Source organism: Phaenicophaeus curvirostris, chromosome 1 (genome assembly GCF_032191515.1).
Source record: "Phaenicophaeus curvirostris isolate KB17595 chromosome 1, BPBGC_Pcur_1.0, whole genome shotgun sequence".
Taxonomy (NCBI): Eukaryota; Metazoa; Chordata; class Aves; order Cuculiformes; family Cuculidae; genus Phaenicophaeus; species Phaenicophaeus curvirostris.
Window position 1 is genome coordinate 31,678,880 of NC_091392.1, and position 270,960 is coordinate 31,949,839.

The 270,960-nt window shown below is 40.1% G+C and overlaps 3 protein-coding genes across 4 annotated transcripts; 1 reads left to right on the plus strand and 2 right to left on the minus strand.

Annotated features, from left to right (window-relative positions):
- Positions 1-1,010: 1,010 nt before the first annotated feature.
- On the minus strand, positions 1,011-148,348 carry NELL2 (neural EGFL like 2). Of its 2 annotated transcripts, none has more exons than XM_069851926.1 (20): positions 148,130-148,348; positions 147,891-148,013; positions 127,285-127,435; positions 116,478-116,651; positions 116,273-116,369; positions 112,304-112,376; positions 112,043-112,125; positions 110,906-111,034; positions 109,554-109,656; positions 88,761-88,852; positions 86,400-86,502; positions 82,835-82,963; positions 69,144-69,269; positions 43,479-43,601; positions 40,924-41,019; positions 19,254-19,394; positions 7,956-8,149; positions 6,851-7,027; positions 4,487-4,711; positions 1,011-1,785 (listed from the first exon to the last, which is right to left on the minus strand). In XM_069851926.1, the coding sequence occupies exons 1-20, from the start codon at positions 148,182-148,184 to the stop codon at positions 1,735-1,737; spliced, it is 2,445 nt and encodes an 814-aa protein (XP_069708027.1). In that variant the 5' UTR covers positions 148,185-148,348; the 3' UTR covers positions 1,011-1,734. The 2 variants fall into 2 exon arrangements, with proteins under 2 accessions (XP_069708027.1, XP_069708018.1); XM_069851917.1 differs by having other exon boundaries at positions 147,891-148,019.
- Positions 148,349-194,870: 46,522 nt separating this feature from the next.
- On the plus strand, positions 194,871-200,905 carry LOC138729859 (prolactin-like). Its single transcript, XM_069878630.1, has 4 exons — positions 194,871-195,335; positions 196,053-196,160; positions 197,624-197,803; positions 199,528-200,905. Exons 1-4 carry the CDS (start codon positions 194,871-194,873, stop codon positions 199,720-199,722), a joined length of 948 nt encoding a protein of 315 aa, XP_069734731.1. The 3' UTR covers positions 199,723-200,905.
- Positions 200,906-208,225: 7,320 nt separating this feature from the next.
- On the minus strand, positions 208,226-228,334 carry DBX2 (developing brain homeobox 2). The gene is made up of 4 exons (XM_069850051.1): positions 227,762-228,334; positions 215,226-215,340; positions 210,474-210,661; positions 208,226-208,525 (listed from the first exon to the last, which is right to left on the minus strand). Exons 1-4 carry the CDS (start codon positions 228,332-228,334, stop codon positions 208,226-208,228), a joined length of 1,176 nt encoding a protein of 391 aa, XP_069706152.1.
- Positions 228,335-270,960: the final 42,626 nt, after the last annotated feature.

Consider the following 270,960-nt stretch of genomic DNA (forward strand, 5'->3'; position numbering starts at 1 on the left):
CAGTACTCAACAGACACTAAGGCCCAAGGAACTACTTACCTGATTTCTGCAGATTTATGGCATTCCTCGGAGCTCCTGCTGTACGTGAAACACTATAAAGTAGCACCTGTCTGCAGGAAAATAATTGTGTATTGTAGAAAACATATACATGGACTTCCCTTGTAATAGTACGCAGGTAGGATATTAATTGAAGTTTTTCCTGTCCAGGTTGTATAACAATCTACTGAACTGGTAGGAGTAGAAGGAGAGAAGAGAACTGAACTTGCTGAAGAGAAATAAGGCACTTTGAGCAGAATGCGACTACTAATGCAGTATTTAAAACAAGCAGTCATTCTTGGCAGCACCTCTCCTGTTTTGCCTCCACTGTTCATGATGCATTCCTGACGATTCAGCCTTCATAGCCTGTAATTTATAAGCACTTCTTTATTTATTTCTTCCCCAGAATAACATAGCTTTAGCCATGTAGCCTCTTTTATATATTGTTCCAACAGTACAGTAATGAAAATAGGGTTTGCATATTGAAGTGAACCCCATGCACTAAGATAATTTACACAAACAAGTAAATCAGCTGTGGAGCTTTTGGCAAGACAAACCAGCCCAGCCCAGCTGGAGACAGCAGGAATCTGGAGAAGATCCCCTGTAAATCTGAGCAGATTCAAGTCACACGTAAGTGGTCTGTACCCACTCTGGGTGACAGCAACTCTCTGGCACGTAGGATTTGATCTTTAGGCACATGAATGGGCCTGCTCAGCCCACTGTAGTGACTCAGATGTATGAAATTATTTATGCATTCTCAGAAGAATAACACAGATACAAAATGATAGGCATAAAGCCGTGCGGGGCAGAAACTCCTGTACATAGAGGAGCTAGACTGGCCATACCCCACACGTATTGCCCAGCTGCCTAGTCATGCTGGCAACAAAAGAACAGTAACAACATGCATGAAGATGACACTCTTGAAAAGGAAAGACAGTACAAACATAAACTTAAGGTAAGAGAAATATTTATTTAAATTCGCACAATAACGAGCTTATACTGAACAAATTCAATCAAGAAATAATAGTAAGTGCAGTAAAACAAGGAAATATTGATGACTTTTCCCATCAGAAAACATTAAGAAGCCATGCCTGTGAATCACGGTTTTTCTTTTTTGGTTTTTTTTTGGTTTTTTTTTTTTGTTTTTACAATAACTTCTATGGTTTGTTTTTTTCAGCGCACATACTGTACATATCACATCTTAGCTGCTAGGTTCTTTATTCCTGGAGGCTTCATCCTTTTACTCAAACATCTGCTAAATTCTGCAGTGAGCAATCAAACACATTTGTGCAGATCCAAATATGATTAGGAAAAAATCTCTGCATCTGGTCAAGCGTTGGACTCTCAAAGCTTCACAAGACCCTGTAAGAGCTCCTAGTTGATTTTGGATTCTGACATCGTTATGTACAGCATTACAATGTGTCACTTTACACTAACCTAAATATTCTACATAATGATGTCAGACAGACAAATAGCCAGAAGATTTAGGCCTAATCTCATACGAAGGTTTACACACCTGAGCTTGTCTTGAGTCCCATAAATTTCACTCTCATTCAGGTAACTGAGTTCATCACATTTCTGCACTTCAGATGAAAAAACCAATCTAATTTTAATTTTGTACAATTTTTGGTCTAAAGGTCTTTTTTGTGAAGGAAAATTCTTTAACCAGAAACTGCTTGTGAGAGGTGGCTGTTGGTGTCACAGTTCCTGAAGGCACTGTGGGTCCACTGAGCAACAGACATGGCCATTCTAGAGGAACGAAAAACAGAAAGAATTGAAACAATTAATATTTTGTACAAAACAAGTAAATTTAACAAGCTCAGCCATTTGCAAACACCCATCAGATCTGAATGTACAGATTTTTAAAATACAAGACATGTACAGATTTTGATTGGATTCATGACATTGTCATCATGTCCTTTCCTTGCCCAAGGAAATGGGCTATTTTGATTCCTCTAATTGTGTTGTTTGCTGTGGTCTGTATCCCAGAGCTACAATAGTCAAACTGAAAGAAACTAGGATCAGTGGAAGAAATGCTCCTGACATATCAGGTATCAGGCATCTGTTCAAGCACACAAAGCTGGCGAACGAGGCAGGGCACTTGGGAGTTTTATTTTGATTGGGCAGAAGTGACTCTGGTTTTTATTTAACCCTGAATGCTTCAAGTTAATACATCCTGGCTGTAACACCAGCAAACATTAATTTATAAAGTTTTTCCTGGTAGTCTAGACATTCTGCTAAGATTATTGCCATTGAAGGAACGGATTGCCTATGGACATCATTAAAGTATTACAGAAATTGTTTTCCGCTGCTTCTTTTCTTGAGTCTTTCAACGCAAATAAGAAAGTTATCTTATTTTTAAATTACTCCAAGTACATTCAGTTAACTATACTGCCCAGACTGACTAAGGGCCAAAGTCTGAATAATTTAAACATTTTCTTTTGCACCTTCTGTTACAGGAGGTTAGACAATCCTACTGTTCACCTTATTTTCTTGTGATGTGAAATGGTTTTGCAGCTAAATCAGCTTTAGCTCAGGCCAAGGTTTCTGAATTCTTAAAGGATTTGTGTAAACCTATTTTGCTATAGCTTGCTTAGAGAGGCTTAGAGTGGAGCTCTGACCTTCCACGTGATGCTCTGCAAGGAAAGAGTGGGGTGACACAGAATGAAAGAGACTGAGAACTATACAAACTCGACACAGCATTAACCTGATCTAGAGGGAGAGGGCTGCTTGCATGCAGAACAACAACATTAAAATGCTGCCAATATGAGCACATAGAGTATTTCAAAACCTAAATTGCTCTGTAAAGAGAATCAAGTAAGATTTGGCATGCTGAGGGACAAAGCTGTACATCTTCACTGTCAGGCAGACTCACACCTGAGCCATATTAAATCTAAGGGGTTTGGCAGAGTATCTATTTTAATCTTATATATGTTCACAATGCAGCAGTAGATTTTATTAGTCTATGTATGTGTTTACACTGAATACAAATTAGTCAATGCTTAAGGTCCAGCCTTTGCTTAAGAGAAAAGGGCAGATGGGAGCAGCACACAAGTGGTCGTCAGCAGAACTGACACTTGGCTTCTGCATTGCCACTGATAAGCAGTACAACAATGAGGAAACATTTCCCATCACCAAACCTCAAAAATGCTTTAGAGAACAATCACACATAACCATTTATTTTAAAGATGCAGAAATCAAGGCACATCCCTCAACAAGCTGCCCAAGAAAAAAGTAACTTCTAGCACTGGAGTTGGCGTATGCCGCCAGCTACAGACCCCAGAAGCACAGGTGTGTAAGCCTGTGCCAGCACCGTTTGGGCAGCGGGTGACTTTCTTACCATTACCTGCTCCTTCAGATCACATCGTTTTCTTCTAACCACCTTCACATTCTGACATCAAGACAAATGCCTATGCTCATCTGGAACATACCACTTCCCTTGTAAAAGGGCTGTGCCTCAACAGCAGCGACTGCTGTTGCATGAAGTATTGCACCAGGCAAAGTGGAGGGAGAAGGCAGAGCTTATCAGCTTCTGCTACATGATCTCCCCATCTCTCTCAGGAGATGTTGAAGTTAGATTGTTGTTTATGGGCATCTTTTCTAAATAGTTAATTGTACCATGTAGTAGAATTTGGGAAGTATCGTGCCTGGGAAAGACACAGAAAAAAGACAAAAATTGACTGTGAATTTCAAAAATCTATGGATGAGTCGTGCTCTCTCTCTCCTTGGCAATTGTGGAAACATTCTTTGTCATTCATCAGTATTGGATGGTGGAAAACACAATTTACCTTATAGGCTTGTTTCAAATGGAAAAGCTTATTTTAACCTCCTTTTCTTTTGCATTTTTAAAAACAGATGCCAGAATTCACATAAGCCCATTGCCATTTATCTGCAATGAATTCCTTTGACTACAAAAACTAGCAAATGTTCTAAACATTATGTTGATTCTACTCTCAATTTTAAAGCGAGAAAGCTCTGTAACCCTATAATTAGCCCTTTTATTCACAAAACAATTACTATTCTTAAAAATCAATTCAATGTTCTGATAACACTACAGTACCACGCAGAACAGATTTATTGTGCGAAGTATAGCCTTACATAATTATTTGTTGCTGTATATGTTTCCAAGATAACATGGAACTATACAGTAAGAACTGTGATCAAACTTGAATTGAGTTACTCTGGTGGAAAAGCCAAGCCTACCAACTTGTCCACAGCACACAACAGCATAGGCTGCCCTCCTGCTTCTGATCTGCTAGCACATTAAACCATGTTTCTAGCACATGCAAGAGTGAAGTTAAAGAAGTTGAACACTTTTACTGTAATCTCAATTGCTTTAAAACAAGTGTGGACACCAACTACCCACTGACCAGACTCGGTGTATTAATATTTACTTGCAACAGAACAAGCTAGGAAAGAGGCATCTCAACTTAAATTTTACACTCTTTACCTTACACTGGCAGAGGGTGCACTCTGTGCCATGCTTAATCCAAGAAGATCCAGTGAAGCGAACAACGTTGGTTTCATCCAGGCAGGTTTTAGTGATGTCATTGCGCATGGTGTCTGCTTGGCAGGGGTCAGTGACACAGCGCGGGCAGCACTCATTCTCGGGGAGGACTGTGAATTCACAATCCACCTCTGGGCATGGCAAAGGCCAGCAGTCAACTTCACCTTGCTGTTTATAAATATTATGAGAACAAGAGAAGATTACTACCTCTTCCTTTGTTTCATTACCCATTCCTCTGATTCACCACTATGTTTCTGTACTGGCTAATTTTATCCATCCGGTCCAATTCAGAAGTAAACGCAGAGAACATTGATATTCACTGTCTGTGGGAGACACAGCAAGTTGGGTGCTTTTTTTCTGCATGGTATTTAGGAAGTGTATTACTTTTAAGTTACCTCAAAATGCTCTGCATCAAGTTGCAGCTGAAAATTCTCCATAAATGCCATGCGATACAGTATATGGATCTGTTCTTGTGATTTCCTACTACTGCAAATCACAGAAGCCATAACAGGGCTGTACTACAAAAGTGCTTTGGAATGTCCTGTTTCGCCTAGTTCTTACTCATATTTGGTTCACCACACAAAGCCTTAAAATTCAGCTGTTGATGGTCCAGTTTATCTTTGCCATGGTTACAAAAGCACTGGCCAAACAACAGGTGTCAAGCTACCAGTAGCCCAGCGTAGCAGGGAACATCAGCACATTTTCTGCAAGAGGACTTCACCCACTTACCATCCATTTGGGATATTATGATCAGAATACCTGAACTTTCAAACTTAAAATGTTTTCTGCATGATGGGTTTAGTACAGCCAGGGAATGAAAAGGTTAAAGCAGAGACTTGTCTGGGCCAGCATATTCTTAGGGGAAGTTACTGTATGCCTGTACACAAACCTAATTATAATGTCTAATTATTCACATCAGTTACTAGAAGCTGGGGCATCTTCTCTTCAACTCTGGACAAGGGCCAAAGTTCCAGATCTACTGGCCAAAGAAAAGACTTCACAGAAGTCATTAATGCATATTTACTTTGGAGCAGGTCCATCTCTGACCTCCAGCTCATTCAGCTCATTTGAGTACAGCTTGAGTAGCCTGGATTTAAGGAAGGGCAAAGAGTACCACATTTAGCCCTAGGAAAGAAGCTCATTCATAAAACTGTATCTAAGGCTTTAACAATGAGGAGTTCAACACCTCCAGAGCAAAACCTGAAAAAAAAAAATTTCCGGGGATTTGCCATAGGTCCAAATTTACTCCTCTTGCTACAGAAAGTATTGTGAAGTCATTCTTCTACAAAATTCTCACCTAGGCTAATTTAATTTTCCTCTTTTTTAATGACATGATGGTAAGAAAGAACAAAAGCAATCTTTAAAAGCAGTCACTAATCTTGATATTTCAATATATGCTTTACAGTGATGGACGGTACAAGAGGTAGACAATATGTTGTCACCCCCAAAAATCCCTGACAACTGAAAGAAAGAAGGCTTTAGTTACAGAAGTAACATCTTGAAAAAAAGAAACACCTATTGAGATCCCAAGCTTTAGGTTGGTTTGTTTTGATTTTAAGGCATTTAATGAAGCACCTGGGAATCTAGTTCATTGGATTTTAGCAGTGGTAACATTGAAAGCACAGCGTCTAAAGAAACTGGTTTCTTGCTGTTATTCATGATAACCTGACAAGGCAAAGCTGTTAGATGAGCTAGGTTTTACATCTGGAGAAAACCTAACTGGTTTTGTCTTGGGATTTTTTCTGTCACGGAAGCTTCCTGAGCGGCATTATGCAGAATAGTTTTTGCTCAGACTCTGAAACACAGGCATAGGAAAAAGATTACAAGCTTTAATACTTTTTTTTTAAACCTGTTTTCACTGTTTTGAAAAATAAATCAAGTCTTCTTATTTTTTTTGTTACTCAAAATGTCTGAATGAATAAATAAATGTCAGTCTATCAGCATCTTTGAAATTATCAACTGTGATAAGAAATACATATTTAGAACCTCCTTATACAGCTTCCTCATTCTTTTGAATGAGTGAACACATTGGTGTTGCTGTGTAGGTGCCGTACCCAAATGACCTCCACTCTTTGCTAAAACAATCTTCATGAGTAAATAATTTATATTATGTCTATTGTGTAAAAACACATTTTTGACTGGAACTTGACCATAGTGACAAAAATCTGTGAAAAACAGATTTTGATTATACACATACTCCAGGGGAAATTAAATGGATGATAATGCATGAAAATTAACCATTCACAGATCAGAATATCTCATATTGTTTTTCCCTGCTGCCTCTGCTGCTATTATCAGGAGCCTTACCAAACAGCGACACTGCTGACAATTCTGTACCCAGGAATCACCGCTGTTGTAGGAAAGCTCCCCACTCTGATGTAAACACTGACTGCTGAGCCTTGGGTCACACTCAGGGCAGCAGAAGAGGTCAACGGTGGGATTTTCACAATCACAGACCATTCGCCGGCACATCACATATCCACTCTGTTGTCAGAAGACATAGAGCGATGGCAGAAATTTACACAACTCCAGCAGTACTTGTACAAAAATTTGATTTTTGGCATGTTTCTAAGCCACTAGCAGCTCGTAAGTTTTTCAACCATACAATATCTCTGTCAAAATATAATTCAAACAGAGCAGAAACAATACATACAACGTAACTACCATAAAGTTTCCTTGTTGTCTTATATACATCCTTCACACAAGCAATCTTCAGGCAGCTCTCCTCTAAGGTGATAAAACCCAAGGGTGTTTATCCCAAAGGTCAAATCTTATTAACTGAACCAACTTTATGTCATTCTCATATGGATGCTAGTCAAGTCTTGCTTTAAACTTCCAGATCAATCCCTCCCTTTTGTCATTATTTATATAAGGAAGCTGATAGGTAACCTGAAATTCAATTCACGCCCATGAAACTTGAGCTGCTGAAATGCTCAGGATTTTGTAAGCAATGTATTCACTTCATCCCTCATCAGCATTTAGCTTGGGATCAAGTTCCCCACAGCAAACGTTTGAGAATGTTAAGCGGAATTACTTAGATACAGAACCTACTTCTATTTACAGTGATCTGCTAGAGATGCTGGTGTCAGCCACCACTGCCAATATGTGCCTAGACAGACAGCTTTTTTTGCATGAAAATGCTGTTACTCCCACCCAGAAAATACAGGTGGCATCCCTGCTGTCAAAACAGTACCATTATCCTTCTTCCAGTATCATATAATGAACCTCCCATGGAACTTCTCGTGCAGGTTGGAGAGAAGCTCTCCCCAAAACCTTTTATAATATATTAATTCCATTTTTCTGCAGCATCACACACACTTGAGAAGGCAGCTAAAACAGGATAGAATCATGATGCTCTGCCCTTAATTCCTACCACTAACATGCAGAAGGAGCTACTTCTATTGCTACTAACCTGGCATGAGCAGACAGAGCACCTGTCATTCTCCAGCACCCAAATCTGACCGTTGTGCTTGATTTTGTCTTCATGGATACAGTCTCCTGTGCAGTTCTTGCCATGAGGACATCGACAGTCGTACCCACCATCCAAGTTAAAGCAAACAGTGTCATTGGCACAGCTATGCCTTCCAGTCCCACATTCATCAATGTCTGCAAAGACATGCCATGTGATGCTCTTAGACTACATCCAATTAACAATATGTTCTTGTGGCAGTCAATATTAATGATTCTTGGCCATTTAAGCCTTCGGCTAAAAATTAATTTACACTTCACCAGAACGGGGAGAAATAACTTAAAAGTCCACAAAATAAATTTTTCAAGTCACATCAACTTTCAAAACGTGATACTTTGAGCTTTTCTATACATCTTTCTAAGTGAATGCTATCAAATAAGGTAGTTAGAATGAAGAAACCACAGGAAACATAAGAAAAAAAGTAATTCTCAGCTCCCTAAAGAGCATCAGTTCTTTGCAATCACCCATGAGACACACAGTTAAACAAGAAACGCTGCAGAATCTTCTTTTCCAAACCTTTTGCTGGCTTTGTCCACACATTTGAGTTCACTTGCTGAGAAGTTTATGTGAAAGGCAATGTCTGACCTGTAAGCTCATTTAAGCAAGTATACCACACTTAAAGTTGTATCATTTATAAGAGTGTGCAAACTAGAATATTTTAATTATTCGAGTTGCAGTGACACCTACAGCCCTTGTGTCTAGCACAGAAAATAAAGAACAAAAATTAATGCGTCCAGAGAATAAAGGTAAATGACTTCAAAACAATCATACCTCAAAGAACGCAAGAGTACCTTCAAAGGCCTATTACATTAAGGTACGCACAATTATTTTGCAAGGGAAGACTAGCAGCACACGCTGCTTTCTACCTGAAGAGTCTTTATTTAGCTTTTTCAGCTGTCCACACAGAGAAAACTTATCTGGGAAAAAAGCTTTGAAAGGGCATGAAGTAGAGCTATATGAGATAAAACGTGGAAAACGCTAAAAGAGAAAAGGCCAAATCTCTGGTGATTGTAAATATTGATACACTCCAAATACAATTTCACAACAGTTCACACCAAGCTCTTAATCAGAGTTTATTAAAAAGTAGGTTGTGATTTAACTGTCCAACAGATAAGTACAAGACAAAAAAAGGGAATATGGTCATGCATGTATCTTTCACCATTAGCATCAAAATGCAATAAAAACCTCAGCTTTGTGTTCAATAATGAAAATGAAACCTCCTATTAATCTCAAACACATTCAGTTTAAAGCAAAATAACACAATTATAATTTCAATTCCAAGTGTGGCTGCAAGTCAAAAAAAAAAAGTAAACAAATTGCTAACATGAATATAAATTCGGATGAAAAGCAGCAGGGAAATTATTAGAATTCCATTATATAAACAAGCAGCATTATGGGTTTCCTTCAAATATTGTGTGCAATAATACTGGCACCATCTCAAAAAAAGGTATTGCAAAATTACTAGGCTTATGGGACAGATGAGTAAAATGTTGTTTGAGAAGAACTGAAAAGAAGAGGACTGCTCATCTCTAAAAGAACATCAGCAAGAACTGATAGAACCAAAAAGAATAATGAATACTCCAGAGAAGACATGTTGAGAGCTTTTGTTCTCCATATTGACTAATACACAAGACAGGAGACGGTGAATGAAACTGAAAGACAACAAATTTATGCCTGATAAAAGGAAATAACTTTTCATAAAATGCACAGACAAACTGTGGTACTCCCTACCACAGAATGTTAAGAGGGGAAAATAACTGCATAGCCAAGAGTGCATAAAGCCAGCAAGAATATTCTATTTGCAATGCTACCAGATTTTAGAAGAGAGATGGCATTTCATGCATTAGAGTCTATGGTGCCCTTATTTATATAGCAGAAAACCAGGAACAGGTGAATCACCTCAGATCTCCCCATCTTCTACCCTGTTTTCTTCTGAAGCACCTGGAGTTAGCCACTGTTGCAATAGGGCAGAAGATAACCAGGATTATGAACCTACTTCAGAGTGGCTTTTTGCATGGACCTGAACAGCTGAAACATCACAGACATATCAGACAGAGAAACCCAACCCAAAAGCAAAGATACATAATAAATAATGGAATAGAAGGTCCTGTAGAGGTTGTGCAATCTCCAGGCCTGAAGCTTTTTAGACAAACAGCTAACAGGAATGGTTTGAGCGATGCTGATCTGTGCAGAGCAGAGGGATGGAAGAGGTACTCTCTCCTTCCTCTATTTTTAATTAAACCAAATACAACCTGGCAATTTAAAATTAAGATTACTATATACTCATTCTAACTGCTTTTAAGTTATACAACAAAGAGCACAAACACAAGTCCTATTTAAATATAATGATTCAGATTAACAGCAGGATTCTCTTTATCACTGAAGCCATTTTTAATAAATGTTTCTAACACCTGTGTTCATTTTTTTAAAACACTCCTTTGTACAAAGCTTTCACATAGCTAGTGTCATAAATGGATAATATCACTTCTCCTCCAGTTGGAGCGGGTCCAGAGGAGGACCAAGGAGATGGAACACCTCATTTATGAGGACAGGCTGAGAGAGTCGGGGTTGTTCAGCCTGGAGAAAAGAAGGCTCCGGAGAGATATTATAGCAGCCTTCTACTACCTACAAGAAAGGCGGAGAGGGACTTTTTGCAAGGGCATGTAGTGATAGGACAAGGATGGCTTTAAACTGATAGAGGGCAGATTTAGACTAGACATAAGGAAGAAATTCTTCACTATGAGGATAGTGAGACACTGGGATAGGTTGCCCAGAGAAGTTGTGGATGCCCCATTCCTAGAAGTGTTCAAGGCCAGGTTGGATGGGGCTCTGAGAAACCTGATATAGTAGAAGATGTCCTTGTCTGTGGCAAGAGGGTTGGAATGAGATGATCTTTAAGGTCCCTTCCAATCAAAACAATTCCATGATTCCATGATTCTTGACAACCTGGCCACTTAACTGAAAGCAGCCATATTTAATGAGATATTTGGACTAAGTTCAGCTGTCATGCAAATAAGAACAGTTTCCTTTATAAACAAATGGTGACCCTAGTCTGTATTTGGCACATATGTACAGGCATATTTCACAATTTTCCCATGAGGAAAATGCTTCTGAGGTTTCTTTTTCAACATTGTAATGGTTAGTATACTGTTAGGGAAAATAATTGACGTTTCATCATTGACTCTGGTATTGAGCCAAGCCTATCCAACACTGCGAACTTATGAAAAATACCAACCTTTTCTATCAGTTGTTTGGTTCATGAAAACAGGACAATTTAAATATTCCTGGTCAAAGAAGGAGCTGTTTAGGTTTTGATTCTAACGTAATCAGGAACAGCAGTATGTTCATAATGCAGCAAGACAAACACAAACTTTGAAAGCGTGAAATTCTCATCTGCATTATTCATCTACATCAAACTTCAGGTATTATCTGCAAAGAACTTGCACACAAATCATTCATGCCAAGCAAAACTTTGTTCAGCTTGTTTACTCTGGATTTATAATGGATGGTGATTTATGCTACTGAAATTTTGTTTACAGACATAACCAACTCTCCAAATTCCATAACCGTATAGACAGAGTACACCGCCCCCTGCATCTTTTCTGTCTGGAAAAGGGAGAGAGAAGGACTATAGGTTGCATATTTCCAGTATATCCAGCCACAGAGGCAAGTTAATATCATTCTGATATTGGAGTTTGGTTTTTTTTAAACAAATAACAAAAAATTCACTTCAGGCTATTTACAACACACTGCTTAGGAATATTAAGTCTCAGAAGACTTGGAGATTTGCCTCAGAAAAAAACATAACTCAAAATATAACTAGTTATCTAGTGCTAAATTAAAGATCAGTTGTTATTTATCTAATCTACAGTAAAAATTACAGCAGCTTTGATTTTCCTTTTCTTACCATCATCTCTGGACAAAACAGAGGAGAACTACCAATGAAGAAATAGTGATACATATTGCAGAAAGCTAGGAGTTAGCTGCATCACAAGCAATTTCATGCCTTAACCGGAAAAATCCTGGACTAAATTCCATACAAAATGGTGACAGTATATGCGATGGTTAAACTCCATTTGCAATATTTGAGAGACCACAAAAGCAGAAAACTCCATATAAACACACATTTCAATTGTCCAACCAGGTTGTAGCACAAGGCTGTCTTTAACAGATTTACTGACTCTTTCTTGGAACAGATAGTCAAAGAATCCCAAAGGGACAAAGCACCATTTGACTTGGCCCTGAGCAGTGTGCAGATTCAGATTCAAAATGTCTCTACTGAGCAATTACTCTATTGGTGACCAACAGTGACCACAATGGATGCAAGTTCAATACTCTCAAAGGAATTTAAAAGGCTGCAAAAAATCTCTGTGGTAGTGCTTTTATTTTTAGAGAAGAAATTGTTAAAATGATATGATAAATATTAATTAAAACTTGCAGCTAAAAGGATAAAATGTGTTCAGATAGAAAGAAGATTGTTTAAAGATCTCATATTACAGATTCAGAGTAAACATATGCCGTATTAAGGAAAAAGACTTTACGGGGGGAATACATTTGACACAGATGAATAGTGGGTGATTAGTAAGTAATAAAAGGCTGGAACAAACGGTTAGGTTGTCATAATGGAAAGTGTCCCAGAGAAGTTCCCCAGGAATCTGTGCCAGAATGTGTGCTGCCCATTATACTTAGTCATCTGGAGGAATGGATCAACAGCGAGATGAAAAAGGCAGTATTAGAAACAAAAAATTGACAGTGAAAAACAGAAGTATTTCATGATATTGACTGAGTAAACAACAATATGTCACATGAGATTTGATTGTTAGATGCATAGGGAAATACCCCTTCAAAAATCAAATCAGTCCTTTAGATCTATTCTGGAAAGAGATCTTGGGGCTATGGTGGATAGCTCTAAATAATAATTTATATAATGCTGCTCAATAATATTTTGGACCAAAAAGACCAATAAATACAATATTGATAACTACAGATGAGAAAACTCACAGTAGTTTTACAAGGAACATGAACAAGGCACAACTAGAATATCACCTGTGTACATCTTGCTAGGCAGTGACAAAGGGCTCAGAGACACATTCTGATATAGCTGATGGATAGCTGCAACTTTCCCTCTTCTGATGAGCTATCCAGACTTCTGTGCAGGACATTCACATAAACCAGAAAAAGACCTCCCTGGACATGGTTTCCTAACAGAATCATTCTGATATCAGACTGTCATCTAAGTAAAGAAAAGATGAACATGTCTATCATTGAAAAATATGAGAAAAATGGGTTGAGACGGTGGACATTTCCTTTGCTCTGAAGCAACTGATGTTTCTCAGTTACTTTAGCTCTAGGGAGTAGCATTAGCTCAGCAAGGTGACAACATAAGGATACCTGAACAGTTTTTGCTTAAGGCAAAACAGGAAGGAGTGCATTTCATAGGGAGCCCAAGCTCTTCGGAGCAGAAAGTTTGGTTTCTGTTCTTCTCTGCCCTAAGTAAATCTATCAACTGATGTAATCATTCCTCAAAGAGCAAGTGAATTGTGAATAATTTATTTGTGACTTCATGCAAGCCAGCTGTCAGAGAGCTTAGCAGATGTAGAAGATGAAGAGCTGAGACTTCAGATGCCAGTAACACCAGCTTCACCAAAATGTTGTTTCCTGATAGAGTAAATGTGTTCAAATTACTGTTATAAAACGTAGTGGTAGAGTTTCTGTTTTATTAGTCCTTTTATAAAAGATGAGAAACTCTGTCAAATTTGTACTCTGCCCACACTCCAGAATATTTAAATACTAATGTGTTGCTATATCTGCCTTCTGTCTGGTGATGTTTAAGTTGCATTCCCAAACTCAATAATGAAGCCTTAAAGCCAATAGCACTGTTTGGGATGGATGGATAAAAAGTCACTTTATCGTTTTATTTGGTGATATTTTATGATCATGAATAAAGGCAAAAGAATTTTGACAGAGCTTTGTGACTGCTAGTAAGATTGCCTGTTGAAGAGCAGTAATTCTTTGTTTTCTGTATCCTTAAGTGCTGTCAATAAAAATGCCTCTGTTGAACATTACCAGAACTGTAGAAAGATCTAAAGTGTAGGACTTGGAACTGACAGCAGTTTTTCAACTACAAGAAATTTCGTAGAATCAAAAAATGGTAGGGGTTGGAAGGGACATCTCAAGATCCTCTAGTCCACCCTCCTCCCACTCGCCCTCTAAAGCAGGTTCACCTAGAGCAGGTTGCACAGAAACATTCCCAGGTGGGTTTTGGCTATCTCCAGAGAACGAGGTTCCACAGCCTCCTGTGCAGCCTGTTCCACGCCTCTGTCCCCCTCTCAATAAAGAAGTATTTCCTCATGTTAAGGTGGAACTTCCTGTGTTCTAATTTGCACTCATTGCCCCTTGTCCTGTCACTGGGCACCACTGAGAAGTCTGGGCCCATCCTCCTGACACATACTCTTTAAATACTTATAAGCATCGATAAGGTCCCCTCTCAGTCTTCTCTTTTTTGTCTAAACTGACTGAGCTCACTCGGCCTGTTCTCATAAGAGAGATGCTCCAGATCCCCAATCATCTTCTGGCCCTCTGTTAGTTACTTGTCTTTCTTGAACTGGGGAGCCAGGAACCAGACACAATACCCCAGTTGTGGTCTCGCTAGGGCAGTGTAAAGGGGGAGGATAATCTCCCTTGACCTGCTTGCTATTCTGTTCAATGCACTGCACAATACCATCGGCCTTCTTGCCCATGAAAGCACACAGCCAGCTCATGGTTAAACTCACTGTCTATGAGGATTCCCAGATCCTGCTCTGCAGAGCTGCCTTCCAGAAGGTCAAGCCCTAACCTGTACTGGTGCAGGGGGTTATTCCTCTTAAGGCACAGAACCCTACACTTGCCTTTGTTAAACTTCATTAGGTTCCTCCTTGCCAAACTCTCCAGCCTGTCCAGGTTTCACTGACTGCCAGAGGCTTCTGGCAGTTTTATATTGTCAGCAAACTTGCTAAAGGTATGCTCTGTTCCCTCATCCAGGTCATTGAGGAATATGCTGAGCAAGATGGGGCTGCGTACTGACCCTTGGGAAACACCACTGGCCACAGGCTTCCAACTAGACTCTACACTGCCGATGACAACCCTCTTTGCCTCTTTTCATGTACTAGTTAAAATACTGGATGCACCGTAAGATAATTCAGACATCTTGAAAGTCAGCAGCTCCTCTGCCTCCTAGATTAAGAGACAAGGATGCTGATGTTTCTGGACTTTGTTCATTCATTAAGGCTTGGGAAGATCCTGGGGCTTGTAATATCCCTCCATCCTTCATTATCCTAAATTGTGGAAAATATTGTTCAAGTAGAGGCTTAGCCCTCTGTGTTTTTAAGGCAGCTGGCTCTATCACACAGAAAAGGAAGTGACTCTACTACTGCAAGTAAGATAACAGAAGAACATAACATGATATTTCACAACACACACATACAAATCAAACTTTGCAACCAAAAAGATCGTTTGAATTGGGGATTTCAGATTAATGTTTTCTAAACTTTTCATTTTTCGCCTGTCTTATTTAAAGAATGTGGTACCTGCTGAGAGTGACGGTATATTGATCTCATATTCTGTATCAACAACAGCTGCTCCCTGCCAGATACTCTGGGCAAGTCCTAAGGGGCTGTATTAATTAGGTGAGCTATTCTTCATGTGGAAGCATGCAAAATGTCCAACAACAGATGAGGTATAACCTGCACTATTTTGCAAACTAACACAGCCTCTCTCTTTAACTGGCTCTTAAACATTGCAAGGGACAAACTCAAAGGAACTTCAGAGCAAATATTAACTGGGACTGGGCATTCTTATTTTAGGATTTTGCCCTCAGTGGTTCAAGTCTTTTAATGCAATGAAGCTTGAGGCTGCAATATCTACCATCTTAGCCTGCCTCTCTTTTATGAAATGGTACGTGAGAGACAATCTGCAGAGCACCAGTAAGAGCGTGTAAAGAAACTATAAAGAAAAGCTGTAGGGGGGCAAAGAGGAAAGTACCAGGTAATATGCCATGCTGAATGCTATATTTACATATATATAAAATCTAAGACTTCCCAGAGCCATGCAGTTCTCGAAGATTAAGCATCTGATCTTTCTTTACATTTCTGGAAATAAGATGATGCATAACATAATTCTATTTAAAGAAAAAAAGAAAGAAAAAACCTGCAAGCACTAGTAAGAGGTTGAAGCCTCACAGCTGCATCTCACATCATTTCTCTTTGTAACTGTTATACAGACCACAGGTCTACCTAGGAGTATAATGTGAAAAACTAATAGAAAAGGAATCTCTAGGTCTTCCATTGCTTACAGGCACAATAAAATGGGATTATGAATTTCTGCGTTCAAGTACATTAGTCAAAATACTCAATATTCTCAGTCACGCTGAAGTAGCAACAGTAGTCAGGGTCAATATGTACGTAAAACAGACAATTCAGGAACTATTATTTCCTTATCAAGCACTGACAAAGCCTAATGCTACCAAGGAGCTAGGAATATTTAGTATGATGTCCCAATGGGACCATTTCCTGCAAAAGGGGTAGGTGCAGTTTTGGGATTCTGTTAAAATAATGTTTAAAGGAAATGCTCCTGTGCTTCTGTGATCTTAACAGAGGTATTTCCACCTGAATCTTTAAAACCGGAGACTTTGCTGAAACAGGTTGATGACCAGCACTGATCATAGAAATGCTTTCTGTAATACTATAAGCACATGTCCAGGGAACACAGACAGATGCAGATTTGAGGCAGAAAATATCTGAACTCACACTTCCTTGGCTTTTAAAGTTTTTCTCCACTGAAAGAGGGAACTTTTGGTCAAAGCAACTAAAGCTTTGACCAAAAGAAAGATGAGCCAAAGACAAGTCTTGTAGGCACTCCATATAAACACTACATTGAAGCATTCCTCATAGAAAGCAAAATAGACAAGCACTCAAAGAACATTTCCTAATCCCAAGAGGTTTAAATTCTCTACTCTCTCAAAAAAGAAATCAAGGCAGGACAATTTTCTCTTCAGAGTAATTCAGCAATATTCCTTCTACAACTCTGCATGCTGTAGCACTTGCTCAGGCCAGAAAGCTTCAGAGGACACTGGTCCTCCGCCTGCAGCAAGATCACATAGCTACAGGTGGGAAGTGGAGAACTGAGAATTGAAATATATAGCCTGGAAGCTGCTTCCCCATTACAGTGAGTATCTAAAAGACCATCCACCAACAGCTCAATCTAATCACCTCTAACTAGAGGATACTGAAGAAGTGACAAAAGAAATCCATTTTCTTATGTCTTTAATCCAAGCAGGGTGATCTCTAATAGTGTGAAGATCTGACAGTAGAGAAGACAATTGCTTTTGCATTACTGTGCTCTGCTACTGGAAGTTCAACTTTCCATATTGCAATGGATTTTAGGCTGTCTCTTCTTATCTTTTTCAGGTTTTATTTTCTGAGACACAATGTCACAGGCTTTGATCCAATAAGAAGTGATGTAGTAAGACTAATAAAATATTTAACCTTCCTCGCCACCTCAAGCTGCTAAACATTCCAAAATTTGGAGCTGCAATCAATCAAATTGGAAGCGTTCCACTGTTAGTGACTAGGCTTATCAGCAATGAAGATAGTTTCCTGGCATCTGTGATTTAATTCTAATTATTTGTTATCCTTTGTGTATGTTTAATAAATTGCTGCGGGCACTTTCTAGAAATGGTCAAAGCATTCCAATAATTGCCACTTCTGCATACATGTAGCAATCCCCATGTTCCTTTTTTCCTTAGCTTTTCATTTGCTTAGAAATTGCTGCTTAATCATTGCTTATTTACACACATCTTAACAGAACCACTTTGTATCACTTATATCTCTTGAGACAGCACTGACAAACCACTATCTTTAACCCACCAGACAAATGTTACATTGACATTGAAGATAAAATTTGGAGTATAGAGACTTCTTCCATAAATGCCTGGCTAAAGTATTACCTGTGCTGCAAGTGACAGAAAGGCAATGTTATAATCAGGGGGGTCACGGCTTCTTCCTTGCATCGTCTTGTCCTAACACCTGGCCAGCTAACACTGACATTTATTTAGTTCTTGACAAAGAAAGCACGGCTAATGAAAGCAGTGGCTGACTCAAATAGCTGATTCCGCCTGGGAATACAGGCTTTCAGCTGTGGTGAAAATGTGTTGAAATAAAGTATTGATGATGGGGATAACAAAAAAGGTCATTCTCACTCCTGGAGAACTGTCTGTGTGTCTGCCTTAGTAAAATTAATTCAATAGCTTTCCTTTGGGACTGATATAGCCAACCAACGTGAGTTTAAACAGCAAGGCAGGAAAGCTTACATTGTGTGAGCATTCAGAGACAGGAGGGTTCTCCTTTCTCCTAATTTTGCCCTAAGTAGTCCACAGCAAAAGAAATTAGTTCGTTTTCTTATTTAACAGCAGCAGCATACAATATCTTAAGAGGTGAATAATATTCCATGCTAAGAGATCTACATTTTAAAACAGCTGTGTTCTTACTGACCTGCTGTTCTAACATCATTTATAAGCAAGGAGATCCTTCTCATTTCCTTATCTCTCCTGTCACTCTCTTGTCACTTGCACCTTGCCCAAGCCCCAAGTCCACCGTGCTTCCCAGTTTGTAAGGTGGTTCTTCAGATCACAGCTTCCTACAAGCAGTTAAACTATGCACAGGAGAAGCTCCACAGTACTAACCCAGGTGTGGGTAAGGGTGTCAAGGCTGAATAACCATTCCTTGCAATGAGAAATACTTTCATTGCAAACTATTTCAGCATATGATGAATGAAGTAAAGGAGCTGAGGTTGGGGTTGAGGCCCACTTCTACATATAATGAATTTGATGTATTAACAGATTACTGTGGAGTGACAGATCACAGTGTATGCTATCAGCCTGTGGGAAATCACTTATGCAAGGACTATGCATAGAAGCAAGTGTAGGGCCAGAGAAACTGTGTTTTAAGCTCCATGCCTGACTTCACTTGTTATCTTAGCTAATCCTAGAAATGACCACTAATGCGCCACCCATGTGTTAGAAATATTTATACTTTATATTCTTCTGCTTTTTATTTGTGATGCTTATTTAGACTATGATTGCTTTAGATCAGGGTTTAATTTCCACTGATACAGTGCCCAAGACAATATTTGACCAGTACAGCCAGAGATACTAAGCATTTCCATAATGCGAGTCGTAACATTACCCCATCTGTTTTAAATACTGACCTTCACAGGATTCTCCACTTGGTGAAAACATCCCATTGTCATGGTAGCCATCTCTGCATTCGCAATGGTACCAGCCAGGCAGGTTAATGCAGATAGCACGGCTGTCACACTGAACAAAGCCGTCTGAGCATTCATCAATGTCTGTTTAGCAAGAACAAAGAAGAAGGAGAAAAATTCACACAGAGGAAATTGCTAGGTTCATCTGATGGAAGAACAATGCCTCTGGTACTTCTGGGTTTCACAGAAGTATTTTCATTACTGACACTTGAATTCCCAGAACTATTTGCAGTGAAGTTCTTAATTATTTCCATAAAAGGACTTGTCTTACAGCGTTGGCCCTGCCAACAGTGGAGGTTCTGCTAATCCCAATTTACTGTTTACACATTTGCAACTGAGTTTGCCACCACACATGACACATAACCTGACATCTGTGTAAATTGCCCACAGTATGAAGAAAGGAATTGGATCCCAGTTCAAATAACAAGATATTAACCCTTTGAGTAGTTCAGGCTGCTGCCAGCAAAGATTGTTTCTAGGAGCATATCAAAACATTGACATTCACTCTCATCCTTGCTCATGTTCTTGGTGACACTGATTTTAGTTTAGTAGGGCTTCCCTGGTTTGTGGATGTATTGGGTCTGTGTGGCAGGGTTTTGGTAGTGCGGTGTATGTGGGGGATGTTTGTGTGTGCTACAGTTGTCAAAGCTGCTTGAAGCTTCCCCTATGTCCAATAGAGCCAATGCCAGCCAGCTCCAAGATAGACCCATCACTGGCCCAGGCTGAGCCCAGCAGCGACAGCTGTAGCGCCTCTGGGATGACATATTTAAGAAGGCAAAAGAGTTACTGTGCAACAGCAATGGTAGCTCGAGAGAGGAGTGAGAATATGTGAGAGAAACAACTCAGCGGACAGCGAGGTCAGTGAAGAAGGAGGGTGAAGAGGTGCTCTAGGTGCTGGAGCAGAGATTCCCCTGGAGCCAGGGGTGAAGACTACTCTTTTCTGAGAAAATTAATGTGTGCCTAGAAAAAGGTATAGTCCTTCTACTCCCTTAAGAAATCTATTAAAAAAAAAAATCCCCCAAGACTTCCTTATCAATCAAAACCACTTTGTTTCACATTTGAAGAAAAGTAAAGTATTAAGTATGTGTCAGGTATTGCTCAGTCACCCATATTTGGGTTTAAATTGCATTTTTCTTCTGGAAATACTTTCAGAATAATTGTACAACCATATGATGAGTGTATTGTTTTTTAAATGATTTACAGTTATTGGACGAAATTTCATTAGAAATTTTCATTATTACATCTCAGTCTGATTTTATATTGACAATCCCTCTGACCAGGCGAATCTGGTGTATATTACCAGTATTCCTGCTGGAATATCCCACCAAGTACATATTTTCGTCATTTTGTGTACCACAAGATAGGTCCCTATCAGTTTAAAACACAGAATTTTCAACTCCAGTATGAATTCCAGGATAATCTTCTAAGTAGTCCTGCTGCAGAACTGAGAAATGCCAGACCTTTACAGCCTTCCACTGTTCAGTGTGTCTCTAAATCAGTATAAACTCTGGCCTTTTTCTTGTGAGCAGTGGGACCTCAGAGGTGTTTGAGAGATCAGAGGAAGATCAATGAAAATTATGTTACTGTAGTGAGAAAAGATTGGTTTGCAGTCTGTCCCTTATCTACTGCTATTCACTGACATACCCACAGATTACTTGAGAAAAAGGAAAGGAAAAGAAGAAGAGACTACAGTCTAGAAGTTCCCTTACCAGTGGGGAATATACCACCTGGGAAAAACGTATCAGGCAGAACAGAATCTCTGTTACCGTGCTAAATGCTTGGGATCACTTGGTTGGTATAAGATAACTTGTGGAGGGTGGCCAAAGCTACAAGTCCCAGAGAATCAATGAACCATGTAACCTCAGAGGCAGAGCTGCTGTTCAGATTCAATATGAATCTCCATCCTTCCTGTTTAATAACATGCGTTAAGATACTGCATGGCATATATTTCTTCTTTGGGAAAGTGGAATGTATTTATTGGCGATGAGGTGGAGAAGAGAGTGTTATTTAGGTCAAAATAACAGATATGAATTAAAGAAAGTCTGTGTTCCTCTGTTCAGAAGAATTTATTTGTGGATCTGTAAGCCTTGTAATTATAAACACAGTAGTGCAGGCACAGGCTGAATGCATTCTGATGAACTCACTTACTGATTATTCAGGAAAAACAAGCCTTGAATGTCACGTCAGCATTGGTGAACTGACAACAAAAGCAACTTTTCTGTATTTATTTGCAAGCTAGCTGACAAACCTGTATCAGAAGAAATATTACTTGGGATGAAATGCTTTTACAGATGCCAATAAACAAAGAAATACATTCTTCTAGTTTTGTTATGGCTGCATGCAAAATTTAGTGATGTAAGAAACCCTACCACAAAAAGCATGGGTGGAAGCACACTGCTAGTCTTTAAGAAATGTCCTGTTCTTGACAGATTGTCTGCCTGAAACCATTGCTATGGAACCACTGCTGCATCAATGCTGAATAATCCATTACTCCTTACATACTTTTGCAGCAAACAAAATAAATTCAAAACAATTCTCATCACCACTCACTTTTTAGGCAAACAACATTTCACAGCAAGAGCCAGTGGGTTTCAAAATATAGATATTCCTTATGCACAGAAATTTGTTCTGAATTTCACAGTTAACGATTATTAATTCCAGTAGAGACTTGCTCTATAGTGGGACAAAATATAACTGTCACAACTTCGTTAAACAAGAAAACACAGTAGAAACGTGTTATGCAAAGCCAAATCACTGATTTTATGGAAAATTTTCTTGACATTTGGATAAAAGGATTTCTATTTTCAAATGGGCATAACATGGCTCAGGAAGTGCTGCAAGAGAATCTACAACTGAAATTATCTTGTTAGTATACGAAAAGCAGCCAGAAATAATTTTTCTCTATCTATGGCTAAACATTCGCTGATGAATCATCTTGCAGCTGCTCAGTCAGAGGTGTGAGCTGACTAGAGAAGAAAAACTGATTGAAGTTTTGCTTGCCCAGTGGCTATGGTGCATCAGTGGGCTATATGGAACATTATCAGCACTAATGAAGTCCTGTTTGATGCTGTACCAGAAAAGGCATGAAAAAGGAAATATCACTCTGTAGAAAGAAATTATTGACAGGCTTTATATATTTTCACTTATGAAAAAAATCCATTAAATTAAATGTTTAAGTACAAGGAAAGGAGGGATGTAATTTTTTTCAATAGCAGGTGCTGACATTTTAAAGCAAACAGACAAAAACCACATCCTATTCTGAACATGCAAGTTTCAGTCATAAACTGACTATAAGAAGCTTTGGCAAAGTGGGGGTGGGTGGGAGTAGCAAGGGAGAAAAAGAAAAAAAAAAAGCAAGCATTTCCATCCAGGAAGTCAGGAAGTAAAACAAGTCTCATGTGTGTGACAAGCCACAGCAAACAGCCTCATCTTGGCCTTACTTCAATTTATGACACAACTTCCACTGACTACCACGGAGGTGGCATTTTCTCTATTTTTCTCTTTCTCTTTCCAAAAAATTGCACAATTCCACATACCAAATCTGCCATCCCACTTATCAGAGTGGCACAGCTTTAGAACAGATAGTAACATCGAGACGTCGCTGGGAGTAGCCCTCACCCCAAGCTGAGGAGCAGCTACACAGCTGTACCATAATACTTCAGCATCACCTGCCCTGGCTCTACCTCACCCTATAGCATTTACATGGCTGCAAATCCGTGATTTTGGCTCTGGAAACACTGTGGCTGGAGAAGACACACACACTTGTGAGACTGATGACCACACAAACCACAAGGAACACGAGGAATCTCTCTACCCAATGTAACTTACGGATTCACTCATGGCAATACGGTATATACCTCATTGCCACAAAAAAGGAGAGCTGATCATTACGTATTTACGTCGCACAGTATTTGGTTTTCAAAAATTCAGGTTTTTTCTATGTGTTTTTCTTAAACAAAAATCAATCAGCCTAGTTATTTCTATATTTTATTACTCATTCCTCAACTTGAAAAGAACACTTCCCACTCCCACCCCCTCCGCAACTGGTGCTCCACTCTGATAAAGTCACACGCATTTTGAAAACAAGTGCTGTATACAGCTACCTCCCGTTTACATGGAAAAAAACCCTTGTTCTTCCAAATCACCTTCTTTATACCTCAGAAGCACTCATTTCCCGGAACTGTGGCAACAATTTCAGCTATTACACCCCTTGCTATTGGGGAGACTGAGAAAACTTTGCTCCCTGAAGAGTAAAATAAGATCATTAGCAAATTCTCCACTGGTACAGTAAGGAAAAAAAAGAAAGCTAGCTGTCTGATAAATATTATTAGAGAATTTCTGTATAATAAGAGCTTTTGAAGACTGAAAGCCGTAGAAAATTGCCAATTTGAAAGATAGCAGTGCTCTTTCATCCAGCAATAGGACCAAACTCTCTAATGTGGTCAAGCTGCACTCAACAAAGAACCATGGCATGGGGAAAGAGGAGGGAGGTTTATACCATTTTATTTTACTCACTTCAAGATTGAAATATTAATCATCAAATCCTTTTCTCAGAAATGCCTGTATGGCACCATCAAGCACATTTTACAGAGATATGGAACACAACTTAGTTCAAAAAGCCTTTCTCTCATGAACTGCTTTATCCAGGTCAATACAAACCGAAACCCCAGCAGCCCTCTCCTGTCAAGAAGACAACACCAGAGACTGGCAGCTGCGAATACTTAGAATTTAGTTATTTCCATCCTGGAAGTTATTTCTGGGACAATACAATATATGACACTCAGCTAAAAACGTCAATTAATAGAGACTCTCAATTACAATAATCTGTCCCTGTACTAACTGGGTTATTCTCACCGGATACCTTTATAAAGATTAATAAGCAACCAGCAAGTTCCATAATGTTCAGTCACCAGTGACTTAGGCTAAATTTGAGATCTCATTTCAAAGGTGACAGCCTTTCCAGTCTAATGCTAACCTCCAGAACCACCCACATCCCAGCCCCATATAGATTATAAACAAAGTGCCAACAATCAAAGAAAAATAATTTCAGAAAGAGATCACTGAAGAAGTTGTTAGTCCCCTTCATAGGGGACTACGAAGCTGTCTAAAAAGATAAATGATCTTTTCTTTTTCCATGGGTACATTTGGAACAGTCAGACTGTGATACATCTTTGCATACATCAATACATTTTCAAGGATGTTATGTCTGGCTTGGATACAAAAGACTATGTCCCAACCACTCAGACTTATGCTTAGATAACAGAATGTCCAGCAGGATTAAGATGATGTCTGAGTTATCGGATTATAGTAAATACATATGCGAGGAGGAAAAGGCCTTATTCAGTAGGTCAAAATGAAAGTTCAGTGTATTGCATAATGTATCTATTGTCAAAGCTCAGTTTTCTGGAGGAGCTTTGAAAAGAATCCATTATCTCTACAGCAAGTTCTAGAGTCCCATGTCCTGCATTTAAGAGAAAAGTGTTTGTGTTGGTTTTCATGTGACAGCCGATTTCTTATATGACAATTCTTGAAGACCTTGCTGTGCAATCAGATCTGTGATTTGAGACCTTATGCAAAACTAAGGTCCCAGTGGAGAAATATATGAGCCTGAAACTAGTTCAATATACCGGAGCTATCTTGTTAAAACAAAGTATCATCTTTGGGGATTTCCATCACACCACATTCCCATATACCATATACATATAATTATCGTACAGAGGAATAAAACAAAAAACAGGAATACAGAAGCTGAGACTGGCAAAATAATCCAGGAAGGTATCAGCTATGACAGAAAACCAAAGTAATTTAGATTGCCTTTTAAAATCTCTTTTGCAAAGTCTGATCAGCTCCTTTCTTCTAATGCTGCTACTGATTCCCAAAGGCCAATAAAACTCCTAGAGCCTGATTTTGTTTACAATCTCGCTATGTTTCATTTAGTTTCCAATAACTCTTTAAAGAAATTATATCGTACCAGGACACGCTTTTCGCTGTATGTTTTCTCACATCAAAGTTTTCATCAAGCCATAGAATCTTTTTTAGTTTAACCGCATTTGGATCCCAACATTTCACTCGGTTACAAGTTTAAATCACAAAGGGCCAGATTACAGTTGGCCTCTGGCACACAGCAAAGAGAAGAATCACCCACCATTTAATTGTACCATAACATAGTTCCACGAGCAAAAGGATTTTCTCAATATAGCATTAGAAACATCAGTTACCTCAGAAATAGCCTTCAGAGAAGAGCGAAGACCATGGCCCTTCCTCTCCCTGCTCCCCTTTATAATGAATTAGGCCCATGTTGGAACAAATGATTGACTTTAGAGTTGCTGCTTCTATCTCTACACCTCCCAGATCTAGCAGAAATTCTATCTGAGTCACCTTAAAACCATAATCTGGCTCAAAGGGAAGGAAACTAGAGCACAGGCTATAAATGTCACACTAAAAATTTCTTCAACAGGTTGACTCAGTGCTGCAGATATGTTCTTCACTAAAAATTTCCAACTGTCATGTTGTGCAAAAAAATAACTTGTTAAACCAGGTCCTTTTTTTCTTCTTCTTTTTTTTTAATCCTAGCAAAAGCATGATTACATTTTTAAAGTACTCTGTCCATAGAAAACTAATTTAGTTCCATTAATGAAAAGGAAGCAAAATGTGATTGAGGATGTAATATGGAATTATAGTTCATTAATTCTTCAAGTATGTAATTTTCCAGACTCCTGATCCCCCATTGATTTCTGCACACCCCCATAGGTCCTGCTAAATGCCAGCAAAAAGAAATTCAATCGTGTTGTTATTTCATGTATGGCAGTGGCAGTGCTCCAGAATTAGATAAAAATGTTATGAAAGGGGATTTTCCACTGACTGCTTCACCATGTAGCCCTGTTAACAATTCTTTGTTGTCAAAAATTGATCAATCACAGATCCCACCAATAACCGAAACGATGACAGTCTCTCATTACACATCCAATATCATTAAAGGAGGTGATATTTGTAACAATTGACTATGATAATTCAGAACATCTAATTCGCCATGATGAACTAGGTACATCCATGAATAGGGTTAAAAAAAGGAATATGTTTTTCAATGAGATTCTGTGAAACTGGTTGTAACAATCCCCATTAGAAAGACTGAGGGGTACCGAGACTCTGTTTCTAGTTGTTGACAAGATGTGGCTTTGCTTTCTCTTTGAACATCACTCTCAGTACAGCATATCATCTCAACTGTAACACATGCTCTTCTTACCTTGTCGGCCCTATCTTCGAAAAGAAAAGTAACTATTTACTTCAAGATAGCTAAAGCAGTTTAAGACCTTGAAATACACTGACAAAATCATTTGAAAGTTACATAGCTCCATTTGCACATGAGAAATAGGACTAACACAGTGGTGCTACCACTGAATGTGTCCATTGCTGGGTAAAAGTAGGCACTTCCTAAGCAGAAGTATATTAATTCCTCTGAAAAGAGAAGGGCTAGTTTGGTCAGCTCTTACCTCTTTTCTAACAAGTAGGAAGACTTTAGTTGCATAATGTACTGACCAAAGCTTCCTCAAGTCAGGAGTCAAGTCAGTCCTAACCATGAGTTATGACTTTTACATATAGGAAGCAAGGTTGCAACCAGTACATCCTCAGCTTAGTTTGAGTTCAGCTTTGCAAAAAAATTGTTTCAGATCAACTCTGATACAAATCAGTAAACTTTCAAGTATTTAGTTCAAAGGCCATATGAGTAAAACCAACAAAAGAACCCACAAAGCAAGTCAAAAAGGTCTTGGCTGGGAACTGATTTGACCCTGATTTTGAACTTGGTCTTCTTCTATGGAGTTCTACCCTTTGGTCAAGGTATCATGCATGCTTTACATGTGCTTAATTTTAAAACATTCTTACCTATGTTTTCTTACCAGTGACTTGCTACCATGACTGTCAGTCCATACACCAGTGACCATTAATTTACATTGCTGCTCCTGAAGTGCAAAATCACGTAGAGATTGTACAAAACTGTTGAAGCATGGAAAAGGAAAAAAACACGCTATTCCTTTGCTTGGGCTATAAACATATCATTGGCATATATCTGCAGAGACTGCAGACCCCCTCATGTTGACAGCAAGATGAAGGGCTCCATAGGGATATGTGGCAATGATTGACAGTGTTATAGATTTTAATTCTACTAATAGTTGAATGGCTCGTAAGTCATAAAAGAGAGAGCTTACATTGAGTGATGAAGGTCATCCCTATCTCCCTTATATAACAGAAAGAATCTATTACAATGCTGCCCAGCTGCACTATTCACATTCTATTTATAGCCAACTGTATTTTAAGAACCTAATTGAAATTTTGGTTTTCATGTTTAGTAAAGGAGTTATTACTTGCTACGGGGAAGAAGCTAAGTGTGGATGCATTCTGATGCTTTAAACAAATAACAAAAAACTTGTCTCCTCAAAGCTCTTTTGTACCATGTTCCTTCCCCACTTTTTCTCTTTTATTGTTTTTAACTGCCACATATAGGATTGTAGTGTTGCAACAAGCTAAAGAGAATATAAAGAGAAAAAGTTAAGTACTAGTATTTGGGTCTTCAGCAAAGAAAGAATCTTTTGTTATTTAAAACTGCCAAGGACTCTGATGGACAAAAGAAATAATATGCACCCAAGAAACTGTGTCAGGCAAGGAAAATGAAGAGAAAAAGACACAGAAGGATGATGCAGCAAAGCACTTCAAGCTACAAAACAGACAGAGTGAGGTAAGTAGAGTCGATACCTAAATCCAGAATACTCACCAAACTCAACATGGTTGTTATTTGTTTAATTTCTGTCAAGGACTTAATTTGTGAATAAATATAAGTAGAAATGTAAAGCAAAGAGCAAAACTTCCCAAGCTTCTAATGTCACCAGCCCTTGCCTTACTGCTCCTTTTTAAGCTTATTTTTCATATCTGAGAAAAATTCGATTGATAACAGGGATTAAAGTCACCTCCCTTCCAAACACTACAGCCAAGCAGAACCCTGGCTTTCCTCTTGGCTTGCTGCAGATCTTATTTGTTTACTCTCATAGACAACAACTTTTAAACCTTTTCCTGCAATTTAATGAGCTAGCAATTTTAGAATATGTCCTTTTTGAAAGTCAAATGAAAAGTATTGTCTTAGGTTTTATAAATTAGCTACTCTTCCCACTCTGAAAAAATATGTTATAAACCCCATCATGTCTTCTCTCATATATTGTATTTGAACTGAGGAGGAAGGGGTGCAGAAATGAGATTACCTAAATTTTATCTGGATTTTTGTCACTGTCTTCTTATGGAAATCTTATCACCTACTCAGCTGACTCCATATGTCTTGATTTCCGCATCTGTAAAATAGGGAGAAAGTGCTTCTACCAGCTCTCTTTTTTTGTACATAAAGAACTCTAGGAGATGAATATTAAGTAATGGTACTAATTTGGTAAGGTACCACACATGGTCACGCCGAGGCACGGTGTGGGGAGCAGGAACTACAGAAGAGGTCAACATGTTTTGGGGGGAGGTGAGAGGAATAGCACTGAGCTGTAGAGATGAAAGCTGCACCCCCCGCCTTTGATCCTCTGCTTGCTGTATTTGGTAGCACAGACATATCACAGAAGTCACAAAGACACTCACTGACAGTAATTTAAGTCTTGCGGTTTGGGGTTTTGGTTTTTTTTCCAAACAGAAAAAAGTGTTGGTTTTGTAAAAATATAATATTCTCCTGTACAATTCTACTGCACTCTAAGGATCTTTATTATCATGGAAATTTGAAAGAGTGGTAGAATATAGCAGGAGCACAAGTAATTAACATCATGTTACTATATAAGTTCAGGGGAAAAATTTGAGAAATGGGAGGGGCAGTAAGCTAATTTGTATACCAGCATGATGAATTTCAGTATCTCACTTACGAACACCTTATCTCTATCATGTATGCTACATTTGCAACCATCTGCCTCCTGTACATGTCTGTTTTCCCATAACCTGAATTAGCACTTGGAGCATTGTTTAAACAGAGCATTCCATGTTTCCTTGCAGGAAAGGTTTGCTCTCCAGGGGTTAGCTGAACACCCCTCTACTACAGTTTCTGAGACTGCCAATCATGTTTTATTTTTCTGTTTTTGAACTTCCTTGTAACAGCAAATATGAAGATTTGACTTTTACTGGCAGATAGTTAGCCAAGTTTGATGGAACTATTTATTATAACAATTCAATCAATATTCATTAATTCCTTGCTAGATTTTTATGTGTATTGTAGAATATGCAGAATTAGTTCTCTTCTCAGGAGCAGTCCTTTCTGACTTAAAAGTTACTCTTAAACTGTAAACATCACAAGCCCAAGATTCTTAAGCTTGCTTATTTATGACTAAAATCCTTCAAATCCCTTTATTTTTTCCCTGAGTGAAAAAAAAGACTCATGCAGAGGTTTTGGGGAAAGAGTTTCAGCAGAAATTCTGTGCTAGAGTTTCTTGTTCTTCTCTCTGAAAGGATTTACCAAATTATTTTGGGCTGAGGGAGGAAAAAAACTTCAGTCACCTCACCCCCTTTATATAAATCAATGGAGAAATCTCAGATAAATCCAAAGGGGAAGAGATATGGTGGCAACCTGGACAATCTGCATTTGCGACCTAGTTCCTACCATGTTATTGCTCAGACTCTATGTAGAGTTTATAGTTTACTGCTTTCCCAACTAATTAAGAACCCCGAACCCCAACATATTTGTGTTGTTCTTCCTGCAGAATGTAATAATAATTCATGACCTTTCAACTCATGGACAAATTTGCAGTCTTCATTTGAGGGTATCTGTTTTACAGGGAGTGAGGAACATGCTCTTCGCCACCTACAATCCCTGGGAGCAAAGCTGCGACAGCTCATGCGTTCCATATGCTCTCCCTCACCTCTACAGGGCTTTGGCTTTAAGGGTTATACCAGTTAAAAGAGAGGCCCAGTCAGGAGAGAGTTAAAACCTTTGCTTCTACTTATTTTCTGCCAGTGTAGGCTCGTCTGTCTGCCTACGTTCATAAGAGCAACTGAAGGCCAATTAAAAAAAGTGGGGATTGCATTATTTGCCTCTTTCGTGTTCAGCATTCTTTAGGAAGTAATATATCAAATGCTTTGCTGTGACTTTAACTTGGGCAAAGTCAACATATTTTTCATTAATTCATTTAAATAGCTTAGAAATATGCACCACATTTGAGATTCTTACAGGGATAAAGGCTCTTTTGAAATCAACCCTATCTTGACTTTTTTTTCAAACAATGGTATACCTATTACTTCTAAAGGTAGAAGCATTAGCAGTAACCTGTTTTATTTTTACATATGTTGGACTGGGCACCTATTCACCTGGAATACCAATTAGTTGTGGAGGAGGCTGATGATTTATGAATAAAGCTATGAACACATTGCATGATATAGTGCCTTCAGCTAGGCTCTAACTGAATAGAATTCCTCCTCAGCCAAAGTCTGACTTCAGAAATATGCTGAAAAGTGAGTATTACAACAGTATGCTTTGTGGTCCTTGTTTTTCTTTGGGCTGGTAAGAGGTACCCAAATGGTCTTGAGCACAAATGGCAGTCATTGTAACATAAGTACAAATGGACATTTTAGAATGACTCATTACAACTTGTTATTATTGTTGCTTAACAGAAATAAACAGGAAAACTTGGATTATATGCAAAGGTGGCTCATTAAAAGCACAGAGCCTTGAATGCCAAGAGAACTGTATCAATTTATAGCAGCTGAATACAAGGCACAGGTCTGGTGAGATGAAATCCTGAGAATGAGATAAGTTAGGAAAAGAGTTATTTCTATAAGGTTTGCCCAGTAACCAAAACAGATGAGGAGTATGGCCAATAAAAAAAAGACAAAATAGTCATTAGTTTTGAATTCCTGGAGGATGGTTCAAAAAGATAACACTCTCTACTTTTAATAAAATAACTTTGACTACAGAAGACCATAATTAAAAGAAATTAAACAATTTCATTACCAGGATTCTACAGGACTTTCAGTACCACCTTTTCAGTAATACCTGTAAAGCTTCATGCTGTGAGTTACAGAAAAAATACCCCCTCAACCTGCTCAGTCTTGGGGCACAAATATCAGAGCCATAATTTGCTCGCTTTCTTCGCTTCCTCCATTTCACCAGATAGATTATATGAACAAAGCTCCTGGTCAGAATAGAAGTCATGAAGATGATGATCTAACATCATGATTTTATCTAAAGCATGTCACAGGAGCACAGGAACAAAAATACAGTAAACAAAAGTTAATTTACTCCCCCTGCTCTAGAGCAGCCAAACAAGACTTTTCAAAGAATTTCTAGGAATTTCAGATTTGACAGTACAAATTAGGCCTGCCAGTATGGAACAGTCATCCTCTATTTCTGAGGCTTTTTCTCCCTATTAATCACCACTCAGCAATAGATACAATAAATAGTGCCCAAAGCAGTCCATCCAAAAAGTATACTGACCAACGAAAACAATGTGGAAGCCTGTAAGTAGTGTAGAGGTCCAAACTCCTAGAATTACTGTTCTCTAAAACTATTTATTTGAAATCAAGGCAAGCCAAAATAATAATAACAAAAAGACTAGATACACTTTCCAAGTCCTGAAAGGACTTGGGGACACCATGACGGTACCAGATTAAACGGTTCACTAGGGCACAATTCAGGATTTGAATCATTGCTCTTAGGCACTACTTGCCTAGAGCAGCCAGCAGGTAAAATTTAATAGCTATCCCTCTGGGTGACAGGAAAACAACATTCTCAACCATGCAAATGTTGATATAGCCAACGTGCTGTGAGTGCTTGCTCAGATCCCAAAAGTCACCTGATATTTTGAAAACATTAACGAATTTTGCAACTACAAGAAGGGTAGAAATGTTGTCAAGCAGATGACCAATATGGCTTTGAAGGGAAATAACTCATATAGTCATTTCCTGCTAACTTCTCCTGACGTCACCAGAAGAATTTTATGTGAAGATGCTTTTTTGGCATTGTATAGTTGTAGTTCAGGAGTAGGCCCACAAAACAAGAAGTACATATTTCAAAACTCATTATTAGGGCTCTGTATAAAAGTATTGAAAAACTATCACAGTGATGTACTGTTATGTTTAAAAAGGCAGAGAAGTTGATGTTATAGAATGATTCCCATAAGTTTGCCCATGATTCTACTATCTGCTTTTCCTAGATTAAGACAGCATTTAAAATGGAATAACACAGTAAGATATGGCATCACTAAACACATTAGTTACATGCATTACCTCAATAAACCAAAGCTAACTCAAAAAACACTGTTCTTGCCCCTGAACTCAGTAACTGACATGCAAAATGGACACCTTGAGAAAACCAGGACTGTAATGCAGACCACTCATCACCCAGCCGGAGCAAGCTGGGTAGTGACTTTATAGAGCAAAGACACAAGTTACAAAGCAAGATGTTTCAGCATCCTCAGCAAAATCATTACATTATTTTTAGCATCTGAGGCTTTTCTCTTTCTGCTGAAATGGAAACCATAGAAAATACTAATTAAATGCAGGTGTGTGCAGTAATTCAAAAGTGTGTTCAGTTCAGAGATTCAGCTCCTGAGAATAGAAAGTACGGTTAGATATTTACTGTTAAAAGTTTAAGTTGAATCAGTTTAAACAGGATACTGAGTACAGTGCCTCCATCTACATTTTAAGTATGGCTGGAAAGGCCAAATTTACTAACCCAACATGCCACATACCAAAATTTTCACAAGGCGGGAAGCCAGGAAATGGGGAACACTTGCAAGGACTCAAGGAAGACAAATGGCCATGACCCCCTGTGCATGTATCAAGCCTAGTGACAAGCTGGGCACATCAGCTCCAGCATCTCTCCTCAACCACCTCCTCCTGCTCCAGCTGGGGCTGTGGGTTACGCAGGGACCTGACAGCACAGCATCATCACAGCTGCAGGGCTATATAACAGCATGCAGCCCAGCATGCAAACCAGATCTCAACTACTTGAAAGCCACAATTTGGCTTATTTGAGTTTTGTCTTGGGTGACTTTTTTTTTTTTTCAGTTAGCATCAAGGGAAAAGTTTTGACTAGCCTACGAAATTTGAAAATTACTGAAGCTGTAATGCCAGACTCCTAAAGGCCTGACTTTAGGAATATGATAAATTCCACATTCACTGCACACTGGGATCTATTAAAATGTTTTACACTGCAAATCATGCTCAAATACTATCTATTTCTCAAAATTTTATCCAGTCTCTATAGATTAACTCGATTTTGTCTTATTTCTATGAAGTCAGCCCTTTAATGTAATTGAAACACTTCCTACCAGAAGTATCTTCTAACTTCTAAGTTTCAAACTTTGGAGACTCCTCAAAAACTGAAGCTTGAATTCTGAGGACATCAGGATTCAAGCAAGCCAGGTAGACTATGAAAACTAATGAACTACAGGATGCACCCTTCTTCCTACAGCTACTGCTCTTGATAGTCCATGCCTGTGCTGACTTCGTGTTTGCTCCACCACTTTCCTCATGCTCCCTTCTTTTGTTTCCACCCAGCAACCTCTTAGGATTTCAGAGAATAAAATAATTAACCCTAGTATGCTTTCTGCTCATGGAGTTTATCTGTTATACTCATTCATCCCAGCATGCAACCGGCTTCCCCTAGTTAGACTATGAACTTTTGAAGTACGCTCCTATTACTCTAGGTTTGTGCAGGAGCTTCCATACTTGTATAATTCAAATTCGAGTCTTTTACCATAATTGTTGTAAATCCCAATCTGACCAAGAGAAATTAAAATCTTCACTGTAAAAATAAAACTAAGCAAATGGCAGATTCCTGAGTTGTTGGGAAAGTTTTAATTATGACACTTTCATAGCTTACAGACTTTTCATTAGACTGGTGCCAAGATTTTTTAAGAGTTCTGCCAAAAGTAATTCCAGTTCTTTCAGAACTGCTTCAATGGTTCAAATGCCATTTGTGTAACAGCTTTAGCTTCAGAGCCTACCTGGCCGCAAGCTGATTGTGGTTGTTTTAGCTGAACACAAGGGATCAAGAGCTTAAATAGAATCAGTTCTCTTGTGATGCCAAAAGCAGTAAAATACTTCATTTTTGCAAAATCAGCAAAGTTAACAAGCTTTCTGGTTACTTGGACAAAGCCCTCTATTCCAATACCAGTAAAATTATTTTCCTAATAACTGGGGCATCAGAATTAAAAGATTTCCACAGGCTTCCTTTGGAACAGGAATAACAATAATCGTCAATAATCTGAAGCCTGCTATTATTCTGGCTAGTGCACATGAACAAATTAATTTGGATTTGCTGAAAAGAGCAACAGTCATGCATGTTAATTATCTAGCTTATATTAGAAAGTGGCACAAAACTTTGAAAAGATCTGGCCTATAAGAATTATTTATTCAAATCAGTTGCCTGAGTTGTACTTCAGTATTTTGAACTACAAATGTTAAGCACAAATGTTGCAAAAATTTGGTTCAGTGACATCAAAATGTTTTTCCTTCTCAATAAAGTACTCACAATGCTTATGCTGGTTTTGTTTACGCTTTCCATACATGGGGAAAAAAAAGGAAAAATACAGAGCAGGGCCAAATAATGTATTTTCCTTGAATTTAGCTATTTCTGATGAGACACGAGATAAGAAAGGGCAATCTTATATACCTTTTATACTATACCATAATTTTATTAATAAATTCAGTTACACATTTGATTAAGCCAACTGTTAGAAATCATGTATGGCTGAATGAATACAGAATCTGTAAATTAAACTTTTTCTCAACAGTTGTTTTCAAGGGTAACAACAGCTTTGTGTGTGAGTTTATTTTCATCAGTTTGCCCTGGATTGTTTATTAACATATGGGCATGATTCCTGTGATATCCAAGAGAAGTGCAAGTTACAGCCAATCATCCATAGAAGAGCCATATACTTCCAGCCAGCCAGTTAACAAAAACTGCATCAAAAGCTTCTGTTTGAACTCATGCATAATTAAAGAAGTCCAGAGGAATACTAAAAGCACAAAATGAGTGTGGGAACTAAAGATAGAAGCTGACAAGCAGCAGAAATGCAGTAATCTTGTACACATGCACAAGCAGATACACCTATATAGTAGAGAAACAAACTCTTAAAGCACTGTTTTCAAATTAAAAGGGAGTTACGGTAAAATCAAGCAGATCTAACACAGTCATCCTGTGCTGGATTCTAAAATAAAACCACTTTTCAAATACAATTTAAGATAGCATTTAAAAATGCCCGTTGATGAATCCATAATTTTGCAATCAAACAAGACAGTTTTAAGTCAGATATTTTGAAAAAGTTTAACAGGCACAAATATTTTTAGATTTCCTTGGTAATCTCAGCATTCTACACTGCAGAAGGCTGCTCTGCTGGGTAAACTACTACTGTGCCTTGTAGGACTTAAAAATCTTTTAACAGATAAACTCTACCCCCTTAAGCCAAGAACGCATCCCTAACATTAACAATGTCTCAATCCAAATCCTTTGTGATAAGAAACAGGAATTGTCCCACATCTCATTTTTATGTCCTTTACCAATTAATAAAAGCAGTGCTGGAAGTCGATATGTCTACATAAGAATCTTAGATGTGCTTCCTCATTCCACTGATCCATTTCCACAGGGCATTGGCTATGATTAATCTAAAAGGTTTCCAATAGATCGTTCTACAGTGTTGCAAAAGCTCTCTCAACTGCAACGCATTCCCCAGCGAATGCCGCATCTCATGAAAATACCTGACTGGCAGTAGTAGTTGATTCTCCTTACGTTACTGAGAGAAATGTGGTTCCTACTGCCACCTCAGAAGCAGCCGTTTGGAAGCAAAAGATTTTATGAAACCCATTACCACGCTTAATTGCACAAGGCTTCACTTCTCTTCGCAAAAGCTGCACTGAGTTTAGGAATCTGACATAGCCCTTCCATGACAACTGACAGGTGAAAAGTTACAGCTGTGCCTGCAAACCCAAGTAAGCTTCTTGTGCTAATCTACCAGAACTGGGAAAGCCACTTTGAGTTCTGGGTGGATGGGTTTACCCTGAAATGATGTTTCAGTTTCAGGATAATTTTATCAGAAGACTTTTGACCTCTCCCATCAGATTCAGGCTGGCTGCTTCCTGCTCAGCAGTGCCCTGTCAGTCACTGCCTCCACTCCTCTCCATTCCATTGGAAGGCTTGGAGTTAGTCACATCACATGGAACAGCACATCTCCCCAACCAGGCACCAAGAAAATAGCCCAGGTCTTTGCCACACAGTAGACAGACTCATCAAAAATTTATGGAGAATGCTCTGGAACTCAACAATTCCAGTTGTTTCTGCTCTGGTTTATCCTTGATCAAGAGTCTGTTCTGCAACGTGAGGCTGGCTCCATAGGAAGACCAAAGCATGGACAGTATCACCTCTCAGGCTTTGGGAGGAATGTAGGGACACTGACTGAGTGTGCAGGGATGGATTTTGGAAAGGACAAGGAAAGCAGTGAGGTACTGAATGCCTTCTTCACCACAGTCTTTACTGGTAAGATTTGCCTCTAGGAGTCCCAGGTAATCAAGACCAGTAGGAAAGTCTGGAGCAAGAAAAAATTACACTTAGTGGAGGAGGACTAATATCTAAATAAATTGGAAAAAACCATAGGTCATTAAACCTGACGGATGCAGGCAGGAGTGCTGAGTGAGCTGGCTGTTATCATTGTGAAGCCAATGTCAATTATCTTGGAAAGGTTATGGTGACCGAGAGAAGCTCCTGAGAACTGAAAGAAAGCAAATGTCCCTTCTATCTTTGAGAATGGCAACAATCCAGGCAACTACAGATAGTCAGCCTCACCTTCTTCCATGGGAAGCTGATGGTATCCTTCTGGATACCATTTCCAAACCTATTAGGGATGACAAGGTCTTTGGGAATAGTAACCATTGATTGATGAAGAGGAAATCATGCCTGACCAACTTGACAGCCTTCTAAAATAAACTAAGTTGGTGGAATGCGAGGAGAGCAGTGGATGTTTATCGTGACTACAGTAAGGCTTTCGATGTTCTCATAACAACCTCACACAAGCTAAAAAGTGCAGGCTAAATAAATGGACAGCGAGGTGCACTGAAATCTTGCTAAACGGCTGGGCTCAGAGGGCTGTGATCAGCCATACAAGGTCCAACTGGAAGCTTGTCACTTGGCAGCACATCTCTGTGTAAACACTGGGTACTGGGCCAGTACTGTTTTACATCTGAACTATAAGGCAAATTGCACCCCCAGCGCCTTTCCAGCTGATACAAAATTTGGAGGAGAGATTGCTAGACCAAGTAGTTGTATTGACATGCAGAGGGACCTCAACAGGCTGGAGAAATGGTCAACTGGAATGTCATCAAGTTCATAGGGAAATACCGGGTCCTACAGCCGTTAAAGAAAAACCCCAGGCATCAGCAGAGGTTGGGGACTGGCCATTTGGAAAGCAGCTTCTCAGAAAAGGATCTGGAGGTCCTAGTGGACACCAGGTTGAACATGAGCCAGTAACGACCCTCGCAACATAGAAGGCCAATAGCTTCCTAGCTGCATGAGGAAGAGCATTGACAGCAGGTCAAGGGAGGTGATCCTTCCCCTCTGTTTCATGCTGTTGAGGCGACATCTAGGATGCTGGGTCCAGTGCTGGGCTTCCCAGCACAAGAGAGACATGCAGCAAATCCAGCATAGTCCCATGAAGATGAGTGAGGGACCAGAGCATCTGTCATATGAGGAGATGCTGATAGAGATGAGATGTTAAGCCTGGAATTTAAAAAGCTGAAGGGGATCTTACCAATGTGAATAAATACCTAACAGTGTTGGGGGAAGCAAGACACTTCTCAATTACCCCAAGGAAAGGTGGTAGGGGAATAGGAAATTGTATTTGAACATAACAGAAGAATTATTATTTTTTTTCCTGTGAGGGTGATTGAACACTGGAATTGGTAGCCTAAAGAGCCTGCAGGGCCTCCAACCCCAAAAATGCTCCAAATCCAGCTAGGTGCACTCCTAGGAAACATGTTGTACTTGACCCTGCTCTGAGGAGGGGAATTAGGCAAGATGATCTCCAGAAGTCTCTTACAACCTCATCCTTTCCATGATGCTGAGAAATTACTATAAAAGAGCTATTCAATCACCTTTCGCAGAATGAAACAGTAAGAACTGTTGATTGTGTTTTCTAGGTTACTGCTGCATTGTGGATTCAATCTCCTGTTAATTAATTCATAGGTTCAGCAGCTGCTGACAATTTCTATAAAACTGTATGTTTTATTTTACGTTAAAAATGCCAGAATTCTTTAATAAGCAGTTTTAAAATATATGTAGCGTAAACAGAAATAAGTAACATGCAACTAAAAATAGATTTGGCATCATTTGCATCAGTTCCTCTCTTTTCTTGCATACGATCACAAGTAAAGATGTCTGCCTAGAAAAGATTACATCACCTTTGTAGAGAAAGTGACTGTTCAAAAAAGGGAAGCTTCCACTATAAATTATTTGTAGTATGAACGTCTTGAATCATTTCAAGCCTAACGAGAATTACCTTCAGAAAACTCAGTCGCATTTACTGGGAGTGAATATGTACTGTCTGAAGCCTGGGGCTTCTTTTATGGCTGTAGAAAGCATCATGTTTCTGACAATGCAGTCTCAACAAACCAGCTTTTGCTCTTTATTGACAGGATAGCTCTTCTATTTGCCACTCTGATGGTATTTCAGACTCTGTGTTTCAAAGCTATGCGCAAGTAGACTACAATCCTACTCTTGGACATTAATATCTAAATGAGGTGACCAGACCTGTACCTCTGTGGCCAATCTCTAGTATTACTTATTTCAGGTCTACCAGGACAGAGGGAGTTCTCCTTGCAAACCTGACCTATGAAACTGTTTTGGGCCTGTCAAACTGGCTCCAAATCGTAACAACAGTATCATTAGCTTTGAGATATCAGGTGAAAACTACCATACTAACCTTATGTTAAATATTGAGATCAGATGTTCAGAAAGACATCCAGGTCTGGTCCAAGTCTCTGACTGCCCTCCTATAAGCTTCTTGAAGGGCAGGAAGGACCCGCAGTTAGGTCAGCAGTCTCGCTGCTTTCAAAGAGCATTTGGGGCCGAATGCACTCAAGCTGACTTAAGTTAGCTTAAGGTCCCTGAACTTTCTGAATTGGGAATAAAGTCCCTGGGTTCTTGTCAAAAGAAGGGAACAGAGACAGGACTTCCAGGGGCAATTATGAAAAGCCAGTAAGGTCTCTCTTTGATATTGGTTATTAACATTGACTACCCAAGAAGACTAAAGCAAACATACTTCTAGTCTACACACTTCAGACAGGAGTATAACGCTGGGAAAAATGAATTTGTGCCTTGAAATTATACATTATATTTATTTGATAACAACAGAATGCTGCAAGGACCATACAAGACAAATACTACTACTAAAACAATATAACTTAATACTCAAGCATTATCTTAACACACAATTTGTTCCAAACAGAAACACAACACTATTAAATTGAAGAGACCTCAGTATCCTCTACAACATTATTTGCAGTCTGTGAAACAATGTGGAAAACTTGATCTTTTGACATTTTTCTAGAAATAAATGAACAATCAGGACACTGCTTTTCATACAGCATCCCTCTTGTGCTCTGTGGTATTATCCACTCAAATACACTAGAATGAAAACAATCACATTTCTCACCTTCCAACTGTACCAGATAAAACAGAATTCAGAACAGTCTGTGTTTTTCATTAAACTGGACATGTTTACAAGTCAGATGAAAGCAATACTTTCTCAAATGACCTCCTTTTCTCTGTTTGGAAGATTTATTGAAGGCAATATAGAACAGCAACAATAGTCAATCATAGATGGCAGACTGCCCTTTTATTAGGCATATGAAGCCAATTAATCTAAGTGAGCTTTCTCCCTTTACCTCCTGGAGGTACGTATGTTTAGAACACATTCAAAAAACCTGCAGCAATAAATAAAGATGTTGAATGTATCAATTTGAACTTTGAGAAGTTATTTACAGGCACTTGAGATGCTAAATATTAACATTATACATACTCTGCTGGGCAATATAATTTGACGAGCTTCAAGACTTAAAAAATAAAGTTCTAAAACAAAGCTTTGTGGTACTACTACTTGAGGATAGCGAGAAAGGAATGCCTGCAAAAGGAGACACAAATGGTAGAAACACTGAAACCTGCCCTCATACTGAGTCATAACACTGGGTTAACCAGAAGCCTTCAAACAAAGTTCAAGGGAAGATGGGCTACTGAACCAGTCACATATTTACAGCACAGAAGTAATCAATCATTGGAATTTATTTCTAGATGTCAGGTTATCTGCCATGTATAGGAGATATAAAAGGCTATTTGAGGTGGAAAGCAAGTCTATAATAATCTTATTAATTATGAAACATCAAAACCCAAGACATCTTAATTCGTGTTCTCATTTTTGCAATCTGTGTGCTTCTAATTAGAACTGCTGCAATATATTTTTTTGGGAGGCATATAAGAAAAGTGAGTAACTTTTTAGTAACAGCTTCCTCTTACCAAATACACACTTAGATAAGTCTTTATTCTTGGATTACCTCAAACGTCTTCCTTGGATTACCTTTATTGTAAATTTAATTATAATCTTACCAGTTTCACAGCTGGGCCCAGTGAAGCCTTGTGGGCAGGCACACACATTGGAAGCAATACAGGCTCCTCCATTCCTACATCCATCTTTGCAAAAGGCTGAAAAATGCAAAATCACAATTTATGGGTAACAGAACCACTCTTAGCAACCATGCAGGCTGGCAGAAAGCACAGTCCCTGCGGCATGCAGAGCAGACGCTGCTTTCTCCTAAGGACAGAGGTCATGAAGAGATGGTTTATGGCCCCCCTGCCTCAGTGGCCAGATGGGCTGACGAGCTACAGAAGGAGATTAGAGTAAATCATCTGAAGAAAACAGCTCACGTATATGTTCCTTTGCACGCACTGGGAAGCGGTGAAAGGCAGCGTATTCCCCAACAACAGACTCTTTCTGGGGCAGTGCTGGTCTTCTCTGCTGTCCAAATAAAGGCCTGGGCATAATCAGCACAACTGAACACTAACGTGTCTGGCTGCCTTATTCCTTGATTAAATTATTAGATTGAAACAATTAAAAAAGTAATTTTGTCTCAAGAGATTCTGAAGGACTTAAAAAATTTTACCATTCAGACTTTGAGGTCAATCCCTGTATTTGCTCTTTGGCACGCTGCAATCTGAGAAGCCATGCTCGCATATTTAGGTGTGGCATGCTCCAGATGGTTGTGAATATGTGTTTGTGTTAAAGAGTCCCTTCAGCGGACACAGAAATGCAACCAGCACTGATAGAAAATACTAAAGCTGTTATTTATTAGGTTGGTTTTTTTTTCTGATTGTAGCCGCAATATGGAATGAGCAACGCTCTGGTCACAAGAAACTACACAGAAACCTGCAGGTTACACCAGGCAGACAGAGGTCATCACTGACATAAAGAGTTGCTCCGGGACACTGGTCCAGCCCTACGCTTGTAACCAGCCACCACAAATGCCAGGCTTTGGTTTACAGCTGCTCTGTGTAACAGAACCATGGATGAGGTCTTAAGGCTCATCTGAGAGAGAATATGAGTGTTGTTGACTTGAGCTTTCCAGCTTTTAGGTTCTAGACACCAGCCTTGTGGCTTGAGACCCCTGGTGATGAGTGAGTTATCTAAGCTTCCTGGTGCAGGTGACACAGTGCACAGGAGCACGGCCAGCAGCACAGAGCATGAGAAGGTGCAAAAGCCACAGGGACAAGAAGTGCCATCCAAGTCTCTCTGAACATTTCTCAAATTGGGATATGCAGACTCAGAGCCTTTTCCTGTATATCTTCTCAGTATTGAAAAGGAAGGGAGGGAAGGATGCACTTTTCTTTGAAAGTGGGGGCAGGTGCACTCTGAAATGTCAGACCCACAAGTCAGAGCTCTTATTGTGGCAACAGAAGAGCAGAACACTGTGCAGTAGGGTTATGCACCTTCTCTTTGACTCAAAGAAATTTCAATTATATTTTTGTAAGCTGACACAACACCAGCAGAAGGACTGGGGAATATTCCCAAGCACAGCACAGGAGTGATTTGCACCGACAGAACCCTCTTCTGAGAGATGCTTCTTTGGGTTTCGGGTTTGAACCTCCTCAGGCTAAGATTTTTTTCCCCATTCCCCAGAGGAGGGAACACAGCATAAAAGGGCATATTTGCTGACATCCCTCCCTCTAGCCATGTGTTTGAGTGACAGCACACTAGGCTTCAATGCCTTACAAAGAGCTCATTTATGTTAGGAATATTTATAAGTATCATACTGTGACTCAGGTTAAGGAAAAACTAGTGCTAAGATCTTAATCAGGCTTAGAAATTAAAGAAATTCTGGGCTGCTCATGGACCATGAGGACTGAAGCGCAATTTCAAGGAATGCTGGGTATGCTGTTGCGCCAGTGAGACCACTTCTCACATCTGAGCCAGTTCCCCTATAGCTACACTACTCTTATTTTCAAGCATCCTCTAAATCCTACTCTCAGTGCCTGAGGACTTCCAAGGATCTGGGCCCAAGTACCATCTCCTCCAATGTGAAATGCAACAGAAATAAAAGCAGATTGTATCTCTGGGCAAGCATCTTCCTAAGACCAGTAATGCAACTTCTAATGTTTCTCAATGAATAAGAATGTTAGAAAACAACGTATCACTTTGTGTGCAGTAACAGTTTTGTGCATGCATGCCTACTGCTTTTCACATTTACAATAAAAGACACAGCATATCAAAAAATTTTCAGTTCACCCAAGCAAAATAGCAAGTGATTGACCATGAACAATGTAGATGTGACAATGTTCACAGCTAAAACTTTGTTGGTAACTGTGGGCTTCCTTGAATGGTGTAGTATGATAAGAATCCCTTAACTTGAGAGAGAAATGAAACATAATTACTGCAAATTTTAGAGCATGCTAACTTACGTATGCATCATCCTCAAACTACTGCAAACTGCCAAATGCAAAATCACTGTCTATCTGTCTATGAAGATCTTATAGGTGCAGGACCTAAATTTCTAGCCTAGCATTTTGTTTGCCTTCTTCCAGGAACGTGAACAGAGTTGTATCAACTATGACAAAGCATCTCATCCAGTTCAAAGACTGATGTATCCCTGAGGTTTTCAATGACTTACCTTTGCAGATGGTACCATTTCCCGTGTAACCCGGCTTGCAGACACAGTTGTGCCCTCCCACGGTGTTGAAGCAGAGTGCATTTTCATCACAGTTATGCTGATTTGTTATACATTCATCATGCTCTGAAAAGTGAAAAAAGAATGAGATGGTCCTGAAATTTTAAAACACAACAAAATAAAAGCTTTTTGTGGATTTCCACATTAAAAAGAGTTAAACAGAGTAGAAGTTACAGACAATAGGGCTACACGAAGATGTAACCATGGGATAGCCAAGGAATATATTTTTAGCACATACTAGTATGTGATAACTGTGCTGCAACATCATTCCAGTTTCATTAACAGGGAGCCACAATAATTATACTTTCCATGTGGGCTACAGTGTTCTTGTAAACATTTGCCAGAGAGCCAGATAACATACTGAAAATCCATATGCTAGTTCTACTGTATAATTTATTCATGCAGGTTTATCTTATGCGGGATTCATAGGGTTTCTTTCAGAAAGCTGACTAACAGTGCGAGACACAGAATCCAAACTGCAAAAGACATGGTTAGCAGAAGGCAGGACTTCAAACCATAGCCCATATTTTCCTTCCCTTCAGTGCATATGCAGCACTTTGTTTAGAGAAAACAAATAACCTGAAAACAAAGGTCTGCCTGCTGTTCGAGGGACTTTTGGCATGGCATGTCCTAGCACTGGAGTGCGATGGATGAGGCTCCTCAGCCAGGTGACTAGACTCAGACATACTGGGAAATACACCTTTTGGGAAGAAATGAAAACTAGGAACAATGTGATTTTTGTATTAACTTGAAATGCACTGTTTAATCTGAAACAAAACATATTGTATAAGCGCTCAGGTTACTAAACAGTTTTATCTTTCATGTGTGACTTTTAAGAAATAGAAAATACTATTTCAAATTATGAAACACACTCGTGTCATTTCAAAACGCCATGTGAAATGCTGTAGTAGTTCCAAAATACAGTATCTTAGTCTGTAGGCATCAAAATGAAATGTTTCTGTCTTCTGGAAATATTCCTTGCATTTTCTTTAAATCAACAGTATTCATCTATGCATAAATAATACCAGGCCACTGAAATTTTAATCTCAGGAAAACCAACTGTTTGGGAAACAAAGGTACCTAATTTCAATCAGCAGGCATGGACTAACATGCTTGTGAGGTTTTCATAGCTATCATCTTGCCCAGGTTTCAGCAAATTTTATTAGTGCAGCTAATGCCAGTTCTGGCTGTCTGACATAAGTCTTAAATCTGGAATCAGATGCTCTTTCTTCTCCCCCCATGTAGTGTATGACACACTGTTCTGAATCTTCCCCTTTATAAATAAAAAGCTGAAGTCTGTGCATACCCCACAGAGTTGTCAGGAAAATTAATTTCTTAACATTTACAAATCACTATGGAAATGTTCAACGTGCTATTTCAATACTGGCCATAAACTGTAGGAGTATAAAACTGGCAAAATCTAATTTATCAGTAGATGTAAATTGCCCCCCTAGTTACGGCAATTACCTGTTGTTTAAAATGGGGGGGGAGGGAATCACCACAATGTAACCAATCAATTTTAAACACCTTACAGGTTTAGATTTTTTTGTGGTTTTTTTGTTGTTGAGTGTTTATTTGTTTGCTTTTAGTAACACTAAACTAATACCCTCTTCTACACAAGCACTTATGTGTGTCTCATATGACCAACAACGTTCTCAGTTCTCAGCATTGAGGCATCAGCACTTATCAAGCTGAGTCCCTCACTGGATGCCACAGAGCACAAGCTGCAGGCCTCTGCTCTGAAGCATGAGATTTAATTACTTTGTTCTCAGCATGAATAACTAAAATTGTTATTGTCCACCAAATTACCCAGCCCCTCTAAAATCCAGTTACAATATTTGACTCCCACCTCCTATTGCAGTGCAATCTTTCATGCTGACTGAAATAGTATCTATGTTAATCAGTCCATAAAAGAAAAATAAAGTCATGATCATGCAAATTAGAAAAAAAAAATCTTATCTCTACTGTTATGATAGCCCAGCTTACTTAGTTTGTATTAATACTATGGTATTATTGAAATACAGTATGCTATTTAGATACTAAATACACAGGATTATTTTCATTTTTAAAGGTTCAATCCAACATACAAGAGGAAAACAACTATAGAAATGAGAGAAACACTCTGCACTCAGTAGGCCAAAATAGCTTGCACTTGACTGTGCCTCCCTAGCATTTACCCTCTGGGCTAAGAAAAACTACTGAGTCTTTTAAGATCGATTTTTATTAAAGCATGCAGTATCAATAAAATTAGCTTTCTGTCAGCTAAGTAACGGGGCTTGGTTTCAAAGATAATATGCCTGGTTTCTGGCTCTGCACAAGAAACTTCAGTGTTTCTTATCCTCCTGTAAGAAAGTTCATGGGAGATGCTTGCAAACATCACAGGAAAAGAAGGTCAAGCAGATAAACAAAATCGTTTGGTACAGTCAGGGCTTCCACTTCTGTGGTCATCTGGTCATCTTCTCAGACTTCAGGTCTATTTTAATTTAAATCAAATATTAGTGACTCGTGAAAAATTCATGGGTCTGATAAACGATTCTTGGACTGAAGTTCATGTGTCATTTTTCTGAGAAGGAAAATGTCTCAGAGTTAGAGGAACTTTTGCGACCCAATCAATGGAGCAGGGATTTTTGAACAGTAAAAATGGGAAAAATAGCAAAAAAAACCCACCATGTTTTACAATCCATCTAGATCTGTTGCGCATTATACTCTGAATTTAGCTTAAATAACTCACTTAAAACCATTTAAACATAGTATTTCTTCATATTCCTTCTTACAGTGGTACCTAAAGAGCAGTCAGCCTACGCCTCAGAACTGGCTTTTTTAAGATCTAATCACAAATGGTTTAAAAAAAATCCTGTACATAAAACATCTTACTAGATTCACTCTTCAAGCTCATGGCACACTATCCACACCAATTTAAAGAGATCATCAGAAACAGCTCCTTCCAGAATTTTCTATCAATAACAAGGTAAACTGTCTAGCTTTATTAAAGACAGAAATACTTAATTGCAATAAAAAGGGAGGTGCTTTGTAGATATTTCTTCATTAATTCATGCGTATGGCTTTGGTTTCTTTTTTTAATCAGATATTTGGAAAGTCATCTTAAATAAGGAGGACATTGCAGAGACTGAGTTCAGCAATCTTAAATATCAGGTCAGGAACTGTAGAAGCAGATAAGACTTGTGTATTACAAAAAAAGCAAACCTAGTAATTTATAAAAGAATCATTTAAAGAGAACCATTAATGTGGTTTTTCAGTTCAAAAACCAGCACAGAAACATAACTTGTATTATTTAGGAATCTCAGTATAGGCCAAATATATTCCTGATGCTGAAAGAAGCGACACCATTTATTTCAAGCATCTTCAGAAACTGTGTGACACATTTTAACAAAAGTTCTGTACCTATTTCATTACACACTGTAATGATGATGGAGGCAAGGAAATAAAAATTACTTTTGCAAAGACATTTGAATGGTCAACACATCTGAATTTGCATAAACATGTTCTATAAAGACCAAATGCATTGGTTTCAATTATGTGGTGATGCAATTAACTGACTTAGGTGCATTTGAGCGTGCGGCAAATAGATTATATGCACATTCCCTAAGAGATACACACATACATCACACGAATACATATGCACATCCGTACATACAAATATACACATACAGTAAAGGTGAGGTCCTTCACTTCACTTTGGTTCATTTTGAAATACTATTGTAGAATCTTCCACATGATTTGCTTGACAAAAATGTTACTTCAGGATGTGTATGCTGAAGTACTGCATCCTAGTATTTTACTCCATACACCTTAGCGACTGCTGGCCTAAAGTGATCAGGACCCATGAGATCCTGTGTTGTATTACAGTGCAATGACAGCTGGGGGAATCTATCTTACCAAATTTACTATTTGTGAAGAGATTCTTGCAGAGCTTAGTAAAAAAAATTTTACATGCTTTCTACAGTGTGTCACCTCCCTCCTCCTCCTTTTATTTTCCTAGCACTATGCAACATCAGTCCCTACCCTTTCTACTGTGAATTTCATGATTAAACAAAAAATCTGTAGATTGTTTCCTACTTGCAAACTGCAAGTTCTCCCAATATTTGCCTTATGCATCCAAATTCTGCAAATGCCTATAGAAAAAATAAACAAGCTGAATCCAATCCAGCAGCATAAAACGGATGACAACTGAGTTGTTATCACTTACTTATGGGTAAAAAATACTATGCTGGCAGTTTTCCTGAACCATCTGTTGCCAACACTGGAAAATAAGAGCTGAAATCATACTTAAGGCACAGAAATGTATAGAAGTTCCCAAATATATAATGAAAATACACTTCTCCTATTGTAATCTTGTAATAATACCACATACATTTGTTTCTGAACAAGAAACTTTTGGATCAGGATTAAATTACAATAATTTAAATAAATATAACATATTAAGTATTTTCTCCTTTCAATGCCTCTGAATTTTTGAACACAAATTACTTTTGGCCTCCTGTCTCCTTCCCATTGATTTGGTATAGATTTATAGAGCCTTGGTGACCAGCTGGCCATCTGACATGGCAGTGACAACAGTCACAGCAGTGACAACAGATAAGACTTAGTTAAATAATCAATAGTTGACACACTTAAATGACCACTTACAGTTTATCTTGATTACAAGCTTTATTTCCTCATACAATTCCTATACAAGACAAAAAGTAGTAGCAATTATATGGGTAGTTTGGAAGACTTATTCCATTAAGATCATTTGGGAAATGACAGATGGTTAATTTCTTTAAGACTTCATATTAAGTAGCACAAACTCTAATTAGCAGGGTTAAAGTCTCAGTATATATACATTATTTTCAAAGAGTAAATCTTGTAAATAGATTGATGATTATGCTATGTTTTCCCTATATTTATGTTAATTTTTTTGTATTGATATCCCCCTATTCAAGTGTGCCTCAATTCATAGATATTTTCCATTCCCCAATTCAAATGCAAAATGGAACCCATGGTTTAATTATGCATAGTGTTACCATCACACAGTTTCCCCTTAGTTAGCGCTGAAGTCATTAATCATTAATTAATGACCACCAGCAGCTGTCCTTAGTTCAAAGCTGAGGATATGAAAAACCAGATTTCCCCACAACAGTCTATTCACTGCTAATCCTGGTTATTGATTTTCACCTTCACCCACTCCCATTTATCAATCTTGCTCTTGATCCTCATTTTCTAATTCTTTTATCAGTGCAGTCATAAACAATAGTTTCTGTTGATCTATGTCCAGAATTTTCCTACTGTCTCTTAATTATGTTCGTAATAAAAATAGCGCTGGCATGTGCATGCTCTGTTTTTAAGGTCTGCTTAGAGACCATTCTGCTTTCTGAAATGCTGTTTCTGTCTGTAATTACTTAGTCTGTTGTTCTTCAGGGAGAACAGCTGCCATCGCCTTATCCAGATGTCTACTTCTCTCTTTTATCTATTAGCTTATTTACTTATTTTATATTTGGTCTTCACACGATAAAAAAGGAAACCCAAGGAAACTATAGTGAAACCATAGGAAGAAAATCCGCCTGGGGATATGGCCAAAATCCAGTGCTCCTTTTCATATTATGAGAAAGCTCCGGGACCACATCTTAGTTCTACTACTAGGAGGCTATAACAGGGAATCTATATTACTGGCAGTTATTGATGTAGAAATAAAAGCAGCTGAAAAAAATACTTGATCAAGAGAAGGCATTACCAGGAACAAGCACTCATTCTCCTTGCATTGGCCTGTGAGACTAGGAGGGCTCTGACAAGACTCAAGACAGGCATGGACACATATAATTTGTCTCACAAAAACCAAATCCTGACAATGAATGGGATGATGAAACCCATTCCTAAAACACCTCACATCTCCAATCATGAAGTTCTTTTCTCTTCAGCAGAATGAAAGCTTTTAACATGTATACTGTTCTTTATCCATGCAGAGAACACAAGCAAGACTCTGGGACCAAAAATCCCCCGAGAAATACTGCAAATATATGCAAATATAAATTTAAAAAATGGGACATTCTAATCCTCGCAAACACTACTTTATTTAAACCTATTCTATTTATATTTTATTTCACAGCAGACTTTCATCTAAGGAAAACTACTCCACATACCAAAGCCTATACTTTTTCCCTACTCTTTCACATTGACTGCAAGACTTTTCTTAGCACAAAATCTCTTTTCTTTATTTTTTTTGTTATTCCCATTCAGCATTTTCCTCCTAGACTGATGGAATACATAACTATTAGCTTTAAGTCCCTTTGAATTGTCCACTAGTAATTCCAAATTCTGCAGCTCTATAGTGGATTTTATGGCCTTAAGCAGGGGATACTCACTCTTGGGACTCAACCTTAAAAGCATTAAACAATCTGAACGTTGACCAGTCCACCCTCCCTGTGGTATCTTCACACAAAGAAGCCTGTGCCAAGATCTCCTGGATCTCAGGGAAGATAACGATATTTCCAATCTCAGCCACAACTGACAAGTTGATAGGTAGAACACATATTTCAAGGTAAGCCTACCATTACTCCTTCCATCTTCCTCCACAGCTTTTGAGCAAATAATTTAAACCTTCTTAAATCCACCTAAGATTCATCATCTTCAAAATGCGTGTTATAATTGTGATTTCCAGTTGCGTGGAACAAGACATATTTTTGCAAAATACACTCCTCTTGTGGAAGTTTCTCTTGTAATATTAATCAGTGTTACTTCATGTAAGATCTTGTCAATTTTTACACTTTTCAACCAGTTAGGCAGAGCAGATATGTTGAAGAATATTTAGTATGACAGCTAAAGTTAGATAAGCTTTAATTTATCTCCATTTTCCTTCATGTCTGCCATTTTCTATATTCCTTCTTGAACAGAAAAGTTTAAGAGAAGGATTTTCTAAAGCACTTAGCATAGACATAACTGTTTCCCCTAAAGGAAAATCTGTAACTCCTACTGATTTCAGTGGCAGGACTGTAACACAAATGCAAAATCATTCTGAAAATCTCACCTTAAGACATTTTAGTCTAGACATACGGTCTGTGACCCTGACACCCACTTCTTTCTTGCCTTAATTCAAACTGATCTCTTAATGTATTATGTCTTTTACCATCAACATTTTAAAATAAGGCTTCTCTCTTTTAGATGTATTTAATCATTTAGACTTCCTTCATAAATTCATTGTATTACTTATTCTTTTTATCTAGGTAGATGCATATTTTGTTCCTAGATACGTGTCTTAAATTCCAACTTGTGTTGTACATGAAACCTTCCAGACACCTATGATAAACTGGTACTTTCAAAATCTTCAATGATATTGTCAAAAGTGACAATGATAGAAAATTCTACATCTATAGTAGCACTCCCTACTTTACTGCCAGTAGAATAACCAGATAGAGCTGTAAATATCCTACTCTATTTTTCTCAATCAACTAAAAAATGTTTATTTCACTTTTTTTCCTAATGCCGACCCTTTCAATTTACTGTTTCCTTACTAAAAGGTTCCATGTTATACAAGTCTGCCACTAGCAACATATAAATGCATTGGATATTTGGCATCCATCCTACATGTATTTCTGTTACACAGAGTAAGCAGAAAAATAGCTCTCTGACTGCTCCTGTTCTTGTATTTCACCGGTAACAACTTATAGACCACCTATATAACCAAAGGGCTTCACAAAAAAACACCTCTCAGCATCACTTTTTCTTCAGCACAGAGGTAACAGAAGGATGGATTTACAATAGGACAGGAGAAAAGTCTCAGAAATCAAAAACTGTCCAAAGTTGGTTTGATACACTACACTATGTACTCAAAGACATACTCTGTATAGATCATTGGTGACCCTTTACTATTCTTTTGGGGACAGCATCACGACCACAGTTTGCCAACTCATTTCAGGGTCTCCTGGGGAAATCACAGTTACAACATACTACTACCAACATCAGTAATACTTCTCAGGTGAAAAAAATGAGAAGAGCTACAGTGGTGGATGAAATGCTGCTGTTGCTTTGATCCTGTATGCCCTTACATGCAGGAATCTGAAGCAACTCACCTAACTAAATATCAGGAAACAAATGGTTTTTCCCTCCTCTCATGCAGCAGGCAGGTTTCTTAATGCATGAGACGTTTCCTTGCATTCCCCTGGCAGTACTGCAACACAGGCACTCAAGATGACTCAGTGTATATCAGCTAGGACAACACTATTTTTGACAAGGCAATTCTAGTGCTTGAGCTTAATGGAGAAGAAGGCCTTCCTTCAGTGTTATTCACCTCATTTTGAAAAGAGTTCTCTACTTAATAATGAGGACAAAGACATACTTCAGTGACTGTAAAGCAGAGCAATGTTGATGCTTTGCCCTCAGGTCAGCCTTGATATCTTCTCCAGTCATGCTCCTGATTTTCCCAAGGGCACGTCTTCCTTGGAAGTTTACAGAGGTGCACCACACCAGCACAGAAAATGCATCCAAAGTTGCCTTCCCTGTAAACAAAAGCTCTTTGGAAGAATGGTACAGTCACATCTCACCACAGTATAGTGTCAGGGCAGAGCTAACACTCATACCCAGCCTAGGAAGCCCGGCTTCTGCAGTTCAGACACAGCCCTTAATGCCAGTAGTTAAGCTGCAGAGCTCTTTGCACGGCTTCTAACAAAACCAGAACAGCATAATAACAGAGATGCAATGAAACAAGCTTTCATCTTCATTCCCCACCCTAAAACACTATGAAACTTGACACTGGCTAACTTATTTGTTTCATGGGTAGATTTTTCTAGGCCACTTTATGCTTTTGTCGCCACAATTCAACTGTTAGTGCAAATCAAGCTTATAAATAATTATTTCTGTACTTACATATACACAAATACTTATGTGTGTTTTATATTGATAAATAAATATTTGCATAAGCATGTTAGCAGACTTTACATATCTTGAAAAATTCTGCCATCAAATCTGGCCTATTTAAGAACACCATGAATTTCTCTAATAAGCAGAACCACAGATGACATTAAGTCTTCAGTATTGTCCAGGTCTCATATACACTAAATTTGAATTTAGAGTCAAACCACAGAATTAAGGAGAAAAGCGAACCCTGTCCATATATTCCATTTTCGTAAGACTACTGTCATCCCAGGATGACTTCACCGTTGTAATCCTACTTTACATGTCTCCTCTTTGGAAAACTTAGGCTTTAAGCTGAGATGCCATTAACAGTTTTGGAGGTCCCCAAACTAAGAGGAAGCCTGGTCCATAGAAGGTGTACTAAGTGAATTAACACAGGGTATTTAAATCAGATTAGAATATCCATTCAAGCCACAAATGACAATCCTCGTTTACTTCATAAACATTACAATGATGCAGACAGAATTCTACATCCATTTCCACCTTCTGAAGAGCTAAGAACAAGGCAAAAAATTCTTCTCACCAAGTATATGCACACTCCAAACTTATTAAAACACAGAAAAATAATTAGAACTGATTCTTCTTGATGGACCTCCACTTTTCCAGAACTCAGCACTCTCATCCTGAAAAGAACTGGCTATTTATGCCCACTTTGAGCAATGTGAAGCCTTTATCTTCCTTTTTTCAAATGTACCATCATTAAAAGATTCTACTACAGGCTTCCAAACCCTGAACATCAAAGTTAACACTGTGTGACAGCTGGTATGTTCCAAACTCATCACATTTAGTGGTCTGTAACAGGGTAAATGACACAATTACCTGCTGTAATTACTGTTGCTGACAATATATTTTCCCTGGTGATTGGTCTGTGTGACTCAGAGCTGCTTATCTTTGTCAGTCCAGTCCAAATCTCCATTTCTATGTGACTTGGACATTAACTTAGGAAGTATTTACAAATTAGTTCCAATATCTGCCAAGACAGATATTTAGGATAGTATAAATTCATCTTTTATTGCATGATTAAATAGTCTGCCACTCTAATATTATTTTGCATTGGAAAATAAGTATTCACAATGAAATTCTGCTCCCTGTTTAAATCAAATGCTCATTTATTTTATTAATACAATGGAAGGGAAACACACTGAAACAGGTAAATAAAATGAAAGAACAAAATACACATAAATAAGTACATTGACATTTTCACAAAATGCTCACTCCTAAAGCCAAACATGAAGTAAAAATGAAGCAATAAAATATTAAGATACTTAATTTTCATTGCCTTCTTGTGACAATTTTAAAGAACACCCACAGAAGACAACAGTGACCTTTGATTTAGAGCAATGTGAGTTATAGGCTAATCAAGCCAGCTGACTGCAAGTATGTCCCTGAAATAAATTTCACTTTTAAAACACAAAATAGGTGCAATTGCTTGCACCATTTCTCCTAAGAATATACTTAAGATTATGGAAAAAGATTGCAGGGTATAATGACTGTCGGAAATGCATACAGTTTTTTAAAGATTATTTGGAAGCTTGTCAGGAAATAAAAACACTCCTACAAGCCTTTTAGGTAGAGCAGCCTCCTATTTTACTGCTAAGCTTGTTGACAGAGCTCTTGGTTGTCAAGAGAAACATCAAGATTTTCAAACTTTTTTGTAAGTTGACCAGGAGGGCCTGAATTTTTGCACATCTGACTACATAACTTGTCAAGGGGACTGATTTCAAGAAAGTTAATTTATTAGCATTGCTGAAATAATTTCTGATTTCAGTTTTTTACTTCAGTCATGAAGGTGCCTCAAAACCTCTAGAGTTTTCTTAAAAAAAAAAAAAAAGAAGAAAAAAAGATAAGACAGAACCATTCTGCATATTGAGAATATCCTCATGAAAAGTATCAAGTATCTTTATGGCCACAACACTTTCAGAAACACTGCCTCACAATATGTATATTCACTGGCAAAAGTGAAATTGCACCCAAGAACCTTAGGGTTCTGTTGTACAGGAGCACAGCCTAGACAGTTATGCTTCCCTCTGTATCAATGTAACTTTTCAAATTAATGATGATGATTTCGCCAGTCTTCCTTGGGACACCATCAACAAGACCCTAAGGATGGGTTCCAATGTATTTTCTCAGTAGGTGGCACTCATTCCTTCTTGTTGGCCCACTCTTTCTAGATGCTGCAGACAGGTCCTGCCAAAGACTTTCTCTTCTTTATTCATTTAGATTAACTGGCAAACACAGACAGAGCAAGTTCTGGAACCAAAACTAGTTTAAGACAAACAGAAGGGCAGAAAAAGCATGACTTTAGCTTCCACGCTATGCTTTCGTGCAGGACCAGCCACAGCCTGGTAGCAGACTCCTCAGCACATTTCAGTGTGAATCAGAACTTACATGCAGAACTAAAAATATAAGCTTTCTTTGGGATTACACGTAGGAACACAGACACTGGATGAGTCAGTGAAGTGGATAAGCCCAATATGTTTACTTTGCACATCAACCTATTTCAACACAGATTTCAGCGTAATTCTATATGCAAAGAAGGACTAGCAAGGATGCAACTCCTGCTATGGTCAAGGGGTCCATGTAAGGCCACTACTGAAGGATACGGCAGGAAGAGAGGGTTGTCACCCAAAAGGCTATTTCTGAATTATTCTGGCTGTAGAAATGAATTTCTAATTTGAAGAAGCAGTTTGGCACAGCAAAGTTTTTGTAAGTCAAAATCATCAGTCCAAAAGACTGACAAAAGAGAGTAATATGGACAAAAATCTATTGCAGAGACAAATCTAGGAAGGATTTATGAAAGATGATGACAAATACTAAATTACAATGACTGACAGCATAAAATAGGAGTTAAGAAAACAGTCTGCCATTTAGCATACAGGAGGTTAATCTCTCATAAATATTTTCTGAAAAACAAAAGACATTTCTAAGTTGTTTCAGGAGTCAATGATTACCATATATGCCATATAGCATGCAAAGGGAATCAAATTATAATGAATTAAAAGTTTACACACTTACAGATTGTCTGAACAGAAATAATTCAGCGGCTCATACTTGTACAAACAGGAAACTTCCATATTCATTTAAAGAAAAACTTACAGCTGTAATACTTAAAGAAAAGGCTTCTGAAACCCTGGACAAAATTAAAAAATGCTATGTCTCCTCTTATGAGCCTTGACAGACAGTTCTCTCTTACCCTCTGCGTTTTCTTACAACTGTGTTATCCTAAGATTAGAAATGTTTTTCAACAGTAGAATGTCAGCAGATTGACAGACACTACAAGCATAAACTGCCAGCTATATCTACTACCCTCAAAACCTGACTAATTTATATCACGGCTATAGTCACCTGGATTTTACTGTGAATGTGCAGAAAATTGCTGACTTTAATGCAGCACAACCACATAACCTTAAATAACTCCACTGTTCCTTTTTTAAACACTGCCTTGTTTCACACAGTAGCTCCAGTCTCTCACTGACCTTGGCTGGAGTCCCTCTGAGAACAGGCTGCGCTCTCCCAGCATGAGGCAATCACCAGCTGGCTCAGACACGATAGATGTGAGCTATCCAACTTCCTTCACTTCAGCTCAGGAAGACAGCAGCAGATTCCCATCTCCTGAGCCAGAAAGATCCTTACAACTTCAAAGAAACTGTCCTCAAGCCTACCTACTGTGTTTCCTGATCTTTGCAATCTTTCACAGTCTGTGATCATTCACAGAAGGATGGGCCAGGATGGTCCAGCTGCGAAAGGACATTATGTTGCGGTTAATTAATACCAACTGTCCTCTTGCTGCCATCATCTTTATTCCCACAGTCCGCAACCACCGGTCAGTATTGGGATGAACAGATGAAAGAGTTTCAACCAGACAATAATCCATGTACTCTTCAAGATTCTTGTACTTAAGCTCTTCTAAAAAAATGCTGTGGCTGTTTTGTTGCCAGTAATCTGGGTGTAATGCAGCTCCAGACTAAGGCATCTAAATTCAAGTGTCTACATTTGCATTACTGGGCCGGATTCCACTGCATAAACGAATACCTAGCCTCACAGGCATCCAAGACTTCAGTAAAGGTTATAACACAAGGCTCTACTGGAAGACTGTAACATCAATTAGAGAGTACATAGGAGAGACCACAGCATCTAAAAAGTCACTAGACTTATAACTGGGAAACCATATCTAGCCATAGACAAGTTCCCATTTCAGTCAGCGTAACCTACCTCAACACACATAAAACCTTCCTCAATACACGTAAAATATATCCCTAACATGGGATTGAGTTGCCCACAGATAACACAGCTCAAGATCGTGGAAAAAGGTAATTTATTCTACTTGCATCCAGATGTCACTCAAAAGAAAAAGACCTACAAGGTAGGTCCTGTTTTGGATCTGCTAATTCCGTGATGATGACTGCCTAGAACCTGTAAACAGAGAACTGAGTTGGGTCTAGCTGAATCCTTGACCTCTGTTGAGTAACACTGTCAGCGCAGATGACGACATCCACATTTTGGTGTCTTGATTGCAAACTAAATTCCACCTCCTGTGTCAACTTCAATAAAATTCTGACATGAAGAGTCAATGTAACTAGCTATGGAAAAGAATAATTCATTCAGTGTTGTACGGTTTGTTAGATTATCTATTTTTACAATATATTCTGTTAATTTTGCTAAACCCCTACATCTCTAATTCCCAATCATATTGTACTGACGCAGCACATAACTGCATTGCAGAAGGTATCAAGGGACACTGGATGCTTGGAAACTGCAGAGGGGTTCAGAACATTGAGAAATGGCAGGTACCTGTGGGTGTCTGTCATAATACTGTGTGATAAATATTAAGCAATGTTAATGTTTGAAAACATCGTCATTTCAGAATTTTTACATGAAAGAAATATCTCACAGGAAGAGACATGAAGAGGAAGGTGCTGATCTCTTCTCCTTGGTATCCAGTGACAGAAGGCATGGGAATGGTTCAAAGCTGCACTAGGAGAGGACATTAGGGAGCATTTCTTTACTGAGAGGGTGGTCAGTGCTCCAGGTCTGTAATTGTTTAAGAGGCTTTTGGACAATGCCCTTAAAAACATGCTTTAGCTTTTGGCCCTGAAGTGGTCAGGCAGTTAGACTAGATGATCACTGTAGGTCCCTTCCAACTAAATAGTCTAATCACATTTTTTTGAGTTACTGTTTGAAACAGAGTATACTCTCAAGTTGATACCTGCACCTTCTTTTATATTTTGAAACATTCCTCGCCACCTTAACAATGCAAAATACATTCAGTATAAAACAAAATAATCAATTCTGATGACTACTTCTGCAGAAAGACAAACTGTTGGATTTTGATCAGCTGAGAAATCAATCCTGCTACAATTGCATATCCAGACCAACAGTTGCTATGTAATAGGTCAGGACCAAGGAGGATACGGGACCTAAAAAGTACCCTCTAGCAAGGAAATAAAAAGGTCTCATTCCAAGGTAAAGCAGCCTCTCAACTAAGTTGTCAATGATAACCTAATTCAATCCAAATAAAGCATAAATGAGTTCTGTTGTATAAGATATAACAGATATATTAAAATGACGTGTTGTTATCTTAGTAATGCTGTTGCATAGCAACAAGCTCAGACTGAACGATCATTCTTTTATTAGCTTTGTGAATTATCTTACAGCTAGAAAGTGGATATTGGAGAGGATTTATCCTGAAAGAGGATTGAGAGCTTCATGTAGGCTGAAATACTATAAAGCAGAATGGAAACTGGGCCAAGTAATAGAAAACAGAATCAAATAGGTTTTGATTAAAAATGCTCTGTGCATACAACCTGACTTCTGGAGTGTTTATTACTAACAGCAACCATGACAGTATAGCTGGACACCATCGCCTCAGTGGAGTTTAGATTGCACTGTGTGATAATGCATGTGCATGCACATTACTTTGAATGTAATGAACCCACCCACCCACTCCCCCCAAAATCAGAGATGGAAAAGACAGATGGCTCCATCATTATAAATCCAGAACTGCATGTTTCCTCTGGTGCCTTTCTGACTATGACTTTTCCTTACTCAAGCCATAGTATGTCACTCCAGTGATGTTACATGCCTCTATCAGCATGCATGTTTATTGCTCCATCCCTTGTGCCATACTGTGCAATTATTCTGTCTTTATCTAAGCTCGGTCAATGAACTCAGCAGTTGCACAAGCTGCAGAACTTCAGAACTTGGACTTGAAATCCAATGGGGTTTCCCCGCGCAGGTCCCTTAGCAAGTTTGCGGACGACACTAAGCTGGGTGGAAGTGTTGATCTGCTGGAGGGTCGGGAGGCTCTGCAAAGGGATCTGAACAGGCTGGACTGCTGGGCTGAGTCCAACGGCATGAGGTTTAACAAGGCCAAATGCCGGGTCCTGCACTTGGGGCACAACAACCCTGTGCAGTGCTACAGACTAGGAGAAGTCTGTCTAGAAAGCTGGCTGGAGGAGAGGGACCTGGGGGTGTTGGTTGACAACCGACTGAATATGAGCCAGCAGTGTGCCCAGGTGGCCAAGAAGGCCAATGGCATCTTGGCTTGGATCAGAAACAGCGTGACCAGCAGGTCCAGGGAGGTTATCCTCCCTCTGTACTCGGCACTGGTGAGACCGCTCCTCGAATCCTGTGTTCAGTTCTGGGCCCCTCACCACAAGAAGGATGTTGAGGCGCTGGAACGAGTCCAGAGAAGAGCAACAAAGCTGGGGAGGGGGCTGGAGAACAGGCCTTATGAGGAGCGGCTGAGAGAGCTGGGGTTGTTTAGCCTGGAGAAGAGGAGGCTGAGGGGTGACCTCATTGCTCTCTACAACTACGTGAAGGCACGTTGTAGAGAGGAGGGTGCTGGCCTCTTCTCCCAAGTGACAGGGGACAGGACAAGAGGGAATGGCCTCAAGCTCCACCAGGGGAGGTTTAGGCTAGACGTTAGGAAAAAATTCTTTACAGAAAGGGTCATTGGGCACTGGAACAGGCTGCCCAGGGAGGTGGTTGAGTCACCTTCCCTGGAGGTGTTTAAGGCACGGGTGGATGAGGTGCTGAGGGATATGGTTTAGTGTTTGATAGGAACGGTTGGACTCGATGATCCGGTGGGTCTCTTCCAACCTGGTTATTCTGTGATTCTGTGATTCAGGAAAACTTGAAATGTTGCCTAATTCATCAAAATAAGTCAAGGAAAATAAAAGGGAAGAAATCGGCTATTTAATTGTCTCCATGTATCATACTATATATCTCAAATAATTATTATTCTCAAGTAACAAAGCTGATATACTATAAGCATATGACCAAACTAAGGTTACAGACTTTTCTTTTTCACCTTCTTTGCAACAGTGAAAGGTAAAAGGTATATAGCAGTGCTGGATAAAGTTACATCTCATGGCCATATTTAGTCACTTATTAAAATGTGGCCTCATTTATCAATGTACTAAGCACTACCAGCTCATTATCTTCACAATGACTTGTGGATGCTTCTTTGTGTGTCTGAAAAAGCAGGCCAATTTTATACTGTTAATTAACTGAGGATAAGTGCGCAGTTTTAAACACAGAAGCTGGATGACTTCATTGAACTCTGGGTTGCATCAGTCTTACAGTAGCTTTCCTCCATGGAAACTCAGCCAGGTACCTACACCACTCTTAGAAGAGGTTGGTGCGGGTGCTAAAACACAGTCCATATTCCTAACAGATTTCATTCTTCATTTTAAATAAGGAGAGGTGTTCCCTTTTAGTTCTCAAAACTCATTTGTGGGAATTGAAATGTACAGTTGGAACAAAAGCAACTAGTTATACATGATAATGTAAAATACCCATAGTCCACAACTATCTATAGTCTGTCTCCTACCAGTGCATACTGGTGCAAACCCATTTCCAGTCCCATGTCAGAATCCATCAATGAAACGTTCCTAAATATCTGGAAGGAATGTATTGCAAGTCCAGAATTTTACCTGGCCTGTGCCCTAGGAATTAAAGATTAATTTTACCCTCTGCTTCCTCACAAGCAATTCAACAAAACATTTTCCTCAAGTATGTCTGGCACTAAACATCACTTCTCCTGCACAGTATAGGAAAAAGGTGAGATTTCTTAGACTGTTGTCCCAAATAACTGATGGATGTACAAGTCAAAAATAAACCAGCAAAATCTGCATGGAAGCCCACAGGCAGATGCACTTTTATGAACCTGAGTTTCTAGATGCCAAGAAGCGTCATTCATTTGAAGTATGTCAGAGTACTATATTAATAAAAACCCATGTGGCAGGGAGTGTATTCCCCCCTCAAAAATAGCTGCATCTTGCAAGAAGCAGAGGGTAGCAACTGGGCAGCTAGAAAGAAACCCTTATAATCTGAGTAGCTATGTTATTTCAAAAAAACTGCAGGTCCCTGTTCCTGTCATTTCAAGTCCATCTAGATACCAGGCTGGTGATTCTTACAGTGGAGCATCTGTGCTCAGGAAGGTGGGAGGGGGATAAGGGTGGACTCCATTAGCATTACAAACATGCTGCCTTTGTTTCTTCATAAGCATCTTCATAAGACCTACATTGTAAATAAAGCATTAATGAAGGAAAAGGAGACAAAACCCAATCTTTGGCTATACATGATACCAAAAAAAAAAAACCCAGATATGAGTTTCTTTCCTAGCTGACAAGATAGTGAAATCTGGACACTGGCACAGGTGAAGCAGATTTTTTTATCAGATGCATTTAACTAATACTGAGATTTCAAAAGATAAGGAGAGCAGAGAAAGAAGCTTCTAAAGGTAATTTCAATTTCTACTGAAGACTACAACTATATTTTTAACACTTGAAGTTCAAACACAGTGGAGGAAGATTGGCAGTTCCAGAAGATGAGTTTCCCACTCTCTGGAGAACATCATTAGCCTATCACCTCCTGACCCAGTGTCAGCATGGAAACAGAAGTATTCTAGGGGTATTTCTTTAAAATCCTTCTTCATACACAAATACACACTCAAAACCCCCACCATGTATCAATGCTTAGCAAAATACCAAACCAACAGGTAACTTCTTGATGGAGACATCACCAGTAGTAGTAGCTGAAATCTAAGCAGACAGGTAGGTTTTTTATAAGCCACAAGTCTCTACAAGAACAGAAGCAAACTGCAGGGCTTAGGAAGGACAAGTTTGATTTCTGTGCGTAAAGCAAATGTAAAATAAATCACAGTGATGTGGCCTATTGGAAAACTGAAGCGAGAAAACGTTAATGGCTGCATGGGGAAAAAACCCACAAAAATAGATGAGAGAGTATTATATTTATAAGTATTGAATAGACTAATCCTGACAATCTGTTTTCTACGCATTACGTCAAGGTGAATTTGTTTCATTTATCCTGCAGTATCTTTAAAGAGCAAAGAATACAGTTCAGACATGAAAAAATAACTTCAAAAAGTACTGGTCACTGATCTGCAGTAGTGCAGGCCTTCCCCAACATTTTCCCCTTTATGACTGAAACCCCCAAAGTATTTATTAATGAGTATTATTGTTTTCATAATTGCTGCTTTTTCCATGTTCCATCATTATTATAGAGATAAATGTGTAGTTTCCTCCTAAAATCTTTCCCATACTTAAAGTCAATCTCCCCAGAACCTTAATCATTTTAACGTTGGTCTTGGAATTCCTTCCAATTTGCAACATATTTGTGATTTAATTTGATTTGTAAAAATATGCAGAGTTGCTAGTAACCCAAAAAATTAATATTTCAGGTGTCACTCAACTTGCTACTGCGATGCTTCTTGGCAATTTATGCAGAAACAATTATTAGACTTCAGTTCACTATAAGAGGCTATTGAAAAAAAAATGTAAATGCTGCTGAATGCATTGACAGCATTTTGGGGAAAATGTTATTAGAAAAATCCCTAAGACTCATAAAGCCTTAGACATGCTGGGGTGGAGGGAAGGAAGTCCAGCTGGATACATCCGGTGAAAGCCTGGTAAGTCCAACAAATCTTTCATTGCTTACAGTAGGTCTTCCACATAGCCAAGTCAAAACACTCAAAGACCAAAGCCATCCATCTGCCTCATTCATTCCTTTCATTTCTGAAGGAGTACTTCATCCCTTCTGTCTATTTAGTCTCTGCAACTATGCCTCACTGAAGAACAAACCCTGCAAATGTTTCCACCACAGTCATCTCGTATAATGTATATAATCCCTCATAATTTTCTTTAGAAGTCAGAAAATAAACCCTGGAACATAAATGCGATGGTACCAGGTTGTAATGCACAATAACAGACTCATAGACTTAGAAACTCCACCTATTCTGCCATCTCCTTTGGCTTGTAAGTTATTTCTTTCTAATAGCAAGCAGTAGCAAAAAAAAAAATAAAATCATGACTTGGCTTAACTGAAAATGAAAAGGGAAGACAAAACTGTCTGGAATAGACATTGCAAGGTCTGCATGCACTTAAAACATAGATGTAAGCAACCTGGCTCCACACATGGGAGAGAGGTCCCACGCAGCTCAGCGCTGCTGCTGGGATGGGCTACTCACATGGCCAGGCCATGCTTGAAAGAAGTAGGCCATAATTTGCAACATGCCTGATATGATTTTAATAATTAATCAGTTAATAATTCACATGTATTTCCTGCTGAAGTACAGTGCAATTGTAAAATCTTGCTCATGTCTGCGTACAAAGTTGTAGATCACTCCCTTCTTTCTCTCTTTTTCAAAAAAAAATAAAAAAGAAGAAAAACAAAAATAGAAATGTGTAATAAATAATTTACTAAACCCCACACATTAACAAATGTTAATTCAAAGAGTTGGGTTTCTGTACAATCCATGATTCATATGTCTGCCTTACATTCAGTCATTTATCATCTGGCCCAGACCAATCATACAAGGAGAGTCCACTGGAGATACCATCCTAGGATACTTGTGGAGACCCACAACTCCTCCCTCTCCAATACCACTAAATGTGAAATACTAAAGAGCCTCTGGGGAGGAGTTCTCTGGGAGGTAGCATCAGCTGTGTTACCTTCCCCACATGACCTCAGGGACTCCGACCCACAGGAGAGGCTGAGCACACCAGCAGCACTTCCATCAGTCACTTCCCTCTTTTAAGCTGACTGGAAAGCGAAAACAAGAAGAGAAGGTAGCCCATGAGACTGCACAGAAACAGAGTCTTAAAAATCACCTGGAGCCCAGAAAACCCATGGTTTCTCCAGGCCACGGCATACATCTTCCTCTGTCTTAATACAATCTAGGTAGGGCGTGCTAAATCTCACAAGGTCTTCTTTCTTCTATTCCATTTTTGATGTGTTAGTTAGATAGGTGAATGGTCCCAAGGCAGGAAGCTAAAGATGTCTTTTCAGACTAAACGTGATTAATTGTCTGCTGTGGCTAGTCAGAACTCACTGTTAGAGCCAAGTGTGAAAAAGAATCATAGAATCACAGAATAACCAGGTTGGAAGAGACCCAGAGATCTCTCATTTCCTAACTTCATCCTTTTCCATCAAAAAAAAAAAAAGGTGCAGGAAAGGATGCTGTTCAGGACGCTGAGCAGGACATTGCACTGTTCAAAGCACTGTTACCCATTGCAGATTACACAGCAGCCTGAAAGGCTGGAGGTGACACCAGCTGCATCTTTGCTTCTAAAAGGAAAGCTTGCTTTTTTTGCAGCCAAGAAAACAACCCATGCATTTTTGCAATCCTGGGCAGAGGGAGGATGTCAGTGTTACTATTAAAAAAATACTAAGGTGTTCAAATTTAATCCTATCTAACAATGATGGTGCATCATACTGCTACGTGGATTAAAAACATCCCAGTAGGGACTTCATGCCATTTTCTGCCTTCCTTCCACCAGTGCAGCACCAATACATTTCAGGAGCTGTGAAGCAAAGTGGAAGGGGAATGAGACAATACCAATGTAGGGAAAGCATGGTAGCCCAGGGCATAATTTTTTATGCCTTTAATTTGCAGTTTGTGAACCCATTTGGCATATGGGTACAGCTTAGGACTCATCTCCCCTTCTCATAGCTATGATTGATTTCTGAACATAAAATCAGTCACGAACAACAGATTTCTGTGTAAACATGTCTGTGACTAACTCAATCTAAGCCTGTGAATCTTGCTTCCAAGATGAATACAAATAACAAAATCCAAAATTGATGTCTTCATTACATCCTTTGTTGTGAAAATCAAAATGTAATTCAGATGTATTGTAAAACTTGCAATAAACATGCCAGGAAGAAAGAGACTGGAGCTGTTTTGGAAGCAACTCTATGCTGTCTAAATCAGTCTTTTGTGCCCAGGACTCCGACAGAGATAGATAGCGCAGATTTCTTTTCGAATGTCTCATATAGGAGAAAACCCCTTCAATGGCACTGATTTTATGTCTGTTTTCTGTTTTGATCAATGATTGCTAAATCATATATATGTGCATAGAATGGAACCATAAGGCATTTTACATTAGTCTCCCGGTAAGCTGCGTGGGCATCACTCACATCATAACCTGTCTGTCTAATCAAGGTTCAGGTACAATTTTTCAACATCTCCTTCCTGTGCAAACAGTGACGTGTTAATGCCAAGCTACAGGACATTTTCTTATTGCTTTGTAACATTCACAAGGATGTGCTACCAAAGCTTCTGGTCCATGTCACTGTAAGTCAGCTATTTTATGTACAGCTACAGCTCCACAACTGGATTTGACTACACAGCATTACAACAAACAGTGTGACCTGAAATACATTTTTTAAATTTAATATTTAGTAACACACAGGGTCACTTATTGCTTGTTATTCCTAAAGGGGTTCGCAGATATTTCAGCCAGAAAGTCAAATGCAGAACTGCCAATGGTGCAAACAGAGACTTGCCAAAAGCTTTCAATTCTGCATAAGGCAAAAGAGGATTGAATGATGAAATTTAGTTGCAAACATTGCCAAAAAAACAAAGTGCATCAGACTATCGGTACATGAGTACTGAGAGAGTTGAACAAAATTGCATAAAATACAACCACGCCAACATAAGTCCTGGAGCCTTTGGTAGTTTTTATAGTATGTTTGCAGTACCAGGGTGCCCCTAAAATACTCAGTATTTCCTTTGTGCATAACAGATGTCTGTGTGAGGCTTCTGCAGCATGGTTCTCACAAGTAGCTGGCAATAGGCATCTTTATAATAACCTTCTGCAGTAGCTGAGAACTGACGCTATCAAAACTGATATGCTTCCAGCTAACTTGATAGAAGATAGACATCTTTCCCACTTTTCTTTTTTACCAGATGTAAACTGGAGTTTTGTACAGACTATGGAATACAATAACTATTCTGTGTAGTTTCTACAATAAATCTGATTATTAGAATAAAAAAGAAATGCGGAAATGCAGAAAATTCTTTAAGGAGAGTGCGCAGCCTTACATTCACAGAAATGCCAAGTTAAACAGCGTACTTTTCACAAAACCTTTCCAAAATTTCTCTTTAATTTCCAGAGCTCTCTCTCTGTTCTGCCGTAATGGCTTTTCTTCTTACGGTACTGTTTTTCTGCCAGATTAAAAGGCTTGTTTTATGTCCTCAACTTCAAGAACTAGCACCATCATGACGAGAAAATGGAGTTTAACCAAAATAATTCCCAGTTGCAGTAAAGAGGCCATGAATTCAAGTTGCTCAGCAAGGTGTGCTGGGCACAGACAAGTTGGTATTTCTATTCTTAAGGTGCAAAGATTTCTGCTTGCTGCTTTATACAATCATAAATGCTGATTATATTGATGGACTTAAATAGAACAAATACAAGGTTGGCTGAGACAGGCTGAGACCCCTAATACACTTTACTGCCTTGATTCTCTAAACAAAATATGCTTGGAAAATACTTTTCCTTCTCATGTCCTAGATAGATTTAACTGAATGTCATTGAGGCTCTACTTAAATTAAAAATAAAAAAACCAAAAAGACAATAAAGGGAAATATAATGAGTTTTTATTGTAAATTACTTGCTTTAAAATACTGCGGCACACTGAAAGAGAAAATCATGTTATGAAAATTCAGCTATACGCAAGCATACTACACTAAATCTGTTAGTCTGTCTGCAGGACAGCAAAGTACTTTCATTAGCATTATAAACTCCTTCCCACCGTTATTCTGCACTGATTCATTAACATACACATCCTTCCTGCAACGTCCTGTAAACACACTCAGTGTTTCCATTACACTGAGCTTTTGCAGGTTGTCAGAGCAGAGTTAGTTTCTTCAGGAGAGACAATGCTAAACAGTCTAGTAGTTTAAAACTTCGACAGACTCCATGTTAAAGCCACAGCAACATACCCTCCATACTTGTGTCCACTTTACCATTCAGATTTGTATCTGGGCAAATGCATGCACTTTAAAGCCTCCAAAATCAGAAGCTTTAATAGATGGCAAAGCCAGCAAAGAGCAAAGAATACACTGATAGGTAAAAAACTTTAGCAGGCTCGTGTACAAATACATACACTAGCCACCCATTTTAATACAGTGCTATAATGTAAATGCTCTCAATGCCACTCATATAGGCTAAAACAAGCACAAACCTCCATTTACTGATCAAACTACATGACTCTTGATGTATCCTGCGTTTCCTTCAATTTTTAAAACATAACTAACCTTTCACTCACTAGTTGTTTGGTGGAAATGTTATGCGTGACTCAATAAGTCTACATATTTCAGTAACCAAGCAATGCCTCTATCAGAGGTGCTCACACTAGTTGTGGAAGCAGGGAAAAAAACTAGAAAAATAAGTTATTTTGTGACAAACACAATTAACGATGCTAGGTTGCCATTTGTGGAAATTCTATCACCCAACCAGCACTGCATCCTCGTGGCTGCCTCTCAGTATCCAAAATTCAGTATAATTTAACTCCAGAAAAACTCCAGGTTCCAAACGACAGCGAGTGGCATTGCTCAGACATCCAGAAAGTCACTGACTTACAGTTCAACTGGCCTAGTGATTCTTAAAATTCGAAATATTATGAAACTATTTCAGCTACTTTGCTTTCTTTTGCATTAACTTTTCCCACCTTGATCAAAGGAAAGGTGGGAAAGAAATCATTCATTTTATCACCAATCAGGCTGATTTCACAGGAAAATATTATTTACAAGTGTGGAGCCAAACTCAGTTTGAATGTAAGATCTGTGATGGATTTCCAGCAAGTTTTACACCAGTTTGACTGTCCAGAGCTCTTGAACTACACTGAATTCCACAATGGTAAGTTTCAACAAATATGAAGAATTCAATATGTGGAGTATTGAGAAATACCTTTATTATATTCAAAGGCACTGAATGCCCCTGTGGAGTTGGTTGTGATGGTTTACCATTTGCGGAGTTCAATCAGAACAGCAGGTTAAGGGAAGTAAAGTGGAAAAAGTATCACAGCGATTTAAAGTCACACTCAGTAGGCAGCGAAACAATTGCTTTACTCAGCTAAGAGTGTGCAAAACATGAGAGGATGTTCAGAAACATAATGGTTGCTTAAGAAAGGATCTTCTGCAAGTAGCCTGTAACTTGGTCCTTGAAGAAATGGGCTTATTGCAGTATAATAGTACTTGCCAGTATAGGTGAGAGAGATGTCAAGTAGAGGGAAGACAATACACACACACAGATCACACATATGTGGTTTCAAATCGACACTCCTGAGTACCTTCCATGTTTGGGCAAGCAAATCATGTCAGTTTAGAAAGAAGCTGTTTCTGTACCAAGACATATTGATGCCCCAAAATGTCAAGACATAATGGACAGAATTAAATAAATCTAGAAATGAATTTCATAGTGCTGTCTCCACATTCTGAATACTCTCAACCGTTTACAGCCAGCTTTACTGCTAGATAATGTGAACTCCAAGAACATCTTACTGAACAAATACATCCTCTTATAGAAAGAGCTAAATGTTAATGTGTTCCCCGGTGCACACAAAATAGTGTTACTATTTTGTTCACACAGAGTTTTCTTCACTGAGACAACAAGCCCTATCCTTGAATCATATTTGATTTATCTGTCAAGTAGGAAAAAACACGTAACTCCCAGGAATACTTACAGTCAGCCTGGCTCTGATATGGAAGGCTGTTTGTTTTAAATGTTCAGTATTCATTCCATAACCTTAAAATACCTTGCAGTAAATGAAGACTAGAAGACAGAAAGCCAGTATGAACCCCACACCTTCTCCAAGACATCCACTATCCACTGGCAGTAGGGCAAAAAGGGAAGATACAGGTAAGACTGAACGTACTGTCTAGTGGCTCAAGGCAGAGTGAGCTCCCACCTTCTGAAATCAGGATTCAGCTGGAGAACTTCCTCAGTGCAGGAGAATTCAAAATGAGAGAACAGCCATTTCTAATATGGATCACATTTAACTCTATCAAAAATTTGCAGAAGAGTCATTATACTCCAAGTGAAGTTGCAGTGGTATGCCACATGGAAACTGAGTAACACATAGCACTACATTTGCTCTCTTATTTTTTCCTTCAGCCTTCTCCTTTCACCTTTTCGATCACAACCAAAACCATGCAGACCTATGAGACAATCCAGACTGCCTTACAATTTCAGGCAAACAATACAACATGCACATAACCTGTAAAATGCATTAGCATTTCTGCACTTATCATTGCAGTTATTATGTTGTTTGTTCTGTTTAACATTTCACTAGGACATTCTATGACTCTAACAAAGATTAACTGTAGAAGAATCATATCAGTGTTCCTAAGTAACATCATTTTGTTATTTCCTTTCACAAATACGCAGCTCTTACCTGTACATGAATAATCATCAATTCGTATATATCCTGTTTTGCAGATGCACATAAAGGATCCTGGTGTATTTACACACATGGTATTCTCACGACAGTAGTGCCGCCCTTCAGCACACTCATCAATATCTGTGAACAGGGAAAAGAGGAACATGAGTCAAATTCAGCAGCATTCTTTGCAATCCCTTGATGCACCACTATTCACTTCCATCAGTAGTGGGTTACACTGAAAAGTTACTTGAACAGCAATGCATTTTAGAAAGTGTTTTCGCTTTCTCCTTTTAAAAAAACTGCTTGAAGTGTTCAAACGAGAGAAGCAGCATGAGCTTTCTGTGAACAGCTGTTAGTGGAGTTACAAAGAAGATTACATTGGCTTACATCTTTCCTTTTGAAGTACCTATGATGTTATCCCTGTGACTTAAATAAGAACAAAAAAAATTAACTGGGGTCCCAAAGAGCAGACCAGCTGCCTCAGCACTGCAATGCCATCCATCACTGTACCTGGGTAGTCACTGCAGTCATCAGTACACAAACACACTATTACAGGCATACTATGTGTCTTTGATCTAATAGGTACTGTTGTTTGGAAAGAAATTGTAAGGAACATGGTAAGATCTGAAAAGATACCAGAACTTATAAGTTTCTCTCAGAACTATGAAGTAGTCAATCAGCAATTTTATTATATAAAACCACGTATCTATAGCTATACATATCTCCATACATATGGATATAGATAGGTATATACACACTATATCTGAAAGAAACCTGAAAGAGCTGACTTGCTCTGATAGAAAAAAATGCAACTTGCTAGATTACTTGGACTGGAATACTTGCTACAGTATAAGGTCCTAGAGCAAATTTCACACATAAATCACTGTAGGCATGGACTTCAAAACCCAGCTGGTTTTGGAACTCACATAAGCTGCAAAATTAGGTGTATTTCTTGTAGCACTTTATACTTCAATGACAACACAGAGAAAGCACCACAAACAACAAAACAACTTCTACATGCTATTATTATGCCACAAGGAAGAAAAGATATATTAATTAGGAAGTACTCAGTAGCATGCTGTTCCTGTACGTCTAGTGATAAAGATGGCATTACTGAGATGCTCTCTGTACATCCGGCTATAGTGTCATGCCATTTGCCACTGAACCTTGCTATGAAGGTACGTTAAAAATCAAAGGGGTAGATTATTGGCTTGTTTTTTTCCTGCTCATCAGTTTTGGATTCCTCCCTGCTTTCAATTATGTTTACAGCTTTCAGAGTTGAAAATAAAATCTCTGGATGCAAAACAGTGTTGTGCTTCAGACCCTGATGGTAGTTCAAAACAACAGACTGGATGTATAAACTCAAATCAGGGTTGACTTAATGCTGTGAGCTAAATGTCAACAATGTTAACTCCTGTACTTGACTCCTTTTTAAGTCATATGGTTATTTCTCTGTTCTTCCTCTCTTGCCAGTGTCTTTAAATCAATAGCTACTTACCATCTGCCTGCTTTTTTCCCCTTCACATTCCCAGAAGAAAATTTGCTATCCAGTACAAACCAATGCAACATAGTATTAGTGATTCTGTGGTCATCTCCTAATTTCTTTCAGTTTTGAAAAAAACTTCTGTTTTCCCCAGTTTCTATTTTCTGCCCAGTGCAACTGCACTGCTGGATTCTGCTGGAGAAGCCAGGGCCAAATCATGAAGTTCTCCCACTGTGAATGCTCAGGGTGGTAAGCCCAGATGGCTTTGCACAAATTCAGTTCCTAAGAGTTTCATTGCCAATATGTTTCAGCTGGTTCCCTTCCTTCCTTTCCCTGTAAGTTCTGCAGGCATGCCAGTATTGTAACTCCATTAGGGTACTGGTTTGGAAAAGCTAATTTTGTAATTTCATGTGCGTATATTCATACACAAATAAATGTGTATTTACAGTGAGCACAGTGAGCATCCTAAGATTCAAAACACATTCTGTGAAAGTCATCTGAGTAAGCAAAAAAAAAAGTGACACTATCACAAAACCACCGCAGAGGCAGCTGGTTTTGTACAGAAAGTGGGAAACAGCATACAGATGTTCTGCAGAAACATAGACATGCAGTTCACAAAACGAGCCAGCAGTTACAACATATGCCTCAGCTACTACCACAAATGACGGAACTTTTGTCTTTCATAGTTCCAGTTCACAATTTCATATTAAATTAATGGTGTTGATTTGTATTTAAGTAACAACATCAGTCTTCAAGTAATTAGAGGCCTTATGTTCTTGGCGCCAACAGACTGCCTAGTAGCCGGCTTTGGCACTCTCAGAAAATTCTACTTAAAGAGCCAAAGTCTCAGAAACATTAAATAGAACTTTCTGAAACTACAGTAATGATTACTTTGGCAGGTAAATAGCCACAGGAGACCCAAAACACTAATGGTTTTCATTTTGAAGTGAAAAACTTAAAGCCAGAACTACTTTGATTCAAACCTCTTAATTTAGAGGTTCTCTAAATAAAAGCATTCATTTTACCAACATACCACATATTGAGGTTTTGCAAAATGTTTTAGTAATGATTGCCTTCATTTCAAAACCTTGTTTGTTCAATTGTTATCAAAAAAAAAAAAAAAGTAAAAAACACACAACTGATCAGGTTAACTTTAGGTTGAAGTGTTCCATTTGAACAAATCCGAGGTTGTAATTTTTATTTTTTTTCAAAATTATTTGCAAAGTTATTGTCCACATTTTTTAATCTGGAAAACAAAACTCCCACTCAGCTCTCTAGAATAGCTATACAGAATGCAAAGGAAATAAAGTGACTGTTACTGCTACTATCACATTATATTACACTGGCACCTAAAGACACTACTGAAGTGTGAAAAATCCATTGCACTACACCATGGACGCACAGCTGGTAAGAAGCTACTTTTACAAAAAGTTTGCAACTTTAGCACTAAATTATATTGCCACTGGACTCAAAAGTCAATTAATACAAAGACAGTAAAGTAACAGTCAAATGACAACTCGTCACACAAAGCCACACTAAAAACTTGGGATTCCATTCCCCTTTTAACACAGAACATGTAAGTTTTCTACACATTAGGTTGAGGTATTATAGATCAAGGAAGACTGAACTGGGGCAGGGAAGGAGCCCAACATCTGTTCTCTTTCAAAACTACCAAAATAAAAGCCTTTTCATCTTGCTTACTGGTTGAATGCTGGTATAACCTTTTATTCACCTTTAGACACAAATACACTAAGTAAAACAGAAAACCTGATGCATTTCAATGTCTAAGAAAGCTTCCAACATTTATCTTAATTTCCCCCTGCCAAAAAGCCTAGTTAGCATATTAATGCACATTAATGTCTTACTGTTTAGCCAGTAAGATGCTGAAGTCAGTTCAATAGGATGAATGCACAACTCCAGTGGCTCTACACATTTAACAATAAAGACTTGTGTGCTTGAAGTCTGTGATGTGATACTGAGCCACCAGCTGTGATGTACTGACAACAATGTAGTCATGGAGATCATCAACCTGCTCTACTCCCAGAGGAACAGATAAAAGAAGCATCTCTGGGAAAACTGGTTAGTGCAAAGTGTTTGGAATCTGCACTTCAATGATTTGTTTATACTTGCAAAAAAACATCAAAACAAACAAAAAAGTGCCTCCCTTTATCCCCCCAAGCACTCAAACAAAATTTATTAAAAATATTTAACCAAGGAAGTTTCCCTGTATCCCTTCCTCCTGTACCCTGAGTTTCCTTCCCCAGCATTAAATTCCCAATTATGTTTTACAATTCTATTAATAAGAAGAGAACTTGACCTGAAATCAATAAATCTCTGCTGACCCAAGCCTCACACTAACAAACAAAGCTGCTTCTTCAGCCTCGCTGTCCATCATTGCCTTTATCTACCACAAAAGCCTGCCAGAACAAATGAGTCTGGTACTAGGTCTACAAATCTGGGCTGTAAAGAGAGGAGGCTGCTTCCAGAATTGAGGATCCTCTATGGATAGCGCTCTGCCCGTCAGTGATCTCATTCTACAAGAGGGACAGTAGATCTCTGGTGCTCTACAAGAGCAGAGCAGATTAGATCAACAATTTAAAAACAAACGCCCACATGCTTTGTGATAATTAAAGTTTCTGTCCTCACAGCCCATAAATATGAAGCCCCACTTTTACCTGCTAAACAAAGTAATGCTTCTCCACCTCGCCATACAACTTCATCAGCAAACCTCCATCCTGACCTGAAGGTTCAACTGCTAAAATCATGGAACTATCAGTCCTGAAAATCGCGGGCCTCTCTGCTGAGTATCTCAAGGATGGATGCCAGTAATGATGGTCACCATTAAAGGGCCTTCAGGCCCGTATTACTGGCCTGATTCATATAGAAATGGACAAGCTGGGAAAGGCTGAGACTTTAGGTCTCTGACATGGAAAAAAGGCAAGATAAGATCAACAGATGTTACTCACCAATTAAGGGACCAGGAAAGAGAGGGAGGAACAGCGATTGATCACAGCAACCAATACCAGTGAAAAAGGTAAATGTGGATTCAAAACCAACACAATCTATCCTGCCTTTTGGAGTGCGTCACAAAGGAAACAAAGTTCTGTCATTTCTCTTTTTCTTTGTATTCCCTTCACCAACAACACTCCTTTTCTCACTTTCTACCTCTGACATAAAGCTTCTCTGCTGTTTTCATCCCTCACTTTCTAACTGAGTAGGTTTGGTCCTGTCTCCAGATCTCACTTACCTTATCTCTCCTGTCTTTAACCCATGCCCTCACCATCTCCTCCTCCTTAAAAAAAAGGACAGACCCTAATGCCTTTAATTTTGAAGCAAGCTCTCACCTGCTTACCCACCTGTTAAAGTATTGTTTTCTTACCTTTCACCACCAAACACACTAACTCATCCTCAAACTCTTCCTTCCCTATTGCTCAAATGTTTAGTACATTAAAACTTTCCAGTTCACTGCTCCAAAAAAATGCTTTTAGTAGGGTCTCTTCCGCTTCCCTACCTGTACTTCTGAAGTCCTATTCTCTCCAGACTCTCTTCATTTTCAGCTACAGCCTAGTTTCGGTATCTCACATGCTTTGGTTTCCACAATAGTATGCTCCTATATGTCTCTTCTTGATTATACCCCTCCTTCTCCAACTACTGTTTCTAGGCTCTCCATCACCAGGCTAGCCTATGGTTTAACTACAACTGCTACTCCAGTCAGCCACAAATTGATCACTACAGTTCGTTTTGTTTGCTCTACCAAATCCAGTGCAGCAGTTTTTCCAACTCATATTTCACAAAGGCTGTTGACATCAACTTGAAACAAAGCTGTGTATTTTCTCAGTCCTCCACCTTATTTACCCCAGCAGACTGCACCACCACAGTTGTAATCACCCTTACCCTCTGCAGACAATCTTTGACTTTTTCTTCTCTTTATATATAAGTGCATTTCGTATTTACAGCAGGCTCACTCCAACAACAGAATCACCAAGTGGCCACATGTATATGGTCTACCTCTGAAGCTGGTTTTTATTATTGTTTTTTCTTAATATTTTTATTTTTGCTTACCTTTCTGTGGTCATGCAACTCTTCCTCCAAAAGAGAAAAGCACTAAAAACTAAGGAATAACAACTTAACTAACCTCATGAACCAACTACACCATGCATTGAGTTAAAAACTTACAAAAGTAACCTCGAGTATACTCAAAGACCAAGGACAGAAAATAAAAATAACTTTCCACCACCCCAAGCATACTGCTCAGAGTAAAGAACACAAAACACTGACAACTCACTGTAGCAATGCTCAGGGAGGATAAGAGGAAATGGGCAGCTACTTGTGTCTATTGATTTTTATTGAATTATTAATAGACCTTAAGAGAAACTGGGTGAGTTGGATTATAAGTGTTAGCACTGTTGTAATTGAACTAATAAGAGTTTCTTCTAACTTCGCTAGTTTGCTAAAGCATCAATTAGACTAAAAATAAATTCTAATTATTGGGTCTTCACGCAAGGTGCATTCTTTCTTTACAGCATACATTATTAAACGACATAGATAACACACATTGTACACATCTTGGTGCTTCTCCCTTCACGTTATTCCAAATCTCCGCTCTTTGTTTAAGTTCATGATTTCTCTGTCCATCTCCTGCAGCCTGAGAAGGGCTATTAGGACATAAAATACTCTTAAAATAAAGACAAAGTCACTCAAGGACTACGTTCCTTGACAGAAGCTCTATATAACTTTGAAAGGACACAAGATAACATTACAGAAATATCATTTTTAACAGTACAAAGAGTTGTTGTTATTTCAACTTGCCCCAGTTTTTTGAAAAGACGACAGGCTGTTGAGATAAAACTGTCCTTGTTAAAGCTGCAGTAGGAGGTATTGTTCAACAGCTACCAGTGCAAGTGAGACTTTTAGAAGAAAATGAAATCTTCATCTCAGTCTCATGAAAACATCACTGGATTACACATACATTATGTAGTTTAAAAAATATATATCATACAGAAATTTTTTGGAAAGAAACACTGTCTACCATCATGTACTGTTTTACTTAGCAAACTGCATCTTCTTACTATTTAATATCTTATAATTAATTCATATCATAGCATATACATGATAAAATAAGTAATTACATATAGTTATCTGTCAGACATGAAAGCATCCCAGGGGGTGGGAGTGGCTTTCCTTAGGCACCAAATAACTAGTCTGATGTAGCTGCATACTGAGAATAAAAAAGATTTTGTATATGATTAATTAGCTAATTCCAAATATCAGAACAATTTACTTAGACTCCAGTTCATCATCCACCCACTTCAGCACTGCACTCAGTTAGAAACAGGGCTTTAAATCTGAATTGCAAAATAATTTTTCTCTTTTTTTCCTTAAAAGTAAGATAGCTTCTCATCATTTTGAACTGTGAATGTCAAGAATTTAGAATACTTGCCACTGTTAGTGTTTTTCATTTCCCCTGTTTTAAAACTGAATGAGGAGTGTTAATACTTTTATACAGAAACTACAAATATATGTCAGGTTCCTCTGAGGAAGAGGCAGCACAGACTGTACTGCACAAGTCTGTTTCAAAACTCCTCATTGGAAAACAGATGCACACATAACAGGACAGCACCTGTAAACTGTGGTAAGGCCCCTGTGGGTGGGTCAGACTGTATTTGGGGGTTATGCAGGATTTAAAACATGTTGCATATTCCCACAAGCTATCCAGTAGGTTACTGTCTGTTCTACAAAAGTAAGCAGTAATATCACAACTGTCTCTCAAACGATGCCACACTGGTTAAAAGTTCTACAACAGATATAATCACTGTGGCTGCTATTGCTCTGCACTCTTCATAAAATAATGTTTATTTTAAATTCAATTATGTTTAATGCCAAATATTTCTGTGCCTTTGCTATAGCTCTTGGGGAATCTAGCCTCTACGTATTGCAAGATACGTCATGCTTTTAGCCTGAGGTTTTAAAAGTTATGTAAGGAAACCAACCAGCTGTGTTTGGGTACTTCTCAACACAGTGACAACATCTAATCCTTTCAATAGTCATCTCTCAGCTACCAGTGAAAATATGAGATAAGGGAAAGTAAGAAGGCTTTATTTTTTTTTTCTCTTTCATTCTGAGGATGTAGATTTAAGCAATTTGTATGAAAACTTTCACCTTAATTTCGCATTTAAAACCAAAATGTAACATATGCTTCTATTGTGTGTGGAAAAAGACTGCTTTCAGTACAAGAAAGCATCTCCTTACCAGATACTGGTAACTCAGAAGACTTTAAAAGTGTTTCCAAGAGGCTCCCTTCATATGATTAGTTTCAGCTTTTTTTTATCATAATAACATCACTGTCAGTCCTGGCAATGGGTGGATGATAGAATCAGTCTTAACGTACTTCCTGCAGAAGTAATTAAAATCGAATAATGCTGAATCACATCCTACAATTCGTAAAGGTACAAACCATTCCACTGCTACAGGCAGTGGGACTATCTGTACCCCAGTACGCACCTCACATTGTGAGCTGGTTTCAGGGATACTAATTGTACATTTTAGGTTAGGAATATACTTTATCTTCCTCAAGAAGAGCCATAGCAGACAAGGATTTGGCCCACTCTCACACGGTAGAACTGGTCTGATAATTCTTCATATTTAGATTTCTCAGAAACGTGATATAAATAAGATGACAATTACTGCCTTTACTGAGAAAAATATTAATGATTGATAACATATTAATACCATTAAATAATATTTTAATATTAATAACATTTGAATACTTTTAAGTAGAGATTTCAAAATAACATTCTGCCTTCCTGGCATGAAAGTTTTGCTTTCTGCTTGATTGGTTTTCCAACCCAACCCAAAGTGACAAGGTAATGACTGAAACACTACTGCTGATGGAGATGGAAATCTTTATTTCTCAGCTATATGTGACACTATTGCCACATCTCACTTACAAAAAAAGAATTTATGTATGAAGAGAGAAGCTTGGGTAACCTTTCCAGTTTCACAAAACTGACAGCGCTGCAGCACTCCTAAGTAAATCTCTCACCCAGAGAGTACATTGCCTGCTGTGCAGACAGCAAAGCTAGCATATAATCCAATATTGATTATGAAAGAGCCAGAGTATAGAACATATTAAAATATGCTGGGGTTTATCTCCATTACAGAGGTCTCTATCTTACATTCTTCTCAATATTACATGTGCCAAAAGAAAAATGTGCTGTTGATTACTCCACTTGGCCAATATGATGCAACACATATCCTACTGCAATTCGATTATTACTTTTCATTTTTGTTAGATTTCTTCTCTTCACTGTAATCTGTAGAAATCAGGCTCATTTTGAAAATGTACTTTATGTTTGCAATCCAGTAGCAAAAACCAACATTAACAGTAAGATTAACAATAGATTGTATTGATTAGGCAAGTGAAGAAGTGTGATGCTTTTGTTGCTGGGGAAGAGGGGTTGAATAAGGCATTAGTATGTTTACCTAAACACAGGGCTAGATCTTTCCAAGTAGAATGAGAACATACAACTCTGAACTAAGGGAAACATGATGAGATCCAACTAAATGGCACTTCCAACCTGCTTCAGACATCAACTCTGGAAAAAGACAATTCATCCTCTAAGACCGCCAATTTCCCTTCTCTGACAACGATTCTAATCAAGCCAGCTTGTTCAAAAGCAGATTTCCAAATTGAAGCCCTTCTCCCCCTCAGGGGGAGACAAGTCACAAGACAAGACCTTCTCCCCCTCAAATGTAGATAAGTCACTTAGTCTTTGGTCTCATTTCAGGTGTTGCACTTGAACAAAAATGGCAACAGCAGAGAAACTAGGTAAATTACTGAGGAAAAAGGATACATTAGAATAAAAATGGAAAACAGTTCAACAAAATTTGTTTAATAATATTAAATTATCCTGAATTGTTAAGATTAGCTAGGTTGTATACTGTGCGACTAGTACAAGTAAATTCCCAAGTATCAGCAAATAAACATTATGATCCACACACCCAAAACGTACATTTGTGATGTGTAGAGGGTTGACATTGGCCAGAAATTCAGTACCCACCAACTGCTTGCTCACTCCCCACTCAAATAGAATGGGGAACAGAATCGGAATAGCGGAAGTCAGAAAACACTCATAGGTTGAGATAAAGACCATTAAATAAGTGAAGAGGGGAAAGAGGAAAAGAAGTGATTCAAAGGCAATCACTCCCCACATTCCCCCACCAGACTGATGCCCAGACATTCTTCAAGCAACAGCCACCTTAGAAAGAGTAACTCCTTTATTACTGCTGAAAATTACATCAGATCGTCTGGTTATCCTCTTGGTCAGCTGGCATCAGCTGTCTCAGCTGTGTCCCCTTCCAGCCTCTTACCCACCTACAGCCAATTTTCTGTGGGGTAAGTGAGAAACAGAGATGACACTGACACTGTGCAAGCACTGTTCTGCAACAGCTAAAACATCCATGTGTTATCAAAACTGTTCTAGTCACAAATCTAAAACACAGTACCATATGGGCTGCTAAGAAGAAAATTGACGCCATCCCAGTCAAAACCAGTACATGATGTAAAATGGCCTTTACATCAGGCAAAATCCTCTTGATGGAGAAGACAACATGGTTTTCTTAGATATAGTTCTAGTCCAGTGCTTACAAAAGATTACTGGATCCTTTTTCTTCTTTCTTGAGCATACTGTCTTCTCTGTTTCATCAGTAATCCTTGGCAACGCTTATGAAGTAAAATCATTTTGCACAGAGACAGCTGAGTGCTATTACTGAATCAGAAATTTGAATTTCAAGCAATCCTTCTAAGTGCAGTCCCCAAAGGGTCAAGTAACATCTCCCAATAAACATCAACCGAGGACCACGAAAAGCATATGACAGTGCAAGAAAATAGCTTAGGTTCAAGGATCTGGGAAGAACACCTAAAGCTGCCACCATGAGACTATTTGCAAACTCTTTTGATTTGAAATGAGTATATTTCTCTCCTCTAGATGCATCAGAGTATCCTGATAGCCAAGAGCCAGAAACTTTATCCTTAAAAACTTTTTCAGCATAACTCCACCACTACAAACATAGTGGCACTGAACACTATTTGCAATACAACCCAGAGGCTGATCATTACTTTGAGAATACTGCAGGTGTTGCTTTGGGAAAAGCTAATTACACTTCATCGGAACACCAGTTGTTGTAAAATCTTTATGTAGGCTATACACCAAGGATGCCACATTTAAAAGCACTAACACCTGGGAAGCACAGCATAATCCATACCAAGCCTGCCCAGAAGGTATCAAACTGCATAATAACCCGAGGTAAAAAATAAATTTCCGAGTACTGTGAATAAGGCTTACAGCATGTAAATGAAGAAATCCCAACTCTTTATGCATTGCTTTTTACAGTCCTCCAAGGGAAAGCTAAATGTGACATAAATATTAACAAATATTATTATTATAAAACAGAAAGGTATCTACCATAACAGTATCTAGAGACATCACACAGCTTTGGAAAAGCACCAGTTTTTCTAGGACTGAAGCCAAACTCTTCCATCATCCAGATTAAATTTATGCAGCTTTTCCAGACCCATACTGAAATCAGCTTTGAGTATTTTTATTTTTGCTCTTCTACCTTAAGGAGAAGTTCTGTCAATTGGAGCATCATTACTTCTGCTTATTCTTTGAATTTTGACAGTGCTGAGGTGCAAATCAGGATTGAGCTTAGTGAATATTGGCTCTAACGCAGAATCAATGACATGCAATTTTGCAGTGTACCTGAAGTTTGTAAAGTGCTAGCACAGAAACAGCTATCATATCCATGGGCTCCAGCCATTACAAAAAGCCTTCTCTGAAAGGCTTTGTGTTAACTTGACATTTCCACGCTTGGCATTGCTCATAATTAAGGTCACAATAATGGCACAGTGAAGAAAGCATATGTGCTGAGAAAGGGATGTTGGGACCATTTCAGCCTTTCAAGTTGAGGGACAGAACTCTGAAAAGACTTAGTGTTACAGTATGCTATTGTGCTCTTAGCTATTACACTGTTTATTATTAAGGTAAGACTTTCTTTCCAGAAATAAAAAACTTGGTGCTCAAAGCGACATTAGGGCTGGGAAAAGGGGTACAATATTAACACCACAACCCTGAAGAAACACGGATATTTCAGTCCTCTGCCCCATTTTCCATAAAAACAATCCTAAAGTTTCAATCTGCGACCTAATTTCCCCTCCTTCCAGTATATGACCTCCACGCTCAAACAAGGATGGCCAGCCAAGACCAGTTCTCAACTTGTGCACCTAGAGTGCACAGTTTGCTCAAGCATGGTGCCTACTGCAGCTATGGCACGTTACTAGCAGCAAAGCTGGGCTGTTTTGACTGCTGAATTAGCTTCATGCTTGGCTAGGAGAACCTCATCTGGCAGGGACCAAATCTCATGAGAGCTGCTTACAAGGGTAGAGCTTCCTAATGGGACTTACTCCTGCTGTCTTCAATGTGAGCAAGTGTTCCTGGATCAGGTCCTAAATCATACACATTAAGATAATTTAATGCATCCAAACACAGTAATACGATTGTTATTTTAATATAAATAATTTGTCCCAACCTTTGATTCACTTATACAGGTTCTTTTGAAAGCACTTAAGCAGATTGACAATTATCACCGAGAAAGAATGTCATTTGCCCACAAAGAAGTAATTGCGCTAAGAAACCTCATCAGAAAATCAACATACTGCACTGAGGTACTGCACAAACTGGTAAATCCACTTATAATACGAATACATCAGTCTCCCGTATGATAATCTACTGTGCCCTCATTTAAACATTTCACCACCAATGCTAACTTCCACCCACAGCAACAGAATCTAATTTGGGTGATGTGGAGATCACTAAGAAAGCACAATTTGTTTTTCTGCTTTCATTCAGCAGAGTAACAATAGAGCTGCTGAAAAAAAACTTCTTAAAGCACTTGATTTAACAGTAATTCCATTGCTCCTGTGACCCCCTTGAAAAAGCAATGGCTGATGAGTTCCCAGAAATGCAGATCCACAGTCTAAGCTTTAGTGTAGCCTCCAGGGACTATGCGATAAAAAGTGCCTGATGCTGCCACACAGAATCAACTGTACAGCAGGTCCTGATGTCAGATGCCTGTTGGGATGTGATGAGGGGTGCAGGATTTGTTTCTGCACAATTTTTAGTTCAACTCCTTACAACAGGCCTCCACCAGCAGACTTACCATAAACATTCATCAGAGAGGTATGTGAAGAAGAATCAATTGTATGCTCCTTGCCTGAAACCAGTCATGAAATCACAAATCTAAATCTACAGATAAGTATTCCCACTGACATTAATGTAGCTAGTAATTCATGTAAGTTGCAGGCTTTAACTTCTGCAGAATTAAGCCAAAGAAAGTCCTAAAAGGCCTTGATTCATCCCATTTGATTGTCCATCCCCAGAGAACAACACAGATACTAGGTGGGACTGCAGAGTACCTTAGACTCTACTTACAGATGTCTAAATTTCAATTTACAAGGCTAAATCTGAACCAAATTGTTTAATAGTCAAAGTCTATCCTGCTGCCAGCAAGTAAGCTGCATGGCAAGAATGGCCTGAGAGTACACTAGTATGTGTTTGCAGAATCGGGGTCTTCATGAGGAAGGACAACAGTTAGCACAAAAACTAGATCATGCAGAGGACTTTGTCTGGAGTGCAGATGTTTCTTTTATCATAGGATTCCCCTAGATTGTGAAGTCACAAATTATAGAGTCACCTCTTCTGATTAAGGAGTTTGTTGCTTCCTGATCCCAAAAAGAACAGCTCAAATAATAAATGATTACTCAGTATGATTCACAACACCAGTATCTAGATTATATTATTTACTCAGTTCCTGGGGAGAGATGATGGGAACAGGCAGCAGTGAAAAGAGAAACTAAACGTCATACTAATATTCTATTCAAGTGGTTGACTTTTAGGTTGCCTTAATACCTGAATACCTTGGGAAAAAAAAGGAAAACTTCCCTATGGAAGCATATTTCTAATTCAAGACCTCAGCCATTGTAACTCCCACGCTGATCAGATTATTTGTTTTTAAGAACTTCCTTGGAAAGATAATTATTTTAGTTGATCAATATGCCACATATCTAATCCATTGCATTTAATAGGTCTATCCCTTCAACAACTCATGAATCATCCCCACAGTAATTTATACAGCAGAGGTAAGTATCTTTACAAGGTATTACCTTCACAGTAGGCATTGTCCTCCCGAAGGGCTCGGAAGCCATCTCGGCAGCTACAGACAGCTCTGTCATCTAGGTTTCGGCAGACAGAATGCTCCATACAGTTATGTCCTTCAGTGCAAAAGTCATGGCCTGTACAGAAACAAATATGATTGTGGGTTAAAAAGAATCCAGGGATTATAAAACATCCCTGTCAAAGACAGTCCTATCTTTTTTCAGTTAGGTCAAAGAAAACCTTTCTATCATCTATGAGATATAGGAAAATAAATTGTACCAAGCATGAAACAGATGAAAGGAGTAGCAAAGGCCACAAGAACAGACTGTCTCTAGGTCTTCAATTCAATTTTGGGTTATGGCATTGATCTAAGGCAGTGGTATAGAAGGCTTGCTTAAATCCCTATGCTGTTTCCTTGTCATTGTCAAATGCTTTTACAGGACACTACTTAATTATATTTTTTTCTTTATTTTCTTTTTTTTGTTGTTTGGACATTTATAAAAGAACTCAATGGCTTAGATAGTCAGTAGCTCATTTACTAGCAATACTACTCTTTTTTCCCTAGCACTTCTTGTTCCCAGGTGTATTTGTAAAATCCTTCCACATCAAACAGAAAGTCTTTGATTAACATTGACTTGTTTTGCTCTTCTCTTCCCCTTTTCTCTTCCTTTCAAGTTCCACTGTCTGGGTACTCTTCCCTGATTTCATCATCCTCTCCATTTCAGAGAAGCTTATTTTTAATATCTTACTTTGTAGCCATCCCTATTTCCTATTTTCTCCCTTCCATTTTTCCCTGAGTGTCACTGTTTTCCACTGCATCTTAATTACAGATTTTTGAGATTTGGAAGTTCTTTTCCAGGCTGGACCGTTTAGATTGAGCCTTTCAGCTCTAAGGATTTTTTTTTTAAAATTAGTAATGTTTGCTCTCATGAAATTCAATGATGCCATGTTGCTGAACACCATTAAATCATCCTTTATTATGCTGAACTTAAGTTGGTTGTGTGAGAAACGCTCACTATTCAAATAGGTAAACTGAGGTACACATCTTGTGAAGCACCATTATTCATCTATTTGTTCATGATTGCAATCACGAGAGTGCCTCCTTCTGGCAAGAAGGAAAGTGCTCAACTTTGCCGAAAAATGAGGTTTACATACCATTTCTTTCAAGGCAAGACCACTCTCTCCCCAAATTTACAACCTGTCAAAACTTTTACAAGGCGGTTATCAGGCTACTTTTTACATATTAAATTTCTTACCCAATCTGTTGTTTATAAGTGCCTACATTCCTAAGCACATCTTGTACTGTACCATAAGGGTACCAGTAGAAAATATTTCTCTTCTCCAAACTACTTGTTCATCCATTTGTTAGTGAAAAACAGCTTATGAAATCATATTTTGCAAGAGTGTTATAAGTTCAACTCAGCAAGGACCTCCATCTTAATGCTAAAACTTCCATTTTGTAAAGATGCAATTAGCTTAACTCTCACAGTTGTAATAACTGAATCGAAGCTTCTACAGTTTCCACATCTGTCTATCAATTTGTGAAGCTTGTCTCTTTCATTGTTTTTTCAACAACTCCATTTGTTTAAAATTTCATTCCTTAACTGAAACATCAGAACTGGTCAAGCAGCAGTACTTCACTGTTTTCCATTAACAATTATCCTCCCTCAAAACCTCCCAAAGGAGAACTGGGGGATGTGGGTCAGGCTCGGGGACTACGGCTGGTGTATCAGCAACAGTTCCAGAATGCAAGCTGGAATCAGGCTGCAACACAGGCTTCTTACAAAATAATGAACAAATACCTACTGTAGTAAATAATACTTCTATCACTACACTTAGCTTCTGCTTCATATTTTGCTATGAAAGCGCTTTTAGCCTTAACTTCACAGAAGCTACATTAAATGAGCATTTCGAAAAGGACAATGAAAGTGAGTCTGTTTTAGAGGTCAGGTCAGAAAGGTGTTTTGCACTTGGGCAGTTCAGGAACAGTGCGAAGCAACACAAACCAAACAATCAAGACAAAAGAAACAGAAAAGCCCATAAAGCATAATGCTTTTTAGAATGAAACCCTGCAAACAAATGCCACAGACCTACTATGATATGAGAAGGTGTTTTTCTCTTTCTTTTGTGCTGTGGACTGTCTCCCTGTAACCTAGAGATATGCTTAAATAATGTTACTTAAACATTATAATTCACTCTAGCTACCACCCTGCTATTGTCTAACATAGGACACAGAAGTAAAAAGTTCTACCCTTCTACTAGAATTAGTGTCTTCAACACTTATTGATGACAGCAGAAGTGTGTGTGTCAAGAGCGACCTCTGGACATGGTGACGCCTACTCTTTGCCTTTTTGTCTTCCTCACTGAAGCCCAAGTTAATGACAAAGCAATATCTCCTGGTCTGGATTGGTTTGTATCATTGGCATTAAATAACTGAGAATATATATGTTATCCAGAAAGGGTAAAGGATTTTTTACTGATTTTTTTGGTTTTTGTAAGGTTCCTAACACTTATATATCATCTGCTTCTTATTTAAAGAATAAGATCCATAGCTCATGAAAGGCCAAGCTAACATGGTTTAAGGCAGGACTTAAAATCTTCAAAAAACACTCATATGACACAAAACATTTTCTAGCTATACCAGGCATAAGAAACAATTTTTTCCCCTAAACCATGAAGATTTTATAGAAAATTATCATTAAAAAACCTTTTTGACTGTGATAGACGTCAAGATTTATAAACTCTTCTGAAGTTTTTATTCTACTTTTTTTTCTCTCTGCTTGATGTTATTAATCATATCCTTTGTGTTTGTACTAAGCGGCACAGAAACAGGTATAGCTGAACTCTTCTTTTCACTGGAATACACCTAAAATCAGCCCAAGAGTCTTAACATCTTCTTTCATGCTAGGTATCAATTCACCATTATTTAGCTATAGAAGAAACAGATGTAGCCACCTGAAGATGCAATTCCAGGTATCTTTGAAGATATCTGCATTGGTCCAGCTCAAAAAAGTGGGCTCAAGACAGAGTACTTTGTGCACCTCTTCCCTTTGGTAAGGATCAGTGTGGATGTGACACACAAAGGCACATAGCATACAAAAATATTCTCCAAAGCTTTCGCTTCTAGATGCAGAGTACAAATCCATTCAGGTTAGCAAGTTAGCTCCAGTCTTTGAACAATTACTAGCATGAACACTTCTCTGAAAGAGATACCTCAGAGCATCTCAGAAAGATGCTGGGGAACACAGACATTTCTGCAATTTCATTTTATTTAGACAGAAGAGTGGGTGAAGACTAGAAAAAGCACTCATTATGCCTATGATTTCTTTGACTTACCACCCATTTTTGGCTAGAATGAAAAACACAAGTGCCAGTAAACGTTTCACAGAATTAACACCATTAGAAATTTTACAATTTTCAGATGTCATGATGCAGATGTTATCTATTCAGCTTCCCAAGATGTATAATAATTATCATGTGTAGGAGTATTCTATTCAAAATCATAAGAAAAGAAGTCTATATAAACTATAAGAATGGATAATTAGACTGAGCTATATCCAGCTATTACCTTACCTTTACAGATTTTGCAGCAACTGTGAGATAAGGGGATCTGTTGAGATTCTGGGCAGTTCAAAGCTGTACAACTCTCTTTTGGAATACGCTGCATTTTGTGGTCCTGTTAAATTGAGGTAAGTAATTAATATTTTGAGAGAAGAAATAGAGGTAAATGACAAACTTAGTGGAGTTTTAGCAGGATTATGTACAAACAAGAAACAGCCTATGCCAAACTCCAGGTAACTTCCAACAGCTCATCATAGCTGTCAAGCAACTTGCCTTAGAAGTCTATCTTAAAATCATGCCTCAAAGAGTAACAATTATCTCTCAAAAACTGAGACAGTAGATTCCAGAATCAAGGGTCTTTATAATGATTACTCTAAAGCAGCTTGTTAGTTACACAGCAACACAGTAAGTAAAATTAGACTTGGAACATCTCTGATCTCAGCACTGCGGTAGTAACGCTGAAGGAAATTAGTACTGATTCACTATTAGGAAAGTGAGTGTTTCTAGCTAAATTTGCATCGGATGTTTGTTCAATGTCAACATGGTAGCTTCAGGCACCACACTCAAACCTTACAGTATGACCAGATGAAACACCTGCCTTAGCAATCCAGCTACACAGATGTACCAGCTTTAGGCTCCCTTGGGCCCCAATTAATGTGTCTTGCAGTGCTCTAGTCATTATGTGGCAAAGATAGAAATAAGGCAAACAATAACATGTTCCTCAGAGGCATCTACCTTAAAATCAACAACCTGGTTAAAATTCGATCTCACTGAACTCAGGATCCCATATTTCTGCATGAAAGAAAAATGCCTCAAAATTAAGCATGTGCAATTGCACACATTGTTATTATGAGTCTAGCAATTAACTCAAAATAATCTTTAAGCATGAAATATAAAGAAACGTGAACACAATGGCCAATTTGGAATACCAAAATTACTGCTAAAACTTCACCTAAAGCAGTCTTTACGCAGAAGCCAATTAAAGCTTGGTTACACAGTAAAGCAAGTCAGCCAGAGATGTGTTGTACACCAGAACAATCAAAACTCATCAATCACACAAAATAAAGAAAAAACTCCTTTTGGATAGGAATAACATCCATTACAGTAGTCTGGATTGCATATAATTCTTCTACAAATTTTATTTTAGAGGAGAACTTTTTATTCACTTGTTTTATAATATTCAAACAGAACAATGCGTGCCTATAGCAGGGACAACTGCAGCAGCCAACAAAATACAAAACAATTGTTCAGACCTACATGTAAACAAAAAGAAGAAATTCCCTACACTGCCTTGATAACATCATAAGCCTTCAGGTATGAAATCAGTACTGGTACCATTCTTAAGTCTCTCTTGACCTGGAGCCATTAATTATGTCCTTGTATGTGAACTCTAGGAGTAATAAAATAGTGCCCATGTATGACTTCCTAACTGACCATGCTTTCAAAATACCCACTCCAGGAATTAAGCTCACAAAGATTAAAACAAAAAAAAAAATAGCAGTAAGACAACTGTCCCCAGTTCTACTTCGTAAAACACACTTTCACACTTTTTCACAACTATATGAAGATGTTTTGAGATTTCCAGAAACTGGCCTGCTAGATAGCTGCAGCGTGGGCAGAGAAGCTTCTCTCCTCTCTTTCTTTACCGCAGAAACATGCACTCAGGTTTTCATCCCCACCCCAGAGCATGAAGCTCTCTAACCAGAGTGAATTCCTCCTCTGTCTACCTCAGAGAGGCAACACTGGATCCACTACAGCACTTTCTGTAATTCTCAACCCACAGCTGTCCCTGGAGTATATTTTCCCCTTGAAGTGCATTTGTGCCCTGAAGAGCAACTCTGTTCATGTAGCAGGACAAGACTGATTCAGCATCAGGCATGTTCTGGTTACAAATAAAACTACCCTACCCATTTCCATTGCTAGAAATACGAGACACCTGATGTGCCAGCTTTTTTTCTTCTTTTTCATCTATCTTCTCCTCTAAGAATTATCCTGAATTCCAAATTATGTCTTCATCACATTTGTGCATCTCTCGTACCTAAGCATATAATTTTGGACAATAATATTGCACATGGAAACATAAGGTAGTCTGCTGGGTTTTTTATTACTGATGATGTAAATGATACTTCAGGAGGAAAGAATGAAGCTTGATTGTCAAGCAGCACAATCAAAGCTTGCAGCTATGAAAAGTAAATTTATTTGCAAAATTTGATGTGGAAGTCAGCAAGACAAAATAAACAAAGAAATCCTTAAATGCCTTTTCTGTTGCCACTTCCTAAGGTAGACCTGTCCGTATTTCAACAATTTCTTTCAGTGGGACTTTGATATTTCTAACATGCAAGAAATACTTTTTTCCATCAGCAGCATTCTTACCTTGCACTCAAACAGTACACAGTCCCCTGAGCTTGAATACACAGTTTCTCTTTGTCCTTCAAAGTAGGTTCTGCCTTCAAATACACACACCGCTTCAGGAGAAAATAAAAAAAAAAAAAGCAGAGATTTTGGAAAAAAGTGTTATTACTCTACTTATAGAACTGATATATTTTCTAAAAGATAACTGCATTTCAAAATGAAAAGACTGAATCAGCTACAAGAATATTCTAAACCCACCTGTAGGAGTCTGGATATCATAAGATAAGTAATCAGACGGGGAAAAAAAAAACCGAACCAGAAAAGCACACATAAGTAGAAGGCAAATGAAGGTTAATGATGCAAAAGTGATACGGAGCACTGATGGCTACTGAAGAGGTCAGAAGAAACATGTTTCAGGTCACATCAAGGAAGATATGACTGCCTGCAACACAGCTCTGGGGCGAAAGGAAAACAGCTGTGAGAGCAGTGCAAGTGACTCTAATACATAATGAATTTCTTGAAGAGGAGTTTTGTATGACAGAGGGTGATCACAGAAGCTACATATTTATTTGTTATCGCAGTCCTTTGATGTTTAATCACCCCACACAGGTATTCATGTATCTTAATTATCTAGCTATTTACCTTTACTGCCGAAGTATATTACAATACATGAATTTTAGTGTATAAGAACTGACCTTCAGTGACTTTTTTTCTTCCCAACAGAAATAGGATCAAGTCTCTGATCCTATTTCTCTAATCAAATGACAGAATGAACCCCCAGGGTCAGTGTTTGTTATACCACAACCTGACCCAGTGGCACTGCTACGCCCTGATAGCACCAGGTTTTATGGCAGCGTCCTGACAGAGATCATAATAGATTGCTCAGTAAAGTTTTTATCTGGTATTTAAGAGTTACATAAAATATCTTCACAGAAAACTGCCTTCCTTTTTTTCTTTTTTTTTTTTTTAAGTGAGTCTATTACTGCAATTGTGTTATGTAAACTATAAAAGGCTACTGTAATGTTACTGCTAGGTGTGGAAAACTGGACGTCTGTCTCTGTTGCTTAGGACACAGTCAAGGCTCATCAAGTAAGCATAATCATGAAATAACAAGATGATTCAGTCACCACTTTCAAGTTCTAGATTACATATTAGAGGACTAATTAGCTAATCATTAATTCAGAGATGTAAATCAATTATACTACAATTGAGTCAGAGATTTTTCCATTTGAATAGACTACAGTTTGTAGACAATTTTAAAACGTCTAAAAAGTACAAGAGTTTTTATTGCATGACCCATATTAATCATTATTACTGCTGTTACTTTCAACTGTCCTTTACTTTTATAATTTACAGCTCCTTGATTTTAAAATCTTATTACTTTGTCAGCTTGTAAAAAGTCAACTCTCAGAACTAAACTTGGAGAAGAAGCAATGATCATAGAGATGAGAGGTTTTTTTGAAACTCCAAAATATAAGTTACAGTATCTTATAAAGCATCTTGTGTGATGTACACCTTCACAGCACTTTCAAGAAGTAATATCACAGCATGTTGCAACATCCCAAATCCCATGAATCGCAGAATTTGCAATCAGACTTAATAAAAGAAGTACAGAAAAGAGCCACAGGAGAGAGTGCAGGGGAGCATCCTGGGGCTAGCAGAAGAAGAATGTTTGTGCAACATCCACAAAGAAAGGTCACAAAGAGTCAAAAAAAGCTCAATACATGCCTCTTTTCATTCCCAGAAAACAAGCTCTTCTAGAAGGAAGTATGTGAAAAACATCCATATAAATTTTTACTGGGGACTGGCAGATCTTGAATCCAGACAGGAAAAGGCAATCATCCAGTCATATATATCACCATCTGTATATTACAGGCCATGAAACTAAACTGAAATACTCACGTACTAAGTCCTTTCCTTTGCCCCACACATTTCAAGCTTCAAAGAACTACATGTAATGGGAAAAGATTAAATACAGTAATGCCTGAGGACCACACAATAGCAAAAGACTGATCCTCATGTTTCCAAGAGGCAGACTGTGCCTGTTCACCGTAAAAGGCAAAAGACATCAAGATCAGTGTCATTCCGTCTCGGAAGAAAGCACTCTCCTGAAGCCAAAATACTCTGAACATGTGAATAAGATCAACCAGGCATCTTCAAAAAAAGCATCCATACATCCATATAATGGATATTATCATGGATCACAGTCCACTCTTCTCCTTCTCAACAATTACAAGCCTCTGATTCTTCAGAGAAACTTAGAAAATAATGTACACAGGAAAAAAACAGAAGGCCACACCCAGCCTAGTGTGAAATCAGGATGTCACTTCTTGATTCCACCAAAAGCCCTCTGAAGTCTAGCCATATGAAATTATCATAATGCAGTATCACAGACACTTAGTTTCCACATGACAATCAACTCTTCTACATAAAGTCTTGCAAATAAGAAAAACTTAAAAATTCTGGGGCTGTGAGAGATCACTCTGCCCTGACAGCCCTTGCCCCTTCACATGCTCAAAGACTGTTTCACAAAGACTAGAGAAGTGGCAGCAGGGTGCCTGTTTCAAGATACTTGCTTGTGTGGGTCCCAGAAATTTCAAGCAGTGATGACTACCCCACCTCCACACCTTCATAAGTCACCACAACACCTACTCATACAGATAAGAAAACTACATCTCATTCATTGAATTCCCCTAAATAAACATTTCCAACTATTAGATTTTGCCGTGGCTTTGTCAGCAAGGTTACAAACCCCCAGGTATCAGGGACATGCCTAAACAGAGGGACTAAACTAGGTTTAATTAAAGATAAAAACATGGAAACAATAAATACCCAATTGAAAAACTAAATTGAAACTAAACTGAAAAACTGTTAATGTGAATACTCTGAGTACAAGCCAAAGTATGTCTTCCTATGGACTACTGCTCTCACTGACTATGTTCAAAAGGGACATTTATTCTTGAAAACATCAAAACCAACTTCAGCTGGTTTATTGCTATCCTACTACTGATCTCTAAAACCTGGAGGATTCCACCATAGCTGAACAGTTCCCAAAAAAAAGCAACAAGAACTAAGATACACTCTGTAACTCTAATTCAGAGCACTGTCACTTAGCTTTTCTCATCCTAGCTATGCTGAACTAGACAAATGAGCTTACAAAACTACATGGGCACTTCATCTACACCTGTATCACAGGCTCCATGTTTATTTAACGAGATAGACCATCACTAAACCCACTGTTATCTAAGTTTGCCAGTGCACACAGTCTTTTCTTCTCCAAACCTCCCACAAATGTTTGTCTCTTCCTGTTCTCATGTCAGCCAGCTCTTCTCCTGCTGCCTGTAGAGGAGACATCCTGCCACACAGAAAAAGGGCAAATTTTCATCACGCTACCTGAAGGATTCTAAAAACTTTTAAGTTTTCTGGTTAGGTGAGCACTGAGCACGCTTGGAAAGATTTCTAGTAAGACAAAGCTAACTTTCTTCTGCCCCACTTTCATAGAATCATAGAATAACCAGGTTGGAAGAGACCCACCAGATCATCGAGTCCAACCATTCCTATCAAACATCATGCTCCTTAGCACCTCGTCCACCCGTCCCTTAAACACCTTCAGGGAAGGTGACTCAACCACCTCCCTGGGCAGCCTGTTCCAGTGCCCAATGACCATTTCTGTGAAAAATTTTTTCCTAATCTCCAGTCTAAACCTCCCCTGGTGGAGCTTGAGGCCATTCCCTCTTGTCCTGTCCCCTGTCACTTGGGAGAAGAGGCCAGCACCCTCCTCTCCATAACCTCCTTTCAGGTAGTTGTACAGAGCAATAAGGTCTCCCCTTACCCTCCTCTTCTCCAGGCTAAACAGACAGCAAGATCCACATCCCAGGCAGCGTGGAACAGAATATTTCTCCTGCCAGCAACTGTCACAGCCAGTACACATCCCATGATGGTGGTGTTTCATGTCTTTATTTCCCTTCAGAAATAAAGATGTTTCAGCAGCATGAACATCTGGACTAGAACTGTGTAATTGGAAAGTCCAGTGAAGATTAAATTTCTGCTTTCCAGGATTCTGTGATTAGTTTGTGATTGGTATCTCTGGGGAAATGTATCATGTTTCATTTCCCTAAGACCTTTCATTTGATAGACTAAGCCACAGTGAAGAAATTTCCGGATGATTAGTTGTTCCAGATCTTGATAGTTATTGCCTGTGTAGAATTTCATCTACAGCTGAATTACATCAACCATTTCCTCATGCCATCAAGTTTCCATATACCCCTCGGTACCTAAACCAACGTATATTATTCAAAGAACATTTTTCTAAGAAGATGAAGCAGGAATTTACAAAACCTACTAAAAAGTTTGACCACTCTTGCATATATTTGTATACAGAAGGTGATCAAACATTACTTTGATAGGTATCAGTACAGCATCTAAAAAATTATTAGCAAGGTCTGCTTCTATCCCCACCACTAATTTATGCAGGTGTAGCAATGATACAACTACTGCCTGCAGTACATTGTGATAACAAGGCATCTTCTCCATATTCATCCAGCAAAAGGAATCTTTCAGGTGTCCACTAGCTTTTGTATTCACTCAATGAATTATCAAGTTAATCAAACATCACTTCTTCCACAACTATTTTTTGTTTTATTCCCACTGGCCTCCAAATGACACTTTCCTTCTGCATTTCTTAAAATGTTCATGTAAAATCCACGACCCAGCTAACCACTACCTTCCATTCACTGAGTCCACAGGACGTCATTTAGTATATTTTCTCACTTGTTATTTATCGCCTTCACTATCCAGTGTATGCCTTCCCCTGAGGAATGCACATACACTTCACGATGGTATCTAAGCTGATTTTGATTGAGAATTATTACCAAGCGAAAGCAGAAACTTGAGGACATTGGTGAACTCCTCAAACCACTTTATTTTCTTGTATTCGTAACTGTCCAATGAACGGCAGATGTTACTTGAAGTTATTTGATTACTTTTTCCACTGTTCAGAGAGCAAGGCTTAGGCATTGTGTAAGTCCCATTAATCCCATTTGCAAGCTTGCATAGTGCAAAACCTCTGTGTAGCTTTATCCTTAGAAACACACCCAGGCATAGTGGTCACCTTTCACGAATTTCTCTCTCTCAGTTGCCACACCATTACCAAAGTCAAGTATTGCGTTCATCCCTTTCTCATTTATCTTTGCAGGGAATTTGGCAATGTTTCTTCTTTGCTCATTTTGTTGAGAGCACAACTACTTCTGTTACTACAGTCAGTAAGATTGGAGCCTTGCTTCGTTCATGCTGCCTCCCTTAACAGTTCAAAATTACTCCAGATTTCAAGCTTGAAAAGATATTGCTAATTTTTCCAGTCAATCACTGTTGGGGAGCTACATGTAAATGCTTCAGATTCCCTAAATGAAAAAAAAAAAAAAAAAAAAAAAAGAAGACATTTCCTATTGATAAGGAATAAATTACTATTCGTATCTTATTTCTTATCTGAATAAACTATATGTCTCTATTACACCGAAGACACAAAGTCATTGCCTTTTTAAGATCATTAAAGAGCATCCGCAGTGTGAGCCACCTCCAACAAAACTAACAGGCTGTTTAGTCACATTGGAAAGGAATCAACCTAAAATTATAAATTATTCTGCCTGCTTCTCATGTTTCCTATATTTCCATCAACTACTAGGGGGAAATGACATAATTATTCATCCCATGTGTTCTTGCTGGGAACTATTCTGTAGAATTAGCCTGAGTCCTAGAACGAGGGTTCCTTGAAGTATCATTAAAGACCAAAAAAGGCAATCTGAACACTCAAAAAGCATGTAAAAATGTGACTAAAAATTCTGTTAACAGCCACTCAACTGAGGAAAACAGGCCTGACAGATGAAGACTTTTAAAGTAGACTGCAGGACAGAGAATCCGTGCAAAAGCTTGTACCCAATCAAAGTCAATGGACATCACATAGCACGGAGTAAGCATGTGGCTGTTTCAGTTAAGCACAGATCAAATCTGGATAATGTGTTTCAAGTCTTCTCTTAAAAATGGCATTACTGCTACCCAAACAGCAACGTTAGCTTGGTTAAATGTGGCAGCCAAAATATTCCTACTGACAAACATACACAACTTTGGCTTTAGATAAATGGACCATATTCTGCTTGTCAAACAGACTGGAATACTTTGGACACTAGACACAGGATTTTGAAAACATGAGCGTGTCTAATGTGATCAAAATGCCCATCTATTTTATGTCAAATTAACCACATTGGCCACCTGATACTCAAACAACTTTCAAAATGTTAAACAATAAAACCAAATGTCAAGACAAAAGCCTTAGAGGATGTCAAGAGAAAAAAAGCAATTAAGGTTAATAATAATTATATGACCACTGTATTATAATTATATTAAAGGTTTATAAATAGCACAACAGCCTGCAAGGCTAAAAGTACTCCAATGCAACCTTTACATGCAGGCCTAATCCTCATAAAAGTGGGATTAGACATTATCTGATGGACGTCTTGTGTAAGCTATTCGCAATAGTACTGACATAGGTGTATCTTTGTGAAGATGCAAATAGATTCTTTATCAAATGCTGACAGCTACTAATAACAGGGAAATTTCTGCTTCAGTTCCACCTTCTCTCAGCTAGAGTACTAAGCTAATTTTAAAAGGTGCTTTTCTAAAAACTTTAAGAGAAAAATGGTGCAGCGCAGAAAAATGAATAGACACCTCCTTGCACCACCTTATATTTCACGACATGTTTAAACGTGCAGATACATCCATACAAAAGGCTCAGGTCACAGGGATCCATACACAAGATTAAATCCAAGTGATTGATTAGGACTCAGTGTTGAGTATTTAAAAAAAAAATTAAGATCTGCTAAAGACCTGCACTTTTGAGTCACTACTTTAAATCTATGAGAGGTAAGCAGTTATCACCCATTAGCATTAGCTTACTATATAAAAAGCAGGCTGTGTTCTCCATTGCCACATTGTAAGTTAAGACTACCCATGGATGTGACAAGGGAGGACACCTACTCCTGCAACAGCCCTTATACAGGCTGTTACTCTGCTCCACAGACTTCAAACAGGGAAGAAATAAAGCATTTGGGGATACTACCCACATTTTTGCTGAGATTTGCCATGAAAAAATAGCATGGACTAATTATGATAACTTTCAAAGACACATTTTTGCACATGATTAACGAGATGGCTGCTTTCCATAGACTTGTGGACACAGGTCACGTGAGCATATTCAATAAAAGGCAAATCTGCTCATCCTCCCATCCCTCTTCTGAAACCCATCAACTTCCTCCCTCACTTCAACCAGAACGACAGGATTAGTTGGCCTAATCACAAACACTCCAGAGACCTCTACTTAACGTCCTTAGTATCAGTTGAGCAAAAGGTTTCCAACACAGACAGCAGGGTAAAAAAAAATGTCGAACCCTTGATTAGAGCCAGTTATGCAAATCAGACTTTCAAATTCGTTCTACACTCAGTCTTAACATTCATTATCAAATACCATTTAATCAAAAACTAATCTAAAACAAAATCCGATGCTACCCATAGTCAAATTTTCAAAATACAACTTTAAATATTATAGAAATTATGCACACCTAACATCACACCCTTGTTTTTCCAGTCTGCTGGATGTTACTATTATCCATTGTGCATTTCCAAACAACAGAGTGTTTTATGTCTAAAGTCAGATCAGGTTTTGAAATAATTAAAAATGTAGAAGTAGCTGGAGCAGATGTTCAGAGATTCTGCTTTGTCATAGCTAATTTCTCCATAGCGCATCTGTTGATGCTCCAACCCAGTCACAGAAAAACAGTAATCTGGAGTCCATAGCAACTGTCATTGGGACTATTCCTTTTTGTTTAGAGAACTACATGAGTGAGGGAAAGCCTTAGAGTCACTGATAATCCCCCCCACCCCAAAAAAAATTATTTATATCAATGCTCCTCGTGACTTCACGGGGACCTTTCTTGACATTAGACTCAGATTTCATGTGCTTGTGTAACCAGGTGTGTTTGTCTATATGGGTCTGTAGTGTATGCCAGTTTCTAGGAGAGCAAATACACTTCCATCTCACCGATACATCAGCCAACTCACTTTTTCCTTTGTACAGAAACCAAGAATCAGAAAGTAAAGTTAAAAACCAGATTTAATTTTTTAATTATTGCCTATTAGTTCAAAATTGCATAAGGCAAAGTACAACTCTGCAATTCCAATAGCACAGAAAAGGTACATCTTTAAATGTAATCTATTTCATTACCAAGAGTCTCCGAAATTATTGGAATGTGTTAAATAGTGTTAAGACAAAATGCCTAATGAATTTTATGAACTCTGTTCTCAAGTGTTTTTCATTTTTTTCAAGCTCTTGAAAACCTGAAAGAAAAATACCAGTTTGAATGACAAATTCTTAAATTAATTTTTAATATATTATTAGCAGAGGTCTTGTTTGTCTTGTTTTTGTTAGCTGCAGAAATCTAGTACGGACATTTAGTAGAATTATAAAAGAATAGTGGACTTACCTGACAGGTTTGATCATCATAAGACATTTGGGGTGCTGCCCTGGCAAGAACAAGTACTATCATTCCAGGGGAAGAATCTGGTTTTGTTAGAGTGAACTATTGGGACTGGGAAAATGAATTCACTTGTGGTCACAACACCTCAACACACAGTGAATACTTCCATTAGAAATGTGAGCAAATAATCATAGTGCTAGAAATCTGCTCTGAAGACATAACCTAACATTATTACAATACTGAATTAGAAGGAAAAATCCAATTAGTTTCTCCTCTGCTCCCCAACTCTGTTGTTCTAACAGCCAAATACATTGAGAGAAAGGGAAAAAGAAATGCCCTCAAATCTTGAATAAATATTAGTAATTCAGTAGTTTTCCTGCAGGACACAATACTACACTATGAAAACAAGGCACAGCCCACAGTGCCAACAGCTCCAGGTCAGAGAGCTCACGAGCATTTAGCCAGAAGCAGAGAGACACACCTGAGAGAGAAGCCTGACAAGACAATGACTCATTTTAGTTTTCCCTTACTCTCTCCCCATCTGTGACTCTATATCCAGTGTCTTATCTCTTCTCTTACACTTATACTGTCAAATCCTGCAGTACAGAGCACACTAGTTTCTGTGTACAGTAACTAGACTGATGTCTTCTCATAACAGCAGGGTTTTAAAAGTACATTAAGAAAAATAATTAGTAGCGATAACAACTACAGATACTTAAAATTGCTCCCTTCACCTATTTCCAAGTTGCCCATGTTCTGCTAAGAGCCACACTCTAAACAGAAGCATCCAGTTTGTTTTGCAATATGACCTTCAAGCTTTTTCTTTTAGGGAGGGGGAGCAAGCGGGGTGCAAAAATGCAAAGGGCTGTCATTCTCCAAGGGAGAGTTTCTTGTGTTCCAGAGGATATTTTATTTCAACAACTACCTTAGGATTTTATTGTTTGTTGGTTTTGGGGTTTTTTTAACAGACCTTGATATCTGTCCACATACCTTTAGAAGCAGCTAAGCTTCAAAACACAGAATTTTATTGGAAAGAACGAAGGACAGGGCTCTTGCTTTCCATGATCAATTGTCAGCAAGAATGAAGCATGATGGGGACTTGCTTTAAACTGTACTGGTAAATAGCTTCCCAGATGATGAAAGACTCTTGCAAGGTACACACAGACCAGTTTTCAGAGTACAGCAGAAGCCAAGGAGAGAATTTTTAATGTGTTTGCTAGCCCTATAACAGCGTCGTTACTTCCATTAATTTTTCACAGGACTCAAGGTTACAGAAATAATTTCAACAAGTAGTAAGAAAAAATAGTAGTCAGCTCTTCCATACAGGAAGGCTTAGGATGGCCAACTACCTTCCCAAACAAATGGGCAGAGCCTTCTTAGTGGAAACAGGTACCAAATAAAATCCTCTCAAAACAGGCAAAAAGTCAGTAAATACACGTTCTGTGTTGCTAAAGACCCAGAACAGTGATACAAGTACATGAGATTCACTGTAGATGCAGTGCTGCGCCCAGTACAGTGAAGAAAGCAAAGAGCAGAAACTCTTCAAATAAGAATGCCATGATTGTTTTGAAAGGAACAGATGAGGAAAGTATAAAAAGACAATTGTTACACCATATCTGCTGAGATTTCAGTTTCAAAGTTGTGTCTCACATGGGACAAAGTGGCCATTATTTGAAGCCAAATATTTTATGAGCTGACAGATGTAGAAACAGTGATCAATAACAAGCCTGGAGGTCTATACATCACAGTTTAGATAGCTGCAAGTGACAGCTGAGAGAAGTAAACCAAACAGTAGGAGTTTTTATTCAACACACGTTTCCACTAAAAAAAAAAATAAATAAATTTTTGCAGTCCAAAAGACTGAAAACCACTGTTACAAACCCTTATCTTTGCAAAACGACCAATAAAGGATAACAGTTGTCACGGTTTAGCCCTAGCCCAGCTTGACTGGCAGCTAAAATGTGAGCAGTTGGTCCCAGTTCTCTTCTCCCCACAAAAGGGAAATTGAGAGACACTTGGGTTGGAAACTAAAACTGAAGCAGAGTTAATTGAAATAGTATTAGAATAATAACAAAGAAGAAAATACTATTAACAAGAAAATAATAAAGTATATGCAAATATATTAAATGCTCTCCCTCCAATGACTATCAGCCACCACTGATGCTGCAGAGCAGGCACAGGGTGGGGGCGAGGTCCTACACTTGACTCAGCAAATGGATTCAGGAACGCACAGATCCGGGATAAAAAAATACAGACAAGGTCCTCACTGGACATCTGCTATCAAAGATGAGAGTAACCCTCACGCTACTTCAGTTTTATACAAAGTATGAGGTATATGGGATGGAATACCCTGTTGGTCAGTTTGGGGTCACCTGTCCTGTCCGCTCCTCCCTGCAGGTGCGATGCTTTTCTTTTCCTTTCACTTGCAGCATTCCACCAGCTCGAGGATGGCCTTCATTTCCATTAGAATAAGTATAAGCAATAACCTTTCTGCATGTTATCACTTCTAGAGAGAAAGACTGTCTGAATCATGCAGTTAACTTTCAGAAAACGAAGTTACTCAGACAACACTTAGCTGAAAAGTTAAAAAACTGATTCTACTTTAGCTTAAACCAGAACAACAGCATACATCATTTTATATTAATCTCACTGAATCAACTTCACTCGCTTTACCATCATTTCCTTAGACTGCCAGGGAAATAAGATCACATTGTTGATGTGTTTACGGTGGGGTTTTTTTAGTATTTACTTATTGAGTTTCAGCTTTTCAACCTTCCCATTTTTTCTACATGATAGAGATACTGTCAGAAAACTGTACATATAACTTCTTTATGCTCCCATGGCTCCTACCAGTGACTCCCCCTAGGCTGGCTTTCCACCCAGATCGGGCTTTGACCCTTGTCAATATGACAATCTTTTATGTCGATTGCAAACTGATCTTTGAAAACTACACAGGTCTCAACAATCCATGCATCTCATTCGGTTGGTTGGTCGGTTGATTTTTCTCCATACAGCTCCATGAAGTCCTCTCTGCCTTTAGCTCGTTACTTTTCCATGACCTTGTCCAAAAAAATGCAACTTCGGGTTTTTCAGCAAAAGCAAAGGCTCTGCTCTTTTCAGAACGCATGGCCATTAAGGATCACTGTTACTTGTACTACAGAAATTTGCAAGATCTACAACGGTAAAGCTCCAGGCAGAAAATAGATCAGTTAGAAGCTGCTGATTTGGCAATGTGCTCATGGTCATGAGACAACGAGAAAAAATAGAAAAACCTACACACCATAAAAACCCAAACCAAAACAAACAAAAAAACGTACCCCAGCCCCTTAAAAAAAGCCAAACACATACACAACCCCCATCCACCCTCGACTCCAATGATGCAGGTGCAGGACATCAGCACATCACCAGTGATAAACACAATGAAATCAACACATAACCATGTGAGCACGCACATACCCTAGGTGATTATAAACAAAAGCAGAATATTATTATTGTTGTTGTTGTTATTATTTCATAGCCACCTAACCAAGCAAATTCTGATTAAATCAGCATTATTAAACTCAGGATAGTGACTTAGTGACTTAAATTGCCAATCTGTCCACTCATAGCTGTCTAAAAGCCAAAATATTCATGTCTAACGTATGCTCATATTTTAATTGCACTAGAAATACACCAAAACAATAATACACTGCAGATATTTTATATTTTTGTGAACTCCTCAATGAGAATGAAAAAGAAATGGAAAGAATAGGTTCTTTTCCCAGAAAGTCTTAACAAAATAGGTTACAAGAGAAGCAGGGGAGAGCAGAGCACAGCCTGCAGCAAAATTTCCTATGCAAAAAATATTTCTAATTCTCTACCAATAAAGTTAGCAATATTATGTTTCCAATTTCCTCTTTAGTGAAGATTTGCTATACAATCAGTATAATGTATTTTAATGAATAAGGATTTTCTTAAGCAAATTCTATTTCGTAATTCATTCCTCAGGCACACAGCAAGACTGAAACTAGATGAATTTACCATTAACTAGAATTCTCCTCATCTACTGGTACATTGCCTCCAGATCTAGACTCTTCCAGTGGAGTTCCATAATGCATGGAGTCCAGAATAGCTAAAGAGCCACTCGCCTAGGAGGGAGCTGTGCTTTGATGCATGAAAAGTCTGACTGAGGCACAATACACCAGCTCCCTCAGTCCTCCTCTGCTAATGTGAAATAGTGAATTTCAAAGGATGTGGGGAAACAGGAAAGGAAAAAGTAGAAGCAAAATATTCTGAGATGTCCAGTTACTGTAAGCTGTATTTTAATTTACACAGAACCACTCAGAACATAACTGCAAGTGAAAAGACCCAGTTTTTCCCTTCTGTTGGGGGTGTACTGCCCAGCTTACAAAGAACAAAGGTCATCGGAGACTACAAGCTCTCCACAAAAAAAAACCCCGACAATTTTGCCATTTGATATATAGCAGAAAAAAACAAACGTTTCTATACTATAAGAGTAGTTTGAAAATTTCTATGACTTTACCATGGAAAGTATAGCAGAGGCTGAGCAGCTAGGGTCAAGGGTGAGACCTGCCTACCAAAGCCTAGAGATGTCATAGTATCGTAGAATAGTTTGGGTTCGAAGGGACCTCAAAAATCACCTAGTTCTAACCCCCTCTGACATGGGCAGGGACACCTCCCACTGGAGCTGCCCAAGGCCCCATCCAACCTGGCCTTGAACACCTCCAGGTAGCCACAACTTTCCTTGGCAACCTGTTCCAGTGTCTCACCACTCTCACGGTGAAGAAATTCTTCCTAATGCCTACTCTAAATCTGCCCCTCTGCAGATTACACCCACTGCCCCTAGTCCTATCACTACAAGTCTTTGTGAATGGACCCTCTCCAGCTTTCTTGCAGGCCCCCTTCAGATACTAAAAGGTCACTATAAGATCTCCTCCGAGCCTTCTCTTCTCTAGGCTGAAGAACCCCAAGTCTCTCAGCCTGTCCTCATAGGGAAGGTGCTCCAGCCCCCTGATCATCCTTGTAGTCCTCCTCTGGACCCATTCCAACAGATCCATAGCTGTTGTTCTCAGAGAGTACTGGCCAATGGCTTGAAGCCCATGTGGAGATCTGTACCAAGTGGTGTCTCCCGGGTCCATACTGGGACCTATACTGTGTAATAGCTTCATCAATGATACAGACAGCGACATTGAGAGCACCCTCAGTAAGTTCGCAGATGACACACCGTAAGGATGGGATGTTATCCAGAGAGACCTGGACAGGCTGGAGAAGTGGGCTTATGAGAACCTCAGGAGGTTCAACAAGGCCAAGTGCAAGGGCCTGCACCTGGGCCAGGGCAATCCCCAATTTCAGTACACGATGGGGGATGAAGTGATTAAGAGCAGCCCTGGAGAGAAGGACTCAGGGGTACTTGCTGATGAGAAGCCCAACATGAGCCAACTGTATGTCGGGCTGCATTAAAAGTGTGGCCAACAGGTCAAGCGAGGTGATTCTGCCTCTCTCTTGTGAGACCTCAGCTGGACTATTGTGTCTATTTCTGGAATTCTCAACCAGTTTCTTATCCACCATCCTACCACTGCCTTCAGCTGGCTTTGAGTTCAGCCCAGGCAGGCCCCAAAACATTATTAGAGTATCTCCATGCTTAGCTTCTGAGATTTTGTTTCCCAGAGAGCAGAAAGCTCTGAGGAGATCTTCCCAGTATGTGAAAACACCTGAGGGAAGGGAATGAAAAAGGAGACATTCTTCTCACCGAAGCCACGTGACAGGATGCAACAGGCATGAATTAAAACACATGAATTTCTATTTGAACACAGGAAAGCCTTTTTTTTTTTTTTGTCCTGAGGGTGACCAAGCACTGGCATAAGTTGCCCACTGATGTTGTGGAGTCTCTATCTGTGTAGATACTCTAAAGCCTTTTGGACACAGTCTGGGCAACTGTCTCTAGGTAGCCCTGCTTGAGCCAGGGGGATAGGACCACATGACCTCGAGGGGTACCTTCTGACCTCAACTATTCTGTGAGACTCAAAATGGATGATCTGTGCTGGATTCAGAAATAATACATGTATCAGTAATGTTTTTCCACTACAGCTTTGAAAATATAAAATAGCTTCACCAATTTTATTGACATTCATGAACCAAAGGATAATTTTTTTCCTTTTGAAAATATTTCTTCAGAAAAAATTGTGTCCTATTTCTAGATGAACATAAATATTACCTTTCTTTTGAAGACACAGAATTGCTGTAGTAATAAATGATACAAATGGGCACTAAAGTACAGTGTAATTCATTGTGGTAGTACAAACATGTACATAATGCTTTTTATCTGTCATTATAATGTGATACTATCATTGTATTCAATTCAGAAGCCTGAGAAATGAGGATGATGTGAATAATTTCAGCACAGAAAATCCAGAAAGAGTGAATGGATGCTGTTCTGCTAAATGGTAACTAGAATTCAGAAGTTCTGCACACTGACTACAGAAAGTTATAACTAACATGACTCTAGAACAGTACTAGAAGAAATCTGGAATATAGTCTGCACTGGATTATTTCCTGAATTAGACTAATTTAGCTAATTTTTCATATAAAGAATAGAAAATTAACAGAATTTATGCTTTATTTGAAGTCATATCTTTTTTTAAAGCCACATAAATATTAATCAAAACAACTAATATTTTGCATTAGCCAGAATGTTGCTTCTCCTTTGTATTCTAATGCATGCAAGTCTTGTTAAAGCTATGACAAATGACTAATCATTGCTTCACTGCTGAAAACTGCCTCTTCTCCAGTACCAATTCTCTGTTGCCCCAAGCCTTCTGGCTGTCCCACAGTTTTGAGACCATGCCAGGTCCTCTGCAGCCTTCTGGAGCTGCTCTGCAGTTTCCAGACTGCCCCTTCCTCTAACTTACTGCAAGGATAAGATGGCCTGTTCAGTCAGCACTCACTAATCCCATCACTAAATCATTCCAGCTGTAGTCTCTTCTCTATGTAGGAGAAGCTCCTTTGGCACTCAGGCAAATGAGATGAGGGTTGGTGTTCCATGCTGTCAACAATGCACACCACCTAAGGCAAGATGGTGCCGTTCCTTGGGCCCAGAAGAAAGGTGGCAATTTTGTAAAAAGATGAAACCTTGTGCAGCTCAGCCTTAAGTCTGTAATGCTTCAATCCACCTAGACAAATGATGAATTTCAGAGGAAGCTTAATCAATACCTCTTAAGTTTCTAGATAAAAGATTTGCACTCTTGCTGATGGTCAATTTCTGTGTCAACATGAAGCAGGTACGCATTCACAGCTTCTTTTCTCTGCATCAGGACACTACAAGTGCTCGAGCTTGCCAGAGCGTGTAACTTTGAAGGAAAGACATTACAAAGACCAAAACAGGGAATCCACATAATTCTAATTAAAAAAATAAAAGTTTCTGTAAGCTAACAAGACAGATCATTGCATCAGAAACCCATCCATGTTATAAGGTCTGCCAAGTTAATATCTCTATTTTAATTATTTCTTTCAAAAACCCTTCAAGTTACATAACCCCTGTATATGCTCTCTCTCCAGCCTTGTTAGCAAGAGAAGTGTGAGCTTATTCAATACAACTCTGTGCTTCCCACAGTTACTTAAAATACTTGTGTTGGAGTGTGGATTTGGCTACAACACCACAAAAATCAAACTGTTTTGTTTCATCAAAAAAAAGACAAGTGAACAGAAAATCACAGCATGCAGATATGAGCATAATGGCTCAGACTTTGACCTCCACTGAAATCTGTTGGGATAGATTTAAACAGTTTAGGATTAGGTCTATAAGTATCTGCAATGTCAGTGGGAGGAGGACAGTGATGACACAAGAACAATTTCTTCCTGGAGATCAGTCTTTGATGATGGATCTATTACTGTGCCAGATACTGGTACAAATATCACTTCTGGCCTTAAAAAATTAAAATCAGCTAGTTTGTTAAAAATTCACTGGCTCTATTTTAGAAAGTACGTATATCATGTAGCTATTGGAAGTGATGCCTCAATGTTAATACACTGAGTAATAAAAAAGTTACCATAAAAAGATCTGCTGACCAAGTAGAAATTGTCTCAGCTACTAAGACATTGGCAGTCCTTCCACAATTCACTTAAAACAAATGAACTCATCTTTGTACTACTTAAGCCAAGTTCATGGTCTAAAGCAATACTTTATAGGGTCAGTAGGGATGCTTAATCTCTTCCCAGTTTGTATCGGTGCCTATCACCACAGAATGCATTTGTCTCTGCAAAAGAGAGAGAATTTAATCATCTCTTGCACATACCTTCTCAGACAGGTTTAAAGTTGCGTCAGGAATAGAAAAGAAAGTGGTCTCTGCTTCCCAGCTCCAAACAATTCTCCACAGGAAGCTCCTATTGATCTAAAATGTATGCTTTGGTAGCTAGACTGAATTTTGTGATGAATAGCTTGTCTGTAGCTGAAATACATATCAAACACACTGGCCAATTTATGTGCCTTGGAAGATTGTTATTTCTTTTAACCCATTATAGCTAATAGAAAATATAGTGATAGTTTGCATGCATTGCCATTCCTTACGCTACCAGCACTGACCTTCACACATGACAAAACAGAACAAGTTGTCTGAATGTCCTCAAAGAAACTATGGAGCTAGGGCAGAAGGTCAGGGGTTGTTATTTTTGTTCTCTTTTGGCTCACATGAAGAGCCAAAGTCAAAGCAATATTGATTAAAAAAAATTCTACAACACTCCTTACTAAATGCTCTTCCCTGAACTAAACATTTAAGGAAAACATGGAAGAGTCAGTTTTGCTGAAACTCCTGAAGTGTTGAGAATGTCATAAAATGAGATACAAAGCTGCACTGCCCAATATTTAAATGCTGGGCTGAAGTTCAATGCCCAGGGCTTGGCAGTGTAGCAGGCTCCCATGAGCCTCTTCGCGTAACTGCCTAATGTCAGAATCAGGCTTAAAAATCCAGCACTGTCACTCCCAATCTGACACACTATACTCATTGCAGTAACTGATTGAAAGATTAACCTCAGCTTTTGCTGTCCAGATCTTGGTATCTAATAGCCTGGGCTACCTATAGAGTCCGTGAAAAGAAATGTGCACCTCCAAAGGACAATTCATCCCATTTCTCCTCAGCACCAATTGCCCTCTGGAGGTGTCAGTCTCTTCCACTGGCTGTCAAGATCACCTAACTGGTGGTGTCTATATCATTAAATTAAACAGGACAGGTAAGTGAAACAGTAAATGACAACAGGTTTGAAAAGGCTCAATTACAGTCTGGAATACTTCATACAGTTTGAGTGCTATCATGTTTCATAGCACCATTTTGGCTTGTACCAGCCAACATGCTCTGACACAGTGCCAGGCATGGCTGGGGGGACCATGACCAAAGGCCATTCCCAGTCAGCCATCTAGATGCAAATACTTTGTTAGAGGGGGGAAGGGGGAGACAGCTTCACCATAAAGACATGAGCCACAAGTGCCAGACTGTGCCTGCTCTATTTTATTTACTAATGCAAATACAGATTATATTCTCAAATTCTGCATGTGTAGATGGAAAATTGGACATGAGGCAGCAATGTGTGCTCACAGTCCAGAAAGCCCACCATGTCCTGGGCTGCATCAAAACAGATGTGGCCAGCAGGTCAAAGGAGACAATTCTGCCCCTCTACAGCACTTTGGTGAGCCCCTACCACGAGTAGGGTGTCCAGTTCTGGAGCCCTCAGAACAACATGTGAACCTGTTAGAGCAGGATCAGGTCCATAGGAGGGCCACAAAAAATGAGAGGTGGTCGCTCTATCCCTCTGATATGAGGACAGGCTTGCAGTTGTTCAGCTTGGAGAAGACTCAACTCCAAAGACACCTTACTGCAGCCTTTCAATACCCAGAGGGCTTATAAGAAAGATAAGCTTTTTATTAGGGCCTGCTGCAACAGGACAAGGGGTTATGGTTTTAAACTAAAGGAGGGTAGATTCAGACTAGATATGGGGAATTATTTTTTTTTAAAAAAATGGGGATGGTGAAACAATGGCACAGGTTGCCCACAGAGGTTGTAGATGCCCCATCCCTGGAAGCATTCAAGGTCAGGTTGAATAGGGCTCTGAGAAACCTGATCTGGTTGAAGACATCTCTACATATCACAGCGGGGGTGAACTAGATGACTTTTAAAAGTGCCTTCCAATCCAAGCCATTCTACAGTTCTGCAACTGTGTTATATCTTGAAACAAATACTGAACTCAGCTCAAGAAGAGTGCATTAAGCATAATTTTCCCTCAGTGTTCACAATTAGTTGTTCAATACCAGGGACAGTGGCTCCTTGAGCAACACACTAATTAGCTCATTTCCCAATTATAAGCCATCTGTGTTCACATCCACCAATATCATTCTAAGAATTTAAGAGAAGTTATTCTCAGAAACTGCCCAAATAGATGATTTCAGCTCTGACCCCTCAAGCAAGATGTGGTCACTGAGCACAGTGACTGCAATCAGCTCAGACTTCAGCAGCTGAAGATGCCAAGATGACAGGATACAGCTGGCACAACATATATTAACTCAGTGACAACTCAGCATTTCCACAAAATTAGCCTGATGTGAAGGCCCTGCAGTGTCCATTGTCTCTAACTTCCACTCTTTACACTTTTTCACTGGAATTCAACTACCTTGTCAATGGGACTCCAATTTACACTCTCCATCCTTTTGTTCCAGGGAGTTCACTAAGGTTGGTTTAATTTAAGCATTTCAAATAACATGGATGAAGTTAGGAATAATTTTTTAAAATTTTTGTCTGATCTTTTTAGTAGTTTCTCAAGAGAGTTATAGGTGTGTGTGTTGGCTACAAACTGAATTATGTAATGACATAAAATTAACACTGGAAGCTCAAAAATTCTTGATAAAATTAAGACTACTCTGATAGTGCCTTTTTGATAAACTTCAGCTTGCTGTATGAGAACTTTATGTTAATTGGAAGGAGAAGTATTAATGCTGCATGACAAGGTCAGTGTCCACTTGCTCATCCACATTATGACCTTTGTCAAGGGTCCCAAGAAAAACAATTCCATAAGAAGACTTACAATGTGAGCACTTCCCCATTAACAACTGGACAGAGAATTCCCAACTCAGTTCACAGGCGGTACATTACGAAAACATTTTAGGGGGTCAGGCTTTCAAACTCTGCCAGTATGGTCAAAGATTCAAACAGGGGCTCAAACTCCACGCATCTCACATCCTTGAATTACCTATTCCTTGTATCATCTAATATGCATAGAAATTCTGTTGCTGGTTAAAAAAGTATTTGAATTCACATTTCCTCTCTATTATAATTAATCTACTTGAGTAGTTTCATAAAATGGGATGGTTTGTGTAACTTCTAACACAATTAAATATTAATAAACTCCTGTGGGAGCAAGATCAATGGAGTACAAAATGTCTTCCTGAATTTTATCTTACATGTCATTTTAACTGGTTACATATTTCTCCGCATGAAGTTTTATGTAGCAGAAGAGTGATAAAACCACACAGGAAAATCTCAACCTTTTCAGAATAGAGTGTGAGCATCTCATACTCAATTTCAAGAACGGATTCCACCGTAGACTAGACTAAATAACTAATACATTTGCAATATACATCCATGATCAACATGAAATATTATACATAGTTCATCTAGATAGTGACAAACCTAAGATTCCCCTTCTCAGGCTCTATTTGCAACAAAAAAAATCAAACTGCTATAAAACTGAAAGGTAATCACCTGTCTTAAATGACAATATTAAATTATCTCTATCCAGTCTGACCTTTTGTGAAAGAACATTTCTAGGTGTCTGGTTTTTTGCTGGTCTCTTGGGTCTGGTATAAGTTTTTTCTTCCCTTAATTACAGAAGAGTCATAAATCTGAACCTCCATTTTAGCACTACAACGCAGAGTTCAAAGTACATTCTTCTTGCAACAGATGCCAGAAACACTGGTCAAAAACTCAAGGCAGTTCTTGAATTTCTAACCATTCAGTCTGCAACAGACTAAGGAAGTCTGCAGAAAGGCTTTTTTAAATAACTTGTTTCTTTTCAAACCTTGATAAATATTTATGCTTAAAAAAACCAAATAAACAAAATGCCCACACCTGAAAAATTAAAATATTCTTGTTATCAACTTCCCAAAATATTTCAGAGAAGTTCAAGTTCCCAATTCCTCAACCCAAATATTTCATTTCCTGACCACTTCTTTCCCTTATTTACAGAAAGGTTCATTTTCTTTACAGATTTCAAAATATTCATTAGAAGGAAGGACCACAGCAAAACTTACATTGACATTCTTTGCAGCACTTTCCATTCACATATGCCAGGGCAGAATCAAATGGGCACTCAGAGTGGGGACAAATCAAAGCTTCACACTGCACAGAACCATTCTAGAAAAATGAAAGGTGCTTAACAGATAGTTGTATTTGGCAAAGCACAGATGTTCTCAGACACAGGATCTTAAAAATCTATTTTTAATGCAATGAACTCTAACACCACACAGACATTTTAACATGGTTCATTTAATAACAAGAACAGAAACTACACCTTTAGAATATCACGCATACAATCTTTTAGACATGTATGATGTGTTCTTTGAAGTAATAATTTTTTTTGAGGCAAATCTTCTCAGAGGTAAAACATTCTGCCAGTCAGCAGCACACTGACAGATTAATGTGAAATAACCTCACAGAACAATACCCTGCTTTATGATTTTTGCAGAAGACAATTCAATTCAATTCTAAAAAGTAATAGTATCATAGCTGCAAGAAAAATGTGACAAAAATAAGTAACATTTAACATTAAATTAGAATACTTTTAAATAGCTGTCAGCTAGTTTTGATACCATGGACCAAGTTGTCTTCTCATCAAAGAACTAAAAATAAAATTAATACCCCTCCAGAACTAAGAAGATCAAAATCATATTAAGCTTAGGGAGTACTATTTAGCAAATTATAGATAGCAGCAGATCACTAAAGGTGCAGTACAGACACCAGCCTTTTCACCAATTTCTAGTCATTTTTGGATTAGGTATTTAACGAGTTCAAATGAAATTAACAGGTTCTACATGAATGGACAATAACAAAGATGCCACAGTTTGGTACCTGAAAGGATACTTACAGTCACTTGTGGAATTGTGATACCTTTGGGAATCTTCCATCCACCTAACAAGTCTTTTTCATTTGTGATATAACAGTGCATGCATGACCCTGACATTTTACTCTTTCACTCAATTCACTTGTCAAGATGTAACCAAAGGCAGCCAAAGGGAACCAGACACAAGGGATCTATTAAATCATTTGCTAAGAAAAGGGCTGTGTTTGTAGTGACAAAAAGCAAGGAATTAATTATCTAGAGGGAACCATTTACAACTCAGTGCATGGGAATAACAATAGCTAAGTATACTCCATAACATCTGCCTATGGTGACATGAAATACAGGACAGCTACACATGCTGGCACTACTGAAACAACAGGAACACATATTGATTAATCCTATTCCTTAAGTCTAGACCATATTTTTCTAGCACTTTGTTGTTACTTCCTAGCACGCACCTGGAAGTTCTCATTATTTGCCTCAAAAAAACTAATCAGAGAAAATACTAGAGTTCTTGAGTCTGCACTCAAATTGTAGTCATACCATGCAAGTGCAGTTCTTACAGCCATCTGTCCAGGACTCAAACTCTCTGTAAGTCATGCCTTTCATTGTGCAGGTCCTTTCACAGTAGCACTGATCCAACTTGTTCATCCTCTGCTCAGCCTGGGACAACTATATTACAGTTCAAAAAAAGTGTTTTGAATTCGTAAGTGGTTTCCACATTATTACAAACATGATTGAAACTACCCCCCTTATTGTCAAGCATGCAGATGAGAATATATGTAGGAAAATGCAGTCAAAGATAAAACAATCATTGTCAGATACAATATGATTAAGCAATCAGTTACTTGGAGATGGAAATTAAGAAGCAAGACAATGCATTTAATTTTTCACTAACAACATCAGGGACATGATGAAAAAGCAAGTATGTCCAAATGAGTATGGTCCCATTTTCTCAACTGTATGTGAGCTGACCAAGAGTTTTGCTCTACAACTACCTACAGATATTAGGAGATATTACATTATGCACAAAGACGTGAATCTGATTAGAGAGGCAGAACCAAAGGTAAAGCTCAAAACACATTAGCAATTGTTTCTCTGCTTCAACCAAAGCATTTTTATCGTTTGTGTATAAAATTAGCCAGGTAACAGCATTCCTGTAGACATTTAAAACCAGAAGATTAGCCCATGTTCTTTGGCAAATATGAATGCTTTTGGTGTGATGGTCTCAGGAAAATGAAAATGCTTCTTTGCATTCTTAATTCCTTGTCTTGCACATCTTTCTGAACACGCCTTTGGCAGCTCAGGTCTAGACAAGTCCCAGACCAATACATCTTGCTGCAATAAGCACAGTAACCTATTTCATTCTAAGTGTATTGACTTGTTAGCCTAATAGATAGCTCTTGAGCATCTGTGCCCTTTCCATGCTCAGTGATTTGGGTTCTGTTTACTATTAAAAGATATGGTTTTACAAAAACATTAAAACACAAGAAAACTCTAAGCTGATAATTATGTATAGACACTAGGCACAGATATATAAATACAAGCATAAACATATCATGCAGGGATGTTCCTCACATATCACGTGCACATCCCCATGTATGCATAAATAATCTAAGATAGCAATTAAAGCCTTAGAGCCCTCATTGCTCCCATGCCCTAATTCCTATCAAGCATTACCTTAGCTGATGTTTTGGCTAAAATGTCTTGCAGTTCCATAATTTTCTGCACAAGTCCATGGAAGTCATTACACGTTGGACAAGCTAGAAAAAATGAAATATGCATATTAATTAAGAAAAACCCATGCATTCACAAACAGTTCAATCACATCAAAGTTGATAACCAATACACTGAAACTCAAGGTTTTAAGAAACCTCATAGGACAGAAAGCAGTTACAAAGCACACCTTTCATTTTATGGCATAAGAATTAATAGACTTACTGCGATTAAGATCTGGGCATTGAGAAATAAATCCTTGAGGCATGACAAGTAATTGCACATCTTGCATTATGCCCTATGTGCAGGTGGAGAGAAAGAGAAAAGGATGCATTATTTTCACCTGTCAAAATTATGTTTTCCATTCACTATGTAAAACGTTAATGCCCACACAGAAAAAAAAACAATAAAAGCAATACTTATGAATACACAGCTTCTTGTCTGGATCCAATGCAGTGATAGAATAAAGAGTAAGTAAAATAGATAGACATACAAGTACAGGCATACTAAATCCTTTTTAAAGACATAAGAACCAAATCATCTTTAAAGATACAAGACAAACATCAAGATGTAATTATGTGTCAGGACTTCGGTTGTTTTGAATTTGTTGATATTTTTAGCCATTGCAAAAAATGACCTTTAAAACTCATTTGAAAAACAGCGGCAGTTTCAATTACTTTGAAACACTCTAAAATGCAGATTTTTCACTAAGCTGTAACTGTCAAAATAGAAGTGAAGATTAAAGAAACCTGAGTAAGGAAAACACATTCGTGTTGATTTCAATGGAGATCTTTACACAAGGCATGCAGAATGCTGGGGAACTACACACTTGTTACACTGCTGCGGAGCTCCGTGTTGTCAAGAATTTGGGAGAATGGGAAGTTTAGCATGAAATTCTACTATGCCATCTGGAAAGGGCCAGTTTCATCCAGAAGATTAGATCCCATGCCCACAGGCAGAGTTTACATGCATCCTTAGTCATTAAGATACAATTAGCAGCCATTTAGCTGCTCTCCAAAAGCAAGGGCCAAAACAGTAATTTCAAAATGGGCTATCCTATTATATTCACTCCAGATGTCCTTTCATCCATGACTCCCTCTCTGCATCTCCAAAACTCCTCCTTAGCTGCAAAAGCAAAATAAATACAACATGCTTCAGCGTGCTTATAAAGAAAATGTTTCACGACACTATGAACAATGCAAACTAAATGCAGAAGTCCACATTTCATCTACATATACAGAGCATCCCATACAGATGCTGCAAAGTCAAAGAACCACAATTTTGACCTCAAGTGAATGACATGGGATGACTTAGAAACCTAGGTGACCAACAGAAGAGCAGGTGTCATTGGAGGGCAACTAAGAGACACCTACCTTTCACCTTTAACAACAATGCTAAGATCTAGGACAATTAGACTCTTCCCCATGTTCAATGGGCTTCAGTAACTAGCCAGTAGTGGAAAAAATACATGTGCTTGAAACTTGGCTCTACTTCAGGACCTCCCACAGCATGTGTTAGGGATGTCAGGAGAAAAGACCTCTTTGAAGAGTGCACGAAAAGGCTCATCATATTAACTTCTCCTTTCCTCAGCGTCATGAAGTTCAAACTCATGTCAACCATTACAGCATTTTCATGAAAAGGAGGAATGGGCAAGGTCCAACCCATTCAATTTTAAAACACTCTTCGCTTAACAGGCAAGTATTTAAATCACTTATCTGTTAACCAACAGTAAAGCTCCTCCAACTATTTCAGGAGCTTTATTCATCGTGTATCAACTGTAATATGAGCAGACTGCCAATTGCCAGGAATTCAAGATCCTTCTCATTCTCCTAAAGCAACAACAGGGAGTTGTGACACCTAGGCCACCTGGGTCCCCAGATTAAGACTTCTTGAGTACAAAAGCCTTTACACAGGCTCCTAAAGAACCTAGTGGTTTAAATTAGCACATCACTGGGTGCTAGGTACTGAGAGAAATCACACAGTACCAGAAATCTGGTAGCAAGAATTCTTTTTCAGACTTCAGACCTTAAACAGGTACAAATAATTCCTACCGTGAATATGCCTACTAGCACATTGGTTTAGTGTAGCAATATTAGGTCCAAAATCAAATAGAGCAAAATAAAATCTTTTTTTTAGAGTGACTAATAATTTTGAGTACCTTGACCCCTCTGGATAATTCACCTGGTCCACTCAAAGCAGCCTGATTTTCAGAAACATTTAAGTACCTGCACCTCTCAAAAAATCAATCACTAGTTGTCCCACAGTGAGTGTCTAAAAATACAGGTTCTCCAAAACCCTAAGAAGCATTGGAAGTCCTCATCATCTAAAGTGATGAACCACTGACCGTCACATTTTCAGCTGCAGTTTGATCATTGGTACTATATCACGCTGAAGAAATCACTTAGCACAATATGCTGTACCTGTGCTCTTTAACAGAAATACACAGCATTTAAAACTGGTTTATATTTGTAACCAAGGCAAAATATTCCAGGTATTTAGTTTAATTTTCTCCTTCTTGAAAAGAAACAAAAAAAATAAAGTCCACTACTGGAGTATTTATTTTTCTACATCTAGTCAGCTTCTTCACAGTGACTATGATTTGGCAAAGAAGAATATAAAGGTAAAACCTGAGAAGGCACAAAAAAAAGAATATTAAATAAATATTAATTATAAGCATGTAAAATAAATGAAGTGTATCTGATATTAGTTCAAGTAATGCATTAATATTTTCTGATTGTATTATTGGAGTCAGTTTATGTAAGGCAGAAATTCAATTTTGCAGCTTGTTCAGCAGACATCGTTTCAGTCTTTCAGAGGAAAAAGGATGTACATATTGAATTGAAAAATGAAAGTTAGGTCATGTTTCAGTTTTCAAATCTGAGTGCCCCACTGGACTTCTGTACTTCATACACAACAAGGATATAAATTACCATTTAAGTATCACAAACAGTATTTCAACACCCAAAACTCAATTTCAGCACAAAGGCACAGAGCTGGCAGAGCCGGCTGTGAAAGACATATTCAAAGCGTTTTACACAGGAAAAAAGATTTAGCAGGCCACATTTTAAAAAGCAATTGGGTCTGTGATCAACATTAATTCTATTTTTGCAGCTCAAGGAAAAGATGCCTACAAGGAGGAAAATGAGGCTACAGTGTGGAAGGCATCCACAGGGATGCCACCATTTGTTAAAGCAGCTCCAGAGAAGGCTAAGGCCAAAGAGATACAGCAGCTGTGACCAATGAGGGCTACCTAGTGGACTCCAAGGAATCAAAACTTACACTCCAGGTCAACATAGCATTCATGTTTTAAATCTTGCTGTATACCAGATTCTTGTTATATATATTTGTTAAAGCAGAAGCAGTAAGTGTAGAGCACGTACAAATATTTTTCCTCTGGAGCAAAATACATTCTTTTCATTGATGCTAGTTATGTCATTCACTTCTGAGCCAAGAAGATACTGTGATGAAATGTAAGTTCTATAGAGGCAATGAAATTGGAATTCCCTAGACCATAGTGCTCTGATACATAAAAAAATGCATCTAGCTATGAAGCAGACAATCTGACCGTTTATTTCCCAGGATTCTGTTGCAGTTGGCCATTTACCTTTCCCTGTCTTCGGCTTCTGTTGGCTGTATCATTTGGTGAAACTAATCCCTAAACATCTGGCTCTATTTGGTGAAGTCCAGTTTGGTAGAGACAGCTCCCTGCATCAGATATGCCGATGGCATATCAACATACCACGGCCTGAAGAACTGTTACGATTACAGACATGCAGACTGGTTGAGGTTGGGAGCTACCTCCCGAGATCTTCAACTCCTCTGCTCAAACAGGACCAGCCAAAGCAGGTTGTGTCCAGGACTGCGTCCACAATGGCTTTCAAGTATTTCCATAGCAATCTTACTCTGAGCAGCCCCACAGTACAACTGTTTACTTATATTCAGATAGTTTCAGGTATTTTGGTTTTGCCCATTGCTTCTTGGCCCGTCAGTAGGCATCACTATGAAGAGTCTGCATCCCTCATCTTCACCACTCGCCCCCCCATTCAGGTATTATACACATTGATGAGATCCCCTGAGCCTTGTCTTCTCTAGGCTGAATAATCCCAGCTCTCTCAGCCTCTCCTTACATGAAAGATGCTCCAGTCCCTCAATTATTTGCACTCAAGTTTGCTCTTCCTTTCAGGGAATGCATACCTTAAAATAACCATGTGCATTATTCCTCTGTCCCAGCCAAAAGGTTGTACCTAAAGGTAAGTCCATGAACGGCTTCTCCACAACTCTTTCATAAATTCTGAAAAGTAAGGGAAAAACATAGTCCCAAGATGTTATCATTTAATTTACTCAGAGCAGGAACGTTCCAAATGTGACAACTTCTAAAAAAACAACGTTCTTTACTTACTTATTGCAGTCCACATGTAAAATCAAGTGAGAGGCACTGATTGCTAAGGAAAGCCTGTGCCATTTATCATCTGCCAAAATGTATGGGAATACTTCCGTGTGAGAGCGATGACTGCCTGAACGATAATGCAACCTGATTTCATTTCGATGACCGCTGCTTTCCAGCTCCAGGTACCTGTGCCATAAATGCATCATCATGTCATGAACCATTCTTATCAGCACAGCAACATTTCACATAACACAGCTCCTCATTATCATGCAGGAACTATTTAATAGGGGGAAAGACAAGCAAGGAGATACAAGTATGAAAGTAGACACTTTTCAGATTTGCAGTACATCCTTCTTAATAGTACATAATAGCAGGTTCCAATTTTTGTGTAAGCACACAAAATCCCAAGCCAAATGTTTTTCCTCTAGCAACATTATTTTCCTTAACATGATCTGACTGGAAATACAATTAACCTATTATGAATAATTGCTTCATAATGTGAAAGCACAGTAAGGATACTGCGGATTCATGCCTTCAGAAAAGACAATGCCAAGTTTTGCAATAAGGATGTCATTAGCCATTACCAACCATGGGAGTAAGCAAGAACTGAGACTGGTTGCTGCTGTTTCCTTTGTACTGTTAACATCTCCTTTCATTTTTTATAATGAAACTTCTCCAAAGCAATACAAAAATCAAGACAAACTAACTTCAAAATTATTTATATATGTGTATCTATTTGCTGTGTTAAATGAGTATTTGGGAGCATGTATGTATTCACACACATGTACATGTATACACATGTTAAAAAACATCATTGCATCTCTGTCAAGAAGATTGCCCTGTACAGATTTGCAGATTGCAAACACAAGCCTAGTCAGTGAAATTCCAGCAGACCAGTTTAAGAAGCACCCCATAACCAATCTTGGTACTTAAACAGGCCTATTTCCTGTGCATCAGACATCTTCTAGGAAGAAGCTTGACAGTACTTGAAAAAAAAAAAACCCCTGTTTTAAGTTCTTCATTTTAAAGTCACACCCTAAAATGCTTTTGAAACAAGAAATAAAAATAGAAATGGAGATTCTCTAATTGTATGCAAGCAATATCTAAAGAGCAAGGAAAATAACAGTATGTGGTGAGATGCACAGCCAATGGGAGAAAAGACAATTCACTTTCTATTTTTTGCTGCTACATCTGCAATCAAGCATGACAGTGGTTTGTAATCTGAGTGCACACATGTTTTAGGGTGATGCGTTTACTTTAACAGGCTATCTGTATTAAAGAAGAGACAAGACAACGACTGAGGTTAAGAGCGAAGACAAGACCAAATCAAAGCCATTTCATACAATCACTATCCCTTGAGGTTGGGTTCACTGCACATGGCTTTCTTCAGGGTGTTTCACAGTGGAACACACTTAGCAACAGCACAAAAACCAACTAGCCTTTTGCAAAACTGGCAAAGGGTAATTTCTTCTTTCTCTCCAGCATTAACAAAGCAGTTAGAGGAAGCAATAAATTTAATAATCTGAGATAATTTACCTCCTCATGGCCAAAAAATAATTTTTGCATTGGCAAGAAGTCTAAACTAATTGAAGGTCTGTCTGGAAAAAAATGGGCAATAATGGCAAGACAGTCAACTTAATAACCTCCTTTATAACTCAAGCTTCAAGGATAAAAATAAGGTCACTCTCAACCTAAAAGAGAAGGGGAACATTATGGACCTGGACTCCTCCAGAGACTTCTAAGTGTCTCCACCCAGCTGCAGATATAATCCGGAAAAAGGCAGGCATGGTTATGTTGAAACGTTATCTCCTGGTAGAACAAGTGGCTAGCTCCTGTCTCTTCAAAGTCAGGGGCAGAACTGAAGCCAGCACACATGTAGGCAGGCAGGGAAAAATCTACCCCAGCAGGCAGCTGGTACAGAAGGTATAAAATGAACGCTCACGTTGCCACTTTTGCATGTGAGATAATGAAATCTGAGTGAAATCTTGATTTCCCAATAAAAAGACAATGCTATAAAAATTTCAGGAATTGGGAACTGGTGAGAGAGGATTCTACATTCAATGACACTATAATAAGAACAGGAATCTTCCTGCACAAAGCTGTGCAAAAATTGTGGACACTTCGGTTTTTATATTAGCTGTTATTAACAATGTTTCAAGATCCGCAGGCAATCTCTTTTGTTCTTCAGTTTGCTAGGAGAACACACACCCATATCTACCTTCTAAAGGCTTGAGCTTTGACAGAGAAAATGTGCATGAAAATGAAAAAGAAAATAGCCATTAGGAGAATAATTTATGGTTTAGTAATAATCTGTAGAGGCAGCAGCAAAACTCAATTAGAAAACCAAGGGGAATGACAATTGGAACAATACTGCCTTCAGCTTGAACTAACACCATGACACTTAGACACAGGGAAGTGAAAGTGAATAATTTTACCTTCATTTTCTACAAAATATTGTGCTTGCTAGTCCACTTTTCTAGGTTTGTTCCAACTGTCTGGACTTAAACAGCTCTGGCTCCATCTCATGAGCTTCAGAAGATGGGACAAGCCTCAGCACATACATGTGGAAATGCAAAGTGTGCCCACAGTGACACTTTCCACACCATCTGTGAGGCTGTAACACTTGAGTACATCCTTTCCAAAGTTTGGAAGAGTCTTCTAGAAAAGCTAAGCATTAGCAAATACATCTGTATTTTAAGAATACAGATTTTAAGACTATCATTTATAGTGACAAAAATGGTCTACACCCATCTATGTGCTCAGGACTACTAACCTTTTGAGAGAAAGGGTTATCTTGGTTCCTAAACCACTTACTCCAAAAGGAAACAGTAACCACATCATATAGCAATCTTTAACTAATAATCTCATTACTGAAAGGTTTCAGGGGAACCTCAACAGCTGAATCACTGGTTTCTTGTCCACACCAGACCAGCCTAGCCATCGCAGGGAGAGCATCAGCTCAAGAATTCCCCTGACGCGTCACTACTGCTTCTCTCAACAGCTCCAAGGCACACTTCTACGCTGCAAAAGGTAAACTGCTCTTGAAGTGAAAAATAAACCACAAGCAGAAAACAGTGCAACAGCAGAACCTGCTTCCCCCTTTACAAACATCCACAATCTCTGTGGCTCTTTAATCAATACAAGCCTACTTGATTTTAACCCCCACAAAACCACATATGCTTTGGGTCAAACTGATTTAACTGAGTAAACCTAAGGAGATATCATCTCCCTACTATGTCTGACATACAGAGAAGAAAATGCCAACCTGGTAAAAGGTTGTTACATCTCCAAAGATCACTCTGTGCATGCACAACCATTGCAAAGGCAACAGCCAAGGCCACTGTAGGACCAGCCACTCTGCATGGAAAACAGCCAGACAGCAATCCCTTATGTACTGACTAAGGCTGAGCCTATCTTCATAAGAAGAAGAAATTTGTCTTAAACATCCCAAAGGAACTTAAGACAAAACAGTGACACTTTCTCTGCTGTCCGATGCTAATCCATTGGAACTCCTGGATAGGAGTTGAGAGTCAGATCTGCTCAGTTAGAGCTACTACTACCCATCCTGGCAAAGGGCATGTGGTCTACACAAGTCTGTGCAGGACTTGCTCTTTGGGCTACAACAAACCAGTACAGAGGGAGACTGGAAGTAGAGATCAGGAAGAACAGCAAAGTTAGAGATTTAGGAGGTGAAACAAAGTAGTCCTAGCATAGACGGCACCTCCCTTTGAGAAAAGGGAAGTATGACCCCTCCAGCTAATGGCCAGTTTTGGTAGTTCCAAGTCTTTGATGGCTCACTTGGCATCCCTGCACAAACACACTGTAGCTGCTCACTTGTAGTCCATGCAACAAAATTCCAACTTCAATTTACAGCTTGTAGACAAATATTTTAGAAGCCAAAGGCAAGATACCACATCTGCTGCTTTGAACCTATTACAAGTTTTTTAAAACTTTTACTATTCCCATTTATAAGTATAATCTTAAAAGTTCTTCAGGGTTCTTTGATGTACACTAAGAGGAAAGAGAAAACCAATAAAGTTAAAGAGGCTAAATACTTAAGAAAAAGTTATCTCCATTATTGATAAAAGTCTTTATTTGAAGATACTTGATACAGAAGTTCTGGCTTTTTTGTTAGGCAAAACTACACAAGACAAGAAAAAGAAGAGATCCTACCCAGTAGACCGTATTCAGGGCAAGCTATGGCTACAAAAGCAGTCAGCAATTCCATGGCACAGTTTATGAAGATGTAAAAACAATTCACACCACAGCTACCACATTCAACAATGTGTTATTTGTCATCTTCTATGGTATGATGACTGGGCAGTCAGGAGTGTAAGCCTTGTTTTTCTCTTTGGAAGTAACACTTACTCTTCCGAAACATTAGCTGGGAGTTTTTACTGCTTGGAGCATCCCCTAGAACAATACGGCATCAAAGTATTCCCAGATGAATTCTAAATGACAAGTGGCACCTGCGCTACAGCTCTAAAAACCTATTCCACATCTCACTACTGCTTGGCTTTATTGGTTTTGCTCTCTAGAGCTCTGCCTAGATAAGAGATAAGTAGCAGTTTAGCCAGAGAGTGAAATAAGAGAGAGAGTCTTCACTTCTTTCAAGAAGTTGGTAACATTTAGTGCAAGAATACAGTGAGCAGGAAGCCCATCAATTCAGTTTGCCCCTTTCTTTTACTGAATACAGTTCTAGAGCCAGACAGGAACATTCTGACACAGAATATTTTTGTTCCAAAATGCTGATCCATTCATTAAAATCAAATCTGTTGATAGAAAACCACTCCCAGAGCAAGGCTTGTGGGGTCCAGGATGAAATGCTTCTAAAAATGAGAGAGAGCAAATCTAAGCCTCTGAAAGGCCTTCTAAAATACTCTCTAATGCTGCAGTTATTACCTATTTGAAAGGAGAGTGAAGAAAGGTTGAAATCGTAAAAAGGGTATTTCCCATGTGGAAACAGAGCACACAAACAAAGCAAAAAAGTCTCAGGTCAACTTCACAAGGCTCTCATACAGAATTCAATCAAAAAGATTAAGTTAGGTACAAGAGCAACTTAAATTCAGAAAGCTGACTCAAGTCCTATGCCTTACAAAGCCAGCAAGGCCAATTCCCTGGCACTGAAGACATACTATGAGAGGTGCTCCACTACAACGCACATCCATATGGTGCTCTCTTCCACCTCTCCCCTGAAACGGAGAGAGTTTTTCCACACTGCCTGTTGGGAACAGCCCCTGGCCAATGCTTCTCCACAGACTGTGTCCTGGCATCATCTACAAGGGTGCTAATTGCAGGGGACAAAAAGCAGGCCTAGGAAGATGCTAGCAATTATGCAAGACAGACAACAGGCCAGTGCTCCAGCCTGGGCGCTGCTTCCTTTACTAGCATTGCCCAGACCAAGCACTGCCAACAAAGCTTTTTATTGCATCAACCAGGTAAAAAAAGAATGACACTTCTCAGGACACTTGTCTCAGATGGAAAAGTACCAAGTTCAAAAGTACCCAACAGTGCGAGGAAAATGCCTCTGAAATATCCCAGCCAGCAAGCTACTGATCATTCTGGCATTTACATCTCTTCTGCTGCTTATTTTCTCCTACCACCAAAAAGGTCAATTATTTCAGCATGACAACTGCTCATCAGGCTGGATAGCTATGGAGGACAGCCAGAGAGGAGGAAGGTACATTCCTGATGTCCACAGGAGACTGAGCCCCACGCTGGGTCATGCAGCAAGGAAAACCTCTTATCAGGATATTCATGGAACAGCCAGACAACAGATGACTGGAAGGGCAGAGAGACATCATGTCTGTACCCATCTCAAAATAAAGCATGTGGGAGAAAAATAGATGTCAATAAGATGATTTTTTTTATCAGCATCTTGCACCACCACCGCCCCCCCACATCTGGCTTCCATGGGGCTGCTGTGATCTGAAAGACTTCACTGGATTTGAAGCCAAGAACTTCCCTGTCACCCCAGAGATGTCTATACTCAACTCCCAGACTTTGAACTCAGCTATACCCCTAAATGAGGGTAATGAAATTTTGCCTTCTCCACCTGCAGTGCCCACATAACTTCTGCTGAGCTTAGCACTGCAATCCAAGAGCCCCTGGTCATCACAGGAGCAAGATATCCCAGACCCTCTAACGTTACTGCTGATGACAGGGCAAGGCTCCCAGTCAGCTTTTTCCACAGTGTTTGCATGAGCTCAATAGAAGCCGGAAGCAGGAGCTGAGGTTCCATCAAGCTCTCCCCAAAGCACTCTGAGAAGATCTATTCTCTCAAAAGGTGCTGTCTTGGCATTGCAAAACATCAGACCTGGTGTTACAGCATATTGTCGTACCATACCTGTTCAACCTGTGAATACAAAACCAAACTCCCAAACCAGGAAACTTTTTGAAACAATTCTTGCCTTTGAGCAATCTCTCTCAGTAACCCCATTTATCAATATATTTATTCCCTTTCTGTTCCCACTATAACACAGCTCCACTAACATCAATCTTGCCTATCTGAAGCATCCTTTTCTACTAAAAATCAAGGAGGAAAGAAACTTCCCCAGATAAAACAGTGTAAAGACAAATGGCATAAACCATCCTTCTCACTCCCTTTCTTGACAAAGTTTCTCCATAGAGAGCAAGAGGACTGCGAATACAATAAACAACCTTCTTATATATTACTAAAAGCAAAAGCCAGTTTCAACCTAACTCTTCCCATTTCCTACCCTGACAGAATATAAGTTTCTTTACTTAATAGAAACCCTTTCAAACAACAGTAGAAGAACAACGATATCTGTCAAAATTCATTTCAACTATTTCAGTGGTGGTTTTCAGTGTCATAGGCAAGGACAAATTTTTTGTCTCATACTCAACTAGGTCTGTCATTAGATGCAACTCAAACTCAGGGCTTATGAGTATTTTGTGACAAGTTCTCAACCAAATCACCCCAGATTAGTTGGCACTGTGATGATTTACAGTGGAAGACAGGCTAACTGACTTAAGAGTTACAGGAAGGGGGTTTTCAGGTGATTGCATTACAATAATTAACATCCCATAGGCACTCATTTTTGTCATGAAGTGTAAACTAAACTGAAGCAAAAGAATCTAGGAAATGGTAACACATCTATCAAGTCAATAATACCCCTTATAACCAACACTTAAAGAAGCAGGTCATTCCCAATGTTATAAAGACATTAAAATGAGTATAACAATAAGAAACAAAAATATACAAATATTTCCATCCAACCACATACTGGGGGATAAAAGTTAATCCCCCAAGCCAACAGAAACAAGGAGCAGGCAGTGGCTGTATAGAGAATCCTTTATCTCTGTCTTCTCACAAACTAGAAAAACAGTTTATGGATGCAAAATAAATATTTTACACTTCTGATGAAACATGCAAACTGCATCAAAAGAAGAGGCAGCTGACACCAGAGGATATTTAAATTGCTAGAGGAAGTCAATTCAAACCAACTGATTGTTATGAAAAAAATTTACAACTGTTTGTAATTGTCAGCATAGTAAGAAACCGCAACTAAGATTTACTACCAAAAAATAAAACACAAAACATTACATCCTTCCACTCTTCCAGCAAAGAGCAGCATGGAGTGGTTTAAAAGGCAGAAATAAGCTACTACTTCTTTTGGCACAGCGAACAGCCACATACAGCTTTAATGCAAGTGAATCCCATGTTCTTATCTAACATTTACTCTGCAACTTATTGACCAAGGGGAGAGCACCTCTCAAAACCAATATAAGTCTACAGTACTGGTTTAAGTAGTGAATTTTGAAAGTTCTTCTCTGTGCAATGTGCTTGCAGCAGATCTTGTGGTATTCAAGAGACTTCATACTGCAGTCCAGAAATACACTCATACATCAAGAGCAGGGAACATACAGTTCCATCACTATTTTAGTACAGTGGTCAAATGATAGAATAAAATTCACACATCAGGAGTTCATCTATTGGAACTTATCTTGTATGTCTAAATCTGTAAGAGAAACTGCCACAGAATATCCTCCTAGACACCAAAAGAGGCCTGAGAACTGCCATACAGCACAGCCCATTCAACAGCAGACAATCATAAGGCATCAAGAGCTGTGAAAACAAATCCTAAGTAAGGCAGAAATTGAATAAATTAGAGATACACAATTAAGTGTAGGGTATGCCTATCCATAATATTCTATGGATTTCAGTGCGCTGTTTCAGGATAGAAACAGCATTAACTGAAGGAAAGAATGCTTGGACTACCATCCACTGATTTCATCCTTTGAGGGCCCTAATACACAGTACCTCAAGAGTTATGAATTTAACATGAGTTTCAAAGCCATCTAACCATGAAGGGAGGAAAAGCTTTATTACATCACTCCACTGTTGCCAATTAAATGAAAAGATACAATGGAATAGTGAGACCTTACATACATTACAATCCCATCACAGATTAAAATCATCCCTCTGTAGATTCTTCCATCAAGAAGCAGCTGAGACAAATTCAGAGTGAAATGAGGAGGATAATACTGCTTAAACTGAAGGCTGAGAGTAATCATACAGCAATCTGTGTTTAACAGTGCTCTCACTCAGCCTTAGGGCATGACTTCATTAATATAATTCAAAATATTGACCTTGTTACTGCAAAGTATGGTTTATCTTAGGCAGGATACTCTATGTGGTCAAGGCAATGCTCTCAAGTTAAGAAAAAATGTGCAGTTTATGTCTTTCATATGCATGTTATACATTAACTTGTCCAGAAATATGCATTCAGCTGCCCGAAATTCCTCAGAACAACTACTGATGCAACAGTAACTCCCTGACACCACAAGGGTTTTCTTGAAAGTATCACTTTCAAGCTGTATCCAAAATGACCACTTCCTGAACTCTAGTCAGTGAGGGGGAAAAAAAGCTCTGTGGAAGAGTAAGAGCAAATTAGAATAGGATATTTGCAGGTACCATTTCAGATTTTTTCACATTAAGATAAGTTTTAAAAGATCTGAATACATTAAATACTGAAGAAAAGCATAATCATTATAAAAAGGGAAGACAGCTTTGATACTCAACTAGGAAAAAAATAAAGGCATTTAATAGAGCAGAAAGATGACTATCTGCATAAAACCATTTTTTAGAAGCTAATATGTGGTAGCAGCAATAGCCCAGACTCAAATGCCCACACCTCAGATTTAGATGAAGAACTTCATCTGATAGTGCAGGGACAGAATTCACCATGTGATATTTGAGGGGGAACTTTGGGAGATCAGTCCTGTCAGCTTCTTGAGACTCAGACTCAAGTAGTTGCATGACTGTATCTCTGTGGAAGTACTCATCTTTGTTTATTGAAAGGGAACCAGTAAAAAAAAAGAAAAAGAACTGAAACAACACCTATAAAATGAAACACAGAATTAGAAAACTCTGACAATCATAAATTTTAGCAAGTAAATGCAATTTAGGAAATAGCCTAATTTCAGCACCTAAAGATATTTGCAGCAAAGTCCCTAGACCTTGGCAATGAGGGGATAAGTGTTTACTCAGATTTATTTTCAAAAATGCATAAAGTATTTCCCAAGCCACCAAGTAACTGAATATACCTTTTGCCAGTTCTTAAACATTTTTGTTTTCTTGTATCTTAGAAATACTTCTACCATAGAACCATGGATTGTTATGCAACCTCTGAAAAAACAAGATATACAACATTCTTCTCTCTAAATAGGACAGACATGGATTTGACAGATGGAGCAGTCAGCAGATAAGGAATTAGCTCAATGGTTGCACTTGGAGTTGTGGTCAACTGGTTAATGGCCTCAAGCTCTGCCAGGGGAGGCTAAGGCTGGACATTAGGAAAAAGTTTTTCACAGAAAGGGTCATTGGGCACTGGCAGAGGCTGCCCAGGGAGGTGGTTGAGTCACCTTCCCTGGAGGTGTTAAAGGCACGGGTGGACGAGGTGCTAAGGGGCATGGTTTAGTGTTTGATAGGAATGGTTGGACTCTATGATCGGGTGGGTCTCTTCCAACCTAGTTATTCTATGATTCTATGAACTGCTCAATGTCCAAGTGGAGACTGGTGACAAGGCATTCCACAGGTCTCAATATTGGAACAACTTCACCTTTTCTTTTTTCTATCTGTAGTGAGACTATCAAGAAAGTATTATGGGATTGTACACAGGAAAATAGAAGACTAGAAACCTAGTACAGACCATCTGCTACTACTGCTAATGACTGCTTAAGAAGTTCATATTTTAAAACTTCTTTTTATTCTGTAATAGAACTGGTTATCGTTAATAGCCATTACTCAGATATAATATCTTATTTCTCTAGCAGTCATTATCCTACTAAAGGTATAATCCTTGATGCTCTGTGGCACCACTTTAGTTTAAGACTGACAACATTTTGAGTAAAATGCTCTACCATTCATGGGAGGTGTGAACCCATAACTGGAGGATTATTTTTTTTTTGTGTTGCTTTTCTTGAACTTCTTGCAGTAGTGGAAAACAACTGGTGAAGAGGTGGATGTACAGGTCCTGGCTTTGTGAGTCAGTGTAGCTAGGTTGACATGTCAGTTTTACACCAGTTGAGCATCTGGTACTTAGTTATTGAATGATATGAAAGAACTGGCTTTCCACGCCCTTTGTGGGTAGAGACATTTAAAGAGTAACAGCTGTTCCACTTTCCCTTGGCTGATCTGTACTTGTGTTATTTTATGAAACTGCACAATATGACTACCCAAACACTAAGTATTTGCAAATGATCTGCTACACAATTTTGCTGTAATTTATGTTTAGATATTGACTGCATAAATACAGCTACATTCCTTAACTAGTATACAGGTAGAAGTACTTACCTGTGATCTAAATGATGAATAGAGAATATAACCCCTGAATTCAAATGGGCTTGTTTTAAGGTCACCAGGATTGTGAATTCATATTTATTTCTTAACTTCTGAAAAAAGATTTCAGCTGTTTCTGGAGATGCCTTTACACTTCTTGATGTATCTAAAAAAAAACCATAACAGAAAATCACTCAGTATAAAATCTCATTTTACTTTACAACCTTAACTCAAGGAGTTTAAAAAATAAGCTACTTCTGAGGAACACAACTGAATCAGCAGGCAAAAGCAGGGACCAGTCTTTTAAACACCAGCTTTTACATTCAAGAGAGACCATTTCAATGAAAGAAAATGCATTTACCAGGACACCAAATCTATTCCAGGGGAAACTGAGGTTGTTTTGTTTTTAAGACAGGGTCATAACTCTTACTTCCTCCAGACAGTACCTTTAGTATGTCATCCAAAACATGGACTCAGTAGCAGCAAAACACAGAGCAACAACACTGGATGAGCCTAAACTGAATCATGACCCGAGCAACTTTTTCATGATTTCTACAAAAATGGCACTTAACAGCTACACAATTGATTTAAAAACAAAAAAACCACCAAAACACAAGTTGCATCTCTTAATGGACAATTTAATCAGCTTTAAATAACAGTCATAAATTAACTTAATTCACCATCTTTCACAATATAATATATTATCTCTAATTAATCACTATCTAATCTACTTGTAGACTAGGCTGCTGCCGATTCTTGCACAGGATGTCATGAACATTTGTAAGAAATTGCAAAGATTCTGCTTTTAAACCTGCCCCCCAAGACTGAAGCAATGTTTCTGCTGAATTTGCATGAAGCATGCATAGAAAATAAAAGGCCCAACCTTAAGCCCTCTCAAGAGAATTTACAAAATAAGATGTCAAACACTAGGAAAACAATTCCCAAGGTTTTCCAAAATATAGTATCATAGAAAAAAATAGCATATATATTTTAAAGCACAAAATCAATTCATTAGCTTGTATAATTAAATGTGTAAGAACTAAATCAATTGGCAAGCTTCTTGTTATTGCAATTTAACCATTCTGTCTTAGGGACACTAATTCAGGGACAACAGCAGCAGAAAGCTAACTGCAATAGAAACAACAATTTTCTTTTGGCAGCACTGGAGCTGAACTCTCAAGTAATCTTATGTTTCAGTTCAGAAAAACAAGCCTTAAGCTGTATGATAAAGATGCTACTCTATTAACAGCAAACAGTTTATTATAGCTTACAGACCAATAATAGTTTTTTTTAATACATTTAAGAAACAACAACCTGTAAAACCCTGAAGTCCTAACCAAGCTCCTGTAGTGTCACACCAGACTGAATTAGATTTTTTTTTTACCAAGGAGGATCTGAAAGAAAAATACGTTAACGCTTTTTGTGAATCTTCTTTTCTACTGTGGATTGCATAACACTTACTGTAGCACTCATCTATGGTATTTTAATGGAATTGTTAATAAATCATAAGGCAACTCAAATGCCATTACATCAAAGTGTTCATTTTCAGCCAAGAGATGCTAACAGAGTGGAACGACATAGGTTTGCATGCTGGAAGATAGTTTAACCGCATTAACAATTTCTAGCAATATAAACAATCTACACCCAAGAGACAGAGTAGAGGAAGGACACACAAGGAACATATTCTCTAATCACAATCACAGGATCCTCACACACTGCAGTTCTCAGCAGCAGCTTTCCTACCAAGATGCAGGAGAACACAGGAAAATACAAATGCAGAACCTACTTAAAAGCAGAAATAGTCTGATTCAAAGATGCAAAACACATCCTCCAACCATATTTGCTACTGTAGGAAGCTGGGTTTCTCAGCATAGAAAGCCCAACCAATACTTTCTGCTGCAGTTTCATTATCATTAGAGCATTTTGGGCCCACAAACACACTACATGTTCACACTGAAACATGCTTACATTTTACATGTTTACACCAAAACTTCATTTTATCAAGGACAGAATATCTGACAAACTATCAAACTATATCTGCACAAGTACTCAAAAGAGTGTCTGCCCTGAGGGGCAGAGCTCCCCTGCCTCAAGGGCTTGCCACCTCAGAAGCATCAGTCAGGATGAGCAGCATAACCTATTCCAAAGTGGGAGAACAAAATCCAGAGCAAGCTAAGACCACTGGAACATGGGAAATCATGCTTACATCTTAATAATTGTTACTACGTTGTAACAACACTCTTGACCTCCCACCAACCTTTCATATTTCTCTTAAGCTTGTTTGGTAGAGATATTTCACTTTGACTTCAGCAGAGAATAAGATCATAGAAACAAAGGCTATAGTATACACCACAAACACCCTATGCTTTTTCAGCCACATTAATTCAGGCTGCTTTCCCCTCACCTGAAATATTGCAGGAGTTGAGGAGGAAAGGGAAGGATGGAGGAAAAAGGGCTACAAAGTCATCATTTCTCAGCTCCTTGCCATTTATACTGGGCTGATAAAGCATGCATTCGCATGAATGCAATAGTGAAGAACCTGCACAAGTCCTTCATCTAATAACTTCTGTCTGGTCACTTCAGAGTCACTCTGATTTAGAGTGAGCACACAAGAATTTGAAGTACTAAATAGATACAATTAATTTCCATGGATGTATATTGAGTTGGACACACAATATGGTTTAATGTGGCAGCAGAAAGACAGGAGTAGGGTTGGATGAAAAAAACAGCGAGCAAGATAAAAAAAAAAAGAGACAGTCATGTCAGAATTGTGGGAAAGAACACAACTGCAGAAAATTTCCTGGTTGTCCTTGTTCTATTTCCACTATTTCCAACAGATTTCTCTCAGGTTTCCCCTCAAGACAATGAAGTGTTAGTAAGAAGAAAGATTAGAAATGCAAAACTACCACCTTGTTCCAAGAATCCAGATTTTCTCCATGCAGCTCTGAATGCTGGAAGGTGCCACACTGCCCCAGTTATCCTCTGGTTCATTTCTCTATATCATTCCCAGTTTTAAATACTATCACATTCTACCAGTGGAAATCATAAATGCTCAATGCTTGAAGTGTAAAATAGCCCACAGAGACCATGCTTACTTAACCGAAATAAAATCCACAACTTCTCAATTGGAAAGAAATATTAATTTCTATCAAATTCCTATGATATTCTCATTAGCAAAAGATGAAAAAGTATATGCACAACACCTCTAACATTATTTGTATTTTTACAAATTATAACTTCCAGTCAGTTCCAGTCACACAAATAATTATATCCCCCTCCTACATACACTTTTATTCTAACTGGAGCTATTGGGATGCAAACACTGTGGTACAGATAGCCTGTGCTTTAGGAAGTAAATCAACCCTTGCTCATTGCACAGAGCTCTCCAGAGCCCTTCTAGTCCTCATTGCTGCACTGAAAGGCAGGGGAAACAGAGCTGCCTCTATGCCCACAAGGGAGGAACCTTTTTTGAGGTCTACCCATGTCATCCCTGTGAATCATCACCCAGTCACTAGATTGGACAAGAGTTTTCCACCCTTTTATCTATAAAACCTTACCTGTGTACCCTTATAATCATTCATCACAGCCTTGGACTACCTTCTTGCTTACAAAAGTATCAACACCTGATTAGGTCATGCTGGAAGTCTATATATGTGGTTTAATATCACATTAGCTACTAGAGTATTAAATGGTCAAAGCACACAGACATTGAGTTTTGTTAACACAATAGGTCAGTTCATGCTTGTTCCAAAAAGCTACACAGCCTTTTGAATTATTACTACTCTGATGAAGCACAGCACCCTTTGCTCAGGGCAGGTACTAGGTGGATTTCTTAAAGAGACAACTGAAAAGTCCTTGATCCATTAGATCCATTATTTTCACACTAACACAACAGTGCAAATCACTCATTCCAGTTGCCTTTGAAGACTAGTGGTAGGTGCTCAATATATCACCAGCTGCACTCACTGAATACCAATTCAGGCTTGTTCTTGACATATGGCTACTAGTAATCATTTTAAGACAGAAGGAAAATACATTGCTGGAACTGGATTTCTTCCATATCTCGGAAAAGTCAAACTGGTGTATCTCATAATAATTTGTGGTTTCTCAAGTTGCATAAAAAATCCACACTAACATTTCTAACTCACAAAGGCACAAATCTTATATTAGAATGCAAAAATAAGGAAAGAACTATTAGTATGAATAAGAAATTTGTCTCTAGCTATGATACCTACATATTGAGTTTACTTTCCTAGAATACTGCATGCATTTGGTTTGACCAGACCAAGACTACTCACAAACCCATAGTATCAACAGTCCATCTTTAATTTATAGAAGAATGAAGTTGAAGGCGACAATGAATGAAACAAAAATCCAAACTCCAAATATGTCGCACTCCTTGTTCAAGTCCCAAGTTATAGCACAGAAATGCCTTGAGAAGGAATAATAATGCTCAGATGGTAACACAGGCAGTTGGCTTGAGACGCAAGTTAGCAAAAGTACTGAATATACAACAGACTGGGGGAAGAAGGTTGGAGGAACAGATGAAATCATACTCTGGTTGGCAATGGTAACTATTTATAAGGAAAACTAACAAGTGATGACCAAACTTCAGCTGCAACTTCTAGTTATGATGTGATCAGCTGGCCATAGGCAACCAAACCAAGTCTTTAATGACTTAACACTTCCAAGCAATCTGAAAACCCAGTGAAGAAAACAACTGACCATAAGACCTGCAGGAACTCAACCCTTCAGATACCAAACTCAGCAGCTGCCTCTACCCTGCACTTACAACAGCCCTCACAACTAGGACACATCCCCCTTTCAGAGACAACCTGCAGCCAGAGCTCAGCAGTAAACTGTCATGTAAGTGTTTCCTTAAAGTACCAAGTGTCAACTTTGTCATTTTAGTCATGCTCATGACAATTACTGTGCTCTAACCAAGGCAGTACTCAACAGTAGTCACTCCACAGGTCCAAAGGCACTATCACCAGTCTAAATTAGTGCTGCAAAAAGAGGTAGTTCTACCTTTTGCTCTGCCACTAGATTTTCATTCATTCTCCTCATCCCTATGGTGACAACAGAATTCATGCAAACATGAGGACTCATAATAGACAACTGATCCAGCTATAAATAGCCCAGCTCTCTCCAACCCAAAAACGTGTTGGAAGCAACCGTGAACAAGTTACTGGAGGTATGCAGGAAGACTTCCAAACACAGCACCAGTAGCATACTAAATTGCACACTGAAAACACTACATGCAAATATGGTTCAGGACAAGCCATTCATTACATGTGTTTTCCAGTCCACAATAAAAAAGAACAGTTAATAAATGGAATAACTTGTCTTAGCAAAGGATGAGCTCTTGAGTTTCTGAAATGCATCTAAAGCTAAACATATGAACTGAATTATAAAACAAACTCCTACAGAAGAGTCTTTGAAGGAGGCATTCTAATTAATTGAGTTCCAGTTTGTTTCATGTGCACATAATCAGCTTTTAATAGCAGCATCTATAAATCAATTCTGTATCTGACTGTAGGTTTGCTGAACTATCCAAATTAAATTCTAGTGGCTTGTTTGAAAAAAAGGCTGCAGGCTAAAGAGAGTCTGAAAAATATAATAAGGCTAGCCCAGTTTTGCTTCATTTTCCTGCACAAGTGGGGATCGGTTTCACAAGCATATCTTCACATCATGTCATCTCTCCACATTAAAACTTTTGGGTATTTTTCTTAACTAGGGATTTCACACAGCCTACAAAAGGCAATGATACTCGAGATTGTTTACTTTATATTGTTCTTTTATTTAAGTAACCAACAAGGGCTAAGCTGCTCCCAACACATGGGGCAGCAAGCAAAGCCAAACCAAGAGCAGAATGTTTTCAACCTTGCAAAGGTACAAAGGGCTTTTAAGTGGATCATGGTGCATTTAAATTCAGGAGTTGCATTCCTGTAATGAAAACAGAAGATAGGAAGAAATAAAACAACCTTCCTCGGGCCAAACCCCTGCTAGACATGTTATGCTTTAGATACTTCAGTGCAAAGACTGATTAGTTCCCCCCCTCTTTTTTTTTTTTAAATACACCCAACCCTTTATTTGAACTGATGCATAAGATGATTGAGCTACCTTTTCTAAACATCTGTTCATTCTCTTCTCAGATTCCCAATCATATCAGGAACAGCTACAGTTTTCCAAAGGCATATGAATCTCACTTGGTTTCTCCAAGGCTATAGGAAGGAGTTCAGCAGCAGTCTGGAAGCAGGTGTTGCAGTTCCATCTCAGGTTTAAAAGACTACAAGATACAGGGTAAACTCTGACCCTGTAGGGCTACCACTGGGGCCGTTCCCAAGGGGTGTGTATGACCTGCAGGGCCCAGCAGCACCACCCAATTCCCATGTCTGTGAACACTGGGACTACCATCTAATCGTACACCAGGGGGTCCAGACAGGTACCTCTAGACCTTGATGCACACCTAAGTGCTCCTTACAAACTGGGTACAACCTGATCTTACCAGAAGAGGAACTCATGAATATCTGGAGAAAGGACTTCATCTCCCAAGCTGAATGATCATGACTTTCTGATACCACACAAATTACCCTTGAAGTTTAGACACTGGCACAGTGACTATCAATTCTGCAAATGCTTCCCTTATTTCCATTAAAGAAAAAGCTTAGTAAACGTATGTGGAAAGAACTGCAATGGATGGGAAAGAGAAAAAGGAGGAGGGCGAACCAGACTTCAGCTGAAACTAAATAGTTTAAACAGACTGACTTGAAGCCAAATCATTAAATCAAAAAGCAAGGGGAAAAGTGTCATAGTTTGTTCTTGAAGTACTTGGGGACACTCCAATTGCCTCTGTTTTGTAGCCTTCTCTATTCTGAATGCCAGCTACAGCTTTGGTGTGTCATCCAGCCAGGACTTTCCTCCAGCAAAAACCATATGCAAAATCCCACAGGTCACAACAGAATGACACAGGAGACCAGAAGGACCCGTACCTGAACATGTACATTTGTACCCCAATTATACTGGCTGTTCATACTTATATCCTCAAAAAACATTAATCATACAGTTTCTGGCCGAAACACTGGGTCACCTACAAGCTACATACATCTGCATTTAAAGTCATTTCAGCATAATCAAGAACACAAATCCACTAAAGGACAAAGGGGAGCAGGGATAGATACTAAGAGCCTAGACATATGGCTGAATACAGTTGCAATGTTTCTGATCTAAAATTACCAAACCGTTATTAAGGACCTAACTTGCTTGTAATTGGGAGTAGTTTGTATATTTGCATAAGTAATCATTATTTCATTCAAAATGCTTTATTTGTAATATTTCCTTCTCCATGGTCAAAGTCCCCAGAGAATCTTTGCTTGGTTTGTTAAGCTTGTTTGCTTTAACTTTAAGCTAAAGGAACATGAAAAATTGTCAACTATGCAAAAGAAATTAAAATAGAATTTATTTTATAGGGGGAAAGCCTTCTACCCAATATGATGAGATAATTGAGCAGTAACAAGCCCTCAACCGTTTCTGCCAGCTCCTGCCACTGACTTAGATGATTCTTTAGGAAAGAGCTGGCAAATCCAAGGCTGTCTGGGGCAAACTACATTTATAATATATTATGCATTCACTGTAAATTGACAATAATACACTGAAATCTGTCTAGAAGCATTCTGCAAGAGACATAACACAATGCTACTTTGAGAGTGATTATCCTGGTGGCTGGGTTAAGCCTCTGAACTTACATACTGGCTGCTTCTAGAAATCAAGGACAGTGCTATCAAGTTGAACCTTTCTGTAAGGCTAAGCTTACCTTCCCACAGCCCAGGCACTGATTGCCCCTGCTGAAACAGCCTCCTTTGCATCCCTGCAAGTCTACAAAACAATTGTTCAGGTGCTAGCCACTAAAGTACAATCAAGTTCCTTCAAAAGATGTCCACACCCCAGAGACAATCCTGAGATTTGGGCTATGATATCACCTGGTGGTGCACACATACTTAACCAGACCATGCTGCATGGAATGGAGAAGGTGGATCTTTCCTTCCAGATCTGCCACCTACTACATAAGCAGAATCCCAACTGCTTCCATGAAGCTGTCAAATGAACAGTATAGCAGTTCAGCATAACGCCCTACCTAGATTACAGATCAGGGCAATGTCCTTTCAATAGTGGTGTGTCTCAATGTGTCAGCAGCACAGTTCAAACAGCCTTAGACTAAATCTTTGCGTGGTTAGGAGACAGAGGGAAATAGGTGCAGAGAGAACCAGGGGCAGACTTACACCACTATAAACGCCCATTTGAGCATCAAGACTAGATATCACACAACACAATCTCCAGTTTTATTGGCCAGAGCACAATGCTAATACATATCTTATCCTCACTTTGGCTGTGGTCCCTTCAGCAAAGGGCTTTACACCAGGATCACAAGTAGGAGTCACAAACTGTAAAGTAAAGCAGACCGGCTGCACTGCAAGCGTCAGGCATGCTCTTCTAAATATATGTAGGGTCCATAATTGAGGGTTTCATTTTGGACTCAGTAGGCAAAAAGTAAATAAGAAGTAAACAAACACATTCACTAGAACTTTTACTGTATCTACAAGAGCATATTTCTGTCAATTTTCCAAACCTTTCATAAATAAGGCAATATAGAACCCAGTTGTAGGAAAATCTGAACTTTAAATGCATAGGTCTCCAAATTCAAACTCCATATTCTTAGCACAATAGGCTGAAGCAGCTGATTTGCTTAACAAGCAATACAGATCCTGCCTTGCTAAACTGCTACTAAAACAATTCCTACCAAGCTGTCAAGGAGTGTGTATTCCTAAACATTTCTGAGAGGAATATAAGGAATGTGGGCATCAATGCTGGGAGAAGTGCCACACAAGTACTGTCAGGAATTTTTAAGTGCATACATGATACAGAAAACCACCATTCCTTGCCCACAAGAAGCACTACCCCTTTCACTGCAACTGTGTCATCATGCAAGATACTACCACCAAGAGAGAGGGTGCTACTCATCGGGGGCCTATTGCATGACAACAAAATGACAGATAAAATACTACTTCTGTTCTTGTTATAGAAATTACACTCCTAGGAAATTAAAATGTGTGCTGCATGGTATGTTCTGCCCCTGGTATTTCTTATGGTAATGCTTTCTGGTGATTGATGGGTTCCAGGTTATCAAATATAAAACATAATAGCATTTTTGACTACTAGTTTTCCTTAGTCTATATTCCAACATTATCTGCAATTCCTCTTTAAATTCTGAAGACTTCATATTCACTCCCTCATAAGTAGTATCAAGTGCTGCTTCTTACAGTGATGTTGTTTAGGTTTTTCATGGCCACTACTGTTATTAAACATATTGTGTTTGAACAAGGACACAAAGGAAACAGAGTGGGATTTCTGTCTGCCTTCATTTCAAGATAGGTTCCGGCTACATTTAAAAGCTAGCAGCTACTGTAGCTTTATAAATACACACATGCATATATACATGCAAGCACACCCCTTCGGGCACAAAGCAGTTTTCAAGAATCTGCTTTGAGAACACCTTGAGACCCATGGAGAAACTCAAACCTGTCTTACTTTCCTTGCTGCTGCCATCTGCAGCATATGCACCCAGTTATGCTTGGCTGCATGCTATCATATGAGCATTTTGTGTCAAACTGACCTAACAAACAAAAATATCACACCAAGAAATACTGTTAACATTGGTACACAGACTGAAAAGCACAAGAATGCATTGCCTTCCAGCCCTAGTGGTACTGTAATAAGGGCATGACACACACGAGAAATACAGAAAGACTGAATTTATTTCCAGTCCCTAGTCATACAGCACAGTTGGGATTTTAAAAGTTATGCAGGTCACTGTGAAGGGGAGGACAAGAGATGAAAGCAGCATTGTCAACCTTTTCCCAATGAGAAAGCAGGCTACCAAGATAAACAAAATCTAATAAATTAAAAGCAATAAAGTACAAACTTAATAGGAACAAACCACAAAAATAGATACTGCTCAATGTAGATCAAGCTGGATCACATGAAGTGCCCCTCCCATAGAAGGGATGACAATTCAGGCTTCTCAACTATATCTTATTCCAGCAGTGAATTGGGTTATATGATGACAGACTGCAGAAGACTTGAATCCCACTGGATTAGGATCACGCTGGCTGTAGATATTCCTATATCTTCTGAGCAATAGACCACATCTCTTCCTCACTTGGTTCTCACTGTGCAAGTATCAGTAAGACCTACTCATGATCTACAATAGAAAATTTTCTCTTAAAAGCTCCTGAGGAACTGCCACCTGCAGCCTGTTTCACAGAATCTGTTTCTCCCTCTTCACAATAGTTTGCATCTCATCCTAGCTTTCCTACACCTCTGGCTTTCTAAAGCGCTGTTTTTCTACCCATGCTAAGGTTAATTTAAGGTATATTTATTTTCACAGGCTGTGCAAATGGCAGTAGACAAAAGAATTCAGGTACCAGACTAAACAAGGTAAGAACGCCAGCGGAACAGCATTCTTGGGTTCTTGGTTCCAAGGAACCCAGGGGAGAGGAAGGACACCCAAGCCACCAGCCATACTGGCATTCCCAGAAAAAACTCTGCTTCCTTGACATGTGTTTTAATGTCAGGAAGAGAAAAGGTTAGAAGGATTCTGAACCAGGAACAAAGAGAAGGGATACCAAGGAATACTATATGCACAGCTCAGCTATGAGCAGGGCAGATGGACAGAAAATATATGGGGGACTTAAGCTAGAGTTTTCAGAGATCAAGGAAGCTGAGGAGGACCAAATTTCAGATTCTCCTGCAAGAAAATTTCTTTTAAATTGGGTATTAATGGATTCCATGCTTCTATGAATACGTCTGGCAGCCCTGGTGAATCAGCTACAGGTTTTAAACACACGTCCAATTTATAAGCTCGGACGAATTAAAACTAGAAATGCTTCCAAACCCTTATTTCCTTCCCCTTGCAAGCCTCTTGATATATATTTAAACGCACCAAAGAACAGTTTTATGGAGAATGTAAAGGCACTAGTTTTATTTTAATGAGTATCAGGTGTTCAATGCCTCTCTGTGCCTTTGAAAAATCTTTCCTTGTACCAGAACAATTCCACTAACATTCCTGATTTCCAGAGTATAAAATAGTTTGAAATAAAAACCTAGGAAATACTAGCTATGTTGTAGTTATTGTGTGACATTCAGTCAATATGCTATCTTCTACAATATCAAAAGCCTGGAAATTTCCACCACTTCCTTTCAGTAGCTATTCCACGATCTGAACTAGTTCACTGCCAATGACTCCTTTTATCTTAAATCCTCTCCATTTATAATATCATTACATTACTCTTACCTCTGGCTCTTTGAATACTAAATAATTCCTGCATTTTAAACCTCCAAGAATCTTCTAATACTAGACATTTATCATACAACACTTTTGTCGTTGCTTGGGCAAGCTGCACACACTCAAGTTCTTTCAAAGGCTTTCTTACTAAGCCGGTCCTTTTTACTGTATAATCAGGTTTAGTGTTGTTCTATTCACTCCCTGCAATTCACTGGTATATATTCTGAAATGGAGAAACCCCGATTAAACAATAACCCAGCCACAATTTCAGTTTAAAAAAAAAAAAAAATCAAGCTCCCAGATATCTTTCTACTGTATACTCTGCTTATGCCTCAAACACTAACAGGGTATGGAGGAATTCTTAAAAAGAACATCACAGACGAGGATGCACAAGACTTTCCCCAGATCTACCTCAGTCCTCAAATGGGTGCAGAGCAAAGCTGGGACTGTTTCAAGTTCAAGGGACATCAGCCAATGTTACAGGAATTCTTCAGAGAGCCTTCGGAACAGCCATGACCTAACATGCACATACATATTTAGGAAGTTAAAGCCCAGACCATTGACCTGAAAACCACAACAGTTCCTTTGGAACCCTTCCAGAGCATTACAGAAGCGTATTTAGACACTAGCAGTCTTTCAGTCATGGAGTCAAGGCTGGTACCTGTAGTCTTTTCTTGACAGGATAAACAGTATGGATGTTACATGGTGTAATCATACTTCAAGCATTTATGCTGGGAAGATCATGTAAGCTCTGGTCTGTATAACAGAACAACACTATAACTGGAGGTCTTACACTCTTAAGATTTTTAGAGGGGGAAATTGCCAAATTCTACTAGAAGTTCAGTTATGGATTGCCAAAATATTGATTGTAATGACTCCTTTCGAAACATCAGTGTCTATCATAACAATGTTGTTTCTAATGCAAGTGTTAATCTGCTAAAGCTCTCCTGAACAGTCTTCAGAAGTCAGTTTGCTCATCCTTTTACACCATGCCCATTGCTTTAGCACCTTGCAGCAGCAGAACTGAGTATGTACCATCTCCCAAGACATCTCAACAGAAGGCAATTTTCTAAGTTCTTACTTCTCTTTGAAGTCATCAGGATCACACACACGCCAAAAAAAGTATGCACCAAAAAAGAAAAAAGCAATGAGAGTGTTTAACATGAATGAGAAGGTTTTGCTGTAAAATTCCTCCATGTTGAAAATGGCTACAGCATTTTTTTTCCACCCAAACATGATTAAAGAAAAAAATGTACTCCCTAAATGGGACCATAATTTAAATGAAAAACTTGTACCAGATGTGTTATGTTCAGTAACAGCTACCTGAAATATCTGAGTGAACATTCATAGTGGGTATTTATCATGGAAAACATGATCAGGTAAAAAAAAAGTACCCTTTCTTACCATATTTCTCCTAAGAAATCTTTTGGACAACACTGAGATGGAAAAAACAGTATTTCTTAAATTGAGACAAAATTAGAGGAATTTAGCCAAAACAGAGTGACAAAAAAAAGTAAAAAAAATTTGTCACCCCTTATTCACCTCTATGTTAGTATGGAAAGTAGGAGAATACAGCTGCTCTATGTATCTGTGCATTTGCACACGATCAAACAGGACAAAATATAGGGAACTGAAAAGTCACCATATGGAAGTAGAGTTTTCCGTGACAGCTATATATATTCTTCAGCTCTCATCCACTGGTTTTAAATAACTTATGAGCTCAGTTCTGTGTCTCCCCTTAAGGCACAGTGGAGGCAGCTAAGTTCACAATTCTTGGAGTTATTTTTCCAAGCCAGCACCCATATGCCCTGGAAGGTAGACTGTGAGAACGGAAGCAAAGGATGGAGCATAAGAAACCTATTTCGTAGACCTTATAAGCAAACAGCAGTGGGAAAACAGACAGTAAGACTGATCTAGACAAGGGGTTGTATAGGAAATTCTGCTGTCCTCTGAAATGTCACTGGAGAATGACTTGTGCTGCAGTGAAGGGAAGAAACCATAAAAAAAAAAAATCATCCATCAGCCACACTTTCTGACTACTGAACTATGTCACAGCAAAAGTAATTACATAAGAGCAGCAAGAGCTGATTTTCCCACGTCACTACCCCTTGCTAACACAACCCCCCCCCCCCGGGCAATATGGAAATAGGAGCTTGACAGCTACCCAGAACAGTCACCATCCTCCCCATCTCAGAGCAGAAGTGCTGCAGGTGCTGGCTTCTCTCCAGCATGCAGGACAGATGCTGTCCTGCTGTCAACGTCACATCTTTAACTTCAGCCAAGACCACTGTCCCCTGCTACACTGCCAGAAGAAGCTGTCTGGTGAGCAGCCATTTGCGCTTGGCTGCTACTGATGGGGACATTGACTTTGAGAAAAGCTTCCTTGGCCTCCACTCCTCCAACCATCCCCCTAAATCCTCACAAAAGTAACTAGGGGTCTGCCCCACATCACCACACTGACACCATCTTCACACCTTTTCCTTCCATACATGCCTCAGAGCTGTATATCATACTTATCTTCAGCTTTCCAACACATACACCAGTCAGAGCCCCAAGATAATAGTAGCTTCAACAAGGGCTTTGTACTTGCAATATTTTAGAAGGGGCACAATTGTAAAAGTAGGAACAAGCAAATGTAATTCTGTTACTTACTGATCTTTTGAGCAATGACTGTATAAATCGAACATTGTTATTTGAATTAACCTGAACAACCAAATGCTCACTAAAAAAAGTTTTAGAGAATCACCATTGTCCCAGTAGAAAACAGACCTTCAGGGACATACATTTATTGCAGATATTAGATGCAACCTGGCTCCAAAAAGAACCAGGTCACGCCCACAACAAAATATGACATTCCTCTAAGCAGAGTCATAGCCTCACCGATTAATGAATTTAGGGACCAATTCTCTCCAAAGGGTGAAGCAGCAGAGGCTGGAGGCATTAGCTGTCCCATCAAGTCCAGGCAGAGCTACAGAAGCCATGCTGCTTGGCAGAGTCCCCAAGGGGATTTGGACAGGTGAGGTACAGCGCCCAAACCAGCAAGCAGTTATTATTTCTCCCCCCACAGTTGCTTCTTCCAGAAACAAGAATTTTATTCTCTTAAGAATTTAAGAGACGGAAAGGTGACAAGAGCCCATATCAAGATACATGGAAAGAGATGCAAATATAAAAAAACTCAAATGCTATGAGGGAATAGTTAATATCTGCTTATTGCCCTTCCCCTCCCCTCAAAAAGCTCACACTGCAGAAAAACAACAAAACAGAAAATTTTGTTCAAAATGCTTTTTCTTGCGAGGGACAGTGACATAGCATTTAGAGCCATACTTAAAACAAATCAAATGCTCTACACTTACATCTTTGTGATGCTTTATATGCCTAATACACAACCTAAGTAACATTATTTTAGTTTTTCCACATTAACACAGTTACAACTTCCAAGTGCTACAGATCAGCTTTTCTATCATTCCTTAGTGCTATTTTGTATCAACTATGCACTAACAACTACATACAGGGATTGGGAGCTTTCCTTCTCTGGAAACTTGATTTTCCTTGCTATCTCCAGTATACTAGGTCTTCATTCGCCTTCCATTTCCCAGCTCTGTCCTCTGTTGCACGATTACAAGCACCAGCCACAAGCCCACAACACTGAAGGTTTTCTTCCTGAAATTTCCCCCCTCCATCTATTTTACAGATAAGCCAGTATGGTGGCAGTTGGAAAGCAACACAGCCTCCAATAACAGATGTTTTCATGACTATTCAGCAGCATATAGCTACACAGTGGTTAAATGCATCCTAGTTCTCCATGCACGGCAACTCAGCATGGTTCAGGAGAGAAATTGGACACAGGATTCTTGCACACTACCTCCTTCTTTTGAGGCAGGCTCTTCAAGCAGCACACACTTCTCAAACACCTTCTCTTGCTAGCACTGCTAACAGGAGGAGGATGTTGAACATTCAGCTCTTCTGGAGCGAGGGGATGCCTCACAGCAGCAGTTCCTGCTCTGCAGACCCTAGCAGAAGCAGCCCACCTCTCTCTGTCCAAAACCCAGCCCAGCTCCCCCAGAGCATAAATCACAAACCTAGCAGTACAATAGCACAATGATTACTGCCCCCAGAGGTGCAGAGGTAACTTTGGAACATGCCAGAGGTGGAAGGGAGCAGGGGCAGCAGGAAAAAAGCGCAGGCTGATGTTCCAGGTATAACAAAAATTGGATCTCACTAGCTAATGCACCATCATATAGTAATCACTTACACTGCACATCTCTAACATTGAAAAGCACTCCAGTACTTACAAAATTAAATTATTCAAGTCTTTCTGACAACTAAGGGGTGAGAGGTTTTCTTTGTTTCTCTGAAATATTCTATGAGTTATCTACAGATTGTCTGTGCTAGAGATCTCACATTTTGAGGATCTGGTGATTCCAAGAGAAACCAGCTTGCTTCCAAGACAAAAAAAAATAAAAAGCTGCAGATAGGTATTGACTCTGCAGTCAGCCATGCCAGTTGGCAACATTAGCATCCCCTTCCCAGCTGTCTCTTACCACTCCTCTGGGAGATGAGTGCAGCTGGAGAAAGGGGATTTTACAGGACTAATTCATGTCACTGCAGTCAGCCAGGTTCACTCCTGAAGCTGGACAACTTTGTTATCAGCAGACACTTGAATACTCAAACTATCTCTCACTTTGGAAAAGTTCTAAGGACAGTAACAAGCAGCTGGAAACAGTAATATTTACAGCAGGCTCAGCTGGAACCTGGAGAAAGCATCTGTCTGTAGTTTGTGACAGGTGGCAAGAAAAAAGTAGTGTGACTGAAACACAGACAATGTAAATCCTATTTCTATGAGAGTTTATTCACACCTAGTTTTAAAGTTTTACTAAATAAAGGAGCTAAAACCAACATCCACAGATGACATCATGGGCCAAAACCAGTGATCCTATCAAAGGGATACAAGTTATTTATATATAGTAATATTGTCTTGCTAGCATTTTAAATTAATGGACTAAAGATCCAGTCATGCAGCAAATGGTAACACAATTTACATCAAGAGGCCTATTTTAGGGTTTTTTTTTCTGCCAGCAGCTTGTGTCAGCAAGCCTCAATTCAAAGAACAGCAGTGCCATGTCTTTTCACGCATCCCACTAACAGATTAAATTGTTTCTTTGGTGCTTTATAGCACATCTTGTTCCCCATCAGAATATACCATATCTTGCCTCCAGAACTGTCCCTCATCAGAAACATCTAAGTATTATTTATAACCGCATTAGGAGTTACACAGCCTAACTAGCAAAGAAAAAGCTTATCCCCTGAACAAGTTCCAAGTTCTGCATACAGATACACATTTTCACGAATGCCATGTTCTTTTTATCTTTTCCTTAAACAAAAGTTGCTGTGCTTGTAAACATCTGACTGCATCCTTCTGTCTACTCTTTAACCTCCACTTTGGGCAGCATATACACCTTCTGCTGGGCATAAACTTCCCTTGAATATTGCATCTCATTGCTTGATTTTTTTTACAGTCTACCATGCACGATTTTCCACAGTAGGAAAGTGTTTCCATTACTACACATGCACTCCTTGGACAGAGATAATCTGATGACACAACATCAAGTTCACAACAGCAAGATCCAGAAAAGCTATCCAAATATATCTATAAAATATATATATATAATAGACTGAAGAGAGGAGGGAAGGTGACAAATTTACTACCTAGGAGCACCAGAGGAGACCAAGTTACTCTTGCAGCCCTTATTTACATTCTCACACCTCAGAACACCATTGCCTCTTGGAAGTTCAAATACCTGGCTTCATTGAGACTTTGTGTAAGTTTAATGTTACATTTCCTTAGCACAGACTTAAGTCAGATGTGCCTGAGCCATCCAAAACCCTCAGCACTCTCTAGCCTTTGTTGTGGTTTTGCCTGGCTTTGAATTTCAGGGTAGTTACATACACAACAAGTGCTCTTGCAGCAATTTGATTTTCATACTTGCATAGGAGAATGACTACACTGACTTTCATCCCAAATGATCTCCTCAAATTGTATTAATGCAGTATATTTCAAAGAAAGAATGACAAGAACAGTTGATATTTTGCCAAAAGCCTTTTTCAATTACATAAATTACACTTCAATCCACCCACCTGGTTTGGGCTTTACCTTTCATGTCATCCCAGTTTTGCAGAGGGAAAACAAAGGTACTGAAATATTCACTGACTTAGGTAAACAGTGACCAACAAAAAAGTTCATGGTGTAGGTATTCTGACTTCTGTTCTGTTGCTGTGACCAGAAGGGGAATAATTTTCCTTTCAACGTATTTTGACATAATATCTGCTGTTGGCTAGGAAATGCTGGCAGATGTACACATAAAAACACTAACATTTTGGAATATTTCCTCCTGTTTTCTATTCATAATTGTATCTTCCCACAAGCTACAATGGAACACTTAAACAATTACTTTGCAAATCACTTTTCCAGAAAGATAAGTCCCTGCAGCTAAGCAGGTTACAGTGGCATTCAGGTACTACCATCCACTACAACCACAGAGCATCAGGCACCTAAAAAACTTTAAAATACCTGACCACAACATCTAACCCTGCTGAAGCTGTTGTTCTGTTCTGAGACACAGAGGAGACACTGAGGAGAGTTCTGTTTACCAAATCTGATAAGTTCTATAAGATTTGTACAGTGACAGAGTAGCCTGGTAGACTAAGGTAAGTCCAAGTGACCACAAATTTCAAATGGCTGGAGTTGCTTCTAAACTATGAGCAATCTAAATGGTCCGGAATACACTAACAGACTAAAACTTCCTTCAGAGGGTAAGGGCTTACTGTGTTCTATGGCCGAGAAATACAAGCACCTTTAAAAAAATCAATTAAAGAACATCAGAACTGCCAAGAAGATGCTAAAACCCTTGTCTTGAAAATTGATGCTGCATCTAATTAAGCAGTCAAAACTGACTTTTTGCCTAGAAACAGAAGGAAAGAGACTATTCTGCTTTAGCAATACATACAATTTTCCCATCATATACCTTTAATCATCTGTTATTTGTTGGATGTTAAACCTGCCACTTTCATTATTTCTTTTTAAAATAAAGAACAGCATCTAGGCTTTCTGCATGGTTTAAACATATGTAATGTTTTACACCAGTTGAGAATGTAGTCTACCAAAAAAGGCAACATACCAAAATGTCATAAATAGGTACAAGAAAATAAGAAACCAAAAGGCAAAGGATCACAAGTTAAAGTTTCCAGAGCAAGTTGACACATTTAAAGTCACATATGTCCTTTTCAAAATCATTTGTCTTGGATATTTAGCTGGAATAACGAAAACACACATAGGCAAAAAACCAGACTTAAACACACTGCAAATACATACATTAAGAGGCATACATTACAGCAATGTTCTTAGAGTGTGAGGTCTAAAAGCAGAGCAGCAATTAAATGGACCCAATGAGCTGATCATGGAAGGAAAATTCTGTTTCTGAGTGTAAGCTGGAAAACGAAAATCTGCCTGCTCAGGAAGGACTCCATATACTATAAGAAAATCAGCAGTCACCTTACACAGTAGCAGGAAACATTCCCGGTCCTGCAGGGCACTGAAAACTTCCCAAGGGATAGGGAGTGACTTCAACCATTTAGGCTCAAGTGTTTCTGCCCTTGTAATTCCCTCAAGTCCTTTCAACAAAATAAGAAAATCAACATGGAAATCTAAACTCCTACCTCCTTTTGTAACCCACTGGGGAAATACGTGCACCCAATTACTACAAAAGCAGGAACAACTTGAAGAGATTCTTTAGTAACCCAGTAATTTTTTCATCCTGACACTGGAAAAAGGTACAATAAAGACTTATTCTTCCAAGCCTCTGATCTTGTTACAATTGAAGTCAAAGGTAGTTTTGACTTCGCACCCCACCCCAACCACAACGGGCCCTCAACTTGGAGCCATAGCTTAAAAAACTACAGCTATTTTAGGTAGCAAATGCCACAGCCACACAAATCTGTTGCCATCCTAGGGAGTCACCCCCTTCACTGAGGACCCCCATTCTGCAGCCACAAGCCCACCAGGGATGTTTAAAAACCAGCATGTGACAGTGTTTCTGAACACACTTGGCTGTGTGACTCCACACTAATGTCCATAGTGACACACGCTGGCTGTACTGGGGAAGAACACCACTAGAGACAGCACCTTCAAAAACGAGAAAAAAAAAAGCAATAAGAGCCTTTGGCAACTATTAGCTTCTGATAGATTATCTCATTAATGCAAACATGAAAAAGAAATTCCCTTTCCAGATCCTATCTCCCTTGAATTATAACTCTTCTGCACGGGAAACACAGCCTCTTGCCTGTTGCACTAAAAATGCTTTCGGAACCAAGCTGAAACTCCTGGCATGACACAAGAAGACAGCAATCAAGCCCCTCTATTTTAAAACTACAGGATGATGTGCAGATTTGCTCTTGCTCCACCAGATGTTAAGCCATATTCCTTGCTCATTTAGTCATGTTTCTAAGGAGCATTTAATCATCTTTCAGAGAAGAGACTTTCTTCTAAAGGTCATTTTCAAGCCTTTTTTTTTTTAATTAAGATAGGGGTTTTTTTCCCTGAAAACATTTTTTACTCCGACTTTATTTAAGGTATCTGTACTTTATTAAAGTAGAATTCAAAAACGCACTAAAAATGAGCAAGCGTAGGCAATGCAAGCTATGCCAATAAATTCAGCTGGCCACTGAGTGCTATTTTACAGTCCTTTAAGAATTTCAATATAAGGCAGAATAATTATTTTAATAAACTTCCAAAACGTATCCTTGAAAGGGAGACCAAGGCTACCGCCCAATTCCTATTCCCAACACGAGCAAAAAACCAAGTCACGGGCACCAAGACGGACTGAAAGTCCTTCTGTTTCTCACAGGGGAGAGAGCGCAGCAGCTCACAAGAGCCACCCTCGCCTGGTAAAAACGAGGCTTATTCTTCTTTTCCGCTACCTGTCTCGCCGCTCCGCAGAGCTTCATTTCAGCATTTTGCTACGTTCACACGAAACTTTGAGCGAGCGTTTCCCGAGCTGGAGCTCGAGGCACGTTTGGCGTTCCCCAAGTAAAGCCGAGGGGTGGGTGGTGCTGTGATTCACCCCGGCGCTCACAAAACAAGCCATCTGCCGTCCCCGTTCTGGCTGTACTTTAATTAAGCGTCTACCAGGCAAAGAAAAAGGGGGGGAAGAGCGGGGTTAGGGGGGGAGAGGAGCGAGAGGAAGGCGCTGGGGAAGGAGGGGGGCCGGGGGCGCGGCGGCCGTACCTGCGAAGAGGAAGGCTCCGCTCCCGTTGTGCAGCCCCGGCACCTGCCGCACGCCCTCGGCCGAGCCCCCCAGCCGCAGCCCGGACAGCACGTCGATCCGCAGCTCGGGGTCCACGCCGAAGCCTGCAACTGACCCGGAGAGCGCCGTCAGCCCGGCCACAGGAGCCCCCCGAGGCAAGGGGATGGGGGGGGTGGGGAGCGGCCCCGGCGCCCCCCGCCCCAGCCCGGCGCCCGCCTACCTGGCCCCAGGCAGAGGAGAAGGCAGAGCGAGCCGAAGCGGACGCCGAAATCCATGTCGGAGCGACGCGCTCAGTCCATACCCCCCTCCGCCGGCTGCCGCGAGCGAAAAGCCCCCGGGGCAGAGGCTGGGCGCCTCCCCGCCTCTCACCGGGAGCGGCGCGCCCCCCGCCGCCCCGCCGCGCGCATCCCCGCGCCGCCCGGACCGCACAAAGGCGCGGGGCGGCTCGGCTCGGCCCCCACCCCCGCAGCCCGCGGGCACACGGCGTGGCGGGAGGCGGAGGGGAAAGAGACCCGCGGATCGCCGCTCGCCGGACACCCCGCACCGAGCGCCGAGCTCGCCGCCGGGCGCCGCCGCTTTATGGCGCGGCCGCCGGAGCCGCCCGCCCCGCCCGCCCCGCCCCGGGGAGGCGCCGTCCCCGGGCCGACACGGGAACGGCGGGACCGCGGCCTGAGACCCCCGAGGGCCCCGCCCGCCATGACCCGCCCTGAGGCCGAGAGCCTGCGGTGTGAGCCTGCGATCCTGAGCCGTCATGCTAGAGTCTGTCATTCTGTGACTCTACGAGTCTATGAGTCTCAGTCCATGATTCTATGAGTCTATGATTCCATGATTCTGCGATTCCATGATTCTACGAGTCTATGATTCTATGACTGTCAGTCTATGATCCTGTGAGTCTATGATTCTATGACTCTATGATTCTATCAGTCTAAAATCTATGATTCTACGATTCCATGATTCTATGACTCCATGATTCTATGAGTCTATGATCCTATGATCCTCAGTCTATGATTCTACTATTCCATAATTCTATGATTCTGTGATTCTATGATTCCATGATTCTGAGTCTATGATCCTATGATCCTCAGTCTATGATTCTATGATTCCATGATTCTACGTGTCTATGATTCTATGACTGTCAGTCTATGATCCTATGAGTCTATGGTTCTATGATTCTGAGTCTATGATTCTATGAGTCTAAAAGTCTATGATTCCACGATTCCATGATTCTATGATTCCATGATTCTATGAGTCTATGATCCTATGATCTTCAGTCTATGATTCTACAATTCCATGATTCTATGATTCTGTGATTCTATGAGTCTATGATGCTATGATCCTCAGTCTATGATTCTACAATTCCATGATTCTATGATTCCATGATTCTATGATTCCATGATTCTATGAGTCTATGATCCTATGATTGTCAATCTATGATTCCATGATTCTACGAGTCTATGATTCTATGACTGTCAGTCTATGATCCTATGAGTCTATGATTCTATGACTCTATGATTCTGAGTCTATGATTCTATGAGTCTAAAAGTCTATGATTCCACAATTCCATGATTCTATGAGTCTATGATCCTATGATCTTCAGTCTATGATTCTACAATTCCATGATTCTATGATTCCATGATTCCATGATTCTATGAGTCTATGATCCTATGATCCTCAGTCTATGATTCTACAATTCCATGATTCTATGAGTCTATGATCCTCAGTCTATGATTCTACAATTCCATGATTCTATGAGTCTATGATCCTCAGTCTATGATTCTATGATTCCATGAGTCTATGATTCCATGATTATATGAGTCTATGATCCTATGATCCTCAGTCTATGATCTACAATTCTCAGTCTATGATTCTACGCCTCTATGATTCTATAAGTCTGATTCTATGAGTCTCTTAAGTCTATGATTCTGCGATTCTACAAGTCTATGATTCTATGACTCTGTGATTCTTAGTCTATGGTTCTATGAGTCTATGATTCTCTGTGTCTATAAGTCTATGATTCTGATTCTCAATGTATGATTCTATGAGTCTGTGATTCTGTGAGTCTAGGATTCTGTGATTCTACAATTCCATGATTCTACAATTCTGTGATTCTACAATTATATGATTCTACGATTCTATGATTCTACAAGTCTATCATTCTGTGATTCTACGTGTCTATGATTCTATGAGTCTATAAGTCTAGGATTCTACAACTCTATGATTCTATTATTTTACAATTCCATGATTCTATGATTCTCCAATCCTGTGATTCTATGAGTCTATGATTATACGATTCCATGACTCTATGATTATGAGTCTACGATGCTATGATTCTACAAGTCTGTGAGTCCATGAATAAAAATAATTCGGGGTGGGCTGGGGGCTAAGAAAACAGGATGTTTCCAGTAGCTGGCTAGGATGGGAGCATGGGGGGTGCAGCCACCGGGCTCTGCCAGGCGCAGGTTCCAGTTTGCCGTGCAGTGAAGGATGATTTTACAGTAAGACAGCGATCCTGTCTGTTCCTGAACAAACCCTCCTCCCCCACCCCCAGCAAGTGACATTTCAGTGCCTTACTTTGTGTGCCTATAAAGGGGGCTAAGAATAGCCTTATTCTTCCCTTTCATAGACTCCCAATGTGCAGGGCAGAAATGTCTTGTTGCCAGTTTGTCAAATTCTGTGGAACAAAGGACTGAGGTTTGTTGGTTTTTTTTCTAGTTTCACATGCATGTCAGTAAGACCCTGATGTCAGGTGGTGATTGCAGTTTTGTTTATTGACTTCCCCTGAAGTAAACTTTGCAAACAGTAAAATCTTTACAAATAATCTCTAAAATCTTTCTCAATAATAATTCCAAAGGCTAAAAGAAAGGGGTGGAAAGGACCCCTCTGTTTTTTCAAAGACAACCATGGGAGTCAATTGTAAATATCCTTTCCAGGCCAGATAAACCAACTGAGATGCTACAAAACATACAAAGCAAACACCTTCTTTCCCATAAGAAAAAGAGGAAGGGAGTGTGTGAGGATGAAAGCAGGAAAATGCAATCAATCCCTCAACCCAAATCTAAACCAGGGGTGTCAGAACACAGTTCCAGTGTGCCCCACCACCCGTGTCACCGTTGGAAGAACTACAGGCTTCTCCTCCAGGTGGTGGAGCGAGTGCAACCTCATGAGAGGTGCTTCTGCAGCCCCTTCCCACTGCAACTCATCTGAAAACCAGTAAAGGGGTCCTGCTGCTGGTACAAACTGGGTGAGGCAGTGTCCCTAGTGTTACATCTTGCTTAGGCAGAGGAGATAGTGAAGTCCAATCCTCATCCTGATCAGCTGAGTACCTCTTGTTCACCAACACTTTGTCTCCAGGCTGTTGGTGATGTTGAACTTCCAAACTCGTGAAATCCGCTGGCTGCCAGAACAGTCTTACAGATGATGCATTTCCTTGGGGGAGTTAATGGACAACAGCCACACATCAATGATTGTTTTCATGCTATTTCAATCACATTGGTTACAGATAACAGAGCTAGAAGCAATTAATTTGAGAAGAAATAGGTTCAAAATCACTAGCTGGTTCAGGCACACAAGTGAACAGACCAGAAGAGGCAAACATCTGCCTTGAATCCTTCACGTCTGGCAGAAGCCACTGAATTTCCATTATCTGTGGCTGCCAGAGTGGAGTAAGCAAATAAATTGGGTGGAGTCTGCCCCTTTGATAGTCCATTTCACTCTCAACATATCTCCAGGGAGTGGCCACTCATCTTCGTGTCACATAGATGAAAAATCACTTGAAACACCATCCAACTTGCTTTATCTATTCCATTTTATCCATGTGGAGCCCACAGCAGACATTATATGCATTACAGAGCTGTGTTTCTGCTGTATATGTGAGATGTCAATAGTGACTTATTTCAGCTAACCAAGAAGTAAGTGAATGGCAAAATGAGAATTTCTACCTATACAAGGAATACAATATTGATGATCAAGTCATTCAAATAGTTGGCTAAACGTAATATGTATTTCTGCCCATAGAATGACTTGCCGATCACTTCAGAAACATACAGGTTTGTAGTCTTTCTGGGTATGTCCTTGTTCAAATCTGGATAGTACCTGAAAGAAAATGTTTTTTATGATTTCAGTTGGCCAGAATGCTCTTCCGTTTGATGGAAGCCACACCTTTTATCCAAGAGATGTACAAACACATCACATTGAAACTCACCATAACCTACTCCACACACGGCAAGGGGTGAGAGACCTAAGAAAGTGGTACGGTGTAAAAGAACCGTATTTTGGTGAAAGCACAATATTCTACTGCTTTCTATCTTGGACTAGGTCTCTGTCAAAACCATTCCAGATATTAACCTTTAAGGCTCTCAGCAAGTTTCAAGGATCTCGGGAGTCTAGATGTCTCAAAGGGTTGGGTTTTTTCTTGTGAACTAAGATAGTTCCAATCTCTACAAACATCAGAGGTAGGATTGCTCAAGGAAATATCTGTAGGAGAAAAGACTCATCTTTTGTGCTGCTGATGGGACTTCTCCCATGACTTTCTTCAGAATACAAACCTGCCATCAGCATTACCACACCTACAGTGAAACAACCTTTGCTTTATGAAACCTCTAGGATGAAGTGACATCCTGTAAATCCACAGCAATGGATATGTCAACAGTATCACATTTAGTTTTTCCAAGTGAAAAGGCTTTCTGAGGAGCTAACCTTGGGCTCAGACACCAAATCTACTGGAAGGGGGAGCGTCCCTGGTGGTGATATCCCTACCTGACAGGCGGGTGAGCCACGCATACTTTAGTGACATCAGCAGGAGTGCACTGTGTAACACAACTTTGATCTTCTGCAATACGTCTTACTTATGAACAGTCTTCTGGTCATCAGTGTTTCCATTTCAATGATGTTTTTGGATTAAATAGATATCATTACATTGACACCACTCCCCCCTCACCAAAACCCCTACTAGATCCTAAGAACTAAATAGGTCTTCTGAATAATGACTAATGTTCATAACAATTTGCACACCAAATGAAGAGTCAAGGGCTGCTTTATAAGTCCCAAATTCATGAATGATTTCATTGCAAAGGGAATCTCATATTAATTACACTCGTATTAATTATATGCTAATAAACTGAACTGAGTAGAGCTCTTAGAGCATGCAGATGACAATCCTGCACTGGGAAAGCACTACCTCTCTTACTGCAGCTTATCTGGGTCTATTTATTTTTAAAGAAAAACATGAATATTTTATTCACAGTAGTTTTACCCATGTATTCCTATGCCAGAACCTGGAGAGTCCATGTGAATTTAAGAAATACATAAGGAATTGGCACTGACCTACTTATAAAACACTGATGCAACTTCTTTTCTGGGAGTATAGAAAACAGTCTTCCTTATATTGCAAAATACACATAGTTGTTTACTCAACATTATAGTGCTTTAATTCAGCATTTATACAGAAAAATAGTTGTAAAACATGATGTTCCATAATTAATAGTTTTTGAAGTGGAACAAGGAGAATAGTCTGTTGTCATAGAGAAGCAGCTTTTTAATATGAGTAAATTTGATACTGCTGGGGATGAAGGTTTTTGTTAGTTACAGTGAGGGAAAGTGCAAGCAAATTACGATGCAGCATTTTCTGTTAATGCCCTTCAATGTGGACTTCTGCCTGCACTATTATATTATTACCATCCAGATTTTCCTTCTATGCAAACTGTCATGTGCAAAGACCGTACAGTTGTTGTGTGATGTGTAAAATGCCATGTGGGGCTAAGGTGAGACCACCAAACTCATTTTCACTTGTTTTCTAAATGATGGCTTCAACAGTGAGGAGCAAATCTCAGGTGCTGTTCCTGAATAAACTTCAGGTGCTTATTAGATAGTTTTTTCTTGACAGCCTCCTGACCAGATCTGGGATCTACTCCTGTGGCACCTTCTCCCTCCAACATGTATACACATCTATTTGTTTCTGTAAAGCAGGCAATTTACTTTTGCTGCTATGTTAGCATCCTCGCAGCTCCCACTTCGCATTGTATTTTCTTCCCAACTCCACAAGTGATTTCTGTGATTTCCTTTAGCAGCTTTCCCTCGCACGGTTGCTCTCTCTCTCTCTTTCCCCCTTTTTCTCACACAAATGTGCATGCACACCTGCTCCTTTGCTCATTGTCTCTTTGCAATTTATCAGTCTTGTAGCCTCCCATAAGTGAGAGCTGGTATCTGTATAAGCATCCTGCATGCTGCAGGTTTCCCATCTCAGAAATTCACTTTGTGTTTCTGACCAGGAAAGCCTCACAGAACTTGGGATTTAAACACAGCACTTGGCTAAGACCCAGCAGAGACTGTCAAAATGACTAAGCTACACACCCAACCATGACAGTACCAGCCCAGTTAAAATGCCTTGGCATCAAAGACGTTCCTCTCAAGCACACAGCAGCTGAAGAGACATCACCCATTTTAGTTACAGTTATGAATGTTTCATACGGATTTGATATTGCCCCACTTGTAATTGCAAAAATTACTCACCATCAGAAAACAGAGCTGTGAAACAAAAGCTGTAGCTATTTAAGGAACACGGTTTGCCTCTCTTAAAGTTTTACATCTTCCTGGGTTTTTTATACCATTTTCACTTGAAGATACTTCACATCTTGTGCCTGAGGTTGTAGCTTTGGCAAATGGACTGGTGCAGTCAGCGGCAGAGAAGCAGCACCAGGAGTGGTAGAAATTACAAGATGATTGTTATGGTGACGTTCTTCTGAGTGCAGAAAGAGAAATGGAGGTGATTACATTCGCAAGAGGTAGAGATGAAGGTATTTTTCAGAAGTTTTCCCAAAGATTCTTGTTTGATTCAAGGGCAAGGAAGAAAGGCCGGAAGTGCAGGCTATGCCCTCATTTTCCTAAATTTGAACTTAGAGTCTTCAGAGTTGCAAGGTGCCCACATTAACCTTCCTTACTAGCGTCTTGTTTTTTACATTAGCTTTATTTTCTTCCTCCAAGAGGGTGCACATCCCTTTGATGTAAGATAGAAGTGATAGACTGCCCTGCTGGCAGCCTTCACACGTTATGATGCCTAAAGACGTCTTTTCACAGAAAATGTCAGCTAGGAGTGCTAGCATTGTATTTGGCTTGTGGAACCATAGGAAGAAAGAAGAGGATAGCTCATGATCAGGATTTAATTATCTCAGTTCTGTCTGTCCAGACCACAATAACAATTAGTCAAGATTAGTGTTAAATTACCTTGACCTAAGTGTGATCTGTTTCGATTTTGCCATCTGAAGTATTATCCCCTATTAAAAAATGGATCAGCATATCCATCACAAATAGTTATGACAACAAAGCTGGCACAGAAAGACTTTAATCTTGTAATAAAGAAAATCTACATGGACCACACTGGAGCCAGGCTGGAGTGGGAGCCCCTGAAAGAGGGTGGGTGCAATTTTTTTCTTCTTCCACAGCCTAATGCAATACTGTAATTCCATCTGCAAGTACCAAAGTTGAGAGAGGGTTTCTGGTAGTCAAAGACTTTCTTCTGTAGAAAACAAAGAGAAAACAAAATCTAGTGGCTGACAATCAAGTCAGAACAAATCTATACTAGACAGCAGAATTTGTTAATGACTGCAAGAGGCTCAATTAATTCTCTAGGCTTTATTTTCTTTAAAACAGATGCCATTTAGGAGAACATGCTGTTCTTACAGGTTTGAGACAGACAGCGGGAGATGACATTTACAGCTTGCTTTGGTGGTCAGAGTCAGTGGAGAGATTCTAGGCAGCTTTGGATAAGGCACCGGATCCAGATCCTGTTCCCAGACCCTGCTCACTGCAAAAAAATTCAGACATTTGTGGTACTGTGCTCTGCTTTCCTTCTCATGTGCACAAGCTGCTATATCAACAAATTCTCCAAGTCCAGCACAGATAATTTCAAAGAAATTCAGTCTGTCTGGTGTGTAATGAGTGGAAATGCAATAGAACAGAATATTAATAGCTTTCATATATCCATTCAGCTTTTAGTTAAGCCAAGCCAGATTTTTCCTCTTGCGTTGTGAAGAGAGGAAAAAACAAAGTAGTTTAAAATGTGCTTGTGACCTCAAAGGTACAAATTTAATGGTTCCTCGTATAGTCTAATTGTTTCTGCAGTATCAGAAGACAAAGTATCACAAGATCTCTTACACTGCCTGACAAATAATAGGCTTTTCAAACTTGATCTGTACAGTTTTCACACTCAAAGGCATATTTATCAGTCAAACTGGAATAGTTTCAATGATTCTATCAGTCTATCAGATAATTAAGAAGGCCTTTGAGTAGTATAGCATTGTGTAGTAACACATTAACACATTATCAAACTTCAGTTCTTAAAGTACCTTGCATTTCTCAGGCCTTGAGAGAAAAACATAGAAGAAAGTGAACAACCTGGGTTGTGAGGGGCCTGTCCACACTTTGGTGACAACACCTACACCATGTTTGCTTCTTCTGCTGAGAGATCTGTAAAGACTTATTAGCTCAGGTGCTGTGGTGCTGGGACATGGTAGGTGGCTTCTGGAACCAAGGAAGCAAGTTTGAACAGGTCTGTGCTCTGGCATGGCAACATCTGGGGATTTCTGAACCTTGCTTCGTTGCAGAGACTAAACGTGCTCAGTGCCAATCTCACCAAATCATCCTGCAGCTGAAGGAAGAAGAAACGTACGTTGCACCTTGGCTCGTACTTCACTGGGTTAGTCGTACAGGTGTAATAAAAGAAACTCCAGTTCCAAAGAGCCAGAACAAACAGTCTACTAATAAATTAGATTGGCAATTCCAAAGTGTAAATGTACATTACGTATTTTAAAATGTGTGTCATTTTAGCATTGGTTTTAAGTCACAAAATCAAAATTCTTCATTAATTAATTAGCAAAATCATTACTGAACATGATGCTAAACAAATTCCGTTGTTCGCGTTATTGAACAAACAAAAGGAAGAGAAAGATATGTGCCCATATTTTCTTAAAAATTGGTACCTATAGACAAATCCTAACACATATTTTAGATCACAGTCCTTGGCCTCTTAATAGCAAAAATGCACGTAAGGCTAGGAGGATCAGGCTCAAGTGCCTGCTTGATCTGATTACAACATATGCTTCATCCTGGTTTATCACTATTGTTAGTGAGCACCTAACTCCTGAATTATTTCTAGCGGAAAATTATCGCACTGTAAGATGCTTGATTAGTCCTAATCCAAGTGTTCTATTTTTCAAAAGTCAGAGCACTAGATATTTCTGATGAACATCACTTGCAGTTTTACTCATTACTTGTTCAAGTTGTGTAAAGCTAGAAATCCAGTATTTTAACATACCTGCTATGGGAGTTAGACTGTTAATGGGGACAGATGGCAGTCAATAGCTTCGGTACATAACCACTGATGGAAAAACAATTTTATAATCTGGGAATTCCATGCATGCTTGGTTTTGAATCCCAACAACTGTGTACACTTGAGAAATAAATTAAATACCTAAAATAACATCAGTGGTTTCCTCTTGGATGGGGAGGAGGAGTCAGGAGCCAGGCATGCTAAATCACAGGTGTGTAAGTAAAAGAAAGGTACAGAGACATAGGAGAGGAGGGTTCCTGATGGCTGAGAAACCAGTACCCAGCTGGGAAAAAAATGTGAATAAGTAACTTTTATTAAAAGGGAATATCAAAAGACATCCAATAATGATCGGGGTTTTTTAGAGGAGGATAAGAGTGTCATCTAAACCATTGAGGGGAACTCAGTATAGGGAAAACTGATTGTTAGCACACAAATTCTGCGTTCTAGAAAAACAAATCCAGTGCTGTAACCACACCACACACCTGTGGATCAAAATGATTAAGCATGAAGAAATACTATGCGCAATGGAATTCATTGGCTTAATGAAACAGGGTTTGGTTCAGAGACTATGGTCCCATGTACAATAATTATGATGAGAATAATTGTGATATCTGTATTTACATGAGTATTTCCCTTGAAGCTGATAGAATTACAAGTAGGGTGAATGGAATCATATTTAGGCTAAATAATTTAAGCAAAAATCAGCATTTTCAGAATAAAATACCAGTATTTAAAGCATGGGGTTTTTTTCCAGGGAAATAATTATTTCAAAGAAATGTGATTCATAACTTTAGAGTGGAAGCTATTTATAACCTACACTTTAGCAGATCTCCACAGTTCGGAACAAATAAATAAGGGAAGGAAGGCACAGGATAATTATATAGCAAAATTCAAGGATTAATTTTGATCCCCAAAACATCTTTCAGGAATGGATACTTAAAGCACTTAAAGCAATGCAAATAAAATGGAACATCTGGCAGGCAAGATGCAACTCATAGAGTAAGATGAAGCTCAGAGAATATAAAAAAAACAGTCAAATACATGACAACAACTAAGTTATGCAAGTAAATCACATATTGAAAGCTGACTATTAGACATACGCTTACTAGACTGCTAAGGGTAAAGCAAGTAACTACAGAGCGAGAAAAGATTGCAGTGAAGGTAAGTGATTTATTTGGGTGTCAGAAAAGGGGGCTGGAGGTGAATCTTTACTCTGAAGTTATATGTAATGATCTGAAAGCCCTGTTGGATAAAAGACATTAAAAATATCAGTGGTATAACCACTCCAGAAATACATGTTCCAATAATTCATGGAATTCACTGGAGAGTCTGAGGAAATCCTAAGAATGAAGCACAATTGCAGCCTACCATAATTCATCATTAAAGGTATGTAATTCATCATTAAAACAGCCTGATGGATGTTGGAAAATGACCAACACTGTTGCAATCTTTAAAATAGCTTTTAAGACTGACCCTCAGAACTGAAATCTAAAGAATCTTAATCAATTAACAGAGAAAATAGTTGAGAAAATCATTTAAAACAGTTATAAAACATCTACAGGTGATATGTAGGAGAGAGAGAAGAAATCAGGATGAATAAATTGCAAGTCAGCACTGATCAGCAGAGATAAATTGATATACTTATCAGTGGGGATAAATCATACTTTCCTAGCCTGTTCAAATGTTATAAAGAGTTAGGAAAATATCGACTAAAAGAGAATCATGGGATATGTATTTACAGAGACATTTGATAATATCATTCACATGAGGCTTTTAAGGAAACTCAGTAACCCTGGGGTGGGAGATAAGGTCTTAGCTGTGAGCTAAAGAGAGAAAAGGATGGGGATGAATGGCAGATGATTGGGATAAAAAGGTGGTAAAAGTGTGATGCTACAAGGACTGTACTAAAGGACCACTGCTAGGATTAATTCCACCCTTTCTCCAGCTCCATCTATTTATTAATGACCAGGAAGAGAGAGAATACAATGAGATGGCAAAACTGCTGACAACACAAAGCTTTTAAATTAGATAAAACTAAGGTGTCTGTAAATAACTCCTGGGACTTGTTGCAAAGCTAGCAACAGGAAAGGAAATTATTTTCAGCATAAGCAACTGCAGAGATATGGCCATAAAACAAACTGCTTAAACTGCTTATACTCATTAATGGGGTCTGAACAAATTAAAGGAGAGCCTTGCTGCTTTGCATTTGGGAGAGAACTGCTAAGTTTTTGCTTATTTACAACTAGAGGGATTATTTTAAAATACTGGATAGTACAAAGTATCTTCTGTTCATCTATTTAAATTGCTTGGGTTCTGTTTTACCTGATCTCTGGGTAGTGCTCTATACATGTGGTAACATATCACTGCTGAGAAGGGCAGTGTCTGCCTCTCTCTTCATAGCTGAGAAATCTTGGCAAGCAGATGGCTCTGAATGGTGGGGCCAGCTAAGCAGTCTGTCATAGCCTCATTCCTTCATCCAGTCTCAAAGCCAGAGGACTCCTGCTGCGGGAGCTTATATATCTCTTCATAAAAAAGACCGACGACATGCTAAAGATAGCCTCTGCTTACCCAGGGCGAGCAAAACTGTGCACAGAGGAAAATGAACAGCCTGTCCTTATTGCAAGATATTTTTCACATATTAGAGTGCTGATGGGAGAGGGTTTGCTGAAAGCTCCCATTGGCCAGTCTACCAATGGATTTCCTTTCCTCCTTCTGGACTCCAAATGGGTCCAGAAAATATGAAAGGCAGAAGGAAGAGGAGGTGGACTGAAAACCGTACATGGGGCTCAAGCCTCTTTTTTTTAACTTGCAGTGATGGAAACATGGAGTAGGTCAGCAAAGAGATGCCTCAGTAATAGGACTGGCTGACAGAGCAGCAGGTGGGTGGACCAGCACCTGGATACCGAGCTGTCATTGCCGGTACCCAGTCCCAAAATGCGGATGCTGCTGGCATCTCACTCTCATGCTCAGCCCTGAGTGGGTGAAGAGGATGCAGCTGACAGGCATGGGCTAATTTCCCAGGATTACAAGAAGACTCTGCATACTTGCCTTCTTATCCTACTGTAGCCAGCCTCTGCTGAATGAAAGGAAGGTAAACACTTCCATTTTCCCATAATCAAGTTATTAATCAGTGCAAAGGGGAATTCTCTTCTTCACCTGTTCAGGTGACTGAAATATCCCTTAGGGGTTGGAATTAGCTCAATAGGGACAACATAAACACAGGACAGCAAATTTTCTAAGTATATAATAGCCTGGGGAGAGGGAGAATGAAGGACACACAACACAGAAATGGTAATCACAGCTACCCTGTCTGACCTTTCCTACTTGTACATATGTGCCTTTCGCTGCATTTGTTATAGTTTAAAGTATCTTTTGAACACAGGTGAACAGAAATGCATGTGAACTTCTGAGCCAAATACATTTTACCTCTCTTCTAATTCCTTCCCATCTCTGTCGCAAATTCTCACCAGATACATTTTGGAGCATCATTAGCTATTTTCATAGCCATACAGCATAGAGGGGATCATGACCATTCTATGGTCTATCAGTTCATTCATCCCTCCTTCCTCTGGTTCATGAACGCCTTTCCTACAGGAAGAGCTCTGGTGATTAGTCTTCAAGGGCATGATTGTGCACTTTGGATTATTAAATTTCATGCTGTTTCTATTCTGCTGTTCCACAAGGTCACCTAATTTTTCCTGCATAATAATCAAGTCTTCCTCTGGTCTGTATTAGCTGTACATACCAGCTTTGTGTCATCTGCAGGCTTTGTAAGCACGCGTCTAGTTCTTGCACCAAGGTCACAAAGGAAAAAATTGAACCACTCTGGGCCCAAGGCTGCCCTCACAAGGAACTTGACTACTGGTTCTACTCCTGTAATCCAGCAGGCTCTTCGGTTCTACAATGTCAGAATTAATCCCCTGTCACCTTTTACTCAAATATCAGTTCCTGTGAGGCACACCCTGTCTCAATACTTTTCTTAAATCTAGATAGATTCAATCTACTTTTATTTGCTTCTTCATCTTTATTTATTCCCTAAAATATTTTCTGGGATTCATATAGGTCAAAATCCAACTCTGCTGTGATTATCTATATCTCTCGCCACCACTCCTCTTTTTGTCTTTGGCTCACGCTGCGAAGCAGTGTGTTTCTCCCTGGAGGTGGCAGGAGGAGAGGTGCCAGCAGAGGACAAGCACTCTGCCAGCATCTCCTGGGGAGCAGTTGAGGTGTCAGGTAACAAGTGATGTTTGGGACATCACCCAATCCTACTTTTGTTTTGGGGATTATTTTCACTAAATCTTTAATAGGTTTAACAGACATGCAGGTTCAATTGTGTTGGGACGTTTCTTTCAAAGACCTGAAGAGACTATTAATGAAGGGAAGGAGTGTTCTGAAAATCTCCCTGTGCTGGCAAGGGCTTCATATAGATCCTGCCTGTCCTTGCAGCTTTTCCAAAACAAACGAATGCTGTGGCATGCACAGGAAGGTTCTTGGGAGAGCAGGGGCTGAAGGGCAGGCCATGCCAGAAGCAGGGTAAAACTGCTCCCTGAAGATTGACTTACAGAGCAGAGAAGGCAGGATTGCTGAGCAATAACAACAGATATGCTCATCCACCAAAAAATGAGCAGCAGCAGCTCACAGGGACCAGCTCCGGCATCCACTGGCTTCTCAGCTAGAGAAGGGAGTCAACTGTATTGCCCTTCAGGTCTGCATGCAGGGCTCTGAGAGCACAGGACTTGTGGAGTTTTTATTATATATGCAGCTGCCTTAGTTTCTATGGAGCATGGAAGCATCAGCTCTCTGGGCTCTGCACTGCCCCATTTAATGTACCAGCCTGGCAGCCGGCAAACAGTTCTCACCGCACCCAACACGGCAGTGGAGGAGAAGATATGGTCAGGACTATTGCCAGTAAATTGTTTGAAATGTTTGCCCTGCTCGTGACAGATTGCTCAGGTTTCCCTTCTCAATATGTTTAAATGATACAATAAAATTTCTGTTTGCTTAAGGCCATCTGCCTAACTCACAGTTTGGTAGTGGGGAAGTGTCACTAGCTGCTTGCCCAGACTGGAACCAAGTTGCCCACATTTCTGAGCGGGTGATGAAGCCGGCTTTGCTTCAGGTTTTTACTGAAGATGGCTCTAAACTGGATGAGGCCTTTCGAGCTGCCAATCAGTGCTAGGTGGTAGGGCAGCGTGCAAGCTATGCTTGCTTTTCCACAGCCATAAGCCTTGGCAGCGGGACGCGTTCACTCACTGCCAGCACCGCACCGATGCAGCTCGGCAGTGCCTGCTCCACAGCTGGCTCCCACCTGTCCAGGTCACAGCAGCGGTGGAGCTGCTTCACACTTGACCACAACATACAGTGTGAACGTGGCCTACATTTTGGTTTTGCCAATGGCATCTTGGCTTGTATCAGAAACGGCGCGACCAGCAGGTCCAGAGAGGTTATTCTCCCTCTGACTCAGCACTGGGAGACTGCTCCTCGAATCCTGTGTTCAGTTCTGGGCCCCTCACCACAAGAAGGATGTTGAGGCTCTAGAGCGAGTCCAGAGAAGAGCAACAAAGCTGGTGAAGGGGCTGGAGAGCAGGTCTTATGAGGAGCAGCTGAGAAAGCTGGGGTTGTTTAGCCTGGAGAAGAGGAGGCTGAGGGGAGACCTCATTGCTCTCTACAACTACCTGAAAGGAGGTTGTGAAGAGGAGGGAGCTGGCCTCTTCTCCCAAGTGACAGGGGACAGGACAAGAGGGAATGGCCTCAAGCTCCACCAGAGGAGGTTTAGGCTGAACATTAGGAAAAAGTTTTTCACAGAAGGGGTCATTGAACACTGGCACAGGCTGCCCAGGGAGGTGGTTGAGTCACCTTCCCTGGAGGTGTTTAAGGGATGGGTGGATGAGGTGCTAAGTGGCATGGTTTAGTGTTTGATAGGAATGGTTGGACTTGACGATCTGGTGGGTCTTTTCCAACCTAGTGATTCTATGATTCTATGATTTTATGCTTCTATGATTCTACTTCTACCACCTTGCCATCCTCATTCACATCCCAGTGCTATTCCCTTCCCTGATCCTGGGAACAGGATTCATTTACTGTTTGACCATACCTTGATTAACCTTTCATTTCAATCTGTCACTCAGCAGCTCCTCCACTCCTGGCCTTCTCATTCTGTTTTTGTTTCAGAGGATATAGTATCTGCTGCTGTTTATTTCCATTTTCTTCAGGAGGTGCAGCTCAGCGAGGATTATGAACATTTTTAGTTTCTCTCTGCATTTTCTGACCTTTGAGACCTAGCTCTCCTAAGTACCAGGTCCTTTTCCATTAGAGGCAGGTTTCTTCTCACTTTTAAACACAGTCTGTGGCTGCTTATTTTTGCCAGGCAGGTCAATTTTCCTTTCCTAACATTTTCCCTTTGTGCCTGCAATACACAAGAAAACTCTTAAATAATACAACTTCTGACTTGAATTAACTCCAAGCCTCCTTCACATTAAAATTCTTGAGCTCCTTACTCCACTGAGCCTTATTTCATACACACAAAAAAAATTGCCATTCTGAATCCAAAACCTTAGTTACAGACCTATTTTAACTGCTTTATAATCACCTGATCAAAGATGACTTTTGACAGCCAGTTCCTTTGTAAAGCTGTAAGGATCTGAGTTTAAAGCAGGATCATCTCTGGTTGATATAGTGACCCTATAGCAGAATATTCAGGCTTTCTCATCTAAGAATAGCAGGACTTTACAATTACTGGTAGCATAACTTTCCAATCTATATGTACAAGTTAAAACTCCTACCAACAGATAATTCTTCCATCCTCTTACAGAGATCTCCACCCGTATCCACAGCTGAGCCTGGGGAGATCCACAACAGATGGCTCTGACAGAAACATATTTTCTACTCTGTGCCTTCTGTTCATCAGAAAGCTTCTGTTCCTGTGCCTCTTATTCCCACCATAAAGCCCTGCACGACTTACACACCTCTTCTTGCCCTTCACGACTACGCAGTTTCCCCATAGAAAGCCTAAAAATCAGAGAAGTTTCAATGTCTATCTTGGCAGAACTCGTATTTTTCGTTGACTCTAGGGATGTTTGCTGTTTTTCTGAAGGCCACAGCAAGCAACTGCATGAGACTCAGCTTTCATTAGAGAAAGGAAAAAAAAAAAAAAGGGAAAAAAAGAGAAGTGTTCGTCACTCATGTTCATAGATAAAAGCTTGAAACTATGACTCAGATTCACATAAACACTCTGAAGCTAGAAAGGAAATGAGGAGGTAGCTGAAATGAATTTTTTAAAAATCCCGATGTAAGCAGTGTCAAGAATTTTGGAGTCTAAGATGTGGTTTTTGAGGTTGAGCTCAGCGGCAATACCATGCTAAATGGAGGGAGAAAGAACTGGAGCCATCTTGCTGCCTGATAAAAGGGAACCTGCACATGAAACCAGACCATATAGACTCACAATTCTTGTATTAAAATTGCAAATGTCCTTCTATCATTGCCACCAGGAATCTTGAGGTCAAGGAGATTTCATAACCTGAATGTCTTTTCAAGCAGCCAGGAAAGTGGTACAGAACATAGTTTGACATGTAATAGACTTAAAAATATTTGATTACAAATGCAATGATTTAGAAAAGTGTGTAATCATCTACTATATACTCCTTACCTGGGTAATGCTTACGATACTGTAGAGATACTTCGAATAAACAACATAGGCCACATCATCCTAATAGTGAAAATGCTGAAATTATTCCAATCTACGAAGCAAATATATAGCAGAAGGAAAACCTTTCTACCCTTGTTCTCAGAACTCTCTGTGATATGCTGTGTTAGGAGCCAGTAAAGGTAACATAAAATTTACAGTGTTCATTTTTTTGTGTATTAAATAAAATCCATTAGAAAAAGACACATTAGCATGCAGTAAGTGTTAGAAGAGAAGCATATGAACTTCTGACAATTAAATGAATTGCACATAGATCTTTAAAACTTTGGCAACTAAGAAAGCGTTTATCCAAACACATAGCAGTAACAGCCTTCCTTTCATTTCTGACCTAATTTTGAAAACGTACTTTCTCTCCTTTGTTCCTCCTTTTTATTTTTTTTCCCTTCCTTGGGTGTTAATAACGCACTTGTGTCATTTTTCAGCTGGATGCAGAGTCCATGTGGATGCCATCTCATCTTACTGTTCACAAGGTTATCATAAATAAAACAATATAGAGCATTAATAAGGAACAGAATAACATGTAATGCAGTTCTCAAGAATTCACACCAATGTTATTCATCTTCTGTGACCATTTAGTAGAGATGTCTGAAAGGACAGATGGGAATTGAAAGCAATGCACTTGGAAGAAAATGGAGATTACAACTATCCCTCCAATAATTTGAAACTGATTCTTGAGCTTCTTCAAAAGCAAGTGCAGAGCTCAAGGTCAGAAAATACATTACTTAGAATCAACCATTAGAATGCAGAACAGCCCCATAGCAGATTTTGCTGTCTGCACATATCCTACATTTGTCTTCATCAGGAGAGGAGTATCCAGGTTACTGCAAGTGTCGTGGAGTACTGAGCTCAAGTAGTTTATTGATTGTGATGTAGAAGTAGCTAGGCAATGGTAGCAAAACTGCAAATACCCTGTCCACAACACACTGGGTCACGTGTACCACTGCTGATAGATTCTGTAGGTCTGCCCTGCTGTCTGGTAAGCCACATCTGCAAGTGCTGGTCAACAATACAGTGGGGAAATGTTTCCATGACAATAAGCATCACTCCCTCCCCGCTCTACTCCTACTTATTCCTGCCTCCTCCTGGCTTGCATTCATCATAGATTGTTCTGCAACAACTCAGTAGCACACTGAAGATTTTGGATACTAGCCTATGAGACATGATAACCGTGCTCTCCAAGTGACATGCTGCAGGGGAGGTGGACAACCATGGAGGATCTGTAGTCTTCTTGGACGAGGTAGCCAAGATGAAACTACTGTAATAGTTGAACTCAGAAAAGTGGAGAATGAACTTCTAGCTCTCCAACTCATAACTATCCCATACTTCAATATCATTCGGAGTATCATTTTTTAACAGACTTACAACATGGCTTTACTTTCTTCAGAATCATTACTGCGTTCTGGTTGTAGGAGAGAAACTTGTATTCTTTTGGATTGCTCAGCACATTTCTGTCTTGTACTGATCTGTCATCTGTGTTTGTGACCAGCAGTAGTCTCTTTCTTACAGCTCTGCAGAAGCAGATGGCAGATCTAAAGTTTCAGCTGCCCCAAAATTGTATCATCTCCTGTGGGAGGGGGATAGACTGAGAGAGAATTTGCATTCCCACTGCTGTTGCTTGTATAAAGCTAGCAGCAGCTTGCGGGCCAGAGGGTCTCTCCTCTAGCAGTGAGACACCCTGACACTCAATGAAGACATGGGGATAGCCCTACTTCTGCCTTCTTAAAAGATACAGCACTGCATATTGACCTGGTGCATAAGGAAAATGCAGGAGTCAGGGATGCGTTTTGCTCAGTGTAAGTCTCTCCTTGCACAGCCTGGACCAGCTGCGCTGTCTCCTGTGCCTCCTCCCTCCTTTGCTGTGTCACAGCCTGGGTGCAGCTGCTCTGCTGATGATTGCAAGGGTGGTAGAGAGGCAGCATCAAGGCTGGGAGACTTAGCACAGCAGCTCCGGTAAAATGTGAGCAGGAAGGAGACAAAGTGTAGGGAGACTGATTATGCCCTGTGCCTATTTCAGCATGGAGAAGGCAGCAGGCATCATATAGGCTGCTTAAAGAAGCTGGAAAACCACTGCTCTAGGATTAAACAAAGCAACCAGATGGGCTTCCAGGAGTCTTTGCTGTTGCTTGATCCAAAGCTGCCTTTCTGCCCCACTTCAGCCTTCTGTAATGTCCTGGCAGTAGCTGCTTTTACTATTTAGACTTAGAGTCTTTAAAGGGGGAAAATGAAATGTGGCCAGATGTAATGCCAGTTACATCATTTCTTTCACAGTCACGTGTCTTGACCACAGTAGCATTCTGGGCCACCTAGGTACAGGAGGACCTCTGGATTACTAGAGTACACATACAGTTCCAGGTCCAGAGAAACGTTAGTTTCCAATAAAAAAGACCCTAAAAGGAGAGGTCTTGCAGACCTCAGGCTGTTACAGAGGCATTATTATTTTATGGCTCTAATCCCATCCTTCTCCTGTATAACTCCAAGACTAATTTCCTGCACCCCGGTGGGATGAGCACCAGCTATTTTATGGGTCATTGATAACTGGTGTGCAGCAGCTTTTCTGCATATGAAGGACTTCTCTTCTCCTTCTTCTTCTTCTACTTCTTCCTCCTCTTCTTCTTATGAAAGATCATTCTCATTCATCTCTAGGGTAAGCTTTAAAATTTCAGCTTTGATTCCCCAGTACCTCATCAGACTAGCTCTATCAATCATGTCTTTCCAAACATGGCTCATTGAGAGAGTTCTAGAAAGGTGCCAAACCTAGAACAGGTATATGAAAGTCAAAAAACGGAAAGCCTCAAAAGTTACTGAGCAGAATAGCAGCAGACCATAATGGCAAGGAAAATAAAAATACCTCAAAATTGAGTTGGGTTTGGAGGACTTACCCATTTCTTACAACTTGACTAAATATCTCATTCTATAAGAAAACAAAAATCAAGTCGTTCCCCTAGAAACTAGTGGGCGTGAAGAGCAGAGCCCTACTGTCATTCTGTGTAGCAGTTACACTGAAGAAAGCTGTTACTGAAATAAATATGGGGCGATATCCTGCTGATCTCATTTATTTTGGCAGTCGCATGGACATTGATGGTTCGTGTGAATAAATGAGAAAGATTTAGCTTGAGGTGACAGCAGGTAAGCCCTCAAGCAATGGGAGAGTGAAACTGAGACTGCCCAAGATTAGAAATATAATGTTCTCCCTAGATTAATCTAAATAGGGAAGATTGAGGCTGTGTGGTGTTCAGCCTACTGTACAGCAATCCATCATTAAAAATAGAAGAGGTGGGGAAGAAAAATAAGACGAGAAAAAAAAGTAAGATTTCTCTGCAGATGGGCTTCTAAAAGGTACAGTTCTCAAAAAAGAAAGGCTGCATGGATTTCATTTGCATATTTAATCGTTACTTTTTAAGGATCTTTCAACTTCTTCAAAATTTCAAAGCATAAGGAATTTATTAGTAAAATGACATCTTGTATTGAATTTGAATACTTTATAGCCTTGATGATAACCTTTATACAACAAGAAAGATTTTTTTTTATGTACTCTCATTTAAAATTAATAGATATACATTCTGTGCAGCCAAATGTTTAATTTGCTACAAGTAGTGCTACCATTTCTAGTTCTTGTATAAAGTCTTTAGAAAGATGCAGACACAGCGTGGTCACCTTTGTTAATCTTTTCACAAACAAGCAGTCTTGTTTGATGTAAATTTTTAAAGGAAATTTGATCTTGCACTTTGAATGTTTGAGGGAAGAGGTGGAATCTCATAAAGACTTCAATTCACTGGTCCACACCAATGATTTTAAAATACACGTGAAAATCTGTAAAGAGACCTGTGATTTTCCTGTAATCAGTTCACCACATTACAAGTATACTGTTTAGGGATGTTGTTCTATAAAGAGCATGGGAACTAGTTTTGGATACCTTATGGTACCTTTATATGGAACAACTGAGCCACCTTGTAGCCTGTCAGGTTCATTTCAAGTGTGCAGAGTGTAAATTATACTTTTCCCTTTTGCTATCTATTCCCTATAGTCATGGCAGGAACAGCTTGCACCAAAACTGTCAGTTTTATAGCAAAAATCTGTCAACATGCAATGCATATTCTGTGCAAAAATGTCAGGGTGCATTTTCCTGATGTGCATGTCATGCATCATTTTCATCAACTTTTTATTTTTAGGAGAGCAGGATAAAAGCTTTCTTATCCCTTGTAGAAAAGGAAAAAAAAAGAAAGGAAGAACAATTTAGTTAACATTGCACATGACTTCTATTTCCTTCAGGAAAGCAGAGCTTTGTTTAATCTTCTAGTATATATTCTACACGCTATACACTTGTTTCTAAAATTATTAAGAAAACCACATCACAGTATCAACTGAATGTCCAGCATTTTGCATCTTAGATCTTCTCTCTGACAGCTCAGCGTCTCTACAATTATCCATTGTTTGTGCCAGATTTCTACCTGCTTAGACCTCCCTGTCATACAAATTCTGCTTGTGAGAAAAGAGAATAAGTATGTGCCATGGAAAATTACACAGACCTGATTAAAAACCTAGGGGGAAAGTTAGCATTTTTGTGAAAGATTATAATGTTTCATATCAGATTATAATCACTGCGTGCAATGGGGTGACAGGTACTGCGGTGCCACAGTGGCACATCTTGGAAGCTGAAGCAGGTAGACTGATACTTCATTTGTATGAGTATGGAGTGAATAGGTTATGTACAAAGACAAGTGGGTGACAGACGTTATTCCTGTGCCCTTCCAGTACAGGAAGCACATAAATCTGTTACAGCGAGTCCAGAGGAGGGCCGTAAAGATGATCTGAGGGCTCAAGCGCCTCCTCCATGAAGATAGGTTGAGGGAGTTGGGCCTAAAGAAGAGAAGTCTCCAGGGAGACCTTAGAGCAGCTCCCAGTACTGAAAAGGAGCCTACAGGAAATCTGGGATAGGGCTCTTTATCAGGGAGTGCAGCAATAAGACAAGGGGTAACGGTTTTAAGCTGAAAGACAGCAGATTTAGATTAGGAAGGAATTTTTTACTGTGAGGGTGGTGAGGCACTGGAATAGGTTGTCCTGAGAAGTCGTGCATGCCCCATCACTGGAGGTATTCAAGACCATATTGGATGAGGCTATGAGCAATCTGATCTAATGGAATCTGTACCTGCCCATTGCAGGGGGTTTAGAAATAGATGATCTCTAAAGTCTCTTCCAATCCAAACCATTCTATGATTCTATGTATTGATGGGATGGATAACCCTCTGTATTTTTATATAATCTCTCATTCAGATTGATTTCCCATTGATGAGAGTAAAGCAGGTTTACCGAATGGAGAGAAGGGAAAGCTCAGAGCATCTGTAACCATCCCACTTTACCATCAGCATGAACTGCTGCAGTACCTCCTCCCAGGATATAATGTTTTGACATAACATGACATGACATGACATGACCTTTCTGCTTGCACTTGACTGCATTGTGGCTTCTTCCTACATAGGAAAACATCAAATTTTTCTTCAGTACTTCTCTTAGAATCATAGCATCATAGAATCATAGAATAGCTTGGGTTGGAAGGGACCTTAAAGATCATCCACCCTGCCATGGGCAGGGACACCTCTCACTAGATCAGGTTGCTCAAGATCCCATCCAAACTGGCCTTGAACACCTCCAGGGATGGGGCAGCCACGGCTTCCATGGAGAACCTGTGCCAGAGCCTCACCGCCCCCATTGTGAAGAAATTCATCCTTTTGTCAAGTCTAAATCTGCCCTTCTCCAGTTCATACCCATTGCCCCTCGTCCTATCACTACAAGCCTTTTTATAAAGTCCCTCCCCAGCTTTCTTGTAGGCCCCTCTCAGGCACTGGAAGGTCACTATAAGATCTCCTTGGAGCCTTCTCTTCTCCAGGCTGAACAACCCCAACTCTCTCAGCCTGTGCTCATATGGGAGGCATTCCAGGCCTCTGATCATCTTTGTAGCCTTCCTCTGGACCCATTCCAACAGCTCCATATCTTTCTTATGTTGAGAATTCCACAACTGGACACAGTACTCCAGATAAAGTCTCACAAGAGGAATAGAGGCACAGAATCACGTCCCTTGACCTGCTGGCCATGCTGCTTTTGATGCTGCCCAGGATGCAGTTGGCCTTCTGGGCTGCGAGCGCACATTGCTGTCTCATGTCAAGCTTCTCATCAACTGGCATCCCCAAGTCCCTCCCTGCAGGGCAGCTCTCAGTCGCATAATCCCCCACCGTGTACTGAAATCAGGGATTGCCCAACCCAGGTGTAAGACCTCGCTCATGTCACAGAAGAGCCGATGAACGAGTAATGTTTTGTTACTATGGACCGTCATTAGCAATTCAGCAAGGAATTGTTCAAGATAAACTGAATCATGCTACTTGCAGAAAATAATTCAAGATATCTGAGATTTGAGCACTCTAGAGAACTGTGGTATTGGTGTTTTGACAGCAAATGATCTCAAACAGACAATCCAGGAAACACGATCCAACAGAACTAGAAAAAATTAGAAGTAAGTTAGGGATTGAATTCTTATTGAGAAAGCTTCTCGGTCTTTTACAGGACAGTCCAGGAGAGAAAGGCAGATGGGTAGATTCATTTTACCTCACTTGAGACATTTTCAATACAAAGGCTTCCACCTAAGCTTATCACACTAAATTCCTTCTGTCTGAAGGAGACACTTCTAGGTGTTGATTCATCTTATCCGTTTTAGATGTCAGCTTCAGAGTGAGATGATAATAGACTAGAAGACCCAATTTCTCTCTATGAAGGAAGTCTAGATGACAGTTCAGATCTAGATGTGTACCAAATCATCACCAAGCAGAGCAAGTATTTCACAGCATAAAGCAAGTTAGAAAATTGGTCCAAGTTCTACCCCCAGCTTTGTCTTATGCAATGAGACACCTGTACTTGCCAGAGCTATATGGGTCTGTTCTGAAAGACCTAGCCATTTTAGAGGGCTTAAATGGAGCTTTTATCAAGCTCACTGAATTGTCTTAAGAAATATTATTTCCTTAAACTTAGGTCAATAAGCAATATTGTAGTAAGTCCCATTTCCAAGCATCAACTTCTGTTCTCTCTCTGGAGTTTGTGTAACAAGGGATAGTTCAAAAAGGTCCTATTTCAGAGCTAATTCTGTTTAGTTTTGCCCCATGATCTGAACAGTCACTTCTGCAGCTAAGTTACCTTTATAAAACCACTCTTTCTTTCTTACCGTGACATCTCCAAAGTTTTCCATGCAAACTAAAGGACTAAAATCCCTGAAGTCCAAGAGAAGATGAAGTGAAAGTAGATTTCTCTTTCTAGGCACAGATGAATATCTAAAATCTCAGCTTTCTCAAAGGAGCCCTCTTGGAAATAAATAAGAAATCATAGCTGGCAAAGGTTATATCCATGGTGTATCTGAAATGAAACAGCAGGACACTTCGATCAACCCAAGGGAACGTTAACCTGGCTATACAGAGCACCAGTAGAAGCAAGGCTCAGTAAAGAGGGTGAGAAAGTTGAATCCTGAGTAAGCTCAAGCACATTCACACTGCATTTTAAAGCATGGTCCTTCGGAGACTTCACTTCCCTCTAATCCAGCCTGTTAAAGCCTCAGCCAGAGCCTGAAGCTCTTCTTAGCTCTGAGTATTGAGTCACTGAGGAGCCTTTTGGGCCAGAGACCAACAGGGAGGTTGTGCACCATACTGCTGACAAGGAAGTTTGCTAATGCTTCTTTAAATCTGACTTAAAAACCACCTCCCACAAACTGTTTGCTTTTTTGGGGGCTGCACAGCATATGTTCACCTTGGAAGGAGGTTGCTGCAGCAGAGAGAGAGCAGCTTCTCCACCAGTCCTCCAGGCTTACACCCACAAGTCCCTGCTTTTTGCCACTTTCCGTGATCCCTTCCCCCAAGCCAGCTATTTTTATTCCACTGAAAATGTCAGCTGTGAACTAACTAGACCCATTTTCAGATCTCCTTTGCCACAGAAATGGTAACAGATACTGTACCCAAACACTTATAATTCATTCAGTGAAGGACTCTCAGCTGCAGTCGTGAAATGCCCCAAATGATAAATCTCACATCAGCTGAATTCATGTCATAATCTCTAATATGCTCTTTGAATTCTTTTCCTTCTGGTGTATTTACTTTGATTGATTTTTTCTCTTGCAGCTGCCTTTTCTTTCTATACTTGTGCTCATTTCAGTCATTTTGGTTTTCATGTTTTTCCCAATGTATTCCAAATGGAGACAGAGGAAGAGACTAGTTCAAGAAAAGAAACAATGAAGTTGTACAGAAAAGGAAAAGTGAAGCTGTCAGATGTGTTTTCTCCAGCTTTTGGCTTTTGTTTTAAATCATTCCATTGGTTAACCATGAGCCTAGTTTTGTTTTGCTGCCCTGACACAAGGGGAGGGCTTGTAGATTTGGGGTTTGCTTTTTTTTTAAACTAACTTCAGCAAAAGGATTTTGTGCCTGTGTTTTTCAGGCTTTTATTAGCAGGGGCAAGCACTGCTGGTGCTTCAGCAGCGTAATTATTCTATTTCAATGAGGAAAGATGCAACTCCTAGGAATTTAATTGGCTAAGCTGAATTAATGACCTTCCTGGACCTAATCAGAAACAATGCAAAGAAAAATTAAAGCAAGAATTATCCATTTCCTACAAAATCTGTCCAAATGATGCAAATACAGCCATTAATTGCTGAAGCCATTTTACAATTGGACGCACAATAAAACTGTCTTGCAATTTTAGAAACATTTACTCACTGTCTGCATGTCTGTATCACAGTCACCAAAGCTCCTGGAAAAAGTTTGTCTGCTAGTATGGAAGGCGCTAACAGGTGAGAGAAGCAATAACAACCTGACTCAGGTCACCAAGTGTGAATTTTCAGCCTCCAGCCGCAATAGATTTGTTTAATGTAGGTTTAGAACTATAGGAACTATGGGGGTTTTTAAGCAGAGATTGACAAGAAGCAAAATAGAACAAGAGCTTTGCAGGTGCCTCTTAATCTGCCTGGCTCCAGTGGCACAGAGTCTCATTGAAAGAGAATGATGTTTGATGGGAGGCATCACAGCTTACAGCCTGGGCTGGCCAATAAGGCAGGAAAAGGCAAAAAAGCCCAGTAACTAGTAAGGATGATCATATCACACGCATAGGAGTGGTCTGTGCCCTAGTGAACTTACTGTTATTGCTTGGTAAATATTTAGTAGAAGCATAAAGGAAGGGAAGTCATTAGTGGAAACAAATGCAAGTTATTTAAATCCAATGCTCTTCTCTGTGGGTGTTCTCACGCACAGTAAACAGAGATTTTCAAAGCTCAATAAGCTGCTGTATATGACAGCTCTTTACACCTGCTTAGACTCAATCCTCTGCATATAATGTATATACACAGAGGATTTTTTGAGAAAATCACCAAGCAATTTAAGCAGAGGTGTATCTGGGTTGCCTGGATGCTTATTCAAGTTCCTGACAACGAACTTAGGGTTGCTTGAGGTGTGTGAGGTTCTGCCAAGCATCCACGGGCAGTTCATATGCAGCACACACTGCTCTGTGCTCTGACAAATCCTTAGAAGGAAGTCTCAGAAAAATACAGGTAACACCATCTTGCAGTGATTTATAGCAACTAATACTGCAGGAATAGAAAAGTCAGAGTTCCCACAGAGTGTGAGGAAACCATGGAGAGAGCTACAAAGATGAGGGGAGGAAACAACATGAACAACTTCATATCTTTGGGCCAGATGCCTGGAGCTTGGATTCAAATTTTTTTTATCCTGTCAGGTATGATCATGGTGGGCTCACCAAAGAGCCCACCATGCTCTACCTACTTCTGGTAGGGGCAGGACTGTGTTTTGTGAAGTGAGCTGGATAAAAATCAGGGTTATTGGGGAACTTCTTGATACCCCAGCCAAAACATACAGAGGATTCTGGAGTGGAAACTGCCAGACAGAGTGCTATAAAAAGAGCTTGTGCTCTTAAAACCCGTTGCTAAACTTCTCAGAACCAGTGGGTACTTTTGTCATCAAGCTTCCAGGCTTAAAGTCTTCATCTGAGAAAAACGATCCTAATTGCCCTAAGTACACACACCTCATGGGGACTTTTTTGAAGATGGCTGTGCATGTATGGGAAGTTCTGCTGTGATAATAAAAGCCAAGATGCAAACAAATAATTTTTGTCCATGAAAGGTTCAGAATATGCAGGAAATCAGGTATTGGACCTCATCTGCATGTATGTATTTCTCCATCCTGTTTTGTGGAATCAAACTCTATAACTCAATTAAGGTTTGTAAAGTAGGTATGTGTTTATTCGCCGGCAAGGTGCAAGCAAGACCGATTAACCCCCTCGCACTTCACAGTGAATAAAGACATACCTACTTTATAACCCTTAATTGAGTTATAGAGTTGGATTCCACAAAACAGTCCCTGATTAATTGTTCCTTCCCTAGTCTAAGAAGCCTCTCCTTTGGAGTATGGTATTTATGTTCTTGTTTTAAAAGAAGTGAAGGAGGGAAAATAATATTGTACAACAAAAGCCTGTGCATTATAATATTGGTTACAAGTTTCAGGTGACATGTACACATAGTCTAAATATGTTCACTGTTAATCTTAGGGTTCCCTTTCCAGCACAGAGGGATACGTGACCCTCATTGACCATTTCCTTCAAATATGATTCTAAGCAGTTGTCTCCTTGCCCTTATCCTCAGACTATTTCTTCTCCAGCCCTTCACTAACAAGTGCAAATGCTTTTGCTATTTTTGTAGCTCTTTCTTATTCATTCTCGAGATTCATTGTCAGTCACTTTCCTCTCTGTTCAGTACAATCATGTTTTCTTTTATAGAAAATCTGTATTTCCACATCTCAAGTTTCTTATCTCAGTGCTAATTCTCCTTCCATAAGTGTCCTTCCCTCTCTTCAGTGTCTCTCCAGTCTGCCTCTTTCTGCCAAGTCATACCCATTCTCAGTCTTCGCATTAGACTCACCCCAACTTTTCATCTTGTCATTGCTTCCTGCCCAGGCTCTGCCCTCTTTCCTTAGGCTGCTGGGCAAAACAATCCCTTTCTCAATGAATAGTCGGGCTGCTTTAGCAGAAACTGTTAAGATACTTTTGCTGAGAGGCTATAAACTCAGTATCGAGAATTTCAAACACAATAGACTTCAGCTAGATCATAAAAATTGGTTAAAATGGTCTTTTATAATCAGGCAGACTTAGTAGTAAGTACTGCTACAGGCCCCAGATATAATGAAGAATCAGTTCTCTAAGATTACTGAAGCAAAGTAATCTATTAAAAGTAACATACTGCACTGGATACACTCATTCCAATTTATAAAACAGAAAGTTTCATGCCCAATATTAATTTTCTTTTGCTACAATACACAATTTTATTTCATGCTTCATTAACAAGCGTAGGTGTTCTTAACACTAACTCAACTCTTTCCAACTAAGTCTCATGTATTCTTACTCCTCCTCGTACAGTGCAAAACAGGGGGACAAGGCTTTGCAGCCTCCTTGCCTGTAAAGGTTTAAACTACCAAAAAAAAATATATGTGGCTCTCATGCATCAACAGTGCATTTTTTTTTACAAACAAAGATAAATTTTATGAAGGTAATTCCCTGAAAGCTGAACTGTTTTATCAATCATAGATCATGTAGTAAACTGCAATCCTCCGTGCACATCACCATAGCTACTGTTAGACTCACACCTGCCCTGACTGTTGATAGTAATTCAGCTAAATAAAAAGCCTGTTTGTAACACTTTATACTGCCAGAGAAATGTGCTGTTGTAAGAGCAGAATGGTGTTGAAGTGTTCTGAGAGGAAAAGAAAACACTCCCATATTAGCTGTCACCTGAGTAAGGACATTACTAAGTGTATTACACTGAATTGCTGTAATAAATCCATGAGAAAAATGTCTTATCTAACACAAGATTGCTAAGTCACACCCAAGCTTAATTCTCACAATGATAGTGCATTTAATTATTGTGGTAGTTGTATCACAGTAGTAGCTGGAAAATGCAATTTAGTTGAGCAAATTTTGCAAATATGCAAAAACACTTAAAGCACTTGTGTTCGAAATAGGTGGGATAGCCAGATGAGAAAGTAGGGATGAATTGTGGTTCTGCTTTCAGAGATGAGGACTGAAACACCAAGAGAAAAACTATTGTTGCCATTCTTCTCTGCATCTCCTTGACTCCAAGGTCACACATGGCAGCGAGCAGAATTGCATTCAGCTGCTTTTCAATGCCAAGCCCAGACTTTAACCACGTCCTAGCTAAAGAAGCTTTTGCAAGTCAATGCAACGATTAAAATGAGAAATTTTGGCATATCTTATTATACTTAATTATCTTGTTACTCTTAATTAGGCAAATTTGTGTCTCCTTAATTGCCTTTATTATATGCTGATTACATACTGATGGCAGGCATTGTGTTTTAAATCCTTAACAAGAAAGCAGGTTTTCAAGTTAACCTTTTCAAACTATCTTTGATACTTTTGGCTGTACGTAAAAAGAAAATTGAAAACTCCCTCAAGGAACTTTCCAAACCATACAGCTTACCCCAGCTCTGTGAAGGAAGCATGTAGAGCAGTGAACTGTGGTCCTTAGCTCATCCTATTTTCTTTCTTTGCTACCTTTGATTCAGTCTCTGAGCTGGGGTTCTTAATTTCTTCACAGAATTGATCCCAACTGGTGCCTAGATGGAAAAATCTGGGCCATTGACAAAAGAAAACTAAAACCCAACAACGCTCTTGCAGTAAATTTTACACTGCAGCAGGGAGGTTGGAAAAGCTAAGGAGGTGCCAGACTTCAAGCTAGAAAGTGGTCTAGGATGTTTTTTCTGCAGAGCACTTGGGCACACTCTGAGACCCAACTTCCTTCCAGGCAGCAGGAGATTACATTTAGGTACATGGAAAAGAAATCTACTGTAATAAGCTATACATATATTGCAGCCATCTGGGATAAGCATAATGTGTATCACCTCAAAATCCCCCGTTTGCTGTATAACTCTATGTAATGAAACTAGTTTTATGTGCCCAGTAATTAAATAGCAGTTGGGCACGTTCAGGCATAGGGGTAATTATTTTGGCCATAATTGTGAACAATAACAGCTAAAACAACTATCATGCCCTTTTTTCTTTAAACTCTAAAAACTGTTGGAAACAATTTCTTCAAAGCATTGTTTTGTGAGGATGACCTGAAAGTTAGCGTCTAGAAGAGAAAATAACGTTTTCTACCCTCCCTCATTGTTATCTAAAGGATTGTGGTGCCATCGTGTGGCAGAAAAAATCCACTTAAAATTGCCAACGGGCTACTGTTTGTGGCTAAGAGGGAAGTGAAATAAAAAACTTCAAAAATTAAACAGAGGACCTGATTTAAGGAATAACTATCCTGTGCTAGAGGTTATTTTAAAAGGAGTACAAGGAGCTAATCCTCTCCACTCTCCATCACGTTTCCACTAAGGGTTTCCCAAATGTTTAATGGTGGTCTCACCCAGAACTTCTTCCTGCTGTGATGTCAAGCCCACCAATAAAAGGTCTTCAATACTTTAAACAGTGGAAACACACAAACTTCTTGACGATATCAGTAGCTTGAGGTATCATGCCCTAAACCGACAGTCTCAACTTCACATCTTCAGGGTGCTTCTGGCATCTGCAGCACTCTCAGAAATCCTGACTGCTTTCACAGCCTCATAAGCAACCTTATATGTGCCCAGCTCTGTGCTTGAAACCAGCCTAGAAACTGCTCAGCATATTTTTTTGTGCAATGGTCCTAACAGCAGCCTGTCTTCACCCCTTAGCTCCAACATTTCCACACCTCTTTCTCCTGCATAGATGCAGATATATGTGTTATTTTAGGTAGGTTATGTTGATGACATGCTCAAGTTTCATGATATTTCCATGTTGTACAGCTCAGAGTTGTTTATACAGAATGTTATGTGAAGAACCATGAAAACAAATTATTGTAGCTGCATTGAGATATTTCCTGGTAGTAAGAATTTTTAGGTTTGCTGACTAAGCACTGTACCTGTTTAATAAATACTGCAACAACAGCTACTATTTGAATATACTCAGGCACCAGGAAGAAATCTGGAAACCTTTCTCTGCAAATGTTTGGTTTACACGCACTCTGACTCCTCTCATGAATAGATTCAGGCTCTGGAAATCCCTGTTGTGTTCCCATACTTAATCTTAAGGGGTTAGAAACACTCATATATACTGGTGTGTTGTATCAGTTTTTCGATAACCTAGTCATCATTCTGCAGATATTCTCAACAAGAGTCAGTTCCAACAAGAAATATAAGGAAAAAGAGTCACTGATTTGGTTGCACAGACAATTAGCTCCCGTGCAGAATGAGAAAAAAAAAATAAAAAAAATCACTTAAGCAAGTTGTTGAATCATTGTTTTAAATTTGTGGCCACAAATTTGCTTTATATATTCAGTAGCTACTATTCAGGCAGCTGGAGACATCATGGTTCTTTAGAGTGTTCCAACCATCAAGAACTTCTCACTACAGTGAGCTACAATCAATTTTCAAAGGCAGAGACAAAGTACATAGAGCAGATGATGTTCAACTCACACGTGTGATAATCTGAGAAAATTTAATTGCTGTCAGACCTAATTCCAGCATGCTCACAACAAGATAAAAAACATTATACAATACACGATTTGTTTAGATCACTATTGGTCCCTCTTACAGGTATTTAATGAAAGAGGACGGCATGTGTGATGGTGCTGGCTAAACATGTGCTAAACACAGAGATATCTGTAGTAACTGATCATGAAAAAAAATGATAATGAAAAGAGGAAAAAAAGAAAAGCAAGAAAATAGAAGTAGAAACTGTGGAAAACGTGAAAAGTAAGTGTAGCAGAGCAGGACCAGGTTATGTGGACTGGGTATGGGTCACTGACACTTTACAACAGCTATAACCATTGGCTTGGGAGATGTAGAGTATATCATCTTGTTATGGAATAGAAGTACCTTTAGATTAATGGAAGCCTTGAGTAGGTTAGAATTACATCAACAATCCAGAAAGCCTGTTAATGCCAAATCATGTATAGGAAAAACAAACAAATAAACATAAAAACCCAGTTAAACTGAAATTTAGGAAAAGTACAAGTGGATAAACAAGGTAATAACAAAGTTGAGAGGCTCTGCTGGGAAGCATTTTTTTTAGTATAAGTTTTCTCGTAATGGCAATGGCTTAAAAACTCATGCTCTGATACCCAGTTAGTCCAATAGAAATCAAAGACAATGAGTAAAACTCTGTCCCTTCAAATATTTACATACATCCCTAATACTTTGCATAGTTTAGGGAGACAACTATTAAGCCAAAGTAAATAAAACTGTATGTCTTAAAGGAAATAGAGCTTTTTGGGGGAGGGGTCAGGGAGGGGAAAGTTCTGCTTTAAATTTTCTGGAGCTTTTTTTTTTTTTTAATTAAAAACAACCTGTCTCCTTTTCTTTTCAATTTCTTTTTAGAGGAAGAAGGAGAGAAAAGAGAAATGAAACACAATACTCTTCAGTGGTCACCTAAGCAAAGTAAAAAAGCCTCAACATTAAAGAAAGAAGCGTTTGCTTGTTTAGGAGGTTGGGTTTTTTCTTTACTCTGTGATATATTCTACTTTTACCAATCCTCTGTTATCTACATATGTCTTTACAGGCAGGAGGCACAAATTTGCAGTGAAGCAACTCCAGAAGCCGTGACCCTTTTCCCAGCAGCCATTTTTCTCTAACTGCTAAATCTAGGTTTGACTCTCAATTTCTCCTTTACCTTTCTGTCTTTAAAAATGCATTATCAGTAACATGCCAGACATGTAGGTCACATCTCCAAAGAGCCCTCACCATGACCTCCGCATTCAGATCTGAATGAAAAGCAGAGTGCTGACATTTAGCTCCTTGATTGCAAACACAAGTATTGCCTGTGACCACAATGCAGAGTTAGATATCAAAACGCTGATTATTTTTGCCATTCAATTGAAGAGAAATGAGACCACTGAACTGTTTAAGAAATTTCTCCCCTAGACAGGTTTCACATGATTGACAGTCTGTAATAATACTGTCTGCAAATATTTTAATATGGTTTAGGTTATTTTTCCCATTAGCTGCTGCTAGAAGAACTGTCCCACCCCTTCTCTCCTCCCTAACCCCGCCCCCCAAAAAAAAATCCCTGACATTTTCTAGTGAATAACAGATTATAGAATTTATAAGGTAAGAAAGCATGGAGTTTTGTGAAGTTTTTGGGAAGCTGCAAAATATTTTCTTCAGGAGCTCCCTTATGACTGTAAACATAATTTTAAATATACTTCCTAATTGAATAAATGCTAAACTTTTCTAACAATACGAGCATTTATTTTGAACTAATACTTCAATTCCTTCTTTTTTCCATTTTCAATGGAAAAAAAGGAATATATATACACATTAAACCAAAACACCTTCTCCAAATCTCATGGAGACTTGGCATGTTTACATTCATTTGCAGGCCCACTGCCTAAATAGCTTTTTGATTTGGCCAGATGAGCCTTAGGATGTTTAGAAATCACACCAACCTATTTATTCCTTTGAATAAGGAAGCTGTCACATTTATTTGGGTTTGATTTAGTCCTCCCAGAAGGACTGAAAAATGATTTTGCTTTCAGCTGTGGAATTCCATGTAATTTCAGTTAGCTTTACACTTGTATTAAAATGCCATGCGACTTTCATCAAAGTGGATGGCCTACTGACATCAACAAGCCAAAGCAAACGTTATCTGCTCATTTCAAGCAATTCTGCCACCCTCAGTGACCTACCCTGCTCATAAGTGAACCCACCCTGCACTTCATTTGCACTCTCCAAACAGTGTTCTTTTTTCCAACCCAGTCCACAACTATCCTCACAAATTGACTGAACAGCCCTATCTTTCCTCCTTGGGTTTCCCTTGAAACATGTTCCCTCCAGACATTTCCAGAGACCATGCTGGGGAGATCTACCTGTACTCCTGTCCTGTGTCAGGGTATCCCGGTTGCTGAATGGTGCCACGGGGCAGACAGTCGCATCCTTCCTCGGGGCCAGTTATACTTTGTCATTCTCCATTCCCATTCTGCCTATAGTTTTTTGCATCTCCTTGGTGTTGTTCTTCCTGATGCAGCTTCAGCATCACTGTATCCATTAAGTACTAACACCAGATTCCTCAAAGACACTTTGACATCACCTTCAGCCTTGCTATTCTGATCTTTATCTTCCTTAAGCTGTTCAAACTGACTGTAAAATGCTTATGCCACCCCTTCTTGCCACCAGAGGCAAGAACTGACTAGGGTGTGGATAACAGGAGCCCTGTATTATATTTAGCTGCTATCTAATGCGTGGCCACAGCTCCATCGATGTACTGCGTTTGCTATCCAACGGCCACCTCTGCTCAGTACACTGATCTCCTCCTTGATTTGCTCTTTTCAGAAGTGTTATGGAGTATTCATCTGTGGAAGAGAGAAAGAAACTCTAATCTGCAATGCAAAAGAATCAAACTTTCCTGTTAAGAGATGGAAGATCCACTACAATAAGCAAACATAACTCCATGGAGGTCAGTGATGCTGTGTCCAACAACTATGATAAAAAACTTAACTAACAATAAAGGGAATACATACCATGTGTAATAGATATGAAGCATATTTGCTTTTGGAAAAAAAAATCTAGTTACAAGAAGATAAACCACTAATACTATACTGTCTTTGGATTGTTTATAATTGACATTAGCCTTTGGTGGCCTTTAATTCAAATCAGCTTCACTTTATCACGTAACCGACAAATACCACAACTTACGACAAAAGCAGGAAGGTCAGCATCCAACGTCAAAGGATGACTAAAAATTAATTAAGTATAAAACTAAAATTTCCTATTGCCTAACTAGAGGCTACTGCTGCAGGTCAAAATTAAGGTGAATTCACAGAGCAATGAAGAAAGCCTCATGCTGTGGCTTCCTTCCCTTCAAGAGAGCATAAAGTCTAGTAAAGGTCATCCTTATTTAACCTTGCATTATGAAGTGACTCATTTGATGCCTCCTAATCAGTAAATATCTACCACATGATAAAGACACCAGTCAAAAAATAGTTCCACACATGTTCATGCTTGAAGCATAATTTGATGATTTGAATGGTATGAGTCAAATATTTGCCAATGGGCAAAGACAAAATATTAACTTTTGAAACAATAGACAGAACTTCTAGAACAAAATTTTACATATTACCTAAAAAAAATTTAAAATAACTTTTTCAAAGATCCTGACTCCAGCTCCCACTGATTTTCCCATCTCTTTGCAGTTGTGTTTTTCTGCCCCTTCGAAAAATCATCCAATAAATGTCAGATTACTTAAGTAAAAATGTGTCTCCAAAACACAGTTCTCTCTCATTAAAGGATATGCAATTGACACTACAGAAAATATAGCAAATCAACTGTTCACTTGCACTGTAGACTTTAATAATCTTCATTCTTTTTAAATAATTTGTCGTATCACTGGTATTACAAAGAGTCATTGCTTCAAATTAAGAACTCCTTTAAAACCTCACCTGAAGTTAGTTTTATATTAGCTCTGGATGTGAATGAGAATCCCAAGTTAAAAGAAAATCTCAGCTGTGAGTTTTTAATTTCAGCTGTCATTTCCTAAAATCTCAGCACTGGTTCTGCAGAGCTTCCTTGATGCCCTTGATCCTTCACACCATTGTTTTGGGCCTGGATTGCCCAGAACTGCAGAAGGTTTTGTCTGGATCTACCCCTTAGGGTTTCAGTAACTTCAGTTACTTCAGTTACTTGAAATCTCAAAAAGTATTCAGGTGTAACTTTGAGTAATCCCACAGCTGTCAGACTGATCAGTACACTAACAAACACTCATAGTCACATATATATTCTCGTGTTCTGCAGAGCTGATGTCTTTATATTCTTTTTTGTTTGAGAATTTTTCCCTTCTAAAGACGTACTCTGCCACTGACAAAGAAACAGACAACCACACCATTATGATTACATTATTTCAGGCTTACATATACTGCTATTCCAGAAAAATAGTTACTATAACTCATACAGCTACTTAACCTCACACTTAGTGCCTTGTACACTTACATATGCTTACATCATAGACTTGACAGTGGGAGACAGAGAGGAAAATATTAAGGCCATATTAGGAGAGAAGAATGATTAAATAGCGGTAGTTCAAAATCTATATGCATTTAAAAAAAAACAGAACTGTTCTTGCTAAGCTTTGGATTTGTGGTATGATGATTAATGGCCCCATTTAAAGAAGAAAGATGGTGTGACAACGTATTTCCCTGTAAAAATCTCCCAGTATTTGGTTCAGTAATTCTAAACCAAACACATTCTTGGCAATTAAGTTTCACTGTCAACATATTCTGTCTGTAGTTTAAAGAAATGAGCATTTACTAATGAGTCTGCCTGTAAAGATACCTTCAGGGTTCACACGTTCCACTACAAAGTCTAGGACAATTTTTCATTGACAGGAATTGTCAGTGAATGCATACAGTTTTCCATACAATCATGTGACGGCTCGTTCATTTTTGTACAAATATCAACTAAAATACCTGCATACTTTAGAAAAATGAAACTCCAACAACACATCCATTAGATAACCTTGAGAAAAGCATAGTTGTGGGTTTTCTTCTCTATTTTCTTCCTACAAAGTTTATTTTAGCTGACATTTAAAAAAAATCAACACTCAACAGTCTACTTGTCAAGTAAATGGGAAATGTAACTCAGAAGGGACGGGAACATGAATCTTTCTCTGTCCCATCTCAGAGTTGAGGAAAACTTTGCCCACTCTTCTTATTTGCTGAGTGACAGACCAGTCTGGGCAGTGAGCTTGAAATGCTGAACATTTTGTGGCCCCAGGATCCTCCTCCTTTCACCAGGGTAGTTAGCCCTCAGAATTCCTTCCCTTCCTTTTTTTCCATTCCTTCCAGGCTTCAAATTTTTCTGTCATTGCAGGGAAAAGCAATTAAAGCCATTTTTGCAGGGGAGTCCATTAATTCCTTCCAGCTGTTTCTACACTGTTTGTAACACTCTTTACTTTTTCCTTCTCAGATTTTCTCTTAGCCCAAGCCAATTTTTTCCAGGCCACTTTTTTCCTTTTTTCAACACCATATGCTTTACCATGCTGGACCCCCCAAAAAAAGGAGTTGGTTGTTACTCCGATATGCCATAAGGATGCTGAACAGCCAGTCACCCACATCTTAGATGTAGGTGACTCTCAGAAAGGGATGCAGCTGAATGGGGCAGTCAGACCATGTGTCACACAAAACACCACAAAACCAGTTAGGCCTGGAGTCTTACAACATCATAGAGTTAATTAGAAATACAAGCCTTTACACCCTTTAACAGGGCTTGCCTTGGTCACAGTCTCTGCTGACGTCGTCGTTCTTCCTGGCTGCCCAGGGAGGTGGTTGAGTCACCTTCCCTGGAGGTGTTTAAGGCACAGGTGGACGAGGTGCTGAGGGGCATGGTTTAGTATTTGATAGGAATGGTTGGACTCAATGATCCAGTGGGTCTTTTCCAACCTGGTTATTCTATGATTCTATGCTTCCATTTTGTGGTCAGGGAGATCAGAGAGCAGTCAGGAGGAAGAAAAGTCTTCTCCATGCCAGTGCTGCACTTGGCTATGGACTTGTTGAAGCTGCAATTCCTCTTTCTTCTAATAGCCTCTACCCTGCCTATTTGGAGCTGGAACAACTCATCCCTGGCAGCAGATTTGGACTAAGGGGTGATAGGGTGTCCGGTATAGAAATCAGTGACATGGGCAGGCATTTTCAGAAACGTTTTCTTTGTAGGAAGTCTTCCCATCACTTGTGAATTAAACTCTGTCAATTCAAATAGCACTGTCTCCTGACAGCACCAGCCACATTGATACGCACAGGGCTGTAGTGCTGATAGAGCACCAGATGAGGACCAGCACACACAAAAGGTTAGAGCTTTGCCTCCTGCTCCCATTGCAACCTGGGCCTGGCTGGGACAAGATGGGCTGCTCCCAAAAAAGTGATACACTAGTCCCCATAGTCCAGTCCAGAAGAACCCTGCAATTGCACAGATCCTATGGTTCCAGTATGGAGAGTTGTGAAGATGATTACTCCTCCTCTTAGAAATTCAAGATGAGGAGAGCAGACTGGAAGGATCTTGTGCTCCTGCTTGGTTATGCTTGTTCAGGGTAAGAGGTTTTTTATTTCTCCACACATCTTTCACACAAAGGTCAATTACAGCAGAATCACGTGGGAAAGCAAATTTTAACTTGCATGACTGCTTCTCCCTTTTGGATATTCTGGACACTCATTCCTGTCCTGGAAATGCAAAGGCTTATTAGGGAATGCTGAAATGAAGCCTTACGTTACATTACAGTAATTTGGTCTTTCATGATTTCCTCCGGCATGACTTAGATGTAAACATATGAGCATGATAATTTTATATATATATACACACACACAATTACTCATTCCATTTTTTTTTATTATAAGTAAGTATGTCATTTTTCATCCTTGTCAACTACAATGCACAACAGGACCAGTGGGTTCTTAACATTTGGTGGTAGGTTGATTTTTTCCAAGGAGTTTTGACAGAGACACGTGAAAGACAGACACACATTCCATGTGACAGTAAACAAATTTAGAGACAGCAGGCTCTATAAATAATCTATGTTCATCATCTTACATAAGATAGTGGAAGGTTAGCCACTTATTCCAATCTATTAAATGGCTTGCAGCAGTTTAGTAAGAAAATCTGCAGGCTTTCTCACTATCGTTATGTTGTCATGTGGCTGCAGTCAGGCAATCATAGAAGAATAAAGCCCATAAGCATGTGAATATAAATGGAAGTACAAGTCAATGATTTGGAAACACACAAAAAAACTTCTAGAACAAGACAGAGCATTTTTCCTTCTCTGATTCTGAATAATTTGTCACTTTATACAATATTTATTTAAAAACTCCAAGAGTGTAATTTGGAACTTCCTACAGATCCCAGAACATAATAATCAGGAGTATGTGCACCAGTTCTGCCTCCACAAGGAGAACCCAGTCTGTTCAAGGAAGGATTCTTGAAATTAGAGCACAGGAACTGAAAGGCAGGAGGTTTATTCCTAGCCAGAAAAACTCATTGCACCCTCATTGGATAAGCTACTTTTCCAGTCAGTGTTTCTTCCATCTGTAAATAATCAAAAACATGAGAAAGAGATGTTCTCTGTCCCTCTGCCCTGACCCCTGAGTACTGCTGGTGCAGTGAGCAGGGACTAGAAAAGCCTTTGAGTCAAGGAAACAGAATTTCTTCCACAGAAGTCATGTACAGGATCGTGTCCTACACAGATGTCCTGTAAGCTTGAAGACAGGCAATCCTAGCAGTAGTGCAAATCCAGGGAAAATATTTGTCAAGGAAAATAGGAAAGACTGTTCCCATCACATATGATCGTGTGAACTCCTGGCTAGTGTGCTCATGTTGAGAAAAAGTTAAAAAAAGGAAAAAAAGTCTGTTTTCTCCCTGGTTTTTATTCTGTGGGTATAATGGGGCCAGCTGCCAACTAGCTCCCTTGCATTCCACCTTGGAATGAAAGGATTGGAGAACTTCAGAGAGGAAATGGTTTCCACACCTGGTTTCCACTCCAGCCACACTCAATGTTCTCCATACTGGCATCTTAGTGAGGCTAAATAAGAAAATATCTCACATGGAAGCAACTCAGAAAATCCTTAGCCATCCACCCTCAAGCAAAGGAAAGTAGGGAAGTGTCATGACTGAAGAGCTTCTTGGATAAACAGCCTTCAAAGACAGTTAGGGAACTGCATACTAAAAATTAATTGCATCTTTTTCTGCTTTTTTGTATAGAAATCCAGGCAGATAGCAGTCTATCATAAAGGAGGCTACATACTTTCCTGATTCCTAATTCCTTATAATTTCCCAGGTCTTGCTTTTTTTAGATTAAAATTATCAAAATTCAGGATCTGGTGAAGGTTTACTGATTTTCTGAAAGATTTCAGCCTGAATCATTTGGGCTGTTTCCAAATAAAGGGACAAGGCAAGTGGAAAAGAGTTCTTTTATGTATGTTCCACAGAGAATGGGCAACATTTGCTTTACAAAATTCCAGTATTCTCCTTTCACCCTCCTCTTTCAAAGTAGAGGTCGGACGCATGGTATCAGGAGTTGATTTCATATCTGGGGTATGTATTTTTTATTCCTGTGCAAATCCTCAAAACAGGAAGGCAAGAAATGGGGAAAATATCCAGATACTCGACATATATGATGAAGGGAACATTTACCACGTTTTAGTGTCTCGGTACAAAAGAGAGAAGACTGAAATGGAGATAAGTTGTATCCGACTACAGCACAGCCACTTTATACTCTGTGATGGAACAAAAAGTTCCCAGGTCTCACTGTGAACTTAGTGCCAGCAAATATCCTTATCCTTTCCCCACAAATAATGACAACTTACCACTGCTATCAATTCCTTACCTTAAAAGAAAAAAAAATCTGAAAACAGACCACAGGGTTCCAAGCAGACCCTGGCAAAATTACATATTTTTTCCCTTATCATAGGGGAGAAAAAAAGTATCTTGAGAACAGCAGAGTTGGGACCTAAACAAAAGATTTTTATATCTGAATTTGGTAAAGGTAGTGTTTATATATGAAGTTTTCCTAATCTGATGTGAAGCTATTCCTCAAGGCAATTTATATCCTTTGCATCACAAACTGACTGTCCAAATGAGTACATAATTTCACCATGCCTCTTCACTTACCTGTAAATTCACTGTCCTCTCCACTTATCCATAAAATGGGTATGATAGCATCCCCTCACCACAGGAATACGCTGGGATAATAAATTAATTAATATTTGTGAACAGACAGATATTCAAGAGCGATAGAGAGAATCCAGGAGGAAAATGATTATGTATTCAGAATGGGTTCGAATGGTGCTCAGTAAGTAAGGCACATAAGCATATACTGAACAACAGGAGAAAAACAAAATTCAATAACTGCTTATTCAGCTGAATACAGTATACTAAACCAAGCAGAAACCACGTGAAAAAAAAACCCTATTCAATCATATCATTAAAGGCTACTATGTTTGTATGCATAAGGAGCGCAGAGGAAGATTCCACAGCATATCTAGTATTTAGCATAGTAAGGAGCATTTTATAATAATAAATTTCTTTACAATATTTGAGAATACGAAAAGAAGGTAGCAGAAATTTAAAAGTATTTGGCAAAATGGAGGGCTCATATATTTATGTCATTTTGCCCATGAGTCCTGCTATAAAAAGCAAAACTTGAGATCTTGCCAACGACTCTATGCCGTAAAATATTATTATGCCAGTGGGGAATATGCAGCTTGGCAACACCTGACACTACCCAGATGTTAAATGAACTGCAGTTAACTTATGTCCAAGCTACACTCATAAAAACTTGGACCTTTGATACCTCTGACACACTTCTTTTCTACAATTATGATTTCAACGTGGTGGCAGATGGGAAGTCAAAATTTAAACGAAACATCATTTCGAATATGTGGATAGTCCTGAAAAAACCCTAAATGTGCATAGGATAATGCTAATGCCTTCTTCCTTACTTCGCTAAAAGCTCTAAGTAATTTGATTTCCTAAACAGAGGACATAGCATGTATGCTATTCAGCTGGGTATTACAGAACTAACCCCAGGGGTTACAGTTCATTTTCAGCCATGCATGCTTATCAATAATACAGACTCAGGACCTGTACCCCATCTCTGTAAAACCAGTGTCAACCAAAAGTAAATTCATCAAAGTGAGCAGAGCTATACTGGCAGAATGGTCTAACTCAGTGTTTACTGCAGCCAGCCAAAGCCAACTAGAGGTTCCAGTAGGTATTAGGATATCACCATGAGATCACCTCTAATGTGTAGTGGAGGTATCTTTATTTCCTCAAAAGTCTCAGATTTGGGGTAACGACCTTGCCAGAAATTTATTTCCAAATAATTTTGATCATGAGCTAATGAACACATTTTTGCTTGAGGCACTTTACAAACATTAAAGGTATCATTTTATCTTTATGTTCAAAAAAAGTTGCTCCAAGTACATGTCCATCTCCTTTAAAATTTAAGACATCTCTCTATCATACTACTACTGATCCTGACGACACAGCAGAGCCACTTGAGATATTAGGAGAAACAGGGCTAAGCTTGAACTACTTAGTATCATTGTAGCACATCAGAAGTACTATACAGACTATTCTACACGGACACAGTGAGGAGTAGAAAGGATGGTGATGCACCTTTATAGTTAGAATGCAGCTTCTTTTGAGAAGACTGGCTTATTTTATAGCAGCTTAGAGGAAAATGAAGTTCCATTGAAACATTTCACAAAATCTGTAGCTGTTAAAATATGACACCCCATCTCCCTCTGTCTTTTTTAGGCAATAAGACCATCTGTATATATTCAAATAGCAAGATTCAATCATTCTGTTTTCCAAATCTATCTTGATGTTCTTTTATTTTTACACTATAGAAATATTTTACATGTATAATTAAGTGCATTCTTCATGGTATTATACATCCCAGCCTGCAGAGTTTTTCTCCTAATGTTTCATTGTCTAAATAGTATTAAATAATTTGAATACATAATGAACTCCATTTGGTCTTGCACTATAGAACTGCAGCAGGCTGGGAGGGGGAGAGGTCTGATGTTGCCCACTCATTCTCCTGTCCACGTTAGGATGAACACTGCTGCTGACTGTCTGAAACTGTTTCAAAGCTTGTAGGAAAGGTTAGATAATGATGGAGATTTCACGGTGCCCCTGAGCAACTCTCCTAACCATTAAGAAGTTCCTTCTAATGTCTAATTTAATTCTTCCTTATTGCAGTTTAATCCCATTATATCTTACATCCATTATAAATGTGGTGAATAGTTGATTCCTTTCCTTTTTTGCTGCTACCTTCTGCACATCTGAAAACTATCCTTGCCTCGTCTTTCCCTGCTAGAGAGTAAACAGCCCCACTTCCCTCAATCCTTCCTTGCAGGCCATGACAGGGGAGTTAACCTTTGATCATTCTTGCTTTTCTTCTCTGAGGTCTTTCCATCCGTCCCATACTCCTCTTGAAATGGGATGTCCAACACCGAACACAGTGTTGTGGTTGAGGCCCCACAAATTCAAGGTATGGCAGAATAGTTCTGCATGTCTCAAAGAGAACATTTCAAAGGATATACCCAAGACTGCAAACTGAATTAATAAATAAACAATGGAAAGCAACAGTAAGATACTACTGACTTAGGTTCAGCTTGCTGTTTCTTACAAGCTGTGATTCCCTTCTGTGCAACTGCTGCCTTTATTTGCATTTGGGAAGTCTGAATTGCTGTCTAAGTATAGTACTTCACATTTTTCTTTACTAAACTGTACTCTACTTTCTTCAGGTCATATCTCTAATTTTCAAGATCATGTTACAAGTGACTTCTTCTAGTTTTGTGTCATGTAAAAACTTAAAATATCAATGAAGAGCCAAGAAAAACAATTCTTCGAACCTTGACACATCACTGATCAAGAGAACATCATTCATTTTAGAAAGTGGAACCTTATATAAAACTTATCATTTATTGTGGGTTCTTTCCCCTAAGTTTTACTGCATTCTTTTGCTATGCAAGTCATTCACATTTTACACAGTACAAGTTCACAGCTCCTTCATAATTCAAAAATTGTCTTAACATTTTAAGAACCTTTTCTAGGATCACATTTGCATGTGTCAGGATTTCTCCAAGATATGTGAAAACCAAAAGAAAGTTACTATTGGCCAATAAAATAAGTCACTGATGCACATGCTTCCCACATGCACACTACCAGTGTTTTTTAGGTCCTTGTCATATACATGGTTGCTCATTTTCTGATAGGTATCAAAACTAATACTTATATTCCAAGCCTTCAGCTGGACCACAAGCCAGAAGTATTGTATCAGCTATCAAACTGCTCAGACCTATTGCCAAGGCTTACTGTATGATCCCCATAAAGAACTGCCTCAGCAGCTCTAACCACTGAAATTAACCGCACTGTTTTATTTGTTAGAGATAAAACAGAGAGAAGACAAAAAGAGCAACCTCTACTGAATAGTGTAGATCATTAAGTACATCTCAATGAACTGCTTGTAAAACTAACTCTAGAAATTTCAAAATATGAGGGATAAAATTATCTTGTGGACTCATGGTGCTACCAAACTCTAGAAGTGACTTCGGGGAATTTTGGAGATGTGAGTTTGGTCTGTTGGGTTCAGAGATGTATTGGTTTGGAGGGCTGACTAAGCTGCTTTGCTGGGAGAACTAGCCCTGTAGTGAGATTTTCAATATTTGTTTATATGGATTCAACTCAGTCAAGAAAAGAGTAAATTCGCTTCAGAGACCGGAGTCACTTAACTAAAACACATCTAGGTAGCTCAGCACACACCACAGCAAGACAAGTTCCCTGGAAGGACGCATGATTTGTGGATAACTCTCGAAAAGAAATAACCTTCATTTCAGATGTCTGCACAAATGAAATCAATGCAGATTGTGTGAGAAAGATGTTTGAATATTCCTTCTCATGTACTATCTTTTCAACGTTCCTTTGGGCAAAAGGAAATTGAAATCTCTTTTTATCCTACTTAAAAACCTGTCTTGTTAACAAAGAGTCAAATCCTTGAACAGATGCAAACAAGGAAAACTGAACCCAGACAGCACAAGCAGATGAACAGCGGCTCCCACTTGGCTGTGTCTTCTGCTGGCATTTTCAGCACTAAAGGTCTTCACCTTTCAATGTTTTGAATCTGTGCACATCCCAAAATGTGTCAGCTTTGACAGGCTTTGGAGTTCAGAGGATAGCAGCGCAGACACCTCCTCAGAGCCTAGAAACTGGCACCTAACTCCTTGGAGAAGCTCTTATTTTCAACATGTGAATTCTTCGGAAATGCCACTTGACTTCATGCAGAATGCAGTGTCAGGTGACAATTACTTTTTAAGATTGGATAGAGAAGTAGCTGCCTCTACTTGCTTTCTACCACTTTTTTTAGCATCCACACAGACTATAGGAGATCAAGGTTATTTCCTCCTTGACCCAGAGCTAGTCAGACTCAAGTCTTTCACCTCTAGAAGGGATCATAGTCATCTAGTTGTCCTTAAAGGTTGGGGAAGAGGGACATTCTGCACCATTCTGCTGCAGGTATGGTCATTCCATTTTCCATAAAGGAAACTGGACAACAGACATGTGACTCTAGCATAGAGACTGGGGTTGTTACAGAGGAAAGATGACAATTTCATGCCAGATGTATTCTCATTTCTAAGCAAACTGCTCCCTTGGCAGGGAAAAACTTCAACAAGAAGAGCAAATCTGACTCATTCCCCAGGTCAAAAAAGCCACCAGTTGTGGCAGTCTCCTGGCCAATCTCAGCTTGAAAACCCAGAGGCAGAGAAGGTGCCTGATTCCATCTCTACCAGACCCTGAGCTGTTCCTGTTGTATTTCAAAGGGGCAGATTGCCAAACCTCAGAAAACACAGCAGTAAGACCCTGCTGAGGTTTCCCTGCTTGTCAACTTGAAGCAGCTCTTAGTTTCATGTGTCAGCAGTCATGAGCCTCATGACAAACACCTCAACTTTCCTTCTATGTCTTGCAGGGTTGTCTAGGGTCTCACAACCAGAAACTGAGGACAGCAACGAAGTCCATAGGACTTGCACCTCCTCAGGGATCCTGATCTGAATGCTTTGCTGTGTGACTCCCTTAACCTTTAGCCATATGGGTCACCAACAACCATGTTCAGGCATGTTTGCACCACGAGCATGCAGTCAGCAGCTATTACACCTTCAGTGCTCTGTCCTACCCCCAAGTACCCGCAAGGGAGCAGGGGAAGCAGATCTGATCCTAAACACGTGATTAGAAGAGATGGTTGTAGCAACACCAAGTATGTGGAAGTTCAGTTGTGACTAAGATAAAGCATGGAGCTGGTATCAAGCATATTACAATAAACATTATTGAGCTCAACACACAGGATGATAAAGCCAAGCTGGGAAAAACTGCCTGGGAATAAGTGAATTGGAGATATGGCTGAAAACAGTCAAGAGAGTATGGAACAGACAAAACAAAAATCATCCTGTTTGTCTGGAGGTCACAAAACCAAAGAACTGTATAAAGATCTATCTGAATGAGACAAGATGGTAGTAAGTACCAAGTACTGACAACTCAGTACTAAGAGAAACAACAGTACATTCTTACTTTGACTCCTGTATGCCATGCTGATTAAAAAGAATATGCCTAAAGAAATGTGTGAGGTCTGCATCTCCTTCAACACTGCAGATGGTTAAAAGATGAACGATGTCACCAGGCCAAGCTTCTCTCCTACCCCTCACACTGCCCATTGCTGTCGTTATCATAGAATCACCAGGTTGGAAAAGACCTCCATGATCATTGAGTCCAACCACTCCTATCTGCCACTAAACCGTGTCCCTGAGCACCTTGTCTAACCGTCTTTTAAATACCTCCAGGGATGGGGACTCAACCACCTCCCTGAGCAGCTGCTACCAGTGCTTGATGGCCTTTTCTGTGAAAATTTTTTTCCTGATATGCAGCCTGAACCTCCCTAATTGGAGCTTGAGGCCATTCCCCCTTATCCTGTCCTCTTGTCACTTGGGAGAAGAGGCCAGCACCCTCCTCTCTACAACCTCCTTTCAGGTAGTTGTAGAGAGCAATGAGGTCTCCCCTCAGCCTCCTCTTCTCCAGGCTAAACAACCCCAGCTCTCTCAGCCGCTCCTCATAAGGCCTGTTCTCCAGCCCCCTCACCAGCTTTGTTGCTCTTCTCTGGACTCGCTCCAGAGCCTCAACATCCTTCTTGTGGTGAGGGGCCCAGAACTGAACACAGGATTCGAGGAGCGGTCTCACCAGTGCCGAGTACGGAGGGAGAATAACCTCCCTGGACCTGCTGGCCACGCCGTTTCTGATACAAGCCAAGCTGCCGTGGGCGCCCCTTGCCCGCTGCTGGCTCATGTTCAGACGCCCGCGGGTCCTTCTCCCCGGCAGCTTTCCAGCCCCCTCCCCCGGCCTGTATGGCTGCTCGGGGTCGTTGTGCCCCCGGCGCCTGCACAAGCCCCGCAGCTCGTTCTGCCGGCGCCGGGCTGCGTCCCTCGGCGGGGCCGGCGCCCTCGGGGCAAGGGACGCTCTCCGAGCCGGGAGCCGCTCGCTCCCGCCGCCCTTCCCGCACCCCCGCCCGGCTTATAAAGGGGGCGCGGGGCGGCCGGGGCTCGGCGGGGCCATGGCTGTCGGCGGGGCGGGCGGCGGGCGGCGGGCGGCGCCGCGGAGCCCCCCGGCCCCTCTGGCGCTGCTCTGGCTGCTGCTCTGCGCCCCGGGACGCGCCGGCGGCCGCCTCCTCACCGTGGCCGATCTCTTCGACAGGGTGATCCGGCACTCGGGCAGGATCCACAGCCTCTCCACGGCGCTTTACGCCGAGCTGGTGAGTGCTGCGCTCCCCTCGCATCCCCGATCGCGCTCCCGCATCCTCCGTACTCCCCCCGCATCCCACAGCAAGGCTGTTGAGGCTCTGGGGTGAGTCCAGAGAAGAGCAACGAAGCTGGTAAGGGGGCTGGAGAACAAGTCTTAGAAGGAGCGGCTGAGGGAGCTGGGGGTGTTTAGCCTGGAGAAGAGGAGGCTGAGGGGAGACCTCATTGCTCTCTACAACTACCTGAAGGGAGGTTGTAGAGAGGAGGGTGCTGGCCTCTTCTCCCAAGTGACAGGGGACAGGACAAGAGGGAATGGCCTCAAGCTCCGCCAGGGGAGGTTCAGGCTGGACATCAGGAAAAAAAAATCACAGAAAGGGTCACTGGGCACCGGCACAGGCTGCCCAGGGAGGTGGTTGAGTCCCCTTCCCTGGAGGTGTTTAAAGGACCGGTGGATGAGGTGCTGAGTGTCATGGTTTAGTGATTGATGGGAATGGTTGGACTCGATGATCCGGTGGGTCCTTTCTATCCTAGTGATTCTATGATTCTATGAACCCTGACCTCCCTCTGCATCCCAGGGCTCTCCTGCATCCCCGACCGCGCTCCCACATCCCCGATCTCCCCCCGCATCCCCGGGCTCCCCCGCATCCCCGGGAGCAGCCGCCGCCGGGGCGGGCTGGGGCGTGGGGGCGATGCTGCTCTCAGAGGCTCTTTCAGGCTTTCTCGCCCTGTAGGAGAAACGCGTTCCCCCCCGTGACAACGAGCTGGGGAGGCCCGCTCGGAGGTGCCACACGTCGGGGATGCTGACCCCCAACGGCAAGGAATACGCCCAGAAAATCCCGGTAAGGCTGAGCGGAGACGGGGCGGGAGGAGGCTTCGCGGGTCGCAGCGCCTTCTCTCCCACGCCTGAAGGAAGGGGAGAAGGGTCTCCATCCCATCCGACCTCCCAAACCCCTCCCCGGTGCTTCTGCCTTCATCAGCGATTGATGCTGCTTCATCAGAAGCTGCCAAGTTTTGACCCCAAACCCGTGCCCACCGCAGAGCTGTTGCCAGCGAATCGTTACGCTGCTTTATTTTAAAAGCTGTATATGGTTACACATGCTCAGATCATATTTATTAGTTATAATAAGGCCACGGCAAGAGTACTTGGTCCAAATGACTGACAGGCGGGACATCCCATTGATTTTGTCGTGGCAATCGCTGTGGAACAGAAACTTGGAGAACTGCGTGTGACAGAGAAGTTAAATTAATCACTGTGAAGTAAAAAAAAAGGAATAAGGAGAAAGAAATAGCAGTCGTTACCTCTGAATCGGTAGCTAGGTAACAGAAAAAGAATCGCAAATTTGTTTAGACCAAAAAAGTAGCGTTACTAGCTTAGAGAAGAGCAGGGAGGGTTTCTTTAGACAGAGGAGGAGGAGACTGTAAAGTCGAGGATACAGCAGCCAGAGAAGCTTTTGCCTCTAGGAGGAGACAGATGGAGACGAATGTTAATGTTTTCCTTTGGTTGTGATGGAGTGAGGAGCTTCCCCCAAGATGTTTAGAAGCTCCCCTGAAAGGGCAATGGGGAATGAGGCCCTGCCCCTTAGCCAGGGGAGGTTTAGGCTGGACATTAGGAAAAAGTTTTTCACAGAAAGGGTCATTGGACACTGGAACAGGCTGCCCAGGGAGGTGGTTGAGTCACCTTCCCTGGAGGTGTTTAAGGGACGGGTGGATGAGGTGCTAAGGGGCATGGTTTAGTGACTGATAGGAATGGTTGGACTCGATGATCCGGTGGGTCTCTTCCAACCTGGTGATTCTATGATTCTATAATTTCTGAACTTGGAAGAGAGGCCATTGAGTTTCTGTTAGAGAAGCAACCGACCTGACTGCTGGGCACCTTGTGGGAAGTGTCTGCAACAAACCTCTAACCGACACAGCTAGAACCGTGGCAGGTGTGAGGAAACACCTGCACTGCCATAGCAGCAGAGGTACCTAGATGGGGTTTCTTGGGCTCTTGAGACACTTAGGAATTCCTGAAAACTTCTTCAGTGCCAAGCAGTTTTGACAGAGATGCCACTAATTTGCTAGTGCTGCATTCACAGTTTGAGATATTACAGAGCTTAGGAGTCTAGGAAAGCTGAGAACAAGACAAATACAATTTTGGGGTGTTGCTTATATATAAGCAAATAACCAGAGTAGACCTTATGTTCTGAATATTTGAAAACTACTGAATTGCAGGCATAAACTTAATCCCCCTGAGATTTCACAGTGACACTAACAGTGCTGCAAACTAACAAAGAAATTCTTTACTGTTTTAATTTATAAGAGAGAAGAACTAACTCTCTTGATACTGAAACTTTTGCAAGCCTGGAAAGAGCCACTTTCTCACTTTAACCAGCATATTGAGCACCATCAAGAGCTTCCCGATGACAGCCTTAGCAAAGCTAAGCAAATCAGCAATATGGTACATGAGCTGAAGACTGGAGTTGAGAAAGTAACAGAAAAGGCAAGATTTTTGGTGCAACTTTTATTTATACCGATTGTGTGGCATGAGTGACTTCGAGGAGGGGGCGGGGGGGGGGATGGCTGCTTTCACTTGGGCTATAGCCCGAATGCCTGCAGAGGCCCATATCCAGCAATGCTGGACTTTTGTTACAGATCCAGGAATTTTTCAGCAAAGAATGTGACTTAGTTAATGGATTGGCAGCTACATAGATGACATTATATATGTTTGCATGTGTAAAGCAATATTTTATTAATATGAAATAGATGAAGGAAACACAAGTAAAAGATGAGCCATTTACAGCTTCATACATGAGACAGTAATGACTTGACTTTCCTAAGGCAGTAGAGGAGATATGGGTAGACTGTGACAAATACTTAATTAATGTTTTCAGTTTTATTTGGATTTACATTCTAACCAAGTCAAGTATCACTGCTGTCTGCTGCAAAGAGCTCCTTCCTAAGGCAACAATTTTATGCTGGGATAAGTTTTTCAAGACTACAGGGGCATTGCTTAAGCCAGATGCCAGTGACAAAAGAATTTCAGAACTCCATTCCAAGTTCTGACAGATCATGTATAAATTATTGGATGCAATTTTTTGTTGTTTCCGTTTCTGTCGTCTAATTAGAAGTCTTGATCTTTTTATTTCTGGTGTACTCATATCTAAACTCGTTTGGAGTTTTGGCTAAACTAATGAGTGCTGTGTGTCTGTGCTCTGAAATGGCTACACTGCCGAGGTGACTGTTTCATTAAAAAAGAGAATAATAAAGTAATATTGTCCACCTTTCAACTTTATGAACACAAGTGGGGCATACAAGTTTTAAAATGAGAAGCAGCTCACCACTAGAATAGGAAGGATTGTACCATGATCTAAAATGCAGTCCTGCATTCAGTCCTGCATTAAGTCCTGCTTAGGAGGACGCTGAGTTACAACTGAGAGTCCATCTTCCAAGTGCAGCTGTTGAAACAGCATTAAAATCCAAAGGTATTCAAGAGCTCGATCTTTCTGTGCTTCATTCTGTAACTGAAGCAAGCCATCAAACTCTAAATTAGCTACACACTTCTAGCATATTTACCCAATTTTATTTTTTCTAAGACACCTTTGGAGAAATTACTAAGGAGGAAAGCTTTGAAGTTTTGACCTCTCTGTACTATGGACATACCATAGAGCAGAAGTATAATTTAAAAAATGAAGCAAACAATGCAAATGCATCTCAATAGTTTACAGTTGTGTTTTTCTGTAAGACACTAATTCTAAGCTTGGTTCTGTTGTGAAGGTCCTACTTTGAGAGGTGATAACAGCCTAGAGAGTTCACCAGGTTAAAGAGCATTGGCGAGTGCACGTGTTAGAAGCTTCCTGTGGCAAAACTCATTAAAATACATGGCTAAAAATCTCAAGACTGGTTTGCTATATTATTCCAGAGGAGATCATGATTACCAAACAGGGGTTCCTCTACTTAAACTCAGATAGGATTATAACCCCAGTATTCTTGCATTACTAGTATATCATATCATTTCATGCTAGTCTAAAGGTTGTATGGAGATCTTTAAGATAAAAAGACAATGTTGTTCTATATAAGGGCTTTACTTGTATCTTCAATAAGTATGTGAAAGGCCTGGCAGGAGACAGCCCAACATAGTGATGCCTTCTTTGACTTCTGCACTAGCATTTTAAAGATTTGTACGTGTAATTACTAGTTGTACTTTTTTTCTTGTTTTCAATACAGATGCAGTCAATGGGGATCATCAGCAATTCATTAAATGGGATGGAATCATCTGAAGACACTGGTTTATCAAACAGTAATGAAGCAAACATGATGAGTGACTCTGACTTCATTCACTGTTTCAGGAGAGACTCCAATAAAGTACAAAGCTACTTAAAAATTCTTAAATGTAGGATTATGCCAGAAAATAGTTGCTGAGTTGTAATCTCTTGACAAGTAGTCTTTAGCATGTTGTTTATAAAGATGAAAACATAGAATTATTGCATTTACAGTAATTTTAATAGGAAAGCGGTTTTGAAATACTTTGGCAGCTACTTCACATGGTTGATCTATGCAGAGGAAATATTAAAGCATCGTGTGTGCATGTGGGTTAACGCACCAGATAAAAAGGAGTACTCTAGCAGTAGATAAATAAATGTCCTTGCATATGACTCTGTGATGGACTATATTATGGCTGACTCACTCCACAGAACACAGCTTAACACTGAAGAGTGGTATTGCTGTCAATCAGTTCATGTAACTGCAGGGCCCAAGGTAGACTTTTATGTTCAACTAATACTTACTACTAATTTCTATGGGCTTTTACAAATGCCCCAGAAGATCTAGTTCCTAGCGCTTTTATTCATTTTTAATGCTCTTTTATACCTGTAATGGCTTCAGTGATTTCAGTGGAAACCCCTAAAGAAAAAGTTTCTATCTAAAAGGTAAGTCTGGTCCAAATACCATTTCAGAGGGAGGGCTGAATATGGCTGATGTAGCAATAAGTCTCTTTCCCGTAACAAGTGCTGACCTAGGGCTTGGGTTTGACAGTAATGATGACAAACACCAGAGCAAATAAAAATCTGAAAGCTGTCAGATATTTGATAGCAATCACATTATCCTAGCAGTGGTGTGGCGCTGGTAGCTGTTCATAGAACAAAGCATCTTTGCATTCAGATCCTAAATGAGCCATTTGAGCAGGCATTTAAAATCAACGTGGATTTAACTTTAATATTCTTGACTATTTCATCCCTGAATGCTCTTTTTTGGCCTCCTTTGATCTTGATGCTTGTTGACAGTAGCTGGAGCTTGGGCTGCGAAGAATGGAGAGTATAATGCTAATGATTATTTTAAAAATTGTACTGGATTCGGGCTTGAGAGGTTCAGCAGGAAAATGTTTCAAAGAAACATTTATGCAGAACAGATTTCAGTTAAATCTCTGTAACTGCCGATATCCTTAGATATCTACTATCTAGCAGGCAGCTGATGTCCTTTCTCAGCTAGAAGCTGTCAGTGTTCACAATTCATATTTGGTCCCTGATGGGCCCAGTACAGTGGAACTGCAAGGGGCTATATGGTGCCCACCCTTAAGTTACTAGCTGCAATTCCTTAGGCAGCACACAGAACAGTACACATAACCTAACTTCAGACACATAACGAACCAGCAGTGGTAATGTGCAGATTTTGAAGAAATTCTGCAAACAGAACGGCTCCAACTAGATTAAAAGAAGGCTCCTCTGGGCAAACACAGTCACAGAAGATCATAGAATGGCTTGAGTTGGAAGGGACCTTAAATATCATCCAGTTCCACCACCCCTGCCATGGGCAGAGACACCTCTCACTAGATCAGGCTGCTCAAGGCCCCATCCAACCTGGCCTTGAACACCTCCAGGGATGGGGCAGCCACAGCTTCCGTGGGAAACCTGTGTCAGTGCCTCACCACTCTCGCAGTGAAGAAATTCCTCCTAATGTCTAGTCTAAATCTTCCCCTCTCCAATTTATAGCCATTGCTCCCAGTCCTATCACCAGAAGACTTTGTAAAAAGTCCCTCCCCAGCTTTCTTGTAGCCCCTTCAGGTACTGGAAGGTCGCAATAAGGTCTCCTCAGAGCCTTGTCCAGGCTGAACAACCCCAACTCTCTCAGCCCGTCCTCATATGAGAGGTGCTCCAGCCCTCTGATCATCTTTATAGCCCCGCTCTGGACCTAACAGCTCCATATCATTCTTATGTTGAGGATTCCAGAAACAGACATAATCTAGTAGCATTTAATGGTTACAGCATTTATCCCATCACCAAGTGTAGCCACAGCCCTGGTGTGCAGCAGCACACTTAGATGTGTGTCACCCAGGCCAGTAAGGGATCATTCTTGTCTCTGAAATGCTGAAACTGGGTAAATATGCATTAATTAAGGAGAAAAACAGCGTTACGGCTTAATCCCTCTACAGGAAACCTGGGGAGGGACTGTTTACAAAGGCTTGTAGTGATAGGACTGGGGGCAATGGGTATAAATTGGAGAGGGGCAGATTTAGACTAGACATTGAGAAGAATTTCTTCACCATGAGGGTGGTGAGGCGCTGGCACAGGTTGCCTGGGGAAGCTGTGGCTGCCCCATCCCTGGAGGTGTTCCAAGGCCAGGCTGGATGTGGCCTTGGGCAGCCTGGTCTAGCAGGAGGGATGTCCCTACCCATCGCAGGGGGGGCTGGAACTGGACGATCTTTAAGGTCCCTTCCAACCCAAACTGTTCTATGATTCTACATCCTGGCAAAGATGTTGTTGTGCACACAAGACCCGCAGCAACTCTCTTCCATCAAAAGCAAGAGGTAACAAACATGGGAGGGGTTGGCGGGCCAAACGAGGTTGGCTGAAGGAAGCTCCCTCCAGGGCCATCAGAGTCCCCTCCGGTCCCGCTCCGCCCCTCTTCCCAGGGTCCCCCCACTGGGGCTGCTGCACTGTGCCCTGCACTGTCACCCCACTGCCAGCTCCGCTGAGGGCAGGGAGGGGACACTTGGTGGTTCCCGAGTTGCAAGGTGGCTCAGGAATCTGTTGTAATGGCTACTGAGAGCTTCTGCATCTGGGAAGACAACCCAGGGGTTGTGGTTCAGGGTCAGGGGGAAAATGTTGCAATCATAAAAATAATTCCCATCTCCTTCAAAGAGCAAAACCCTGGAAACGTTTTGCAGTAGAGAAACATAAAACCAGAGAAAACGGGGGAGCAGGTACCACAGGAGGAACACCAACATGCGGAAGCATTACCCATAGTCATTCCTACTCATTAGTGTTTCATTTCAAGACTTGCCTTTGCCTGAAGTGAGGCATGTTGGTAAAACAAAGGACTCCCTATGCTGCCAACACTGCCTTGCTTCCTTTTTCAATTGAGAAGAAAAAGCAAATGATTGGCTGAAAATGACTTGGTTTAGTCTGTGGCCACCGATGCCTCTAACAGAAACACTAGTGATGGTTGCTTTTTACACAGGGGAACACGTCACCTCCTGCAGGATTTCTCTCCAAGCCAGCAGCAAAACTACTTACGGATATTTGAAAACGTAAAAATTGTGCACTACAATAAAATGCTTTGAAGTTTAAGAACATACCACGTGCCCATGAGATTATGAAGACAAAGTACTCTGAGAAATCTGGAAATCCAAGAATGGCTTCCAGCTAAATGCTGGGCTCATGTGCAACAATCTGTAACCATTTATGCTAAAGGTAAGTCGGTGTAATTTCAGTCTGTGGAACATGTTTCCATTATCTTTCCTTGCCAGCCAAATAAATTTAAGAATTGAAAACGTCTCTATTTTTCTTCAGACTTTATTACATAAAATGTTGCAAGATACTCTGAGAATATTGACATTTTCATCCAGTCTAATTCATTTTTTCAGTTATTAGAACTTGCTTTTGTACATTACGAATTTCCTTGTCATAACTTTTCCATTTTTCAGGATAACGCATTCAGTGACTGAAAATTCATTTTGTTTCTTTCATAATGTACTCGATGGCTTTGATGGTGAATCTTAAATTTAGACTGAATCTGATAGATTAAGTGATAGATGTCACAAGAGAGACTTGTAGTTTAACTCTTATCTAAAACCATGCGATAGCAAAGCAGAAACAAATGGAAACAGACTTCTTTGAATGATATGCATTACTGTTCAGCTACCTCGTATTGCATTCAAATATTAAAATGCAATGAAAAAATTACTTGGAAAGCCTTGAGAATTCCTCAAGGGTTGGGTGTTTATAAAAGGCAACATTTCTGTGTGTTTGTGTAAGTACTGGAGGCTCACTGTTGAGATTTTGCCTTGTGACATCCCCATCCACCATGCCCAGCTTCATTGCCTAGAAAGACAACCAGTATCTATAGGAAACTAAGGAGCTGGAGTTGCCATTTTCTGGCCGCTAACTTAGGTGCAAGCTCACACCAGGAGCAACTCGGATCCAAGTTTCTGTACCTCAGTTTATCTCCTATAGCAACAGCTGTCAGGCACATAACTTAGAAGCACAGTCATTAAAGACTTCTACAGTCAATGGCAATTCCACCCACTGTGAACCTTTCTCTGCAGGGGCTTTTTGGTCTCCCCATGGTCAAAAGCTAAGTTTCAAGTTAATTGGACCCTAATTCCTCTCTGTTCCTTTCTTAAGGCACCGAATTTACAGCTAATTTGCTTGAAATTGGTTTGTCTTTCCTTCTTGATCGTGAAAATCAGTAACAGCGTTGTTGGTAGAGGGTGCTGAAGCATGTGAGTGTACTTAATTTATGTCAGTCTTTTGACTGTGAAACATATATTCACCAGAGAAGCTGTGTGGCTACACCAATGGCCACCGGTATTTTAATCCCAGTACTAATAAATCACAGTGGATAAAACAGATCTGATGTATTACTGCAGCTCAGGAGTAACATTTGACCGTTGTACTGTTGTTCTGACACTGAAGTTAGTAATGCAGCTTTATGCCTTAAAGCAGTCCTGTTCTCCTCAGGAGACTATAACAATTAATTGCTGTTTGGCAAAGAACTGATAAAAACAAGGTAACTTTTAGAAAATTATTTCAGACTATAAATCTCTACCACCAAAGTGTAACTGCTGACATAGGTGTGGTTAGCAAATCCAGCTTTTAGCAATGTTCCATGAAGTCCGTGGACGAGCTAGCTGACCTCTCATGTTCACAGTCTCACAGTTTACATGCAATAAAACATGCTTGTGCCGGTGCCTGATGTAGATTGGGACAATCTGCATAATTTGTGACACCTTTTAAAAATACAAGAGCCAGACCTAGAAAAGGAAATCAGCACCTTCTCGTTAGGAATCAGATGCTCCTCTGAGTACCTGACCTTAAGAACAGACTGTCAAGATCAGCATTCAGACCCTTCTGGAGAATGTCCAATAGGTAGGGTGTGAAAAGCCTCTCCTGCTCGGTTGGGAAAGATCCCTATGTCAGCAGCAAAGCCCGAGGGCACAGGAGTCTGCAGCTCTGGTAACAAAGCAAATACTGAGCCTCAGCCCTTTCTCCCTTTTCCTGTTTTATTCTGTATTCCATTAGCATTGATAAGTTGCCAGACTAAACAGAAAGGTGCCCAGCAAGTGTAAGTACCTGCTTTGTTTGTGGCCTTTAAGGAGTTGGGTTTTTTAACTGGAGTTGGCTATTTGAGGTACCTGAACTCTCCCCACCTGCAGGACCCCAACAAATGTCCTTTATAATACTCTACAGCCTCGAACTATAGTCTCAAAATGCCACACATAGGAAACACCTCAGATACACTACACCGTGCTGCAAGGTCATCCACTAGGTCTTAACTTTGAAGTCAAAGTAATACATTGCTAGCTTTGACTGTGAGGTGCCACTGGTATCTTATCACGTCACTCCATAATACCAGATACATTCCATACCTTAAACTCTGCAATGTGCCTGTTACGAAGCATTTCAAATATCTGTTGGGGATTTTGTGAATAATTTGTTGTCTCTGTTCTTTTATAATGAGTGTGCTGCCCAGGGAGGTGGTTGAGTCACCTTCCCTGGAGGTGTTTAAGGCACGGGTGGACAAGGTGCTAAGGGGCATGGTTTAGTGTTTGATAGGAATGGTTGGACTCGATGATCCGATGGGTCTCTTCCAACCTGGTTATTCTATGATTCTATGATTATTGGAAAACAACAAATACTTACTACTTGATCCTTCTCACAGAAAAGACCAGCATTGTAAACATCATAATTTTGTTTCCACACTGTATGCTGCTTCTCGTTCGACAAGTTTTCATAGAACGGACTGAAGGGAAACTTCTATAAAAAGCTTAAAATTAGAGGAATCAAGGCTGTATGTGTCATGGGCCTAAATTAATTTTGACTAATTGAATCAGACTATTCTAGGTATAATTAAAAATTCACAATATACTTTTAGAGAGCTTGATCAGCATTTTCAAGTAAAGAATGTTTTATCTGGCATACCAAAACTGTGGAATAAGAATACTGGTAGGAGGTGTTAAGAGATTTGGAGCGCTGTGAAACCTCTAAGTTTTAATAGGCTACAGTGAAATCAGAACTTGCTCAATTTAAAACCATGTAACATTGCAACTGTGAAACCAATTCTGCCTGAGCCTCGCTTGATCTTTGCCTCAGTGAGATCTCCATCAGATGTACTCTGTTCAGAAGAGCAGCTCAGAGTTTTAACAGTTCACATTCAGTGCTTGCAACACCATCAACTGAGAATTTCCCAGGGAGCACTCTGAATCCCATCTCCTCTCTCTAGAAGTGTTATTTCCAACACTGGTGCTTGATTGACTTGCAGTAAAATAACAAGACCAGCTGTGATGAGTCCCTTTCCCTGAAAGATGAGATGGAAAAACCCCAATCACCCCCATCATATACTGATTTTCTCCAAAATAGGAAGCACAGGTGAATACCACCACCCCCCATACACATACCTCTACTTGATCACTTGATAATACCTGCATTGTAGGCACAACAGTAGCAAATGCCATCTCAGAAGAATCTAGGCCACCAACAACTGCTGGTCCTTCAAGTAGGACTTAGTCAAATAGTGCAGAACTATGACTTCAAGAGGACAACTGGACAGTAAATTCATCCCCGTGTGTCCGCAATCTGTCTGCCCACCCCTAAAGGTTTTAAGCAGAATATGAGTTGGTCTGGGATTCAATTGCAAGAGAGCAACAAACTCACATTACTGAATAGTGTGTAACACATGCCCTACTAATTATGTTCAAGTGCCTTTTGAAGGTAGGTATCTAGGCAGCTTACGCTACTGAGGGTTTGTAACCACAGCAAGAGATGACTTCCCAGTTTTTCTGTAATTTCTTTTTTTTTAAAACAAGCATTGGAAATCACGGCAGAGTAGCACATGGTGCAAAACTAGCACTGCACAGTTGACCACTTAGAAGGAAGGACACACACAAGGTGGGATACAAAACTCACCTATCATGCATCAAGTTTTTGATGCAAGCTTCATCACTTCAGTCTCAAGTTTTTAGCTGCCAATTTAAAACATAACAAGGGGAACAGGAGATCATCCGCCAAAAGGTAAAATGTTAAATAATTGTATGGCTTTTTGAAAGGCGTATAATACAGTTCAAAAAGCTCTAGATCTCAAGGAAAGAATAATTAGAAACATTCATGGTATGCATTATGAGGAAAGCTAGACTACATTATCGTAATCATCTGACATATATTGAATCTGCCAGAAATTAAATAGTCCCAATAAAACTATAATGTTCACCAAAAGGTTTTGCCTGTAACATAGTATACCTTTGATCTTTCTTCTCAACAAATGCACTCATGAATGTATGATAAAGAAGAAAAAGTTCCGTGCCCATTTCAAGCCCTACAAAGCCTTTCAAATGAACAAAAAAATGATACCTAAATTCACAGAGAGATTTCCTTGAAGTGGATGAAGGAAGCAAATAATTTTAAGAAAAGCAGTTTTAATAACATTATCTGAAGCTACTTGTATTATACAGAATACTGTCCTGTCTTTGATACAGACATATGCCAATGTGTACTTATTGGCACCAGTTTATATATAATAGGACTAAGTCAGGAAAAAGGTTACTCTACTGCATAATGCCATCATCTTAAGTACTTCTCAGAGATGGCTGTAGTAGCAGTTTTTCCAGTTATAGTCCTGTTGCTTAGTGCATTTAGGCAACAATTCTGCACACCACCATCACAGTTCTGAAATACAGAAGGCATTACAAGAAATTTCACTAACAGTCTGACAAAAGCCACTGAAATTCAGAGTTCAGTTCATCCACAGGAGAAAAGACAGGAGGTAGTGAATTGTGTTTCCCAATACACATTCACATCAAAGTGATTCATGGAATGTTTTATAGGGTTGGTCGGTTGTCTTTTAGTATTGCATACGTTACCAGGGATATCAGCTAACCTGTGGCCATGCTATTTAAACTAACTGAATACTGATACAGGTGAGGACAGATGGAGAAATCATACTAAAAATGCTTATATATGTCTAATACAAACCTATTGTGTCATTTAATGAATTTCACAAAGAACGCAAAGGAACTTCTTATCTTGAGGGAAACAGGGTTATTCTTATCTGGTGCACAAAAGAAATTAGTTTATCTGACTGCAATGAAAGATAAAAGTGATTCTCTATCAGTGTGTTTTTTAATGAATATCATATACAGCGCAGATGTATAAACCAGAGCATGACTTCAGCTTCATGCTCTTCACTTCATTTTACTTACCATCAGTTCCTATTTGACTTTTAAGGTCAGTACAAGACTGGAAAAAAAACAAGAAAAAACTGAGTATGGAAGAAAACTTCTTAAATCATTAGTTGCTTGTAATTTTAATGGTGTTAGACTTTAGCAAATTTATAAGGCATAAACTAGTTAGCTTTACAATGTCCAAATATTGTTAGTCTTAGAAGATTGCTCATTCAAAGAGCCTGTGCTCTCCACTCAATTTGCAAACTGCCCTTAGGCTGCAGTGTCTTGGTCAGGATACAAATAGAGGGGGCTCTGCGATGAATCTGCTCTTGAAGGTGGTTGCGTACTGGTCAGTCTTTCAGAATTTCCTGGAGAATTCTCCCTCCACCTTGGACTTGCCTGCTCCTGCGACGCTTCCCACACAGATGGGCACTGGGAGGTAAAATTCACGGTTGATCGTGAGAGGTAGTTCTCCTGTAGACTTTCTTCTTGGAGACACCTGTTTGAAAGTACTTCTTTTTCTTTGGAGTTCCGCCATTTCATCCTTCGATTCTGAAACCAAATTTTCACCTGTTTGCAAGTTAATGAGAGTTTATTATCATTCTTTTCTTTAGACAACTTTGCCCTAACAAGGCTTTGTTTTTCTCATCATCATTTTAGTTTTATGTTCCTTCCTTATTAATTTTTAGAGCAGATCCAGTGAAGATGACTGATTGACATTATCTGATGATTTTCATATCACTATTTACAACAGCTGAGCCAAATACTCTCCTTGACTTTCACCACCTCAAACAGGTGTTTATTTGGCTTAGACTGGAAAGAGGGTAGCCCAGTGGCTAGGGACAGAGCAATTCCTATAGCAACATCCTTTGGAACAGAAAAGGATTCTCAGAGTAAATTAGAATTGCTATTAACTACACTAAGTGATATCACTGGCAACGTGAAGCCCTATATTTAAAAGAGGCTCTGAGGACTATGACTGTCCCATTCACAAGTGCAGCTAAAACCAGCTTGGCCATATAGCTTCAAAATGTGTGTTATGACATACATTTTGTCAGGACTTACAGACATTTTGTCTGTCTACCAGCAGTTTTCCGGGAGTTGCCTGGAATCCATGTGCTTTTGAGGTAAAACCAATTTTTCAAAAACTTTGAGTTGCAAAGTCTGATCACAAGTGTTCAAAAGCATTTATGAAATACTAGGAAAAGCTTAGGAATATATATATATGAACTGGTTTCAGATAAAGAGAAGAAATAGGAGGGGATTAATCAAACTTTTCAGGTTGTGTTCTATTTTCCCTTAAAAATTTGCATTTAGTTCTACTATTCGGATACTTGATATGAAGACAAGGGGGCTGTGCTTTCAGAGCCTAAGATGGCAGCTACCGCTCCTTCAGCACAAGTAGTCAGAAAATTTAAAAAGTAGCTTTCATAACTACTCTTCCTTTCATGAGGAAAAGAAAAAAAAAAAAAAAGAAGACATAAAGACATAGATATCATCTGGTCTGTCATTATCATGAAATAATTTTTCTGTAGTGACAGTTATTATCTATGTGTCACTCCATTACTTTTCACTCCTGTGGGCTCTCTTCAGTATCAAGAACACAGAAAAAAAGCTCCAGGAAATAAATGTAATATTAGGAATCTGACTACACATCAGGACATTTTTAGGCAGCACACTGGTGACTGGAATTGAAATAGTTAATTTTCTGCTGTTACATGCCCTCACAAACTTCTTTTTTTCCAGTTTCTTTCAGCTAGGTCAGACCCCTGAGATTCCAGATTGGGCTCCTGCCACTCAGCACCACCACTAAAGTACTCGTTCAGTTAGAACAACTCACTGGAGGTATCAAACCCTCAGCTAAGCTCTGAAGTCCTGCAGTCGGCCAACTGGGACTACAAAAAATCCCATGAAATGTAAACTGGTAAGTAAAATGGGAGTATTTTAAAAGGTCATCCTGCAAAATTTTTATTTTTCCTTCTACAGTTTCTCTCAGCTCTGAGGATCTCTGCTTGCGCAGCTAAGTTTCTTTCTGTAGGGATGGCTGCCTGTGTCTTGGGGCAGAATGGTTTCAGAGCAAATGCTGTTGACTGAATTGTTACTAACTGTTCATCTGCAAGTGCAAAGGGTTCTCAGAGGAATGCAGGAGGGCTCTATGCTTGCTGTTTTCTGTCTGGATCATTGCCAATCAGGCAGTGGGATGGAGCATAGCTCCCAAAGCTCCTAAGGGGGCTCTGTAAGACAGCAAAATGGAAGCTGGAAATTGAATGCAGAGGTCATGTTTCTCCCACTTCGTGTAAAAACGGTGTGATCAACTTTTGAATGTACACTTTCAGGAAATAAACTAGGAACCTATTCAGGCATTCCTGGGTTAAAACTACCATTGATTTTCTGAGATCTTCACTCAGTAAAGGAGCTCAGGGCTGCCCCTGTGCTGTTCGGTTTTCCTTCTTCAAAGCCATTTTAAAGATTTTTCCTCAAAAAGACAGACAGTCACAGATGTTCTGTCATTCCTTACCTGAGACTCCTTCAGACCCAGGTTAATGGCCAGTTTCTTCCTGTCTGTTTTACTGATATACTTCTGCTTCTGAAACATTTTCTCCAAAGCTTTCCGCTGGTCTTCGGAAAAGACAGCTCTTCTTAATATACCCCTCCGGGATTTGGAGTTAGACTCCTGGGTCAGAAGAGGCAGGACACTTTCCTCTCCTAGTGGAAATGGATGAGAGTTTCACATAATATCTAACATGTATCAGAGAAACACTAAGTGTTGTTCATTTTAATGCTAGCAGACTACTGTCCTGGTTTTGATTTGTTGTTGTTGTAAGTGTGTCGTAATGCTTCAGTCACGTTCATTAAGGACTAAATCCTCACTTGGGTCTAGAGGTGTTGTCAGTGGTCAAAAGTCTCCCCTTGACATGGTAAAAAGTAAATCAGATGAGTTCATAGAGGAACATTAACACAGGACCCACGTCACTGTAAAATTCAAATACTGTCAGGGAGAAGCTTCTCCACTTTCCTTTGCATGTTATCATCACTGAGTAAACTGCAGTAAGTTTTCCTTGGAGTTTATTTCCTCCTTGTGTGAAATTTAGAATCAGATAAAAGTGGTCTGTAATACTGATTCAAAAAAACTAAATAGGTTTTCTCTATTTTTGTTAACTAATGAAAGGCTTTCAGAGTAAACTATTTCTTAGAAAATCCCTGGCCATTCACTTACTCATTCTGGAAACGACAGCAATTTCTTTATTACAGGATTTGGGGAGTATTGAACTTACTCCTTTCAGTCTGGTTTCTAATCCTTTGACATCTTATAGTAAGTCCTGGGAGGGTAGTTTTCAATTAATCCAGTCACATCCCCTTGATCCATGCCTAGAGGGAACCCTACCCTGGAAAAAAGCCTTAGAGTTGGGGGAAAGAGGAGCAGTGGAGAAGTGTAAGTGTTCATATTGTCCCTTCACTGGCCTCACAAAGAGCACAGAAAAAATGAACCCAGATAAATCTCTCGCCTTCCTCACACTCAATAGAGCCTAAAGCCATACTGCTTTCCCATGCTCCCTCTTCCCTAGAAGGATACGGTATATGGGGAGAAGTCCCTGGCGAGGCTTGGTACGCCTCCAGCACTCCCAGCTTCCCCAAATGCTCACTCACGGAGCTCTACCGAAGGCCAGTTGAATAGGCCTATCGCCAAGCACCGGATGGGATAATTGCACAGGGCAGTTCCAAGCAGGCCAGGAAAAAGCTGTCCTTTGATTCAGAAACCTGTGCCATAGCTATATAGCCAATGACACCCACTATCTTTCTATGAGCCACAAAGGTGGCTTTGGTTTGTATTGCTAGCAAGTCACGCTTTACGGGTGCAAAAAGTCCTCCTTTTGTCCACCTCCCCATGTACACAGTCCAAGATTGGCATCCCAGCTTATAGTTACAGCAGCTGCAGAGGTGTGCTGCTGTTCAATTCCTGTCAAGGATTTGATCGTTTTTGTATCAAAGTCAATCCCACGTAAAGCAGATTCTCTAAAAGACTGCACATTTTTTCATTAAAAAGTCTACCTGTTCTAGTCAGCTGCAACAGTGGGCGGTTTAAATATATTTGTTCAATAGATACAGTGCTCTTCAAAATACTAATTAAATTCAGATGCATCTTTCACAAACAGTTCCTTGCCTTGGGGCTACATCACATTTGTACTTCTGTATATTATACATGTATACACATGGGTATGTGTGTCTTCAAACACCCACAGAGAAACAAACACATGTACACTGCAGATATCATAGATCTGTATATGTATAATGCTGAGAAACAAAAGCGTATGTGCATATCCTGCCTCAGCAAGTATACAATGATCCTTTCCTAAAATACACTGCCACTCTCAAGCATTACCAATTTAGGGACTGTCGCATTCTGCTAGATGAGCCTTTCTTGAATGTTTCTACATCTTAAGAACCCATCCCTACATTTGTTTCCCATAACAGCCTGTGGCAAAAAGTAATTATTATGCCTGAAAATGTTACAATATAAAGAAGTCTAAATTTATACAGATGTATCTCAATTTTCAAAAATATATTTGAGATCAGATACAAAAATCATAACCTACCGGTTACTGTCCTGATATTTATGACACAGTGAGACACAGTCAGACTCCATCAAAGTCAAAATAAACTATCTACAGAACAAAAGTCAAAATGCCATGATGGAGGTTTCTGCAAAGGGCAAACTGGGTTCGTATTTCTCCAAGGAGTGCATAGTCCCCTTACAACCCTCACCCTGAGCTCCCATCCTGCCCACAAAGCTGGGGACAAACACCACTCCTTCTTCCTCAGACATGTTTTCTGTCCTTGATGGAGTTCAGTGAATGTAGGTACCTTTTTCCAGATAGCCTTTGAGTAGTTTCTGATGAATAATCAGCCACTCACCAGTTTCCTGGAAGGTGCAGTCTGACAGCAGGAGAGCTGGTGCCTTCTCTCATCCTCACCGCAGGACGAGAGACACCAGTGAGGGAAGAGGCGTAACAGGGCTTGTCCTTGCCTCCCAGCCTCCATTCCACAATGGAGTTGTCAGCCAAGGACAGAGGATGCCAGATTATGTGACCCCTTAAAATTTGTCTTGCCTGGCTGGTTGTTAACAGTCAATCAGCAAAGAAACAACCTCCTGCCAGAGCCCCAAGGCACCAATTAATTCCCGTACAGGCAGTATGTAGGGTACAGCTTAACACCTGTATTAGACTAACTTAATAGTGAAGAATCCACACACTCTAAGGCACAGTATGCAACTGATTTTAAAAGATCAACTAAACAAAATTTAATGATAAGCAGAAATCTCACAAGCGCTAGCAAACAGCCACTGGGTCAAACAAAATTGAAAGTCGTGTTCGGGATAATAGAATACTCACCCCCAATCGACTAGCCTAGAGAATTTTTTAAAGAATACGTCATATTCCAAAACACATTCTGACTGGTCACCCAAAAATCTGAATTTTGGATTGTGGAATAAAGGACTTTTGAGTACATCAGGATGAGCAGTTGTTCATATATTTTAACAATTCCATCAAAATGAAATGTCAGTTTGCAGCCTGTTGCTCTGAATGCGCATCAGAAGGTTTTGTGTTCTGCTGACATAAATGTGAATCTGTTATCAACAGTTTCCTATGCTGCTCATTTGATTTTTTGTTTTGCTTCATTTTTTCTTAAGCCTTTCCTTTGTATCCTAATATATAGTGATAAATGTCCTCTTAATCTGTGGAACAATCTTCATTTGCCTTCATGGCAGAGACCACCTTGAAGGAGCAAGTAAAAGCTTTAGTCATGGTTTCCATTTTTTCATCTGAATTCAATACATTCTAGTTAAATGGACAATTAATAGGTCACTTCCAAAATAGTAGTGTATCAGTCCTGGTTAATAAACAATCCCCACAGTTGATAATGGGCCTATGTATTCAGCAAGTCCCTGTATACACTCAGCTCATCCACTAAATCCCTTTTCAGGTAGACAGGGTTATATGGGAAGATGAGCTAGAATGAGTCTATAAAAGTCAGTTTCATTCACTGCTTTATTTTTCAGTCAAGTGCTTTAAATGGTGTCCAGAAAATCTCTTGGAATGTGAGACAGGAGAAAAGACTGGCACATAGAGTATTGCTTTATGGCCACACAAAAGGGCAACTGACCCTTGCCCAGGCCTTTTCAATGCGAAATGGTTCCTAAAGTTCATCTGCACGGTGAAAAATTGTGGTGAGGTCGCGTGTGGATGAGTAAAGTGAAAGTGGTGATTGGTCATGGTGCTGTCAGCCATTGTGGAAGAGCTGGGGCCATGTAAAACGCTCTGTGGGAAAGTGTCAGCCCCCTAAAGAGGTGCTCAGAAACTTGCAGCTCATTAAACTGCCAGCATTTGCTGCCTCACTTGTCAAGAATCATTCAACTTAGCAACTGCCCTTCTGAAACATTCATAAAACACATGCACGTAGTCAGGAAGGGTTTGAATACAACTGTGATAAAAAAAATATATGCTACAACATACATAAGCTCCAATTTTCATTTGGATTTGACACATGGCTTTTGGGCTTATTCTCTATTTTCAAGGAGAAGGAAACATTTCTGTTTGTATTTCTGCTATAGACAGCCATAAATACATAAAAACATGAATACCCATTCTTACACCATGGCACACAAACTTCCCCAATAAGGCTAAATTTAGATTTGAATTAAATAGAAGTGTGTTCCAGGTCTTAATCTTCGATGTATAGCATACACTGGCCAAAATTCCAATTATTTCTTCAATGTTTTACATTATAATTAGAAAAGAAAAACAAATTAAACATGTATGCATTTGACTGCTACAAAAAGAATGACTGTTCTATTTCAATAACACTAAGGCTTCCTGAATCAGAATCTATCCCTAATAGACATTAAATGCAGCATCCATTTTAAGGTTGTGCAGCTCTTTTCTTTTCTTATTTGTAAATATTTATTGACACTGATTTTTTTTTTTAAAAGAGTTACTGATTTTAAAGAATCTCTTATAGCAAACAGAAAACAAGCAGCTTTCCTAGTTTAGCTCCGTCTGGGTGTCTCAATGCCATTAGAAACCTCTCACAATTGCTCAGTGTACTTAAGTTTGATAAATCTTTGGAAACTCTCTGAATAGGATTGCTGTGATTTTACTAAGGAATTAGCCGCTGCCATTGCATCACCAATTAGTTTTCCAGAACACATTAAATCCTGCTGCTTTGGTTTACAGAATAACTCAAGCATTACTGATGAAGCATAAAAACTTACTTGGAAAAGCAGTGGGGGATGCAGGGTGCTGACAGGACCCACCGCAGCATGCCGAGTAGAATGGCGGGGCTCGGAGAAAAAAGTGTTTGGAAAGAGCTGCAAAGAAAGCATAGATCTAATTGATTATCCATTGAGCTTAGGTGATATTCATAACAACAGTCCTCCAAAAAGTCAGTGTGTAATGTCCTGCCCCACAAGTTCTTTTTCCTTTTTTTAAGAAGGTGATATTTTTAAGGCAAACAATGATAAACCAAGTAATTGCTCTTTAATTTAGCAAGGTTATTTTACATGGGTAGCTTGGATACAATATGCAATTCTCTCAATATATTTATTGTAAGAATGAAACTGCATATTTGAAATTTACTTCTGTTATTGTTATAATTATGTTTTTTCCCCTAAATATTGGGATTGAACACATTGTTTAATTAACATATTGTTGAAATAATGAGTATAATGCATCTGAAAAAGTTAAATAACACTAGTGTATCATATCCCAGAAAAACAGAATCTAGACGTGAATCCTGTCTCTTCTGCTTGTCCTCCAATGTTGTTATTAGTACTGAAACTAATAAAGTCTTTAATAAATAACAAACTTCTATGAATAAATTCTGTGAAATGCAATGAGATGACCCAGCTGATCCCTACAGCCACAAACTACAGGGCCTGATCCTGCTGTCCTGATGGTAAACTCATTTAGTGCCCTAAATTTAAATAAACCACCTGCTGAAGAAGGCTCTGTTTAATACAGTAAAAAATTGCAAAATCATCCCATATTAGGTATTATTTGGTAAAAATCCTAAAGAATTTTTTGAATCAATGAACCAAAAAGCTCTGTTGTGTCTGAAAAGTGCTTCCAAATCTTGGATGGGTCTTAATTATCTAATAATCCCTTGGTTTTTTTTTTCTATAAAACTCATAGGCTTTTCCAATAATCTTAATTACCTTTTAATTTCTGCCTATAGCAGTCAACCATGAAACTTGCAATTCTTTTTCTTTTGAAAATACAAGCATCACGCTTGCTAGAACTGCACACCTGTAAAATGTTATCAGCATCAGAAAACTGATGCCACTTTCCTTTCTTGATATAGGCAGTAGTTTTTCTACTTTTCTATAAATAACCTTATTAATTAAAAAAAAGTAACTGCATACTTACATTAAAAAATAAGAAATAAATAACCAGGAAGAAAGATAGCTAAATCGATAAATATATCTCAGCAATGCTCTTAATTTTTTAGTTTTTCTACTGGAATTAAAATTTAAAAAAATCCAAAATTAGGTTCTTGAGTACATCTTCATAACTTCTCTGACATTCAAATCTGATCTCCCAAAGCAATAGGCTATTGCTGTAGACGCCTAAGTCTGAACTTCAAAAACATTCACCTCTATTTTTTGACTGAGCTTTGGTGGAAATTTCTTCCAACTGTAATTACAATTACAAATTGATAGTTGTTCTATTATAACTGCTTTTCATTGACACTTTACTGTTTCTAATGAAACAGAAACATACCCCAAGAAACACCAATTGTCTATTTTGAGGTGTATACTTGCATAATGTTTATGGAGAGGAACGGTTTACATCAGGCGTTAGGATTCTAAAGATTCTCTTCCACATGAGACCATCAAATGTGTCCTAAAGACCTAAAAAAAGTGAAGAACATGCAGCCAAATTTTACCTATCTTACACATCCAAGGGTCTTCAATGCAGCTGGTGAGATTTATAGATTGGAAAGGATTCAACTGTAACAGAAGAAGCACAGAAGATGGAAAAAGAAAACACCTGCAAGCTAAACTCAGCCATCCTCCGGGAAATGAAAGCGTGTTCTTGACAAAACATTAGCGGCAAATAAAACATATCTGCTGCAGTTTCCAAACTCAGGTGAAGTGCTTCTCTTCCCTTCCTTGGGAGCCACATTCCTCATGCCAGTATCATCTTTAATCCCTTAAAGACATTCACTTCTAACACTACAACAACTTATACAGAAGGCAAAACATTCAATTCCTTTGCTTCCTTTTCACAAGTCTCAAATATTCCTTGACTGCTACAAAGCCCTATTCCCCTTAATCATTGCTCAAGCACCTTACTCACGCCATACAATTTTTGTCTGACACGTGGCCGTGTCCTTAACATTCCCTGTTATGGTTTCTTAACTCTCTCCAGTTCCTTGCTCTTTTTTGATAACGTGGTGCTCATAACGATATGTGACACAGCCAGGAGATAGCCAGATAAATCAGAATCGCATAAGCTATTGTTTCAGATAGGTAGCATAAAGATAAAGGAATAGGAAAGGACAGGTTTTCTCCATTCGCTAAATCTCTCAACAAACAAGCTGCAAGCATAAAGGTCAGGAGATGGATCAGGCTCAAAACTTCAGACATTTTTCCACGTATTTCCACATTATTTCCATAGAGGTTCTTGGCAATGTTTTAATGTTTTAGTGCAGCACCACGATGCAAACACTAGAGCTCTTGTAACTAATTCTGCTCAAGTCAATAGACACCACGCTTCTGGCTTTCTTGGGTACTTTACTTAATGAACCAACTGCCATCTTTTTTGTCTGCATAGTGCATATCCCTCTAAGAACATTTGCTTAAGAAATAAGATGAAGGTGATATCCTCATAACACTCTGAACCAAGTGGTTTGCTGAGACCATTTCTCAAGACTGATTTATTCTAGATCCTGTGGGATAAACAATGACATTATGTCTCCCTAAACCTACAGACAATGTGTATGTCTAGTTTATAAACTTATTTAATATGTTCCAACTACACCGATGCAGAAGTGAATTCTACATTAGGTATAACAAACTACATCCTCGGGTCACATCTACTGGAACTGCTGCACTCCAACCAGTGTGTAGCAGTTACATAGGGTTACATCATCTGTAAATAATACAGGGATATTCAATGCTACCTTAGAAGCCTTTTGTAGAGAAAAATGCTAATGCTTCTACCCAACACATACAAGTATATTTTTTATCTTTGATAGAAAGAGCAGAGAATATTCATTGTGCTTCCATTGTCTGCATGAAACCGTGTGAACAAAATTAAAATTGCTCAGAGAAAAACGATGTGTTTAACATACTTCAGAATTATATTCAGCATTATACTGTGATTATATCTGTAGGAATGACACAGCAACTAGCAGTGCTGAGGATGACCTACAGAAAGCATTGCCTAAGCTGTTATCTCCTAGTCACAGATATCACGGCCACTTTACCAATACTGGTTGGTCAAGAGATCTGAAGCAAGCATTGCTTGCTGTCCACATGAGGCTGAGAACTGCTGAAATGTCAGAATATTAGTTTTGTATTTATTGGCCAGAATGCAGTACGCTATAACCAAAAAGCAGCTGTTGCTTCCAGCCATGTGGAGTACACATTAACCATGGGCCAAATCCTAATAATTTGTATTCAAGATATTCAACTCTTTTTCTGCTTAGCATTCCTATTTCATAAAAACAGAGGCTGCACGGAACAAAGCATTTTACAAGAGTGGGGCTTTAAAGATTTAGCTTCACAGATGTATGAAAATAAAATATCAGAGTACAGAATAAGTGCCTTTTGGCACTCCAGAAAGTATACTTCTCAGGTCATAAATATAGAAGGGTGAAATATCCAAAATTAAATCAATAATTTATTCCTATTTTTCACAAAAGATATATTCTCCTGACACTGCTGCTGCATGGAAGGTTTTAATAATAATGCTTATTTACATTCAGAGTTGTTAATTCAAAGCATTTTACAAACAGACAATAAAATGACACTGAACATGCAAATGGACCTCAAGCTCATCCAGTGTCAAAACTCAGAGACTGGCTCAGATAATGGTATTTTAAAACATACTGCCAGCTCTGAAGATACTGTAAATTCAAAATCCTTCCCATACTAAAAAGTCATACCTACAGAATGTACTAACTATCCACCATTTTGAGACTAAGGTTCCCAAGTACAATTCTGTTCAAATGGATATGTAATTTTTAAATGGCAAATTATTCAAGACACTGTTTGCTTTTCCTAATCCTTGTATTGTGAAATGACCTGGGAAATAGTGTAGGCCATTAGCCAGCAGGAAGGGGGTAAGGGGTGAAGGAAAAATGGCTAGTGAGTAAAAGTGAACCAATGGCAAACTTCTGGCACTGCCCATGCAGGCAACGATGTTGTTAGCTTGTTGGGGTTTTTTTACAGCTAACTGAAAAAAATGTGGTATAGTCCTGTGAAGAGGGCTGAAACACCTCCAAAGAGTGACTGAGAAAGCTGCCTAGAGCCACGTAACAAGAAACATAAGCACAGGAACAAACTTCAAGCTGCATAAACACAGCCCTTAAATTCTAAAAGTATTACTAAGTCCACATGAACTTCTTTCCACAGTGACACCTGGGCTCCAGCCCTGACAGGCAAATTAAAATTATTATCACTAAAATGATCCCATTTCAACCATGAAACTTGGATGCTTTGTGGCCCCTTCATGGGCATAAGTAAACTGTAATTCGCCACCTAACATTCATTCTTGGCAATGATTAAAGCAGGCTTTTGGAAAGCTGCATGTCATGAAGGGCTCCTTACAAACAGCCCACCAGCAGCTCCACCAGGTTAGTGGTCCAGCTGAGCCACATGGGACCACATGGCTCCTGAATCACGAGCCCTGGGCCTTAGAATGATCCATAGCTCTGTTACTGTGTTCAGAGTGCAGTGCTCCAGCAGCAGTTGGGTGCCCCCAAAGCATTTTAGCCAGCTGAAGGGGAGCCTCTGGCCACGAGAAGGAAGCAGCAGCTGCCATACCCCAACAAAGGCAGTCACCACCACACGGACATAGCAAAACTTACTGCAAGAGGCTGTGGTACAGCTTCCCTCAGAGCTGGCTTTCCTGCACTCCCAAAGTCACTGTCTATTCACTTCCCATTCATTCCTCTAAAACATGACTGCATGAATGCCCAAAGGAAGTCAAGCCAAAAGGACAGACCAGAGCAGCATACACAGATCGATTTTAAAACATTGGCAAACATTCATAGAAAGAGTTCTGAAGTTCTAAATATATATTTTGAAATCATACACAACAAGCAGATGCGAGAAGTAGCTTACATTTTTATATTTGGTCTCAGTGGGGCTTTCAGAGCTTAGCAGAGTAGTCACACCAAAAAGAGCCTGAAATGTGCTCACAGCATGATCATTGTTTCCTTACATTTATAGCAATGTAGGAGCTGACAGAGTCACGCTGCAGATTAGGTGAGATCATGTGGGTCACTGTCAGTTTTCAGAGGCATTGTTCACATGCCTCATTTGTTTTTTTGCCACCTGAAGAAGGCTGCCTCAGGCTGGTGAAGATGCAAGGTCAGATTTCACCTCTGTGACAACCCAAAGCAACAACCAACACCCACACCATCTGCTGAAGACTCAATGGGTCTCCTGGTGTCAGCAATAAAGGTGACTTCCACTCTCTCCATGCCTTCTACACAGCTTGCTATTGAGAAGAAAGATGGGGATCTGGAAAGCTGTGGATTTACCATCTCCATCTCTGTCTTTGTCCTTCTCCTCCAAGCTGCCCAAGCACTAGCATGCTCCAGCACTTTGATTACCAGTTGTTGTCAAAAGGGGTATTACTGTCACTTCTCTGTTTAAAAGTTCAGCATGTTGTCTAAGCTCCTTGTCTGGTCCTCCTCTACACTCAATAAGAAGAGATAAGTAGCTCTGTGTAACGATTCTTGACCTTAAAACAGACGTTTAAGAAGGTAAATTGTGTCACCCCCTGGTGGTGTCTCTCTGTGTTGGCTATGGATTAGACACGGTATTTGGAAATCTAGATTAGACAAAACATCTACTTTTTATTGAACCACAGAATTACTATAACATTCTTCTTATCCTTCATCAGTAACATCAAAAGTACAATCCTCTGTACAGCCATAAAGACTCTGCAAAAAAAAAGATAAAATTCAGCCATGAAGACACTAAAATTACTTTATTTGATTTTCAACATATTACAGTTTGTTTAGAAATAATTTCCTCAAGCAAGGTAAAATTAGGGCCATATGCTACAAGAGGACAATTCACTGATTTTTCATTGTTGCAGCCTTAATTCCAAATCTCACCATAGGCCAAAATGCAACACTGATTCCACTGGTATGCACAGACCAGCCAGAATTTCCTACCTGGACCAGTTACTGGTTGCAGCACTGTTAGTTCCAACCAGGCAAAAGTCTCAAGATTGCTAAAGGTGGTTAGAATGAAAAAATAACAAACAGTGGATTCTTGTTTTGTGTTTTTCCTTAACAAATGAGGTTTTCAGTCTTTTTACAAGACAAAGAATTACGAGGAAATACTTTTTCAAGCTGGAATCTGAGATATTCGTGTAGTCACAAGATTCCAGGGGTGGGAGTTTAAACACCACCAAACTGCCCAAGATTCATGCAGAAGAGGTAAAATCCCTAACATATATACAAAACACCAACAGAATCATGTGATGTAACTTCAGAAAAGGGCAGCCTCTCAAAAGAAACTTTTGCGAGCTTTTCAGTGCAAAGCAAAGCTCCCATCCTTCAAATTATGACCCATATCAAAGAAACACAGCCCAGGTTGCCAAAAATACCTGGTGCCTAACTTTAAAAAGATAAGGCTCTACCTATCTGACATTTGAAACAGGCTCCTATTGCTTTATATATCTGCACTTGCTTTCACTGGGAAAAAAGTTATCTTCTCAATTCTGGCATGGGTCATAATTGACCCCAAAAGTATTATTTAGAAAAATTAGAGTAAGAGTTATTTTGCAGAGATGCATTATACAAGAATGTGTAACACCTTTGGTGAGCAATGGAGGCAGAGAAGTTGCCTTACAAAATCAAGGGAATTTATTAACGCAAAAAAAAAAAATCACAGTACAATGAAACCTGAAATCTGTACTCAACTGGAGAACTTGCCTGATGAGGTTAATCCTTATCATATTCATGTCTTTTCTAAAACCATGAAGAACGTACCACAAGATTTCAGAGGACCAGATCATTCTGCAATACAAAATATATTTTACTGAAGTTTTTTCACTAACTGAAGGCACAATTGACTCCATGGTTTCCCCTCAGTGAACTACTTCTCTACAAAGCCCGTCACTTGTCTTTCTAATGCAGCTTTGAGATCTTCTGGCAGCGCTTAGATCTTACTAAGAACCAAACAGGGGATGCTCTTCCTTTCTTGGAGGTAGCACAGCAAAGTCACCAAAGGCAAGAGCACTGCCCAGCCAATGCTCATACTCCCTGCTAAATTCAGACTGCCAGACTGGTAGCCGGGTCAAAGTGTAGCTGGCACTAGTCCAGCTCTGGCAACCTTACAATGAGGACAAAGATTTGTCCTTTAAAAGCCATTCTGCAGCCACTCTTAAGGTATGCTGGGCACCAAAAATTGATTCTATTGAACGCCTCACAAAGTTAACTGTAAGTAGGATAAGATGCTACGGAGAAAGCAGTTTGTGATTGTTGATACTTAGGGAAACTTCTCTGCCCCCAAAGACAAACTTTTAAAACAAATCTCATTATTCCTGGCAATCAGGACATAAGAAAAGATGCCAAATAGATTTCACTACTCTAAAGACACTTTCTATCCCTAGAAAACACCAAGAAAACACGAAAATCTTCAGTCAACTTGTTGCCCGAGTGAGGGTAGCACATTCTGGAGGCCAGGCAAGCTTACAGGGAGTGGAGATAAAACACTGGGCTCCTTCCTGCTTTTTACTTTACTGAAAGTTAGTGTTACATGTCACTTGAGGACACACTCCGACCGCCAGTTGGTTTGAAATAAATAATTAATAAGCATTTACTCACTGAGAGATGATACGAAATGAAGCAAAAAAAATCTAATTTCAGTAATCCAAATACCTCCTGGTTGTCATAAACACAAGAGATTTTATTAAAGATGGGAAATAATGTATATTGATGAAAATAAAGAGTGTAGCAGGATAGAGTTACTGTCATCATCACCTGAGGGGGAAAAACTAATGCTAGTCCAAGAGTTAGCCTGCAGAGAAAGGCTTTTTTGTCTGCAATTCTACCTATTTTCCATATTCCCTTAAGGCAAGTTACCTCATTTCTTTTTGCTTTATTTGTTTCATTGTGCTTTTTAGTTTCCTTTCTCCATTTATGTATCAAAATGCCAAGAGTAAAGCAGAAAGCTGGATTCTCTCACCCTCCTTCAGGGCAAATTACTTGAGAAGAGCAGAGATTTTCAGAAAATAACTTCAAGTAGCAAAGTAACTCTGTAGTTCTTACATAGGTCACTCTGACCTGGTGTTAGCCAATACTTCTGGAAACCAAGTCACGAGGAAAGATGTGGAATGGATCTTTTTCAAGCACCTGTGCTACAAAACAATGCATGTCAGCAACCTCTGGATAATTTTCCTGTCAGAAAATGCTGAGGAAAACTGTAAAGTCTTCTAAATTATCCAGAAGGTAATGATACCTTCAAGCACAGGGCTTCAAGGAGAGGAACCAAATCCCAGATTAGCAAGCAGAAATTGAGGACTTCATCCACACTTCAGAGTCCATTAGTTTGCTCAGAACTTTTATCTGGAGCTTCCCTCCCTTTAAGAGGCAGGGCGAGGACAAGCTCCATAGCTGTAGTATCTTTCACTGGGAAATGTGGCTTTACAACAGTGCATTTTTTCAAGTTTTTAGCCAGGAAGAACTCACTCTGAATAGAAAGTGTTTAAAAAGCAGAACCAGGTTCTACACTGCTTTACCGAGTCAGGTCTACAAATACACACTGTGTGCAAAGTTCCTCACAAAGCAGAAGGCAGCACATTTTATCAAGGCAAAAGGTCTTGAAAGAGAAGCATGAGGCCCGCAGTGCACAGGTTAGGAGAAATTCAGTTCACCTAGACAGAAACACAGCACTCACCATGCCCACCAGAGCCCACGAGCCCAGCAATGGGACTTCAGAGCAAGATGCCAGAAAGCTTATGGGAATTCTAAGCTGGTATAAATGAGCATACTGTTGCAGAATGCAGGTGAGTTTATCATGTAGCAACAATGCTCCCTTCTGCTTTTCAAACTGAAGTTTTATTAATACGCTGCTTGTTCATGTGGTTATAATCTTAAGTTAAAATAAGTCAAATTGATTTTTAAAAACTATGATTTATCACATTTCATTTTTAAAAATCAATGTAATGATGGAAAGTCATTATTTTAATATTTTACATACAACATAAATATATTTCTTTCATGTCTTCGCATGAGATGATGTATCTTACAGTGTGATTCTTTGAGAGTACTTTTTCAGTTTTTCATTTAGGATAATTATGGAGGAGAATTCAAAATACATATGTAGATAAGCATTTTAAATTGTCAAACTAAGTCCTTTGAAACCTGTAAATTATGGGAATGAAAACTTCCTGATAAAACTCTTCTGCTGAGGAGTTAAAAAGCAAACAGCTACCATGACCAGATGCTACGTATCGGGAGTGCCATCCCACTTCGCCATCCCACTTCATGGCCATGGATAAGAGTTCTCCAGGTTACAGAAATAATAGAGAATTTTCATTCTTCAGCACTTTTATGAAGTGTTAAAAGGTACCCTAAAACGGAGTGCTTTCTTCATGTCTTCCCTTGCTAGGTGTCGTGGATACATGTTGGTTTTGGAACTGTAAAACGGTTCAGCTTATTCAGTTCAGTCCCCGCTGTGATTTCATATTCCTTCTCTTCTGAAAACTTTTGGTGACCTCACTAGAATTTCACACCACATGAGCAATGCAGATTACTGATTCAAAAAAATCTGCTATTTTTCAATCCTCTTTTCTACAGCATTTTTTTTTTATTTTAAAAATTCTGGATTATGCCAAGCTAATTTATTAAAGCACTTCTAGTCCCTGCATGATCTATAAAGCATTTGCGAGTCCAGAACAATTTTTAAAAATTGCTTTATCATGTTCAATAGTCTTACTAAATACTGAGACCAAGATTTTCCAAAACACCATGGGATTTGAGAGGTCCAAATAGGAAAAGAGTTTATTCCTCAAAATAGTCAAAAAAATCTATTAATACTCACAAAAATCAGTAAATTAAAAAACCCTACCCAGAACGAATTCTTTAATTAAAATACCTTCATTGGGCCCTGAAGGCTAAAATTCTTATTCTGACAAAACACTCCTCTGCCTGTTACTGCATAAACAAGAAAGGTAAAACACAGCCTGACCGCTACAGCCTTACTGACAAATGCCGTGGCCAGCCTGAATAGTTTCCCCAGTGTACATCTACACTAGAGAGAAGAGCCTCCTTAGAAACCACAAAATCTGGCTCAGTAGGACAGTTCCAATCTGATTTACATTTATGAAAGTTCATACATCTAAGAGCCCTCATCCCTTTAAGGCATATAAGTCAAATCAGAATCAACAAATCCCTGTTAGAATATATACATCCTTGTGCATATTCTACATTCACGAGACTTTTTTTTTCTGAGTGCATAATGCATAAGGAAATCTAGTATTTCTCACCGCTCAAATTTAAGAGTCTGGTGCTTTGGCCCAAAGCTCTCTCTGAAATCCCTGGGAACCGCTGGATCAGACGAAACATAGGATTGGACTCTAAATCACTAGGCAGACCTTCAGCACTACTGAGTATATGAGTACTGATGTAGGCCAGTCAGTCAAAGAAAGAACTAATCCTGGTTCCAAGCATCTGAAATACTCGGGATTCAGGAACTCCTCTAAGACTTAGAAAAAGTTTATCTATAGATTTCCATGAGTGCTGGGGCATCTGCCATCTCCCCTTCACATGTGCTCTGTACACATAAATGTGGCATTTTCTCTAGAGCTGTTTTTCATTTTTGAGGGGAAAAATATGCACCTAATTCCAGAAGAATGATACTTATCCTATTTCCTAGCCTGGTCTACAGTTAGTTAAAATAAACCTGTTTAAATAACTGATATGTTTAAGATAACCCTCACTGCAGCTGAGGTCTGGAATGTTTAGAAATGTTAACGTACACTTTTTTGACTCTCTCCTGCGTACCTCTAAAGTACATCATGCTGACGGATCAAACACTGGTTTGGATTTTGCAGAACGGTTTGTAGGATTTAACTTAAGTAAAATCATGCTTGAAAACAACTATCATCAATTCTGGTCCTGAAATGAGTCTTTTGGCTTCATAAGTTAAAGCCTTACTTCAATAAATATGACTTTTATTTTCATTTTAAGTACATTTAAAGCCGCACGATCACATATAAACATTCTGAAGACAGCAAATAAGGCCGAAATACAGCAATATATTATAACAGAAAGGCAAAATACAATATACGCGCTGAGTTTAACACCGAATTTTATGCATTAACTTTGAATTCAACTTCAATCAGTTCCATCACTGAGAGAACTGCACATCTCTAAAAGTTCTTCAAAACGCTATACATGCCCAAACAAAACATTCTGATATCAAAATCGGCAGAATCAAGAAAAAGAGCCTGTTTCGTAGACCCCCTTGTTGACAGCGCAGAGGCAGCGCTCGCTGGGGGCGGCGGAGCAGCCGGGGAGCGGCTGGAGCCTGGCACCCGCCTCAACGCCGGGACTCCGGCTCATCGCAGACCTTTTCACACAGCTTTAAGTAATTGTCTGCGTCCCTGGTTTGATCAAAAAATCCAGAAGATCGCCCACTTTGCTCGATTTGATTTCTTTCGGCAGGAAAAGCCCAGTCGTTCACGCCTCGCCGCCCCCCAGGGACGGGGCACTCGGGGCGGCGGCCGCTGCCTCCCGAGGGGTCGGTACCGCTCGTTTTCCTCCCGAAACCAGGACTCCCAGACCTTCCCGGAGCGCCAGTTGGCGGTAACGCGCTTTCGCCACTCCTCCTGGCTGCGAAGAACCAGCAGACCCGAAAGAGCCGAGAGCAAGGGCGGCGAAAAGCGCCCGTCGCTGCCCGCACAGGGCTCTGCCGCGCCCGCTCCGCCCGCAGGTGCGCGGGGCCCCGCAGGTTAAAGCCGACGGGAGGCTGCGCCCGCACCCCGAGGGACCCCGCCAGCAGCGCCCGAGGGCTCGGCACCCACCCGAGGGCTCGGCACCCACCCGAGGGCTCAGCACCCAACCGAAGGCTCGGCACCCACCCGCGGGGCTCGGCACCCACCCGAGGGCTCGGCACCCACCCAACGGGGCTCGGCATCCACCCGAGGGCTCGGCATCCACCCAGCGGGGCTCGGCACCCACTCGAGGGGCTCAACACCCACCCGAGGGCTCAGCATCCACCCGAAGGCTCGGCACCCACCTGCGGGACTCGGCACCCACCCGAGCGACAGGACGCACAACGGGCACAGCCCCGGCGGGGCTCGGCACCCCCCCTCCCCAACCCCGAGGGCTCGGTACCCACTCGCGGCTCGGCACTCACCCAACGGGGCTCAGCACCCACCTGCGGGCTCGGCTCCCACCCGAGGGCTCGGTACCCACCTGCTGGGGCTCGGCGCCCACCCGCGGGACAGGACGCACAACGGGCACAGCCCCGGCGGGGCTCGGCACCCAGCCGGCTCTGCGCCCCTCAGCCGAACGCGGCACCCGGCGGGGCTCGGCACCCCCGCAGAGGCACACGATCCCTCCCCGCCCCGCGCTCCCGGCGGCGGCCGCCGTCGAGCCCCCCGCGGCCCCCGCCCCGCGCTCACCTGTAGCGGCGGCGGGCGCGCAGGGCCCCGGCGCTGGGCAGGCGCACCTGGCGGCGCAGGGCCCGCTCCGCCCGGGCGCGGCGCACGGCTTGAGCGGGACGGGGCTGGCGGGCAGCGGCCGCGGCCGCGCGGGGCTCGGCGGCGCCCCGGCCCGCAGCAGGTTCTCGATGAGGAAACTTTTTCCCAGGCTGCCGAAGCCCGGCGCCGCGGGCAGGGCGAGCAGCGCCGAGGAGCAGCCCGCAGGGTCCCAGCGCAGCATCGCGAGGGATGGCGCGGGGTGGGGGGAGATGGGGGGGGGGGGGGGGGGAAGGGGGCCGCGACGGGGGGCGCCTCCCCGAGGGGAAAGGGAAGGAAGAGCGGAGCGCGCTCGGCGCGTCGCCTCGCCTCTCCGCCGGGCTCGGAAGGTGTGTCCGAGCGCGTTCCTTAGGAGGGAACGGCGAGTGACGGACGCGGCCGACGATGCCCGCGGCGGGGGCGGACGCTCCCCCGCGCCCGCCGCCATGTCGGGAGGCCGGGGGCGCCCGGCAGGGCGCCCCCGGTCCTCCCGACATGGCGGCGAGCGCGCGCCCCCCCACCCCACGCGTCCCCTGGGCAACCTGTGCCAGCGTCTCACCGCTCTCACAGTGAAGAATTCCCTCCTAATATCTAGTCTAAACCTTCCCCTCTCCAGTTTATACCCATTGCCCCTCGTCCTATCACTAGAAGCCTTTGTAAAAAGTCCCTCCCCAGCTTTTTTGCAGCCCCTTCAGGTACTGGAAGGTCGCTATAAGGTCTCCTAAGAGCCTTCTCCAGGCTGAACAAGCCCAACTCTCTCAACCTGTCCTCGTATGGGATGTGCCCCAGCCCTCTAATCGTTTTTTTTAGCCTTCCTCTCGACCTGTTCCAACAGCTCCCTACCATTCTTATGTTGAGGATTCCAGAACTGGACACAATACTCCAGGTGGGGTCTCACAAAAGAGGTGTAGAGGATCATTGTGTCCAACTCCTGGCTCTGCACGGGACAAGCCCAAAATTCACAAAATGTGTCTGAGGGCATTGTCCAAATACTCATTGAACATTGTCAGGCTTGATGCTGTGACTGCTTCCCCAGGGAGCCTGTTCCAATGCTCCATCATCCTCTGAGTGAAGAACATTTCCTAATATGGAACCTAAACCTCCCCCGGTACATCTTCCTGCCATTCCCTTGGGTCCTACCATTGGGCACCAGAGAGAAGAGATCAGCACCTGCTCCTCCTCCTTCCCTTGTCAGGAAGCTGTAGACTGCTGTGAGGTCCCCATTCAGTCTCCACTCTCCAGACCAAGTGACTTCGGCAGCCCCTTGCACAACTTCCCCACTAGACCTTTCACTAACTTTGTGGCCCTCTTCTGGACTCTCTTCAGGAGCTTGATATCCTTTTTTACACTGTGGCACCCAAAACTGTGCGCAGTACTCAAGATCGGGCACACCAGTGCAGAGAGGGACAATCACCTCCCTAAACTAGCTAGTAATGCCATGCTTGATGCACCCCAGGACACATTTGGCCCTCTTGGCTGCCAGAGACTTGTGTGTATTCTTATTTATTTTCTTGCAAACCATGTATTGTGGTAAAGATGTCTGATTTTCCAGTTCAAACACACATGCAGAAAGTTAAAATTGGATGCCATTCTCAAATACCTGAAAGCACCTCCCTGTTCTGCAGAGATATCATTTTATTTCAAAGAAGCTGTTTTCCATTCTCATCTCAGGGATATTCCCTGCAAAATCCTGTCAAGCAGATATCCCCCTTATTCTTGTATAGCGTAACACCTTGGATGTCCAAGTAGTTCATAGCTAAAATCAGCTCAAGAAGTGGAATCCTCCATGTCCTCCAACAGCAGATGGAAGGGACTGTTTAACTGCTGTGTTACTAAGTAATACCTTGGAAGATGTGAATGAAGCACTTGGATATCCCAAGCTTTCCTTCATAACCTTGGGTAGGTTGGCTCTGCCAGAGTTGGGGCACTAAACCCATTGGCACTACGATGTTGTTACATGTGGTGAATGGGAACCTTAAAGTTGATAAGGATGATTAGGGCCTGGGCCCTAGTCTGATCTTCTGTCTTCTGCAGTGACTGCAAGTATAAGGAAGACCCGGATGGGCATATCTCATAGTTTTGCCCTGACACACTCCCGTTCTCTAACTGTTCTTGACTTAAAGGATTTCTGCAGCTTAAGCACTTACAGACATGAAGACCTTCATCTGTGTAAACTCAAGACATTGATGCAAGTATTTTACTTGCAAGCACTTTGAGACTGGAGCCTCTCACAATAGAAAAGGACGGTGTCTAGCTTGGTGGATCCATGAGTACATCTGAAGGAAATACGCCTCACTGTGATATTAAGATGCAGAAATATATATTTATCATGTTTCCAAAGGAAATGGATCAGGTCTTTCCAGGAGGGCACCTGCTTTTGAGCATTGCAAGTAGCTGCATTTCCAATTACCCCTCATAAATTTATCCATGCTTAAGGATTTATTCTGTCTTTCCTTTCACTGACTAAGTGCTCACAAAGTTCCCAAGGGCCTGAGACACTGAAAACCATAATTCAGCACTTGGGAAAGCGCAGTTAGTCCATCCAGCTGTGCTGCATGAACAAAAGGTATTCACCAAGGAAAAGATGGTTGTCAAAGACAGTAGCCTTCAAAGACAGGCTTAGGGTTTGGTTTCCTCCAAAGCCATTTCTTGTGCCAAGGTGTCTACTATTGTGTTAATTTCAGCTGTGTAGTTCAGTAAAGTACAGTTAGCAAGTTGCAAGTTTATGTGAAATACAAGTCTGACACATGTAGCATTTGACAATTTGCTCTCCTCCTTGGAAGAGAGTGACTAGTTGCTACACTATGGGTTAGCAATTCATGTCAGGTTTCATCTGTAGTTTCAGGGTTCAACCTATTCATTGCAATGGGTGTTTAAACTGTTCCCTTCCTCCCTCCCATTTTAATCAGTGGCTGCTCACTCGTATTCTGGCTCTGCTTTCATAGCTGTACCAACGAAGCACTGCAAACTGGATCAGAGAACTCATCCAGGTTTTAAACAAGACAGTCAGAAAATATTTTTTGAGACATTCCCAGGGCAGACCTAAAACCAGTTGTGTGAGCTTTAATAAAGGTGGCAGAGTAGAATAGCTGAATGAATTCATTAAACCAGGGCAGCCTCTGAGCACTTTGTCTCTGGGACACATCTGTAGCCCTGCTGAGCCGTAGATAGCAAATTCTGTTTATCCTCTGGCCATGTGATCATGGGGTACAGTCAGGCCCAAGAGATAACCTGTCAAAATCTGGAGAGCACAGTACAAGAAAGCATAGGTTCTTTGTTCAGATCTGGAGTATGAACTGGTTTGAATGTAAAAAGTAGTGCTATCCCTAAACCTAAATACTTTCTACTGAATGCAGCTTGGAAATGTGTGTCAGATCCTTAGCCAGGACTCAGAAAGTCATTGCATGTGTATTTCCTGCATGCATGCAGGAAGTAGAAATGTTATTCACATGGTGAGTAGTTCTCATTTCTTTTCATTTGGTGCTGCAATCATGGATGATACTTACTCTGTATTTGGATTTTGCCAATTCATTAATTTACTTTTACCTTAACCAGACTAAAGGAGGAGAAAGTTTGCCTTAACTGGCTATCTTGGCTCGCAGCAAGTGAAGAAAAGATGAAGATACACTTCTCAGGTTGCAGAGCTTACAGTCTTACTGCCAAGGCAGACAATTTATTTAACATACTAAGCCCAAGATCTGTGCAACTAAATCAAAGTCTCCCGAGCAATCACTCCTCTACATCAGCTCTGCTCTTTCTCAGATTGCATTTCCATCCGTGAGCTGGAGGAAGCTTTCCCTTGCACCTCCTTCGCTATAGCAATTCATGTTAAACTGAATCCTGCCTTTGGCTGAAACTACTCTTACAAACCTTTCCATTGCTTAACGGGAAGTGTGCATATTAGCTGTCAGATGTTCCTCTTAACTTTCTTTCCAGTAATTTCTCAATAACTTGTTGACATTTTACTTACTTTCTTCTAAAGCTGCCAAATATATGGATAGTCATAAGCTGCAGCAGTCAGCCACAAAATCCAAAAAAAGAAACAAATTTTTATTAATCTCTTTATTTAACACTCTGCCAAACTCAGTCAGCACCTGAATTATTTGCCAGATTTACATACGTTTCATTTTCTTGTGAGCCCTTTTTGACAAGGTGAACCTTCCTAGCTAAGGCAGCTACTTAAGGTTTAAGCAGCTATGGTTTAGGTCTGCACTCCAGTAAATTACTCCGAAGTATCCAACGGATAATGGAGAGGCTCCTTTATTTTACTGAATAGGCCATATTGGAAACTGGTAGCTTAGGCATCTCAGGAGAGGATGCATTTTCCAGGACCTTGTGATGGCAGCAGCTGAAAAGCTTTATAATTCCAAGGAAGGAGGGGAGAGGTCCTACCTTACCCAGGGCAAACTCACACTGCGCTGTTTCTGACTAAGAGTTTTCCCAAAGACATTTCCAGTCAGCATGGATAGAATGTCTGAAATTGATTTAAGAAGATAAATTAGCCATTTGAATTCTCCTTCGGTTCCATTAAAATTAGATATGCCAAAACTGCAGCACACTTGCCATTTCTGAGTGTGAAGACCTCACGTGGTGTGAGCCGTCTGTCTTCATGTTTCCATACAATGTTCCTCTTTTGCAGCCTGAAGTGCTCAAGCTGCATTACTGCCATTTTATTCCATATAGCCAAGAACTGGGACCTTGATGTAGAAACAGACGCACGCTTGCAGGAGACAGAGATGAGGTAATTGAATACAGATCTTTTCTAGTGCTCTCTTTGCTTAGGGTTGCTAAAGGCAACTCTACCCAGTCATAATTTTACTGGATTCCGTGTTTGACACTTTATAGACTTGGTTTTTAATTATTTCTAACTTTGCTTTTCCAGCAAAAATAATGCTGTACTCTCTCTCCTTTTCTGCTTGTAAGCTTTGGAGTGACAGAAGGGGCCCCTTGCTACAAGAAGCATGTTGAGGCTCTGGAGCATGTCCAGAGAAGAGCAACGAAGCTGGTGAAGGGGCTGGACAACAAGTCTTATGAGGAGCGGCTGAGAGAGCTGAGGTTGTTTAGCCTGGAGAAGAAGAGGCTGAAGGGAGACCTTATTGCTTTCTACAACTACCTGAAAGGAAGTTGTAGAGAGGAGGGTGCTGGCCTCTTCTCCCAAGTGACAGGGGACAGGACAAGAGGGAATGGACTCAAGCTGCACCAGGGGAGGTTCAGGCTGGATATCAGGAAAAAAGTTTTCACAGAAAGGTCCATCAGACACTGGCAGAGGCTGCCCAGAGAGGTGGTTGATTCACCTTCCCTGGAGGTGTTTAAGGCACGGGTGGACGAGGTGCTGAGGGGCATGGTTTAGTGTTTGATAGGAATGGTTGGACTCAATGATCATGGAGGTCTTTTCCAACCTGGTGATTCTGTGATTCTATATTCTATCCAAAGGAATGACATATGAATTCTACCAGAGTGTACATGCACTTCTTGAGATTGGTCTTGAAGTTCTCTGCCAAAAAATGTGCTGGACCTAGGCATTAAAATGCACTAATAATAACATGGTTATCTGCCGTTTTCTGTGTTAGATGTATTTTCCGTGCTCTTGGAGATAGGTGTGTCGCACTGTTTTGTCTAACCGGAGCAAGGTAGACAACAGTCTCCAAAAGTGCGCTCTTCAAAATAATGCCAAGCTTGGCAAGCTCAGGCTGGATGATGTCATTACTTAAGAGCTACTGTAGAGTTTTAGGCAGATTTAGTTCTATATTTCCTCTCCCCACTCAAAAATTGCTCCCTTGACATTTTAGTGATAATCATATACACGGAGGCTGAGTGTCATTGCCTGAGAAGGCAACTTGCTGTGAGCTTATGCTGACCTGGTACAAACCACTCTGGTTATCTCCAACCCAGAGACACCATGAAGCAGCAGTGGTAGAAGTAGCACACGTACTCAACAAACTAGGAACAAAGCTCTTGCTCTGCAGGGCAGATTTAAGTTTTGACCTTAAGTTTATTTCTGTGTTCTTGTAGCATCCCAAGTTATTCTGGTTCACACCTGTGCCTTTGCATACCATAAAGCTTAGGGCACAGTTCAGGTAGAAAGTATGGCACCTGCATGATGTGAGGCATGAACCTGTGTTCAGATTACTTCTTTAATCATAGCTTACACCAAAAGGTGTCATGGTGACTTGCACTGTGCAGACTTCTGCTGGATGAGTATTACCTGCACTATTTTATGACTGGATCTCCCACACGCAGGCTGGGGAAGCCTTCGGTATCTCTTTTCAGGAAAAGACAGAGTGTAGAAGGAGAGGGAAATTAGATTTGATCACTCTGGCGAGGTCCTGTCACAGCCCAGTATTTTCTCCATTTGGCTTAGAAATACTTTCCATGCATTGGGAGACACAGGGTTTAGAAAACAGAGTAGGAGATTATGCTGCTGTCTTGTCTCTCTCTCAAAGAGAGCCTGGGTGGGCTTGTGTGGTTATGGGCTTCAGCTGTAGCTGCCCATACAAGTCACGTGCAAGTCTCCCAAACCTTGCAAGCCACAGCTACCTTATGAGGGAGGAGTGAAACCGGCATCCAGCCCACACTTTAAGAAGATTTGGTGCACTCTGTTGTTGCCGTTTTTATTTCTGAGGAGGCAGTTTGCCTTGACACTTACTTCTCTTTCTACCTCCTGCTGGGTTTGTTTTTTTTTTTACAGTCCTGACATACTGAAAGCAATATAATCTTTGCCAGGTTAGTCAGGCTTTTGAGAAGCCTAGAGCTAGCTAAAGCATTTCACAGCACTCCAGGCTGAACTTAACCATTCACCAGGAAACTCTGCTGTGCTTAGGAATCACCATCATTCTGAACAAACACAGATGGAATTAGCATTCTTTCAATACAGTTCCATAAAAAGCTTCAAGAGCTCAATTTCAAATGACTGAAGTCATTTCCGCCAAATCTGGCTTGGCATTAGATCTCAGCAAGTTGCAAAAAAATGCACAGAAGTGAAATGCTGAAGTGTGAAAAGAAATTGATTCCCTGTCAAGTTATGTTGCAGATGTGCACAAATTCTTACTGCAGCATGCAGCCTGATTTTCCTGCATGATTTTAGCACATGTTGAAAGCTAGCTGTATGGATGTGACTCAAAGTTTTAAAACTTTGCTTCTCCCTACAGAAGCCACACATGGAAGACTTCAGTCCTACAGGATTTTACTTGTATATCTCATTTCCGTCACTTGGATTTTTTTTTTCACCCCTGTGACATATCAGGAATAAAATGGAGCATGTGCAAGAGAGCTTATATAATGGAACTTGTAATTCACATTTAATTAGACAGTAGCAGGATCTACTGCTCCTACTCCGATACAAAGGATTCAGAAGGCAGCATATAAAACATGCAGTGAATTGTCAGAAGATGACTTATATTCCAAAGAATAAATCATATTTATAGCTCTGATGATGTGAAATACAGAGCTTATTCAATAGTTTGTCCAGCACCATCTTCTTTGCTTTGGTATGATTTACAACAGCGTAGATACTTCAGGAGTCTGGTGATATAAAAAACAGATCAAGGTGTTTTCTGAATGTCTTGGGTATTTCAATTTCTATTGTATACCTTGGTCATCTTGGGGAAGTGATGCTGTTAGAGATATGTGCAATTATTTTAAGGAATATTTTTCAGTATTGGATTACAAGCTGAAGTCCATATAGTGCTCAAAAGAACTAGCTATTCCCGTGATCAGGGCACTGTGATCATCTCAGATTGTAGTTTCAGGCTGTATTTTTTAGCAAAAAGCCAAATTATTGTAAGTCCTTCTAACAATTCGTAGTTTTAAGTAGTTTAAAGAAGGAGAGAGGGTCACAGTTTTCTTTATTTCCCCTCCCTCTCCAGGAGGCTCCTTCTGCTCATTCTCTGCCATGGCCCATCTTCCCCTATTTCTTATTTTACAACTGTGGCCACAGTTTCCAAAGCTTTAACATCTTCAGGTCAGAGGGTAGAGCATGCTGCTGCACGGCTCCGACACAAGTGAGTGTCTCAAAATAACTGGGACGCATGATTAGTCTTTTTCTATTCTCTGCATATGTTTCAATTAAGTACTAGTTTATTTACTGTACCTATAAGGGCCCTACAATAAGACAAACACTGATAATGTTATTAAAAGAGAAATCAGTCACAATCATGCTATAAAAGGACACATACCCTCCTCATGCTTACTTTGGAAAGAACAAAATTTTTTTAAACATTATTGCTTAAACATCAGAAATATTTGTTTCTCAAAAAGCAGCAGAGAATCAAGGAGAGGGAAAGGTGTGAAAAAGAGAATATTTGCCTACTTATTGACATAATTGATTGCATTTCAACTTTGTAACATAATGCAGGGGAGTACATCAGGTGGGATACTGCATTCGGAAGCATTTCACCCTCAGAGGTGAAGGTTCAGGTCCCAAACGGTTGAATTGGATGACTCTGGCATTTCCTAACTGAAGTGTTAGGTAATATAATGAAATTTCAAGGCAAAGAAAAACACAAATGGCTTCTGCAGTTGTGAAAGAAGTAAAATCTTGACAGCTAGGTCTCAACCAAACATTTACAATACAATTACATGGTCTATTAGTCAAGCAAAAGTCCCGCTCAGGTAACCACATAGAAAGTACCAGCCTGGTTTCCCATGGTAGTTTCTCTTCTCTGCAAACCATCATAACATCATAGAGGTTTAATTTTTTTCACTAAGGGAAGAAAGGCTGTTACCAGAATGACAAAAAAAGAAAACAAAATTCAGAGTGAAGAGAACAATGTGGTCTGAGATGGACATGCTTTGCAAATAGTGCACAAGAAATAGAGGTTTGGCAATGTTTCCTTAATAACAAACAATTAAATAAAGCAGCATAGTTGTTGAATATAGCCATTCTTTTATCCAGGGACACTATCTTTTCTCTTTATGCAGGTGGAATAACTGTAATCCATTTTCAAAGGAAGAGTGGTGCAACTGCCAGTTTAGTATTAGTAATTGAGCCCTTTGCCTGAACAATTCAAGGACCGTCTTTTGTGTAGTTCTAGCCAAGGTGTTACTGAAGAAAACAGTAGTATTTCAGCGTGGTATTCTTGAAAGGTTTGAGCCTACCTGATCCAGCTGCCTGAAAGGTACCTGACCATGGTACCTGAGCAACACTAAAGTCAAGATGACCATTCATATTATTCCGGCTTTTGGAAAACTGGGCTTTGTAATTTCCCAGAGGAGATCTCATTATTTAGCTATCAGAGTTTTGCTATGTTATGGCAATTTTTCTGCTCACAAAGGAACCTTTCATTACGATGGTAAACAATAACAGATTGAAGCAAGACTCCCAAATACCCTGCTTCTTAGGAAACAAGCATAAGTGCTTTGCAAACAATTTGAGAGGCCAGGAGAGAAAAGAAAAGACCTATGAAGTTGCAGTAGGGGTTATGGTCCAGCAGGAGAGCAGGTAGGGAATCTTGCATGGCTGCTGGCTGCCTGACAAAGTGTTTATTACTACCAGCAACACAGGGATTAGGCAGCCTGAGCACACTGACCCAAAGGAAGGCAGGATTTCTGCAAACAAAGAGCACAGAGCTGACATACAGACCTATTTTCTTTTAGTGGCTTCAGGGGGGCAAACTGACAGACTGAGGCAAGGATTGTGCTAAATAAACTCCGAAATTATATTTTGCATTCCATTAGCAGTTTCTGGGAAAGTCTTCCCTATACAGTCCATGCCTTTTTCATTGTTGCATTTTAACTTGGTTTTCCCTGACATGATGATTTGACATGCACAGGGCACCATGCCATGCATTGTCACATCTTTCCTGCACATGATCTATAGGTCTGTAAAATTCCCATTTTTCACAGGAAGAGATAGTGATCTAGTAAAATCCAGTAAAAGCAAGATTGGAAAAATCTTTCAAGACTAAATATACTTTATAGTTTATTTAAAATTACATAACTTCACTTTTGTAATTTGTCTTTAATAAACTATAGCTATCACACAAACCCATTAGAATTTATTAAAATTCCTCTGAAATGGTTTGGTTCACCAGGCTGCGGAGGGGCAGGAGGCAATTGTCTGGTTCCCCAAACAAGTAACAGAAAAGATGCATTTACTTCTGTGTCCCAACATTTTACCAACAGTGCTCTCCTCTGTTGTTCCCAAAGCCCAAATACCTGAATGTTTAAGCGCTTATCTATATGCCTTCAGCCTTGTCTCAAATAAATGTCTGCCAGGCAGGAACTGGGCTGTCAGCTTCATCCCATCAAAAAGCCTTCCAGTGCCATGAGCTGAAGGCAGGTTCCAATTGTTAAGTCATTCTGGCCTGGGCTGAATTTAAAGGCAGGCTCCTGTAGCAGCGGAAGTTGCTGGAGGCAACGGCTCAGCAAAAGGCATTAAAATCATATGTCTCATAATTATTCTTTTGACTCAATTACCCATTTACTCTTTATTTTTATATCCAGTGGAACCTGAGGGCAACAAATACTGCATAAGGGGAACAAATCCTGTATAATAGTTCTTGTTTTGGTACATTCACTTAGTGGTGATTTATTAAGGGCTGCTGAATAAGCCTGATTAAAATGCATAAACAGTTCTGAACAGTAAACAACCATGTCTAAGGATGAAAAAATGGGACCCACATGCTGTGCATGGAAATTGCCCTTAACAACATGGCCTATTGTTGAACAGATAGGAAGCCAAAGGTTGCTTGTAATCAAATTTGAAGTTTCCCATCACTTATAAAAGCAACACTTCCTTGTGTAAACGTTTCAATTTGTTGTTAAAAACTGCTTCCTGACTTAATCCCTACAGGAACCTACGATTTCTTTGATTGTCAAGTAAAAAGACAATTTCATATAAAGTAACTTTTAGATTTAGACAAAGCAAAATAAATACGCTTAGCCCAAGCGTTCCCACAGCAATAAAATCTACATCGTTTCCTAAGATTAATTAGAAAAAATGACCTGTTGCATCAATTTAATCTCTTCTGAAAATTCTTCTGTTCTTGCAATTAAAATAATGCAAAATAGCAGAGCTATATAGAGCACAGTGTAGCACGAACTCCTCTGACTTTGTACAGCAGCTAGAAGCTCCCTGTAGATTTTTATTTTTCCCTTGATTAACAAGGTTAATTACAGATTTTTTCACTTTAGCTATCTGATCTAACGTACACTAAAAAATTTTAGTCTTTCCATTGTCGGGGTGGTTCAAGTTATGCGTAGAGCAAACACAGATACGTTTCAGAAAAATAAAAGCTGATTTTGATTACTTTGACAAATAGAGCTTCAGAGCAAGGAAACCAAAATCCTAACAGAATTATAAGTGCATTTTCCTCTGAACGCAACAGGAACTTTGCCAGAGGCTTTCAGGGAGCCAAGATTTCACCCACCGCGTCTCAAAAAAATGGTGTCTCTCTAGCATGGTTAAAACATCTTTTTCCTGTAACAATAAGAGCAAATTGTATTTAACTATGTCCTCATGTATAAACCGTGTTTGTCTGTTATGTCGTCTTTGAAAGGTCCTAGAGACTTAGAGGTCCCTAATAACTGGAGAAAGGCAGATGTTGCACCCATGCCCAAAAAGGATAAGCCAAGGAACTACAAGAACTAAGGAGATTTTGAGAGATTAATCAAGGACAAATGCAAAGTGCTGTCCCCAGGAGAGAAGCGACCCTGCAGCAGCCCAGGCTGGGTCTCCATGGGCAGCTGCCCTGGCAGCAAGGGCAGCCAGCTGCTTCGTCTATGAACAGGGATGCATCCTTTGGGCTGTGCGAGGGGATTGTTCCTCAATTCTCAGCATTTGTTAGACCACATCCTGCATCTGATTTTAAGCCCACTGATACAAGAAAAAGATTGACAAACTGGAGTGAGTTCAGCAGAGGCCCCCAAGCTTGTCTCCTCCTCACTTGCTGACCAAGGAGAAACTGAAGGAACTGGGCTTGTTCAGCCTTAAAGAGACACAGCTCCAGGGGGCAACTCCAGTACCTGTTGGGAGTTTAGCAAGAAGGCAGAGTCAGGCTCTTCCCAGCAGAGCATGGAGAGAGAACAAAAGGCAACAGGCATTAATATAAACAAGTGGGATTCAGGCTGGATAGAAGGAAAAGCTTTTTTCCCTCATGGACAGTCAGGTAGTGGAAGAAGCTGCCCAGAGAGGCTGTACAGTCTCTATCCCCCGAAGTTTTCAAGACCCGACTGGATAAAGGCCTGAGCGACCTGCCAGAGCTCAGGAGTGACTCTGTTTAGCAGGAAGTTGGACTAGGGAACTCCTGAGGTCTTTCCAGCCTAAATTATCCTGTGCACCGATTCTAGTATTCAGAAATGAAGTTCCTGATGACAGGCGTGTGTAAACTACACCGCAACATCAAACCAATTTTTAATGATGATGTGATTGGGAATTTTCCGTTAATAGGCTTTACAATTTATATTTGACCTTGAGAGGGAGATAACTGAGCTGAGAGAAGGTGATGAAGAAAGAATATTCCTAGATCTTTCTGGAGAACCTCTATGGCCCTTACTTACAGGTCCTTATACAAGGATAAGGCTAGGATCCACAAAACCTCAAGTCCTTTTGTGTTTAGGCATCTTCTGGGTAAAGATTATAAGCTCATATTTTTGCAGATACCTTTTTTAACACCAAAATAGTGTGTGGGGAGTTGTTTCATAAATTATGGACCATGTTACTTAAGCTGAGTACAAGGAAGAATATGAAGTCTGTGGGAAGGGAGAGAAAGCGTTAAGAAAAACCCCATTCTGCGACTCTGGGATGGGTCCTCGCATCCTGCTGCAGGATAGCTTCTAGTTTTTGCATCACCTGGCCTAAGGCTGCCTAGCTGTTCACAAAAACAGTTCATAAAAAACAGTTATCATCTTTGTCACTGAATGTATTTTCACTGAAAGAGGCCTTAACTTCTGTATCTAATCTTAAGGTTTTCCATCTGTTACATACACCTGGATTTTGCCAAACAAAACAGGCCCTTCTAGAAATGCTAGCAAAACCAAACTCCAGGGCAAGCTTAGACAGGGGATGGACTCTGGGGCTGCTTCTGCCACGCGGGAGGTGTCTGACCCCATGGGCTGTGGGAGAACTCGGAGCCCATGGGACATTGAACTGTTTGAAATACTGGTTTTGTAGTTGCCTAAAAGCTGGTAAGAAGACTGGTTGGGCCAATGCTGTAGACAGAGGGCCCATAATCATATTTTGAAAGTTATGTCTGATAGAAGATCTGATTGAAAACATATGATTAAAATTTCTGAGGGTTTCTGTTGGAGCTAATTGTAGCTAGAATGATGATAGTAGGAGGGTACTTACATGTTTGGAAATTAATTTTTTTATAAGGACTATGAATCAGCAATAGTATGTTTCATCCTAACAACAGAGTTGCTCAAGGTTTATGAAGTCAAATATAAAAATAAAAAATCTGCCTCACCTTCTTCTGACTTGGAAAAAAGAGTGGAAAGTTCTTTATCTGTTTTAGGAATGCTTCTTTTCAAATTAGAAGAGTGGTCTTTGTTTTGGCTTACTGATGGCTTTTACCTAACGTGGAACACTCTTTCATGCATGCATCAATACTGGTAAGCTTTCACTTAAGGTTATACCTTAAATATTTTAAGAGTGATGGGATTCATGGTATTATGGGCCTGCAAGACCGTATGCATAAAACTGCACTGTCATGAAAGCACAGGATTGTTTAGAATTCCTCTTTTTCTTCTTTTCATACCTTAGAGGTTGGCATGAAAAGAATTGTTGTTTCTGTAGATTAGAAGCTCCTTAGATGTGAGATACACAGTATTATTATTACCTGTACTCAGTGTCTTTTGCATTCTTCATTGTGTTCTTTTAATGTGAGGCCAAACTAGCATACCAAGCTGTAGATGTTCATTTACATTTTGCTCTCCAAGCAGATAGCAAAGAAGCTGTTTCCTTGTTTTACAAATATCAAGCAATGTTTTGAATTTCTATTATTAGTCTAAAAACCTTTTTCTGATTATTTTCACAGAAATGCAAGGATAAATTTTGACAATGCATGTGACTGAAGATTCATTACTTTGAAATCTATCTTTTCCAATACTTTCAACTATTCCTTTTCTTTCTCTTCACTAAAATTCAGCCTCACAATTTTTTTTCTGCTTCTGTTGCAGAATGTTTATATATTACTGGAAAAATGCTATACCTAATTACAATTCTTATGGTGCCCCTTAGTTTATATCCATTTAATATAGCTCTCATTTCATTTAGGGAACCATTTTTCCCCAGTGTAAAATGCCACCATCAATACCGCATTTGATGACGTTACATATCAATCTTTTATGGAATGCTAAATCAAAAAGCTTCTTTGCAGTCAACTTAGGATGTCTCCTACTTCACACCTGTCAGTTTTCATTGCATTTCCCATGAAGAAGCTAATCATGTTAGTTAAACACAATTTTCCTTTTATATATCCATGCTGACTAGTGCGTATCTGTTCATATGTTTCCCAGTTATCTCTGCAAATAATTGCTAAAACAGGTTTTGTGTTGTTATTTTTTAAAAAAATAACAAGTCACACCTAGCTACCATATATTTGGGAGATCAGTTAACTGAGACACTGGGCCGACAGGGAGAAATTATTTAGGACATATCCTAATGTTACAAAGAGATGTAATTGCTAGGGAACGGCCCTCTGACATGTTTACTATGTGTTGTTTGACCTGCCACTTTTTGTCAGTCTGCCTGTCCTAGGTTCGTAAACTTTGATTCTGCATTATTCATCTATCAGCATAGTACTGCGCCCAGTAACCCCGATTTAACCTCTCTTCTCCGGTCATTGAAATAGAAGTCAAAAGGATGTGATCAATTACTCAATTAAGGTAGATTGTAATCTATCCAGGTATTTGCATAGGACCTACTCCCTTGTATACAATTACTTCTTCTCTTCTTCCCCCCACACACTCTCAGGTACCTTAAATGTCTAATTTTTTGACTCTGCAGAAGAATGAATAACATCTCAATGGTACCATGTAAGAACCATTCACTTTTCACTATTACAGTTAATACAGCTAGTCAAACACTTGCTGACAAAATGTTTTTGGTTGGAAAATACACACTTGATAATACCACAGTCACTTTTGTCTACGAGTGCGTTAACAATTTGTTGCTGTTGGCACTCGGTTTTGATGTTAAGATACCACGTAATCATTCTCATCAAAATGAAACAGTAAAATCATCTACATGTTTCAGGGGCAACACTTACCTGAAATTTCTGTTCGTAGGAAATTATAATGTCCCAGGTTATTATTCCAATTGGGAATGCAATTTCAAAAGGTCAGAAGTGGTTATGGAATGGATTACTAGCAGAGTTTGTGGCTCTGGTTTTCTGACTGTCCTCATGTCAGCCTCACCAGGAGGGACATTTTTTATTCTCTTGAGCTATTCGAAATATGTTATTGCTGGTCATCGCTATAGGATCTTCTCTTTGACGCTTACAGGTGATAACTTATCAGCTGCTGACAATGTGGGGGTTTTCTTGCTATGGTGTCTAACTTACAGAAATGTTACTCTTGTTTCATTTAAGGCCCAATTGCCTCTCTGGTTTTTTCCTAGATACCAGTCCCATACCTGTAGTTCAGTATGCTTTCATAGCTCTTCTTGAAGAGGCATTTGTGATATCCTAGCATTATAGAGTATAATATCCTTTTCTTGGATCACTGCTCAACCTATTGCACCTCATAACATAAATCTCTTTCTTTTCGGACCTCATGCAATCACCCCTTTCTTTGGTCTCAATTAAACCCTCCTGTATGTTATTTTTTCCTATTAGATAACGTTTCATTAGGCCTACCACTCTTATATCATTGTACAGAATCGTAAGTGTATGGGAAACTATTTAGTTTCATGTATGATTTTTTATGTTTCATGTATGATTCTTAACCAGGCTATACACCTGGTTTGGTTTTTATAGAGGTAACACTGGAAGGAGTCAACTTCTTTTACACCTATTCTATTACAGTTGTCCTATTAGCTGTCCTAATTTTCTGTTACTATATTATACTTACTGTATTACATTATTTTGACATTATTAGTAGCAATATAATTGGAAAGTGTAGAGATCAGCTATTCATGGTCCATTTTTGAAAGAGCTGTAGATACAAAAATTTTGTGAGTTTTATTTAGCCATAGGCACATTGTGACTGTTCACCAAAAGCACTTAGAGACCTTAATTTCAATTTCAAGTAAATCTGAAGAAAACTTTGAAGTGAGAAATGCTATCACATAGAGCCTTGCAACACAGCAGTAAGGGTTCTATGCTATCTGTAAGATTTTAATACACTATTACTTTATTTCTTGCACCTGTCGTGGTGTGCAGCAAACACTTTTTTTAACTTCTCTTGTCTCATCAAGGACTTGTCCCTAGGCACCTGGAAGTGAAATTCTGGTGAGCACAGCTCAAGGTGCATCTTATTCCAAGTAATGCTTCACTCTGTAATAAAAATATAATCCTGAAAAATGCTGAAAGAATAATGTTACACACAGCCTCTGCCTGTTTAAGAATGCCAATAAATCCATACAGGAAACATTAATATTATCAATGATCTACTGGCGATTTTTATGCTACAATTTATCTAACAAGCCTTCAAAACATATAATTTTGCTTTTAAAGAGCAATGACTTTTAGTGGACTCTGTTTAATTAAGTGCTGACTTAACTTTTCTTCTGCACTGTAATTAAAAACAACACAGCTGGAAGAACAGTATCTGCATTTGTTTGTTTGTGCTGCTTCTAAGAGAACAAAGTGAAAATCCCAGATTATTGATGTGATAGCCTCAGGAGCCTTCCTGTTTATGGTGTCTTGACCATGTCTCAGATTAAATATATTTGGAGGCCAAAGGTCAAAATCCTAGGCCACAACCAGACATTTGCTGCAGAAATGACAGTGCTTATCTAAATGCTGCAGCCCCTCCACGCCCTCTTTTTCTGTCTCCCCAAAGCAGAGATGCCAAAATACTCATCGACTGCGGAAGTTGCTCTGCATCTTCCTGAATCCACATCAGCAGTATCAGATAAATACAATAGGCTGTAAAAAGCTGTTTAGGATAAACTCAGTGACTTTGAAATGAACACAGTATGAGTCCTCACATGAACCATTTTGGACACCCTGCTCTTTGAGGCTGTGTTGAAATTACTGTTAACTGGTTTAGTGTTTTGTCCTTTGGCTCTCCCACTTGTTGAAGGTGCTATGAAGTTGTAGGTGGCTGCTATCTTCAAAAATTCCTCATTCATTCTGCTTGTGACCTAGACGATCACTGATTCCTTTCCTTTTCTACCACCTCACCTAATTGTGCCCTTCTATGCATCTCCCTTTACTCTTTGAATTTAATTTCAATGAGACACTGAATTATCCCTTGGCCTCTTGTCCCCCCGTAATTCCTTTCAAAATTATATTAGCTATTTTGGTTTAATTAAAGGTAAACTGAGATGAAACAGTTGGGGGCTGGAGGTAAGGCACTCCAAGAGTTTTAAACTTATGAGTCAAGGCAACTTTGTGGAGATGCATAGTAACTAAAAGTCAACCAAATTGTGGCCATGGAAATCCCAGGGTTTTGCTTCGTAATGGTTCTTCAGTAGGCTGCGCACAGACTTTTCTATGTTAGGCAGTCATCATGAATAAATCACATCTGCTTTGCCAGGCAGTGTTCATTGACCAAGAATTGACTATGAATTTATATGCCAGCAATTGTACAGCGTTCCTGCACTGTGCCAGTGACCCAAATCCATTCTGGTGAATCTGAAGGGGTATGACATTTCCTTAGCAGACTGTTTTGTTTGTGTTTATTTGACATTGTAGCCACTGATGGCACTAAATTGACTTACCTGGGAGCTCTCTTTAAAGCAGAAGAATTCCACAATGACTAACAAAACTAGTTTTGCTCTCAGTGAAGATGTATACAAGTGTCCTGCAGGGTGGCTTTTGTGTTGCTGATATATTGAAACAGAATAACAAATGCTTGCCGTAAGTTTCTCCACTGATTTCATAGCATAATGCACGTCAACATAAGGGAATAAGAGGAATACCACACCTAGATGCTATTTATGTGCAAACATTTTCCTTGCTTCAGCTTCCCACACCTGGCCAAAGCCAGAGCCATAGTTATTTTAAAGTCAATTGTCCTTTATTACAGCAAAACCTCATGTAGTGAATGCGTGAAATGGCCAGGAATCTTAATAGGTTCTCCTGATGGAAAGATACCTCATTGTGAAATAGTAAAAGAAGTGTTTGCCAGACAAAATTATCTACCCAGTTTTCCTGTTTCCCTGAAAAAAAAAAAAAGCCCTTAGGGTTTGATATAAAGTGCATCCCTTTGGTTTGCAAATCTGTTGTTTCTACCTTTACAGAAAGTGTGGAAATTCTGAAAATGATACCGAATGCTGCCGCCCAGTGAGTTGCCTGCTGCTGCTGCCCAAGGCAATGAGCAGAAGCTTTCAAAGAAAACAAAATTATTTAAAATCAGTACTTTGGGTTTGCATGTCAGAACCTTAAATACAAAATAAAAATAATAACAATAAAAAAATTTAAAACATGGTTGAGGTGCTACCTACACCGTTGTGCTCAGAGGATGAATACTGCAAAAGCTTTAACAACCCAGTGTCTTATATAAGGAGATGTTCTATACTGAACCCAAAGGCATAATGAACTGTGTTATTTATTGTCCACTAATGGCACACAGGATATTTACCAAAGCTGCTGAGGCTTTGTAGGGACAGGTAGGCAGACAGACTACAGCCCAGGAAGAGCAAACTTGTTTTGTTAATGGCAGAAGAGCAGTTCTTTATTCTTATCTTGGTTAGCGTCAGACTGACAGCATTCTGCAGCTTTTGTAGTGTTTTACTCCCTCAGTAATTTGACTGCAATCCAGGAGAAAAGGAGCATTATTCAAGGCAGGTAAACAGAGCAGAACCTGGCCCTCGGTCAATAAGTGATTTGCAGACAGGTCTTTTAAAGAGGACTGTGAATGACTGTTTACTTGCCTTGAGGCAGCACACAAAGACAACCTCCAAATCCCACTACAGCAATTGGCAAGTGTAATCCTAGCCAGCTATTTTAGTTCATTTCAAATACACTGTCCTAAGTGAAATGAGAATTTCAAGGAAGCAAAGTTAAAAGATGCTGGCAAATGAATCTCTGCTACAAAGGCTGAAATGGGGGATTACAAATGAGTGATCCCTTTAGTTAGCCTGCTAAATTGGTGTGCAGGCCTGGAAAAAGAGAACAATGAACACCTCCTGACACCAGGCTGTTTGTCTGGTGAGTATCCCTCAGTGCAAATGTTGGTACTGTGTGAGTATTTTTTGTGTTTCTATAAAGTCCTAATGAGCTCCTTGGGTGAGAGTGAAACCCTTTGCTTTTTCACACTGTGCTCAAGACCCTTAAACTTCATGGGGTCAGGCCTAAAGAAAGGGTAATGGACCATGAGGTCCAGCTTAATAGACCCGATATTAACACAGCAGCAAGAATGTCACCAAATGCAAAGTTTAGGGCAGGCAATGAATGAAGTATTTGTTACACTTAAATAATATACAAAGATTATAACAGAGTAGTAGCACTATATCAATGTCATCATGCAGGACTTTGAAAATCCCCCATGTATGAAATAACTTTCCAATGCATCCTTGTGTTGAAAACACCACAATTTACCTACATGCCCTAAATGATTAATTACATTACTGTGTGTTAAATGTCATATCTAGCCAATAATATTAATGAAAACGTCTCATTAATCTTGGACCTTGAAAAACCTAAGTGTAAGAAAACCTCCCTAATCTATCAGATTGCAATAAGAGAATATTTGCATATGAGAAGCAAAGAGCTTATTCATTCGGTGGCTGAGATTCCGGCACTGGCAGATTAACAGTTTTATTGGAAAGTGAATGAGATTTCTCACTTTTAGATCAGCCCTGAAATGCTTTTAATATGAAACAATAAATTAGCATGTGCAAATTAAAGCCCTAATTAAAGCAAAGGAATAAATACAGTTATTTATTAACACTAGGGATCAGCAATTTGATAACTCATTTAATAATTATTTAACTTTTTTCCATAGGCAGACAGTTGTAAACCCACAACAGCTTAGCACTATATTGAAATAGCCCTATATTAAACTTTATTTCTGGATAAGGAACTCTTATTATTGTCTCCACTTTGTATTGTTAGAAGAATTAAAATGTAGATATAAATAGTGATTTGGTGAGCTTCCTGAAAGTGGCAAAAAGGCATTTCTAAATAAAAACATTTTTCATTTGGCTGAGTTTACTTTCTCTTTTAATGACTAACTGAAAGCGAAATACTTTCCGATAACATACTTCAAGGAGCAGCTACTCTATGAGGAGTGTGTACTGTCCCTTTGAAATAAGGCCCAACACAGACATAAGATACTTGAAATACGAAACAGAAAAATGAAGCAAAACTAATAGTTGTAAAGTTAGGAGTTATATTTAATTTGACAAAAATAAGGAATTGTTTTTACTTTGAAAAAAAAAAAAATTCCTATGTGTAGGATGCCTGACATCACTTTGACCAGGCATTCACCAGTGTGTGCTTGCAGGTGTTGGGAACAAAGAATGGCCCCCACGTGCCTGGGAACTCCAGAGGGACAAGAAGTCTGGGCCCTTCCCTTGGTGACCAAATGAAAATAACTGAGCAGCATTGCCTGCTTTTCTGCCACGGGACAGTTGCAAACAGTTTAGCTAAAATACATTTTTTTTTCCTTCTGAAGTTAATTAAAGGTTGATAGATTGATGGGCTGATGGAGAACAGGTCCTCTTCTGGGCAGGGACTTTGTGTAGAAACGTGCAGGCTGCTGAACCTTCTCTGAGTTGGCCAGGGAGATGGCTGGAGATGCTGAGCTGGACTGGCCCAATGTCCACAGGTGGCAGCAGAAACTGCACAGAAAACCTGAGCCCACAGCAGCTTTGTTTCAAAAGCCAGCGGATGAGCCTGTCCGCATTTCGAGACCTCTCAGGCCTGGACACCAAGCCTGGCCGTACAATAGAGGGGGAAGCCATGAAAAGCTAAAAGGCAAAGTACTTCACTGGTCTCTCTCTTATGCCTGCTAGAGAATGATGGGGAACCAAGTTAATTGCAGAGGCACCCAAGGAGAGTTAATATTACTTACTGACTTTACTATTTGCTTCCTCTCACAGAAGTATTTGATGCTCATCCTCCATTTTTGAAAGTAATTTAATATGTTCATTTAATCATTAAAACATCATAAACATAATAATCCTTTAAATATCAACCACTATTCTTAAATTATTTGGGGAAAAAAATGGTTCCCTGTGTTTTAAAACTTTGAACTACTTGGGGTAGAGAAGAAAAGCTTGTTGAACCCATGTATTCTGATATAAAGGATCCAGACTTTGTTATAGCTTGAAGCTTTGCATGGAGAAGACCCCCCTGCTGAACCTGGCACTTCCCAGTAGCAGCATCGCTGGCAAGTTACCTCAAGAACAAGGTAAAATTACATACTCCAAAATTATAGTTAAGAATGTGAGTTTGCTAGAGCATGCTGGAGAGAAATGAAGTTCTAGTGCAGGAGTATGCACACCTGTATGAGCTTAAATTTTATCAGACCAAGTGAAATTAAAGTAACATCTTCCAAACATCTTTCCTGATTTAAGGCTCTGTTTCATTTTGAATTTGACTTGAGCACTTAAAAAACCAACTTCCTCTATCTGTCAGTGAGGACATACTCAGAGACCCAGGACAGTAGTTGCGTCTTTTCCAAACTACAATGTGAGCAAAGTGATCGGAGACTATCACAATAGAAGAACAAAGCAACTTTCAAGTTTATCATCTGAGGTTACTTCATGCCATCCATGGTTGGTGAACATATGTTGCAGCCTTGAAAGAAAACAACAACTCTGCAGGATTTTAAACTTTACTGAAAAATTACGTACTCAGCAGTTCAAAGACAATTAAAATCTGAACCCAACTATTCTAACTTTAGGAAAACAAACTACAAGGAAACAAACAAGTTATAAAACAAACTTAATGATAATCAAAGCAATTATTGTATAAATAAAATGCTATGAAGTCAGAAATTATTTTGATCAGTGGGTGAAATCATCAAGGAAACACTGTGTGCATTAAATCATGAATTTATGTACCCCAGACTCAGAGGAAGACTTGAAATCTGCTCTTTGAATTCTTGAACAAGTGGTATGTGGAGAATATGAAACATGAGCATATATGAGTATATGAAATATGTCTTAGCTAAAAGGGCTAGTAGTAGGGTTAGGTTTTTATTGTGTTTCCCACTGATTCAGTTTAGACAGCTTCCTGCTCATCACTTAGGTCTTCTAGATCACTTTGGAGATGTGAATCAGATAGCAGGTTTGAGATGCAAATTAAATGGGGACCTGTGCTTTTATTTTGCACAGTCTGCCTCAGACTGCGTGTCTCATGAAGTCTGGTGTAGGTGATGTAGTAGTTAAGGAAAAAGATGACATCATCGGATTGTATGGCCTTTGGAGCATGAGAGTTAGAGCTGTGGTCAGCCAATTTAATTTCTGTTTGATATTTCATGCCATGCACTTTAACTATGAGGCTCCTCAGGCTAGCATGGTATGTGGCTTCTTGTTGTTCTTGCTGTGGCCTGAAGACCTTGGTGTTTTCCAGAGAAAACCGCGTGTGCCAGGTTTTCTAACTCAGTTAGAAAGTGCAATCCATACTTAGAGGGGCATACTCAACTGCACATCAGTTTGGCATGCAACAGGCTTGCACTCAAAATATAAAAATCATGAACTCCAAAAGAGGTGGCTCCAGAAATTGTTTTGTCTGTCTCCCAGGTTCAATATGAGAAATAAAAATACCTCCTAAGGAATAAGAACAATGTGTGCATATACATAAATATATAAGTATATATATTAAAAATATACAACATACTTAGAAAAAATAATCCTTATGCAATATAGGAATCTGAAGTTTAGACATGGTAGGTTTTATTCCAGTCTATGTGTCTCCACCTAGATATAAGAGCTTGACCTATGTGTCTATGCAAGTTTTGAAAAGGAAATAGTTATTTTGAAAATCTATTATTTTATGCAGGGCTCTGAAGAGTAAGAGTATAAATATACTTATAGGCTTTTACAGAACAGAAGTGGAACATCCAACTTGTAGGCAAGGAATATGCTTTTGTAACATTTTTTCCCCCTCTCAGGATCCGTATTAACTTCTGAATTATATTTTATCATTTATACTACTCGTACTACTGTTAATAAAAAAGTTGCTTAGCCAAATGCCACTCTATCTTGCTTTATTGTAAATAAAAAAAACCCTATTGTTTACCTGGGTTTATACTGTTACAAAGAAGTAAGAGAGGTCTAACAGATTCTCCAGCGATTGCAGCAAACTCAAACTCCTTAGAATGCGCGTTGCTCTATATCTTGGATTTTGAAGTCTCTCATATTTAGACTGTGAGTATTCATTCCAATAACCTACTATTTCACATAGATTTCACATATTTCACTCAGATTGAAATCAAATTTTTTCGTACTCTTAGCAGTCAAATAAGTACTATAACAGCTCACAGAGTCCAGAACAGACCTTATCAAAGGTGGTATATCTCACTTCTGGTGATGGAGGGAACAGAAATGGGATGCAAAAGCCAGAAGCACACACAATTCTAGCTTTTTAGGAAGACTTCCTTTGGAATTATGTAGTGTCTAGTACATATTCTCATATTAATATACTTAGATTAGTAAGATATGCCATTTTGCAATAGCCTGACAGCAAACATAGAACAATATTCTACCTGACAAAGGTGATGGAAGAAAAATATAGTGATAATCTTTTATCCTGTTACGCTCTTTTGCAACAACAGAGTTTGATAAATGCACTTTCCAGTAACAGCCTTCACACAAGGCTGTACACTAATGCAAACAGATAGCTGGCAAACAACTATTCAGGGCTGTGGCCTGGTTTCTCTTCCAACTGCCACTGAGATCCTAGACTGCATCTGCCAGGTGGAGAAGAATTTGTAGGGTAAAGCTGTAACTCCTCTTACTTAAAACTTAGCTTAATAGTTGAGTATAGTCAAGAGTACAAGTAGATGTGTGTCCCCAAAGTGAAAGGCTTGCTATCTGCTGGAAGTTATCATGTAAGGAGTTAAATTAGTAATATTCTTTCCTGTAATAGCTTGATTTGTTACAAAGAGTAATTTCTCTGAAGTGGTATACTAGAATCTGTTTTTCCATTGTGGAAAAGGCACCATTTTTCAAATATAGCAGCGGTAGCTCTGCCCACAAAAGTTTCTAAGAGTATGGGGAAAAGCCTGCCTGCTCAAAAGTCAGTGTCCTGGACTCAGATTGTCTCTCCAGTAATTGTAAACTTACCGTTATTTCCTTAGACAGGGTTAAAACAAAACCAGTGACACAGTGAAGAATAAACACTCCACTCTCAAGCATAGGCGGGTCTTCAAAACTTTTCATTTGAATGATTGGATTAATGAATCTTCTCTTCCTAGTGTGAAGGTGCAAAACGTGTAACAACAAATATTTTTTCATCCACGTATGTACAGAAGGGTCTCTTAATTCTACCCTCAAGGAATTGTCGCATCAATAGATATCTCTGTTTTGTATTGTGCTAGAGGGAAGCCTTGCAAGGGCATTGAGAGACAACATGGGACATGTAAGCACCACTAACTTTCCCCTGTTTTTGTAGCCTATAAGAGCCCAGCATTTCCCCTGAAGGCAATATCAAACATCTGAATCACTCCCGCATAATGGTTGCATCCTGTCTGAATTCCTTTTATTTACAAATGGATTTGTAGTCTAGTGATTCAGATTAAGTACTAGTCTGTCACAGCAAAACCAGAGAGAACACACTTCCTTGTGTGTCTGGGAGTTGAGAAAGAAGACTAAAATATAAAGGCAGAATCCAGTTGCTTTACTTTAGTACATAGAACTTGTGTAGATTACTTTCACAGCATAGGGTCCTATAGAGACTCCATTCTGTTAATCAGGGCAACTGCTTCTACTGAAGTGTTTGGCAAAGATAGGAATGCTGGATAGTGATAACCTTCATTTTGGATTATTGTTTTCTGGGGGAAAAAAATCACAGAATCACAGAATCACCAGGTTGAAAAAGACCCCCACAATCATCGAGTCAAACCATTCCCATCAACTACTAAACCATGCCCCTCAGCACCTCATCTACCTGTGCCATAAACACCTCCAGGGAAGGTGACTCAACCACCTGCCTGAGCAGCCTCTGCCAGTGTCCAATGACCCTTTCCATGAAATTTTTTTTTCTGATATCCAGCCTGAACCTCCCCTGGTGGAGCTTGAGGCCATTCCCCCTTGTCCTGTCACTTGTCATTTGGGAGAAGAGGCCAGCTCCCTCCCCTCTACAACCTCCTTTCAGGCAGTTGTAGAGAGCAATGAGGTCTTCCCTCAGCCTTCTCTTCTCCAGGCTAAACAACCCCAGTTCCCTCAGATGCTCCTCACAAGACTTGTTCTCCAGCCCCTTCACCAGCTTTGTTGCTCTTCTCTGGACTCGCTCCAGAGCCTCAACATCCTTCTTGTGGTGAGGGGCCCAGAACTGAACACAGGATTCGAGAAGCGGTCTCACCAGTGCCGAGTACAGAGGGAGAATAACCTCCCTGGACCTGCTGGTCACACCGTTTCTGATACAAGCCAAGATGCCATTGGCCTTCTTGGCCACCTGGGCACACTGCTGGCTCATGTTCAGTCGCTGTCAACCAACACACCCAGGTCCCTCTCCTCCAGGCAGCTTTCTAGACAGACTTCTCCTAGTCTGTAGCACTGCACAGGGTTGTTGTGTCCCAAGTGCAGGACCCGGCATTTGGCCTTGTTAAACCTCATCCCATTGGACTCAGCCCAGCGGTCCAGCCTGTTCAGATCCCTTTGCAGAGCCTCCCGACCCTCCAGCAGATCCACACTTCCACCCAGCTTAGTGTCGTCCGCAAACTTGCTAAGGGTGCACTCGATGCCTTCATCCAGGTCATTGATGAAGACATTGAACAGGGCTGGACCCAGCACTGAGCCCTGGAAAATAGTGGCCCTTTTAGACAGAAGGAGAAACTGAAAACATGTAGTGAACACACAGCCTCTAAGTGCCACTCTCAACACAAAACTGTGCTATCCGGCACATAGGACTCATGCTCAAACTCATTTTTTGCATTTTAAACCAAACAAATGAGCAAAGAGAAGAGCAACAAAGCTGGTGAAGGGGCTGGAGAACAGGCCTTATGAGGAATGGCTGAGAGAGCTGGGATTGTTTAGCCTGGAGAAGAGGAGGCTGAGGGGATACTTCATTGCTCTCTACAACTACCTGAAAGGAGGTTGTAGAGAGGAGGGTGCTGGCCTCTTCTTCCAAGTGACAGGGGACAGGACAAGAGGGAATGGCCTCAAGCTCCGCCAGGGGAGATTTAGGCTGGACATTAGGAAAAAATTTTTCACAGAAAGGGTCATTGGGCACTGGAACGGGCTGCCCAGGGAAGCGGTTGAGTCACCATCCCTGGAGGTGTTTAAAGGATGGGTGGACAAGGTGCTAAGGGACATGGTTTAGTGTTTGATAGGAATGGTTGGACTTGATGATCTGGTGGGTCTCTTCTAACCTGATAATTCTATGATTCTGTGAAAATCCCCAAGGGTTATTGCACAGTCCCAGTCGCTAAAGGAAAGTTCCAGTAGGAGTTCATCTGCTGATATTTTGACTTGGTCACTCCATACTCTGTAAAGCAGTCTACGCTGAGATCCAGCTGGTGAAAGCAGCTGCTTTGCTGTCTGCACCTGGGGTTTCCTTGCTGAAGAGGGGGAAATGGGCATGTCAGGGTCAAAGAAGGAGCTTATCAGGCACTGAGAGTAGCTGGACATGGCAAACTAGAACTTCAGTACTCCTGGTTTTCCACTGACAAGAGGTCCAGACAGACCTTGCTTCAGTAGGACAAGATGGAACGTGCTCATCTCTGAAGATGAGTTTCTAGAGAATTAAATGCATTAAGTTCCCTGGCAGCATACCCTTATACCCTCCTTCTCCTACTCAGATGTACTGAATGAAACTTATTTCATTCTTTATTTTCTTTTTGTTAGATTTTGCCTGGTTTTTAATTCTCGGTATGATGATCCACAGGAGGAATAGATGGGAACTCCCTGAGCCCACTGCACCAGGGCAGCTTCTCATTGTTGCAAACTTGCTTCCAGTACACAGATGTCAAGAAAGGACTCCTTGGGATCAATACCACCTGTTTTGGGGAACAGTTTTCCAGAATTCTGTTTCTCAGATTCTCATGCACTTAACAGCACTGCTGTTCCACATTGCATCCCCTAGGATGGGCTGACAAACCTACATTTTCAGTACTACAAGTTCATTTGTACAAGTGAAGGGTTTCTTTCCTTTGAAAAACCATGTACTAGGCACTGAAATAAGTAACTGCATGCAAAAATCTGACCAGCACTGGTGTATTTTCTTGTGTATTAGTACTTTGCAGGGGGAAAAATACCAAAGCATTCTTACTTAATATAAGCTATGAGTTAAATCTTGTTTACTAAAAGATCTTTGGGTTACTGATGGGCAAAAAAATGAACATGAGCCAACAAAGTGCACTTGCAGCCCAGAAGGCTAAGCTAAATTTATCACCTAAAAAGGCTGGACCAGATGATCCTCGATGTCCCTTCCAGCCTGGTGCTCTATGATTCATATCCTGGGCTGCATCAAAAGAAGCACAGCCAGCAGGTCAAAGGAGGCGATTCTTTCCCTCTGCTCCACTCTTGTGAGACCTCACCTGGAATACTGCTTCCAGCTTTGGAGCCCTCAGCACAAGAAGGTCATGGAGCTATTGGAGTGGGTCCAGAGGAGGGCCATGAATGTGATCTGAGGGCTGGAGCACCTTCTCCTGTGAGGACAGGCTGACAGAACCTGTGTTGTTCAGCCTAGAGAAGAGAAGGCTGTGGGGAGACCTTATAGCTGCCTTCCAGTACTTTAAGGGGGCTACAGGAAAGATGGGGACAGACTTTTTTTAGCAAGGTCTATTGTGACAGGGCAAGGGATAATGCTTTTAAACTGAGGGAGGGTAGATTTAGACTGGATGTAAGGAATTTTTTTTACAATGAGGGTAGTGAAAAACTGGAACAGGTTGCCCAGGGAGGTAGTGGAAGCCCCATCCCTGGAAACATTCAAGGTCAGGTAGGATGGGGCTCTGAGCAACATGATCTAGGGGAAGATGTTCCAGCCCCTGCAGGGGAGTTGGACTAGATGACCTGTAAATGTCCCTTCCAACCAAAAGCATTCTATGATTCTAGTCTATTCTAACTTACATGCAGGATAAATAAATGAGTATATTCAATTACAGAGTGCATACATGAGTATATAAACCATACAAAATGTTTTCCTCCTTACATTGCGTGTAGTCAAATTTACATCAACACACAAACAGAATTTCTAATAGTTTTAATTGTTTAAAGGCCTCCAGAGCTTGAAAACAATAATTCCTAGGGAATTGTTGCCTACCCTGCTGTGTTTAATAATTAATTTCCAAACCTCAACATGTTACTTCATAAGCATCTTTCCTCTCTCCTCCCTCCCTCCCACCCTCCCTCCCTCCTCCTCCTCCTCCTCCTCCTCCTCCTCCTCCTCCTCCTCCTCCTCCTCCTCCTCCTTCTTCTTCTTCTTCTTCTTCTTCTTCTTCTTCTTCTTCTTCTTCTTCTTCTTCTTCTTCTTCTTCTTCTTCTTCTTCTTCTTCTTCTTCTCCTCCTCCTTCTCCTCCTCCTTCTCCTCCTCCTCCTCCTCCTCCTCCTCCTCCTCCTCCTCCTCCTCCTCCTCCTCCTCCTCCTCCTCCTCCTCCTCCTCCTCCTCCTCCTCCTCCTCCTCCTCCTCCTCCTCCTCCTCCTCCTCCTCCTCCTCCTCCTCCTCCTCCTCCTCCTCCTCCTCCCCCCCTCCTTCTCCTCCTTCTCCTTCTCCCCCTCCTTCTCCCCCTCCTTCTCCTCCTTCTCCTTCTCCCGCTCCTTCTCCCTCTCTTTCTCCCCCTCCTTCTCCTCCTTCTCCTCCTCCTTCTCCTCCTCCTCCTTCTCATTCTCCTTCTCCTCCTCCTTCTCCTCCTCCTCCTCCTTCTCCTCCTTCTCTTTCTCCTTCTCCTTCTCCTTCTCCTTCTCCTTCTCCTTCTCCTTCTCCTTCTCCCCCTCCTTCTCCCCCTCCTTCTCCTTCTCCCCCTCCTTCTCCCCCTCCTTCTCCCCCTCCTTCTCCCCCTCCTCCTTCTCCTTCTCCTTCTCCTTCTCCTTCTCCTTCTCCTTCTCCTTCTCCCCCTCCTTCTCCCCCTCCTTCTCCTTCTCCCCCTCCTTCTCCCCCCCTTCTCCCCCCCTTCTCCTTCTCCCCCTCCTTCTCCCCCTCCTTCTCCCCCTCCTTCTACTTCTCCCCCCCCTTCTCCCCCCCTTCTCCTTCTCCCCCTCCTTCTCCCCCTCCCTCTCCTTCTCCCCCTCCTTCTCCTTCTCCCCCTCCTTCTCCTCCTCCTTCTCCTCCTCCTTCTCCTCCTCCTTCTTCTTCTTCCCCCTCCTTCTCCTCCTCCTTCTCCTCCTCCTTCTCCTCCTCCTTCTTCTTCTTCCCCCTTCTTCTTCTCCCTTCTCCTCCCTCCTTGCCCCTTCTCCTCCCTCTCCCCCACTCCCTCTCCCCGGTCCGGTCCGTGCTGTGCGGTGCCCGGGGATCCCAGCCGGGGCGGTAGCTGGGGCCGTGCTGCCACCCGGAGGCGGGCCGGCTCTCTCCTTTTACACTTCATCCCCTCAGATGTAGCTATAAACAATCCCCAGCTCTTTGACAAGGCTCGTGGGTCTATAAACAGCAATGAGAGGGAACTAACGAGCTGGCCCTGGGCTGCATATAAATTTTTTTTTTAAAAAAAAGAGTGACTGTAGTTAAGTGGCTCTTAGTGCCGCACAGGACACGCGTGAGTGAACGTGGGTTTAATTGCACTAACGTGACGGCCACATATGGCTAAATACAGCAGTGGGGATCACTCCACACTGTGTTTCAAACCAGGATTGGGAAACTAAGAAATAGCCAGATGAAATAACTCTGTGCTCTTTCTTATAAGAGCATGACAATTTGGTATTATTAATCTTATTAGTAAAATATACTTGAGTTAGGGTTTTTACTTTCAGTAGCAATTTAAGTGTATTTCTAGATTACAGACATTTACGTATGTACTGGGCGGGTGTGAGTCTCCTAGCACAGCTGGAGTCACTGGAGCTACCTCAGTATGTATCAGCTGAAAAGTTTTCCCTAAGAATTTCTCTGTAGAAGAACGTTGCTGCAGCAGCTATGTGCTGCCCCCACAGTCTCTGTCAATTAACTTAATGTTATTTGTGGAAAAATTTGTACGCCAAAAAAATATTTTATCCGAAGCTAATGAGGAGTTTTCTTTTTTCTAGAGAATCTGACTATCCAATCTTGGACTATTCAGGTAACCTTTCCCACAAAGATCCATCTTTATAGGCAGGCACAAGTACTCTGTAAATAAAACATACTTGTCTTTAACAATCTCAGTGTCTGGATTCTTTCAGTTCCCATTTCTTGGTCTGTCAGTGATTTGTCCTATGATCTTGAAAGGATTTCTTACCTTAGCAGTGTCTTGTACCCCTTAGATTGAGATCAACTAAATAACCATAAGGAATTATTAACCTCCGTGGGACTGGAAAGGAGTTTTGAAGCATAATGGTCTTTCCCTCCAGCCAAAATGCCTGATGGCATCCCTTTCCCCAGAGTGCAAAAACATCTGCTGAGGCTTTCTGTTATAGTCACAGTTTGCTTCTGAGAGTGGTAAGTGACATTGTAGGGGTGAGGCAGCTTACAAATACCGCTTTCACACATCTCATCTCAATACCACTGTTATGCACACCTTTGTACAGGTGGTAATGAACACTATCTGGCTATTGACATTCATGTCTAGCTCCACCAAACAGTGTCCACACCTCCACATTGGTATTCAGACCAAAAAAAAACCCCTCCTCTTTTATCTAGGATCCAATACACAAACAATTGTGTATATTGTTTGACAAGAGCTCTTTTTGTTTCAACTATCTAATTCCATGAAGGAGCTTTATTATTTCTTACATTTTATTCTGAATGAAAAACAGCTGTTATGGCCAACAGCTATAAGGAGATTTAGTCTAAGCCCCAGCCTAATGCACCCTAACCCTCCCTGAAACCATCTTTCAGAATGAAATTCTAACTTTGAGATTTGACCTTTACAAAGGTCTGAGGTTCCTAGAGAAAACTCCTTGCACTAATTGGATATATCAAAGTTGAAAGTTCAGGCTATAGAGTCAGAAATGTTCTTCTTCAACAAAAAGGAATATAAAACCAGACAAAATTACTGTGTTGTGTTACAGCAAAGCAGACATTACAGCCAGTCTGGGAATTCCAGGCTTACAGCTGGGGGTAGCTCAGCACCTCTGTTTGTTCCCCTCATGACCACAGGAGGCTCTTGTCTTAACACCAGGCTCTTTCTGCCATCCATCAGCACATCAATCTCAGCTCCCGACTGGATGCGCCTGGCTTTAATTTTAAAAAGCAATGCTGTCTGATGTCCCTTAGTGAGGCAGGATGCTCAGATGTCTCTTGCATGTCACAAAGCATTATTGTTCCTTATCCCTGAAAGGCCACACCATGGCAATGATCCCCAGAAACATCTGGGAAAGAGCACGTTTAGGTCTCTTTATGGGGCCAGGAGAGGTATATCTCCAAGGGCATAAGCCACCACAAACATGTGAAGAATCCCCAGGGCCTAAGCAGGGAGGCATGCATGGAAGAGATGAAGAAGGACCAGATTTCCCTCACAGCAGCATAGAGGTGAGCCCTGTGAAGGGCATGGATTCCTACATTCCCCAGGAATGGGATGGGAAGGTTTAAAATCCTCATCTTGTCTCTGAAATACCGGACTGCTGTTCACAGCCCTCCAGACTAGAACAATGGGGTATTTTCTCTCTGGCTTGTACAACCTCCTGTGCCCTAAACCAAGCCCAAAAAATGAATCAAAATCTATTTTATCTGTGCTGAGATAGGCTGGAGAATATGTTTAGCAGGAACATCGTGCTACAAATGCAAAGGGTAAGTCACTGCCAAGGCAGCCCACTACTGGTCCATTTGCCTGGCTAAAATACCACACCCTTCTTCTCTAATGCGTGACCTTGTGTTTAAAAGATCTTACCAGCCTTCAAAACATAAACACGTGTTAGCAAACACAAGGGAAATTAACAGTGCTGCATCCACAGATAGCTGTATGGTTGTTCGATGAGACTTCTCAAGAGCTTCTGGACACATTTGGAAGCAGAAATATCACCATGCAGCTGCAACCAAGTCCAGCAAGACATTTATCCTCAGTGACTGAGAAAAAAGGTGGATACAATATATTCTGTGACATTTCTATGGTTGACATCCATCACTGACAGAAATAATCAGGGAAATTATTTTATAAAGATTTCTTCTCTGTTGTAAATTATGTAAATTCTGTATGGACAATATAAACTGGCTTGTATTACATACAGACTCGTGCTGAAAAAGCCTGAAAGTTGTAAGGTCAGAGATCTCCAGTTTAGAAAAGGCTTTTGCAACTTACGTTTTGATACTAACTGCAGTTACATTACATAATGCTATTTTCACCACAGGACCCTTACTTTACCCATCAGACAGAAATAGTGAACCACTTAAACCATTTGGCCTCTTGCTTTAGCCGTGATGTCCTGCATTTACCATGTTCCTTATGCATGGTTGGGTTCAACTGATTTTCCCGTAGGCTCAGCTGTGATGCTCCTTCTCTGAAGTGACTCCATCATTAGCATTTACTCATAAGTTTTCCCATGGCAGGGCTCTAATATCATTTTATAGTAGCTAGCTAAGTTTCCATTCCTGAGCACTAATTATTATGCAGACTTTTTTGTCCACTTAAAATATTATGTGTCATTATGTTATTATTAATTTTCCCATAAAACTTACAGGGGAAAAAAGTATCATGAAGCTGTTTTATGGAGCGTAAACCAAAGTACATATGCTGGACAAACCCACTAAGCATGTATAGACAGCCAGCATTTTGGCATTTCCTAAATTCCTCTCAATCAATATCGCAGCCATTTCATGTTGTTTAATTCCTTCTAATTTCATTTATAAAGAGTGACAAATAGAGTGTTTTGGCATGCCACATTCCTACAGCCAAGCCACGTTCCTCCTGGATAAATAACTGCATCAGAAAATAATGGATTATTGAAAAAAATGTTAGCAGAAATTTAACAGAATTAATATTAGTCTTGTCCAGTTAAGGGAAGAGGATAAAGAGAAACTGAAGTTTGCAGTTCAGGAATGGAGGTAGAAAGAAAGTAATCTCCTAGCAAAGAAGTAAATAAAGGTTAGTGAGCCAGGCCTAAAATTAGACTTTGCTGGAACAGTTCATGTACAGTGCAAATGGAGTGTATGGCCTGCAAAAACATCACTAGAAGTGAACACAACCTTTTGAGGGGCCTTGAGGCATAGAGAAGGGTCCAATGATCATTGCACCCTAGCCATGGTAAGATTAAGGCAGTGCTGCAGTATTCACACAGAATTTAACTGTATCTGTTCAGAAATGGAACGTCATAGTTGATACAATACTAAAATACGGTGGTTAAATTGCAAATAAGTAGGGAGTGAAGGTGCAGATAGATGTTTCTGAAGTGAACTTGCAGGTTAATGCAAGCAGTGTTGATTTTCCTCTTGCCTGTTAGCAGTGAAAGGCTGTAACTCTACCCACGACTCTGCAGGGTACGCACAAAATTGATCAATGCAGTGATGAATACTTCACTTGAGCTGTGGTTATTGAAAACCATCAGCTGCTTTCAGAGGAATCAAAGTTGCTGATAGTGATACAAATGCAGTAAAAGCACTCCAGGTGCTCTGAGGGAATATCGCATAATGGGGAACTGACCGATCGTTCAACAGAAGCTTCCACAAATGTGTTGCAGTGATGCTTAGCATGATTTAATGGGCTATCCAGTGTGGACAGAGTGTGCCCCAAACAACCTGAATTTACCGAACTGATTCTCCTTCAACTGATTTTGAAAGGGCTACAGCAATCCTATAATTCAGTTTCTGCATACCTCAGTATAATGTTGGAAATATGCAGGGCTATTTTGGGTTGCAAGGGCATATTGGCTTAGAGAGACATAGCAACACATCAGGTGTGCTACCATGTTTACGTAGCTTCTGGACTGGCTGGCTGGCATCTAGTCAGTTCTTAACTTGGGGAAAATAAACTCATATCTGTTCACACCTTTCTGTGCATTGGCAGTGATGTGTCTCCACTCACATCCCCATACCGAAACATCAAATTTAACAGAAAATTTTCTTGTGGTATTTGACATTGGATTTACTGTTTCGCTAATACTTTTCATTCAGGAAGGGTAGGAAAAGTAAAAATGAAGAAGCAGGAGCTGTAGTGTTTTGGTGTTTCAGACCCACGTTGCGAATGGTCCCATCTGGAAACAGGGAGGAGGGTTACCTGCTTTGAAGCGTTCATTTCCAGTCACAACAAGCAGAGTTACTGGTCACCAAGCAATCACAACGATTGCAAATTGCAGATCTGGAAAACTACTGCAAAGTGTTAAAACCTCTGGTAGGATCACAGTGTGGCCTTGATTACTTTGTGAACTATTAGTTCATCAGCACCCTGAACCCTTTGGTTAGGCGCCTTGTTTCTGTAAGGAAGTAGATGGGCATAGCACCTCTCAGAAGCAACCTAGATTTGAGATGAAAGATGAATGGTGCCAACTTTTACCTGGAATAGTTCAGGCCACAGAGGAGCATTACGCATTTTTTGTATTTCCTCTGGCCTCAATTTAATACCTGATGTGAGGATGTTTCTACTGCAGCATATGTGGTCACAATGGAAGAACATCAAGCCCTCACACACCAGCCTGAGAAACATTTCTATTTCTTCTTAGAGGAAATCAACAAGCTCCAGATCTGAATGGTTAGCCTTTGATCCTACAGTTCTTGAACCGAACTAGCAGATTTCAGAAACCTGGGAGCCAGGGAAAACACTCATGCTATTTCTTATACTCCTTTCCACAAGCATCCCCAAGCCACAGTCATAGTTTGACCAGCTATACCTGGCTTACAGCTCAAGCATCAGTTGAGTGCTTTCAAAAGCTTTTATTACTTGTTCATGGAATTTTATACACTTGCATTTAAGGGAAAACAAGGTTCCTTTTTACTCCTGTTTATCTTAATCTTGAGTTTCTCTGGGTTGGTAATAAGTCAGAGGCAAGTTGTTTGTAAGATGCAATTTCACAGCTCAGTCTGAGCACATTCATGTAAAGCCACGCTCTGCCCCTGTTTACATTCTGCAGCTCCACTGGTTTTGCTGGGGTTTTGACAGAGGAAATGAGATTGCGATGCAGCTCTTTGAGTCCAATCCCACCAAACGTACTTTGGCAAAAAAAGCTTGTGGATTTCCTCCTCCTAGTACCGAACGCAATGGAAGGAAACATCCTCCTCCAAGTGACCATGGTAACTGGGGCCTGGGTTTCCAAGGTGATTTTCTGGCAAGTGGCTGAAGGAGGAAGCGGTAGCAAAACAAGATTCTGGGCAGCAGAAAACATCCACATTCCTGGAGATGCAGCAGCAAACTCCTCACTTTAAAATCATCACAGGTGTCAAACACACGGCAAAGATGGGTAACTCAGTCTGTGGTCCCACCTTCATTGTAAATCTATCTCTTTCCTTTCCTATTTATTTCTAGTGAATGACATCAGTCTTATCCCACTAACATCTTAAGGCACATATAATCTTGCTTTCGATAGAGAATAAAAGAGAAAAATGACACTGGGAAAGAAAAAAGAAGCTGCTTCAAACCAAGTCATATGTTGAGGTTAGGCAATTCTCACATTCTGTAGAGATACATACATATTTTTGATGCTTCATTGTAGTAAATAAGACTGGCTTTCTGTCTTGCATTTTGCAAGGCATGGAAGATATGTGAAAACTGATCAATTTCTTTTTCAAGTGCAATGAGGAAACCATGCAGGGCACATAGGTATTCCTCCCGAGGCTCAAAACCAGCATACAGCACAGCCTCTCCATCCACATCATTCAGGGGGATCAGGACTCTCTCTATCTCCTATCATGGTAATTCCTTCCTGGAGCAAAGGTGAAATACCATGAGGTGCAACATGGCATCATGGCACGGAGAAGGAGGAAGGACTGGCGACTGGACTGTTTCCTTTGGCGGAGGAGAGGAAAAGGACTTGACATGCACGTACAGACATATGTGCTCCTCCAACTCCTGCTACACAACTCAGATCATGAATTGTGGAGTCTACTAATGTACATGAGGTACATGACCACAAGCAAGTAGGGACACAGCATCTAACAGTGGAACAAACCAGCAACAGGGATGTTGCTGAAGATTAGATGAGTTACTGTTGCAAATTAAGACCAGCCCCAGCAGGAGAGCTGCCTATTCTGATACAGAAGCCTGATTCAGAAAAAGCAGAAAGCTTCTTCCTTTCTGCTGGAAGACAAGGAGCCAACAGAGTGTGAAGTTTCTCTCTGCTTTTTGGGAAAAAATGCTAAGCATCAAAATTGCAAACAAAAATCAAACCGTTGCTAAACGTTTTCTTGAGTAATTATATTGATGCTTTCAGCTATAAGCAAAGCCTCAAGAAGCTTGACTGCCAGGTTATTCATTAAAGCCAGAAGGTCCTGTTCTACCCTTGCAGGATATGGTATTGACAAGTTATTAAGATTGTTTCATGGCCATGGGATAGAACCAAATTATCTTTAAAAGTGCTATGAAGAAGTAAGTCCCCACTTATCTAATTGTGAGGTTGATTTCAGAATACCCATGTGGGTAACTTTTCCTTCCATACCACCTACCTACAGTAATGTTTGTAGTCTACTGAGTGCTTGCAGGGTAAGGCAGGATGACTGAGAACATGCGCACACTTGAACGATGAGTAAGATTTGCTACGTTCATTTCCTGTGACTTAGGGATATCCAGACAAATATACGGCTAAGTTGTAAGCAAAACTGAAATATCATAAAGCAAGGATAGTACAGAGCAAATGAAAAAAATTGTATGTGATTGTTTGTAACTCACCTTGTTAAATAACCCCACTAACACACTGAAAATTTAAATATGCTGAACTATTTAAGGTGAGACGTGTGTTAGAAAAATAAAACTATTTTAACTCTGAGTCTATTATTTAAGATCGATTGGCCATGTACAGACCTTTCCTAAGAATTAAAAGCTCTGTATTAAACAAGTTAGAAGTATCAGACAAAGTTTGCCATTTAATTAGCATGTCTACATTCCATACTAAGGACAGCTAATGAAAGAAGGTAAAATGAACACATAGGTAAGTGCCAGCAGAAGATTTGGCAGCACTTATGAGACTTCTCCATAAAGTAATTACACACGCCACTGCTCTGAGCTCAATTATTTATATCTTCTTTTATATATTGTAGCTCACATTTTATTGGCAATTGTTATTACCAATTCACTTCAATAGAGGGCAAGAGAGACTGAAGTTGTCATCTCAAGCTGGAGGTTGCATGCAAGAGTGAGAACTAAGAAATCTGGGAGGATTACATACAACTGGAAACACAACCAAAGTAAAATAAACTTACTAGAGCTGTACAGAGTTTGGGTAATTTTAATTTCCCTTAATGCTTTACTGCTGTCCTTATCTGTGAATCATACTGAAATAAACACAAAAGCTTGGTGAAATAGAATGAACTCCAAACTCTTCAGTTATTTTCCTCTATTCTTGAACAGATTGTAAGCACTAATTTAACAGTCTTAGGGAAAATATACAATTCGGTGAACTGGAAGTACATTCTCCTACATTTTCTTTTGCTGACTTTTAATGCAGCAAATTTCTGAATAATTTGGTGCACTTAAGGGTATTTCTTGTGGGGAATGACCATTTTGATGTTTTTATTTTCTCTCTGATTTTTTTTTCTCCATTAGAATGGGGACTTTGCAAGCTATCTAATAGAGCATTTATAATGGTCTCCTGTTACTGAATTTCAAACTCTTTCAGTAATGCTTTAAAATTTACCTGCTTTCAGGTGCAAAGGTACAACATCCCAGCAGTTATTAAAATGTCTAATGTTCTGTGAAATGTGGCTTTGTTTGGTCTCCGAGATAATTACTTCTTTCATTTCACCTAAGAATGCCAAACAGAAAGACTGCTGTCTTCTCTGCTCTGCAATAAGCGAGTCCCACAGTGATGGTCCACTTTGACCTTTGTAACCTTAAAGGATTCTTCACGCAATGATACTTGTCTCCTAATAGTCTTCACAAATTTTGTCTCCACTGATATACTTTGTTGTAGTCACTTTAATACAGTATCTTTCAATAACTGATAGCTTTCCCACAAAACTCTTTCCCTCCAAGTTTATTTTTAAGTACACTTGACCTACCAGCCCTCCACATTTGCTGATTGTCTGCTTCCTTGATGCTCGTGGTCTTTATTCTGCTATGACTATAGTTTGAGCAGTATGGATTTTGTCCCCCAGCAGTTCACAAACACTGTGAAAGATAACACTTGAATTCATAATTATCTTGACAAATGAAAAAGTTAATCAAATTAGGAAATATAATACAAACGGAGGAGGGGAGGGGACGTCCACTTAGAAGCAGAAAATCAACTACAGCAATACAAAAAGGGAAATAGCCTGACAACTCACTCGGCTGCAGGAATTAATCTAAAACTTAGTGCAGAGTGCTATAGAAATATGAGATGACAATGTGATGCTGCTGCAAAAAGAAGCAGTGGTCACTCTGGAATATGTTAGTAGAAGGATCACATTCAAAAAGGTACAGCAATTGTATTTACTATGGGAGTGTTCTTACCTGGAATACTGTATTTGTCACTGGGTGCTGTACCTTAAAATAAAGAGTTCAACAATGAACAAATATGTACAGAGGTATTGACTTGTAATGGAAATACTGAGATGGCAGAAATAAAATATGAATGAATATAGCTATATAAGCACAAGAAGAAACAGCAGAACAATGTAAAAATACAGACTATACAAAGAAATAGTAAAATTGAGGACTGTGGCCTGCATTGTGCCCAGGAGGTCTGCACTCCAGTAAAACCAACCACAATCTACCTGTCAACAGAAGACCCTACACTCTAACAACATGTGGATGGAAAGAAAATTACAGCACATCACATATGCCATTCCTTTTCCTTTCAGCCCAGTTGGAATACAGACTATGGCCTGAAGAAACTTGGAGCAGAGCTGTCTAAAATTTACAGAGGAGGAAGTAAGCAAAAATCTGATGCAAAAGAAACATGCAATAGTAATTTTTTGCTTTTAAGTATAAAAGACCTGTTCAAAAATTAGTTTGTTGTAGTTTAACAGGTGTGAAAAGGGCTTGATACTTGGTGTCCACACAGTCACAGAGTGGTTGAGATTGGAAGGCACCTCTGGAGCTCATCTGGTCCATCTCTCCTGCTGAAGCAGTGCCACCTACAGCTGGTTGCCCGGCACCGTGTCCAGGTGGCTTTTGAATATTTCCAAGGATGGAGACTCCATGGCTGCTTGTCCTCTGTGTTAGACACAAGTGATCCAGGCAAGACCACCTGAACACTTATATCTTTGTTCTTTTGAGTATGCGGGTGGGAGGCTGTAAGTGAATTAAATCACTGAGAAAATGACTGTGAGTAGGTAAAGCAAATATACTTAGAGATTCGGTAAAATATTATCTCCTTCTTCCATAGATTCTCACAGAGTTTTTTCTACTAACATCTTAGCAGGGAGGAAAGCACAGCAGTGACACATGCTGGAGGGCTAAAAGGCCTAGGTTTGTGTAGTCTGGATGAGAAAATCTTCAGAGGAAATCACGTGGTAGTTTTCTGTATAATACTATTACAACAACCTGTTTTTATGGATGCTGGGAGAAGGACAAGAAAGAGACAGCTCCAGTACTGCAGAATGGTTTTTGCTGAGTATTGACAGGCGTGAAACCCTGGGAAGAGCTGATGTGGGGACCTTCTGGTCTCCTTACCAGCAACTGTGAAGCATGTGACCAGCAAATATTTGTCACCAATGTCTGGATATGTTCAAACCTGCCTTACTGGACCAGGCCAGAGATCAACAGTATATTTCTGATGCTCCGTCCCAGGTTTATTTTCAAAGGCCCTGTGACTCAGAGACCCTGGTGCCAGCCCAGATCCATATTAGAGTCTTGGTGCCTGTGCCAAAGTTTTGTCACAACTGGATTGAAGTATCTCTTTTCACCTCTTCTCGACCTATGTTGTTATGGTTGCTATGAAACACTTATTCATGGAAGCAATTTTTCCACTGGCTCTGTGGACTTCTGCTTGTTTCTCACTACCAAGAATTTTAAAACCTTTTTATTTCTTCTTCAATGAAATTGAAAACAGATATACTTCAACAAGGGGGGGTAGCCTAACTTCTTCATTCGAGATGGCTTTTGAAAAACTATTTGTTGCCTATGAGTCACACAACTGCAATTCTTTAAGCCGATATTTTGTTATTATCCATCTGAGAAAGACATGGCAGCAGGGTGGTGCTGTTGCATTTTTTCTCTTCATTTGCTATTTTTATTTAATATTTGTTTTTTGGGAATAACAAAACCGAGCTTCTGAAGCTTTGGTGCTTTACTAAAAGTACACATGGAAGCATTTGCATCAGCTATAAAGTTAAAAAAGAAATAGCTATGCATTTTCAAAAAGTTTTATGGCAATTTTAGACACAGTACGCTGACTGCTTTTTCAGATAACTGCAAAGCTTCGCTCTGAAGTAACCTATGAATCTGAACATTCAGGTATTGAAGGCTGAATGAAGCCTACAAAATCTTTGTGTTCTATAATCGCTGGGAGAAATTTCACAGTGAAAACAGGACTGAAAAGGTAAATCCTCTACTTGTATTTCTAGTATGCTCAAATTAAAAAAACGCAGTTTGTATGTAGCCTGTATAAAGCTCCCCTTTTCTACATTTTTTTTTCTACTGTACAAGTTTTTAATTACATTTTCATTCATGAAATGTGAAAATAGTAAGCACATAACTAAGGTAACAATGATGTTCCAGTGTGTATCCAAGAGTGCATGAATCTCACACCAGAGCCCTGAGCTCTACCTTGTCTGTAACATTCCCTGCTCTCTTCCCATCACTTAGGAAATCTCACCAGATGGACCACAGTTTGGGGAGGACCCAGAAGGAAGGCAGGCAGCTGAACATTGCATAACACAGGTATAGAAGGATGTCCCTGGATCTGTTTGCCGAACACATCGAAACCATGTGGTGTTTGGGGCTGAGTCAGCCTAGGGTAAACATTCCTGGCAAGCAGCAGGGTAATTCACTCTGTCCTTGTAATCTCACTGAGCGTGGAACCTGACAAATGATGGTGACAATGAGTAAGGCACACACTGAGATGGTCAGAGGAAGACTGGCTGTGTCACGGGGCAGAACACTGCATATCAGACTTGGGACACATGAAAACAAATGTCTTATGATGGAGCATTACCCCTTACTGGGTATCCCACCGTAGTTCAGCTCTGTGATGCCTTCTTTATCTAACAGAGTGAGAAAAATACTCAGTGTCAGATGTTGCATATAACACTGGCGCTGGCATCAGTAAGGTCAAGAGACACTTTCTGCTCTGATGAACTCACTTAGGTCATTACAGACTATTTATCATTTCAAGTGATCAGTGGGAAGGGGGTGTCTTTGCTAAGCAGAGTTGCTTCAGAACTTCCCCATTAAATTTCTCAGTTCATTTTTATTTGAAGCTGCTTGCACTTAGACTCGCTGTACTGCCGGGCCCTGCTCTGACCCTAACCCACAGCTGCTTGGCAACAGATAACCATATCTGCAAGCGACAAGCTTATCTGACAAACAGCTTTTGCTCCAGATTCTTGTTTATACACTTTAGACATCCTAGGTCCTGTGGGTTGTTTGGGTATCAACAATAGGATAGATATTGAAAATAGATTGATTGTAGGATATTTATTACTTTATGCAGGAAAAAAACCCAAACAAACCCAAAATGCTAACTTGTTCTTTTCTCTGTTCCCCAAACAGGACTCCCCCATTTCTTCAACCCATTTTTCCAGCCTTGTTTCCATTTTTTCTGACTGTTCAAGCTCAGCCCAATGCCTCTTCAGGCATCCCTTGAGATATCTTTTCATTTGAGGAACTCTCTGAGTAGATGGGTACACTGCTGAGCATGAAATCCCTTCTGGTGAGGACTCCTGCCCCCTCGGCATTTCTGCATGGTGAAAATGCCACATTCCCCATGTTGCAAAATTCTCCTGGTTGTTATCTGCAGATTAAGATGTAGACAACCTCTTAGCTGTGAAACAGTCAAATGATTTGAGTACACCACTAGAGCTCTAGAAGCGAGCTTTTTATGCAGTCTTTGAGCCTTCCCCCTCCAAAATTAGCCATCTTCTCCAACTAACTATGCTAATACTTACTGATTTGTGGCATTTTATGTGGGCTCCATGCTTTCAGAAGTATTTAGCAATCATGAGTCCTTCAATGCTCAGGTGCATGATTTGACATGTTTTAAAAAGGTCCAGAGGCTTCACTCCTGACTCAAGTTTTCAGAAGGTGAACATCTGGACAAAATCAGAGAAAACATGGGATGCGTCCCTGCCCATGGCAGGGCGGTTGGAACTAGATGACCTTTAAGGTCCCTTCCAACCTATTTTACAATTCTAAATCTATGTAAAATCTCCACCCTGGACCCATCTTAAGAAAAACTGTTCCCTAATTAGTTTTAAGATGGTGTTTGAACAGCTACAATGTGATCACATCTATGGATTGATCAGCTACGATATGATCACATCAATGGATTGATCAGCTACGATACGATCACATCTATGGATTGATCAGCTACAATGCAATCACATCTATGGATTGATCAGCTATGATGTGATCACCTCTATCATAGAATCATAGAATCACCAGGTTGGAAAAGACCCACCGGATCATTGAGTCCAACCATTCCTATAAAATACTAAACCGTGTCCCTCAGTGCCTTGTCCACCCGTCCCTTAAACACCTCCAAGAAAGGACTCAATCATCAACTATGGA

What these genes read in the sequence shown, in the direction of transcription:
- NELL2 (XM_069851917.1), bottom strand. Translation starts at nt 148,184, where the DNA reads ATGGATTTCGGCGTCCGCTTCGGCTCGCTCTGCCTTCTCCTCTGCCTG. An exon ending in GTGCTGCAAAGAATGTCAAT is followed by an intron (nt 88,853 to 109,553) that starts GTAAGTTTTGCT and finishes TTTCTCCTGAAG; the next exon opens with CGGTGTGTGTATTTGAAGGC. An exon ending in TGATGATTATTCATGTACAG is followed by an intron (nt 43,602 to 69,143) that starts GTAAGAGCTGCG and finishes TTCACTTTTCAG; the next exon opens with AGCATGATGAATGTATAACA.
- LOC138729859 (XM_069878630.1), top strand. Translation starts at nt 194,871, where the DNA reads ATGTTCAGACGCCCGCGGGTCCTTCTCCCCGGCAGCTTTCCAGCCCCC. An exon ending in CGGCGCTTTACGCCGAGCTG is followed by an intron (nt 195,336 to 196,052) that starts GTGAGTGCTGCG and finishes CTCGCCCTGTAG; the next exon opens with GAGAAACGCGTTCCCCCCCG. An exon ending in TTGAGAAAGTAACAGAAAAG is followed by an intron (nt 197,804 to 199,527) that starts GCAAGATTTTTG and finishes TTTTCAATACAG; the next exon opens with ATGCAGTCAATGGGGATCAT.
- DBX2 (XM_069850051.1), bottom strand. Translation starts at nt 228,334, where the DNA reads ATGGCGGCGGGCGCGGGGGAGCGTCCGCCCCCGCCGCGGGCATCGTCG. An exon ending in GCGCGGGGCGGGGAGGGATC is followed by an intron (nt 215,341 to 227,761) that starts GTGTGCCTCTGC and finishes ATAATCAATTAG; the next exon opens with ATCTATGCTTTCTTTGCAGC. An exon ending in TGGGTCTGAAGGAGTCTCAG is followed by an intron (nt 208,526 to 210,473) that starts GTAAGGAATGAC and finishes ACTTGCAAACAG; the next exon opens with GTGAAAATTTGGTTTCAGAA.